General features: G+C 37.6%; 1 protein-coding gene across 1 annotated transcript; it reads left to right on the plus strand.

The window, feature by feature from the left end:
- Positions 1-18,136: 18,136 nt before the first annotated feature.
- On the plus strand, positions 18,137-176,489 carry ANTXR2 (ANTXR cell adhesion molecule 2; the record flags this gene model as incomplete). The annotated part of the gene is made up of 17 exons (XM_080697110.1): positions 18,137-18,288; positions 19,104-19,175; positions 21,449-21,520; positions 37,675-37,756; positions 38,438-38,545; positions 38,714-38,782; positions 39,518-39,598; positions 55,135-55,195; positions 58,183-58,281; positions 60,071-60,140; positions 75,084-75,162; positions 89,809-89,904; positions 109,910-109,954; positions 110,902-110,994; positions 115,029-115,193; positions 115,501-115,581; positions 176,451-176,489. The coding sequence occupies 17 exons, from the start codon at positions 18,137-18,139 to the stop codon at positions 176,487-176,489; spliced, it is 1,464 nt and encodes a 487-aa protein (XP_080553236.1).
- Positions 176,490-288,358: the final 111,869 nt, after the last annotated feature.

Below are 288,358 nucleotides of genomic sequence, written 5' to 3' on the forward strand. Positions count from 1 at the left end.
CTTCTCTGGTTTTGATTTCCACTCTGAATCCCTGCAGCGTGTGCTGAGCTCAGCCACTGGGAGCTTTAAATGCTGTCTGCGCCGAAAGATCCCGCCTGGCTGTTCCGCAGCGGCTCACCTCGGCTTGCTGTAGCCGTCCGTTGAGTCCGCCGCTGCCGCCGGCAGTATGGCGCTGCTGCCGCGTCCTCGGGCGCGTGTGTCTCCTCTGTGGCCCTGAGCTCTGTTCTCAGTCCGCTTTCTCTCTGGAGCCTGGTGGTTTTTTTGTTTTTCTGGTGATGGTGTTTTCTGGCTATGAAAGGCGCTCTTTTTGTGGTAATGGAGATTGGTTGTTAGCGGGACTCTTAAGCCCCGCTTTTCTCGGTCGCCATCTTCCTGGAAGTCTCCTCTATTCAAAGAAACAAATTTTTGTTTTATTGATTCTTTGAATTGTTTTTTTGTTCTCTATTTTATTTATTTCTGCCCTAATTTTGATGATTTCTTGTCTTCTGCTGGCTTTGGGAATAGACTGTTGCAGTCTTTCTAGGTCCTTTAGTTGTGTCATTAGGTTCTTTACTTGGTGATTCTCTGTCCTTCTTATGTGGGCACTCAATGCAATAAACTTTCCTCTTAGTACTGCCTTCATGGTGTCCCATAGGTTTTGGTAAGTTGTGTCTCTGTTTTTGTTTGTTTCCATAAATTTCTTTATTTCTTCCCTAATTTCTGCTCTTACCCATTCGTCATTCAATAGTGTATCATTCATTCTCCATGAATTTGAGTACTTTCTTTTGAGTTTCCTGTTGTTGATTTCTACTTTTATTCCATTGTGGTCTGAAAAGATGCATGGAATTATATTACATTTTTTGAATTTGCTGGTATTTTCTTTGTGTCCCAGGATGTGATCTATTTTGGAGAAGGTTCCATGGGCTGCTGAGAAGAAAGTGTATTCTGTAGTTCCTGGTTGAAATACTCTGAAAACGTCTATTAGGTCCATTTGGTTTATGGTTTCCTTTAGTTCTAAAGCGTCTTTACTCATCTTTTGCCTTGAAGATCGATCCAGTGGTGTGAGAGGTGTATTAAAGTCTCCCAGAATTATTGTATTTGGGTCTACTTGGGATCTTATGTCCAGAAGGGTTTGTTTTACAAATGTGGTTGCACCCACATTTGGGGCATAAATATTTACTATCATTATATCTTCTTGGTGTATTGTTCCTTTTAATAAAAGGAAGTGCCCTGATTTGTCTCTTTTGATGTGTTTTAGTTTAAAGTCTGTTTTGTTGGCTATCAGGGTTGCTACCCCTGCTCTTTCTTGGTCACTGGTGGCATGGTATATCTTTTTCCATCCTTTCACCTTCAGCCTTAAATCACAGATCTTAAATCACAGATTTAAATCACTTTTCATTCTTTTTTTTATTTTCTCCCCCTTTTTTATTCTGACTGTGATATTTAAAAGACCTGTCTTCAAGAGCTAGGTATAGTGGCACATACCTACAATCTCAGTACTTGGGAGGCTGAGACAGGAGAATCACAGGTTCCAGAACAGCTTTAGCAACTTAAAGAGATTCTCAGCAGCCCAATGAGACCCTGTTTTAAAAGAAAAAATATAAAGGACTGAGGGTATAGCTCAGATATAGAACAGCCCTGGGTTTAATACCCATTGCTACAAAAAAAAAAATTAGAAAAGAAGTTCTGTCTTCAAGCTATAACATTTTTATCTGCTTGTTCTATCTAGTTTGGCTTTCAACTGAATTCTTTACCTGTTTTATAGAGAAATTTTTATTTTTAAATGTCTTTTTTGCGTCTGTATTCCATATCAGGCATTTCAAGCACTTTGATATCTTTTAGAATCTGTTTATTAGAAGTTATCTCCTAATAACTTATACCTACTAGATCTTTAGGAGATAATATTTTTTCATATTTTTGTGTTCTTATGTTGAGATTTGCACATCTGGTGAAATGGCTCTCTCTACCACTTTTCTGGAATGGCCTTCTTAGTAAATGGCTTTCTCCTAAAGCTGTGTCAAGGTGTATCAGTTTGTTAGGTAATGTTGAGTTTATTTTCATCTGGGAATCATAGTGTAATTTCTCCGGCTATGATTAATAAGTTTGGACACAGTGTATACTCTACTGGACTCAGTCAGAGAGACCCACAGAGACACCGGGGACATTACCATGGGACACTATTAATTTGGGCAGGTATGGTATAGACAGCAGTGAGTGAGGTGCAGCTTGTGTGGATCCTCCTAATGGAAGCCCTGGGCCCATAGGCCAAAGGAGATTTCCTTAGTCTCTTTCAATATTAGCTCTATTATCTGAAAGTGTCTCTGGTGCTTTCTACTTCAGTAGTGGTGAGCAGCCTGAATAGTGTCCTTTGACTAGACCCTTCTGTGGCCCGGGTGCTTCCCAGGAAGAGCAGAGGGAGGCGTCTCTGCATCCTGTCTGTGGCACCCACTGTCTTGTCAGCAGTACATGATCAGACAGGGTGTAGGGGATGACTGATGGTACGGACCTGCATAGGTACCTGTGGCAGCAGGTGCTGTGTTGTTCCTTTCTGCTGCCTCTGTGGGTATGTCTGCCTGGGAACAGGACCTCAGACCTCCCTTGCCATACTTGTCGGTGGCCTGGGCTCCAGAGGAGTTCTTCCTCTGCCTTCTTAGTGACAGTGAGCATGAATGGTGCTGCGTAGTAATTGACTTCAGTCCTGACACCTTTGTGAAATACATGTGACTGGCCACACTCTGGGTCAGGGCGGGAGGCTTCCTGATCCCCTGGTTTTGAGGACAGTGCCTTCTGTTTCCTTCTGTGTCTCAAAGCCCTGTCCTCTAGAGCTTATGCTCCCAGCAGGTTTGTGTTGGAGTCACTCTACTTGGCTCAGTTTGTCTTGTGAGGCATCTACTCGCTGAGCCAGAGCAGCAGCATGGCTTTGGGGTTGCAGAGCTGGAATACATGGGGCTGCTGACCCCTAAGAGTGATCCAAATTCAGTTAATATGCCCCTTCTTTAGCTGGATCTTAGCTAAATCACTTGAGAAATGAGTGATTTTCTTTCCCAAAGCCAGGCCTCAATGCAGGTTTCAGGTTTTTTTATTTATTTAGGCTGCAAGCTTGTAAAGGTTGTGAAACTTCCCAGCAGGTAGAAATTGCCCATGTCTGGGCTGACAGAGTTTGCTGGGACTTTCACATTTGTCCCTGCAGAATAGAGAGGTCCCTTTCCCTGGCTGTGGACCTGGGGCGGCAGGGGCTGGTGTATTTTGATCCCCTTGTTATGCTGAGGCCCTAGGTCTTTGGATCTTAAGGTTTCCAGTCTTCTCCTGTCAATTTCCAGTGTTCTTTCTTGATCACTCACCTCAGTGCAGCTGCATACTTGTTGCTTTGGTCCTTTGTGGAGGAGCAATGAGTGCTGGTAGCCTCTGTCCAACCATCTTTCCCTTTCTGATGCAATTAAGGCAAAGAACATCTCTGTTTCTAGCTCAAAGCAAATGGCCCCTAAGGCAGGTGCATAGTTCATTCTGAGAGGCAGCATTTCCTAGGATCCAGTATCTGGTCTCCTCCCTATGCTTCCTCCAGCACCTGCGGGTCACAGGGTGACAGAAGCTATGGCAGAACCACCTGGACCTCCTGAGCAGAGGATGGGATCCATCCTGAAGATCGGTCTCATGATGGGCTGAGAAAATGTTTTTTCAGAAAGCAATTTTGAGAATCAGATGACATCATTTATATAAAAACCCCAAACACAGAGATTTAGAGAGAAGAAAGTCAGGAGAAATGTTTTGATCTGGAAATGATAGAAAAATTCAAGGCCCAGGTAAAAGGAAAGGATGACCTTGTTTTTCTGAGGCACATCCTAAGGCTAAAGCATGGGAGGTGATTAATCTGAATGTATGTGTGTCTCACAGACAGATGTTTTAGAGACATACTTGTATAAATGTGGTATCAGTAAGTCAGCAAATTTAGGAAGAGAGAGAGCCAGAGAAAAAACAGGGAAAATACACATGCACACACAAAATACCCAAAACTTTTTCTCCAATCACTAGGGTCAAAAGACGATCATAGGATTCACTCTCCTGACATGCGGTGAATGGAATAGCTCATAACTTTTAGCAAGCGGGTGATTGGAAATATTTTGTCATGTTACTTCAGAAATTTATTTTAAACTCACACATGCATTTTCAGTTTTTACTGCTAATTTCTTTATTGAGCCACAACAAGGAGGCTTAAAAGTGGATTTTTTTTTGCCTCATTTCCCAATAGAATTAGCTTTCAGTTTACATTTTAGCATATAGCAATATATGAAGAATGTCAATGCACTTTATATCCTACAAGTTACTCTTGTAAGAAAAATTACTAGTTAAAAGGGAAGATACACATCTTAAGTCTGCATCTGGGAATAAAGAAATTATGCATTTGATCTCAGGGGTTTGGTATTGTGTTGGGATATCATCTAACACAAATGTAGTTTAAAATTCTGTGTGAAGTCCCTCTGTTTTAACTGTCAATTCAGGGTGGAAAACCATTTTGATAGAAGTGTCAAGGGAATGAGAAATGGTGAAGATATCAACTTGGTTAGCTTATTTTTTTTGACTGCCACATGATTTTTTTTGTACTGTTATCATGAATGAACAAAAAAAAGACGTTAATTCAAAGACCTGAAATTCAATGAGTTTTAAACTAATCACCTCAAGGTGCATTGAATTTCGCTGCAATATCTTTCTCATATTGGTATTTGTGCTTGCTTGGCTTCCTTGGTTTGTATTCAATGTTTGTGCTACAGAAGGGAAATCATTAATGAATGACTTTAAAATGCAAATTTGTCAAGGTCAGACTTTCAAAAACAGAAGCTCTTCATTGAACTCACGCTGCATTTTATTTTTCTTCAGCAGTTTGTTAGATTATCAATCAAAAAGTTGACTATAATTTTTTTATGAATTATGGAAGCCATTTTCAGTCTTTTCTTTGTCTAATTGAGCTTAATATGAGATAATATTTTTTGGATAGAGAGGAGAGTGAAATATAATAAGCATAAATAATATAGATACAATTTTATGAAACCAAGGTATCCTTAAGAACTTGACTATAAGTAGAATTCAATTTTTAAAAATTTTTTGTGGTACCAGAGATTGGAACCAGGGCCATTCTACCTCTGAGCTACAACTCTAGCCCTATTTTATTTTTCACTTTGAAAGAGGGTCTCACTAAGTTACTGAGGTCATATTTAAATTACTGAGACTGGCCTTAAACCTTCGATCTTTCTGTCTCAGGCTTCCAAGTACTGAGGTTACAGGCAGGCACCACCACACTCAGCTTGTAAATAATATTTTAAAAAATAAATCTAGCTTCCCCAATGACTCTTCTTATTAAAAACAAAAGCGCTATACTTCTTACATAGAACATTTTTGACCCATACGCCATATTTTGATTATTTCATCATATGATCATGTCTCTGAGCTTAAGCCGCAGTCAAGGGTAGAAATTTGATCCAAATTAGATCTATACAACAAAATATACTTTTTTTGAAATTTAAAATTGAGACCTGACTACCAAAGTGCCTTTATATTTTTTTCTCCTTAGTGTCTGAGACACTTTACAGTTTAATGGTACCCTCCTGTGTGTCTTTATCTAGTTCATATTGGTATCCATCACTAAAGCCAAACTTATTTATTTCTTCCTTGGGGATAAAACCTATGGACCAAATTGTGAACCTTGGCTCACTGTGTATGGTCAAGACCTCTGAGACACTGCTCCGATGGTGAGATGATTTCCCACGTGGTTTCCTCTTGGCCTTCCCTCCCACAGCCTCATGTGCCACTGCCCACTCCTCAGCTTTTCTACAGGCCTAGTTTATCCCAGACTACACATATTTCTCAGAGGCACAGAAATACCCTTGCCTTTCCACTTTTAAAAGTGTCTTTCTTCTGATTTTACTTTTAAATGTGCAGTTTTGAGTCAATGTGGGCTTTCATATTTTGTTGAACGCAAATAAAAGCTATATGATATTACTAAACTTTCTCCAGCTTTCAGCTCCTCCTCTTTTCTCTCTAATCTGTCTCGAAATAGCAGTCTGACCCATGCCTCTAAATATTGTCCAGTTCTGCCTTTTCTGATGTTTAAAGATTACTGTTTTCATTTCGTCTACACAAAAATGTTCAGGAACTTAAGGATTTTTATCTAAAGCAGACTTTGGCAAACTTCTTATTAAAGGCAAGATAGTGAATATTTTAGGCCAGTGGGCCATGTGGCCTCTGCCTCAACAGTTTAAGGCTGCTATTATAGCACAAGAGTTGTCACAGTGCATAAGCAAATGTGCATAACTGTGTCCAATAAAACTATTTACAAAGGGAGATGGGAGGCAGGATTGAACAAAAGCCTGTACAGATTCGGCCTTGCCTGACTCTGTAATTTTACTTGTTATTCCTCCCTTCACACAACCAAGGCTCCACTGAAATTAATTATCAGTATTATTATTTTTTGTTTCCATTAGGTACTGTACACTCACTACCCTATGCTTCTGTTCTCTTGAATGAAGGCTGAGATGGGGAATAGAGCAACCATTGTTTCTTCTAAAAGTGGTATCTTGAAGCCGGGCGTGGTGGTGCACACTTGTTATCCCAGCATTCAGAGGCTGAGACGGGAAGATCACGGTTCGCGGACAGCCCCAGCTAGTTAGTGAGGCCCTTTGCAACTCAGTGAGACCAGGTTTCAAAATAAAGAATAAAAAATAGGGCAGGGGGGTGTAGCTCGGAGGTTGAATGCCCCTGGTTTTCATCCCCAGACCCACAAAACAAACAAACAACAACAACAACAACAAAAAAAAAACCCTAAACTAAAAGTGGTACCTTTGTGGCAACATTTTTGTAATATGTCAACATACTTTTTGTGAAAATTATCATAAACTAGGCATGGTGGCAGGCATCTGCAATCCAAGGACTTGGGAGACTGAGACAGGAGGATTGTAGGTTTGAGGGAAGCCTTTGCCATCTGGTGAGACTCTCAGCAACTTAGCAAAACCTTGAGTCAGAATAAAAAATACAATAGGGCTGGGGGTATAGCTTGGAGGTAGACTGCCTCTGGATTTAACCTACAGTGCCCAAAAAAAAAAAAAAAAAAAAAAAAAAAAAAAAAAATATATATATATATATATATATATATATATATATATATATAGCTTATAAGATACACTAGAGAAATAAAAAATTTCATAGCTAAAACAATTTTAGCTGGGCCTGGTAGCACAGAGCTATATAGTTTCAGGTACTGAGGAATCTGAAACAGGTGGATTACTTGGGCCCAGAAGTTCAAGACCAGCCTGGCAACATAGTGAGATCCTATCTAAAAACTATGAGAGACTTCCCGGAAGATGGCGACCGAGAAAAGCGGGGCTTAAGAGTCCCGCTAACAACCAATCTCCATTACCACAAAAAGAGCGCCTTTTATAGCCAGAAAACACCATCACCAGAAAAACAAAAAAAACCACCAGGCTCCAGAGAGAAAGAGGACTGAGAACAGAGCTCAGGGCCACAGAGGAGACACACGCGCCCGAGGACGCGGCAGCAGCGCCATACTGCCGGCGGCAGCGGCGAACTCAACGGACGGCTACAGCAAGCCGAGGTGAGCCGCTGCGGAACAGCCAGGCGGGATCTTTCGGCGCAGACAACATTTAAAGCTCCCAGTGGCTGAGCTCAGCACACGCTGCAGGGATTCAGAGTGGAAATCAAAACCAGAGAAGAAAAAATACGCCAGCCTCATGGCCAAGGGCGTGGCAGAGGTGCCATATTGCCACCGGCGGCGGCAGCAGCAGTGAATTCACCGAGTTCAGTACAGCTACATCTGCGTACTCAAGAACAGTGAGTCAAATTGCGGGCCACAGAGGAGAAATCGCAGTATTGGGCCTCCTGGGACTTGACCCAGTGAGGGAGTGGTGGTGGCAGAGATATCACACCATAGGAGAACGTGCAACCTGGCACCCCCCATAGTTTAAAGCAGCCTCTATCGACTCCCTGGGTCGGAGACTCTGTGAAACAACCCAGTAAAGGAGTAGTGGGGTCTGAGATAATACAGACTTGAGATCCAGAGCACCTTAAGTGAAGCCATAGTGACCCAAGGGAAGAACCCAGAGAAGGCACAAACCTCCGAAATCATGGGAAAGAGGAATAACACTGGAGTAATGAATGTGCACAACCCCACAACATCAGAACCTGATAAAACAGAAAATAAGAGATTTCTAGAAGATCAAATCAGGAAAATAACTGTAGAAATAATAGAGGTGCTTCGAAAAGAACTCAGAGAGAGCCAAAAAGAGATAAAGGATGCAATTAATGAAGTAAAGGCCTCAATTCAAAGCACAAACAACCGATTAGACCACATGGAGAACAGAATCTTGCTCTTAGAAGATGAGCAATCCAAAAATGAATGCATAGTTTCTAATCTAGAAAAAGATATCCAACAGCAGAAATCTGACATTGAAGAAATATGGGCCCATCTTAAGAGAGCTAACCTAAGAATAATTGGAATAGAGGAGGGAAAAGAAAGTGATACCAAAGGGATCAACAATCTCTTCAAGGAAGTAATAGCAGAAAATTTTCCAAATATAGAGCAAGAGGTTGATACACAGATCCAGGAAACTTATAGAACTCCCTTTAGACAGGATCCGAGAAGAGGATCCCCACGCCATATAATTGTCAAAATGACCAATGTGGAAGCCAAGCAGAGAATCTTAAAGGCAACAAAAACAAAGGGCCAACTGACATTCAGAGGCAAACCAATTAGAATCACTCCAGACTTCCCAAACCAAGTCATGAGAGCCAGAAGGGCTTGGAGTAACATATTCCAAACTCTGAAAGAAAACAACTTCCAGCCAAAAATTTCCTATCCAGCAAAACTTTCTATCAAATTAGATGGAGAAATAAGAAGCTTCCATGACAAACAGAAACTGAAGGAATTTATGTCTTCAAAACCAGCGCTAGAGAAAATACTCAAAGAGATTAACTACAAAGAAGAAATAGGTAACACCCACCAGAACCAGAGAAACAAGAGTTTCCATCCAACAGACAACTAAGATTGGTTATCTCTGGAGATTCATTATTTGTTAGTCTTTTACCTATCTCTAAGTTGTATTGTTTGCCTTTATTGTTGTTAATTTTTAGGATTTCTAGTTGGAATATTAATATACCTTCAGATATAGCATTTGGAAATATTTTATCCAATTCTATTAGTAACTTTTAACTCTGTTTACATTGTCTTTGGATATACAATATTTTCTTTTATTTTTTAGGGAGTTTGTATATTCTTCTGTTGCCTGTGCCATTGAAATCATATCCAAGAAATCACTGCCAATTTCAATGTTGTGAGGTTTTATGACCCAGATTTTCTCCTAAAAGTTTATAGTCTTAAGATTTATATTTAGGTCTTTTATCTATTTTGAGTTAATACTTGTATGTGGGATTAGGTAAAGGTCCAATTTTATTCTTTTCTATGTAATTATTATTTTTCAACAATATTTAGTTAAAAGATTATTATTTCCACCACCAAATGTTCGTGGAAACCTTGTCAAAAATAACTTGACAATATAGGGAAGAATTTAGCTCTAGGCTTGTATTTAACTCCAATGGTCTATATATCTGCCTTTAGAACAGTACTACACTGTTTCAATTATTGTAGCTTTATATGGTTTGAAATCAGAAAATATATATCTGCTAGCTTTGTTCTTTTTCAAGATCGTTTTGGGTATCTAGAATTCATATTCCATATTAGGATAGATTTTTTTCTGAAAAATAATATATAAATATATGATAGTTTCACCTAAAAAAACAGAAAAAATATGCTCTAGTAAGAAAGAAAGCAAAAAGAAATATTGAAATGTTATCTTTAAATCATCAAACGCTTGGTATCAGACAAATGAAACTGTTATGTGAGATTATCATTTTTAATTTTGGATAAATTGCTATAATACTAGATGTCAACCACTAAGCCAAGCATGGGAAGGAGGGATGGGGAGAGAATGGGGTGGGGATCGGGTGGGGGCTGACTGGGCGATGTGTGCATGTATGTCTACAAAAGTTTGTATCCCACTATGATGTATGAATACAGTGCACCAATAAAATAAAATTAAAAAAAATAAAAACTATGAGAAACAAAGTTATAAAACTCTGATATAGTAATAATATGAGACAGGTACAAAGGTAGTCAAAAAGCTGTTCTTTTTTTCATATTCTTGCTCTTCTACTCATCCCAGTTAATGATGCCATTTTCCCACCACTTCTACACTCAAGATAGAAGCTGGTTATGCTTTTCTTTTCTACAGTTTTCTTCCCCTCATCTGTGCCATTCTCAAAGGCACTGCCCATCCTTAAAGATACATGAACTCTAATCTCTCTACGAGTTCTTTCTCCCTCTTCTCAATTCCTAAAGCACTCTATTACATAATTTGAATCTTTGGTATCATGGTTATTGCTTATGTACTTTAGTTCAACAATTAAAATTAAAAATTTAAATTTTAAAATTTCCAGCTAGGGTATTTATCTTAATAGATTCATGAGTTCTTAAAAGCACAAATTAGCTGGGCGTGGTGGCACACGCTTGTAATCGCCGCACTTGGGAGGCAGAGACAGGAGGATTGGGCAGGTTAGAAGCCAGCTGTGCTGGCTTAAGAGACCCTGTTTCCAAAAATAAAAAAGTATAAAATAGGTTTTGGAGTGTAGCCCGGAGGTAGAAGGGCTTCCAGGAACCCAAGTCCCACCAAAAAAAAAAAAAAAAAAAAAAAGCACAAATTAGTACTTTGTAGAGAGTAGGAATTAAATAATTATTTTATCGACAAATATAATAAGTTATAAATGGGTTTCTTTAAAGCTTTCTTTATTTGATGAAGAAGTATTAATTCTGTATGAAGACTAGGCTCAAAAGCAAACCTCTGATCTACTGCTCTTTAAAAAATATCCCCAGGCATTTATAGTCTAGTGTTACTGAGTTTGCATTGTGCTAGCCAGATTTGCTCTATATGAAACCCATTGGCCATTTGGGGATTGACAACTTTCCTACCGCTCCTTGAAAAGAACTTCCCAAGAAAACTGGGATAGATAATCTATGTGCCATATGTGCTGTTAAGATAAAGTTGGATATGCACTAATCAAATGGTTTCCATGAGAAACACAGGGCCTCCAATATACAAAAAAATCTTTTTAATTGTAGTACTTATGGTAGTCACTCCAAAGAGCAAAATTACATTTCAAACTTTTTTATCTTAAAAAAGGAGTTAAATATCCAAAACTGAAAATTTTGGAGCAGAAACACTGAGACTGTTAAAAATGTTATATAAACAAGTTAGATACAAGTAAAGAAAGTTTTATCTCTTATGTTGCCTACAAAGTCTTTAAATGAGTGCTTAGCCTGCGAGAGAGATTTTGTTGTTGTTGTTGTTTATGGAAATGTGGAACCAAATTGCTCCTTCTGTGGCAGGGACAAGGTCAGCCATGCCTGCGCGTTCCCTTAGCTAAATGCAATGGCTGAGTCCATCTTCAGATAGGTACCATTCCCAGAATATCCAAGTCTTTTATTTTCTTTTTGAGAAAGGTGCTGGATAAGAAGAAATTAAGAGCAAAATGATTAATTTTAATGCCTCAAAACCAAGCTGGTTTAAAATTGGAACTGTGTTTATAAAAAAGACAATGCATAGAGAAGCACCTTAAAAACTGTAAATTGGCCAGGCGTGGTGGTGCACACTTGTAATCCCTGCGCTTGGGAGATGGAGACAGGAGGATCACGTTGGTATGAAGCCAGCCGCGCTGGCTTAAGAGGCCCTGTTTCCAATTAAAAAAATATAAAATGGGTCTGGGAGTGTAGCCCAGAGGTAGAAGGGTTTCCAGGAACCCCAGTACCATAAAATAAAAAAAACAAAACAACCCAAAACTCTAAGTTGAACCGGGCGTGGTGGTGCACGCTTGTGATCCCAGCATTCGGGATACTGAGACCGGAGGATTGCGGCTTGTGGACAGGCTCAGCTACTTAGGCTCTCTGCAACTTAATGAGACTCTGTTTCAAAAATACAAAAATAAAAAATATGAAATAGGGCAGGGTATGTAGCTCGGAGATCGAATGCTCCTGGGTTCCACCCCCCCCACCCCCGCCACACACACACATACTCTCTCTCTCTTTCTCTCTCTCTCTCTCTCTCTCTCTCTCTCTCTCTCTCTCTCTAATTTGTTGTGAACACAACTCAGTGAGACCCTGTTTCAAAAAATAAAAATACTAAGAAAAAAATAGGCTGGAGGTGTAGCTCGGAGGTAGAATGTTCCTGGTTCCATCTTCAATATTACAAAAATAAGTAAGTAAATAAATAAATAAATAAATAAGTAAATAAAAACCATGAGTGGATCTAAACTAGGAGGAAACCTACTTGTAGAGAAGCTAGGAAATTTTTTCAGCTTTCTGTAGTGGGCAGAAAGACATACTAGCATGGAGTTGGATTAGTGTTGAATGAGCTAATTCTACTATTTCAGTCAATATTCTTTTTTTCTTCAGTACCCAGGCCTCCCCTGGGATGTAGATAAGCAGCAAAATGTCTAGAACTTAAAAGTTGTGCCAAGCTTCTTTGAGAACCTATGTAAAAAGCAACTAAGATGTATTGAGATATAAAGAAGAGACCAGTATAAACCAGAGCAATTAGGTAAGGTCTCAAAGAATTTTGATATTTCTAGAATCTTTAGGTAGAATATGGAGACTCAAAAGGCATTTCAGCCTTTCTTAGTAACACAACTCAACAAATGCTTATTAAAGCCTTCATTATATGATTATAATGAATTATAGTTCTAGTCCTCAAGAAATTAGTAAAGGATTGATAGAAATACCCAAAATATAAACACAACAAAAAGTGTTATCACTGGAATCGGAGGCATTTAAGAAGAAATAAATTGGCCAGCAGTAATGGTGCACTGGAAAATGTTTTATGGAGAAGAGAAGGGAATATATGAAATAGTCTTGGAGGGTGACATTTTTGGTTATAATGAGAAGAACTTGAAGCATGAATAGTATATTAATTTAAAAAAAAACTTGGTATCTAGAAATAATTTTATATTTAAATGGATTGCCAATATACTATAGAGAGTTCCTGTGTACCTTTTTACCATTAATATTTAGCATGTCATGGTACATTGATCAGAGTCAAGAAATTCTCATTGATACAATAATATTAATGTCAATTGTATTAGTACTAACTAATGCTATTAATGAAACTTCTTCATTCTATTTTCACTGAATTACCCGCTAATTGTTTGTTTTTCCTGTTACAAGATCAAATTTTAGGATATAAAGTTATATTATGTTGTATCATGGCTTTTGATATAATTTTGAAGTAATCTGAATTTACAAAAAGTAATCTGACACAGAAAAGTTACAAGTAAAGTCCGAAGAAACGTTTTCTTCTGAACTTTAAGAATGAGTTGTTGACATCATGACCCTTCATATCCAAGTACTTCAGGGTTATTTTCTCAAATCAAGTCATTTTCTTATAAAACCACAATATTTTTAAAGTTGTTCCAATAAAGTCCTTCAGAGTAAAATGATCCAGTCAAACATCACTTGTTACATGTAGTTTCCGTATCTCTTTAGTCATCTTTGGTATGCAATGGTGCCTCACTCTTTCCTTGATAGGGATCAGAAATCCAGGCCAGCTAGTGTGTAGAATGTCTGCTAATTTGGGGATGCATACTGCTTCTGCACAGAGATATTCACCACACTCTGCTCAGCCTCTGATACCCTGCTCTGGATTATTATAGCTCCTCCCCACCCTGATGGGATTTGGTTGGTCCACCTAGTGGCTTTTGACCTGAATTGAGAAAAGTCTCAAAGACATAATTGTGCATATGAGGAGAACAGTGATTGTCACAGTTTCCTTGGAGTATGGAGTATATGAAAGGACTCAATTGTCCTCTCACTGTTAGAATGAGGACATAGAGTTATGATATTATTGTTGAGGTTCTTAAATTGTTAGGAAAGATATAGCTTTGACAGTAACTAGATAAGAGATTATTAATATGATCAGTTTTGCACTTTAGAAAAATGAATCATGTTGAAGTATAGGGGATGTATGAGGAGAAAGGATACTAATTGCATTGAAAACTGAGAAAAGGACCTGGACCGGGGCTACAGTAGAGGGTGTGAGGGAAGGGATGCAGTGCCATGACTTTCTCTCCTGGATGCCAATTTAGGCCTCAGCTGGCCTGCAAAGGCCTGACTGCATGCATAAGTGAGGGCTTTCAGCAAGGATCTTGGACTTTATGGATGCTCTGGATACTGTGGTTATGGACGCTGTAGTCGCATCATCTAGGTTTCTACTTCAGAACTGGATGCTTATTCTCTAGCACAGAAGATTGCCACTGACAGCTCACAGCTGAGTCTGTCCTCATGATTGCTATAAGCCAAAGGGAGCTGTGTTGCCAGGGGCAGCCCACACTTGGTGACTTGTCCCTAAGAGAGCACAATATTCTGGCCCTCTTGCCTCACTCAATTCAGGACCAGTTTGAAAACACATCCAGGCTTCAGAACTACCCTGGAGGTTGGCTGAGGTTCCTCTGTGATTGGATGCTCGCTCCGCTCTCCTTCTGACTATTTTGTGCCCCACTGTACCTCCCAATCTCAGTTTCAAATCTGTTTCTGATGTACTGGATTTTAAACAAGTTGGTCTCAAATGCAGATGTTGATAACCCTTCTCTCTGAATTGGTTCACATCTTGGTTGGCATACAAAGAGATATTAATTTAGAAGGAATGCTGGGTGTAGTGGCACAAACTTAGGAGCTAAGACAGGGGGATTGCAGGTTCCAGGCCAGCCTCAGCAATTTTGTGAGGCCCACTGCAACTTAATGAGATCCTGTAAAAAACAAACAAACAAACAACAACAACAACAAAAAAGGTAGGACTAGGAGTAAAGCTCAGAGATTGAATACCCCTGAGTCTAATTTCCAGCACCAAAAAAAAAAAAAAAAAAAAAAAAGGGTGGGGAATTAAACCTTCCAAAAGCAGTTTATTCAGTCTCAGGAAGTAGTTCAGACATGGGGATAAATTTAGTTCTTTAATGAGTGTATCTGATAAAAGCTAAAGTAAACTGTGTCATCTATAGGTAGTGCAGATTTATTTTCTTCCTCTGAATCACTGTAAATATAACAAATCACTTCCCATGTGATGTGAATGTGAATCATTTCTAGTGTGATATTTGACTTCCAGGAAAGTCATGTCTGTCCACAATGGATGTCGTACAAAGATATCTACTAGTAAACAATAGAGATTATATGATATATTTTAACACCTAAAGGATACATTCACATCTTTCCCTTTCTTGTTGTTTCTTATTTGTCTTTGTTGTTTGTTGCTTGCTGGTGTGGAAGAAGATAGAATAAAAAATAGAAATGCACACTTTTCTTTTTCAGGTCTAGGGATGGAATCCAGGGGCATTTGATCTCTGAACTACAGTCCCTGCCCTATTTTTTATTCTTTATTTTGAAACCAGGTCTCACTGAGTTGCAAAGGGCCTCACTGAGTAGCCGAGGCTGTCTGCGAACCACGATCCTCAGGTCTCAGCTTCCCTACTGCTGGGATTACAAGTGTGCACCACCATGCCTGTCTCAGAGGCATTTTTTTTTTTTTTATTATTCTTTATTTTGAAACAGGATCTCACTGAGTTGCAAAGGGCCTAAGTAGCTGAGGCTATCCGTGAACTGTGATCTTCTGGTCTCAGCCTCCCAATTGCTGGGATTATGAGCATGTACCATCACGCCAGCTAGAAATGCACACTTCTTAAAAGGAGGACGTCTAACATTTATGCTTAGAACATTACCAGTTACATGGTAGGTATCAGTAAACATTTGTTAAAAAGATCAGTTAATAAACACTCATATGAAATCGAACATGAGTCCATAAGCACTTTGCAAATAGAAGCAATGGACAATGATTGGGGAAAACTAGCAATTATTTTTTGTTATTCTAGCTGCATTAACTTGGGTTTAAAATGTTTTGAGGTTTTTAGGATTTGTGTATAATAAGGTGATATATTTTAACATTGAGTTAGAAGCTTGATTTGATACAAAGAATAACTTTCAAAGAGAGAAGGTAGGTATAGTTGGTGAAATATACTTTGGCAGAGATCCAAATAGTGCAATGTGAGAGAAATATATATTTCTTAAATAATATATTTTACTTAAATAATTCAGTCTAAAGTCCCCCCCCACACACACACACATACACAACACACACATCTCTAAAAATCTGTGTTCCTTTCTGCATTCTTCACTTACAATAGGAGACCAAAGAGGGCCCCATCGTGACTGTCATGGTACAAAAGTCAGTCTGAAACCTTGCCTGGCTAGTTTCCGGCTGACACATGCCCAGAGTCCTCTTTCTGATAAAGGAGAAGAGGAATGTTGCTGTCGCTATCACTCCTTCTTGGAGAGGATTTCTAAGTCTGCTCTGGCTTTCATCTTCCGTCATTATTTATGGAAAACATGATCAGCAGTCTTGTTTTCCAGGGACCATCCCAGAGATTGTCCCAGTTTTAGCAGTAAAGGTCCCATGTCCTTGGACACCCCATAATCTGCAGCAAATCTGGACAGCTGGTTGCCCTTGTTAACCAAGGACCTTCCCACAAATATTTATGAGAGGAAAGTGATTCGGTTAATTATTGGTGTGTGTTAGGTGAAGCCATTTTCTACATGGCTACAGAGTTTGCATGAACAAGTAAGTGAAATGCAAAAATTTAAAATCTGAGCTGAATTCGTTATCGCCCCCCCCCCCCCGGAAATGGCAATATGCTTTAGAATGTCAGTCACTCTGTGGGTCTTGTTCTCAGGAAAGCACTGATGAACGAAGAACACGAAGTTCCTGAGAATTTTAAGAAAAATCAGGTGTGTGTGTGTGTGTGTGTATGTGTGTGTGTGTGTGTGTAGAAAGGGCCTAATGGTTCAAAACAGAAATTGCACACAAAGACTTCAGCTCCTTGCAGGAATTTGGGTAGGGCAGCTAGCTAGCTCCACGATGAATCGGTTTTAAAAATTTAGTTGATACATAAATACAAAAACCGTTCATATTAATGATGATGTCTCCATACAAGTGCACATTGTAATGTTGAAATCGGGTCGCACATATCCATCTTCTCCGACACTTATCATTTCCCAGATGAAATTCTTGATAGCTGGAGTTTGGGGTGAATGACAGTAGAATGAAGTATTTTGAAGTATAACTTTATATTCTTAAAAAAAAAAAGTCCACTTCCTCCCTTTCCCGCCTTATCTCAGCTGAAATGGAGCTACCAACTTGGGGTTTCTCAATAAATAAATAAATAAATAAATAAATAAATAAATAAATAAATAAACAAACATATACATAAAGTCCCCTTTCTTAAACACAGGTATGAGACACCACAGTCCAGGTGCTGCGGTCTGGTCTCAGGGGTGGAGCGGCCAGAGGCTCCGGGGCTTCCCGGGCCCGGGGTTGCTGGCCGCGCAGAAGGCTGCGCCCGCACAGCTGGGGAAGCGAGCCAGGCCTGCAGGATCTGTGGGTGTGTTTAGTTTCTGGAGGACATTTGTTTTGCTAAACTCCTCTTCCCCTTCCAAAGCCCGGCCAGCGCCCGTCCTCCCCAGCTGGCGCGGACCCACCAGTGTGCGTGTGAGCTGGGCTCGCCCGCCCGCCCTCCGTGCACACCGACACCCCCGGCGCCGCCCGCGGGCCCGCGCAGCCTCCTCCCCCAGAGGGGCCGGCGCGGCCGGGGCCGCCCTCGGAAGAAAGTTTCTGCCTGGGCCGCGGGGAGGGCGGCCTGCCTGGGGTCTCGGCGCCCATCGCTGCAGCGCCCGAGCTCAGCCCGGGCGGGAGCAGCCCCGCGGGTCCCCGGCGGGCGCCCGAGGCTGGGTCCCGGGCCGGGAGGAGCTGGTGCAGCGAGCGGTGGCCGCGGCCTCCATTGTCTGCACAACTCTCCCGAGCCGGGAGGGGGAGGACTGGGTCACGGCTCCGCTGGGATCCGGCGGCGGCGGGGCTGCCTTTGTCCAGGCTCCAGGACCTCCGTCTCCCCGGGCCTCCCTCCGCTGACCCCGGCTGCCCCAGCCCCCCCAGGCCAGGGGGCGTCCTGGCGGCTCCTCCCCGGCGCCCCGAGCGGCCCCGCCGAGGCAGGAGCGCAGGCCCCCGGCCGCAGCATGGTGGCCGCGCCGCCCCGGGCCCGCAGCCCCCCGGGCTGGCTGCTCCCCGGGCTCTGGCTGCTGGCGCTCAGCGGTCCCGGGCGGCTGCTGCGCGCTCAGGAGCAGCCCTCCTGCAAAACGGCCTTCGATCTCTACTTTGTTCTGGACAAGTGAGTGCCTGGAGGTCGGGGTCCGCTGGCGAGGGCGGCGCGGATCCTCTGGAGCTGGGGAGGGGGCGTGTGTATGTATTGGCTCTGAAGAAGGCTGTGGGACCGCTGACGGGTGCCCTCTTGCTATGTCTTTTAGAAGATTCTGCAGCGGTGTGTGGGGTGGAGTGGGATGGTGTGTGTGTGTGTGTGTGTGTGTGTGTGTGTGTGTGTGTGTGTGTGGTGGGAGCCCTGGGTGTGGGGTGGAGTGGGATGGGTGTGTGTGTGTGTGTGTGTGTGTGTGTGTGTGTGTGTGTGTGTGGTGGGAGCCCTGGGCTACTTTGCCCTCTGGGGAGGTGGTGCATTTACTGCTGGCCAGTCTTGGGGCCTCTTGGGAGGCAGGAATGAGGCTACCGGGGTAGCTACTTCCTCCCAGGGACTCAGATTGGACTTTCTTGCCCCCACCCCAGGGTCTTTAATCCACCCTGGACACACACACACACACACACACACACACACACACACACAGTCTATAAAGTTTGCCTGGTTTTATACTGATCACACAGCTTTGACTCGAGCCAGGAAAAGCCTTGACATAGCCAATATGGTTTGCATTTCCTGCAAAAGAAGGCTCTTGGGTTTATTTTGGAAAGTTGAGTCTTGCTCTAAACAATTTGCAGACAGCAGGTAGTTCCCCAAACCAGGGCTGGCGGCCACCTCGGGCCCTCACCTTGGAAGAGAAGGCCAAGTTTTCGGTGTTAGTGGTATTAAGAAATGTTTGTACTTTTGCCTCGTGTTTTGTGTTTTGTTTCCCTGAACAGTCCAATTTTATTTTCTAGGTCTGGGAGTGTGGCAAATAACTGGATTGAAATTTACGATTTTGTCCACCAACTTACGGAGAGATTTGTGAGGTATTTTCTCTACTTTTCTTGGCAGTGGAGTGGAAGTGGATCGAAGTGTAGAGTTTCCCCTTTCTGAAACCTTTCTGCAGCAAAACCCTTTTTCTGAAGTGTTGATTTTTGTGTACCTCAAGGTGATTGTTGCTTACATGGTGTTGTTAGGACAGCTGCACAGCCCTGAGGGCTTATTTCATCTGGATTCCAGAAGCTTGGCTCAGCCTCTGGGGAAGCATCTTCAAATACTACTCCAAATGTCTTTTCCCTCTTAGAGTTTTCATCTGTTTTGAATTTCAGTTATGCTTTCTCATAATTTATCACATTAAAAAATAAATTTTATGCTAATAGTCTCCATAATATATTTTCCATTCCGCACATTTTTTTTTTAGCGTAGTAAAGGTCCTCATTTAAGAGGAAAAAAAGAAACTGTTGGAAAACTTCAAATGAACATGTGTTAATAACCCACTACCAGAAAAAGCACTTGTGTGTGTGTTTAAAGAAATGACTTGTGTTTACACAATGTGTGGGTGTGTAGCTGGTTTAAAATTTAACTGTTCTATATATGCAATAAGCTTCACTAGGGAAGACTGGTTTCCTCTCCTATAAAAAGCATTACTGCTGTGAAATCCTGCTTACTCTCTTATTTAGAGGTAACTAGGAATTAGTGGCATCTCCTATTTAAAAATAACTCCAGGATACCAGGCTTTGAGGCTTTTTTTCGCCCTCCTCTTTTTTTTTAAAGAAAAAAAAATTCATTGAGCAAATGCAAGTTTATCAAGATAATGGAAAGCACATGAATAGGAACTGTATCATTAAATATTGCTTCTTTCAGTCTTGTTAGCCCAAATGTTTTCTGTAAAACAGGCTTGGATGATCAAAACATTTTGAAAGTCATGTTGCAAGTAACTTCAAACAATCTGTAGAGGCCTAGGCAATCCTTGCTTTCAGTTATTGGCAGCAGTAAAGTTATCCCTATAAAAATGTATGCCTGTCCATGTTCAATCATCAGTCCCCTGCTTAAGAAGCCAAGCATAGCACTCTCATTTCTGGACAGGGGCTGAGGTAAAACTGTCTAGGAAAGAAAAATAAACAAGACCCTCTATTCATAAATGTCAAAGCAGAACAGACCGTTGTTTATAAATTTTCTGATTTAATTCTACAGCGTGCAGAGAGTGTCACGTCATTTTGATAAAAAGCAATGAATGGATCATGTCAGTGTAGCAGTGGAAGAAAGTGAGGCTCTTACTCATTTGGTCTGCGTTGCAAAATGAAATTCGGTGACGTACAGTTCTCTGGCTCAAATCTATTTGCTCAGTTACTGACTGCGTATTGTAGGAAGTGAAGAAGGGGTGTCTGAAGACAGGATCTTTAAAGTAGGCGTGAGCCTTTAAGATAATCCTGATCTTGATTGTAGATCTTAGTTACCCATCTTCAGTTTCAGATCTTAATAGTTACAAAACTCTTCTGTGAAATAGGCCCCTAGGGCCTGAAAGATGTAGCCGACAGGGACAAGTGTTGCTGATTAGAAATATGATATTTGAAGTTGAAAATGCCTAATAAAAATGTGTTACTCCCTTTTATATTTTCCATGATAATCTTTAATGATTCTTACCTCACAGCCTGGGGCAGTGGCACTTGCTTGTAATCCCATCTATTTGGGAGGCTGAGGCAGTAGGATCACAAGTTCAAGGCCAGCCTAGAAAACTTAGTGAGACCTGTCTCAAAATAAAACATAAAAACAGCTGGAGATGTAGCTCAGTGGTGGAAGTTTCCTTGGTTTAACCTCCATTAACACACACACACACACACACACACACACACACACACACACACACTCTTACTTCAGGATGAATGTTGTGTGGACTTGTATTATAGTTGTGGTCCTTAAATCAAACTGGCTGCTCTACAGCCCTGAAAATGGCTAATGATTATCACTGTGAATGGTCTGGCCTTTTTCAGGAAAGTGAGGTCAAGCACTAAGGGAAATAACATTTTCTATGAAAGATTTTACATCAGGCCTAGTATTTATCTTTCTAGTTGGTCTTTTTCTAAACACAAACCTCTCTGGGTTGTGAAGGAGAGTCTGAGCACTGAAAAACACTGACTCCATCCAAAGCGACTTATGCAATAATGCTAAGCACACTTCTGTATCTACTTAGAGCCTTCTATTTAAAAGAAGCCCAGACCATTCAGGGAGACCAATTTTAAATGAGACTCTCTAGCTATACATCTGTACTGTATCAATGTTTTCTTAAAATGTCTTAACTGCCTCTTTTCTTATTTTGCAGCCCTGAAATGAGATTATCTTTCATTGTGTTTTCTTCTCAAGCAACCATTATTTTGCCATTAACTGGAGACAGGTTAGTGCATTATCATTTCATGGCAAGCTTTTAGTAGAGATGAATCTTAAAGGCATGATTGATATTTCCAAATGGCAATTCGGGCCTCTCAATGGAATCAGGCAAATGTACAGACAATTCCTTTCTCTACAATAATAGGAGTGAAGGGAGGTATGAACAATATAAAAGAACAGATAATCTGGAAATCGATGTCATTTATTCTGACTGTGGAATGTGCAAGGAAGCCCAGATCTCAGCCTTAGTTGGATATTTACTATTTCCCACATTTCTCCGTCTTGGTTACTGTAAATAGCTCTGCATTTTTCTTGTTTAGAGATAGTAAGTCAACCAGGAATTTGAGGGATGACTGGGGAAGAGAAAACTATGGATCTGTTTGGATAAAATAATTTACTAGATTTAGCACACACCCACGGTTCCCAAGTTTTTTCATTCTATCTCTGATGTCCACTGATGCTGAATATATTCAACTTTATGAGGGAATATATATATATGAGGATATATGCATATATATAAATTGCATATTATAAATATATATAAAATCTTCTTAGTGTTTTATATCTGTGTATATATAGATATGTGTGTCTTTATAAAATCTCCTTGGTACTTTAAAAAATTGTGGCTTTTCCCGGGCCAGTATCATCCATTTCTACATTATTTCCTCATATGGCCAGCTACAAGTAATCATTGACATATTTAAAGAACGGCTGCTTTCCGTGGGATCAGTTTTGCTTACTAGACTGAATTTTATAGTCAGAAGAGAGCTTTTGCTTCTTCATTTTTATTTCTACTTCATTTAATAAAAAGGCATAAGATCTTTATCAGTACATTTTTGTTGAATGAATGAATTAATATTTTGAAACCGAATTTCTCCATCTGTAATTTCAGAAAGGGAGACGGACACACTTTGTTTTGCATGATATGTAGGTTTCTGAGAAGTTATGTGTGAACGTAGTTCTTTTGATAAAAATCAGCTCAAGTAACTTGCACTTATTTCTTGATCTTTTTATCTGGAAAAGTTTGAGAAAGCATAACATTTAAAGGAGCTCAAGGAGGGAATTTGCAATTCACCGAATTAATGTATAAAAGTATGTATATATATATATATATACACACACATATATATATACATATATATGTGTATATATATATAATGTACACACACACACACACACACACACACACACACACACGGGTTTCTAATTTCTTTGTTTATTAAGTTTTCCCTTTTTTGGAGAGGAGGTATTTCTGTAGGTTGTAAGTCCAGCCTAGACTTTGGATCTTCCCACTGAAACTTTGCCTGTTTACTTTTTTGTGTATATATGATTCTTATCCAGAGTTAGAGCAGTAGTAGTGTTTGAGAACCTGTATATAGCAGTTTTCTCTGCTCAGTTATATAATAGTTCTTGCTTTTATAATTTTTTTTTCATTGCTTAGGCTTAATTTACAAAGAAATATGTTTGGATCCAGCAATCCAGCATACCAAGAAAAAAAGAACAATTTTAACATTTATGGCATGCACATATATAGAAAAGTACTTAGCATAATGCCAGACACACAGAAGATTCAGTAATTGACAGCTACATACACTGTGCCAGGTTCTCTAGGCACTTTGCATATGGGTCCTCCAGCACTTTGGAGATGAAGTCTAGTCACTGGTCGCCCAGATTGGCACTGCTTAGACATGCATGGAAGGAGTTTTTATCTTTAATCTAAATTAGTGATTCTTCCTTTATTGGTGGTTGAATCAATAGGGGAGAGACTGAAATGGGCAGGAGAAGACTTTTCTCTTTTAAGAGACAGCAGAATGTTGTCCTGGACCAAGCATACCTGAGTTTAAATCCTGGCTCTCCAATTTACTAACCAAATAGCCAAGAATGGGTTGTTTAAACTGTTTATCTCTCAGTTCTTCCCACTTATAGAACAATGATGGCAAAGAAGATGATAGTTAATAACTGCCTCATAGAGCTGTTGCAAGAATTGAAATTGATAATGTGGAGACTGGAAGACAGGAGTATGGAACAAAAGTGTTCAAGAGATAAGAGCTTTATTGTTAGTAGTATTATCTGAAAATAGAGAATATGCAGTGTTTTGATAATCAGGAAAAATTATTCTTATATAAAGAAAATATTTTCCTGTTTCAAAGGACTGATAATATTTCAAGAAAAAATTTAATACTATTACTTGCAACATTTTTTAATACCTAGCTGGCTCCTCTGTTTCTTTTTTAAATGGAAATACTTTCAATCTTAATGAATTTTACTATTGTGGTGGCATTGAGAAATCCTGCGTAACAGTTCTACTTTGCTACTTAATAATAGGGAGACTTTGGGCAAATTATCTACTCAGCATGTAGGTTTTTCAGTCTATAAACAATTTCCAACAAATGATATTATTTTCTTCTAAATTTTTTTTTTTTTACTAATTTTATTAGATTCAGTAATTTCTCCAATTTCGATGATCCTGTTTATTTGGGTATAGGATCACTTTTCTTCCATTACACAATTTTAAGCGTATAGAAACAATTTGCATATTTTAAGTGTGAAGAAATGTTTCCACATCTTTTATGGATCACTGTTTAAAAGCCTAGAAATTGGAATTCTAATTATGAACTTCCTCAACATCTTGTAGCATATTCACAAATAAGTCTAAATGCATTATTAAGGAAAAAGGAAAGATTAAGGAAAAGTACAGCTGGACTTACAATTTTGATTGCATTACTTCTTTTCTTGTGGTACTAGGGATGGAATCCAGGGCTTTCTACCTCCAAGCTACACTCCCAGACCTATTTTATAATTTTTTATTTGGAAACAGGGTCTCACTAAGTTGCTAAGAACCTCATTAAGTAGCTGAGGCTGGCTTCCACCTTGTGCGATCCTCCTGTCTCAGCCTTCAAAGTACTGGAATTACAAGCATGCGACACCATGCCCAGCTTGGTTTCATTAATTCTAATTCTTCAATACCTTGATAAATATGAAAAGTAGCTCTTTCACGCTCTTCAGAGTGATGTTAAAGGTTTTCAGTAGAGATGAGGCAAGATTGAAGGCAGTAGTATTTAGTAGTAGGGCCATGTCTTCTAGTATGTGGTGTCCAATATCATATAAATGCAAAAATAAAGCAACAAATATAGTAAAAAAAATTTTGTTATATATTTTGCATGCTCATTATTTTTAAATATTTATTTAAATACTTCAGTTTAAAGTACTTCTTTTTCTTTTGCTCCCCTCTTCCAATATTTATCCTCTATATTTCTGTCAATCCATCTTTTCATCCATCTATCTATCTATCTATCTATCTATCTATCTGCCAGCCTACCTTATATACAGATCTGGAAGTAACACAAAGATGAATAATCTAGAATACATGAGAGGGAGCAATATCATATATATAAATAGTCCAGGGTTTTTACCATATGGTCAATAAAACTACCAAGTATTGATTCAATACAGAGATATTCAGCCTTTTAGTATTAGCAAATATGGAATCAGGGTAACTTTAAGTATAGTTTTAGTTATTACATTGCATAATTGGGGATAGTGAATATGCTTAGTTCTGTTCGATATTATCTTAATGCTGTAATAATGATTTAGTTGAAAACACTTGCTAAACAATTATTATGTGCCAGGCAGTGCTTTCTCTGCACATTTCCTCATTAATCCTCCTGTTAACTCTAAGTAATAGATAACATTCTTATCTCAATTTTACAAATGGGGAAATCAAAGTTAAGAAAAGTAATGTAGCTTGTCTAAGGACACACAGTTAGAAAGTGGAAAGCGGTTTATTAGTCAGAATGATCTTTGAAAATTTAAAGGCGATCGTGCCACTCGCATGCTTTACTCAGTCTAATGGCTTAGATGGAAAGTCAATTGCCTTGTAATGGCCCCAAAGCCCCACCAAGCCCTCTCTTCTGACACTGCATCCTACAGCTTAGCCCTCAGGCCTTCCTTCTTCAAAGCCCTGCCTGGCCCTCTCCTATGGTCTTCTAGCCCTGAAGGCCTTCCTTCCATTTCCTGAACAGGCTGTGCTTATTTGTGCATTGGGATCTTTGCTCTTTCTTTGCCCCAGATCTTTCCCTTTGGCTGGTTTGTTCTTGTCATATCTCATTTCACATGTTACCTATTCTAGGAAGCCTTTCCTGGCCAAGTCTAAAGAAGCCTCATCCTTCCTCACCAGCATCCAGCATCTCTTACAACACTCTGTTTGATCTTCACTTTTTTTGTGTGTGTGTATGTGGTACTAGTGATGGAACCCAGGGGCATTCTACCTTCAAGCTCCACCATCAGCCCTATTTTTATTCTTTTAATTTTGAAATAGAGTCTCACTGAGTTGCAAAGAGCTTCACTAAGTGGTCGAGCCTGTCTGTGAACTGCTATCCTCCTGTCTCAGCTTCCCAAATGCTGGGATTATAAGTATGCGCCACCACGCCTGGCTTGTTCATCACTTTTTGAAATTGTTCTTTTAATTCAAGGTCTATGAATCTATGACACTAATGTGAATATGAAATCAGAGAAACCTTATTTGTCTTGCTTACTCATGTAGCCCAACACCTAGGGGGCGGGGTCTGGCACATGGTAGAAGCTCAATAAATCGTTGAGTGAATGGTTGAGTTCTTTGGCTCCATAATCTTAGTTATGAACAGTTCTAACAAGATTTCATGAGACCACATAATAAATGGTGTCTTGAACTTGCTACTGTTCTCATTTTTACTCTCATATGACAGTGGCAAACATTTCAGACTTCTTTTTCAATATATGTAGTTGGCTCCAAATTGCAAAAGTCATAGTTGTTTGACATGAGTACAATAATTGGTTACTTAGGAAAAAAGTAGTCTGTAGGCAAACTTATAAGAAATTATAGTCATTAAATTAAATTTGGATAATATATGCATACATATATTTATATTATTTGAAAGTTTCTAATTTCTAAAAAGGCAAATTAAAACTTACTTGTGGGAAGGTAGTTCTTTATACACAGTTGACAACTTATAAATTAGTGATAATATTAATTTTGAAGAAAAAGTTGTCAGTATATATAAAAGTCTGGAAAGGTTCTATGGAACAATTCTACATTTTAGGACTATATCCTAATGAAATACTGGCATTAGCTTGCAATGACTAGTAAATGTACAAAATTAGACACTGTAACATTGTTCATAATAGTGGAAAACTGATATTAGATCTAAATGTTCATCAGTTGATGATAATATAATAAAATTATAGTATATACAAAGAATTGGATAACTCTACAATTATTAAAATTTTGAAAAATCCATGTGTATTGACATGCAAATATATATAGGAATAGTAAGTGAAAAAACAAGATGCATATGATATGATTTTATTTTTGGAAAATAAAAACAAAACAATCTTTAGCTATTTAAATTATATATATATATATATATATATATATATATATATATATATATATATGGTAAAATACAAACATCAAAGACTGGAGGATAAACAATAAAATGTGAACAATGTGAACAATATTGCTGTCTTAGGCATGAGATTGGATGTGAAGAGAGCCTCCATAGTTTCAATTTTTATAAATCTATTTTGCTTGATTTTATTTCAATAAGAGTTTTTTTGAACTAAGAATGCTTAAATTAAAAAGAAATTTTAATTTATCTTCTTCTAGAGTTGCAGATCAATAACTTGAAATCAGGGACAGGATTCAGGGGTTAGAAAGATAAAACATGTAGGAATAGAGTGTTTCCAGCGGTTACCTTGGAGAGTTCTGAAGGCTCTTTGTTTATAGTGTAAAGAACATGATTGAGTCAAGTAGACACCAGAGTACTAGCTGTGTGGCCTTGGATAATTTATTTAATCTCTTGAGCCTAAATCCTGAACCAGTTTAAAAAAAAGTTAATTGTTCCCACCACTGAGCAATGTTGAGAAGATTACAAGCAGTAATGTGAGAAGGCTTCATGGTATGACACATACAGGGCACAACACGTGTGTTGGTAACTTTGTTCATTTTTCTTTCTTTGCTGCTACCACATATCAGCAATTACCTACCTTTATAGTTCTCATTTACAACTTTTCTAGTTCTTTGTTTTCTTTTATGTTGACTTTATGAGAAAGAGAGCTAGGGCTGAAGTGGAATTTGGGGGCTCACAGTTCACACCATCATCATCTTTTCCTTATGATGTGCCAGGGTGCTCACTCAAGTGTAACAAAGTCAAAGGACCTTGCTCACGATGGTACCGCTAAGTAGTTAGAGCCAAGACTCACACCCTGCCCTGATACTGAATGTGAGCACTTAACCACCACGCTGTACTGACTCAGACACCCCGAGTTCCCCATCTGCAGTTTTCATATGAATCAGAATTTGTCATGTTGTTTGTTAAGAATATGGTCATTCTCTTCATTTACTTTGATATTACATACCAGTGAAGTTGGGAGAGGAAGTGATCATAGTTGGGTTAGTTTAAAATTTTCTACTAGGGAAGTTCCTCCTGTTTAGAAAACTCAGCTTTGGTCACACATCCTGCTAGCCTGGAGGGGTCTGGCCATGGCAGCAGCTCAGCTTCTAGTTATGGATATGCTGAGAGTTACTTTCAATGAAGTTCCACATCTGTTTTATGAGCTCGATCTAGAAAATTAAGCACATTGCTACTCATCGTGGGAGAGCACCTAGAAAACAGAAGTATAAAATTCAGGGGTCAATTGTAATGGTTCATCAAGGTAGTAAGTGGAAAAGTGAAGTAAAAAACCTGTGAAATGCCAGGTGTGGTGGTACACACTACTTGGGAGAGTGAGACAGGAGGATCATGGGTTCATGGCCAACCTCATCTACTTAGTGAAGCCCTCTGCAACTTAGTAAGACCTTATTTCAAAATAAAAAATAAAAAATAGGGCTTGGGTATAGCCTGAAGGTATAATGCCTCTGGGCTCAACCCCTGGTACTACAAACAACAACAACAAAACAATTCTGAAATGCAGCCAACATGAACTTTAGTATGAGCTGGGCGCTAGTGAATGCAAGCCAAATTGGAGAACACGTCACAGAACTCAGATCACCCAGGGCACTTTGTGAACTCTAGGGCCACCACCTTGGATTTATTGGCCTGGATTCTGAACTGCAGAGACCTCAGCAAATGTTGGCCTTAGAGTGATGTTTTAAAATAAGGAGTAATCAATCATGTGTTTATATTAATTACAGTAAGAGATTGCTAAAACCTGTCAGTGCCCAAGATGATAGAATGTATAGAACACACACACACACATATCACTTTTAAAAGTCTAGGCTGGACCTGTGACTGATGAACTTCGACCAATGCAGCAGACATGAGCATGAAATTGTGCCAGTTCCATGAGAAACTGGCACAATTTGTAAGTCATGAGAGTCCCCTCTGTGGTACTCTTAGAAACCAGGTGCCATATAAAATCTTTGACTACCGTAAGACCACCATGCCAGAAAACCCAACTTGGCCATACAGAGGAGAGTCACGATTCTGGTCAATGGTCCTGGCTGAGTTCTTAGGCACCAGCCAGCACCGGCACTAGCTCCAACCTGCCAACCACACTCATGAGGCCATTTCAGCCCCTTTAGTCATTTCAGTTTCCTAACTGGCTCATGAGAAAAACTGGAAATGCCCATTCAGTGAGAAGCATCATGAGAAACAATCAGTTGTCTACAGACCACTAATTTTTGCATAGTTTATGATACAGCATTAGGAAATCACCATAGAAATTGTGAATGGAGTGGAAGCTGAATCCTTGAGAAGTTTGATAGTAGACTGGAAGTTGCAGGCAGTGTATAAAGCGTTTTCTGGAGACAGAAGCAGAGGTGGTCATGTGTGTCATGGTGAGAAGTTTGGTGGGAATTGGAAAATAGACAATGTGTGTAACTGACTAGTGGGCACAGCTCAGGAGACCCCCAGGAAGATCATTGAAGGTGTCAGTCGGCTTCTCGAGCTCTTTATGATGATGGATGAGAGGACTGTGGCCGCAAAGATATATCCCCCAAACAGGATGACTTGTATTTAAAGAATAAGAATATAGATATGGTGACATGTCTGACATTTCTGGTACTGGTTATTAAAACTCTTATATGCTATGCAGTGTGTACCAAATGTTGTACATGTAATAGCCTTTTTTTTGGTGGTACTGGGGTTCCTGGAAGCCCTTCTACCTCCGGCCTACACTCCCAGACCCATTTTATATTTTTATTTGGAAACAGGGTTTCCTAAGCCAGCACGCGCGGCTGGCTTCAAACCTGCACAATCCTCCTGTCTCAGCCTCCCAAGTGCGGGAATTACAAGCATGCGCCACCACGCCCGGCTTAATAGCTTTTTTAATTTTCAACCAGTAACAACTTTATTATGCAACTACTTACTTTATCTCCATTTTAACAAAGGGAGAATGAAGGACCGGAGATATGACAAAAGTTGTCCAAAGTCACAAGAATAGTAAGTACTAGAAATATAAACTAGGGTCAGGGTCTCATGCTTGATCTGTATACTGTATTTTTTTTTTTAATGCGAAGTAGCATAATGAAGGAATGGAGGGTCAGTTTGCAGATGCCTTCACTCTGCCCCTAACACACCACATAATAAAATAACAACTACTGTCTATGAATAATAACTTTGTACCAAACACTTTACATGTGTAAAATCATTTTATTTTCACTGTAGCTCTATGGAGTTAATATTGGTAGTGCCTTTACTTACAGAGGAGATGATTGAAGGATACAAAGGTTGGATAACCTGCCCAGGCAGCAAACCTAGTGAGTGGAGGAGCTGGGGTTTGAAGCAAGCAGTCTGGTTCCAGGGTCTGGGACCTTATCCATGATCCTGTCTGATCTATTGCCTTTAATCCAGCCTATCACCATGTACAGGCTTTCTAGGAGGACAGCATAATGTAAATAAAGGGGTTTGGGACACTATATTTTCTACTCTTTCCTCCATCTTAATACCTCTTGTCTGGGCACCCACAACCTTTGGAATGCTCAAAGCCACCAAATGACACTATATTATCTGTATCATAGTGGACACTTAAAAATATCAATAGAATCAATGAAACAAAAATTGGATCATGCATTGTTATTTATACTTCATTGATACAGAAACCACGCTTAGGGAAATTAAATAACTAATTGTGGTTATATAGTCCATTACTTACAGAACCAGGGTTTCAATTCATCTCTGGTTTACTTCAACTCCTGAAGTTTTCTATTTCATTTTATAGCTTTCCATCAGTAGCCATTCCGCAGTATCTTTTAGGGCTTGGTTCTAGGACTACCTGCAGATACCCAACATCCATGGATACCTGTCGGGAATCCAGCCCGACAGCTGACGGGGCTTGATGAGATGATGAGTACCGACGACTCGAACACAAACCCACGAGCTGGGAGTCAAGTCAAGCAAGATCTCTTTAATTCTCTCCAAACAATCCTATATATAGCACCAAACCACGAGGGGAATTCCCATGGGAAATACCCTAGCCTATCCAGGATAAAGATCACTAGCACGTAGTTTACAGCCAATCCCAGGCCAGTACATGAGCCATTCATGTGTGCAGAAAGCTCCTTTAAAGGTAGAAAGGGAAAAACCACTCAGTCTCCCCACCCATAATGAATGGGGAAACCACACCTTCGTAGCTTCATCCAGGCGCCATCTTTAGCCCATTTTCGGCTGAATCACTTTACTTAAAGTTTTGCCTTAGGCTCAGAGGGAGGCTGCATCTCCTTAGGCGCTGTATGGACACACCCCATCAGATACCCAAATCTCTTATTTAAAAGAGCATAGTATTTGAATTTAACATATGTCCATCCTCCCATATACCTTATATCATCTAGACTACTTGTCATACTTGTTATACCATATTCTTTAGAAAATACTGAGGAAAAAAAGTCTACTTATGTTTACTAAAGATGCACTTCAGTCTGCAGTTGGTTGACTCTGCTGATGTGGTTCCCATGGATATCCAGGGTTGACTTTATCCCTCTCCAAGACCTTCCTCTAACCAAAGCTTTGGTATGACATTTTCTTTCCTATTTTTTCTTTTCCTCTCCTCCTTTGATCTCTATATTTGACCCTCAGTTTTGTGTGTGAGTTCTGCTTAAAATTATGAAGAAAGTAACTAGATGAACAAAATCAGACTAACAAAGGAATGGCTAATAGCAACAACAATCATACTATTAATTACAGCTTAGAACTTACTAGGTGTTTTCAATCTTCACAATGGCCCCCATGGGGAAGATATTTTTATTCCTGCTCTATAGATGTTAAAAACAAGGATTGTCTTAGAGTTAATCTACATTCTATCAGTCTATGCTCACCTTGATCCATACCATCCCAGAAACTCTATTTGTCATTTGAGAGATTATTCTATTTACCCAAAACCTTTTACATAGGACTACGGGTATTGGAAAGAACATTCCAACAACATGGGACAGTTTTAAAGTTAGGTTAGATCAGAGATTCTTTCTTTCTTTTTTTTTTTTTTTTTTGCTGTGCTACTGGTGGAACCCAGGGGCATTTTTTATTCTTTATTTTGAAACAGGGTCTCATTGAGTTGTAAAGAGCCTCACTAAGTAGGAGCAGAGGCTGTCTTCAAACTGCTATCCTCCTGTCTCATTAATTCTGCATGTACATTAGAATAATCTGAGGACTCTTTGCTTCTCTTTTATTTCCTTCTCAGCAAATAAACTTGAGATGTACTAAGAGAGCTGAAAGTTTCAATGATGAGGAGTGCATGGTTACCCACATCCTTCCACCTCTCACTCCTTCTCCAGTTGATAATAGTACGGTTCTCTGATTCTCATTTAAAAACCAGAGGTTTAGCTGGGCATGGTGGCTCACACATGTAATCTCAGCTCTCTGAGGCTGAGACAGGAGGATCACACAGGTTTGAAGCCAGCCTCAGCTACTTAGTGAGGCTCTCAGCAACTTAGTGACATCCTGTTTCCAAATAAAGTATAATATGGATTTGAGAATATAGCTTGGAGGTAGAAAAGCCCCTGGGTTCTACACCCAGTACCACACACACAAAAAGAGGTTAAAAAACTGTTTTATTTATTTAAATCATACTCCTTTCCAAAAATACTCAAGGCTGCCTAGAATAAAATAGTATTGCAGAAAATTAATAAAAGATAAAAGGGAAAGTTAAGATTTTTTAGAAAAGAGGATGAAATCGTTTCTGTGGACTTCCTGGTAGTCAAGGCAAGAAAAAAATATTTACCTAGTTGTAAATAGCAGAAAGGAGGAAGTATATAGCAAGTCCTGAGGGGTGCGAAGAAACTTCTCCTGGAGACCTTGCAGAGGATGTTGCACATCAGATAGCAGCGTCCTTGACAACACCCTCACAAACAGTGAAGGATTTTCAGTATTACTGTTCTTGTGACTGAAGACAGGACATTAAAACCAATCTTGGTAAAATCAATCTTTGATCTTTTAAGATGCTGTTAGATTTGAGCTTATCTTTCTAACCTGTTTCTTCCTGCCCATCCTTTTTTTCTCCCTCCTCCTTCTTTATTATTATTATTATTATTATTATTATTATTTACTTTCCTTTAGAGTCTTCTTTAATACCAGAGTGTGGGTGAACAAGTTTTATTCTCAACCAGCTATGCCAATTTGCTTTTTCTCTACTTAACTGTTTACAAATTGAGACACTTAGAAAATTTGAAAGCCTGAGACTGCTCTGTCTTGTTTAGGCTCCATTTTCCCTAAAATGACTTTTATTGATAGAAAACAGGCTGGCAGCCTGGCCCCATGTGTGCTGATGCTATGGCTACGGGTAAGGAGCACTTTCCTCCTACTGCTACCAAATCCTGGTACCTGCCCCAGTTTTTCAAATCAAATAATTGGGATAATTATTAATAAAAAGAAATGTATTGATTTACTAGCAAAACAGAGAAACCAGTGAACTCAGGCATTTAGGAATAAGCCCTTGAGTCTCTCTGAACAAAGAAATCAAGTCTCTTGTAAGAGTTAGCGCATCTTATCAGAAGGGCTATAATTACTTAAGTCTTCTCTGAGTCAGTTCTTATTGAGATCTTCGGGCCAGGTCATGGTGGTTTGTTTGTCAGAAGGAACACAGTTGTAGTGTGGGTGGCGCATGCTTGTAATGACAGCATTTGGGAGGCTGAGACAGGAGGATCTCGGTTTGCTGACAGCCTCAGCTACTTAGTGAGGCCATTTGCAACTCAGTGAGACCCTGTTTCCAAATAAAGAATAAAAAATAAGGCTAGAGGTATAGCTCAGAGGTAAAATGCCCCTGGGTTCCATCCCCAGCACCGGAAAAAAAAAAAAAAAATAGGGACACAGTTCCTTGAGTCCGTTCTAGGGACACAGTTCCTTGAGTCAGTTCTTGTTCGCATCCACAGATGCCAGGTCCCCTTCTGTCAGTAAATGGAGAAGGACATGTTATTTGATAACGGGGGGTGAAGGAAGGAAGATAAAGGAGGAAAAATGTCAGTTTGAAACAAGCTGTCTGTTAGCTAGGTCAGAAGCAGGCCCGGGTTGCACTATGACTATGCAGCTGCAAAGGTAATGATGGGATTCAGGGCAGCTTGGGGCATCCAGTGGAAAGTGTGAATACAGAGAAAAGAACCCTGAGGTGCCTCTGTTCCTCTCATTGAAATGAACTTGCAGAGCCCCACCGTCTGGAAGACCCTCACACCTCACTTGGCAAGTTCTTTCCACTCGGAGTCCTCTGCTGGTGTTAGCTGGGCCTTAGAAGCACCAGTGATCTGAACTGATGGAGGAGGCTGTTTTTCACCTGGCAAATTCTGTTGTGTAAACTTGTGTTTCAGTTGTCTTTTTCATTTCTCATTTGGCAGCAAACACCAGTGCTTGAGGACACACTGCCACTCATTTCTGGAAAGCACCAAATATTTGATCTGTAGTTAGACAAAAATCAGTTTCAAGTTGTTTTCATAGATACGAGAATAAGTATTTAGATAAAAACAAGCATACCATTTATGTAATTTTTTCTATTATCTGTGCAGTTATGAAAATTTTTAGTGGTAGAGTGCAAATTTATTGAGCATTTACTTTGCATTATAAAAACATTACAGTAAGTAGTATGTCCAGAGCAAGGAAATACATCATAAATAAAAGACATGGGGATAGCTCACTATAAACTTCTATTCTGGTTGAGTGAGAAGTAAAAACATTAAATTAATTTTAATTAATTAAATTAAATCATTTAATAGTGTGATTTTTTATGAAACAAAATTTTGTATTATAGTAGACATTGAATATGGGTATGAATAAAATTTTTGGGACACCTTAGAATAAAGAATGTAATGAATAATGAAGATAGAGAAGTACTTAAAATAGGTAGATTTTTAAACCAAGTATATTAAGAGACAATTGAAGTGGGTTGGTAGAAACTAAACCAGGAAGGAGAAAGCTTTGGCTCATACCTCATAAATTGTGTTGTGTTTTCTAGAAATTTCGTGAGATGGAGAACTAGTCTGATAATTTTAATTATGATATTAAAATAATCAAGAAGGTACTTTAAAAATATTGAGTCTTTGGTGAATGGCTCATTTATTACCAAGATTTGAAACACAATACTGCATCATTAAAAAAATATATATTTTTTTCCGAGGTTGGTGGTGAACGCTTGTAATCCCAGCATTTGGGAGGCTGAGACAGGAGGATTGTACAAGTTGGAAGCCAGCCTCAGCTACTTAGTGAGGCTCTTAGAAACTTAGTGAGACCCTGTTTCCAAATAAAATATAAAAATAGGTCTGGGAGTGTAGCTCAGAGGTAGAAAGCCTCTGGGTTCTATCTCTAGTACCACAAAAAAAAATTTACTATTTTTGACAAGTGTTATAATTGTGTAAGAAATAAACACACATACACACAAATATATACATATCAGGTATGTATATAAGTCTAGTAAGTTAATGTAATATTTCTTTATATAGTTATCATCCTCAGTAATGTAGATACTATTCATGTTATATTTAAATAATTATAATTTGGATCAGGCATGGTGGCACCTTCCTGTAATCAATCACAGCACCTAGGAGGCTGAGAGGGGACTTACAGGTTTGAGAACAGCCTCAGCAATTTAGTGAGGCCCTTAGCAGCAACTCAGCAAGACTCTGTTTCCAAACAAGGGGGTGGGCTGGAGCTGGAGCTCAGAGGTAGAATGCCCCTCAATTTCCAGTACCAAAAAAAGAGAAAAAAATTATAACTTAGTTTACTGTTTCAAGAAGGCCTTATTTTACTTTTGCTAACAAACAAAAATTCTAAAAACAGTATCTTAAGACCTCTTCTGCCTTTTCTTTTTTTTTTTTATGGTACTGAGGTTCCTGGAAACCCTTCGGCCTCCGGTCTACACTCCCAGACCTATTTTATATTTTTATTTGGAGACAGGGTCTCTTAAGCCAGCGAGGCTGGCTTCGAACCTGTGCGATTCTCCTGTCTCCACCTCCCAAGCGTGGGGATTACAAGCATGTGCCACCACTCCTGGCGTCTCTTCTGACTTTTTAAATTCAAAACTTCAGCCAGGCGTGGTGGCGCACGCTTGTAATCCCAGCGATTGGGAGGCTGAGACAGGAGGATCGCACAGGTTCGAAGCCAGCCTCAGCTATTGAGTGAGGCTCTCAGCAATTTAGTGAGACCCTGTTTCCAAATAAAGTATAAAATAGGTCTTGGAATATAGCTTGGAGGTAGAAAAGACCCTAGGTTCTATCCCCAGTATCACCAAAAAAATAAAGTAAAATAAAATAAAAATAAAAAATAAATAAATTCAACACTTCAAAAGGAAGTGTTGAATTTATTTTGGATAGTTCTTGCAACATTATTTTATTTTTCTTAAGATTTTTATGGTTTATTTATAAATGGGTTGAAATTTGCATATATATATGTATATATGTGTATATATACTATATATATATATATATATATATATATATATATATATATTCCTAAAAGTTTGGTCTTCCTTTACTTGTCCACACAAAATAGCTCTTAATGTTATAATTATATCCCATTTAGACCTAATCTCTTAGGACAATTAATTAGTCATGATAAAAAATTTTTGCTTTTTCATTTTAACCTCATTTGTTTTTTCATTCTAATCCTCTCCCAAGAATCCATTACCCCATCATTCATCCATCCATTTGTTCATCCATCGATCCATCCATTCATTTTTTTATTCAATTATGTAATAAGTGCCTACAATATCCAAGAGAATATGCTGGTATCTGTGTGAGAAGGTATCATAAAACTGAATAAATCACGAGACTCTGTGAGACTAAAGTAGAAACCTGTTCATTCCCATTTTTAAGACTTTAGGAGTAGCTTTAGAAATTTACAGATATGCTGGGCGTGGTGGCACACGCTTGTAATCACCGCACTTGGGATGCAGAGATAGGAGGATCACTGAGGTTAGAAGCCAAATAAAAAAAAGTATAAAATAGGGCTGGGAGTGTAGCCCAGAGGTAGAAGGGTTTCCGGGAACCCCAGTACCACCAAAAACAAAACAAAACAAAACAAAATAAAACAAAAAAGAAATTTACAGGTAATAAAGAAATTTACCCACTTTTAGAAAGATAGGGTAAGTGGTGCAGAAATACCATTTTAATGAAGCTGAGCTAGTTAATTCTTGTATTTTTGTGAGTAAGAGAAAACATGTTTATTCCGTAGCATTCAATAAAACAAATATGATCAAGGATCTGTTCCCAGTTCAAAATACTTAGAATATACCTACTTTTTAAAGGACATTTTTAGTAAATTTTTTATGGTTAAAATATAAAAATTATCACCGGGCATTGGGGCACACACTTGTAATCCCAGCATTTGGGAGGCTGATGCAGGAGGATCTCAGTTCATGGACAGCCTCAACTACTTAGTGAGGCCCTTTGCAACTCAGTAAGATCCTGTTTCAAAATAAAGAATAAAAAATAGGGCTGGGAATGTAGCTCAGAGGTAGAATGCTCCTGGGTTCTATCCCCAGTACTGCAAAAAAAAAAAAAAAAAGATACACACACATATGTATATATAATATATATTATTAAACACCTACTACAATGAAGAAGTATGAGGAGCTATTCAAAGCCCATGTTCTTTCCTCTACTTTTTACTGTGGAGGCCTTCTTACAATACTGTCATGTTATTTGAGAAGTGCTCATTGTGATCTTTGATAATTTTTCTTTTGTTTAATATTATAATATATTATTTTCAGAGGCAAAATCGTTAAAGGCTTGGAGGATTTAAAACGTGTTAGCCCAGTAGGAGAGACCTACATCCATGAAGGACTAAAGCTAGTAAGTTATTTTACATTTTTAAGTATGGGAGAGAATGCTTTTTCGTTTTGTAATAAAATATAACTTTCTAGCAAAGCTCAAACACCCCATTACAAACTAATCTTTTAAAAATATGTTAAAATACTTTGAGTTAAGCTGGACACAGTGGCACATGCCCATGATCCCAGTACTTGGGAGGTTAAGACAGGATGATCACAGGTTCGAGACCAACATGTGGTAACTTAGTGAGACTCTGTTTAAAAAAAAAAAAAAAAGTGCTGGGAGCATCGTTCAGTGGTAGAATGCCCTTGGGTTCAATCCCCAGTACCACAAAAAATAAAAATGTTTTCTGTTATTCTAGAGATGCCTCTGACAGCAAACATTATTTGCTGTAGTGTTAATAAAAGTTTGGGTGCATTTTACCACCTAAGAAATTTTTCATTTTCCTCGATGGCTATATTCAGATTAGTTAACCAATCTATCAGATTAGCTAAAAAAATCTATCATTAAACCCAGTAGTAACTCTTCTATAATGTGAATATGTACTTGTTTCAAATAAAATAGTTAACACAAAATACCCGGTCTTAAAATGCTAGTCAGTAATATTTTTATTTTGTCAGACTTACAAATTCAGCTTGATGGAACATGCTGGTTAAAAGTTAAAATTAAATTGTGAGTTGGATAATTATTCTTCATTTTCAGGCGAATGAACAAATTCAGAAAGCAAGAGGCTCAAAAACCTCCAGTATCATAATTGCTCTGACAGATGGTAAGTTGGACGGTCTGGTGCCATCATATGCAGAGAAAGAGGTGAGTATTGAACTGAAACTGTTCCTTATACCCCGCTGCTGTACTTTGCTGTGTGTCTCTGCGTGCGTAGCTTGATACTGGAATAACTCTCTGTCTCTGTCTGTCTCTCTGGCTCTTTTTCCTCCTCTCCCCATCTTACCTCCACCCCACTTCTTTCTTTCTCCATAGGCAAAGATATCCAGGTCACTTGGGGCTAACGTTTATTGTGTTGGTGTCCTTGATTTTGAACAAGCTCAGGTGAGTTACAACAGCTCTGCACACTTTAAAGTCTCCTTAAGGAGACTTTAACAAATTCTTTTCACTAATGCCTATAGATTTTTCTATAAAAAATGGTTTATGTCTTGACCTCTCCCTTAATGATGTCAGAATTTTGATAGATTTTTTGTTATAGCAAACAAAACTCTAAATATCTTGGGCATTTATTTATCATAGGAAAATTAATATAAGTAAATATTTGTATTAAAATGATATGAATGTTCCTTCAGGTCTCCCGATGAGATGATGATGGCAGTCTTATGTAAAATTCTTACTTTGATTTAAAATTCAATACTTAGGTGTATAGGAATATGGGGAGTTTGTTTGCAAATCTTGGAGAATTTTTCTTCCAAAATTATTTTTTCCACAACATTTTAAAGATTTATGTATTAAAAAGATGTTTTCTCACAAAATCATTTGCATTTATTTTTTTTGACACTGGCTTAGATTTCCAAGCTTTGTGCTGTTTTAAAAATGCAACTTGAGACTGATGTAAAGGGCTAAGACTCCTCCCAGTTATCTCATCCTCCAGTTCCTGACCTTGAATACAGGCTACACTGGAGAATAAATTACTGGGAAGTAATTTTTCCAGTGAACATAACTAAAATGTAATCTTATACTTACATTTAAATACATTTATATATACATTTAAACATACATTTATAAAGCATTAGATGCCTCAGCTACCCTTTAATTAAGCATTCCTCCTTTTTCTAGCTTGAAAAAATTGCTGATTCCAGGGAACAAGTTTTCCCGGTCAAAGGTGGATTTCAAGCTCTGAAAGGAATAATTAATTCTGTGAGTATATCCCTGGGCTGGGGAGGAAAGACCGATGATTTTGCAAACATTTTTGAACTATTAAGAAGTCATCTTTCTGTTCCATGCAAGTGGTCATTATATAGAAGAGAGTGTAAGAAAGAGTTTTGTTTGCTACTGCAAACAGTGTGATTCTAAAGATCTAGATTTTGTCTGTAAGTAAGATTTAGTACTAATTCTTGCATGTTGGACTCCGTGAGAATGGGCTTGCGATTTCAAGTTCAAGATTTCCATAAACAGTCTCAGTCTCAGACGCTTTCAGGTCTTTGAGCATAGAGTTAACCCGTGTTGATATCTCGAGAGGTTTTATAGGCTTTGTAGGAGAAATGCAAAATAAAAATTTGGATTGGAATGTGTGATTACATCCTCCTCCAACTGTGGTATTTCTTAGCTATCCGTCAAGCAACTTGAACGAGCAGAGTATTTGACTATGGCTCTTGTTCTTTCCATTTAAATGATTAATCGTCTCCCCAGAGCACATAATATTTGTGTTTGGGATTCAGTGGATCTGTCTCTGGTGATCATTAGAGTCCCGGCTCTCCTCACCAGGGTATGGGGACTGCAAGATGAAATGCAAGGCGGAGCTCCTGGGTTTTCACAGCTGAGGTTTATGTGCTGTTTTACTGCCTTTTGCTAGAAGTACTAGGAACATTTGCTATTAAGTATTTATGATATTTTGGTAAACACCATTCTAGAAAGGGAAGGGAATACTATATATTCTCTAAGTAAAAGTATTTCCTTTAATCTTTAGGTATTTATAAAAGGCAAACAAAATCTTCCAACGTTTGGTTCTGACATTTAAAATTTGTCTTCAAAGAGCATGTTTTTCAGAAACACAGAATGCGATTTATTGATTTTGGTTTTAGTACTGTGTACACTTAAAAAAATAAAAACAAGGAGTGGAGCTTTTCAGAGAAAATGCATAATTGGTTCCAACCAGTTATCAGTATATCTAGTGGGCAAACCAAATGTAAATGCAGAATGGAACTGGGATTTAGTTGTTTCAGGAGTTTATTATGTGTATAATTATGCTTAATTTGTAGGGAAAATTGTAAATTATTTTTATTATTGGATTCAGGATAAATACAAATGTGAGTAAAGTTTTAAAATATAAGAAGAGGGATACACAGTGCAAAAGAGAGGTAATTTGACCCTTCCAATAAACTGGTCAGTGGGTTGAATTTTTAATAGAATTTTATTGTGCTTAGGAATTTTTGCAATTGTTTTTATAATTATACTGGGATGGAGAAAAGTTGTTTCTGGGTTACTCTCTTTAAATTTTTTTTATCTGAATAAAACATTCAAATCAAAATTTTTCAGATGACTGACTAGTTTTCTAAACCCTTAAAAGGTTTATGGGTTATAAACTAAAGATTTTCCCTTCAAGAAATTAGTATTTGACTACCAGAGGAGATAAAGTTCTCATTCTTGTTGTCTTTTTACATTTTTATTTGTTAACTTGAATTTTTTCATTTGTATTGGACAAACTTTAAAATGCAATTTCTAAGTAAAATCCTTTTTGGCTAAAGTTCTTTTTTTATTTGTGGTTCAGGGATGAAACCCAGGAGCATTCTACCTCTGAGCTACACTCCCAGCCTTTTTAAAAAAATTAATTAATTAATTAATTTATTTATTTATTTAAATTTGAAAACAGGGTCTTGCTATGTTGCTGAGGCTGGCTTTGAACCTGCAATCCTCCGGTCTCAGGCCCTCAAGTATTGGGATTATAGGGGTAGGACACCACACCTAGCTTTGGACTAAAGTTCTTGATGGATATTAACTTCGATGAATTAGGCTGAAAAAATTAGCAGGAATTTTTTGCATTATTTTAGCCACAGGTTGCAAACAAAGTTCCTTGAGTGTCATTTGCAGGGGAATGAGGGGTATAGCTTCCATGTGAACACAGTCACTAGAGCAGGAGTAAATTATATTCAGGGAAGGCGGCCTGTGGGGACAAACCCTGACAGTGTCTGACAAAGGTGGCAAGTAGGAAAAGGAGTCATTATAACCAACCTGTGTTTCCTTAATGCTTGAGATTTTTATCAGTTTGATGACAGCTTGTGAGTTTTGCCCACTTTATAGAAATTTGAAGCAATTAAAATCCTTCATCTCTTTATAAGGACAGAGGTTGCTTAACCCCTAGTAATATATACAACTATAATTCTGCCTCAAATTTGAATTGTATTTTATGGTTATCTAGTACTATCTTATTTAAAAATATGCATTGAATCCTTAAAACCAGTGTAGTATATAACAGATTCAGGGCAAATAGAAGAATATGTGTTCTTATTCTCCCCTCCTTTATTTTTTATGATTTACCAAAATAATGGTGAAATCATACTGTAAAATATATTTATGTAAAGCTAAGCAAATGAAAAAACCAATGATTTTTTTTAAAAAATACTTGGTATTATGAAGGCAAAATATTTGCTAAATTTGTGAATATTTTCTTTTTCCTGCTAACTGGTATTTAAATATATTTTTAGCCTCCTAATTGTTAGTACATTAACTTATTCAATCTGAGAAAACTTATAAAATATTTTTTCTGCTTTTCTCTTGGCCTCCAAAAATCCATTGACTGAGATGTGTTGTCCCCTAAAAGTCTAAGATATCATGTATTAAGATGTTAGTAAGAAGTGCTAAGAAGTTTTTTTGTTTGTGTGGTACTGAGTATTGAAACCAGGGGCATTATTTCCCCAACCTACACCCCCAGCCCAATTTTTATTTTTTGAAACAGGGCCTCACTAGGTTGCTGGAAGTGTCTTTATGTTGCTAAGGCTGGCCTTGAACCTGCAGTCCTCCTGTCTCAGCCTCCCAAGTACTGGGATTATAGGCATGAACCATCACACCCAGCTAAGAATAAATTTCTTAATCCACCAAGATAGGAGTTTCATTTTTGAAGACCTTATTGTGGTTAAAAAAAATACTGGTAATTCTATCAGTTCTTTTTAATTTAAAGTTCAAGGGATTGAAAAATATCTTTGTTATAAATATGCTGCATGTTAACAATTTAATACCTTTTCTAAAATGTATGACTCATAAAATCATTTAAGTATTCTATTTTAATATCTTAGAAAGTGTATTGTTTAAATATTTTTAGTATTTATCCAGGCGAACATGTTATATAAGTTTCTTCGGAATATTGGTGTAATATCCAATCTTAATGAGCACATATAAGTTTATGATTCATTATTAATTATTATCTCAAGTAGATACTGATAAAAATGTTTCTCTTATTTCTCTTATTTCTCCCCTTCTTACCTCAATTAGCTTGATTTTTTTTATTCACTCATTTACAAAGTCCTCACTATCCTGAGGCATTATGTTAGGTTTGGAAGAAGGAAAAACAAATTTAATTAACTCAAATTCCTTTTCTAACAGGGTTTAAGACAATGATGTTTAGAGGTTTGTAATATAGTGAACCTTAGCAAAATTTGTTATGTATTATGAGAATTTGGAGGAGAGAAATTTTAGTAAGTCACTCCAGTGGATAAGTAAAAGAATCTTATTATGCAATTGATATTAACTATCCATGTCTTCAAAATGTAAAAATCGGATAGGTTTAATTGTGTGAAGTTATGAAAGGCTTTTTCTGTGGTACTGGGTCTTTCCACCTCAAGTCTATACTCCCAGACCTATTTTATATTTTATTTGGAAACAGGGTCTCACTAAGTTGCTGAGAGCCTCACTAAGTAGCTGAGACTCACTTTGAACCTGTACGATCCTCCTGTGTCAGCCTTCTAAGCTCTGGGATTACAAGTGTGTACCACCACATCCAACTTATGAAAGGCTTTTTCACATTAGAATATGAACTGGACTCTGACAATAAGAGTTGATATTAGAATCAAGAAACATAGAACTCCAAGAAGAGCCTGGGCTAAATGGGATGAGATATAAATGTTGACAGGGAGTCTGGATTTAGGTTAGGGAGACCCTCACGTACTTGGATGAAGGAATTTGTATGCATTTCATAAATAATCAGGGAGTCATAGGAAAAAAGCCTAGGGTTTACATGATGGTTGTGAAGGTTTAGGAAGAGAACTTTTATAATAAAATATATAATGATTTGCAAGATGCAAAGGTATGTTATGCCTCTTGCAGCTGTCCTTGTGAAACATGGTAGAAAGAAACCTAATGCCATGGAGACTATATGAGTTTGGAGATAGGAAATCCTGGGTATGACTTCTGACTCTGTCATTATCTAACCATGTGTCATACAATATGCCCTACAGTGTAATATTTCTGAGTTTTAAATTCTCCCCTTTCAAATGGGAATGATGGGTTCTATTTTACTGGATTATTGCTTAAATTAAGTTAAATAATGATTAAGGGTGATCAGTGCCAGAGGGCTGGACTTTAAAACATTTGGTGGTAAGCTAAGAAGAACAGGAAGCTTGGACCATGTAAGACAGGACTACTGATCCTTCTGTATGTCAGTTCCCGGGAGAGGTGGCCAGCAATCAAAGTCTTGGATACAAAGATATGACAGTGCTATGATTTCAGCAGGTGCATCATAACAATGATGTTTAGGTGGCATAACTAAACAATGTCAAATCTTTGGCTAGGCACTAGTTACAAATTCTCAGCCTATGGGATCAGGACTTAGCTACAACTGGGGAACAAGGTTCAGTACTCTTACCAAAAAGCTACGTAGATTTTTAGATTCCACATTCAGAAAAGAGCCAAAGTTCCTTCAGAGGGAATTGTAGTGCTATCTAGAAATTCAGTGTGGAAACAGTTGTTTAAGGGGAAACAGTCTTCCCAGTGAATTATAGTTCCTTAGGGCTTATATATAAATTCTATAGGAACTAGAATTTCAGGCCTTTCAAAATAAAACTAGGTAAAGAATCTAACTAGGGAAGTATTTGATAAATTCCCTGTCCTGGTCAGAATTAGGTGAAGGAACAGGGTGGGGCTGAACTTCGAGGTATACAATCTTTGTCTCTTGCTAAACCTGGTCCCTAGAGCTATGACAAATATTAGCTGACACATACTAGTTTCTGTTATGATTACTGTGATGACAGTGAAACGGAAATAAAAAGGTAAATTTAGAAAGTATTAAAAATTAGTAGAAGCTAGTCAATTAGAGTTGATATTAGAATCAGGTGGTGGTGGCACACACTAGTAATCCCAGCATTCAGGAGGCTGAGACTGGAGGATTGTGGTTCTTGGACAACCTCAGCTACTTAGTGAGGCCCTCTGCAACTTAGTGAGACCCTGTTTCAAAATAAGAATATAAAATAGGGTAGGGAGTGTAGCTCAGAGATCAAATGCCCTTGGTTCCATCCCCAGACCCACCCACGGACCCCCCCCCCACACACACAAAATTAGTAGAACCTGAGAGGCCCATGCATGGTAACTTAGCAAGACCCTGTTTCAAAATAAAAAGGGCTGGAGGTATAGCTTAAAGGTAGAATACTGCTGGGCTCAATACCCAAGACCATAAATAAAAAGTGAAATTTTATTTGAACTAGTGAAGATCAGACTAACGTGAATACAACATAGATTCTATTTAGGTATTTCATGCCACAGTACAGTGAAAGAATTCATTAGAAATAAAGCTGCAGATAGCTAAATAAAACAAGAAGAGTAAAAGAAAATTCTGTGGAAGCTTCTTCTCTTGTTTTTTCTAAAAGTAGGACCATGGGATATTTTACTATTTCAAATTATTTTCACAATTTTGTTTCTAAAAAGAGTACCTCAGAAAATATTAAGCAGAAAGAGATGAATAAGTCTTGAAGCGGAAGCTAGCTTTATAAATAGCCCTGGCCCAAGAGAATTAAGAACATGACATCCTAGGTAGAGGCAGTTCATGGCAGAACATCTACATTCATAATGGGAAAGTGCAGGAGCAGAAATAGGAAGAGAATGATCACAGACAGGACATTTAAATATGACTCTGCTAGATGTTTTCTAATGGGAAAACATGCAATATTCATTTCCAAAGGTGACTTCATAGTGTTAGAAATATGAGCTTCATTTGATATTGAGAGCTAAATTGCTTTTCTCAGTGATATCTATTGTTATTGCTGTTTTGTTTTAAAAGCATCTAAGAAAAGTGTCTAAAAGTATGCTATAATGGGTTGCAAGTAATTTAATTCCGAGCAGTCTTCACATGATAGCCAGCTCTAATTAATAGGAAATTCATTGTAAACTCATTTTCTCTACATCAAATCATTTTCTTAGAAGAAGGTACCTAATAAATAATTTAAGACCTTGGCTTCAGTGACTCTAGTATTTCTTCTATGAATGTTGGCTACTTAGTCTTGGGAACCTCTCTTTGTAAAATCTGTTTATGAAGAACCCAAAGCCTGAGCAACTCGGAAGACATATTCCTAGCAGTGCTCCTTGAGGGCCTGGGGATCTGTTTCTTGATTCCAGTGTTTGGAAGTATAAACCTGGGACTCCCTCTTTCCTAACTTCAGTCGCCTTCCAGTTACCTCTCCATTTGCAACCTCAGGGACCATCTTCTTACCCATCTCCTGCTTCCAAGACCAGCCAACTCTGTATTTTGTGACTGGCTCCTTATCACAGACCAACTATGATCTTCCAGATTTGTCAGAGGCGGTGAGAATCCCCTGGTCAGATGGCACCTGTGGGCATTCTACACCAGCCCATCTGCGCTATTATTTCCACCATGATTTTATGGCTCTAGAGGGTGTGGGCTGTTTTTTACTCAAGATTGCAGGGGAGAAGTACAAGTGCAAGGGCACAAGCATCTTTTGAACATGCAAAACCAGTGCTGGGGGTTGTGTGCAGAAACCTTTCTAAGATGAGTGGAGTGAAACCCAGGGTGCCATGTATGCCACTGTGGTCCTGGAGAAGAACACGAAGCAATCATTTGTGGATCATCAAACCTTGGGTTCTGTCTGCACAGACCCCAATCCCTGTGGCTTTCTAGAGAACCACATCCTAAATGAGGAGGAGAAGCCCTTCAAGAAGATGGGCATCCGCCTGACAATCTCCACTCTCTAGCAGACCAGCAGGAAGTACTGGAAGCGCACCTCTTGAAAAAACTCATTCTCAGGCAAGATGGGGAGGACCTGGAGCTCCGTGGCCTTCTAAAATCTCCTCTCTGCATCTCCTGAACCAAGGCTCTGGCCTGAGCCTCTCACTCCTGAATCAAGATAGCCACCCTGGAGTCCCTCCCAAGCCTTGGACCAAATAAAATAAAGCCCCCCCCCCCCCTGCCCCAGAAGCAAAGCAAAACAAAAACATTCATAAGGATAAAAGAAACCAAAGGTGGTAAGACATTAAAAATTTGAAATCAGTTCCCAGTACTTCTGTTAATAAGAACTGACTATAATGTGAAGATTGCTCTATTTTTTTTTGTTTGTTTGTTTGTTTTGTTGTTTTTGACTGGGGATGGAACCCAGGGGCATTCTACCTCTGAGCTACACCATCAGTGCTATTTTCTTATTTTTTAAATTTCGAAACAGGGTCTCACTGAGTTGGAAAGGGCCTCACTAAGTAGCTAAGGCTGACTGCGAACCACAATCCTGTCTCAGCCTCCCGAATGCTGGGATTACAAGCATGTGCCACCATCCCCGGCTAGGTTTCTCCAAATTAGATTAGTCTGACTTCTCTTTTTGGGTTGGGACTGTATTTCTGAAACCCCCATTGTAGTGAAAAAGGAAGACTGGATAGTATGATATGTTATAAAAATTATAATTGTGAAATGTGGAAGAATTTAAATGCTATTTGGCTTTTTTTGTTGTTTAATATGGGCATATTTTCACCAACAGTAGAATTAGAACCATGCATGTGTTTCGTTTTGGGTTGAGACATTTGAGACAATGATTACAACTCACCATCCTTCCCTAAACTTGTAAGGGTAAAAATTTGTTTAGCACTTTTTCACTGATGCTTTTATTACTTGCTCACTCACAAAAGAAGAGAGTTTCCATATTTAGAAATTGTTCAGCATCCTGCATGCTGTATTGAGCAACTTTGAAGCTTCAAACATTTTTAAAGTATGAACTCAACCAAACATGTGATGATAGCTAACAATTGTTTTGAATGAAGTATTACTTCTTAGAGGAAAATGAATTTGGTTGGGATGTTTGGCAGCTAGAGAGAAAATATAAATCACATATCTGAATATTGAGAGGTAAAAGGAAAGTAAGAAAAGAATACGAGACACACCTTCCCAATTGCCACATCTGCTTATCTTGTGGAAGCCTCATTACTAAAGTTTCATTTTATTGGAACTTTAAGACAGTTGCTGTTCAGTTATTTTCCTTATGAGATTTGTATTTGGGATGCATTCTTGTTGTGCTTAAAGCTGCTCAGAAGAATGAAATGCTTTATTATTATTATTACTCATATTTTCTGACACATACCTAGGATGATGGCAGATTATTTTTAATGATTCTTTTTAGTAGTGTTCATGTTAGGTGAATATTTAGAATTTTTAATGGAGTTGTAAAAATGTTGAAGAATTTTGGGTGCCATATGTGAATTTATAGATAAGGAAATGTTTTATCTGGGGGTTATTAGTTAGAATTTATCTTTAAAGAATAACACAAGGGAAATCATCCAATGGGATTATTTATTTGTTTATTGTGGTACTGAGAATAAAATCCAGAGGCATTCTACCTCTGAGCTACATCCCCAACCCCTTATTATTTTTTATTTGGAAACAGGGCCTCACAAAGTTGCTGAGAGCTTCACTAAATTGCTGAGACTGGCTTTGAATCTACCATTTGCCAGTCTCAACCTCCCAAGTACTGGGATTACAGGCATCTGTCACCACACCAGATTTAATATATTTTTCTTTTTACATAGCTTATCTAAAATAAATTGTTTTTTAGCAAATATGTAACTTAAATTTACATTTTTCTTCATGTTGTTTATATTATTTCTTTTTTGTTTGGTTGGTTTAAAAAAATTTTTTTTTGCTGTACTGTGGATGGAACCCAGGGGGCATTCTACCTTTGAGCTATACCCCTAGCCCCTATTTTTTAATTCTTTATTTTGAAACAGGGTCTCACTGAGTTGTGAAGGGCGTAGGTAGCTGAGGCTGTCCACGAACCCCAATCCTCCTGTCTCAGCCTCCCAAATGCTGGGATTACAAGCGTGCACCACCACATCTGGCAATTGTTTTTGATTTACTGTTTTTGCATCGGTCCAAAGCTTTATGAATGTTACTGATTATCAAAATCTGAATTCATTCATATAACATTTTTCTGCATGTGTATAACTGAAAAGTGGTTTAATTAATTCAAGCAGCCTTTTATCAAGCTCTGCATTTTTTTTAACATGCTTAAGTGTTCAGTGCTAGATGTCCCATTTATTTGTCATATAGTCTAAATGATCATGATTTTTATTGAGAAAGCTTTATATTTACTTTTCTTTCATTTCTCTTTTTTGGGATGCTGTATCTACCCACATCACTTAGCATTCTAGGCAAGTGCTCTAACTGAACCATATTAACAGCTCTACATTGCTTTTCAATTAAATTCAATAAATATTAACTCAACTGGAAGTATTTATCACATATTGTCTAATGTAGTTTTTATATTCAACTGATTTTTAAATGTGTGGTAATACTATTCATTAAATAATATTTAGTTAGTTTTTCAGGAATAGATAGTAATATAGTAGCCTTCCATTGCTATTTGAAAACTGAAAAAAAAAGTTTTGAATTTGTCTAAGCTAATATTGGTTGCAGGGATCTTCTTTTCTTCTTTCTTTCCTTCTTTCCTTCCTTCCTTTCTTTCTGAATACTTGAATTTCAAATCACAAAACCTGGCCCTTATATATTTCTCCTAAACTGAACAAAAACATCAAACACAACACAGGTCCTAAGTAATATTTTGACTCTATTGCCCCACCTTAATTTATTCCATGCTTAATTTTTATTTGGATATATCCTATTATTCACTAATTAATCCCATATTATCCTAAATGCTAGAAGAAGAAGGCCTTAGCTACATCTGTTGTTTGCATTTTCAGTCTATAATAATCTGGCTTTCATTTCTTGACTGTCTCATTTGTTATTTTGACGTGTCCACTATTAAAACATGTTCAGACACTTATAAGGTAGCAATCAAAATATGGTTATCTGTATCTCAAAAGCTCTAAGAAAGAAATATTCAAGTCAAGTTTTTCACAACACTCAGGACCCTTACTGTCTGGTTATTTCTACTGTGGTTGTTTCCTTGACAGCCACATTACTTTCTGTGGTTATTAATCAGTAATTATAAAGGCATGCTGTGACCCAATAGGCAAATAAGATAAGAAACTCCGTAACTAACAGAATTTGGGGGACATTTGGGCCTCTGGTTAGATAGACATAGTTCTCCGTCCCTCACAAACCTTGCCAATTCTTGTCCACAGTGCATGTCTGCCACTTTTGATCTAATATAGAATTTAGCCTAAGGTGAAATCAAATCTTGCAACCTGACCGCATCACACTAGATGTACACTCAATCCAAAATTGGAACAAGCCTAGATTATCCAGGATGAAACACCTTTCTGGGACTTTAATCAAGTCAGGCTACAGAAAAGGGGCAGCAATGGGATCTACTTTCATCTCCTGCCAAACATCTGTAATCTCAGAGGCCAGCAGGTAGCACAGTCACAGGTGGCCCCAACACAGCATCTGGCCTTGCTGCTAACCAAAACCTCACCCAGAGAAGAGACACACACAGTCCTCTCTTCTTCTCCCTTGCCTAATAGAGAAATTCCATGAAGTTAGTGTTCACAGTGCTCACCAAACTATTGACAGGAAGACACAATGTTGGAATCCCATTTTAGAAAATATTTTCCTTCATGCTGCTGGCTTTACAATTGTTTTATTGCCCAGATTTCCATGTGTAGGAATGTTGATGGCTTAACAAACATCAGCTTGGGATTTATAACATTGTCTAGGCTGTTTGAAGAGTCGTATATTTAGATTCACCTACTACTACAAATGAGTTCATGAGATGAGAAGAGGTACATTGAAATGGACTAGTTGAGGAGGTGGGGTAAACCTGGATAGTGATTCTATTTAGAAAAGAAGTAACTATGTGTGTCTAGCAATGTAGGTAAGACAGTGAGGGAGAAGAGCACCAGAGTCTATTTCTTCTAAATAAAAATTTGCCCCAAATCAGCTCTACATCCAAGAGGGGAGGGAGGAAAAATAGATACTATGTTAGTCAGTTTTCTGTTACTGTAAGAAATACCTGAGAATTAAGATGAAAGGTTTATTTTGACTCCCTTTTTGGAGGTCTCAGTGATTGGCTTCATTGCCCTGGCCTGTGGTAGCACAGTTCACCATGGCTGGAGTGCAAGGTGGAAACAGCCTGTTCATCTCATGGCTGAGTGCCAAAAAGAGAGAAGGAAGAAGGGGCTAGGATCTCAATGTCTCACTCAGTGTCACATCTTCAATGACCAGAAGGCCTCACTCTACATCTTGCCTCTCCAAGATAACATCACCTTCCCATAGCACCATAGGCTGGAGACTAAGCTTTTACTTTTAATTTATTATTATTATTATTATTATTATTATTATTATTATTATTATTTGCAGTACTAGGGATGGTACCCAGGGGCATTCTACCTCCGAGCTACACCCCCATCCCATTTTTTATTCTTTATTTTGAAACAGGGTTTCACTGAGTTGCAGAGGACCTCCCTAAGTAGCCGAAACACTCTGCGGACCATGATCCTCTTGTCTCAGCCTCCCAATTGCTGGGATTACAAGTGTGTACCACCACACCAGCCCTGAGACTAAGCTTTGAATATGTAGACCTTTGGGGACACTTATTCAAACCCTTGTGCACATATACAAATAAATGAGAGAGAGAAAAAGAGAGGAGAGAGAGAGAGAGAAGAGAGAAGAGAGAAGAGAGAGAGGCACTTCTACCTCATTTTGAACTCCTTTTCCTTTCCTGAGACTAAGGCCAGTTCTAGAATTTTACAATATGAAACCAAAATGTGTGTTCTAGATCAAATAACAATTTAAATTTTGCAAACACAGTTTCTTTTTGATTTTCTAAAGGCATGCTACATTTTCAGATTTAGTTAGGGTCTTTGGTAGCTCTTTGTTCTAGCAGTGCTTCTCTCATCTTTTAGGTTCTAAATGATGTTGAGAAATAAAATGTACAACTAACTTTTTTATCTGTAGAAACCAAACATGATGCTGATAGCAGTAATGAAGTAAGAAATAAAGAAAAACTAATCAACAGGAGAACCCTAAGCACTTTGATAGTCTAGAAATATATACTAACTAATTCATAGCTTGAACTTAAATTTTAATTTATTCAAAATCAGTGGTATTGGGAATTTTCGATCAAACATAGAAAAACTTGAACAAATAAAAGTAAAAGCTTAATGACATACTTTTGAAGATAAAATAAGCCAGGTTTCTGATTGTTTTTGATAGGATAAAACTATGTGCAAAAAAAAAAATAAACTGACTTAACTTGTTAAGTGATAGCTTTGTGGTGGTTAAGTCATCTATCACCAACCTGAAGGTTGGAAACACACTGGTTAGAAGGGTAGGGTTTGGACTCAATCAAAGCTGGGGGCATCTGGCATACTATGTAAGAGCAAATAGTTACACAACTTAAAAAAAAACTTTTCTAAGCTCCAGTTTCCTCATTTAAAAAATAGAAATAATAATATAATTTGTGTTCTTAAAGCTTATGAGAAGTAACTGAAGAAATTAAAATGCTCAGAACATTTCATGGAACATAAATGTCCAACAAATGGCAATTATTATCAGGTTTGAAATGGCTTCACTTTTGGCTGCTGATAATTGTACTTAATTTAGAAAATCTGACTCTTTGTGATTCATATTAATGTTATTAATGTTTGGGGATATAGAAGTAGAAATTAGGTAATATTGTACATATTATTCTCATTTGTAAATATGAATTTATACTGATATAATTTTTTGAGGGAAGAGGTGCTTTGTTAGTATACTTTTTCATGGTAAAAATGAAATTATTTGCATCTATATGCAATAATCTTATCAATGATTATATATACATACATGTATATATAGTACCCTATGATTTTAGCTTAGGCCAATCTTTAGTAGAAACCATTTATTAATTTCTATTGAAATATAACAAAGAAAAACATTTAAGGAAATATTTTTGCAAGTTCTTTTGCTGTGCAAATGATGGATATGCAGATTAGGAAAGATATTATCATAGTCAAGGCACTTGATCCAAGGTACAATCAATCATTAACAGCACTTAATTTGGTAAAAGTTGACTTGAGCGTATAGAATGTTCGTTCTCTTCACCAGTTGTGGAGTGATGACAATGTTAATATAATAGGCCCATCTTGATATCTACAACATCTCAGCCTGTACAGTTACTTTGTGAGAATGCATTATGAACTATTTTGTTTTTATACGAGCATGAAGGTGTTCAAATTATGGCATTCCGTATTTCCAACATTCATAATTTAGTGAAGGGTTACATGTTCTTTCACAAAAATTGCCTTTATCCTGACTTGGATCTGAGTCCTAATATAACTATTGGTTTCTAATTAGACACTTTTTCCCAATCAATCTCATTAAGTTATAAATTCAATTTTTATTCTCTAAATATTTATTGGTTGTGCTGCATATACAAAATAATGTGTCCAGCATAATACACTCTTATTTATGTATTCAAAGAGCTTGTTTTGAATTAGATGAGGTAAATTTTACACTTAAATAATATCAGGTCCAAAAAGATTTATTCCTTTAGGAATAAAATAAACTTAGAGAACAAGTGATGTTGAGAAAATTCAGTTTGGTTGCATCAAATAGTAATGCTGATTTTATGACTCAGTGTTTGAACTGCTTGCTTTTTAATAAATGTGTTACTTGAGACATTTTCCACTCAATTCCATAATTTAAGAAACTTTTGTTGTTAAATTATTAAGTACAAATTTTTAACTAAAGTAAATGTATTCCTATGTATAAATGTATATTATACAATTTGCTATAGGATATAACCAATGTTAGCTATTTTAATCTTTGATTGATTTTTTAAATCTATGACTTAATAGAACATAAACTGGTAAATCACCCTGAAATCTTTCATTAAAATAAAAATAACTTACAGGGAGTAATCAGGGTTCAGTTTCAAGGATGTGGACCATCAATGGTCCTTTTTAAAATTTAAAATTTTTATTTTTGCAGTACTGGGGATGTAACCCAGGTGCCTCCTAACCCTGAGCTACATATTCTTTATTTTGAAACAGGGTCTTACTGAGTTGCAAAGGGCCTCACTAAATAGCTGAGGCTGTCATTGAACCGCGATCCTCCTGTCTCAATCTCACAGATGCAGGGATTACAAGCGTGCACCACCATGCCCACTCTCAGTGGTCCTTGAATGTGTTTACTCTCCAGCCATAGGAGATCTTTATAAAAGCATGGATTATTTGATCCTGCTATTAAGGAAAGCATAGAGCTGGATGTGGTGGCACAGGCCTGTAATCCCAGTACTTGAGAGACTGAGACAGGAGGATTGCAGGTTTGAGGACAGCTTCTGCAACTAGTAAAAGTCTTAGAAACCTAGTGAGACTCTGTTTTAAAACAAAAAAAATTAATAAAAAGGGCTGGGTGTGTTGCTTAGAAGTAGAATGCCCCTGAGTTCAATCCCCAGCACCCACCCCCACACTAAAAAAGGTGCAAAAAGCCAAAAGCATTTCCACTTCCTACTGCAGTCCTTCCTTCTTGTTCTAGATATGAGCAGGTGTTAGAAACCAATGCACATCATCTGTCATGAACTTGAATTTCCATCAAGAAAGGGGTGCTGCTCAAAGATCATCTGGAATTCATCTGACTTTGATAATGTAGTGCAGAGCAGTTCTAAAAATAAAGACAGGATTGTTGTGGCCCTTAGGAGCAGCTTACTTCATCATGGTTTCCTAGTTGTAGCCTTGTGCCTTGTATGGTAGTTTCTGTTTCTCAGAACAAGCTAAGTCGAGTCATTCTGTTGCAGTGCTTTGGGAGTACTTGAATACAGAGCCTGTGTTGTTGAGAATATTGTTTGGCTCGTACAAGGAGCCTGTGTTCTGCAAGTGTGATGTTTGATGCATATAAAAGGATTAGCAGCCATGGGAGAGGAGTCTGAGGAGGGACTAGAACTGTCAAATAAAGAAGTGTTTATTTAACGCATTGAATTTCTCAAAGAAGACATAATTTAGCATTATTATTATTATAATATAACCATGGAAATTATTATCTTGCCTGATGGTGAGGTCCAATATTGATTTTATAATATTGAGAAATTTTATTTATTTTTACCCAAGGCTATATCAGATTTTGAGGTAGCACCCACTTTACTTGTGCTTATCGGTACTTTAATAAAATAAGGATTCTACCATTTACAGTCTTAGGATACACTCTGAAAAAATGATGTAGAAGTTTCCTAAGAGTTTGGTAGCGATCTATGTAATTGTTAATAGATTTTCTCTGTCATCTATTGTAGTAAGGAGAAAACTTTAAGGTTATTAGTAACAGTATAAATCACCTCATGTTATAATTTACTTCTATAACTTGACATTTTTTTCCCCTATTTTAGATACTAGCTCAGTCATGTACTGAAATCCTGGAATTGAGGCCCTCAAGTGTCTGTGTGGGGGGTAAGTGTTTAGAATTTAAAAATACCATGTAAGAAATTGTATTTTTTCCTCGCTAAAATATATGATTCGAAACTCATGTTGGAAAGAGAATGGCAAAAATTAACTTTTTTGGCATGTTTTTTGTGTAAGAATTTTTAAATAATTCCTTGAAATATTTCTATTTTAAATTCAAATTTTTAAGATTGGAGTGTTATTTTAAATAATGAGCATATTGTGTGACAGGCTTTTAGAATCTTCTGTATATTTAGTTCACGTTTGAGACCTTTTCTATGGCAAATAAAATAAAATATGAAATCTCTTGTTTTATCTGATTATACAAAGAGTCTCTGTAGACTTCAAGCTCCCTGATTTGATGACCTGGCCAGAGTACAGCGTCTGCCAGCCCAGGGCACATAAGGAAGTGGTTTGTGGGCGGGCAGCAGGAAGGAAGCAGGTGGCTCCATCAGCTGGTGCTCAGCACAGACTCAGGTTTCACTCTTCCCTGCCGTCCTTGCCCAGACAGTCCGGTTCTCTCTGCCCTATTTTCTTTTGTCTTCAAGTCTAACCTAGAGTTCATTTTAGCCTGACTTTACTTAGACAAGGAAAAATACTGTGTCTGCTGGTGGAGTGGAGGAAGACATTGAGCAATTTACCACAGAGGCTCCCCATCCACCACTGGATTTGGTCCTTGTTAAGCTCTGTATCTCTGGCCTCACTAATAAATGATCATTGACATGCTGAAGAGAAATAGTGCATCTGAACATCCCCAAACAGGGTTACCATTTCTAAAGGTATAGATTAGTAGATTCCTGGAGATAATATTGAAAAATAAATGGAAAAATAATACTAAGATGATAGCTGGTCTTTATTAAGTTACTAAATTTTGATGGGCATATACACTGTCTATTGCATGTATCATTTTATCGAGTCCTCATAACCACACAGCTTAGTAGTTGTTTAATCTCTGACTTGCAGATGAGGGGACCGAGGCCATTTTAGTTCAGTACTTGTTTAGTAATTATCATCTTCAATCCTGATCTGACATCAATGTCCATGCTTTTACTCAATCATATTTCAGGGTTGTTGTTTTTTTAACTGCACTTCATTTATTGAGACAGGGTCTTGATAAATTCCCCAGGCTGGTCTTGAATTCAAGATTTTACTGCCTCAGCCTTTTATGTAGTTGGGATTATAGGAGTCCACTACCCCACCTGCTACCTGTATCTTAACTTAGAGTAAGCTTCCTTTCATAGTACACTGAGTGGTGAATGGTCTGGCAGGTTTTGCCTCCATAGTTAATAACTATATGTATATTGGATTATATTAGACAGGAAAAATTCAAAGGATTGAGGGTGATAATGTGAATTAAAACTAGATAATAGAGGAAAAACAACAGTGGAGCGATGGAGGAGGGGGTCTGAAAGAGGGTGAAATTAATGAAGGAAACACTTCCACTGACATTATGTGCATATGTGAAATTGTCAGTGCCAATTTCATCCATTATGGGGAAGGAAAAGGAGTGGGGAGGAAGCCGGGGGAAGCTCACCAAGTCCTCTGTGCATATATGTCCCTATCACTCTGAATTACATTATGATATGACCCTAAAATGCACCAATCAAAGCATATTTTTTAAAAGATACAATAAAAAGTAGAGACGAGGTCTGAAGAATTCCTAAGGCAGGTAAAGCCAGTTAGGCCAAATATAAGTGACATTTGCTTCATTTGCAAACATAAGTGAAACTTAATGAACTATTTCTTGTAAGTGCATGCATTAATGAAAAATAGAACCTAAGCTTAAGCTATCAAAACCAGCAAACAAATTTATAATTGTATAAGTGAGAACTTTCTGATGGGTAGTCCAAATAAAGTACCTTATAACTGTAAACAGTCAGATAGTTTCTTTGCTTTACTGTTTGCCTTATAAAACCTCCCTTTTGTGTTCCTTCCATGAAGCTCCCAAACCACATTTGATGGGGAAGTCCCCGGTTCAGGAATTGTAGTTTTCTCAGATAAACTCTTCAACATTTTTTTGTGCTTTGCCTTGCCTTTTTTTTTTTTTTGAACGGTGTTAATCTTTGTTAAAAATAGTTAAAATACATTTAATGGCAATCAAGATATTTGATCTGTTTACTTTTCTCTCAGCATATTCTTTTGCTATCTTTGTCCTTACTATACAGATAGGGCCCAAGAAGCTAAATCAACTTCTAGCCACTGGCTGTGGATTATTAGGGATTCAAAAATATATGACTTTTGATGAATTTTAGGTTTGTAGGCAATAGAATGTAAAATCAGGATTAATGAGGTAAAAAGGCTGTTAAAGAAGAACGTCTATGAGAGACATAGATTTAAGAAAATAATGCAAGTAGCTTTTCTAAGAACTATAAAATATGAACAATTAATTAGTTTTTTTAGTCAGGTATGGGGGCTAAGAAAGGATTGTGGGTTTGAGGCCAGCCACATCAATGAAGCAAGACCCTCAGCAACTTAATGATGTCCTGTTTTCAAAATTAAAAAAAAAAAAAAAAACTAAAACTAAAATAGGGCTAGGGTCTAGGGCAGAATCCCTAGTACCAATTATAACAACTATAATTAGTTTTCTTTATATATCCCAACCTTAATACTTGTAAGTAGAGAAGAATAGAGAGAGGCTTTCTTCTTAATGATATTTTTGTGAAAGTAGAATAGAATTCAGAAAATTTTCTATGATATGTTTGGGAACCAATGTTATGCTTTAATTATAATACCTTGGCTTCTATCAGAAAATATTTTGTTTAGAAAAGAAAATAATGCATTCCTATATGGTAGTGAGTGGTATCCTCACTACATTTACCCAAAGGGTCAAAGAAAGCTAGCATGGTTGGAAAAACAGAGTTATGTATTCATTGTTATTAGTTGACCAGATAGTATGAATAAATTCATTCTATGTGTCTTGATATTTCAAGTAAAATCTTTAAAAAAACTTTTTTGGTAAAGCAGCAATTAAAATGTTTTTCCCCTTTCAATTGTAGAGGAATTTCAGATTGTTTTGAATGGAAGAGGATTCATGTTGGGCAGGCGGAACGGCAGCGTCCTCTGTACTTATAGTGTGAATGAAACATACACAAAAAGTAGGTCTTCAGCAATCTCCATGTCACTTTAACATCTGCACACCACACTTAACATCTGACTTTTCTCTTTTCCCCAACTAAAATTAACTATGTTGAAGTTTTCAATCAGAGAATAAAGAGATGAAATCTCCATGATAAAATAAATAATAGTAATTATTTAATAAGGGCAACATTTGATCATAACTTAATAAATGTTGGACCCTGTCCTAAGTAGTCTCATTCTTAAGATGGTTTGTTTCTGAAGGAATAAAATAACTTATGCTTGGTGACATAGCTCATAATGGGCAGGGCTGTCATCTAAAAGTAGTTTTCACCACTGGTCTATGTGGACTAACCACATTAATCATCTGGTTGAATTGCTTGTTTCCTAGACTTATTTTGGGCCACTCTTGCCTTGAAATACAGTTATCTTGAACCGCTCTCCTACCTGTTGCCTTATTATTTTGTCATTTGTTTTCTTTACATAATTTTCCAGAAATGTATCAGTTCTTTGAAGACAAATTTCTTTCAATGTATTTTTTTTGCCTTTCAGTTCTTTTGTTATCTCCAGTGCTTACCCAGCACAGTGTTGTTTATGATTATTACATTAAATAGATCTCAGTTTTCTGAGCCTTTTGGGCCTCTTGTAAAACATTTTTTCCTTATTGATGATTATATCATCTTTCAAAAATATATGTTGCAAGGCAGAATCTATAACTGGGAACTCGGATAGGATTATGTTTTGAGAGATTCAACCACAATTGCTGTTTATCTGATGATGTCAAGCTCTCTAATAAGCATAGCTCTGGCCACACGCAGTCATTGTTCAATATGTGTTTGCTGAATTGAAGTGGTGAGGAGCTCAGCATAGTCCATGTCATAATTAATTCCTGTCTTTTCTACCAACATCTTTTTCTTATTAATTTGGTAACACACACACACACACACACACACACACACACACACACACAGATATTTGTGACAAACTCTTCATAATGGATTTCACAATTGAGTAGGACAAACTAATATTTTTATTCAGTAGTCATTTGTATACAAGTGTTAAAGTTATCTAACTCCTTTGATTTCATAATTGAGTTGATTATAATATAAACATTTCATGCTTAGCTACGTAAGATTTATTAAAGTAGGTCTTCAGGGCTAGGATGTAGCTCAGTGGCAAAGTGCTTGCCTGGCAAGTGCACTGCCCTGGGTTTGTTCCCCAGCCCAAAAAGACAAAAACAAAAAGACCCCCTTTAAAGTATGTCTTCAAACAGATGGCTAAAGATAAAATTTTATTTTCATAATTTCCAGTCTAGGAAGATTCATTTGATTACATAACTTTTGCTGAATATTTCTAGTCTACATCATTTTTCTCATATATTACTAAAATTGCAAGAACAATATTAGCACCCAGCTTAGTAAATATATTTTTATTTATTATAGATACAGCTATTTTGTTAAACGTGCAACAAGTTTATTTTCCTTTGGACAATTATTTTTTTCTCCACCTTTTCTAAATTCTGCTTTTAAAAGTTATATAATTTATTCTTAAAATATGAGATATATGCAGCATTCAAGAAAGAAAAACGATATTTTTATGGTACTGCCATCATCTGTGAACTTAGTTTAAGTTAAAAATAAAATCTCTTTCATTTTTATTCTCTTTTCTGTCATTCATTAGTTTGTTTATGCTAATATATAGCTCATAATCCAGACTTGAGCTCTAATTATAGAATTTTCTTCACATCACTAATAAAATTATGTGAGGTGGATATCATTCTTTATTCATTCAATGTCATTTATTTTTTAGGTGTAAAACCAATAAGTGTTCAGCTTAATTCTATGCTTTGTCCTGCACCTATCCTGAATACAGCTGGAGAGTAAGTACTTTATTAAGAACAATTTTAAAACATTTTAGCGACAAATTATCATAAAATAATGATAGATATGCATTGATAGTTTTATTGAATCTTTACAACTATTTATTGGTGCATTATGATTATACATAATATTGGTACTATTTGTGACCATAATTTGGTCAATTTATTTACCCAGTACCTCCCTTCTACCTTCGCTTCTCACTCCCCCCAGCTCCCACCCCCCCATCTTCTACTCTACTCATTTTCCTTCTCTTTTCATGAGATTTCTTATTTCCTTTTTAGCTTTCATATATAAAGCAAACACATGGCCCTTGACTTTCTGAGTCTGGCTTATATAACTCGACATGACATTCTCTGTCTCCATTCATTTTCCTACAGATGCCATAATTTCATTTTTCTTTATGATTGAATAATACTCTATTGCATATCTATGCCATTTCTTTATCCACTCTTCTATGGATGAATACCGAGGTTGTTTCCATCACTTGGCTATTGTGAATTACACTGTTATAAACATAAGTATGCATGTATTACTAGTATGATGATTTTTGTACTTTTGGATAAACACCTAGGAAAGGTATAGCTGGATCATATGATGGTTCCATTTCTATTCTTTGAGGACACTTCATATTGATTTCCATAGTCACGGTACAAATTTACAATCCCACCAATGGTATATGAGTTTCTTTTCTTCCATTTCCTCTCTAGCATTTATTATTTCTTGTATTCTTAATGGTTCTCATTTTATCTAGAGTGAGAGGAAATCTCAGTGTAGTTTTGATTTGGATTTCTCTGATTCCTAAAGATGTTGAACATTTTTCATACATTGGTGGGCACTTAGATTTTTTCTTTTGAGAAATGCCTGTTTAGTTCTTTAGCTCATTTATTGATTGGGTTGTTTGTTCTTTGGGGTTAGGTTTTTGAGTTCTTTGTACAGTCTCGATATTAATTCTGTCAGAAGAATAGCTGGAAAAGATTTTCTCACATTCTGCAGGCTCTCTTTTCATGTTCTTGTTTCTTTTGCTCTGCAGAAGTTTTGTTACACTGATATTTTGTATTGCTTTTTAATTGTCTATTTCATTAATTTTGGCTCTTTACTTCCTCCTGGTTTTGGAATTGTTTTCTTCTTTTTTTTTTTCTAGGACATTGAGTAGCATCACTAGTTTATTTATTTGAGATCATTCTGAAATTATTATGTAGCATTCATTGCTATAAACTTTCCTCTAAGAATAACCTTCATTGTGCTCTGGAGATTCTATTATTACTAGATTTCAAGAATTTTTAAGTTATATCAATTTCTTCTATGACTCATTCTTCATTCAAAAGTGTATTGTTTAATTTACATGTGTTTTTATACTTCCTATAGTTTTCTTGCTATTGATTTCTAATTTCATTCTATTATTTGATAAGGTACATGAAATTATACCCATCATTCTGTATTTGATAAGACTTGACCTAAAATATGGTCTATTTTGGAGGTTTCATGATCAGCTGAGAAGAAAGTGAATTCATCTGTTGATGCATCAAATAGTCTATAGTTGTCTATTAGGAACATTTAATTTATAGTATTTTTTAGGTCTGAATTATCTTTACTGATGACCTGTTAGAGTGATAGTTGAAATTATCCAGTATTTTTGTATTAATGTCTATCTGAGTTTACATCTAGCAGTGTTTGTTTTTTACAGGTACAGTGTTTGGAGCATAAATATTAGCTATCATAATATCTTGTTGGATTGTTCTCTTTACCAGTGGGAAGTGACCTTCTTTGTGCCTCCTAATTAATTTTGGCTTGAGGACTACGTTTCTGGGTATAATTGTAACTAGACCTGCTTGCTTTCAGGCTCTATTTACATTAAATTTCATTTTCCATCTTTTTTTTAACTTTCATCCAGTTGTTGTCATTGCTAAAGAAGTGTATCTCTTGATGACAACAGAGCATTGGGTCTTGTTTTATAACTAGTCCTCCAGTTGTTCTGGTCAAAAACATTTGAGTCATAGTTGGAGAATTGAGATAATTTACACTCAGTATTACTATAGTGAGATGTTTATTATTTCCTGTCATTTTGTTTTATTTATAATGTTTAGTTTGGTTCTAATTACTACTTATTTGTTATTCTAATGAGATTCATTCTTTCCCAAGCTCTGATGTTTGTTTTTCATTTCTCTGTGTAGTATTTTTGGTTTTCACCTGCTTGCTAGCTCTCTAAGATGTTTACCAGGATTTCTCTACACCCTTCCTACCGCAGTATGCTACCGCAGAACTGTTGTTTTAATATTTTGGGTTTCTATGATATGTCAATATTATACAGGTCAGTTTTGCATGAAGCCATCATATCTCCAGTGTACATTAGGACTCAATGACTTATTCCAGCAGTGAAAAATCTACTATGGTTTGGTCATGTTGTGTTGAATTTGTAATTCTGTGTGTTTCTCCTTATCTTTCCCTGTGATTTTCTCTCCATGCTGTCTTTTCAATTTTAGTCATTGGCAACTCCATCCCTTTTGTTGTTCTGGTCAAAAACATGTGAGTCATAGTTGATTTTTTTTCTTTTTTATATGCAGTCTCTCAGTAAATCTTTTTAGCTCTTATTTCAAAATATAAAAATATAAAATTTTCAAAATCTTCTTAGCTCTAATTGCAGAATACAATCTCAGCTCACTACCTCCACTACCATGATCCTAGAAAAGTTATTGTCATCTCTTGATTAGATGATTAGTATTTCAGCTGGTCTTTCTGTGTTTGTCTTTAGCAAGCGCAATCTCCTTAAAACACTTAGGTTTATGCCACCCCTCCACTTGAAACTGTTAGCAATGAGTTCCTCATCCCATTTACAGTAAAATGCTAATGTGCACAGAGCCCTCAGGGTTCTATAGGCGGTGGCCCCTTGCTACCTCTCAGACTTAATTTCCTATTTGCTTTTTCTCCACTTGATTATGGTACACTGACCTCTCTGCTGTTCCTTACTGCATCAGCTCACTCTTCCCTGAGCGCATTTCTACTTGCTGTTCCCTCTGCTTGAAATGCTCTTCCTCTCATGGCTTCTTCCTTCACCTTCTCCAAGTCCTGTTCAAATGTCACCTTCTCAGTATGCCTTTTTCTGGTCACCCTATTTGGTCAGGCAATCTTCTCCCTCCTTTGGGTCATTAACTTCCTATTCCTATTTTATGTGTAAATTTTTTCCAAAGCACTTACTTGTTTGTTATGATATGTCTTCTTTCTGCGAAGACAAATTTGTTTCTTTGGTTTCTTGTATCCCTATCACTGTACCTAGTACCTGACACATAGATTCATTATGTATTTGTTGGATGCAAGGGTGAATAGGTTTGTCTCAGATCTGTTGGTTTACCAATGAATATGAAGAGCTGAAAAGAGTCATTTGGTTGCCTAGGGGAGGCACCAATATCGGGAAGGAAAAAATGGTCAAAATCCTTTTTTTGGGGGGGGGGTATAGTCCATTAAAAAAGAACAGAATACGCCAGGCGCGGTGGCGCACACTTGTAATCCCCGCACTTGGGAGGCGGAGACAGTAGGATAGCGCAGGTTCGAACCCAGCCATGCTGGCTTAAGAGACCCTGTTTCCAAATAAAAATGTATAAAAATAGGTCTGGGAGTGTAGCCCGGAGGTAGAAGGGTTTCCAGGAACCCCAATACCACCAAAAAAATAAATAAATAAATAAAAATAAACAAACAAAAAAACCCAGAATACTACCTGGCTTTTTAATTATAGTGAATAGTTAAGTTTATACCTCCCAAGTAGGTATAGAAGGTATTATGCCTATTTTATTCCAGGTGCTGAATTTGACTTCTTTAGAATTTGCCTTTGGGCATTGCTTTTCTTTTTTCTTTTTAAGTAGAGTGCTATAAAGGCAAATGATATTCTTTAATGACTTGTAGATAGGATAAATACGTGGAAGATGATTTTTGAAAATTATACATAGCACAATAAATATCAGGTATGAGAAATCATTTGTTTAGCTTTTGACATTAATATTTCATCTACAGGAAAAATGAGAAAGTTTTGGGATGGCACTCTAAAAGAATGATTTCTATTCCTTTTCTGCCTCAGGCACATGGTACCACCGATTCATAGTTTTAGAAAATTTTATTTGTTTATGTATTAGGTATTTGGGGACATCATTACTTTTTCTACTTAGTATGTTGCAAGTAATTTGGGCCTGTTTCTTTGCCTTGAATTTTCTTCAGATACTTTTGTAGGTGATGAGTTCTTGTGAGATTGAATTAAAATCAACACAACTGAAACAGTTTAGCCTTGTAAGGTGACCGAGGCTTAATATGTTTGCCTAATTAGCTTTTGGCTAAAAATTCAAACCCATTAAATAGCTAGTTAGTCTATGTTTCAAATAAACACATCTGGTCCAACACTGAATGAAGGTTTATCCTGTGTGAGGGTGACAGATGTGGCGATGGGTCCCCCTGTTCTGTCACTTAAATAATTAACAACACACTGGTGAGGTAACCCTAGACAGGGAGCCTCACAGCCAGATGCGTGGTCTCAGAGCTGGGTCCATGGACATGTGCCTCAGCTCATTAGCCTGCTCTACCAGTTTGTTCTCAGCTCTGTGTTATAGCCTCAAATAGATTTTTTTTTTTAGGATTATTCTTTTAAAAATTTAGGGCTTATGGATTTTGGTTTAAAGTCTGGCTAACATGAAGATATTTATTTGGAGATGGGGACTAAGAATGCAGCCAAGTAGCTAAGACATAGGTCTGTACTCAGAAATTGATATCATGAAGTAAACAAAAGTTAGAGATATCCAGCCGGGTGTGGTGGCCATGTCTGTAATCCCAGTACTTGGGAGGCTGAGACAAGGGGACAGCAGGTTCAAGGTAAGCTTCAGCAACTTAGCGAAGCCCCCAGAAACTTAGACCTTGTTTCATCATAAAATATATAAAAGGACGGGGAGTGTAGAAAGCTCTTGAGTTTGCCTTCCCCCAAGAAAAAACAATTATAAAAAAATGATATCTGGGCCCATGCTATCTAGGAATATCCTTGCTGCTCCTAACTGTAATAGGGCTTTGAAGAATTTTCTCTAATAGCCACTGATGTTTATTACGTTTTTGTATCTGATAGGGATTTTTTTTTTTTAGGATAAGATGAACACATTCCTAGCACATAAACAAAAAGAAGTTAAAGATAGTAGTTAGCAAGATTTTTTTTTTTTTTTTGCTATTTCTTTCATTGGACATACTTTACTTTTAAAATGCCACATGATTAAACATACTCTCCTACCAGGAATAATTTGTAGATGATTTAGAAGTTTATTTCCTGCCAGTAGTTCTTTTGTACCAAACGGCCTCCCTGAAGTTTGAAGAGGATGGCCTTTTTACCGTTCTTTGACTCTTCCCCATTCCAGGACAGTACCCTCCTGATGTAATGCACAGGTATCACATATATAAGTGCACCATGGGCTTGTTCTCCGACCCTTGTTTTGTGAAACGTCAACAATAGCACAGCTGCTCTGTAATAGCTGAGATCTCAAACCTGTAATTTGGCAAGGAGAACAGAGCAAATTGGGTAAATATACATAAACACATTGTGAAGAAAGAAAAACAGAATGGAATGAACCAGTGCCTTATCCTACAGCTTGTTTGATAGAGATGATTTAAGGAGGCATATGGTATAGTTAAATGTGCTTTCTAAAACATTGGCCAGAATCTTCTGGCAAATATGAAATAAATATCTAAATCAGATGAAAGTGATAGTATTAGTTCTCTTAAAAGGCAGTGTGGGAAGACACTTGACAGAGTGTTTTGAGTAAGAAGTGGTGCGACGTCAGAGCATGTGGAACATTTCAGGCATCAGTTACTGATGGTGAACAGTGGAGGACTCGGGGTTGGAGGCTGGTTACAGAGAGAAGTTGTCTACTACTTTTTTTCGTTGTTTCATTTTACACACACACACACACACACACACACACACACACACACACATATATATATATATATATATATATATAATCTAGGCTATTTTGGCTGGAATAGAATTGATTCTGTATATATGTACTTGTTCATATATATATATATATGTAAAATATATATGTAATATATATATTATGTACATAATATATATAACTATGTAAATATATATTTTACATATATATAGTCTATATTGGCTGGAATTGAATTGATTTAGTCTATCGTTTTTTGTTGGCCAAATTCTCCCTTTACCACAACTTTTCTCTCTTTCAAAAACATATCTACATGTATATATATATATATGTGTGTGTGTGTGTGTGTGTGTGTGTGTGTATACAGTCCATAATTTCTTTGTCCTAACAGCAAGTGATACAATCACAACTTCAGTTTCTTATGAGATATGACCCTTTTTTTTTTTTTTAATCACAGATACTAGGAAATTAGCCATGCCTTTCTTTTGAATATGTTAGAATCTGGGTGAAATCGGTCAAAGATGAAGGCACTCTCTGTTTCTCTGCCCCCTGCCCACCATGATAGAACATTTATCTTTTTTTCCTCATAGCATGTTGCTTTCTGATTCTACCTATGGATATGATAAATTAACTTAATCAGGATGGTATCTCCATTCTAAGTATTGTATACAGTTCTGGACAGTGTCTTTTAAGAACAATAAGTAATTCTAGTACATGTAGGTGTAGCCACAAAGATGTTGTCAAGTATTGAAATGTTAAGTAAATTGCACTTGACAACACTAGAAAGAGATATGATTCAGATGTGACACTTTAGCTCTCAAACATGTGGCAGTCTGTCATGTAAAAGATTTGGCTTATTCTTTCTTGCTACAGTTAAAAAAAAAAAAGAAAGTAGCAGGTAAAGGGAAGACATTTCAGTTTAGTATGAGGAAGATCTTTTAAACATTTAGTGAGGACTTTTGAAACTTAAAAGTGTGTAAAGAGGGCCGGGCGTGGTGGCTCACGCTTGTAATCCCTGAGCTTGAGAGGCGGAGACAGGAGGATCGCAGTTTCGAAGTCAGCGGCGCTGACCCTGTTTCCAAATAAAAAATATAAAATAGGTCTGGGAATGTAGCCAGGAGGTAGAAGGGCTTCCAGGAACCCCAGTACCACCCAAAAAAAAAAAAAAAAGTGTGTAAAGAGAAACAACTGTAATGATGAAGAGGTTATTTCTTATATACTTACTTAAATCTTTTTATTTATTTATTTATTTTGTGTGTGGTGCTGAGAATTGAACCCAGGGGCATTCTACCTCCAAATTACATCTCCAGCCCTATTTTCTATTCTTTTTTTTTTTTTTTTTTTTTTTTTTGCGGGTTTGGGGATGGAACCCAGGGGCATTTGACCTCCGAGCTACACCCCCTGCCCTACTTTTTATTCTTTATTTTGAAACCAAGTCTCACTGAGTTGCAGAGGGCCTCACTAAGTAGCTGAGGCTGTCCACGAACCGCGATCCTCTAGGTCTCAGCCTCCCGAATGTTGGGATTACAAGTGTGCACCACCACGCCCGGCTTTTTATCTTTATGTTGGAACAGAGTCTTACTAAGTTGTGGAGGACCTCACTAAGTAGCTGAGGCTGACTGAGAACATGTGATCCTCCTGTCTCCCAGGTACTGGGATTACAAATGTGCCCCACCACACCTGGCTTACTTAAATCTTGCATATGTGCTCTGAAATTTTATACTATCAAAATATTTTAGTGTTTTAAAATGTAACATTTTTGAATGAAAGTCACTAAAATTGGGTGATTATTTCTCAGTATAATTTTTATCACTTTATAAAATCCACAAAGCATTTAGAAAGGGATTCTTTTCCATTTAATACAGAACTATAACACAACTCTAGATGTGACTTGATTTATCTCTGAATATCAATTTTTTCTTTCTGAAATCTAGCCATCTCCTGATTACAATTTTTGTTTTAGTTATTTGCACATATTGAGATAATATAAAAATAATTTAATTTAATAATTCTTTTACTGTTGCAAGCAAAGTATCATCAAACAAAACATTAATTTACAATTTACATATACTTATCTACATCTACTCATATTAATATATTCATAACTAGAAGTGGAGTCTTTAAACTATTCACAAATATTGGATCTTTTTTTCAACTTAAAATCTTTATTATTCATAAAAGAAATTTTAAAAAGCTCTGCAGAGTATTAAATAGTGGTACTTGATTTCAAAATATCTTGTCACCATAATTTTAATAACTTTTCAAGTAGTTGCCAGTTTAATTTTCAGTATGTGCAAATTGAAGGTAAATTATTTATTACTTCTAGCAAATGTCTTTCACAATTTTATTTAATTTTTCCATACTTTTTAATAGATCATAAAATGGAAATCTTTCATTAGATACACATAAAGTCAGAAGCAAATGAATACTTTGCAAATAGGTTACTCTGAATTGAAATGTCAACCACATTTCATGGGGTATGAAATTTCTTAGGCCAAAGTAGCTCTGACATACGGCATGGACCACTTCCCTCTTTTAAAATAGTCATATGTCGCCGGGCGTGGTGGCGCACGCTTGTAATCCCCGCGCTTGGGAGGCAGAGACAGGAGGATCACGCAGGTTCGAAGCCAGCCGCGCGCGCTGGCTTAGGAGACCCTGTTTCCAAAATGAAAATGTAAAAATAGGTCTGGGAGTGTAGCCCGGAAGTAGAAGGGCTTCCAGGAACCCCAGTACCACCAAAAAAATAAAAAATAAAAATAAATAAATAAATAAATAAAATAGTCATATGTCTCTAAGTATTAAGGTAAAAGTATTGTAACTACTGGGAGTTACCGAATTTTATTTATCAAATATATATCACAATATTATTTGATAATTTCTCTCATAGGTGAATTTAGTACACAATTGATTTTTTGTTGTTGTTGTTCTGTAGGCTAAACCCAGGGGCATTCTTCCTCTGAGCTATACTCACAACCCAATTTTATTTTGTATCTGGAAACAGGGCCTCACTAAACTGTGGAGGGTCTTGCTAAATTGCAGAAGCTGGCTTTAAACCCGTGGTCCTCCTGTTTCAACCTCTCAAGTACTGGAATGACAATTGTATGCCACCATGCCTGGCTTGATGTCATTATTATTTCTTCTTTCTTGCCTTCTACATCCAATAAATATCCATATCCTTTTATTTTAACTTAGTATCTCTCCATTTTCATTTTCACACTACCCTTATTGTCACTGTTTTAGTTCTACTTGTTAGGTTGGTTGGTTGGTTGGTACTGAAGATTTAACCCAGGGGCATTCTACCTCTGCACCACCCCTCCTCCAGTCCTTTTTATTTTTATTTTTTGTTTTTAAACAGGGTCTCACTATGTTGCTGAAGGTGGTCTCAAACCTGCAATCCTCTTGTCTCAGCTTTCCAAGTACTGGCGTTACAGTCATGTGCCAGGAAGCCCAGCTCTACTCTGGTTCTTAGTTGAGATACATGAACACTTTCTTAGTTGGTCTTTCTTTTCTAGGAATTTATTATTATTATTATTATTATTATTATTATTATTATTATTATTATTTGGGTGAAGGGGATGGCCCCAAAGGCTTTCTACCTTTGTGCTACACTCCCAGACCTATTTTCTATATTATTTGGAAACAGGGTCTCACTAAGCCACTGAGAACCTCACTAAGTAGCTGAGGCTGGCTTCAAACCTGTGAGATCCTCCTGTCTCAGCCTCCTAAGTACTAGGATTACAAGCGTGTGTCACCACGCCCAGCCTAGGAATTTATTCTTTAGATGCTTGCCTTGTAGGTATCAATAAGAGCAATATTTGTAAAAAATCCATCTGACCATGTTTCTACAAAGCTTGAAAGCTCTTCGTATTCATTTTAGAGATGGCATCCTGGGTTCTGCATGACCTTCTCCCACTCTCCTTTTTAGTCTGAAGCCATATTTTCTTACTCCCACACTCTAATGTAGCTGGATGATTGAATGGCTTTTAGCTCTTTGGCTATTCTGTGCCTCTCTTGCTTTCTCACCTTTCAGACACCCATCTTTTTGGATACCCTCTAACCATCAATTCCAAATTCCCGATCATTCTTCAGGATTTATCTCTATAGGTGAGTTTCTGCAGGAAGTCTTTGCCGATACCCTCATTCTAATGTGTTTCCCACATCGTTCTCTAGTCCCACGTTTATACCCATTTTACTTAATATCGAATATTGTTTTGTTCATTTATGTGGCTTGCTTTCAGTTACATTGTAGTTAGTTTTATTTGATATTAAAGCCCTATTACTAAGCACAGACTAGTTTGTGCTATTTTTACAAAAATATTATTGCTAGTATAGGCAATTAAAAATATTCATTCAATTAACTAGAAATAGAATGAGCAATTGAATGAATTTATGAATGACAAAATGTTCATAAGCAAGTTCGGAGTGTGGTTTGAGGTTTAAGCACACAGCTCAATACAGCTATAATGTCAGGTTCAGTCAAGATAATATTTTATAACAGAAAGAAAATAGCGCTGAAAACTTCTTTACATGAATTTACATGGTATTATGTAGTAGTCAGGTTTGAGTAATTTGGGTATATATATATATATATATATATATATATATATATATTTTTTTTTTTTTTTTTTTTTTTTTGTGGTGCTGGGGATTGAACTCAGGGGCATTTTACCTCCAAGCTATACCTTGAACCCCATTTTTTATTCTTTATTTTGAAGCAGGGTTTCATTAAATTGTGGGGGGGCCTCGCTAAGTAGCTGAGGCTAGAGACGAACCTGTATCCTCCTATCTCAGCCTCCCAAGTACTGGGATTACAAGTGTGTGCCACCATGCCCCACTAGCTTTCAATATTTTTATGTCACTAAGTAGAATAAAAATTCTTTTTAAAAATGCTGCATAATGTGTACATTATTTTTCTACTTTTTTGTTTCAGTTTGAATCTCAAAGGCTTATAAAAATGCCTTGATTTTCTGAGTAATCCACTAGGAAAGCAATCAGGTGTTAGTCATTTATAGAGTACCTGCTTTGATCTAGACACTGGGTTGGATGCTTTATGTATATTATTTTATTAAACTCTCCTCCCCAGAATGACTATAATATATACACAATTCTCCTCATCTTGCAGTTTGAGGTGTAGAATAAAGACTGAACCGATGTGGGTTCAAGCTCAATACTCCAAATTCTTCAACATGTAGACGGAATCTATCCTCTTTTTCAACTTCTGTGCTACTTGGGATGAAGTTCAACTCTCCCCTGGCCTCCCACTAGAGTCTGGAATGAAGTCAACACAGTATTACCTCAATATGTTTTGTCCATAATACAGTCTCTATGATAGAGAGGTTGGACTCCATGATTAGAAGTATAGCAACCATGACTAGAAAGTAGGGATATGAATGAATAATCCATGGATAATGACAGAAATGACAGAAAATATGACAGAAACCATTCAACATGTATAGTGTAGCCTTGGAATGAATAAAGTCAAGGTATTGGGTTTAGGTTAGAGGGTTAGGGGGCCTTAACAATCTGTGTGCCAGAAAAGAGGTAACATAGCTATGGGCAAAGGCACCAGCTCATGACAGTGAGAATAACTTATCAGTAATTTAAAAAGTTATATTTTCTATGATTTCTTAAGGATTTTTTCTGATATATTTCTTTTATTTCCTTGTATACAGCAGAATTAAAAATCATAAATATTTTTATGCTGGTCAAACTGAATTTTTTTCAGAAAAATACAAATTTGCATATATTTATAAATATATTTACAAATAAATATCTTGTTTTAACATATAGCAACTGCTGTTCTAGTTAGAACTATGTGAATATAGTAAAAAAGGGTTATACTTAATTGAAGGTAATAAGAAAAAATTAAGTAAAAGATCCTAAAGTATGTGTGGAGGATTAAGAGAATATCATGAAGTAAAAAGCACTTTGACTAGTGGCAGAGAGGTCAAATATTTGGGCAAGTTTCCTTTTAAAAGCTTTAGTTTCTCCATTTGAAAAATGAAAACAATGTTAGCGTCTATTTCAGAAGGCTACTATAAGAATAAAAAGAAGAATTAATGTGTCCTACTCATAGTAGGAAATTAATGAAATTCTGAAATTGTTAGCACGCTTTTTCATGGTAATGTTTTGATCATGCTATTACTACTTCCAGGAAGGTAAAGATAATTATTTTAATGAAGTCTCTGTGTCAAAAGAATCATCAAGTAGATTTCCATACCTGTAGAAATTTGACTGTATTATTACAGCTGTATTATATTAGGCTGAGATTTGGGGGACATAGTAGTTATTTTGCTTAGCTTACAAAGTCTCTTTACCATACAATTATAGTATAGGAAGGAAAGAATTTGTCTCTAATAATATCTTGTATTCTTATTCAATTTTGGTAAACATTAGCAGTTGTGTTTACCTTAAGTAGGGAACTGATTCATTTGTGTTGAATTTTTTTTTTTTTTTTTTTTGGTGGTACTGGGGTTCCTGGAAGCCCTTCTACCTCCAGGATACACTAGACCTATTTTATATTTTTTATTTATTTGGAAACAGGGTCTCTTAAACCAGCGAGGCTGACTACAAACCTGCGCGATCCTCCTGTCTCTGCCTCCCAAGCGTGGGGATGACAAATGTGCACCATCACGCCCGGCATTTGTGTTGAATTCTAAGTGCCAGATTATAAATGACTTCAGCTAATATCTATTGATCTTTTAAAGTTGAATCAGTGAGATTACCTGTGACAAGGATATACTATTATGAATTTAAATAATCTTCCCTCTAACTAAATCAGGCCTACCATGTCCTATGATTCCTGTTACATGTTTTAAAGTAGTGGAATTAGAAACTAGGAAAGATTATTTTTGGAATCAGTTTTGCTTAGTCATTAAAACAAAGCAAAACAAGTCATTTAAGTTCTGCAGAATAAGCAGTAAAGCTTAAGGGATTTTTATTTTTATTTATTTATTTTTTAAGTAGGCCACTTGACATTCTGTGTTGGAATAGTTCAAAAAACCTATTAATTTGATGTACACACTCAAAATTCTTATTCTTTTTTATTTAACTGAACTCTAAAACAAAGTGTTCTGAAGTGACTAAGTTACAAGAACTATTTTAATAGGAGTATAGCTGAAATTTTAATGAGAATGTGGCTTGAACTTCATCAGTAGTTTCTTTTTCTGTCTCTATTCCTACCTGAACCCAAACAAAATATCATATTGAGAGAAGAAGCACCTTAAAGACTTTCGTTTAGTTGATTCTCTATGGTATGAAGGAACGAGTTCAAAATTAGTTAGAATCCTAGCATTACTACTTTTGGCAAGGAAATGAGCATTTCTGGTTCTCCTGCATCCCATCTGTAAAACTGTGAAACTACTACTTACTTCCAAGGCTATTTTAAGGGTTAAATGAGGTCATCCCTATAAAATGACTAGGAGACTGTCCAGCACCCAGAGAGTACTAAATTGAATTTCTCATCTCTCTTCTCTAGTATTATTGTTGAAAATCCTCCCAGCAACTTGAGGTTGTTTCTGCTTTATCCTATTGAGAAGTAGTGTTTGACACTGAAGGCATAAAGAAGAAATCTATATTTCTACTACAAATATTTTATGGCAAAATTCTATTTTACTGTAACAAAATTCTACTGGTTCGGGGTAATTAAGGCAAAAATGACTATTTGTTTTATGGAAACAAATTTGATGTGTTAAAAATAGTACTATTTATTTATTTATTTATTTATTTATTTATTTTGGTGGTACTGGGGTTCCTGGAAGCCCTTCTACCTCCGGGCTACACTCCTAGACCTATTTTTACATTTTTATTTGGAAACAGGGTCTCCTAAGCCAGCGCTTGCAGCTGGCTTCGAACCTGCGCGATCCTCCTGTCTCTGGCTCCCAAGCGCAGGGATTACAGGAGTGCGCCACCACACCCAGCCTAAAAATAGTACTATATAGAAACTGGTAAAATGTCACCTACTTCTCTCAGTTATAATTGATGAATAGCTTTGATTTGTTTACCTACTGATTGTTATAGGCTAATATTCCTTGCAAATTATTATGGAATAGAGCTCTTTACTTTCATACTTTAGAACCTCCTTGTTAGTTTTTTCTTCAGTTTTTTTTTTCTTTTTTTTACCTGGCTAACTGATCTAAATAATGAGTTATCAGAATCTGGACTAAATATATTTTAATAATTATTATTTTTATGTTTTCAAAATGAGAGCTGTGTTTTAACTCATATTTTTAAGCAGGGACACAAATTATTCTCTCTCTTTTTTTTTTTTTTGTCAGGATATCTTAATATCCTGGACCATCTACAGCAAATGCCTAACAAACATATCTCTTTCTTTTTTTCTTACTTTCTTCCTTTTATTTTCACTTTTTCTATATTTTCATCCTTGAGTGGTATATTACTTCCAATTTTGTATTATAAACAATTATCTTGTACAATATCTAGAGACAGAAAAGTAAGCTAAATGGCATCTAAGGATTCTGCCACTTTTTAGGTTTTTGTGACTCTGAAATAATCTCAGTATTTCTGTGGATTAGAAAGTTTTATAATGTTCCTATTTATGCTAATTCTTGTTCTGTTTTATTTTGTGGTACTGGGAATTGAATCTAGTGGTATGCTGGTATTCTACCTCTGAATCACACCCCCATCCCTGTTTTTATTTATTATTATTTTAATAATTATTATTATTAGTAATAGTACTACTAGAGATTGAGCATAGAGGCAATCTACCTCCAAAGTATACCCCCAGCCCTTCTGATTTTTCTTATTTTGGAAGAGGATCTCCTTAATTTGCTGAGACCTAGAACCTGTGATCTTGCTGTCTCCTGATTTATATTAATGGAACAATTAGATCATTTAAAATTTTCCCTTTTGTAAATGTGCAAGTAAGAAAGAGGTTGAAATAAAAAAACTAAATGCTGTGACCTTTAGTCTTTATTTCTGGCTAGTGTGAATTAATAAGGAAATAGAAATCAACAAACCTCCAGTTACGAATTTATTTTTAATTATTGTCTCTTTATTTTTAATTTTTTTTAGAACTCTTGATGTTTCAGTGAGCTTTAATGGAGGAAAATCTGTCATCTCAAGCACTCTAGTAATTACAGCTACAGAATGTGTAAGTAAAAAGCTAGTTATTTTTTAAAACTAATTTTAACCAGAACTATTCTATGGAGGCTTAGTATTGTTGATACTATAATAAAGAGGCACAAATGACTATGGACACCATTAAAAATGTATTAAAATTTATATTAGTTTTGTTGTTGTTTAGCTCCCTTTTAAAGAAATTTTAAGATAGTATATATTTTATTTTGAAATTTATAAAATTTCAAAGGTGTATTTAAAATCAAGATAAGGCAAGAGAATGAAAAATGAAGCATTTTTTAAAATAAAATTAAATATATAATTTGATAGTATTTTTCTGTTCTGAATGTAGTGTCTAAGATGTTTATCATCTTTTAAAATCACCAGTGTATTTTAATGAATGACTTCATTATTTTGTCCGTCTTAATGAAGTCTTTTAAATGTTGGTGCTTTCTAATTTGAATAAGAAATTTGATTTTAAAAATTGATCATTTCTTAGTTTGAAACTCCACTGAAGCTATGTTTTAGTTCATATTATTAATTTTTATGGCCTAAAACATGGTATTTTGAACTGTATATATTCATAAAAGTTTTTTGCTTGTAGCTAATTTTGTGTATTTATAGAGAGTTTTGTTATTACCTTGTTGAATATAAAAATGAGAAGCGCTAAACTGAACTGACCACATGGCTATTACGTTTAAGAACTTTTTTCTTTGTAAGACTAATAAAGAAAAATAAATGTATAAATAGACAAAAATAAAAAGGAGGAAAATTCCTGTCTTCCAAAAGACCAAAATTCAAACCTAATTTTTTTTATATCTCATAATTTTATGGTTTTATATTTTTATCTATGAACTCAGAAGAGACCTTTACTCTATGAACAAAATAAATTGACTCTGTGCTATCTGTGTAGAGGTGGCTGTGTTTCTCATTGTATAATAGGGCTGCAGGGAAAAGGATCATCCACATGGAAACTTAGGTCACGTTAGAACTCCCTGAATGACTTTATCAACACTTTCTCCTATTTTGAAAAATAATAGTTTTTTTTTTTCAAAAAGATATGTAATGTGTTTTGTAATTATTCAGTTTTGTGGATGTTGCAATTTCTAGATTTTCTCGTCTCTCAGGAAGTGGTTGGCTGAGGTTACAAATATTTGTGGTGTGTAGTTTTTCAATGCTTAGCTTATGAAATGGTGTTCTTTCTCTTTCCTTCTAGGCTGTACTTACAGCTGTCCTTTTTCACTTCTCTTGCCTGCAGAATGGAGAGCAGGTCTCTTGTTTCTGTTTTCTAACCATGCGTTAGTTCCATGTGAGTTCCATGGGGTGCTGAGGCTGAATGACTCATCTGGAGTTTTAGCTTGATAATAAGGAAGGCTTAGCTAGGTCTTGCTGTTCTCAGTAGAGGGTAATGTGATTCAAAGTAGTTGAAGAGTCAGATGATTTCAGAAAAACACACCATGTCAGGATGGGGAGAGAATATAAAAGGGTAAGTAGTGATAGCAAATGAGGAAGTCCAGATGTTCTCATCCAGAAGATGAGATTTAGGCTAAGAACTGATGGAGGTGAAGGAGCAAGCCCCCAAAATCCTCTGACAGAAAAGTGTTTCAAGCAGACAGAGCAGTTGGAATGAAGCCTGAGACAGGAGGATAGTATTTAGCAAGTTTAAAGAAGAGCCAGGTGGCCAGTGTGCTGGGAGGAGACTGGAAGTCATGAGACGAGGGGGAGAGAGTAGTGGAGGGGGCAGAGCTCGTGGGGTTGCCTGTGTCATTTCAGACTTGAGCTTTCTTCTGAGCGAAGCTGGAAGTCAAGATCTGAAAGGTGACATGATTCAATGTCTTAAAACGATTACTCTAGCTGCCTTGTGAAAATAGACTTTACTGGTGGAGGCAAAAGTGGAAAAAATTGAGGCCAATTTTGCGGGGCTGTTTCAGTAATTCAGGAGACAGAGGAGAAGTGGAATAGCCCCACTGGGGTGATAGCAGTGGAGATGGTGAGAAGTGTTTTAATTAAAATATATTTTAAAGGTGGAATCCATGGGATGCCTAGACAGACTCAACCCAGGATGTAAGAGCAAGAAAGGCTTTAAGAATAATTCCATGCTTTTTTGCCTGGGAAGCCGGAAGGATACATTTTTATCAGGTAGAGGCAGTTTTTGTAAGAGGACCAGGAGTCCCATTTTGGTACTGTTGTTGACAGATATGTATAAAATAGCTCAGTGGATATACAGATCTGAGGTTCTAGAGAGAGGTCTACATTGGAAGGACAATCTTGGGAGTTGTTGACGAATGAATGAAATGAAATAGGCAACACGATTCCACGTGGTATTCACTGCAGAAAAGTGGCTTTCAGGAGGGAGCAAGAAAGAGTACCAGAAAAAGATTTTATTTTTACAAAGGAACCAAGACAAACTGGGTCTTGATGGGAGCAGGATGAGGACAGGAGAGAAGACAGGAGAGCATTTTTACAGGAAAAAAACAGGATAGGAATGTGTTGAGGCACCGAGAGAAGATCTGTCTGGTGAGAGTGGAAATAAGTGGGAGAAAAAGTTGAAAAATGACAATTTAGATCAGTTTATCAATAACCTAAAATGCCAGACAATGTTTAAGATTTCACGAGAAAGGCCTGTACTCCCCAAACTCTTCTGTGCAGAGATAACAATACTGAAACAAAAAAGAAAACAGATTAAGGTGTTTTTTCATGATGTTAGATTTATTTGACTTGAAGGAATCCTTTTATTCAAAACCTTTTTCTTGCCATTTTAATTTAAAAATACCCATTGATGCAGGTGACATAGCTATAGTAATTTTTTTTTTTTTTTTGCGGGTCTGGAGATGGAACCTAGAGGCGTTTGACCTCCAAGCTACAGCCCCTGCCCTATTTTTATTCTTTATTTTGAAACAGGGTCTCACTGAGTTGTGAAGGGCCTCACTAAGTAGCTGAGGCTGTCCTCAAACCACGATCCTCTGGTCTCAGCCTCCCGAATGCTGGAATTACAAGAGTTTGCCATCACGCCCGGCAACTATAGTAATTTTTAAGGATCAAACTCCTTCCTTTATTTCTTATTCTCATCCCATCTTTCTTCTTCCTCTACCCTGCCCTTCATTTTTTCAGATTTTTTTTTCCTATTTTTCTCCTACTTATCTCCCTTCTCTCATAAAGGCTGACCGCAGTAATAACAGTGTATTTTTTAAAGGCTTCAGACTTGAACGTGATGGTGCAGTGTTCTATTTTGGGAGGGTTAGATTAGTGGTGGTCTGCAAGATAATGAGGATGAAAAGCAAACAAGGCACAGAAGAAGCTTTTCAGAAACGAATGCTAGGATTTAGGCAGAAAGCTTTGGGTTCTGAATTTATTTATGGTGGTATATATAGTACCAGAAACAACAGAAATTGTATTAATGAAGGAATATATTAGATAGATGTGCTAGTGCATGGCTGGAATCCCAGTACTTGGATGACTGAGATAGGAGGATTACAAGTTTGGGGACAACCTCAGCAGTGTAGCAAGACTCTCAGAAACCCAATGCCCCTGGGTTAAATCCCCAGTACCACACACACACACACACACACACACACACACACACACACACACACACACAGGAAAAAATATAAAAATAGAAGAAAAGAAGAGAAAAGGAAAGAAAAGAAAAACTTTTTTTTGTGTGTGGGTCTGGGATGCAACCCAGAGACATTCGACCTCCGAGCTACCTGCCCTATTTTTTATTCTTTATTTTGAAACCGGGTCTCACTGAGTTGCAGAGGGCCTCACTAAGTAGCTGAGGCTGTCCGCGAACCGCGATCCTCCGGTCTCAGCCTCCCGAATGCTGGGATTACAAGCGTGCGCCACCACGCCCGGCAGAAAAACATTTTTTTAGTGTATGATTAGTTTGGGAAGGAATGGCTGATTCCAATCTACTGATGTGATGGTTGGAAGAATGGTGCTACTGTTCAAACATCTAAAGACAGAGCTGAATCAGGAGATGAAGAGACATTTCATTGTAGACATGATGAGTTAGCAAGGTTGCCAATGTCAGATGGATAATTGTAGACATAGCCACAAATCTCAGAGATGCATAAAGATTAGCGATCCATGTGCAGGTTTAAATTTGGTTGAGGTATATGAAAGGGAAAGAAGATGGGAGACTTGAAGAGTTAATGGAATTGTGAAGTAGGAGGAACATGTAGTGGCAAAGACAAGCTACACAGGACTAAGTGAAACAGGCAAGAATGATCTTATTCATAATTAATGCAAGAAGGAAATGAGATCGGATGATGGAATTACTCTGAAGCAAAGGGCTGGAGTTCTTTTTTTTGTAGTACTGGGGATGGAACCCAGGGGTATTCTACCTCTGAGTTACACTCCCAGCCCTATTTTTCAGCTTCTTCTTCTTCTTCTTCTTCTTCTTCTTCTTCTTCTTCTTCTTCTTCTTCTTCTTCTCCTTCTCCTTCTCCTTCTCCTTCTCCTTCTTTCTCCTTCTCCTTCTCCTCCTTCTCCATCTTTCTTTTTTTTTTTTTGCGGGTCTGGGGATAGAACCCAGGGGGATTTGACTTCTGAGCTACACCCCCTACCCTATTTTATTCTTTATTTTGAAATCAGGGTCTCACTAAGTTGCAGAAGCCTCACTAAGTAACTGAGGCTGGCAGTGAACCGCGATCCTCCTGTCTCAGCCTCCTTAATGATAACTACAAGTATGTGCCGCCAAGCCCGGCGAGTTTCCTTTTTTTTTTTTTTTTGAAACAGGGTCTCACTAAGTAGCTGAGGCTGTCCATGAATCTGTGATCCTCTGTCTCCGCCTCCCAAATGCTGGGATTACAAGCATGCTCCACCACGCCTGGCTTGGAGAATTATTAAGAATGGGAGTGAGGGAAATTATGGACCACCTGTACCTGTAATTGATATTATGTAAAGGAAAAATAAACTTTTTCTATCTTCCTAATAGGTAGTGATTAAACTTAAAGTCAGGTGACTCCTCCCCTGCTTCTGTGACTGAGGTAGGGCTCAATCTTCCCTGATTACTTTTCAAAGAAGTCTCCCCCCACATCCTTGAGAAAGACTTTCTCTAGGGTCTATAAAAGTGGCAAGAGGCTTTGAAGAAAGCATTATAAGCATTTCAAAGAGCACAGAAAGATTTTGCAATTATGGGCTTTCTAAAGTAGATTCTTAGGAAAGGGGAAATCCCAGACTCACAGTCAGGGATCAGGAAGAAATCTGGTTTGATTAAAGATTAAATAAGTCTAAGGGGATATCCAGGGTCATCGTGGTGGATAGAATAAATGAAGAAGTGAAAGATAAGGAACATCTCAAGAAGTGGGAGAACCCCAACACTTACCAAATAGAGAAGATGAATAAGATGGAGTTCCAACAGCAGAGAGGGTAGCAGTAGGCACCTGGGAAAGGCCAGGGAGGGCAAGGACTGAGAAAGGCCTGAGCAGTGTCCAGACACGTCCTTCCCCCCCTCCCTCAGCCTTGGCAGGGGTTTCAAGACTTCTGTGTGATGATCTATATTATGGTAATTATTTCAGGGTAGTAAATATTGTGATTTGTTTTATCATATTTGTAAATGATCATAGGGAAATTCTTTCTTCTCATTAGACTTAACCATGTTTTATATTTATCTTCAAATATCTCTGGCATGTGGCAGTAATATTACCATTTTATAGGAATAGAAAGTGAGGCTTGATGCCGGATGTGGTGTCATAAGCCTATAATTACAGTAATCGGGAGGCCGAGACAGGAAAATTGAAGGTTTGAGTACAGCCTCGGCAACTTAGTAAGACCCAGTTTCAAAAGTTCTGGGAGTATAGCTCAGAGGTAGAATCCTGCTACTCCCGTCTTCAATCCCTATTATGGGAAGAAGAAAACTAAAGAAAGTGATTCTTGAGCCATGAGATACACCTACTAATGTGTGCATAAAATCTCTCTCTGAAATAGAAGATAACAGTGGATAATATTATGATAAGGGCCCAGGCACTGAATTAAGTAATTAAGTAATATTTAGTCTTTTGGGCATATTAAGATTTAGAGATTAGGTGAAATGCAGTCAGTGATATTATATTGTTCCTCCTGGGACGATACTTTTGATTCTCATGGGCATTTGGAAACCAGACTAAATAAAACACTTTACCCTAGTGATTGATTTGTTCGTTTGAAATTCTCCATTACATGCTCTGAGAGCATCCTGGGCACAGTCATATTAGGGCAGGAAGAGAAGAGCTTTATTTCCTGTTTACTTTTGGGTCCTGCTCTCCAGCCCTGAGTCATGGACTATGGAGCCTGCAATTTTTCTTTGCTTCTTTTCATAAATGATCATTACACAGGGCTGGTACTCCAAAATTATTTGCTAAATGAGTGAATTCAAGTTGCTGTATGCCTCTTTTAAAAGTGGGGAATCTCTAGATTTAAGAAATGTAACATGAGAGTCTGAGGAGTTTTTGTACTTAGACAGCTATTTCCCTTCATCTCTTCTCAATCTTTGAAATGTATCTCTGTTTTAAAAATAGAGTGAAAAGATGTCATTCCCTCCATAACTACTGCTCTTTATAATCCTTTTGTAATAAAAATACCAAGAGCCTGTTCTCTGAGCATGTACCGGACACTGTGCTAAACACTATCACACATGCACTAAGCATTATTATGCATGCATTAGGCACTGTTTGGCTTTAATACTCACAACCCAAAAGGATCCCATTACTTTTATGCTAATTTTACATATAAAAAAACTGTGGGATAGAGAGCAGAAAGCTACCTTTAATATTTAGTGCACATCTTTGCAAACACATTAGAAGGTGCTTCTTCTGTTAGGTAGGTAGAATCCTCAGAGGTGCATGGCTTAAGGAGCTTACCACCTGCTGATTTCAGCTCTTACTCTACCAGAGAGAGGGGTTGCTTGGAGCCTGGAGGTTCTAAAAGGTTAAATCACTTGGCTAGTTCCACAATCTCTTTTCTTCCTTTAAAAAACACTTGCACAGGCCGGGCGTGGTGGCGCACGCTTGTAATCCCCGCGCTTGGGAGGCAGAGACAGGAGGATCGCGCAGGTTCGAAGCCAGCCGCGCTGGCGTAAGAGACCCTGTTTCAAAAATATAAAATAGGTCTGGGAGTGTAGCCTGGAGGTAGAAGGGCTTCCAGGAACCCCAGTACCACCAAAAAAACAAAAAATAAAAAATAAAAAAAAACACTTGCACAGTTTATTTTTCAAGCAGATATTAAATTGATTTAGCTAAGATAGTGGTCAGCAAACTTTTCTTATTACAGGCCAGACAGTAAATACTTCAGGCTTTGGAAACTATAATGGTCTCTATCACACGTACTAAAAACTACTGCTATAGTGCAAAAGCAGCCATAGTCTAACATTCAGACCTGTGGCTGAAATTTGAATATAATGTAGCATATTATTTTCTATATTTTTTCAGTGATAAAAAATGTAAACAAAACATTCTTAAGTGGGGGATCTTATAAAATAGATAAACTTAATATGGCCCTTAAGTCATAGTTTATTAACTCCAGTATAATATTTCAAATAATTCAATAAGTAAAATCATCACCTGTTTCATAACTATTTTTCTTTTCTTAATTCTAAATTCATGAAAACAAAATCGTAGAAACAAATTTACCTCTTTTTATACCTGTTTTACTAAAAAATGGTTACTGTGATTATTTTCTAAATAGGTCATAATATGTTATTCATGCAATTTTGAAACTTTTGTGATTTTGCAAACACATTAGTGACCTTTACTTGTTTTCTGTAATTCTATGCTTCTCTTAGAATTATATTTGGCAAAGTAAAGTCTTTGACTGTATAACTTTCTTTTTTTTTTTTACAGAATATTTTTTTTATTAATTTATTTTTTAAATTGGTGCATTGTAGTCATATATCAATCACATTGGAGTACAAGACTTGAGAGGATATACAAGCACACATCATCCAATTAGCCCTCCTCCAGCCCCCATTCCATTCCCTCCCCCTCCCTCCATCGCACGCTTCTTTGGTGATTTACTTTGATACATTTGTTTATGTACCTCCTGCATTTTAAAGAGGCTCCGTCCTCCAGTATTACATACCCTCTGATTGGTCACATTAGTTGCTTCACTATAGGGCCATTTCTATAGCTCAACCTCTTCCTGTTGCCCTTTTCCTCCTAGTTATTGCTGATTAAGAGAAGCGTCTGATTTATATTTTCTGCGATATTTCTCTGTGCATGCTGCGTTGCAAATACTGATCCCACTCTTGATGGTCCCAGTAGTGGCCTGGCTACTCAGTGGACTGATCCAGACCTCGCTGGCTCAAGCAGCGGCCTTGCCTCATGGGAGGCCCCAGTTCTGGTCTCGCTGGCCCCTGCACCGGTCTAACCCCTAAGCTGGCTTTGGTCCCGGCCTTGGAGGCCGCAGGAGTGAACTTGACTCACGCCAGGCTCCGATGCTGGCCATTGGCCCCTGCACCAGCCTAACCCCTTGGCAGGATTCCAATCCCGGCCTCGGAGGCCCCAGCACCGGCCTAACCCCTCAGCAGGTTCCGTTCCCGGGTTAGGAGGCCCCAGCACTGGCCACGTCTCACGGCAGGCTCCGATGCTGGCCTCGCCTCACGGCAGGCTCCGATGCCGGCCTTGCTCTTATCCCGGCCTTGGATGTCCCAGTAGCGGCCTTGCCTCACGGCAGGCTCCAATGCCAGCCTCACTGGCCCCAGCACCGGCCTAACCCCTCGGCAGGCTCTTATCCTGACCTCGGAGGCCCCAGTACCGGCCTTGCCTCAAGGCAGGCTCCAATCCCAGCCACGGAGGCCTCAGCACCGGCCTTGCCTCACGGCAGGCTCCAATGCCGGCCTTGCTGGCCCCAGCATCGGCTTCACCCCTCGGCAGGCTCTTATCCCGGCCTCGGAGGCCCCAGCACCGGCCTTGCCTCACGGCAGGCTCCGATGCCGGCCACACTGGCCCCAGCACCGGCCTAACTCCTGGGCAGGCTCTTATCCTGACCTCGGAGGCCCCAGTACCGGCCTTGCCTCATGGCAGGCTCTGATGCCAGCCCCGCTGGCCCCAGCACCGGCCTAACCCCTCAGCAAGTTCTGGTCCCGTCCTCGGGGGCCCCAGCACTGGCTTTGCCTCACGGCAGGCTCCGATGCCAGCCTCGCTGACCCCAGCACCGGCTTAACCCCTCAGCAAGTTCCGGACCCGACCTCAGAGGCCCTAGCACAAGCCTTGCCTCATGGCAGGCTCCAATGCCGGCCTCGCTGGCCTCAGCATCAGTCTAACCCCTCTGCAGGTTCCAATCCCGGCCACGGAGGCCTCAGTAGTGGCCTTGCCTCACAGCAAGCTCCGATGTAGGCCACTGGCCCCGGCGCCCGCCTAACCCCTCAGCAGGTTCCGATCACTGTCTCTGTGGTTATTATTTCAAAGGTTCCAGGTGTAATGTATCAGATCTCTGCCTCCCCTGAGTATTGGCCACTGGCATTGCCACTGCCTCCACCGTTTCAAATCCTTCCCAGGCTCTTTTTCCACTCTGAATGTTGTCCAGTGTTCCTAAGCATGCGTGATGGTAGCATTCGACATTTGGTGTAATTTCTCCAAAAAAATAAAGTTGGTAAGATCCGGTTTCTGCTTCTCCTGAATACAAGTCTCCACCACCATCGTGGAGAACTCTTTCAACACCGCATTTCTCCTTGGTCTCCGCTAAACTCTCTCCTTATATGTGATGTCTGAGATTCTTAACAATATAGAGAAATAGCAGTCCTCTTTCACAGCGAATTTTTCCATAAGTTCCAGTGCATTTAGATAAGTTTTGTCTGCATCTCCAGTGTCCTGGCATCCATAACGGCTTTCTTACCTCCTCTCCGATATTTTTCTTTATCTTTTTCTGTTCTGGGCCCGGTTTCTCCAGGGGTCTGGCGTGCTACTCGCAGTTCGGCCCGGGGCCCAGAGTCCCGCGACCCGGGCCCCAGCTGGCGTGCCCTGCGCGCGACCCCTGCCCAGAACCCAGCGTCTTACTGGGCCCGGTTTCTCCAGGGGTCTGGCGTGCTACTCGCAGTTCAGCCTGGGGCCCAGAGTCCCGTGACCCGGGCCCCATCTGGCGTGCCCCGCGCGCGACCCCCGCCCAGAACCCAGCGTCTTACTGGGCCCGGTTTCTCCAGGGGTCTTGACTGTATAACTTTCTTTTAATGAAAAAAATTAAATGCAGATGAACTTTAAAATCATAATGTGCTAGTATCAATAGAAAATAGGTTCCTTCTACCCTAATATCAGGCTCAAGGTCCTTTTATGTCCCTAGAGAATTATTTTCTTTTATTTTTTGTTTTGGTAGTACTGGGGCTCTTGGAAACCCTTCTTCCTGCAGGCTGCACTCCTAGACCCATTTTTATATTTTTTATTTGGAAACAGGATCCTGTAAGCCAGCGAGGCTGGCTCCAAACCTGCACGATCTTCCTGTCTCCACCTCCCAAGCGTGGGGATTGCAAGCGTGTGCCACCACACCCAGCCCTAGATAATTCTTAAGAGAGCTTCATAGCTTGACTGACATGTGGGTATTGTTTCAGGCTGGATTCCTCAGTTAACTTTCATACTCCAGTCTTCGGAGACATCTGAAAATGCTACTAGGGCAGAAGTATTTTTAGAAAGAATTCATGTAACAAGGGTAGATGGGATGATCAGCCAACAAATGGCCACTGATTCAACCAATGGTTCAGTGGTCAGTTCTCTCTGTGATAATCTACAGCTTTTCAGAGGTTTGTGTTTGACTTCTTTGCTTCAGTCTCTTCAGGTGCTACTCTTTTCCCTTTAACTCTATGCTTCAGCCATCGTGTTGGTCTTTATTTGGCTCCTACAAGAGCCAATAATTTTTTCTACTCTCTTCTTCATCCATTTATATATTTTCTCCAGGAAGGTCCTCTCAGAACCATAGACTAGGTTAGTTCCCTTGATTATAGGTTTCTATTGGGTACACTCCTCACACTCATAATTATTTGTTTAAGGTCTACTTTTCTAACCTGTGGGCTTCATGAAGACTTGTCTGACATCGTAACCCTGGTGCCCATTTAAAGGCTCAGTATTGGGGGGACATCAAATATTTTTTGATGAATGAAAAAATATTTTTAGCTTTAAGTAAAATATACTAATTCCATTTAGTTCAAGAAAAATTAAATTTGTGTGTTTTATCAAACACAAAATCCTACTAGGACTTTTTGACCTGAGATATGTGTAAAGAGAGGCATGTCTAAACTGAGAAGTTTCTAGTTTCTGCCCATGAGATAGATGTGGGTTTAATGTTATCTGGTTTCATTCACTTTTTTATCTGGCTTCTACTTCTGGATTTGTAGCATAGGATCTGCTCACAGGCTTGAAGTTCATGTGTTTGAACTTAATTTGTTTATGACATTATGTGAACAATGAAATTATTTCCCTTTTTTGACTGTCATCTTCTTTGCTTTCATGGTGGCTCTGGAAATTAAATCAAAGGAAATGAAAAAGCCTGCCATTGTATCCAGTTAACTGAGCTAATGTCTGAGATGGGTGTAGCCAAGAACTGTTATCTCAGACTTAGATGTCAAGTTGGGTAGCATTAAATTATGTACTTCCTATTTTCTATCATGCCTGTCTTAGATATGACGAAGTTTAGATTTGTAGGGTTTCAGAATGTGTATATTTTAGATTAAAAAATTTTAAATAAGTCTTTCAAATCAGTAGAGGTGATAACTATCTTAATAAATGTATATTTGCATCTGGATTTGGATAGTGTTTTGGGCAATATTACTAATAAAGTCAATTTATTTTGAGAAAAAAGATAAAGAATTATAAGTAATTATCAGCCGGGCATGGTGGTGTGCTCTTGTAATCCCAGCATTCCGGAGGCTGAGACAGGAGGATCAAGGTTCAAGGCCAGCCTCAGCTACTTAATGAGGCCCTTTGCAACTCAGTGAGACCCTGTTTCAAAATTAAGAATAAAAAATAGGACTGGGAGTGTAGCTCAGAAATAGAATGTCCCTGGGTTCCATATCTAGTACCACAAAAAGAAGTAATTATCAAGGCCACCCATCTACTTTGTATTCTGAGTGTCAGCACAATTTTCTGAATTTCCTGTTCATGACACACACATAGAAAGAACAAACTAACCACTACAATTTAGCAGATTCATAGCCTCTAATTGCATGTCCTTATTTCTGAACACAAAGTGTAAATTCTAAGAAAAGGGGGAACCAAATGTCCATAGAACTCATTTGAAAGTTGTGTAACACAGCCAAATAGCCGTGTCTGTGTATGCTGTACCTGAGTCCTCAACGGAAGAAGACCCAGGCGCAGGAATGCTTTATTCCCTGCACATGGACAGACAAGCGTCAGGGGTAACTTCACAACACTTTATTTTTGAAGGTGAGATCAAGAACTTACACATTTGACATTTTACTTTTTCATCTATTTTTGTGGTGATCCTGTTTATATTCTTCTTTACCTATATTTTATACCTTAAGTAATTATGTCTGGGTAAAGTCACTTAATTCATTCATAACTATTTACAGTTCTGTATGGAAGGATGCAGTTTGGGTATTTTCCTAAGTACCTGATGTATGTTTAATAACAGAACACTTAGTTATTTGCTTGAAATTTTCCTTAAAATAGTTCTCCCCTTTTCTTTTTATTCTTCCCTGAATTCTTTTTCTTAAAACAAAAACAAAAAACAAAAAACACCATGAAAAACCTGTTACTAGGAATCCCAGAGACTGGAAAGTTTGGAAGAAATACTGTTCTTTTCTTTCTGGAAAACTGACTTATACTAAAACTTATATTCATAAAGTAAAGATATTTTCACTCTTCTGTTGCAGTTTTAATTCTTTGGAGTTCCTTATTTCAGTAGATAGTTTTTAAATGCAAGGTATGGAGTGTATACAGTGGTAAGTCGATTAGACTAGCTGTGACTCATAATGAATTACAGCAGACAAGAGAAATGAAACAAAAAAATCATAAATCTCATCATTAATAAGTTGCATTGTGAAAATTGCTAAAGATTAAAATATAGAAAAGTATGAGTTGTACAATTAGGAGGGGCATGTTTAGCCAGAGAAAGCTTTCCTGAGGAAGTGACTTAGACCCTATAGGATAAATAAGTGGTTGTTAGGACGAGGGGGTTAGAGGCAGAGCCAAGAGCAGGAACCTGACGGCCAGAGGAACTAATGAAATGGGGGTTTTCTTCTGAGCCCCCAAGATGAAACAGGGGGTTTCTTGAGAAGAAACCCGGTGTTTCATCAAAGATGAAACAGTTTCTTGAGAAGAAACTTGGCATTTCCTTACCGGGTTCTTGTCTACGGTGAGCGAAGAATGACACCCTCAGACCGCAGGAAGGGGAATAAATGGTTTATTGGAAGCAGCAGGGAATAGGGAAAAGTGGCCAAATACCCCAAAGGGGCTTCCAGAACTCTGGAGTCCAGCAGCTGCCTTCAGGACAATACTTGAGAGTAGCCCAAACCGAATGCCTTCAGTTGCAAGCTGCTTTCTCCCAAAGTCCATGCGATCTGCCAGAAAAGAGGTGCAGGTCACCCCTAGGGGCCCTGGTCAGCCTTGATGTCCAGCAGAGGCCTTCAGGTCATTACCCGAGTGTAGCTCAGGCCACATGGCTGTCAGTTGCACTCCACCTTCTCTCAAGGCTAACGCGACCTGAGAGAGAGAGAGAGAGAGAGAGAGAGAGAGAGAGAGAAGAGAAGAGAAGAGAAGAGAAGAGAAGAGAAGAGAAGAGAAGAGAAGAGAAGAGAAGAGAAGAGAAGAGAAGAGCCCAAGGGGAGGGGTTTCCTGAGAGGGAAAAACCCGTCCTGGTGGCTGGTCTAAGGTTTTATAGATGTCTGTGTGTCCTCTGTTGGTTGTGGGGAGTTTGGGATCCTGGGAATTCTGGGAAGCAGCTCTCAGAATTTGCATGTCCTTTGAAGAGTCTCCTTTCAGTAGGAGTGTCAGACTTGCTCCAGTGATGTCTCCTGGGTGTGTTGATTAGTAAACAGATGGTTTTGTGAAGCTTTTGGTCATTCTTATCTCTGAGCCTTGTTCTTATCCCTGAGCCTTGGAAGTTGGTATTCCTCGCCCCTCAGGAAATTGACTTTTTTTCTACGGAGGCCTCTTCCCTATCTGCCTATTTCCTTTCTATCTCTTCACTAAGCTCTCAGGAAGTGAGAGGACACTGGTGTGGTTCTTATGCAGGCAATAACTTAGGCCACAGAGATCATTTGAGACACAAATCTGTGAGATTTCATCTTTGCACTGATGTGTATATGCATTTGCCAATAAGAGCTGTTCATTTATTGTCTACTAGTGATTTTAAAATATGCATCTTGCCTTATCATTTAAGTATATAGAGTAAATGGTATTCCATCATCTTAGAGTCTGGAAAAATTCTGCCTTGGGTAATTATTCTTGACTCAGAATAATCCTAAGCTAGTCACAAAAGATATGGGTCATTTGTCTAACCCTAAATAGTGATTTTTCCTCCATTTCTTTAAGACATATTTAAAACAGTCTGCAGCACTTTGAAATATAGCCTAATATATATTAAATACAATATAAAATAATTTATATAATTTAAATAATTTAAAGGAATATAGTTAAAATCTAGTTTGATCTTATGCTTTTTGTATTGTTTCCTAGTATTTCTTTAAGGAAAAATACATGTGGGATCTGACCCTAAGCTTTGCTGACTGCTTTGTGTTTTCTTTTGTCTACTTTAGTCTAACGGGATTGCAGCCATCATTGCTATTTTGGTGTTATTGTTACTCTTGGGTATCGGTTTGATGTGGTGGTTTTGGCCCCTTTGCTGCAAAGTGGTGAGTAAAGCAAATTCGCATCTCTACTCGTTTTATTTATTTTTAATCAGTAAGATGTAAAGTAAGGGATGGAACATGAATGAGTGCCATGTTACTCAACAAAGATTCAACTAGTAACTTGAATTTTAATCATTTCACTACTTTAATAAATTCTAAATAACACGCACGTCAATGTCTATTATAAAATTTCATCTAAAAAGTGCTTCAAAATCAGGTTTGTGGGAAAAAGCATTCTGAAATGTAGGGGATACCAAATGCTTGGGATACCAAAAAAATTCAAGTAAATTAATTTTTTTTCTTGTTGGATTTATTGAGAGCATTGATAATCTTTCAAGTGTTTTAAAAAGTGCATATTGAATATTTTATTTCCTCTTTGAAGAATATAGTATTTCGAGGTTTTTTTTTTTTTATTGCCGGTTAAAATAATTTTAGAAATAAGTGAAGTGCAAATGTTAGGGTGTCTGTTAAATGATCACTTTTTCTTTCAATTTGTGTCACATTTTATGTTTATGTAAAGCCTGTGAAAGAATATGGGCTGATGTTAGTTCTTTTATTGCTGATGTGACAAGTTGTCACAAGGTTGGTGGCCTAACTCAACACAAATCTATTATCTGAGAGTTGCTCTGGTGTGTGGTCTCACTGCTCTTATCTGGGCAGAAGAATGTCAGCAGGGCTGCATTCCTTTCTGAAGCTCTAGGGGGATAGTTTTTTGCCAGCTTCAGTGGCCCATCCACTTCTGTGCCTCCTGGCCTCTTTTATCTTCAGTGGCACCAATCTTATCTCCTTGATCATTCTGTACTCACATCTCCTTTTGACTGTGGAACCTTCTGAGAAGGGGCTCTTCAAATTGAAGAAACCATGTGATTTGGTTGGACCTACTTGGGTAATCCAAAATCATGCCCATCTCCTGATCCTTAATCTTAATCACATCTGCAGAAACCCCTTTTGCTGCAAGAAGTAATTTATTCATTGTGTCAGGGAATTATGCTGTGGACACCTTTGTGGAAGCATTCTTTTTTCCGCCTATACAGGGTGATGTGTGAAGTAATACATTTCACTACTTTTCAGGCAATCCAAGTTAGATTGCTCAGGGTTCCTAGAAAAGAATATCCCAAGAGAGTCTTCTTTCAAAGCATGCCTATCACTTATTTTGAGAGTGCTCCTTTATTACAAACACATTGTTATAGAACTTTCTATTCTGTAGATCCTGGTCGCGTTTTACATGGCATTATTAGACTTCCTCTCCCTCCCCCACACCTGAGCTGACTGATTTCAGCTTCTTTGCAATTTCAGGCAGTGCTTTATAGTACCCCTACATTTATTATTAATTTTACTTCAGTCTGCTTTCATGATGCAACTTTATAATCCTTTATCTCAGAGCATGTGGCCTATGGAGGAGGCATAGGATTAACTCAGACAACAGTAGAGACAAGAAGCATCCTGTCTCTTTGCTGAACTAATCAGTTTCCTGCCATAGCAGTTTATGCTCAAACAGTTTCCTGTTGTAATCTTGATTATCCTGAATATGGCTATTGTAGGGTGACTAGCATTCTTGAGATTCAAATTAAAAAGCAAAAAGGTGCCCCGATGTGATTTGTGCTCCTTGGTTTTTTAATTTAAGCTTTAGGGTGGTGGTTTTTCTTTCTTCATTAACTTGCAGTTTCATTTCCTATTGACCAGAGGCCTCAAAAGTGTGAATGTGTATTATTTTTTAAAGACACATGAAAAGAAATTGAAATGGGCCTCTCTGGGAGGCTGTTAGATGTTCTCAAATATAGGTTTTGACCATCATTGTGGATATTATAGAAGAAACCCAATCATTAGGTGGTGAGATGAGGTCCATTCTAACTCTGAGAATATAAATTTACAAATTATAACTTCACAGTTTACAAATCATGGAATTTTCCTTATGCAAGGCATAGAGAGGTCCCTTTTTTTGGTATGATAGGATGTCAGAAAGGTTTCCTGTCTTCAGAAACATTATGAGTGCTTAATAATTTTGAGAAAACTACCTTTATTTTATATTTACAAATATAGATTTAAAAGCAGCTATTCCTGAGCGTAAACTTAGGTTTATACCTAAGTATAAATGAATCATAGGAAATGTTTTCTAAAGTAGGTTTTAAAGCAGGAAGAAAGTGAAGGCAAAATTCTATATTAAGCTCTTGGTAAATATGTGTTGATTATCTAGGAGATGTTAATTACTGTGCTAGAAACTGGGTGTATTGGCATTTTCACAGCCGTATCCAAAGAACTGACCATGTCACTTGTTATGGTTTAAAAATATGTTATGGTTTGGGGGAAACTGTCCCCAAGGACCCATTAGGGTTCCGGATACAATTTCCCTCAAAACACAAAAAAACCCAAAACAAAAAAGCTGCGGGTTCTTATACTGAGCTAAGGATAAATACACATTAGCCTGGACTCTTGCTGAAGATTTAAAGAAGTTTATTAAAAAGATAGAAATACAGAAGACAGTTACAGCCCCATGCTATTCAGAAATGGCACGGGGGGGGGGGGTAGTTCGAACAAATTCACCAAAGATACAACACGTGTACCAGACTTTTTTTATACACATGTTCTCCATCTTGTTCACGTAATTCTGAGTAGTAAATGTCTCTGTAAGGTTCCTCCCGCAAGGTGTCTCCTTTCATGAAGGTCAAGGTTGACCCAGCTCCTCCCATCCTAACTAGATTACCCAATTATTATGTAAACCTGTCTTTAGAATGAGGATGAGGAAATCCTAGTTCTCCTCTCCTATACACTTGCTAATTACCTTTAACTAGGTTAATTTACATTGGAATAGTTGCCTGCTTTTTTTGACAGAAACCAAGTCCTTTCACCAATTTTTGAAATATATTAATCATTAGAGCTTTCTCAAATCTTCCTAGGCCATTCCCGATACTGGTACATCACTTAGAAGAAGAACGATGTTTTTGCTCATGGTTTTAGTCCATGTGAGGTTGGGGACCTTGAATCTCAGAGCATGATGACAGGAAGTAGAGAAAGGAAGCACACAGGCTGCGATCCTCACATCATGGAGGCCGGAAGTAAGAGAGAGAGAGGATAGAGAGAGAGAGAGAGACAGACAGACAGACAGACAGACAGACAGAGACAGAGAGAGGAGAGGAGGAACCATTTATAATCCCTAAGGCTAAAGGCCCCGGGACCCACCTTCTCCAGCCACACCCTATTGGCCTGGACCACCACCCAGATAAATCCATTACAATTTGTTAAGGTTGCAACCAAGCCCCACTTCCAACACTGCCACCCGTTTCCATGAGGGCTGAGGGATGCCCCAGATCCAATCCATTACATTGGAGTATAAAAATGCCTATGATATGATATGGAAATTTACATTTTAATATGGAAACAGAGAAGTGTGGGTGGGTGTGAATGGAGGGTATTGAGTGCCTGACCCCAACATGTGTGAAGACCAGTAAGTGCAGTAATGGAGTGTTTCAGAGAATAAATGAAACGGGGGTTTCTTGCGAGAAAACCCCGGCGAGTTCTTGTCTACGGAGAGCGAAGAATGACACCCGCAGACCTCAGGAAGGGGAGTAAAGGTTTATTGGAAGCAGCAGGGAATGGGGGAATGGGGTAAGGGTGGCTGAACACCCCCAAAGGGTCTGGAACTCTGGGTCCAGCAGCTGCCTTCAGTACAATACTTGAGAGTAGCCCAAGCCAATTGCCTTCAGGTGCAGGCTGCTTTCTTCCGGAGTCCGCACGATCTGCCAGAAGGGAATAGAGAAAAGTGGCCGAACACCCCATAGGGGCGGTCGGAACTCCGGGGTCCAGTAGCTGCCTTCAGGGTCACTACCCGAGTGTCGCCCGAGCCAAGTGCCCATCAGTTGCAAACTACTTTCTCCCAGAGTCCACGCGATCTGCCAGAAAAGAGGTACAGGTCACCCCTAGGGGCCTGGTCAGCCATGATGTCCAGCAGAGGCCTTTAGGTCACTACTCAAGAGTCGCCCGAGCCACGTGCCCTCAGATGCACTCTGCCTTCTCTCAGGGCCAACACGACCTGCGAGAGAGAGAGAACAGCTCCCCAAAAGGGGAGAGGGTCCTGAGTGGGAAAGTGCCCCGCTTTTGCCATCTGACTGGCTGATCATCTGACTGGCTGATGCCTGACCGCTTGCAAGTCCGTTTGTGGTTAGGGTGACTCCAAGGATAATTTGCATAGGATATTTGCAAGTTCTTTGAAGGGTCTCCTTTCAGGAATGCCAGACTTGCTTGGTGGGTTTGTTGATTAGGAAACTCAGGATGGCCTTGTGAAGCTTTGACCTTCTTATCTCTGAACCTTTAGAGTTTCAGGTATCTGTTGTCTCTCAGGAAACTCAGGATGGCTTTCTGAAGCTCTGGTCTTCTTATCTCTGAGCCTTTGGAGTTTCAGGCATTTGTTGCCCCTCAGGGAACTCAGGAAATTAGCTTTTTTCTACCAAGGCCTTTTCCCTATCTGCCTATTTCCTTTCTATCTCCTCATCATGACTGAGTCAATGACGCCAACTGAACTTTTGAAAAGGGGGTTTCTTGCGAGAAAACCCCAGCGAGTTCTTGTCTACGGAAAGCGAAGAATGACACCCGCAGACCTCAGGAAGGGGAGTAAAAGGTTTATTGGAAGCAGCAGGGAATGGGGCAAGGGTGGCTGAACACCCCAAAAGGGGCTGGAACTCTGGGTCCAGTAGCTGCCTTCAGGACAATACTTGAGAGTAGCCCAAGCCGAATTGCCTTCAGGTGCAGGCTGCTTTCTTCCAGAGTCCGCACGATCTGCCAGAGGGAAATAGAGAAAAGTGGCCGAATACCCCATAGGGGCGGTCGGGACTCCGGGGTCCAGTAGCTGCCTTCAGGGTCACTACCCGAGTGTCGCCCGAGCCAAGTGCCCATCAGTTGCAAACTACTTTCTCCCAGAGTCCACGCAATCTGCCAGAAAAGAGGTACAGGTCACCCCTAGGGGCCTGGTCAGCCATGATGTCCAGCAGAGGCCTTCAGGTCACTACTCGAGAGTGGCCCGAGCCACGTGCCCTCAGATGCACTCTGCCTTCTCTCAGGGCCAACACGACCTTCGAGAGAGAGAACAGCTCCCCAAAAGGGGAGGGGGTCCCGAGCGGGAAAGTGCCCCGCTTTTGCCATCTGACTGGCTGATGCATGACTGCTTGCAAGTCCGTTTGTGGTTAGGGTGACTTTTGAGATTCCAAGGAGAATTTGCATAGGGCATTTGCAAGTCCTTTGAAGGGTCTCCTTTCAGGAATGCCAGACTTGCTAGGTGGGTTTGTTGATTAGGAAACTCAGGATGGCTTTGTGAAGCTCTGGCCTTCTCATCTCCTGAGCCTTTGGAATTTCAGGCATTTGTCGCCCCTCAGGAAACTCAGGATATTAGCTTTTTTCTACCAAGGCCTTTTCCCTATCTGCCTATTTCCTTTCTATCTCCTCACTTTCAATGATGGATAAGACAGTAGCAGTTGCTGAAAGACACTTTGATGAAGTGTGTGAGATTCTGAGTTATTCTGGCATGTTTGGAGAGGTGCTCAGTTTAGACTTTGAGTGAAAGAGAATTTTGGTTTTGACAAGAACAGGGTGAAGGTTGGCCTCTTGTTTCCTAGCAAGTCTGAACCCATCCCAGAGACCATGAGAAGCCACCAGGGAGATTCAATCAGTAGAATCTTTTGAAAGGAGCTTTGCCTGTGGTACAGTAGTGCTGAGGGTTGGTCCTAGTGTAGATGAAGACTGTGTCCAGCTGAGTTTTATCAACAGTTGAAGTGAAAAGTCAGTGGCAGATTGTGGGCCTTAGATATGGCAAATAATTTCTATCTTTTGGGGTCTTTCTGTTTTTGAAGGGTGGGGGGATGCGTACATAACCCAAAGCCTTGTTTATGCTAGGCAAGTGCTCTACTGCTGATCCATATCCCCAATCCAAGAGCAGATAGAGTATTTCAAACAAAGTATAGATAGTTGTAATCTTAAACTGGAGGGAAGTGAGCTAGAGGAAAATGAGGAGGACATATGAACAGAAGTGGGGAGTAAGGCCGTAACCTTGTGCGAAGGATCTCGAGTAATTCAAAGGGTGTTGCAGTTCAACTCCAAGGCATTCATTTTATTTTTGCTCCTTTTAGAGAATATATTTGTGCAATGCCAAACTTAGAATGTGGCCTGTTAAGTAGTTCTTAGCAGTATCCATTGACCTTATGTATCAATACCAGTAATAGAACAGTTTAATGGAAAACAAAATGCATTTATTTCAGCTTGGTGTCATACACATTTCTTTTTGTTAGAATATATTTTTAAGTACTAGTAGCAAACATTTACATCTAATCTTTCAAATTGAAACATGACCAAACAGCTTAAAGTATCTGTTCTCAGGTACACTTAGAATGTGTTAGCTCTCTTACCTCCGTATCATATACTCAGGAGTTCTTAGCAAGACTGAAAGATTGAAAAAATTATAAACAGAAGCCTCATATTATTCAGTCATTTCATATTTTATGAAATACTGAATATCGAACCATATTATAAAACTGTTGATTCACTCATTGTCCAGAGATTAACGTTTTATACGTATCAAATCAAAGACTCGGTGGTGACAATGTTTACTTATGTTTTAGACAGTGCTTCTCAGGCTTTTGGGCTATTTTTATTCTTATTTATTTATTCAGTGGTACTAGGGATGAAACCTTTCTACCTCCAGGCTACAATCCTAGACTTATGTTATATTTTATTTGGAAACAGGGTCCCTTAAGCCAGCATGGCTGGCTTCGAACGGCTGGCTGTGGGATCCTCCTGCTTCTGCTTTCCAAGCACAGGGATTACAAGTGTGTGCCACCATGCCCGGCTTCTTATTCTTTTCTTTTTTGCTTCGATAGCAGAAGGAAGCCTTTCTGTGTCAATAGGAAGGTTCTGGTGCAGTAGTTTCAGGTTTTCAAAAGTGACAACTCTCCCCAAGGGGAAGGAGTGGGCCGAGGGGTACATCTCCCAAGGTCAGTCGGTTTGAAAAAGCCTCTGTGAGATGAACAAAGATATCCAGACCTTACTCTCTGGAACCTGTGAACGCTACTTAATATAGTAACGGGGGCTTTGCAGATGTGATTCAATTACAGATGTTGAGATGGAGAGGTTTTCTAGGATGATGTAGGTAGGCCCTAAATGCAAATGACAGATCCTGTAGGAGGGACTGAGAAATTAGATAACAGAGGAGAGAGGGCAAAGAGTCCATGGAAGCAGAGATGGGAGAGATGCGGCCACAAGCCAAGGAAAGCTGGCATGAGCAGTACCTGGAGGAAGCAAAAAGCAGATTCACCCCTAGAGCTTGCAGAAGGGCCAGCTCTGTCAGTGCCTCCTTAACCCTGAAGACCAGGTCAGACTCCAGACTTCCAGGATTGAAAGAAAAAAAAAAAAATCTGTGCTTTAAACCACTAGGCTTTGATAATTTATTAGAACAGGAATAAGAAACTAATCTGCTTAGGGGTGTGGATTTGGGAAATTACAATTAGAGTAACACTTTTGTTTTATTTTGGGTAATTGTCAAGTAGGTATGCATAATTCTTGATTTAGTAAGTAGAATTGTAATCATCCTTTATATACTGAGTAGAAATGAATCATTCAGAGTGACCAGGAATTTCTGGATGAAAAAAAAATTTCTGGATGAAATTTTCTAGAGTAATCAAGGCATATGTGTTATTGGACTCATTTGACAATAGGGCTCTGTTAACAGCATTCTTAGGGTGATAGTACTTGTGACAAAAAGCTAGTGCAATTTCTTTAGTATTTAGATATCAAACCAGTAAGTCTCTTGAAAGCTGAAGACTGACATTTTTACCCTGATGAGAAAAACAAAGAAGCTGTAACATGTTCCAGTCCGTGAAACCACCACATGTACCTGGTTAGTTGTACTAGTTTGGTACCAGGAAACAAGAAACAAATGAAAATAGAAACATTCATTCGAGCGTATTTTATATTAAAATTATAGTACATATACTTGGTATAAAAAATAGTATCTTTTTGAGATACTTGAATAAAAGTATAATAAATACTTAACATTGTTATTTGCTTAAAGGCTCTCTCCTCTTATGGATCAGTAGTTTGATGAAGGGAGGTACAGCATGTGTTTTATCTATTGTTATCTATCGTAAATCTGGCATGTTGTACAATAAATATTTGTTATTAGATGCATCTTCCTGAACTGTATCAATTCTTAAAATTCAGAAACTTGGTATCTCTTAACCTGGAAGTTGACTTCAAAATAAAATACTTGAGCCGGGCATGGTGGCGCACGCTTGTAATCCCAGCATTGGGGAGGCTGAGACCGGAGGATACTTGTTCATGGACAGCCTCAGATACTTAGTGAGGCCCTTTGCAACTTACTGAGACCCTGTTTCAAAATAAAGAATAAAAAATAGGGCTGGGGGTGTAGCTGGGAGGTAGAATGCCCCTGGGTTCCATCCCTAGTACTGCAAAAAAAAAAAAAGAAAAAAGAAAAAATAGAATACTTGTTGCTCATCATAATAAAAATTATGTTAAATATGGGAAATGCTATATTCAAAGGAATTTGTTATTCTATCTGAGGTCTTTGTATGATTTTCACTGATTTCACTTAAAATTTGTCACTTATAATATATATACATATATACACACACAGTAAGAAAGATGGCATTTGAAGTCCTAGCTAATAAAAACTAAGATACAACTACCTAAGAACTTCTCATTTGTAATAAAACTCTGAAGTAGAGCAATTTAAATTTTGTATAATTGCTGCTTCACATATCACATAGGGGTTTATAACTGGAAGATTATGAACTTGTATGGAAAGAAATATCTTTATTTTTACTTCTGACTGAAATGCATCATTTCCTTCATTCATGAATGTAGGCCATTGTCTGAAAAAGTATTATTAATTCTGAAGAATTTGTTACCAACAGTAACCACAGATATCCTACAGATACCCATTTATAGTGCATATATTTTTAATTTTTTTTTCTTTTTTTTTTTGCGGTACTGGGGATGGTATCCAGGGTCATTCTACCTCTGAGCTTCACCCCCAGCCCTATTTTTTATTCTTTATTTTGAAACAGGGTCTCACTAAGAGTTGCAAAGGGCCTCACTAAATAGCTGAGGCTGTCCATGAACCACTATCTTCCTATCTCAGGCTCTCAAATGCTGGGATTACAAGTATGCGCCACCCTGCCCAGCTCTTATAGTTCATATATTTTTGAAATATATTTTACCTATATCACTACTTCAAAGTTATGATAATTAGCCAGGCGTGGTGGTGCACACTTGTAATTCCAGCGCTTGGGAGGCAGAGACAGGAGGATTGCACAGGTTCGAAGCAAGCCTCAGCTATTTAGTGAGGCTCTCAGCAACTTAGTGAGACCCTGCTTCTAATAAAATATAAAAATAGGTCTGGGAGTATAGCTCAGAGGTAGAAAGCCCCTGGGTTCCATCCCCAGTACCACACACACACACACACACACACACACACACACACACACAAAGTTATTATAGTTAGTAGACCTATTACTAGATCTCACTATTAAATGAATTAATAAAGAAGTATGTATATTTCTATAGGACAGATTTATTTCTTTATTTTACCATTAAGGTCATTACATTTCAATAAAATTGAAGTCCTTTGAATCTTATGTGTTTCAATATAGCTACTGGGGCCCATGGACTCACTGGGTTTCCACAGAAAGGCATAGAATAAAAAAAGTAAGAGAAATTTTTGGCCATAGGATGGATATCTGGTTACCCAAGATTGTGTGTGTGTGTGTGTATGTGTGTGTGTGTGTGTGTGTGTGTGTGTGTGTGTGTTACTGGGGATTGAACCCAGACGCATTCTGCCTCCGATCTACATCAACAGACAGATTTTATTTCTTATCTGGAAATAGGGTCTCACTAGGTTGCTGAGAACCTCCCTAAATTGCGGAGGCTGTCCTTGAACCTGCGATTCTCCATTCTCAGCCTCCTAAGTACCAGGGTTACTAGCATGTGCCACCATGCCCAACTCACCACCATGTTTTTAATATGAAATTATTTTATAATTTTAATTCTTTCAGTTCATTTTGAGGAGTTTACTTTTAGGATAAAAGAGAGAAATGATGTCATCAGAGTGTTTCAGATAGAATTCTCTGTGTGCCCGGGCTTCTGTGCAAAAATAGAAATCAAAGCCAGTGATATTTGGAAATTTTTATATTGCAATAGTTTTAATCACAGAAAATTGAATTTCCAGGAACTACCATTAGCGAATTATGGGTTGTGATGAGTTGCAAACTACTCCGTAATTGGGAAAGTTTTCCTATTTGTGTGAAGTTATTTCTCGCCATTTTTCTCCATCTTGCTCATCTCATCCATCCTCTACAACTGCTTTTCTTTAAAAGAAAAAGAAAAGATGTTAAAAGCATCCTTCATTTTTTTTCTTAAATGAAAACTACAGGCATGGGGGGGGTTAAGACAAAACTTGTGTATAGAATGATGAGTGAGATACAGGAAAATACAGATGTTTTCATCATTGTTTAGCTTAGAGGGTATGTTGAGTTCATGGCAGATTTGTTTTACTAATCAGGATAGCAGAAATGACAGTTGTATAGTTGCATCATTTGGGAAAACCAGACACTTCACAGAATTACAGATGTAAGGCTAATGAGGTGGCAAACAAAGGCTTTCTGGAGTGTTGTCAGTGAGTGTGTTATACAGCTGCAAATAAATACTCAAATATGCTGGAAATGATAAATGTTCACTCCGCTCTAGTGTCCTTGGCCAAAGTTCTCCATCCTCAAGGGAAAACTGCAAGCTCATTTTTCCTTAGTGCATTGAGGACATTACAGAAAGAGCTCATGACTCTTAATCTAATAAAAAAAAGAACAATTTACAAAGTATTTTAAAGCCTAATTTGTTTATAAGTAAGTTGTGCCTTCATGTTGAGGATATATCTGATTGGAACTCTCCAGAATAATTTTCTTAGCCAGTAACAGCTGTGCCGCTGTTTCTACACAGTAATAATGCTTCTACATTGCACTTGTATTTTATTGTTGAGGAGGGCTCCTGGTGCCTTTATTGAGTTACTTTTAGAGGAGCCTGATCTTTTTTTTTTTTTTTCTGGAATGCACAATAAAACAGAAGTAATTTAAATTTTAATATGCCTTCCTTGCACCATTAATTAAAATGATTTATGTTTGGTTGCCTCCTTGAAATACAGTGTGATGTTAAGATATATTGCTTCCATGGTGATGTTTTCCAACAGAGCATCATTTATGAAACAGGGTATCAAATTTATCCTGGTCTTAGTTTATTTGCTTTGACAGCAGCACCTTTACTTAAACCCTGCATAATCCACCCTCACACTTTCTTCTCAGGCCTCATCTGGCATTTGAGATTATAGTTATTGTCTAGATTTGAGTCCACTTATTTATTTTCTCCAAGTAATATTTTTGAACGTTGATGAGTTTGCCAGAGAGAGAGAGAGAGAAAAAAAAAGAGGATGAGATAACTTGGACCATATGGATGTTGAAAACATCCAACTTTGTGGAATTCAGAAAAGAAGGATATCCCAAGTAATAATACAAGAGAGCTTTGTGTTCATATAATTTAGAAGAAAAGCACTATACTTGACCTCTGATCTTATCAACAAGAAAAGGGAGCACTCACATATATTTTAGAGCACTCACATATATATTTAGACTCACATATATTTTAAATGAATTCTGTAAACACTAAAAACGTTTCTTTATTGTCAATGGTCTCATAGGCACTTAGATGGCATTGCTGGTGAATTGGGCATGTATTTTTTGTCACTGGCAAGAATTAGTCCTGAAATACTACTTGATCTACAGTTTTCATACAGTAACTGCTTTAAAAAAAATCCTAAGCAATTCAATGTTGACAGTTCTTTTCACTCTTTTCTGAATATCGGAACATATGATCGCATCAAGCTGGCGGCAGGCTCCAGTGCTGACATTTTCTAGCGCAAAGAATGCCCACATCACTTGAACATTTGAAAAGTGTTAATGAGCAGATCAAAAGGACTGTTGCCTGAAGCAGCTAACTTTTTTTTTTTTAAAAGTCGGCTCTCCTCCAAACTGAAATCTTCATTCTAGCAGCTAAGTAGATGAGATGTAATCCTCCCCGATGATGATAATAACAAATGAAAAAAAAATTGGAGAAGAATCAAGCTCTGCATATGGTTCATAAAGTGGTGAAAGTGTTTTCCAGAATTTTCAATACAGAGCTGAAGGATGCTAAGTGGAAAAAATCCTGGCAACTAGGCAATATTATGCCTTTTAAAATCTGCAAATTCTCATAAAATATGGTGCATATGAATACATCCTTTTCTGAAATGAATGTATTCTTGCACTATTTAATATAAGAAAGGGATTCTCATGACTGTTACTTTAAATGTATTTGGACAACAGTAAGTTTTCCTTTTCTCCTGAACTAGTGCTACTGAAATGTAAGGATGTCAGCTTGATATAGATGATTTTTTTTTTTTTGCCAATATTACCTTTGGGGTTAAATAGCTTCAGATTATTTTCACCCTCCTTTGTTATTTATGTGACTGTGTGGTATAGTAGCGAGAAGAAGCATTTTGAAGCATCACAGGAAAACTGTTTTGTTTCCTCTGTCAACATTTCTAGGTGACTGATATCTGGCATATTGGTTAACAAATTATATTTTGCTAAAATGGTGATAAACTCTATCTTACAGAGTTATCCTATGTTTTATTTTATTTTATTTCATTCTTTTGATGGTATTAAGGGGTTGAACCCAGGGGCTTTTCTACCTCCGGGCTATACTCCCAGCCCTATTTTATACTCTATTTGGAAACAGGGTCTCACTAAGTTGCCGAGAGCCTCACTAAGTAGCTAAAGCTGGCTTTGAATCTGTGCGATCCTCCTATGTTAGCCTTCCAAGCGCGGGGATTACAAGCATGCGCCACCATGCCCGGCCATCAAACGTTTTAAATATAATTCTAATTATCTATTATCTATCCATACATTAATAACAATTGCTCAAAATATCTTAGGCCTTATCTTACATACACTTTCCTTTTGCAGTCTAAACCTTGTTTTAAAAGGATGTCATGTAGCCGGGTGTGGTGGCGCACGCTTGTAATCCCAGCATTTGGGAGGCTGAGACCAGAGGATCGCAGTTCACGGACAGCCTCAGCTACTTAGTGAGGCCCTCTGCAACTCACTGAGACTCGGTTTCAAAATAAAGAATAAAAAATAGGGCAGGGGGTGTAGCTCGGAGGTCAAATGCCTCTGGGTTCCATCTCTAGACCCTCAAAAAAAAAAAAAAAAAAAGGATGTCATGTGGCAGAAGGATGTCATGTGGCAGAAGTCTAACTAACTCAGAGTCTGAAGGTAGATCGATTTGGGTCCTGGGATTGATTTCTAATTCTGTGTTTTCTCTTTTCATGTACTTGGGGAAATTATTACTCTTCTTTATATTTAAAATATAGATAAACATAGTAATTATAAAGGGTTATTACAAAAATAAGAGGAGCATAATTTGCCATATGACAACACTAATTAAACGTGATTATTGTTAATATTAAGAACAATATACAGATGAGCCTTAGCTCTTGTTCAATTCCTTAAGGGCCTATAATATTTTGTGATGGTGGTATCTCTCTCTCTCTTTGCTTGTTTGTTTGTTTGTTTTGCAGTACTGGGGGTGAAACCCAGGGGCATTCTTCCTCCAAGCTACACCCTCAGCCCTATTTTTTATTCTTTATTTTGAAACAGGGTCTCACTGAGTTGCAGAGGGCCTCACTAAGTAGCTGAGGCTGTCTGCGAACCGCGATCCCCCTGTCTCATCTACCCAAGTGCTGGGATTACAATCGTGTGCCACCATGCCCGGCCTGGTGGTGTGTCTCTTAATTTACTAAATTGAAATTTTATTTCAGTAGAACTCTGTTTCCATTTTCAACAATGTAGAAAACTTACCTACCAGGACTGCAAAATCACTTTAAATTTATAATGTCACACACATAGCTGTACATAAGATAAATCATTTGTTATTAGGAAAAACAAACCCTAAGTTTTTTTTTTTTTTTTTTTTCTGGAATAAGCTGAGTACAGTGCATGTAAACACATAGCTATACTTAATTATGGAAGAACATAAAAGCAAAAGAAACATTGTGATATGTTTATTTTTTTATTTATCAGAATTTTCATGTTGGAAAGGAGGACCTACAATTAATTTTTTCTATTTCCCAAATAAAGCAACTTTGAATGTTCTCTGTCTGCTCAGCTACCATTGAGTTAATTAGTTCTCTGACTTCCCTGGTTGAGAGAGAAATTTGATGCTTTAATTTCTTTGAAACTATCAGTATTTTAGCTTAATGGAAATCTATATTTATCACATATACATACAGTCCTCAATATCTTGTTTATAAATTTGGTAATCGATTAGTGATCCTTTATGAACATTTTTGTTCCTTTAGCTTTCCTTATAATCATAGTTTTAGTACAAGCTCTCTGCAGAGCACTTTATTCAGTACTCATGGTATTTGTGAAGAAGCAGAAAAGAGTATTGCCCTTAAAAAAGCTGTACATTAGATCTTGGGGTGAAGCTCAGTGGTAGAACACTTGCCTAGTGTGTGTGAATCACTGGATTCAATCTCCAGCAGTACAAAAAAAAAATTCTACATTTGAAAATTACAAAATAAGCATAAATCCAACCTAATAAAGCATGAATGATTCAACTGTGCTGTAATATATTTATATATTTTTAGAAGTTTTAAGGCTTCAAGATAAAGCAAAAGAGCATTGGTGGATGAATCTGTGGAGGTTAGATAAAACTTAATATGGAAATGGCCATTATACTTGAGGGAAGGAGAGGATGAACAGTCTGATTGAAGTAAAGGTGCATGAGAGAAATGTTTGTAGACAGGATGTTAAGGCTAAACTGTGGAAAAACTGATACGTCGTGCTGAGACTTTCGAACAATGAGAACAGAAGAGCTGAATCAGACTAATGTACTGATAAAGGGCCTTTGTTTCTTCAGATTATAGTCTACAAACTAGGTAAAGACTTTCCAGTAAAGTGAAGGAATACAAAGATACTTCTTGTGTCTTGTTGACAGTTTGAAAGAAGTGGACATATGAGTATTTTAAATTGAAATAATTTTCTCATATCAATGCTAAGCTAGATATAGTACATGACAACAAATATGGCATAAAAAGTTTAAAGTTATGTAGTGGGATATTTAGTAATTATCAGGAGGATATAATGTAGAACAGGGTTGATAATACCATTGGTATCTTCAGATTTTTATATTAGTGCAAAATATACACATAATAAACAGTAAATTTGAAATCCTGGAAATATGAGCAGATTTATTTTGCTCTGATTTCATGGAATGGAAGGTTGTACCTTGACCTTGTTCTAGTATGAGAACTCTAAAAAGCACTTTATAATAATTCACAAAACTAGGAACTGAAGTGTAATTTATAAGGTCTTTTCAGGTATGTTCAGTATTTCATTGATCTGAATTGAGGGGATTAGAACTATTAATTCATTTTGATGGGAAAATAATTGGCTAAGCTTCTGTTATAGGAATATTTACCTGGATACAGAGGTTAGGATGAGGGATGAGTTAGAGGAAAACAAGCTCGATGCTTTATTTATTTATTTATTTATTTATTTAGTGGTACTGGGGTTCCTGGAAGCCCTTCTACCTCCGGGCTACACTCCCAGACCTATTTTTTATATTTTTATTTGGAAACAGGGTCTCTTAAGCCAGCGCCGCTGGCTTCGAACCTGCGCGATCCTCCTGTCTCTGCCTCTGAAGAGCGGAGATTACAAGCGTGCGCCACGACCGGCTTGCTTGGTGCTTAATTTAACTACAAGTATAGCATGTATCCATTCATAAAAGTATACCTATTATAATTATAGCTGACCAAGCAATTTTATCAGTCTTATTAATTGATGAGGGTGATGAGGATGTATCTATTTGCTCTGAGCACCATTCATTTAGTTATTTAATGGCTCAACAATCCCTAAAAATGTACCAACAGTCTGGAAACCACCGTTAAGATATTGACTAAGTGAGTATCTACTGGAGAATCTGAGCAAGATGACCAAATAACTCAGAAACATTTCATGAGAAATGGTTGACATATTTGGCTTCCAAGCTGGATAGATTCAACAGAAATAAGGTAATTGTTCTAGCATTCAAAAAGAGGAATTTTCTTCTCTAAAAGAAAAATTGTGTGTGTGTGTGTGTGTGTGTGTGTGTGTGTGTGTGTGTGTGTGTGTTTCAAGACTGTAAGACTGGGACTAAAGAATAGAAAATGCAGAGAGAGAGAGAGAGAGAGAGAGAGAGAGAGAGAGAGAGAGAGAGAGAGAGAGAGAGAGAGAGAGAGAGAAATTTTGGCTTCTTTTTGGGGAAAATCTTTGAAATGATGAGTTCCTTGCCAATGGAATGAATTGCTTGTGAGGTAGTGAATTTCTTTTTACTGAAGCAGTCCAAACATAGTTGGACTTTACTTTGTGGGAATTTTTTAGAATACTAAAGTTTGGGTTCTGTGTGCATTGGAGAGGTTGTAAATGTACTAGATACTTTTAGGATTCAGAGAATCCTGAGTTCGTCATTTTAGGTAGTCAGTGTGAATGGAATAAAAATAATCCTTTTTTTTATTCTTTCTCTCTACAGTTCATCTCTGTACTTCCCTCTTTTATTTCTTTTTCTTCCTTTTCTCCTTTTTTTCTTCATCTTTTAACCTCCCTGCTTTAGCCCTCTTCCTAATGTTTCTTTTCCCCTTCTATCTTACTTCTGATTTATGCCAGGCAATCTACTAAGTACTGGAAATGCATCAAGGAATAGGGCCTATATAAAACCTGCTCTCGATGGAATAGAATTTACAAGCTTTTAGAGCTTGATAAAATTATGAAATCTGATAAGGGCTGGGGAAGAACAAAGTTATCTGTGCATATCAAGAGGATATTAATCTGCTTTGGGAAGGTTGGGAATTCTTAGGGAGAGAGGGAGATTCCAAAGCATCTATTGGGCATGGAAATAATTTGGTGGAGTCTTTAAGTGAGAAAGAGATTATGATTATGCCAATATTCTGAAGCTGTAACTGGAAAGAGTGACCAGTTTTAAAGCAACAGGAAAGCTGGAAAAGAGTGTTGGCTTTTAAATGAAGATTATTGGTTTGGTTTTCACTTTGTTGATTGTGAAATGCGGACATATCTGATTTTCATTGCCTGTTTTGCATAGGAAGGTTGATAAATATATAAAGTATTTCTTTTAGTAAAGGAAATGTATTTGCAGTTTGATAACGTTAAATTTTTTTGTTTGACTACAGTGTTATTTTTAGATCTTAATTCTCTAATGGCATTTATTTCTTGGTTACCTCTGAAAATACTGATTTTTATCTTTCAACTTTACTAAGAAAAACAAGAATTTTGTGTTTATTGATAGAATTAAACTGAATTAAATAAAGGGGTTAAATAAAAATCATGATATTTCTCATAGGATTCAAAAGGAGATTCACTTATCTTTAATTACTATCCAGTTATATTTATATAGTTGTAGTTTCTGTCATTTTTTCTCAGGTTTACATCGAATTGAAAATTTCAATGAAAAAAATATATACAGAACATTATGTGTTACAGTTTGGGGGTGCTGTTCCTGGGGACCTCTGTTAGGCTCCTGGAAACTTCCTGTAGCCGTGGGTTCTTGTTGTGATCCAGGATTGATATACACTACTCCAAACATCTGCTGAAAACTTAAATGAGTTTATTATTACAAAGTTAGAAATATAGGAAAAAGTTTACAGCCCTATACTATTTCCAGGATAGTATGGGGGAGAGTGACCCAAAACGAAGCCACCGACAATTCTGTTATGGTTGTAACTGGTATGACGACATTAGAAAGAGGGAAAGATGGAGCTACGCCACAAAGTGACATAGTGGGATGACCTGAAGCAAAGTCACTGAAGATTCGTGGACACAGAGTATTTTTATAACCAGTCTTCTGACCTGACTAGATCTCTCCTTTCTCCAGGGCAGAGGAGCAGATCTTTTGATAGACCAGCTCTGTCTATGGCACAGACCCCACACTTTTTGTTACACTCCAAAATGTGTTAAGTTAATTATCAGAAGTCTGGGATTCCCCCACATCCTTGAGAAATTTCACTTCCCTTAGAAATGTAAAAAGGCCCTAGGCTTTTGTGCTCCTTCTTTTCTCTCACTAATTACCCTTGGCACCTGGAAATCTGCAGGCCTTTCCTTGAAGCTCCTGACCTTTTTTTTTCTTTTTCTTTTTTTTTTTTACTACCAAAGATATATTTTGAAAATGGAAAATCTTTTCCAATACTGCTACATTAATACATTTTGAAGCCTCTTCCCAATACTGGTACATTATGGACCAGTTCTGTAAAAATTGTCAATAACATTACAATTTTAAAACTCCTTCATTATATAAAATTTTAAACATTTACAAAGAGATTGAGACTAATATAATAAATACCCACATTTTTGTTACTTAGCCTCAAAGATTCTCAATTTATTGTCAGACTTATTGCATTTACACCCCATCCACTTCTCCATCCCAAATTATTTTGATGACACTATCAGAATCATACCATTTAACCTGAACATATTTGTGCATATTTTTAAAAGAGAAGTAGTCTTTTTAAAGCATAGTCATGATAAATAGAAATATATTAAATAGTAATTAAAAAATCCTTAATGAGCTGGGCGTGGTGGTGCACGCTTATAATCCCAGCATTTGGGAGGCTGAGACCTGAGGATCGCGGTTCGTGGACAGCCTCAGCTATTTTGTGAGGTCCTCCGTAACTGAGTGAGACCCTGTTTCAAAATAAAGAATAAAAAAAAAAAATTGAGGGTGTAGCTCAGAGGTCAAATGCCTCTGGGTTTCATCCCCAGACCAGCAAAAAAAAAAAAAAAAAAAAAAAAAAAATCCTTAATGAGAAAGAAATAAAACCTCATTTCCAAATTTACTATTGTTTTAAACCTTTAAAATTTTAACAATGCAGTTGAAATATTTGACAGTAAATGAGAAGCAACAATATTTTCAGATTTTATTTCTTAGTGCAGAAATTTGGATATGTTCCTGGATTATCAGAAATGCCACTGGCATTTGGTCAAAGATTTTCTATATGATGGGCTGAGAGTCCAGATATCCTTGATGGGTAAAGGTTAATATGAAAATATTAGGCCTTATGCTGTGTTACTCTCACATGAAGAAATGAACTATGTAAGGCTTTATGAGTAATGATTTACAGAAAAGGATCTTGGTTAAAAAGTTGAATTGTAAAAGTAGCTTCAAACAACAATTTAATGTCTTTGCAGTTCTGTGGATAAAACTGGTTGGGTCAGGAGAGTCTTGGAATCTCTTACAACTTAAGTCAGGAGCATTTGAGCTGCAGCCATCGGAAAGCTCAACATGTTTGGTTACTTCTCTCACATGTCTGGAGCTAGGCCCACCTTTCTGTTAGATTATCATGGGCTTCCTTACACATGATGGTTTTAAGGTAGACTTCTGACAGTAGACTTCCCTGCCAGTGAATTTTCTGAGGGTATTAGGGGAAGTCGAAAAGTTTCTTCCTTCTGGTGCCTCTTCTACCTGGTTTTATTTGTCAAAACCTAATTATGGGGAAGCCAACATTCAAGGGAAGGGCATCAATATTAGGAGGCAAGCCGGGCGTGGTGGCGCACGCTTGTAATCCCCATGCTTGGGAGGCTGAGACAGGAGGATCGCACAGGTTCAAAGCCAGCCTCAGCTACTTAGTGAGGCTCTCAGCAACTTGGTGAGACCCTGTTTCCAAATAAAATAAAATATACAAAAGGTCTGGGAGTATAGCCCAGAGGTAGGAAGCCTCTGGGTTCCATCCCCAGTACCACCAAAAAAAAAAAAAAAAAAAAAAAAGAAAAGAAAATTAGGAGGCAAAGCTCAGTGGGGACATCTTTGGATTGATCTACTTATTTTAACACATAGTTACTATCTTGACCATTTTACACTTTATTTTATTTTTGCACAGGTTATCAAGGATCCTCCTCCACCACCACCTCCTGCACCAAAAGAGGTAAATGAGTGAGTGCCTAAAAAGTGATAATGGATTTTTTGACTCATGTAGATATCATCCCCAAACCATTTGTTATTAAAAAAAAAAAAAAAAAACTATGATGCCTTAACTATTGACTTTTTACTTTATAAGACAAATGCTATTTTTCATATCATGCTTTCTTCCATGTGCTAGAAGAATGGGACTTTCATACATTCCTAGACATACACTGGCCATCAGATAGCTGGGAGTGGTGGCCCATGCTTATAATCCAAGTACTTGGGAGGCTGAGGCAGGAAGATCGCAGGTTGACAGCCAGTCTCAGCTACTTAGTGAGGCTTTGAGAAACTTAGTGAGACCCTATTTCAAAATAAAGAATAAAAAGTAGGGCTGGGGGTGTAGCTCTGTTCAATCCCCAGTACCGCAAAAACAAAACAAAACAATTAAAAAAACCTGGTCATCAGGCCTATAGCAATATATTAATAGTCCTGATGTTACTTATTATATTTAAAATAAGTTAAAAGATCTAAGATGGCAGTTTAAAGATGTCATTACTTATTTCAAAGTGATTATTGCTTTATATTACTCTCTTAGCCAAAATCAAATTAGCAGCATAATATAAGTAATGTATTAGTTATATTTTAAAGCTTCTCAACTATCTATTTTTCCATTACAGATTTCACACAGTTCAGATATGCATAGATATGCTTTAAATGATTATTGACATACTGTTCTAAGTTTAATGTTTTATCTTTTAAACTATGATATCTAAATTTTTGAAAGGGAAAAGTCTTCATAATCTTTAGAACACCACTTAGAATTTATGTATCTGAATGTAAACACACACACATATCTTTTACATTTTCCATGATAATGACATTATTTAAAATGTTTAAGTGAAAACAAATTTTGAGAAGTGGTATTTTTAAAAGTTAATAAAACCTACTTTTAAAATTGTATCTCCATAGGAGGAAGAAGACCCATTGCCCACAAAGAAGTGGCCAACTGTGGATGCTTCCTATTATGGTGGTCGAGGGGTTGGAGGAATTAAAAGAATGGAGGTTTGTATATTAAAAAAGTAAAGGTTGCTAATCTGGAAGATGCATTTCTAACACTATTAAACCATGGGTATTGTGCTTTCTATAATTCAGTATTAGAACAACATCCATTTTTACTTAACTCTGGATCTTTTCTGGATTTATCTTTTTTCCTCTATGAAATCATCCTAGTCAATTCAAAACTATTCAAGAACTGGTATTATTAGTCAAAGGATTGCATTGATAAAGACCACTGAATTATAAAGAACAAGAAAAGCTAGAGTTTTCTCACTATTTTGGAAAAAATTACTTCATGAAAGCACCAACTTTGAAGAAGTTAGCCATTGAAAGTTGCAACAATGCTCTTCTTTGAAAAGCTCCAATAGTTGTGTACTATTGGAAGGAAAATGCTAAAATGTTCAATAGCATAGATATTAATATCCCAAATATAGAGAAATCACATTTAAGTTTACAACAGCTTTAGTTACCACTTATGAACTGTTGTAGATAATTTTACATGTCACTTACGCATTTTGAACTTTCAGAGTAGCTTAAAGTGTGGATTAAAATTGAACTTTAGTATTATATCTTAAAAATCAAATGAGATTCTCATTCTACCATGAAGCATTTTCTTTCAAAATTATAGATGAGTTAATAAGAAGCAATTATTGCTAGGACTGAGGATCGCGTAGGTTCGAAGCAGCCTCAGCTACTTACTGAGGCTCTCAGCAACTTAGTGAAACCCTGTTTCCAAATAAAGTATAAGTAGGGCTGGGAGTATAGCCCAGAGGTAGAAAGCCTTGGGTTCCACCCCCCAGTACCACAAAAAATATATATCTTAAACCAGGGAAAGTAAAATATTCATAATTTATATAAATTATGAGAACATGAATTGCAGAAAAAATTTTCAAAACTAAGGTTATTTTAAGCCATTAAAGAGAATTTGTCTATAATTTTTAAGTCTTCTCTCTCTTTTTTTTTTTTTTTTTTTGGTGGTGGTACTGGGGATGGAACCCTTCTATCTCTGGGTTACACTCCCAGATCTAGTTTATATTTTTTTATTTGAAAACAGGGTCTCTTAAGCCAGCAATTCTGGCTTCGAACCTGTGTGATCCTCCTGTCTCCGCCTCCCAAGTCCAGGGATTATAGGTGTGCGCCACCACGCCCGGCAAGTCTCTTTTCAATTAAATATTTATTTAAACACTCTGGTAATGAGAATTTGCAGAAAGTCGAAACTAGCTGATGTTAATAAAGCTATTAGCACAACTGATCTGCAATACCTAATGATTTTAAGTATTTTGCCAATTCCTCATAAACCTGCTTTATTTTCTCAATTCTGAAATTACACTGTTCTATGACATAACTTCTTAATCTCCAAATATGTTCTAGAAATTATGGAATTTTATTATATCTAATAAAAGTCAAGAAGAGTTAAGAGTTTAGCTATCAAACTTGAACCTACCATTTTTCCATAATGAAAAAGCTAGATTAATTCCGCTAAGCTTGCCTCAGCAATCCATTCTATTCATTTGTCTTTTTAAATTATCCTAATGTGACTAAATTAAAATGTTAAAATTTTAAAATGTTAAAATTTACACATACACGTGCATGTATGTGTCCCTGTGTATAGTTGCTTTTAATAATTGTAATAAGTCTTGCTTATAATAATTGTAGTACAAGTATTTCCTAGTTTTAATAATTGTAGTACAAGTATTTCCTCTACAAGTATTTCCTAGTTTTAGACCTTGAGATTGAATGGGAATCATTTGTGGTGTCAGTAATGACGGCGATGATAAGGCAGCCCCTTCGTGAACTGATGCTAATGCCTTCGTCTACTTCATCTCCCGGCCCTCAGCCACTGCGTGGCCTGGCATCATGTAGTCCTTTGATGGTGGAACACTAGAAAACTCACATTGGTTCAGAACTTTAGGTCAGCTCGCTCCAAATATTTTACTTGAGCATGGTGTTAATAGTACTCAAAAGAGAAATTTGACTATTATGATTTCTATGATATTGACTAGGAAGGATTAACTAGAGAACTGTGTATGTTAAAAATATATCACTTTTGAATGAATTTAAATTTTAGTTTCTACTTTAAATTACTTCCTTGAGTTTTAACAGTCCTATGTTTACTTAATTGTGTATCTCTTATTTTAGTTAAGTTTTTTTCTTAAAATTGAGACCTTGCAACTACATGAAATATGTCTTAGTTTTAGAGTTTTTAATAGAACTTACCTATGTCTAGGGATTTTATAAGTGTTGTTTACCAAAGTGAAGACACTGCGATTTGAAAGAGAAGGTCATTTCTCTGGACAAAAAGCCAACTATCTAGCTCTCAAGGTTTAATGGTGTTCAAAACAATTTTAACAACCTCATAAAGAACATTCTAGTACCACTCATCACACTGAGAGATACAGATACATTTTAATGAATCAACAGAGTTCACTTGTAATTGAAAGCCCATTCTAAAATTATAGTTTAAAAAAGGTAAAAAGTAAGGTGTATCAAAAAGCAATGAATAGTTCTTTCTTTGAACAGTAATCATCTGTATCCCTACGCACTGATGCGGGCCATTGAAATTCTTAAAAAGGCCTTTAACTTTTCTTTCTGGAAATCTCTTAACTGTGGTATATTCTAGTGTGCCCTAGATAGGTCTTTGTATTTCTTTTTAAATTTTTATTTTTTACAATACCAGGGATCAAAGCCAGGACCTTGCACATGCTAGGCAAATGCCCCATCACGGAGCTGCAGCCCGAGCCCTTGGTGTTTTGTTTTAGAGTTTTAACCTGTCTTACCTTTCTCCCCTTTGGTACTGTTCTTGGTTTAGTAGGACTCTGGATTAGAAGAAGCTCTTCTGAGGGGCCATACTCTACATATATGCCTAATTTGATCCAGATTTATCCCCTCACTAAACAAGAAATCTTATTTACTGAAAAAAAAAAGAAAATAATAATTTGATCCCTTGGTTTTTCATTGTCAAGAATTTTCAGAGCAGAAAATCCTCTAAAATTTGGAGCACTGCCTGGTGTCACTGAATTTTCCCTTTCAGAACAGAGACTTTTTCAGTTAGTCCTCCTCACTGAAAAATTCACTTGTCAAATAACCGTGTTCAAATGAGCATGGGAACTAAAGACAGAAAGCTCTTCACCAAGCAAAACTTTAGACAGCAACCTCACATATGATTTTTTTTTTTACTTCTAAAGGCTGGATGTTTAAATTATATTTTTTGCTTTAATTAAACTTGATGAAAAATTTTGTATAGTTCATACAAAACTCCTTTATGTAAAACACACTTGTAAAATTCACCGACTTAAAGCATATTAACCCATTTCAAATTGCCTATTTTTAAATCCTTGCTTTGCTACTTACTAGCTGTGTGGCTTTGGGTGCGTCTCTGAAGCTGTCTATGTCACATTTCCCTCATCTGGAAGGAAAAGCAAACTATCTATATATTGCTTTTTTGTGTGGACGCAACGCAGGGTGAAGTATAGTAATAATTTAATAAATGCCAAGTATCATTATCATCTAATATACCTAATGATAGAACAGAGATACACACTGTCACGCATTTCCTATATAAGCCACAAATAGACTCCTTATTTGAAACTATGGCAAAATAGTTGTGTCAAATTTAATCAACTTCAGATTTTTAAAATATTTTTTGTCTAGAATTTTAACATAAAATATAACAAGAAGTGGTGAGATACCTGGAGTTAGTATACTACTGTGTGTGTGTGTGTGTGTGTGTGTGTGTGTGTGTGTGTGTGTGTGTTTTACAAGGGACTGAACCCAGGGGCATTCTAACTCTGAGCTATACTCCGTCCCTTTTTTAAAATTTTAGACAGGAACTTACTAAATTGCTGAGGGTTTTTCTAAGTTGCCGAGGCTGGCCTCAAACTTGCAGTCCTCCTATCAGCCTCCCAGGCACAGAGATTACAGCAGACAGGCATCAGCACTCCTGGCCCTGACTCATCTTTTTTACTCCCAGCTGGCTCCCTGAGAGCTTGTTCCTGGGTGTCACTTTCTGTCTGACAGCAGCTGTCCCCTTTGCTTCCCAGGTTCGCTGGGGTGATAAAGGATCGACAGAGGAAGGTGCCAGGTTGGAGAAAGCCAAAAACGCTGTGGTGACAATTCCGGAAGAAGAGGAACCTGTCAGACCTCGACCTCCCAGGCCCAGACCCACTTACCAGCCTCCTCAGACAAAGTGGTACACGCCAATTAAGGTACCTGGCCAAATTTGGTGTAATTTACCTTAAAGCTCCCAGAAAGAAAAAAAAAAATTTAAAAACCTGTTTATCGTCCCTACTCCCCCCATTTGAAAAAAGACTGAGGTAGATCAAATATCAGATACTCAGTTTTCACTAATAGCTGAGCGCTCAGCCTAAGAACCTCCAGGTTTCTTGTTTAACTTATGAAAGAAACGAAAAGCAGAGAAGAAAACGTGACCTTTGTTGTTTTGCCCCTTCGCCTATTCAGTAAGTAGAGCTCAAGTACGTTGTCTGAGAATTCACCAATCCCGTCTTCCTTCAGGGTCGCCTCGATGCGCTCTGGGCTCTGCTGCGGCGCCAGTATGACCGGGTTTCCTTGATGCGACCTCAGGAAGGAGATGAGGTTTGTGCTTGGGGTTGTGTTGGAAAGAGCTGGGTCAGTAGAATGCAAGTAGGAGAGTTTATTCAGAGCAAATTTTGAAGCCCATATTACACTTAAGGAAGGGATTCTTATTACCCAATTCAGGTTTCTGTTACATAGAGTGCTACCATTGCTGGAATGGATCTTCAGGATAGAGTTCAACATTTCTCCCTTTGCAGGTACTTCCTACAAATTAGGGTCGCGTGGGCACCTACTTTAATTAGCACACGCAGATCTTGAGCTTTTGACTTTGGAGACATCATGCTTTGAGTTTTTAATCTGGTGGGAACACAGAGAGTGAGGAATTCCTCTAGCATTTAGTAGCAATGTGATCTAGAAAAATGACCCCAAAGCACAGGGTTTCTTTTTTTTTTTGTATCAATATGTCTCTAGCCTTCATTGGTTGATGGAATCTAATTTCTTACATATATGAAGGTGCTTCTAGAATTACACAGCATTATAAAAATCTGTAACTGTGATAGACACACATGTCTCTGTGTTAGATTGTTCAAAATTCTGAATTTTTTAGACTTTAGGAATCTGATATGGCCTTGTGTCATATATAAGACATAAAAATGTATGTGTGCTTTTCCCTACCAAGGGAGACCGTTTAAGATTTCTTTTGGAAATTTGGCTAGAGTTACTCAAGTTTGCAGATTTCTTTAATAATTTACACTTAGTTTCTCATGTATCAATGTAAGAGAAATTGTTCAGAACCTTTGATATGTTACAATGGGCAGGATTGTTTCAGAGACACAATGGAGTTCATTTTTGTGTAATGGTTTTATTGTGTCATTATGATCCTTATTTTGTTTTGACAAGAGAATGAACCCCATGCACTTTAGCTTCTGAGCTCTTTAAGCCTTATTCAGATCTGATATGCTATTTGAAAATAATAAAATAACTGATGACTTTAGTATTTATCTTACAGTACCAAATGTATTTAGTGTTAGTTCAGTGCTTTGAGTATACAAAGTGCATACATCTAAAACTTTTACTTCTAGCAAGCGGGGGTAATTTCAAAAACATCTGAGTTCAGTCATTTAGAAAGTACAGTTGTAGGAAATATTCCTGAAAATTTCTCAACAGACCATTATTTACCACGGGACCATAATTAGAGAAAATTAATTGACATATGTGCAACTTTACTCATTATTAGACTACTTTGATTCGGTGATTTCGAATTGAAACTTTATATAATGACATTCATGCCTGTCTTTAAATTCATACGTGATCTGGAGTTATCTTTGTGGAGAAACATACAGCAGCTCTTCTTTCTCTTAAACATACTATACTTCATGTATTTTAGCATTGTTTCCATGCATTCTCTTAGTTTTCTCTTCCCAGGTTAGACTCTAGTTCATTTGCTCTAAAATTTCCTATATATGGAGTGCTGAGTATTGAGCTAGCCCTGAAGATCTATTAGTCAGAAATAATAGTTGTTCCCAGTGCTCTTGCTTAATACTCGGTATGTTTTTTAAAATATCTTGATTGAATCTTAGTTTTTAGTATTTCATCTTTCCTACTAATTTTGACCTGTTTTAGAAATTTTTGGATTATAAATAGGCACAAGTAATGACATCAGGTAATACTGAGCTGTGGATACAAACTTAGCCTTTGCTCTTAAGAAAGCTAAAATTTGTTTGGGACACTAGACATATATAGAAATAAGATTGTAGAATGTGAGCTGAGTACATTTGAGTGTACTTAGAAGAAGAGATTAACTCTCCCTGGAGGGATTAAAGAAATCTACTTTAGAAATCAAAGCCCCTCTATCTTTCTAGGATTTCAACAGGTGGATATTGGTAGGAGGAACTTTTCTATAGATAAAGTATCATAATCAAAGTCACTGATACAGCCAAGTACACTAAGACTCGTGGTTTACTAGATAGTCTGGGGGTGGAAGTTAAAAATCAGAAAGATAGGCTACAAATAGAAAAAAAATTGAGTTTGGATAATTGGCATATTTAAAAAATGATCTATTGTGATCATTCATTCATTCAATAGATGTTTATCTAGTGACTGTTATATGCCAGGCACTTTGTTAAACATCAGATAAATTTAGTATTCTTCTTAAAATTATAGTGCTAGAATATTCCACATGTTGCCCCAGCAGATTAAATTGTAATTTGTTTTTCCACAATTGATAAATTATGCTTCTATTCCCATTATTTTGACCAAGATTTCCTTTGTTTTCTAACAGTTTTTCACACTTTTGTGTGAAAACTTCAGAGCCACTTATTGTCTTGAGATTATTGAAAATTCTAAATTTTTCAGATTTTAGGAATCTGATATGGTCTTTGTATCTTATGTTATATAAAACAGCCTTTACTAAGCACATTATTTAAATACTTTACTATCATATATTAATATCAACATATTAATTATTAGAAGAAGAAAAATAGAGACTATAAGTGTTCTCCTATTTTGCTTCTAAACATATTTTGGTGACAAACTGGAGACAAAACTCTCAGTTTTCAAAGATTTTGGAGTTCAGAGTTATGGATATAAAAGGGAAGACCCCTTATTATGTAAGGTGTACTAAAATATCATTTTCCACTCTACCTGTACACTATTTTTACTTTATGTTTGTCTTTACTTGAATCTAAGGCATTAAGCTTAGTAAGCATTAATTGTTGGTTCAATTAATCAACATGTTTTTTCATGGAATGAGTATTGTGATTCTACATGTGCCTGAAGCAGGCTGACCATCTCTCACCATAATGCCTGTGCTTGCCTTTCTTTCTTCCTTCCTTTCTTTCTTTCTTTCTTTCTTTCTTTCTTTCTTTCTTTCTTTCTTTCTTTCTTTCTTTCTTAGCTTTACTGCTTCCAGCATTTTATCACCTGTATTTTTTTGTTGCTTAATTCAAGCCACTATTAAAATCTCAGTTGATACTTTGAGTCTTTACCCCCAGCTGACATACCATGGTTAACTGACATGATTACGGTAAAAATAAAAAGCCACCCAGCTCTGTAAACTTAGTATACCGTATTATTCATAGGATATCAGTATATTTTATTAAATACCTTAATGAACTTTACACATATCATTTGTTCCCCCATTCAACCAAACCACACAAAGTTATTTGTTCATAGATATTGCCTAAGTTTGGCACAATTTGCTCTTTTGCAAATGTTTTGCAAATGTTTCTTGCCAGTGCTCCTAACCTTTTTTTTTTTTTTTTTTTTTGTGGTACTGGGGATGGAAACCAGAGGCTTTCTATCTCCGGGCTATTCTCTCAGACTTATTTTATATTTTGTTTGGAAACAGGGTCTCACTAAGTTGCTGAGAGCCTCACTTAGTAGAGTAGCTGAGGCTGGCTTGAAACCTGTGTGATCCTCCTGACTCAGCCTCCCAAGCGCGGGGATTACAAGTATGTGTCGCCACACCTGGCCTAACTTATTTTTTTTAGACCAAGATTTTATGTCAAGCTTATAGTTATAATGATAAATTCTTTTAACTTTTTATCTTCTTAAATACATTTATAACTACCATTATTTCACTTTCTTCTTTGCTGATCTGTTATGCCTATTCATACATTTCTTAATTATTTACTAGTTTTCAGTTAGTATATGAAGCCTTCAAATGCCCTATTCTTATCCTGAGAATCAGATTAAATATCTTTATTGTGAAAGGCAATGATAATACTGCAATCTTGTGCCTAAAAGAATCTGCACCAATCAACACCAATCAGGACACTTAAGAGCAGTAAATATTTCAGTGGATTTTCTTTAAAAGTCTCTATAATATCTTAAATACAAATATTACTATCCAAGAAGATGATATTTATTTGTTTAAATAAAACATTTGTAAGGTGCAGTGACATAATTTCTACTGAGACTCTAACATCCTATACATTTTATTTTGTGTGTGTGGCACTGGGGTTTGAACCCAGGGTCTTGCACATACTAGGTAAGAGTTCCACCAACAAACTACATCTTCAGTCTTAATTTTACTTTTACTTTATATAAAAAGCAAATAATATTGCTTAAATTCCCGCCACTTTTCATTTTAGAGTACCTTTGATTTGGGGGACTTTATTTATCTAGTAAGAAAATGTTAACCTAAAGAGTGTCAGGGTTTAGAGTATATATTTGGCATAGCTGATTTTAAAACATGATATTAAAATGTGATGATCAACTTCAGTAATGCTTTGCTTATGGAAAAGAAGAAAAGAATGGGTCGTTGTTGCTATCTACTTATCATAGTGAGTTAAATAAGCCCTCAAAAAAATAAAGCGATAAGCCTTTATAGTTTTTGCTACTTTAGTTTATATAGCCATTGCTTATCTCAGAGGATTACATGGAGCAATCTTTGGTTGTTCTTTAACCATAACTCTATCCATCTTTGTAGTTACTTCAAGAAAAGGAAAAATGAATTAAGCTCAAAAGTGTGTGTGTGTGTGTGTGTGTGTGTGTGTGTGTGTGCATGTGTGTGTTTCTAGGCATGTCAGGGCATAATAATTGATTGAGAAAAAGTAGTCTTAGAGTATTTTTTTTAGGTTTAGATAATCACACTCACCTGTAATTGGGTCCCAATGAATAAGAAGTGCAAAATCCTGTTATTTGCAAACTTATCTCCCTATCAGTACTTGATTAAGCTAATTAAACATTGAAGTCAGACTAATTCATAAAAGACTTCATGTATGTTTTTTGCTTATCAACTTTATATCAGATAGTCACTTTCTTAGTAAATTATCTCAGTAGTATCATGTCTTCATCATATATTGATTCTCTTCAAAAAGATTTGTCTATGCACAGCAAATAATTCGTTGGAACAAATGTTATTAGCTATTAAGGTCAAATCTTTATAAAGGAAGTGTTCTTATCAACATACAAATTGGTGAATATATTTTGCAAATAACTTTATTTTCCTGTGTTTCCTGTGCTCATAAAGGTTTTCATGTGTATATATGCATGTATAATTTTTACATTGAATTCTGCTCCTAATATAGTAAGCATTTGCATTGGTATAAGAGTCTAGTGTGTGATTATAAAATAATTTATTCATTGTAAACATTAGGAAGACTTTTGGAAACTTTCTAGTTTTAGAAGTGCAATCAGTTCCAACTTGTAGAGAAATAAATACTATCTCATATCCTAATATTATTACATATCTTAATTCCAAATGAAGACATAGCCACTTTTTTTTTTTCCTTAAAAAAAAGGAAAGACAAGCTTTATTTTCTACAGAGAAGCAAAAGAACAATTGTTTTCAGGTTGTGGCTAATGGTTCCCAATAACCACTTCTACCTGGTCCACGGCATGTTTTCCACTTTGGAAAAAAAAAAACTCATCATTTATTTATAAATAGTTTACTGGCAAAATTCTGCCTCTCGAGAGTTCAGCTTAATAAACAAATCAGTGTACATAAAACTAAACCTGGAGCCACGCACATTTGCTAGGCAAAGCCCGTCACGGTGAATTTGCAGCCAAATGCTCCCCTTTTATGGCTCTGTGGCCGCACTGGGCTCCTTTGCGGAAGAATTCACGGCAGAATTGAAGTCCTAGATCAAGTAATTGAAGTCCGGGCGTGGAGTGTCCGATGGCCGGAGCCGGCCCGGGGTCGGTGGCCGTCTGCGGCTCGGGCGGCCGCGGGCTTTGATGCTGGCGGCGGCTCCTCCGGGTCATCAATGTTTCAGCGCGGCGCGGAGGTGAGGGCCGCGGTCCAGGTGCGCGCTAGCAGGTTGTCGCCGACATCTGTTCGCAGCCGAGACAGAGGCCTCCCCAGCCCGCAGCGAGCGGCCCGATTGTCAGCAGAGGTAGTTGAGAGCGGCAGAACCGTTTTGGTCTCGCACTCGCTGCCTGGAGGCCCGAAACACCAAAGGTAGGAGCGGGGGTGGACACAGCTGCGCTCCCAAACTTGCCTTAGGCACAAATAAAAGATCTAATGCAGTTTGACTCCGTTGCGGTGGGGAGGTGAGGACCTAAAGCCACTTCAGAGACAACTTAGCGCTGCAACATCTGCCGCCAAGTTTCCAGGGAGTGACAGGGGACAGCAGGTACAGATCGAAGTCTCCACAAAAACAGCCTCCATTAAGCTGTGGACTCTTTTGAAGGGCCTCCATCAAACATGCCCGAGTCCGCAGCAGGAGTTTGTTTGGTTTTCAAAGCAGTGTTTTGTGGGTGTTTTTTTTTTCCCCCTGCAATAACAAGGTAATTTATAAATGATGCATTACCATGCGTTCTGCTTTTTTATTTGAAAAGAGAGAGAGTTAGAGAAGCAGAAAGGCAAAGAAAGAAGAAAGCACAGCACTAGTTTTGGAGTTATTCCACAAACCAATTAAATCTCCAAGGAGTTTCTTGGCTGTCACCGAGGTTATGTTAACCTTCAGACAGCAGTTCCTCAATCACTAGGAAGCAGACATAAATTTGTATACCGCAATAGAAGAATCCTAGTACCACGGGTGAAGTAATCCACTATTTGTTTTTAAACGTCTGTGATTTCTTTTTACAGTGGAGATAAATTAGATTTTTTTCCAGGTGGGTGGATTTTTTTTTTCAAAACAAAGATCTAAAAAATTTCATTCACTTTGTTATCTGTTTATAAGAGCTTCATACTGTAGTTGGATATTTTAAATAAAATCATAAGCCAACAAAAGCAAGCATTTTTCCTTCAGTGGGGTTCCCCTGTACTCCATATATTCAGCAGAACAAAAAATTAGGGATGTATATAATTTTCACTGAAAATCTTGCAAAATTCATAATCATATGAATAGGAATCATAGAATTGGTTAAAATAGTAGGCTAGCAAGTAAAAACTGCAGGTGTGGTCAGATAATAAAGATTCTTCGGTAATGTAAGTGACTATCATTCATAAAATCTGGGCTCCCTCATCCCATGAAATAGCTGCATGTGTACTGTGTGTTAAAGGGAGCTGCTGGCTCCAAGGTCTCCTTCGGAGCAGGATGGTGGCCAGGCAGCAATGGCCTGGGGACAAATGCTGGTGTGTGGCAAAGTTTTCATCATTCAGTGGTGAAACAAGCACCAGAAATGCACAGTGAGTTTTCAATTAAGCTAACATATTATGTTGGGAGGAGGACCTCCGTTCATTATGCAGATGTGCTTTTCATTCTTTGACACGACCCGATGGCATCGACTTCTTTATAAGGAAACCACCCAATATCTGTCCTCCGGTATTTAATAGGCTACATCAAAAATAAATCAAATCAGAAAACTGAGGTGGCACAAGTGTATTCAAAAGGTAGCAGAGAAGCCGGGCGTGGTGGCGCACACTTGTAATCCCAGCATTTGAAATGGAGGCTGAGACTGGAGGATCGTGGTTCGCGGACAGCCTCAGCTACTTAGTGAGGGCCTCCATAACTTAGTGAGACCCTGTTTCAAAATAAAGAATAAAAAACAGGGCAGGGGGTGTAGCTCCAAGGTCGAATGCCCCTGGGTTCCATCCCCAGACCCCCCAAATTATATATATAAAGAGAGAGAGAGAGAGAGAGAGAGAGAGAGAGAGAGAGAGAGAGAGAGAGCAGAGAAGCCTGGAAATCTCAAAGGCAAATGATTCAGACTCTCCCTGTGGTCTGTAGTTTCAAAAGTATTAACTCAGTCTGGTTTCCTCAACTGAAATGTGGACTATACAAAATTTGATCTTTTGTGTTACAGAGAAATTTATTTTGTATTGATTTTTTTTTTTCAGCATTAGATACTGAACCCAGGGGCGCTCTACCATGCAGCTACATCCGGAGCCCTATTCATTAATAATTAATTAATTAACTTAGAGATAGTATCTTGCTAAATTGCCCAGGCTGGCTTGAAATTTGCAGTCCTTCTACCTTAGCCTTCTAAATTGCTGGGATTACAGACATGCTTTACCATGCCCTTCAAGACTAATGTTTTATAAGAACATATAGAACTTAAATACTTAATATGATTTTGCCCCATCCAGTAATTATTTTTATTGGCATCACATAATATTTTTATGTATTAACTTATAAACTTGGTAGAGATATACTTGGCTAAAATTGATCGGCAACATTTCTATTTTTTTCTATTTTTCTTTTTTTGCAGAACTGAGGATTCAACCTGAGGCATTCTACCTCTGAGCTACACACCCAGCCCTGTTTTTTATTCTTTATTTTGAAATAAGGTCTCACTGAATTGCAAAGGGACTCACTCAGTAGCTTGAGGCTAGCCTTGAACCACAATCCTCCTGTTTTAGCCTCCCAAATGCTGGGGATTACAAGTATGCGCCACCATGCCCAGCTTCAGCATTTCTTTAATCAAAAGATATAAATTATTCTATCTGTATAATTACCACTTCTTAGATTAATGCACTGATTTTAGAAACATAATATTCTTCTTATCACCAGTGATCTGTGGCATATTTTTAAAAATACCTAGTGTGAAGGTGCATGTTTGTAATCCCAGTAATTGAGATGCTGAGATAGGAGGATCACAGATTCAAGGCCAGCCTCAGCTACTTAGTGAAATTCCCTGCAAATTAGACCTTGTTTCAAAATAAAGAATAGAAGATAGGGCTGGGATATAGCTTGGTGGTAGAATGTCTGTGTACAATACCCAGTACCACGGAAAGAACAACAACAACAACAACAACAAAACAACAACATAAAAAATAAAAATAAGTTAACATTAGTCATCCAGGACTGGACACAATTTTTCTCTTAGGCTTAATATACAGCTTTGAGATACGGAATATCTTTGAGACATCAACTAAAATCATCTGGTTGGGAGCAGAAATATTAACACAGATACAATTTTTAACCTTTTTTCTTTTTTGAATATTTTATGTGCAGTCTTAATATAATTTTATTAGAAAGGATTAAGTTTATTTTTAAATCAATCAACTTGATTTTTTTTTTTTTTTTTGGTCTTTGGTACAAAGGGTGCTCTACCGCTGAATGACACCCTTCAAAACTATTATTAGTTTTTATTTTGAAACAGGGTCTCACTAAGTTGCTAAGGTTGACTTAAAACCTGTGATCTCCATCTCAACCTCCCACACACCGGGATTTCAGGCATGCACTTGTACATCTGGCTTAACAGGTCTTAATCATTTGTAAAAGTTCTATTATTCTGCATAATTTAAAATTTCAGCTTTTAATTGGGACCTCAGAGAACCCAGTCTAAGAAAGAAAAATGTACATTTTTTGGTAGACAGTTTAGTCAACAGACTACATTATGATGGTTCCTTTATGTTTTCCAGACACCCAATTATAAGTTTAATGTAAAGAAGCTGGGTGTGGTGGAACATTCCTGTAATACCAGTATGTGGGAGACTGAGACAGAAGGATCACAGATCCAGAGCCAGTTCAGCACCTTGGTGAGGCTCTCAGCAACTTAGGTAAACCCTATTTCCGAAGAAAAAATAAAATAGGGCTGAGGGTGTAGCTCTTAGATAGAACATCTCTGGGTTCAATCCTTACTACCCCATACACACACAAAAGTTTAATGTAAGAAAAGCTTTGTAACACAGTGATAGTGACTTGAGTAGCTAGTGTTTATTTCCCCTTTAATATTTAAATTTCTTAAATTAACACATCATACAAATATATACTTTTAAGGATAAGTTTCTTTTTATTTTGATAAATATTTTTCATTTATTTATTTATTTGTTTATTTTTTGTGGTACTGAGGATGAAACCCAGAAGCATTCTACCTCTGAGCTACACCCCCAGACCTATTTTTTATTTTGAAACAGGGTCTCATTGAGTTGCAAAGGGCCTCACTAAGTAGCTGAGGCTGTCCCTGAACTGCCATCCTCCTGTCTCAGCCTCCTAAAGGCTGGGATTACAAGTGTGTACCATATGCCCAACTTTATTTTTTGTAAATAAAACACCAGGATTTTAATAGTCCGTACGTAATTCCTCTTTAAAATTGCTTTATGTAATATTCATTTATATTTTCTACCATTTCTACTTTGTATCAAATCACAACATCTAATATGTTTGGAACTAATATTCTTTTGAGGTATAAAGTAAAATTTGGTTTTCAAACTTTGGAAAAAATTACACACACACACACACACACACACACACACACATGCACCACACCAATGGACTTTGTTACCATTTTATTTTTACTTACTTTGGATTAAAAATAAATTTTTTATTTTAAGGGATTATAAAGAAATTCCTTTTTTTATGTGCTTTTGCAAAACCGTGTATTTGGGTAGTTTTTGCATAGGTTGAACATAGCATATAGATAAAAGTTGTAAAAAGACATTACTCCCTAGTAATCTTTTCTTTCATTTCTCTTGTCTCCTCTCTCTTAACATTGATTGATTCCTAAGGTCTAACTCTGATCCTTTTCTCTACCATCTGCCTTTTCCCTGGTAAACATGGAGCCTTTTCCTGCTTGGTGACCATCACTGGGCCCTTCATTTTTAGATGATCCTGCCCTCCCTTGTGACTTCCATTTGCAGGTCTCTGAGAGGTTATATAAACTTTCCACTTGGATGCCCTGTAGTCACTACATTATCTGTTATCAACTGGACTTAACCACATTTCTCATGAATGACTTATAAGTTTTAGTTATGTGATGCTTCTCTCAGTCATTTGTTCTACCTTTTACCTAGGCCCTGTAGACAGAAGCATACCAACTCAGTGAACAAGGTCAAGATTTTAACATTATAATTCTGGGTAGTGTCCTGTGTCACCAAATAACATCATTATCCTGTACTAGTCAAAGAACCGAATTATGTTGATTAATGTCCCTTTTATATTTATTATAATTGAGAGTAAAAATAAGCTATTGATGAATATATGCATTAGATTCTAGTGATATGTAAGAGATACTGCCTTTGACTTTGTAGAATTTTAAAGTTTCTGTTATTTTACTTTTATGATTATTTCCTGAAACTAAGCTACTGATGAAACCAAAGAGATTCTAAAATTTGACAAGTTGAAATTATTTACTATTAAGGTATGGCAGAAAATGCTGATACATAAAAATGTTATATATAAAAGAGCTAAAATTTGTCATTTTTAGATGACAATTTTAAATTTCTATTTAAATATATTAAGCATTTTTTTAATTACAAAAGCATGGTGCAATTGCTTTCCTTTAGGTTAAATTCTAAATAGAGGCTTATAATTATTATTAGTTATCTTTATTGGAGTATGTCTATTTCATTTAGTTTTTGCTTGAAGTTGCATTTTTCTCTTTTTTTTTTCTAAAACAGATTCAATCCTTTGTGTCAGATTTGATCTAAGGTCAGTAAGCTTTCAGTGTCTGAAGTTCTGAGAACTGTATTTTTTGTCCCAGCTAAATAATGTAGTTGAATGTCCCAGCTGAATTATATTTTTTAACATCAACAGTCTCTTGCCTGACCGTCTACCATGCTGGCCTGAATGTGGCTTATGTTAGATCTGAGTTTTACATCTATCCATCCAGTCTGTAGAAATGCTGGCTCTTCTCAGCCATGTGCAGGCTCACAATTTAATTCAGATCCTGTTCTCCAAGAGGTGTGAGGGCTTTAACTGCCCTCTCAATTCAGATTTATTAACTAATCCTATGCTCTTAACTAGATTAATTCCTTTTTATATCAAAAGCTTAAAGTAGAGCTGCTGTGAGTGGGGGGGGCTGTTGGTAAGTAAATTTGTCAGTGTCTCCTTCCTTAATCTCAGATACAAAGAGTAGCAGATAACAGGATCAAAGTCTCAGTACCCCAGTTTCACATCCTGAAAAGAGCATGAAAGAGTTGACAAAATGGGGGAACTGAAGAGATGTGAAGAAGTGTTTGACTTTTGTCATTAATCGAGTTATTAATAGTGCACTTAAGATGTAAGTAACTGTTTATACTGTGGCTTCCAATGGTCTCTCCTGAGATAAGCATTTTAAGAGGGAGGGCAGGTGTGTGTGTGTGTGTGTGTGTGTGTGTGTGTGTGTGTGTGTGTGGTAAATATTTCCATTTACATCTTTCAAACATTTCTCTGGGTTAATATTCAGGCCTTCACCTTTTGGCAGTTACTGTAGGACAGTTAGAAATGGCAGACAAGTAACAATAAATCCAAATAGATTCCCTAGACGTAGCAACCGCAGTAAATCTGAATAATATTGCTTTCATGTTTACCAGCACACAAAATACTTCACTGAAAAGAAAATGTCAGAATACTGGGTGAAATAGAAGGAAGAGAATGAAGACCTAGAATAAAGAAAAGAAAAAAATACATAAAGAATGGGAAGGATATTATTTCTCTGAAAAATTTGCAGGGAATAGGAACATGAAGTATTTGAAATAAATAGAAATGATATATTTTTCAGGGTGCATATCCCACTATTGTATTCCCAATAACTCAGAAAAGCAGATTTTTTTTTAATCTTATTTTTCTCCTCCCGTAGATGTTCTGCTTATGTTTGTCATTAATCGTCTTGTACTATTTTAAGTCTAGGTAGTATTCTGCAATAATTACCAATGTGAAATTGCTACCAGTTATATTAAATGTGAGCATTTTTGCCACCAAAACCAGCTTGTAGTTCTTTAAGAAGAAATTTTTAAAATATAGATAAGACTCAAAGCCTGAGAAATAGGTTTTCAGGATTTTAGCTCATGTTGTCTTCACAACCAGACACACACCCCACAAAACTCTGTAATAATGAGTTTTTGTGCATAATTCATGCAGCACACTGAATTGTTAGATTTTACATAATTCTTACCTCTGATGATAGTGAACTAAATCTCAACAATAAGGTATAGTCAATGACTTTGATGTTATTAAATTGTCTGCAAATTTAAAACTCACAAATTTGGCTTTGAGATATATGTTTCTTTTTTGCAGCAGTATTTTCTTTCTTTTATGATTTGCTTTAGGTGTAATTAGGAATATCAGGAAAAATAGTCTTTGTTTTGTTTGTATAGCTACTTATTTTTGTACATAGTTCTAATTACTGAAGAAGCAAAAGTCTGCAGGTGTCAAGAGTTGAGATTTTAATTTATAAGCTATGAAGAAGCAGTATAAATTTTGACTAGACAGTAACAGAATTCAAAGGAAATTAGAATTAGACCCGTGGAAAGTTCTCAAATAAATTTTTGACTGGAATGGAGATAATGTATTTTTCGGTGTGGGTTAGCCCTATAGCATGTTTCTATTTTTGTATACAGTATTTCGTCATGGAACATAAAAAATTAAGTAAAAATTATGATAAGTAGGTCTGCTGGATTAAGTTGTAAAGTGGATTTTTGGATAAAAGTACCTTTTCCAATAAAAATCTCAATTTTTTGATAATTTATGTTCATTAACTACAGAATAGTTAAGGATTCATGACTTCAGATATATATTTTGTTATTTTTCAGGGCCCCTCTTCCTGTTTCTCAGGAATTTTTAGGTAGATCCCTGAGGCTCAGATTTTCAATACCTTTCAATATCAATGCTTAAACTTGTGTGTGTCGGGGGGTGCCTCTTTGCATGTGTGCATGTGTGTGGGGTGTTTATGTGTCTAATGTGAGGTGTCAGGGCACTTTTACTTTTAATAAAGGTACTTTGTTTTCTTAGTAAATATTCAGAACTCAAATTCAACTAAGCCTGCTCTGTGCTAGTTATGTTTAGTAATGTTACTTCACTTTTGTTCTGGCAGCCTGAGTTAAGTGTCATGTTATTCCCATTTTACTGATAAAGAATATGAGACCCAGAAGTGTTTAGTGAATTCCTCAAGGTTACATTGCTGAAAAGTGGCAGAGCCTAGATTCAAACTTAGCTGTTTTATTTCTAGTCTAGAGAATGTTGTATTATTTCAAGCTGCCACTTTTAGCAAAATATTTAATTCTTGTGAATCAATGACAAATTGGGGCAATTATGCAGATAGGAAAGTACTTCTAATTTTCTTTTGCTTTGAACATTACTATTCTGGTGTCTAAAGTATTACTTTTCTATCTATATGCTTATTGATAAATTGTTTGGGCATCTCTTCAGAATGCACTCATATTGCCCTATAATATACATATTTAATTTTGCATATATCTATACATAAAATTTATCTTTAGAAGTGGCAATAAACTTCATAGAAAGTTCCTAGGCTGCAGAGAAGAATATTTGAATCAAAACTAATCTTGGACATTATGTAACTCAACCTTTTCTTATACTGCGACTTCCATTCCCAATCAATTTTGTAACCTGGGAGGAAAATAATGTTTAAAGGTACAAGAGAGATGAATTAACTTATATGTTCCAGGAATTGCAGGTGGTTTCCTAGGTTGGGAGTCAGGGATGTGGATTACAGAAAGAAGACAGAATAAAAGCAATTTCTAGAGCTTTTGGTGGTATATTGGAAAGAATACTGTGCTGGGAGTCAGGGAGCATCTAGTTTCTATATTGTCATTGATCACCTTCAACCTGGCACAAATTTCCTAATCTCTCTGGTCCTTAGTTTTCTTGTGTATAAAGACATAAATGATCACAATGATACTAGTGAATTCTAACAGTCTTGCCCTTTTGTCAAATTACAATCAAGACAGCTTTATAAAGATATATAAAGATGCAACTTTTCCCATTACATTTGTAAGGATACCTACCAATCCCTGGACCCTGCACATCACCTCTCAGAGAGCAGGTATTAATAATTTTTGATAAGTGAAAGAATTCATACTTGTAAAGACTCTAGTTTACTATTTGTAAATATGTTTAATTCGTACCTCTATAATAATTAGATATTTTGTTAGACCATCAATAATTAATAAACATATATAAACAGTTTTCAAGTTACTATAGGACTGAAGAAGTAGCTTGTATTTCTCACAATATTCTGAAACATGTTAGCATGACTCTAATAGTATTACAATTTTAGATCCATAATGGGTTTTTTGCTACTGTTATGCTTTAAAATAAATAAAAAATAACTGCATATAGAAAAGAAGATACAGATTTAAGAGATCAGAATATTCAGATTTTATGCCAGTGTTCTGACTTTATGTTTCAATTTCTTCATGATTCTCTTCTTTCAAAAGAAGCGATATTAATGCAATATTGGATTATCTCCATTGTCATTTTGATGTATTTTGCTACCTCCTGTCACAAATGCAAAATTGTTTAAACAGAAGTTTTTCTATTTAATACTGTTATAAGCAAAGGAATACTAATGTGATCCTGTCATCAAATATATGGAGATACATGAAACCATTTCCCATTGAGTCACACCGAAATTGATTTTCCAACTTGGGCTAACAATAGTGGGCAGATGTTAAGTGAAAATCAATCCTTTGATTCATATCAGCAAAACACAGCCTTTTTTTTAAATTAAATGTTCTTTTTCCTTATCGCTACCTAAAGGGCAAATGACATTTGTCTAGCTTCTGACCTCCAACCTCCGTGTGCTTTTAACAAACCTTTCCTAAGGAACATGGTTTGCAGATTTTATTCTTATATTAGACTTACTTTACTCTTGATCAATTGGATGAAGGCATATTTTATATATTGTTTATAAATAAAAAAGAACCCTACATAGTATAATTTAAATCACAAATTCTTGAGTCCTTAACATTTCAAATTTATGACAGGAATACTTCATTAAAAAGAAAATGTGATTAGAAATAGCAAAATGATTGGAGGGAAATATAAAGATCTAATAAGATCTAGTAAGATATGGGAACATAGAAAATTTTAGCTTTATTTTTAAAGCAGAAAATAAAATTAGATCAGAAGAGACAGAATGTAGCAAACCTTAGATACTCATATTTATGTTAGGTGTCTAAACTGTGAAGGCTGAGATTAGAAGTCAAAACTTGATTACTTACCCAACAAATTGTTTAAAACTGTAGTGCTGAAAAAGTTAGCACACATTGCCATTGCTAATCATCATAAATGCAAAATATAAAAATAGCCTAAAATATAGTAGCTATGTCTCAGACACTGTTCTAGGAACCTTACATATGTTACTATAATTTTCAGAACACTCCCTGCAAAGTATTTTTATCCCAATTAAAAGATAAGGAAGGCCAGGCGTGGTGGTGCACGCTTGTAATCTCCGCGCTTGGGAGGCGGAGACAGGAGGATCGCACAGGTTTGAAGCCAGCCTCAGCTACTTAGTGAGGCTCTCAGCAACTTAGTGAGACCCTGTTTCCAAATAAAATATAGAATAGGTCTGGGAGTATAGCCCAAAGGTAGAAAGCCTCTAGGTTCCACCCCTAGTACCACCAATAAATAAATAAATAAACAAATAAATAAAAGATAAGGAAACTGAGGCTTGGGAAGGTCATGTAACTAGCCAAAGTTATATAGATAGGTAAGTAGCAAGTGGTATTGGAAAGTGTAATTTACTATGTATGAACTTATATTTTGAAATTTATTGATCAATTATACAGAAAATTCAGAGCACTTTAGAATTCAATGCTTTAACTTGTAGTTCATAGGACCATGCATTTTGTTCAGAAAATTGTAACACCAAAATTAAATTTAAAATGCCATTATATAACTATTTAAGTAACAAATGAGGCCCTAGTGCCCTAGTGACTATTTAAAAAAATAACCAACTTATAAATATTAAATGTTTTCATCAATTAAATTATTGTAAATATTCAGGTCAAAAATATTTGTGGATTTTTTGGGGCACCTACAGATATTATGCTGGGGCCAAGGCTTATGAACAACTATAAAGCTTTTATACTTTCCTTATAAAGAGGAATGTAAGCTGGTGTGGTAGGGCATGCCTGTAATCAATCCCAGGACTTGCGAGTCTGAGACAAGAGGATTTCAGGTTTGAGGACAGCCTCAGCAATATAATGAGGCGCTTAGAAATTTAGTGAGATCCTGTTTCCAAACAAAAAAATTAAAAAATGCTGAAATTGTAGCTTGGAGGTTAACCATCTCTAAGTTTAATCCTTAGTACCACCAAAAAAACAAAAACAAAAACAAAAAGAAATAAAGAAAAGAAATGTAATATTATTAATGGTAAAAATTAAATCAAAAGTTTATTCTTAAAATTAAGCTTTTAAGTGTTTATTGTTTACAATCTAAAAATCCACACCTAAAGAAACTGTCCCATCTGAAAGCTAAAATTATAACACAATCCCAAATTGTTTTCCAACTATCAAAGCTCTCAGATTTACTACAAAAGAGCCATATTTTTTTTTTAGTTTAGGATGTGTTGGCAGTCATATAATTTATTGTCTATAATTCCCCCTTAAAGTCTAGTTTTCAGACTATTTCATCATCATTTCAGACTTCAGTTAAATTTATATTGAATTTGCTGTTTATTTCCCAGATCATTCTCTTTGAGAGCATGAGCTCTCATTTTGATTTATGGAGTAACTGATTCCACTTGTCAAATTTATCCTTTGATCTATCTGAAAATAGTGTGCCCAACATAATCCTCCAAAAATACAACCCTGCAATGGCTTTTAAACTATCTCTTCAGGTGAGTTAGTGAGAATTGAGGCTGCCAGCCATCCTCCTTGAGACAAAGCCCCAGAATGTGCATAGTGGCAACTGAGTTGCCTGTTTGAAGGTTGGCCTCCTCTTCACTGCGCCCCTCAGCACTGTGCACCCTGTGGTGTGTCCCTTGGGCCTGTGTGCTTCACATCTCACGTGGGAGGGCCAGTGGATCCTCATGAGAGAACTGTCTTACAAGCTGTGATTTTGATGAGACATCTTGAAAGACTACCCTCTCATGACACGCTAACATTATTGTTGTTGTTGTTATTTTGTGGAGAAAATACGTTTATCAAATTATAAGAAATAATAGATCTCATGTTCCCAGGGTATCATTCTGTGCACTTTCTCTTGTTTTAGTGCTACTAATGGTGATAATAAGACACTTTGTGTAAATGAAAACATAAGAAAAATATCCTTATAAGCTATATTTAAAGCTAAAATTATTCATAATAAAGCAGTTTCCTAAGAATTTATAATCATTTTCTTTCCAAAAGGAATGAAATCAGAATATTATAGTTATACATGCATATCCATGCCTATACCGCACCATTCACAAATTATGCAGCCAACGTAATGTCTATCAACAGATGAGTAGATTACAAAATTAGTGAGTATACACACAACGGAATTCTATTCAACAATGAAGAACAAAATTATGTCATTTTCAGGAAAATGGATGGACCTGGAGAACTTTATGTTCAGTGAGATTAGCCAGAAAGCGAAGGGTCATATGTTTTCTCTCATATGCAGAAGCTAGGTAGTAATACAGATATAAGAGGGACTTTACATAATGAAAGGGAAACCACAGTGGAGCCAAAGAGGTGGGGGGGATTAACAAAGGAAACACATCCACTGACAATATGTATGTATGTAAGAATACCAATGCCAATCTCAACACCATGTATGGAGGAGGGGAGGGAGGGGAGAGGGAGCAGAGTGGGGAGAGCTCACCAAGTGCTGTGTACATGGATGTCACCATCACTCTGAACAACCTTACGATGTGAGACCACATGCCACAATAAAAGAATGTATGTATATGAAAATATATGTACAAATATAAAATTTTTACTATTTTTAAAATGTTTTTAGATTAAAAAAAACGTGGTTAATTAATATTTATGAATACAATGTAAGGGCTATATGATCTATAGGACTACAGGTGAGTATTACAATTTTTAAATCATACCATTGCTAGAAGTTTTATTTTTGGCATGTTTGAAAACATGAACATTAAAACTATTTCTGACTTCTCTAAATTTTTGAGTCAAAAAAATTTTAGTGAAATAGAACAATGAGCTGTAAGTTGTCAATTGACTCATGTAAGAGAAATCGTTTTTTTAATTTAATAACAAGTAGATAATCTCTACTTTCTATGAATTTTTTATAAACTCTTTGGGGAGAGAAATGAAGTAAAGTCACAGAAATTGTAATCCAAAGTAGAATAAGCAAAATTTGATTAGTCAATAAAAACAAAAATATAGCCAATTAAACAGTTAAGATGTATTTTAATTTCTAATTCAACTCTTCAATACTTTGTAGACTTGAAATCTATAATCATACTGCCAGTAATAAATACTTTATTTTGAAAAAGTAAAAAATATTTTTGAAGGATATTAATTTAGTAATATACACATGAATAAATTACAAATAGCCCATAAGGCAAAGAATGGTTAGAAAAGTTGTGTGTTTCCGTGTACATACATATGTAAAAGTATCATGGTTTCCACATCAATAATTGTTGCTTTTTAAGTACTAGAATTAGAACATGAGAGGCATAAAAATGAAATTGACCATTTCTTATTGAGCACCCACTATTTTCAGAAAGTCTCTGGGACCCTGAAAAATTTAGCACACAGTCATCAAAATATTTGTAATTTACTAAGAGGACCAAGAATTTCAAGTAGAAGATAAAATTATTAACTATTTTAAAAATCCATTCAAGGGAATAAACGAGATGTCCAGGAAGTATGTGTAACTAATTTCCAAATGAATGACCTAGCAATGAACTGCTATTTGAGTTATTATTGAAGATGACTTCAGACCAGGAGTTGAGGTAAGAACTTACAGAGGAAGAGGGAGTTGAGCTAAACTTGACGTATTTGTACAGGTAGAAAAAGTGGGAAATTTCTTATTTGTTTTAAGTGATTCAGTTATTTTCTTTTGCAACTTTTGAGTTATATGTGGTGAAAGAATAGAGAACATATTTAAGTCCTACCCAGTTTGGACTCTAATATATATATTACATATATAGTATATATACATATATGTGTATATGCATATATATGCATATGTACATATATGTCTAATGTACTAGTATATATTTTGCATATATATATAATATAATATATATAATATATATATAATATATTATATATATTATATATAATATATATTATATATATATTATATATAATATATATATATAATATATAATATATAATATATATATAATATATATAATATATATATTATATATATAATATATATAATATATATTTAAATATATATTTGCATATATTTATGCATTTAATATATATTGAACTCACCGATGAACATCTAACGAATATATATTGTAATGTTTCTTAAGCTTAAGGTTTAAAAAAACCTGTGTCCTACTGGGTAAAAAGATTTTATTAAATTTTCTTTCTTCTAATTTTGTATGAGGACTTTATGAAAGCAGTTTTTGTTTTGTTTTGAAGTATTAGCTTGGCTACAGGCCATATGTTTTGGAAAGACTGAAGGCAAAAGCAGAAGAAATCTGGGCTGATGTAAGCACCACCCATTTAGGGTGGGGGATAAAGTTAAGACTCAAAAACTATAATCCAAAACAGAGTAGGCAAAACACAAATTGAAGATGCACTTGAGCTTGAAAACAGTTGGAGCCAGGTGGGGTGGCACACTCTTGTAATTCCAGTTCTTGGAAGGCTGAGACAGGAGGATCACAGATTCGAAGCCAGCCTCAACAACTTAGCGAGACCTTGTTTCCAAATAAAAAATAAAATTGGGCTGGAGGTATAACTTGGAGGTAGACTGCCTCTGAGTTCAATCCCAGTGCGAAATAAATGAATGAATGAATAAATAAATAAAAGAATTTGGAAATGCTTGGTAGGAAGAAAAGTTAGGCCTGCACACGCAGATGACAAAGGCTTCTTAGATCACTGCATGCGTGGAAGTGCTTTAGGGATGGACAATCAATTCTCCTTACTTTAATATTAGATATTTTTTCTTCTGTGGGTAAAAAGCAGCATCTGTTTTAATTTTTGTAAACTTAGTATCTGTAACTCTCCTTGAAATAATGTTCTTATTTCCCAGTTCTTTGCTAGTTTTGATAAAACAAAACATAAACTTGAGAAGGAGGGGAAGGAGAGGGAATGGGGGAAGGGCTGAATGAGTGATATGTGCATCTATGCCTCTATCATCTTATACCCCATTAAGATGTATGACTACAATGCGCCATAAAAATGAAAAAAAATTACAAATTACAAAAAAGGTTTTACTACCAGTCTCATGATCATGTATGGGGAGGGAGGAAGGGAGAGCAACTATACAAAGGGAATACACCAAGTGATAGGTGCCTGTACGTTTGGGTCATTTTTAGTCTCACTATGATGTATAATTGCACTATACAAATAAAAGCATATAAAAAGCAAAGGAAAATAAAACCTGAGGTATTTGAATAATTTGCAATGGAAGCAGGGAGAGGAGGAGAGAAGAGAAGATAAAAGAAGAAATAATAACTTCAGAGTGGAAAGTTTTGAAGCTATTTACTTGCTACAGCTGTCTTCAACAACCTCATTCTTTCAAGAAATGTAGCTTTGTGCTTTTGGAGGTGTGGCTTTTCTTCTAAGACAATAAGAGGGTTTATAATTTGATGAGGGTCATTACTGAGAAATGAGGCTTCGCAGGGCCGTATGAGCAATTGTACCTAAAAATGGGTGTTAAAGAGTGACATTAAATGTTTTCCACGGAATACTGCAAATAGCAACTACTGACATCATAAGTAAACTGGGAAAGAGTGTAAATATAGATATGATAAAGGAGTTTGTGGCTATATTTCTTTGTTTTCAGGATTGAAAATAAAATAGTCCTAGAATGACTATGTAATTAAAAGAGTACAAACGGATGTGAACAAAGAAATGAAATATTGAGTGAGAATTTCCAAGGAGAAAAGGTAGTTTTATAAACTTAATTGAAACCATGAATATTCAAAGAGGATAGCGCTGGTAGAATAGTTGTTTTTGTCCCTTCTTATTTGTAACATTTGGGGAACAATAATCAACTGGACATCTTATTTTTTTAATATTAGGTCATTTAAAATGACAGTATTTGCAAATGGATGTGTTTTCAGCAAAACTTTGTAAGAAGGACACTTGTTTACTAACAGATGGTAATTTTAATCTAGATGTAGTCAATTTGTTCAGGATAGAACTTTGGATTAGAAGAGATCTTAAATTTATTCTATACCTTCAATGTGCCAGCCATGTTACATTCCTTTTCTTAGTTAATCCTCATAAAAGAGAGACTCTTCATATGCACACGAAAGGTTAAAAGAGCTGGTCAATGGTGAAATTTAAGTGTAGAGTTTCTTGACATCACAACTCTTTCTTACAATGTAATTAATAGCTTATAATCTACTAAGAAGCAAATTTTGGGGGTATTGTCACTGAGATTTTATATAAATGTTCCTGTACACAATATTTATCTTTTATACTTTTTACAACTGTAGTTTTAGCCTACACTTTCCTAGGAAGACCTAAGATCTGTCATCATTAAAGACCTTCATTTGACACTATATACTAGTCATCCTTGTTTAGTATGTATGTATTGCATTAGAGTCATTACTATCCATCACCCTGTATTCCTTAGCTGTTCTGTTGTTGTGGTCAATATACCCAGCAAGAACAACTTAGAGAAGAAAAGGTTTATTTGAGTTCATGCTTTCAGAGGTTCAGTCCATGGTCAGCCAGCTCCAAGGCAGAAACATCCCTGGTGGCAGGGCATAGTAGAGAAAAGCTTCTCAGCTGATAGCAACTGGCAGGCAAAGAGAAAGGGAGAGAGAATGAACCAGGGAACCATCATAGTGGGATTCAAAATGACCCAAACGTACATGCACATATCACTTGGTGTATTCCCTTTGTATAGCTCTTTAGCTCTTAGCTCTTTATGACCTACCTCCTCAAGCCTTTTCTGAGATACTACATGCCTTTTATGACCTACCTCCTCCAGCCCTGTTGGCCTATAGTTTACACCCAGTACATTCATTTAAATTACTGTCAATGGATTTGTCCGCTGATGATGTTAATGCCCTGATTAATTATTTTACCTCTGATTATTTCTGCATTGTGAACACATGAGCTTTCCTAGGGAATATTTCATGTCCAATCCATAATACATCCTCTTCTTAGTAGAAAGCTCTCAGTCATCTCAGACATATAAGCATCTTGTGACAGTGTACCAAACCCTGTTCCTTCCTTGGTTCTTGCCCTGTTTATGGGTACTTAATGTTCTATGTCTTTACTTTTTCTCATAATGTTCAAATCAATTTTATAGGTAAATTAATGAATTTTTATTCTGTCATTCACAAGACAGGGTCTTCTAAGTTTTTAAATAATAGACATTTATTAAGGGGTAATATTCTCTGAACATAAAGCATGAACAATGGATTTAGGGTCTCTTTATCCTGCTAAGAAAAATACTGGAGAGTAAAAGAAGAAATCAGAGAAGGGAATAAAAGTGCTGACTCAAGATATGAAGAACTCCAAAAGGTAGAAATCATGTTTGTAGAGTATTTATTATAATGCCCACATGAAAAACTTTGGTTTAAATTAAAGATCTCTGTTACTTCTGGAGGCCTTTTTTTATGTTTTGCATTTAGTTTGAAAGAAGAATGGGGGATTCACTCAATTACTGAAATGGAAATGGAAGAAACCTCCTTTCTGGGTTTAGTCATGAATTAAAGACATCATAATGTATATTTATTGAATGGGCTTAGAAATTCCTTTGTCCCAGGGATTGAAGTTTTAAATGCTTTTTAGAATTGTGTAATCTTTGTTTTGCTTAAGACCCTATTCATAGGCATCTGTTATGGTTTATTTTACTTAGGAGAGTTAATCTAAAATGTGCTTCTGAATTTCTGTGTATCTTAATTTGACACTTTAAGAAAACAAAATAAGTCATGCCTGAAATTTAGAATAACATATACTTTGTAAGTATTATATGATTTACCCCAGCTTTATTGTCAAGAGTCTAGATTCATATATCAGCTTTTTAATTTATTAGCTGATTGGCCTTAAGCAAGTTATATAACCTTACAGAGCCTTTTTTGTTTTGTTGTGGTTTGGTTTTAGCAATTTTTTTCAACTAAGGCTTCTTATCTGAACTGCAGAACAGAGGAAATACTTTGAGGGACTATTTTCTCAATTTCCTAAGGATGCCAGTTAATTAGCGTAAGGTTTGACTGAGAAGTTATTTTATCACATACAATGGACATCTTTGAACATTAAGTCTTACTGCACTAATAGAACCCTGTTTGAAAAAGGGCAGTGAGAATAAAACAAATTTCCCACCTTGCATCTTTGTGCTACTATTTCTCTCACTAATTGAGAAAAATCTTTGAGTTTTTCTTAAAAAAAAAAAAAGCTGGAAGTTAGCACAGTCAACACCTTTAGTTCCCAGATTATTATTCACTGAAAAGATGATTTCTTAGATCTAAAATTAATTTCTAAAGTATATACTTTATGGATAAAGTATAATTTTATAATGGTAATGAGTAAAGCGGATACAAATCTGTTTCACACAGGCTTATTCAAATCTATATCTACAAAATTAAGTTTATGGATACATTATGTTTGGGAAGACATCATTTTAGAGTTCTGTAATAATTACTGACAAGGTACTAAAGAGTAGGTACTAATTATTGTGCATGCCTCTACATCTTTTTTTTTTTTCAATAAATTGTATTATCACTCAGAAATGACCTTGTTAGGTGAGGGGGAAGGCAAGGGAGATGTATCAGTGCCTCTTGAGAGCAAGGGGAGTGATGCGTATCAGGAGGCGACACTAAAGATTTATTGTCTGTGGCAAAGGAAACACAGATCTCCAAGTGCAGAGTAAGTGTTTTTGACATCACCCACAGTAGAGGGTGACTGGAAGCAATAGGTTAGAAAATATTCTGCTGAGGTAAAATAATAAACATTCTCATTTTGTTGTTTGTTATTGAGTTGTCTTGCTGTTTTGTCTTTGCGACACTTCAAATGTGAATGATGGCCATGTCAAACCAATCCTTGTCCTACATACAATCTTCCTTCCCAAACAATCAGACTAGCCTAATTGAACTAATTTTCAAGAGAAGGTCCAGTTATAAGAGGAAGTAGCAATATACAGAGAAGCACAACTACTTTTTTCTCGAATTTTATGTTTTGCTTGTTTACCTGTCTTCTCTACTTACATGAGCTAGTTAAAAAGAAGATGATGTGGGTGATTCACTGAGCCTGCAATTTGAAAGAGGGTAGAGTGTACTGATATTAAAAAAAAAGACCCTGAAAACCTAGCGGTAGCTGCTATCTGCATTCTTAAAACAGCTTCAGCTGATGAAGAAGAAAGGATTTTGAGTCAGTTAATATAGTTGAGTTTTTATTTGATTCTGGCCAGAAGAGGCAGTTAGATTATAAACAGAAGAGATTCATAGCCATGTGGAATATTGTGTAGATGGGCGTATTAACTTTTACTTTAGGGAAAAAAGGAGAAAAAGTACTGTGTTCTTTTTATGTTTTAGGGTATCTAGATCCTAAAGCTTTAGGATTAATTCTCTGCCTATAGGCTATAAACGGTATGGTATATTTCTTTCTGTCGTCAGGTAGCAATAGCCAACCTAAACAAACACCTACAATTAAAAAACAAAACCAGAGAGACTTTGTGGTTCACTACCTGTCCTGTTCATTTGTTTGTAAATTAGGCCATTCATAAGAACTATATGAGCTAAATTTTCTCTGATGACTCAACAGGAACAGAATAGGTCGATTTGGGATGCCTATCATATTTTTCCAGGGTAGTTTTGATATTAAAGATTCAAGTTTCTTGATGTTCCCAAATTGATGCAGAAGAGATTCATAGCCATGTGGAATATTGTGTAGCCTACATGGCTGCTATGACGTACTTACCAGATCCCCTCAGGATAGAGGCATACATTGCCTCTGCTGCCAGGAGGTTGGCCTCTACTGCTTGCAGTTGAGTCCCTCTCTGGGAACTTTCCACAGAACTATATTATAGCTCTTCCCTTGAGGCTTCCCATATTCAAAGACTGATTGATGTGGGTTTGCAAAGACTTCGCCCCCTGTCTTAAATGTGAACATCTTGAAAGGCTGTTCCAGCTTCAAAGCTCCCCTCGGGATTTGTCAAAACCTCTGTTACAACCACAGCATGGTCCAAAATTCTCCCTTTGCCCAATCCTACTTCCTTCACAGGGTTGTTTCTGCAAGCACTCCCCAGTAAACCTATCACACAGATCTTCATTTCTAAGTCTGTTTGCAGAGGCATGGGACCTGACTGAATAAGCTGTACATTCTTGACTATATTGTTTACTAACTCTGTGCTCAGAAACACCATTTAATGTCTTTAAACTTCATTTTTTTTTCTTTTCAACACTTAAAGAGAGAATTTTTATAAAATAGTACTTAGATCACAGGGTTTTTTGAAGATGAAATGCGATAGTCACATAGTCCAATGACTAAAACACAGGAAGATTCTAATAACTAACAACAAAATTTCTTGTTATTATATTTCCAAAATTGTCACCTGTTTCTCAATTTCACACCCTACATTTCACTATATTGTACAGGGGAAGAGTGTATTCTCTCTGCTTTTACCTTCACTCCTTCCTTTCTTCTGTTTTTAATTTTTTAAAAGTACATTGGTACATTGTAATGATACATCTTAGTGATATTCAAAGTGATATACTCATACATACGCATTTCACCTGGAAACCTCGAACTTAGAGTTCTAAAAGACAAGGGTAAAGAAAGGTTAAAAGCTAGAGTTCTAAGGAAGGGGTGGATAAAGGAAAAGTGTTAAAGAGCTAAAGTTAATTTAAGGCTATGAATCTAATGTCCAAAGAAAAAAACACTTAATGTTTTTCTAAGAACAATTGTTACAACTACACACTTACAAACTTGAAAGATAGATTTGAAAACTCTAAGGAAGAGTGTTCAGACAAAGGCTGTTTTGAGTTTTTAGGATATTATTCCATGGACACATTCAGTTTATTTTTTATGTGTCAGAACAAATATATTAAAGGTCATATATGGACAAAGTAAAATAAACCTAGGTTCTAGTTGGTTCAGTTCAGATTTTTTTTTATTGCACAGGGCTCCTTTCTTCATTCTCTTCATACCAGAAGTAAGACCAAAGGAACCCTACAAAAGAATCCTGAAGGACTATGATACTCAAGCATCTAGCAAAAACTGAGTATTTTTTGTTCCAAGATGTACAGGGCATCTTAAATCAGTAGATATTAGGCTTATTAAACAAGGAAATATAAAATGGCTTTTGCAGCTTTATGTCATATAAATATTCTTCATTTTTTATATGTGAATTAAATAAATGCATGTGAAACACAGCATTGCCTGGTGTGGAGTAAATTCTCCACAAATGCTAACATACGTTCTATTTAATAACAATACCTTGGCAGTCAGTACATTTCTTCTAACAAGATGATGTAAAATGAACAATGATTGACATAAAAATCTGGAAGTTGAGAGTATGGAAATTTTGAAGTATGAGATGAGTCGGTGCTTACATTAACTACTGCTGTGTATAACTGTGGGCTATATTCCTATGAGCAGGATTTCCATAATGGATTTTTGCGCACACTGCTTTAGCCTGCTCAGTAGTCTGTGGGAAAGGCATCTCTGCCTACTGCCTTTAGTGGACAGTTTTCTGCAGAAGTAATGTGGCAGAAAGGTGAAGGAACTCTAGTCTCATCACTTAGAGAGCTTAGGATGAAAGAATCTATTTCCAGGAAAGCTGCTTGAAATTTGACATAAATGGATGTGTGAGTTAAACAAGGGTTTTAAAAATCAAGATGTATCTGTTTTTAAAACACATTTTTGGCCAGGCATGGTGGCGCACACTCGTAATCCCTGTGCTTGGGAGGCTGAGACAGGAGGATCATGCAAGTTCGAAGCCACTGGCTTAAGAGACCCTGTTTCTAAATAAAAATATAAAATAGGTCTGGGAGTGTAGCCCAGAGGTAGAAGGGTTTCCAGGAACCCCAGTACCACCAAAAAAAAAAAAAAAAACCTCACATATTTGGTTTTAAAAACACATAAATAAATTGTGCTGTCAATGGGCAATTACAAAACAACTTTGTAATTTTAATTAAACTTCTTGATCTTCCCTGTTGGCAGGAGTCAACTCTGTATTACAGAAACTTAAACTCTAGGGAGAAAACATTGGGCTAGAAAGAAAGAGAATCAAAGGGGCAGAAGAATCTGCCAGCAGTAGTGGGCATGCTTAATGTATTTAAAAGATTAACAGGCTATTGAAATTAAAATTGCCAGCATAAAGCATGTGATATCAAACTCACAAATGTATGTATATCAACCATATGGGCTGCAGCTCTGGCCAATGGCTGACTTCTATATTGTGTGAGAGTCATAGTTTAGACCGTGTGTGTGTGTGTGTGTGTGTGTGTGTGTGTGTGTGTGTGAAGGCTGACAAAAATCTTTTGTCATACAAATTAAAAAACTACATGTAAAGATAAGAATTCATGTTTGCATTTTTTCCCCTCCAATCGGTACAATACATCATTTTTCTGGTAGGGTGCCAGAGTATGATACCATAAAAATTGGATCATTTTCCTCCTACTACAGCAGTTTAAAATGGTCTTGTGATTTAATGGTTTTTAATGAGTAGAACGGTAGTAATTATTCCTACATATAATGCAATATATTAGGCACCATGGATAACCAAGTAGCAATATTTAAGGTAATGTGCTACTTTTTCGGCATTTTTTAATCTTTCTTGTAGGGACAGAGTTGGCTATAGAGAGCCTGCTGTGAGGATGCACAGCATTTTGGTGCATTTAATGGGCTTGAACCTAACACTGTCTTCTCTTCCTGCTCTTCTGTCACTGGTCTGTGGTTCACACAGAGATCCTCCAGAGGATAATATTTTGTAATTCGTATGAGCAGCACTACCAGTAATATTAGGTTTCACAAAGTCTCTGGCAGCTTGATTCCATCTCAGAAATAAATGACATTTTGCCTTCAAAGTTAACAAGAAAACTTGCCATTTTTTTGACCACCTCCTTCTAAATAACCAATAATAATGCTTATGGTCAATCTCATCATGATTTGTGCTAACTTTTGCAAAGAGCTGAAATATCAAATTTTTAGAAATGAGAAATGACTGGGGCAATCATTTGTCACTAAGAACTAGATAAAATATTAACTAGATGTCAAAGTATCATTTCTTGCTTGTCCTTAAAATCCACATATTACTTAATACTATTATGGGATTTTAAAAACACCATCATAGTGCTGAGTACGTAATTGGTACTCAGTCGATCGTTCAGGTTATTATTAGCAAGGTTAATCACATATGGCATTTTATGATACCTTTATTTTTAGTTTAGATATTGAAACAAATCTATTGCTTGAAAATGGCACAGTCAAGGCAGTATTCCTTTCAGGATAGATACAAATTGTAAATTAGAGTTGGAAAAAGTGGCCCAAGTGAGTGGCAGTGAAGCTTGCTTTCAGATAGACAGTTTTCTATAGGTGTGCTACAGTGAGATTTCAGTGAAGAGATAGATATCCAAATGTAGTTAATTAGAAGCCAGCCACACTAGCATTAATGGTTATGGATACTGCAAACAATCTTCCAGAGAATTTATTCTGCCCAATTTGTGCTGTTTTAGATGACTATATGGGATTAGTTTTCTAGGAACTTACTTGAGCCAAGTCAGAATCTTTTGAGGTTTTCCTGTTACTAGTAATTGCCTCATTAAAAATGTGAAATTGGGTACCTTGTTTTCTTAATGCTACTGTTGAGACTATAGTGATGGACTCCTATTCTTTGTAACTGAATTAAAAGCTTAATTAAGTTTACCAGTATTTCTTAAGCTTTTAAAAATTAAAGCGAAATCATTTGTCAATTTTCTTAAGTTAAGCAAGAAAATTATTAATACATTTCCTTCTTTGTAACTAAGATTAAAATGACAAATGTCTTCAAATTATTGAATCAGTGGATAATCAAATTATTCACTGCTTGCTGACTTTGTACTTACCATTGTGTAAGAGATAGAAAAAAAGAAAAAATATAAAAATATAACCATATTTCTTACACAAGCATAGTATCTAAGGAGAAAGATTATAAGTGCAAAATGATCATAATGCAGTAAATAACCAGGGCTTAAAGTGAATTTGCTTAATATTGTAGAATAATTTTAAATTAATTGCTTTCTAATTACATTATGTGTTAGTTTTTTTTTCTTCTCTCTTATCTTTTAGGCTTAATTTCATTTCCTAGTGCTTGAGACTAACTTGGATTCTGTTGAAGTATTTCACCAATTCCTTCCATCAGCAATTATATCAGAGATTTTTATGAGGAAATAAATTACCTTGAAAAGAAAAGGAACTTTTATAGAATTAGAGAATTATGAGAACATTTTGGTTGTTCGTTTCAGATATGAATGAGAAAGCAAAGGGACAACTTATATTGGAAGCGTCTAAGCTGAGTGCTAGAGTTGTCCAACCAATTTCAGTGCTGAGTTATGAAAGAGACTGGTAATAAGTTTGAAATAGTAGCCCAATTCTGATGACAGAGGGTCTGAAAATTAGGTGGTTAAATATCATTTTGTCTTTAAAAATTTTATCTTAATAAAGATTGCTTAAAATTTGACAAAAAGAATGTCCCTGAAACTACATAATTTTATCTTTTGGGCTCCATGTTGAACAATAACTGCAATATTTGCATGCCTTTAAAAAGCAGCATTATAAGGATACTGGAAATGATGTATATTTATTCCTTCCATTTAGAACTCTGAATAATATCTCAGACTCTGAATAATATCTCAGACCTAAAATATGTGACCTCTAGCCAGGCTGTACATGTGCCAAATCCTAATTAATTCTGTTTTCTTACAACTTAAGAATGGATCATAGTTCCTGGTGCCTTTTATTATGGAACAGGCATTCGTAAGTTTAAGAAAGATTCTGGTGGAGGCTAAGGCTTCTCCTGAGAGGGCATCAACTCAGGTGTCATCTTTACTGTGGCTATGCAACATCTGGGCTACAACTGAACTGTGCTGCATTATGTTACAGTAAATATGAAATATCAAATGTTCCTTCTGGAAACAGATAACTAACTTACAAATGGACACAACTTACCTGTGTAAAGTTATATTTTAGATTCCCAAGTCCTCTGATGTAGCATAAAAATGTTTTATTCTTCATTCACATTCCAATATCTGTAGCTCAAATAAATCAAGTTTTCTTCCCATTTCATCTTGCATACCTTATTCATGCAATTAAAAATATCAATGTCTCTGCACTTTGATTTTTACTTTGCTTCCTTCTATTATTATTATTAGTAGTAGTAGTAGTAGTAGTAGTAGTAGTTTTTTTGCGGGGCTTGGATGGAACCCAGAGGCATATGACCTCCGAGCTACACCCTCTGCCCAATTTTTTTTATTCTTTATTTTGAAACAGGGTCTCACTGAGTTGCAGAGGGCCTCACTTAGTAGCTGAGGCTGTCCGCGAACCGTGATCCTCCAGTCTCAGCCTCCCGAATGCTGGGATTACAAGCCTGCGCCACCATGCCCGGCTCTCTATTAATGGTTTGACCCAGCATTCACCCTAGCTACTTCTCTCTCTGGCATTCTCTCTGTTCCTTCCTCCTCCAATCCAAGTGGCCCCTGAGCTTCCTCTTTTATGTTCAGTTTTTCTCCCTAGATAGTCTGCCCCAGCCTCTTGTCAATACTTCGTTTTGTCACCTCATTATTGTGATCCACGATATCTACTAGAGGCAATACATGATTTCAGGAATGCTGTCTGAGGTAGCACATTATGTCCTGCATGAAGATGGAAACCAAAGGACTCAAGGAGAGGGCTGCTTGCAGGGAGTCAGTCCTTCTGAAATCAGCCCCCACTGTTCTGGCCAAGCTGGAGCAGCCTAGAGCAAAGGGCATTTATTATAATAAGAGGACAATAATGCCTATTTTTTTAAATGGGCACATATAATTTTCAAACTCTCTGTATTTCTAGAGGGTATGTACTTTAATTTTAAGGGCATGTCACAAGCCTATATAAATTCATTTTTTTTTTTTTAGCAATGGCCAGCTTTTTTCAGTTGTTTTCTTAATAGAATATTCACAGTCAGTTCTCTGAAAGTAGACAAGCTCTCCCTACATAGAGGAGTGTGCAGCTTTCACAAGAGAACTGCTGAGTAGGCAGATTATTTTTGGTTTAAAACTTAACTAGTGGTTTTTTGGGGGAGGATAAGGGACTTTTTTCCTTTTTTAAATTGATGCATTGTCATATATCTTAATGAGGTAAAAGGGAACTTTTAAATCTACTTTTGAGGTTCTATTTAAAACAGTTCTATATATCCAACTATTTTAAGTTGTGCTAGAAAAAATAGTAATATAAGGCACTTATGTAATGTTTATCATGTATCAGGCATCAGGTATGCTGTGTGTGTGTGTGTGTGTGTGTGTGTGTGTGTGTGTGTGTGTGTGTGTTGCTAGAAAATGAACCCAGGGGGATCCTATCTCTGAGCTACACCATAAGCCCAATTTTATTTTATTTTTTATTTGGAAACAGGGTGTCATTTAGTTGCTGAGGGTTGGCCTCAAATGTGCAATCCTCCTGTCTCAGCCTTTCAAGTAATGGGGTTACAGACTAGGCATGGAGGCACCACACCTAGCTGGCAATAACTTTTAAGTGTATTTACTTATTAAAGAATTTTTTTTTAAGTTTCAGAGGTTAAAGAAGAAAAAAAGTACTTTCTACCATTATACAAGCTAAAATTATTGAAGGAAGTATTACTCCTCAATTTTTCTCTGAGCCAGTTTTTAAAATATAGTTGAAACCACACTGTACATTTAAATGTCAATTTTTGTCCCACTTAAATTATCTGATTTCATAAAAAATATCATTACATGGTTTTCGTAAGAGTCACTGAACACTTTGACAGACAGGTTTTCTGTGGTCCACTTAGAACTCCTCTATTTAGATATTTAACAGTTTTCCTTGGTGGGAGACACTTTACATGTAATATAGTAGTTCCCTATCTGAGGTTTTATGTGACATTGTTTCAGTTACCTGTAGTCAATCATAGTCTGAAAATATTAAATAATATTAAATAAAGAACTTTAGAAATACTTTATAAGTTTTAAATTTTATTTCTTTATAGTGTAATGAAATTAAGCACTATCCTGCACATGCCCTGAATGAATAAATATTTCATTCAGTGTATCCATATTATATATGCTACCTGCCTGTTAGTAAGTTGATAATCTTTCAGGTTATCAGATTAACTGATACTGTACTTGGGTTGAAATAACCCTTATTTTATTTCACAATTACTCCAAAGTGCAAACATAGTGTTGCTGGCAATTCAGATATGCCAAGGAAAAGGCATAATATGCTTTTTAAGTGAAAGATAGAAGTTCTCGTCTTTTTTTTTTTTTTGCTTATTTTTTTATTTGTTTATTTTTTAAGATTTTTATTAGTGCATTGTATTTATACATCATAATAGGGTAAAAAACTTGTGTAGACATAAATGCACACATCACCCAGCCAGCCTCCACCCAGTCCCCACCTCACTCCCTCCCCATCCGTCCCTCTCATGCTTGGTTTAGTGGTTGACTTCAATATGAATAAGTACATTATGTGCTTTAAAGTGTTTCCCTCTCCCACCTTCCATCCCCACAGTTAGGTTGCCTTATTTGCTCCTCTATAGGATCTCCTTTTTCACCTGGAGTTCCTCCTATGACCCCATTCACCCTAGCTTTCACATATTAGGGAAAGCATCCGATTCCTTACTTTTTGCAACTGACTAATCTTGCTTAGCATAATGTCCTCAAGATCTATCCATTTCCTTGAAAATATCACAATTGTATTTTTTATGGCTGAGTTAAATTTCATTGTGCACATATCCCACAGTTTTGTAATCCATTCATCTGCTGATGGACATCTTGTCTGGTTCCACAGTTTGGCTATGGTGAATTGTGCAGCTATGAACATAGATACACATGCATTAGTTCGGTAGTTTGGTTTCCTTTCTTTTGGGTAGATACCCATAAGTGGTATTGCTGGATCGAATGGTAGATTTGTTCCCATTATTCTGAGGGTTCTCTATACTGTTTTTCAAAGTGGTTGCACTAATTTGCAATTCCACCAACAATGTTTTAGAGTTCCCACTTCTCCACATCCTCACCAGCATCTGTTGTTGTTTGTGTTTTGAATGATTGCCATTCTAGTTGGAGTTAGGTGAAATCTCAGGGTAGTTTTGATTTGCATCTCTCTAATTGCCAATGATGTTGAACATTTTTTCATGCATTTACTGGCCATTTGAATTTCTTCTTTTGTGAAGTGTATTTAGTTTGTTTGCCCATTTTGTTATTAGATGCTTTGTTTTCTTAGTGTTGAGTTTCTTGAGTTCTCTGTATATTCTAGATATGAGTCCTCTATCAGAGGTGTAGGTGGCAAAAATCTTCTCCCATTCTGTTGGCTCTTGATTGAGGTTCTTGACAGTTTCCTTTGCTGAAGAAAAGCTCTTCAGTTTCGTGCAATCCCATGTGTTGATTCACCTTTTAATTTGTTGTGCCTTTGGGGTCTTGTTGAGGTTTATCTGTGCCTATGTGTTGTAGTGTTGGACCTATGCCCTCTTCAAGGAGCTTCAAGGTCTCTGGTTTAATTTCCAAGTCTTTGATCCATCTTGAATTGACTCTTGTGCAGGGTGAGAAAGTGAGATTCATTTCCAATTTTCTGCATATGGTTAACCAGTTTTGCCAACACCATTTGTTGAACAGGCTTTTTTTCCAGTGTATGTTTTTGGCCCCTTTGTCAAAAATCAATTGGCTGAAAGTGTGTGGACTTGTTTCTGGGACTTCTATTCTGCTCCATTGGTCTATGTATCTGTTTTTGTGCCAGTACCATGCTGGTTTTATTACAGTGGTTTTGTAGTATAGTTTAAAGTCAGGTATTGTGATTCCTTCGACATGGTTTTTGTTGCTGAGAATTACTTTGGTTATTCTGGGCCTTTTGTTATTCCAAATAAATTTAAGGACTGATTTTTCTATGTTTGTGAGGAATGATCTTGGTAGTTTAATGGGCATTGCGTTGAATCTGTAGAACACTTTTGGAAGGATGGCCATTTTAATAATATTTATTCTGTGTATCCATGAACATGGAATATCTTTCCATCTTCTAAGATCTTCGATTTTTTTTCAATGTTTTATGATTTTCTTTGTAGAGATCTTTTACCTTCTTGATTAAGTTTATTCCTAAGTATTTTTTTTTTTGTGGGTGATACTGAGTGGAAGTGTTTTCTGAAAGAAAAAAAATTGCATGTTGAGGTTTCTGACAGCTCTGGTGAAAATGATTCTTCTATTAAATTGTGAAGAAGGAAAAAGATACTCATGCTACTTTTGATTTTGTACCTCACACTGCAAAATTTTCAGCCATGGTGCTTGATAAGTACCTATCTTTTGGAAAATCTATTAAATTTGTGCATATATGAATAGAATAAAACAGTATTATAAGGTTTGTTTCTACTCATGATTTCAGGTATCCAATGGGGGTTTTAGAACATGTCCTCTGCAGATGAGGCAGGACTATTGTACTTTTATTCAAAGCCGGGCATTTTTTTTAGGAGAAAATAAACAAGTTTATGATGAAGAATTAGGAAGGAATATATTTTCCCAAGAAAAGTCATTCTTCCCTACGCCAGTAACAGTCATTGGGAATCATTTAAATAATTTTCTAAAGGAATCCTTTTTGTGTTGCTGTTACTGCCATGCTGGAACACCCCCTTCAGTAACTATGATGTGTCAAAACTGAATCACATGCCAAATTTCTAACCCTTTTCTCTTTTTGGTGGCACTCTTTAGGAAACAAGCTTAACTATGAGATAGGCACAAGAGAACCTGTGAAGCACATTTAATTTTATTAATATTTTGCTTATATTTAAAGCTTAACAAAATATAAATGTTAAAGGCCTTGGTTCCACTTAACTACATAAATGATGACTGTAATTTGATATTTGGTAGGCATTCCAACTTTAGAGTATAATGATATGACTTGGTTAAAAATAAAGTATGAACCTAAGATAACCTTTATCAGTAGTTTACAATGAATTTACGTGTGCAACAGAGTGGTGTAAACTAAGTGAGCAGAGATTACATATGACTACCTTTAATTTATTTACTATTCAGTCACTGGATAATTTCCAGACACTGAGCAAGATCAGTGAACAAGATATAGATTAAATCTTTCTTTTTGTAGAGTTTATCTCTATCTCAGTAGACAAACAGTAAACAAATACTCATAGCTACTAAGAAATGTGAAGTCATATGAACAATGATATGAATGAGAATAACCTGAGGAGGTCTAATTTGATTCATAGACAAATAGTGATGACTTCAGGTAGTAAGTGCAATAAATAAAATTTGTAAAGTAGAGTTGGCAGATAGTCAGATATACATGAATACCTGGATGTCCTCAGACAGTTGTAACAATTACATTATCCTCATTCAGTATTATTTCTAAGGATATGTCATTCATCTAAATACAATTTAACTCAATGCATTTGTAGCAAATAAATTAAATATGCTCATTTACTTGAGTATTTCTATTGTTGATCTGGGAACACACAGTGAGCTCTCACAGTTGCAGCTTTAACCTTGCCAATCACAGACTTCCTGTAAGTGCACTGCAGTTATTTGGAACCTTTTCTGGGTTGGCGTTGGCATTCTTTTGCTAGATTACATTTATGCATTAGTGCCATCTGTGCCTGCTGCACCTTCTGTGAGTTAGCCCTGGCCAAATGACTGGCATTTATCTGGAAGTCGAGAGAGAGAGAGAGAGAGAGAGAGAGAGAGAGAGAGAGAGAGAGAGAGGAGAGATCATCCTGGAGCATTTTACTCTCTGTTGGCACGAGTAGAATTTAGAAAAGGAGACACATCAGTAAGCATACAATATTTGCAGCTGGTGTCCCTTACTGCAACCCTTACAGAGCTGAAGCTATCTCTATTCATTTGCTCTCTCTTAAAATAAGATATAATAGCTATTTATTTTTAGCTGGTAGAAAATGCAAAAGAAGTTAAAACCAAGTATTTAAATAAGGAAATACAACAAAGCACATTTGCAAGATTTTCAAGTTGAGAAAATTATGTATGATTTGAATCTGTGTGTACTTTTTATATGACAGTGAATATACATACATAATGTGAAGGTTGGTTCAGTCGATTGGATTTGGTAGATCACTTGAATGAGCTCTATTTTGATCAATGTGTTGAAATGCAGGCTTAAATTTACAATTATATTTAGGAAAATTATGGCCCTTTATTCAATATAGAATCAGGATGAGGAGTCATTCCGTAGAGTCTTTCTGAGACTACCTTGTTTTAAATCATATGGTGTTGCAAAAATAGACCAGCGGTTCCCATACCTACAAAACACTTTAGAGATGTAAGTGGAAATAGATAAATAATTATCTGATCAGTAAAAACAGGTGTTGAAAAGTTTCAGCTCTCTTACACAATATTTATTTTTATCCTCTACTATTTTTAGTATGCTGTTTCTATACCGGTGGCAAATGAGAAGCATGGAAATAGAATTGAGGCAGAGAAGCTCCTAAAAATGGATACATACAATAGTGAGAGGTAATAGTTGCAAACAAGAGAAGGAGGGAATGACTCCGACCGCAACCTATTCCCTGGTATCCCCAGAAGACACTGCTGGACTATTAATAATTAAAAAGCTTTGACTTTAGTATGAGAACATGTTTAGAAAACTCATTTTGGGAAGATGAAAATGTGAATATATGCTTGAGAAGATTTTCATCCAGAATTAAAAGATATATAGTTTTAGTGTTTATAGTTAGTCTACAGCCATGCTTGTGTACTAGTGTCTGCTGTGTTTTAGGTTCTAAAGGTCAGAGTTTGCTTTCTAGGGACTCAGATCACCTTCATATAAGTCCCCCTAACATATCTATGAATATTTGCATTCATTTGAATGAATATATATTCATTTTCTTGGTATTCTTCATATTCAGTTTAGAATATTGTTAAGTTTTCTATTTCCACTGAACTTTGTTTCTTAAGTATAGGCATTATTTTCTTTATTTCTATCTGAGATATTTTATTTTCTCTATATATTTCTAAAAGAGTTATGCAAATATCCAAGATCTGGTGTAATATTCATACTCTAGTGGTTATGACTATAGTTATTGGAGGTTTAGACTTATAGTCCAAATCCTGGGCCTGCCACTTACTAACCATGGCAATCTGAAGTAATACCTACACGCTCTGATCATCAATTTCCACATGTATAAATTTAGTATAATAATATATGCCACAAGACCATTGTAATGGTTCAGTAACCCAGTACTTATAAAGCCCTTAGAAGAACATTTGTTATATAATAAGGACTAAACTATGTGATGGTTAGTCATTACTGTTCCTGTTGGAGAACTAGAGATTATATTCATGTGGAATACAGTTGGCTATGGTTTAAATTATATGTTAAAAATGATTGCAATTAGTTTTTTTCTGACATATTATTTAATGTATATTTAGATATTTATCAGTTCAGGAAGGTCTTAAGTACCAGAGAGATATTATCCTGTTAGCATAGGGAAAAAATGCCTTCATATTGCTCCTAGGCCCTGGGATTTTCTTTGGTGGAAAAACTAGTGGTTATAGCCACATTATGACTAGCTAACCTCAACTTTGTTCTTTAACTAATAGCTGTTGGGATCTTTACATTATTCTTTCTGATGGCCAGTCTGTGAGTCCTGTGGTGGTCATCAATATTCACCAGATGGTAGGCAATGGGGAGAAAGACCCCTAGTGAGGCCAACTTAAGTGAAGGTGGGGACAGCGCTGGTGAAAGACCAGGACCCCCTTAGCCTCCCACTAGTAGGATTACTTATTTTCTAGCTATTACATAAAGTTAAGATTTTATTTGACTCTATTAAACATTTGGTTGTGGATTAGGATAGTAACATTTCTAAGATATAATTTTCAATTAACTCTTGCAATGGCATATTTTTTGGTTACATGCCCTTCAAAAAATCCATATGAAGCAATATTTTGGATGCCATTATTAGTTTTGTTACCTTAAAGCAAATTGACTGCATAATGAATAAAATAATCATGATAAATATTTATACATAACCATCTATCATATCTTTTTTTTGTGTGTGGTACTGGGGTTCCTGAAAGCCCTTCTGCCTCCGGGCTACACTCCCAGACCTACTTTTATATATATTTTTTAATTTGGAAAGAGGGTCTCTTAAGCCAGAGTGGCTGGCTTTGAACCTGTATGATCCTCCTTTCTCCGCCCCCCAAGCGCAGGGATTAGAAGTGTGCGCCACCACGCCTGGCTTTATCATATCTGTTAAAATAAATCATATCCGGGCTATACTCCCAGACCTATTTTATACTTTATTTGGAAACAGAGTCTCACTGAGTTTCTGAGAGCCGCACTAAGTAGCTGAGGCTGGCTTCAAACCTGTGCAATCCTCTTCCTGTCTCAGCCTCCCAAGCGTGCTGGGATTACAAGCTTGCGCCACCACGCTGGCTGAAATCAAATATTTTTAAACAAAATTTTTTTTGGGGGGTGGTAGTGGGAATGGAACCCAGGGGCCTTCTATCTCCAGGCTACACTCCCAGACCTATTTTATATTTTTATTTGGAAAGAGGGTCTCTTAAGCCAGCGAAGCTGGCTTTGAACCTGCACCATCCTCCTGTCTCTGCCTCCCAAGCGCAGGAATTACAAGCGTGCACCACCACGCCCAGCTAAACACAAACCTTTCATAATATTCGTAACTTAATTGTTACTAGTATATTTAGGTTATTTGATATTTGTATATCTTAAATTTGCCTAATCACTAGACTCTATAAATTATAATATTTCAGTTGCTTTTTAAATCTTACAAATGACAATATTTTTATTGTGGTAAAATATGTGTGACATAAAATTTACTGTTTGGGCAACTTTAAAATGCTAAGGAGAAATGGGTCAAAGGAGGAACTCTTAGATGAAAAAGGAAATCCTACAGAGGAGCAAACAAGACAACCTAAAGGAGGAGAAAGGTGGTGAGGGAAGGAAAATCTCTAAAGCATCAAATGTACTTAAACATCGAAGTCAACCACTAAGCCAAACAAGGGAAGGAGGGACGGGGAGGGGATGGGGTGGGAATTGGGTAGGGGTTAAATCGGTGATGTGTACATGTATGTACACACAAGTTTTTTTTTTACCCCAATATGATGTATGAATATAATGCACCAATAAAAAATTTAAAAAGTAATAAAAGAAAATTACAAAAAAATGTCCTACCTGGTAACATCAAGTATATGTAGGAGGTTGTGCAGCCATTACCATCTCCAAATGTCAGCATTATCCCAAATGGAAGTTTCATACCCACTGAACAGTCACTGCTGGCATTCTTCCTCCTTAATCCCTTAAAACCATTACTTTATTTTCCACTTAAGGATTTGAGAGTTTAGGTACTACTTGTAGGTGGGATTACACAATATCTGCCTTTTTGAGACTGGTTATCACACCTAGCATCACATTCTCAAGACAAATCCATATTATAACACATATCAGAATTTCTTTCCTTTTCAAGGTTGAATAATTGTTCATTGTATTTGTGTATCACACTTTTTCCTTATCCATTTATTGGATTGTTTTTACTTTTTAGCTATTATGAACAATGTTGCTATGAATATAGGTGTTTGAGTCTCTGTTTTCAGTTCTTTTGTGTATGTATCCAGAAGAGGAATTTCTGGATTATATGGTAATTCGCTTTAATTTTTTGATGAACTATCACACTGTCTTTCACAGTGACTGCATCATTTTGCATTTCCACCAGTATTACAAAAGTATTTCATTCTCTGTGTATTCTCTGCCACACACTTGTTCTCTTTCCCTCCCTCCCTCCCTTCCTTCCTTCCTTCCTTCCTTCCTTCCTTCCTTCCTTCCTTCCTTTTTTCTGAGAAAACAGCCACCCTAATGTGTATAAAATGAGATGGCAGTTCTTTTTTATATTTCTACTTTTCTCCTTCCCTTTTCTCCATCTTAAACAGATGATATGCATTTCCTCTTTTAATTTATTTGTATATGTAATTTATTTAAATATATATATTTAAGCCATAATACTTTGTATAATATATTTAGTGAAATGATTACTGTAGTCAGTAGTCAAATAAGCAGATTCATTGTTTGTGTGCATGTGTGTGCACTAAGATATTCCAAAATCTAGTCTTTTAACTAACTTCCCATATGCAATACAATATTATTAATTGTAGTCCTCATTCCTCATGTTCTCGGTTATATCTTAAGACTTACTCTTCCTACCTAACTGCAAATTTATGTCCTTTGAAATACTTCTCAGTAGTTCCTCCCCTTCCCTGCCTCTGGTAACCATTTCTCCACTTCCTCATTCTATTTACTTAATTTTTTTTAAGATTCAGTATATAAATGAGATTATACAGTTCTTTTCTTTCTATGTATGACTTATTTCACTTAGCATATATCCTTCAGATTCAATCAAGTTGTTGTAAATGGCAGGCGTTCCATGTTTAAAGATAAAAATCATTCCTTTTTCTCTATACCATATTTTATTTTTTCATTGACCAATACTTAGGTTATTTCTATATCTTGGCTATTGAAAATAATTCTGTAATCTGCATGGAAGCATATTTATATATCAGGCATTTTGCTGGACATAGGACCACAAAAATAAAAGGCTTTTGTGACAAGTTATGGTAACCTTACAGCAAATTTCTTATGTAAGAAATACAGTTGGACTTCTAAGTTCATTAAAAATATCTACAGACTTGTTATGTTTAGCTGTCTCCATATTTGATGAAATTGGTATATTTTAACAATGAAATAGATACTTTAGCATGCAAGTCTCTATACTTTATAAATTTCCATTTTGCTTTCTGAGCTTGAATTTGCACCTCATTTGCTTTAGTTTGCTAACCTCCCCTCTTCTCTGCATCTTGTAAGCTAACTTAACCTAGATGGGACGTTGATCACTGGTTTTCAAAATACTAGGAATAGAACTAGGACCTCCAACATCAAGACAGGCACATTTTCTATCCCATTGATAACATGGTATGATAATTTTTAATAGAAGTTCTTACAATTGATTTATTTGGGTAAGTTGAAAATCTTCATAAACTAAATTATCTAAAGAATGTACACAAGGCTGAGTGTGGTGGCACATATCTCTAATTATAGTAATTGGGAGGCTGAGACAGAAGAATTGCAGATTTAAGGTTCTAAGCTAGCTTCAGAAATATAGCAAGAACCTGTTTCAAAATAAAAAATAAAAAGGGTTGGGGATGTAGCTCAGAAGTAGAATACCCCAGGGTTCAATTCCTAGTATCCCCCAGAATGTAATAAGAATGAGTTATGAAATATTAATTCTTAAAAATATTGGTTATAGGGTCAGCCGTGGTGGCGCACACTTGTAATCCCCACATTTGGGAGGTGGAGACAGGAGGGTCGCGCAGGTTCAAAGCCAGCTGTGCTGGCTTAAGAGACCCTGTTTCCAAAAATAAAAAAATTGGTCTGGGAGTGTAGCCCAGAGGTAGAAGGGGCTTCCAGGAACCCCAGTACCACAAAAAATAATATATATATATATATATATATATATATATATATATATATATATATATACACACACACATATATGTTATAAATTCCCATTAAAAGATATTTGTTGATATAATGATCACAGATTAATCACTACTAATTCAGCAGACCCTGGGTAATTTTGAAAGTTTGTCAAGCCATTATTTTTTAATGTCGATTTTAAAGTATATTTCTCACAAGGCAAAAAAATAAGATATTAAAATTATTTTTAAAGGACATGTTGATTTATGATAATTTCCAAGTCAATATTTTTAGGTATAAATTTGACTTTTCCCATAAAAAAGCAACAGGTGGAAATTCTGTAAAAATTCTTCTTGTCTATAAAAGAGCTAAATAAAATTATTTTCTTTTCTTTCTTTCTTTTTTTTTTTTTTTTTGGTAGTACTGGGGTTCCTGGAATCCTTTCTACCTCTGGGATACACTCCCACGGGCTACACTCCCAGACCTATTTTTTAATTTCTTTTTTATGTGGAAACAGGGTCTCTTGCTGGCTCCGAACCAGCGCGATCCTCCTGTCTCTGTCTCCCAAGCGCGGGGATTACAAGCGTGAGCCACCACACCCGGCTCATTTTATTTTTTAATCAGAGTTTGGTTGCTCAAAACTTTCTTCTTCATGGACACCATTTCTGTGATAACATGGCTAAGTGGGTAAGTGGAAAGTTGTTACATTGATAGTGCCCTCTAGCCACTGGTTATTGGTTACTGCTAGTTAATTCACTGATTTCTAAAGCTGGTATATTTAATATTGCTCAATAAGAAGTGACCTCAATCACACAAAGAAAATGACTCTTGGCATATCCTTTAAAATCTAAGAGAACCTGAACAATGAGATTATCAACTGTCAAAATTTTTAGAGGTTGGTACAATTATAGCAAAAATATTATGTTCCTGTTTGTTTTTAGCTATAAATATGAAATATCAATCATTCTAAATACATATCATTGTATTTGTCGTTATTAACTTGTATGACTTGAGATTACTAATGAAGTAATACTCTTTTATACTCTTTTTTTTTTTTTTTGCCATACTGGGGATGGAACCCAGGAGCATTCCGCCTCCAAGATACACCCCCAGCCCTATTTTTATTCTTTATTTTGAAACAGGGTCTCACTGAGTTGCAAAGGGCCTCATTAAATAGCTGAGGCTGTCCACGAACCGTGATCCTCCTGTCTCAGCCTCCCAAATGCTGAGATTACAAGCATGTGCCACCATGCTTGGCTTTAAAGTAATTCATTTATGGTGTTTTTTGTCAACCAATATTTGTGCCGGGAATTCAGATTTGCTTTTTCTTATTTCCATATGCTCTGTTTTAAACATATGTTAAGTTGTATATTTAAAACGAGCAATACCAAAAAAGCCTGCATAAAAATATGTTTTCTTCATTATCAAAGGCTTCAATGCCATCATCTTTGGGGTGGGGGGAGGAGCTGTAAGTTAAGTCTGTAAAACACACTTTTAACAGCACCAACCAAAAACGAACTGCTGGCTTTTCTTTTTTACAAGGTGCATTAATGTTGTCAAAATAAATAAAAATACTGATACAATTGTCCAGCAGTTGTTTGGGTTTTGGCAATGCAAAGATATTTTATTCATTCAGTCTTCTCCAAGTTCTAAAGATTGGTGTTGACTTTGATAGAAAAATGCAGTGATGTATTTTTAGAATGACCAGTCTTTTACATTTACATCTACAAAACGTGCTGCTGCCGTTGGATTTTTCCTAGAAATGCCCCTGAAATGAAACATCCTATTGTCATCTCACATGGGCTTTCTTCCTGTGATGTCCGGTGTTGGGTTAGAGTGTGACAGTTCAGCACAGCTGTCGTTGTGGCACTGCACTGACGTGTGACTGGTAGGACTTTCTGTGTGCTTGTTTCAGTTACCAAAGAGATATCTTCAATATCTCTTGTCAACCAATAACTTTCAAGTTATTATTATTATTATTATTATTATTATTATTATTTTTGCACTGGGGATTTAACTCAGGGCCATTCTAAGTGTGATATCCCCAAGCTCTATTTTATTTTTCATTTGGAAACAGAATCTTACTAAGTTGCTGGGGCTCACATTGAACCTGTCATCCTTCTGTTTCCGCCTTCCAAATACTGATTGGGATTACAGGCATGTACCACCATGCCTGGCTAAAATGGAATTTTCATTATTTCAATCAAAAAGTGTAAGGGATTGAATTAAAAGAAAACAGACTTTATAAACTTTTTTTCAGTTGAACTTTTCTATGCTTTCATATTCTCATCTAAAAAAAGAATTTCTGCATACTGGTCGTGCCAAAGGATTATTAATTTTTTCAAATAGTCTCTCATTAGAGAAAGAACAACTCTGATGATGCATTGTAGATTAAGGCCTTGTCCCCACTGATTTAAAATAAGATCTAGTAATTGAAATTAGTTTATCAAGTATGTTCCATTCTTTTTAAAAATCCCAAATCTTGAATCTTGTTGAGGAAGAGTCCAGTACTTGAACTTCACATTTGTTAGCAAATATCATCAATTTGAAGAGCATTTTAAAAATACTTATTTTGAGAAATCTGTGTGAACTGTGCTCTCTTTTCATTTTCATATTTAATGCTGCTAATAATCAATGAAAATGGAATGATTCTTCCTGGATACATAACTTGATCTCTGGAACTTCATCAACACACAGGGAAATGGTGAAAGCCTAAGCCACTTACATGAAGAAACATCATGTGTCCTCAAGTGTTAGTTTCTTTGAAAAGGAATAACAGAGGTGTAGAGGAAGATAAATGCCTGTGGAATCAGTCCCCTGGGCATCAGTCTACCGTTCTCACTGCTGCATGATGTGCTCGTGTGGTGAGGCTGCACATAAAGACTGCTTCCTGCTTGTCGAAACATGTGTTGTATTTAGATCTGAGAATCACAATGGACCTAGAATATCTATTTTTCATTTTTGTGTGCTCTGTCTGTTAGTGGCTTGCAGCATAAAACAGACCCCACTTCCGACCATCTGCTGTCTGCTTAGGATTGACATCGAGTTCAGCTCCTCTCGGAGGCCCACTTGTTTCCCAGTTTAGAACTCTTCCCTACTGCAGTCCAGCCTCTGCCTGGCTCTGCCACTGGGCCACACACAGGAAACTGGATCTCTAGTCCTGTGTGAATATGCATCATGCATCTGACAAAATAAGTCAGGAGGACTTTTGCCTAGGAAGTCATTTAGTAAAAACCAAAGTGAATTTCCAAATCTTCTTGTTTATAATTTTAGATAAGCCAACCATTCTATTTTGTGTTATAGTTTGCTAATCATTGTGTTGTTTTATTGAGACTTTCAACATTAATACTAATAATAATAATATAAGTTACGTGTTTCAAATAAATATTGGCTGTATGGTTGAAAGTTAGTGTTTTAATGATAATTCATCAAGCATTTTAGCACTTATATTAAATTGCTAAAGTTGATTGTTATCATGTAGGGTGAGCACACTCTGAGGCTTTCATAAAATGGTAACAAAAGAAAACTATCCCGAGGTTTGCAGTCTAGGAAAAAAGATGAACTTTAAACAAATACTGAGACTTATTTGTTAAAAAATTAGAAAGGTTTTTATAATGCTGAACCAATCTTAATGCCATCCTGTGTGTGTGTGTGTGTGTGTGTGTGTGAATAATTATATTGTTTTGGAATAATACAATGAGCAAGTTATAGTATTTTTGTTTTAGAAAATCACTTCAGCAGCCAGGTGTGGTGGCACACACCAGTAATTCTGGTACTTGGGAGGCAGAGACGGGAGGATCTTAGGTTTGAGGCAAGACTTAGCAAGTAAAGAGACTCTCAGCATTCTAATGAAAAACTGTTTTTTTAAAAAAAATGGGCTGGGAAGTATAGCTCAGAGGTAGAATGTGCATGGGTTGAATCCCTAGTACCATTAAAAAAAGAAAGAAAGAAAATTATTTTAGCCTAGAAGAATACCAGAACTTATTTCTCTAAGACAAATTTGTATTCATATCTACCTGTGTGCCTGCCGATATATACATCTGTCCCTCTATCTTGCTACTTATCTACCTATTTACCTATTTATCATCTGTTTTTCAATAGAACTAGACCTGATAGTTGAATTGGGAGAAATCAAAATTTGGTTTCTGGTTCTGCAATTTATGTTGAATATCTAGAAACACTGTAACATGAACAAATATGGGTTAAATCAAAGCAATCACTCTTTTCTTATTTGACTTTTAAATGTTATTTGACTTTTAAATCTTCAGCATTCTTGAGTTCTGTGCACCAACAAGCAGACTATTCTTTTAATACACAATAGTTTTCAATCAGTTAGTTTTTTGTTTTGTTTTGTTTTGTTTTGTTTTGTTGTAGTATTAGGGATGGAACCCAGGGGCCTTCTACCTCAGGGCTGCACTCCCAGACCTATTTTATATTTTTATTTGGAAACAGGGTCTCTTAAGCCAGCGAGGCTGGCTTTGAACCTGCGTCATCCTCCTGTCTCCGCCTCCCAAGTGCGGGGATTACAAGCGTGCGCCACTACGCCCAGCTAATCAGTTGGTATTTTGAAACTATATCATCACTATGTCTCCACTTATTTGAAAGTGTCTGTAAGCTTGCATGTGTAAAATTGATTTATATTGGAGAGTTTATAGTTTTCATTTTGTTGGAATTAATTGTATCTCTAGAGATGGTTTAATATTTCCATAATTACTTTTAAACTCTTTTTTTAATTGATGTAAGTTTAGACTAGCCATGACTGTCTTGTGTAAAGGGCAAAATTAATGTACATTTATTTTCTTCTAAAATTGTGAGCAAGGACTCCCCCACTGAGTGCCATTGTATACTCACTGATCAGTGAAATGACATCTGGGCCACAGCATCATCTATGTCTACAATGTAAACCCTGGTAGCCTTTGTGAAGGGCTTGTCCATTCTTACATCTACACACCGTAGCAGCATAGTCTCCATGCTGTTATCTGCCTAATTTTAGCATGCACAAACTACTTCCAGTAAGGCTTAAAGTTTTGTTCTCCATCACATAAATTTAGCAATAAATGTGGTCATTTGGCTGCTGCACTGACAATTTAGTATATCGAAGTATAATGCAAAAGTGTGGGTTGTTTGTTTGTTTTTTGTTGTTGTAGAGATTAGACCCAGGGGCATTCTACCTCCAAGCTACACCTCCAGCCCTATTTTTTTATTCTTTATTTTGAAACAGAGTTTCATTAAGTTGCAGAAAGCCTAAATAGCTGAGGCTGTCTGCAAACTAATATCCTCCTGTCTCAGCCTCCCAGGGACTGGGATTACAAGCATGCTATACCACACCAGGTCGCAAATGAGTTTTAATTTACATTATTTGTGTGTTATAGAAAAGCATATGTCATTATATATCATTAGTCAATAATAAATATTTTAATTAAATAAAAAATTTAGGCATTTGAAGGTCTTTTTATTAAATATAAAAATTAATCTTAGCAATTGTTTAGAAATGGCCTTCCAAGGTGTGGTAAAAAAATACCTAAAACATAAATTTGCTGTCCCCAAATCGAATATATACATACACCTTTTATTAGTATCTGAAAACTGCTCACTAAAAACTTGCCCTGATGAAAAGAAAAATGGTAATTTTTCAATAAAGCTTTCAGAAGATTTTTATATTTTTTTGTTCTTTCAGAAAGTAACCCATAATTGTTCTTCACACTGAAACTTTTATTTCTACAAAGGATTTTAATTGAAATTATCCATAAGATGCCAACTTAAAAACTAAAGTGAAGTTTTTTAATATTTGTTTTTCTTTGGAATATCCTGCTAAATAATCATCATTAGTCTCAAATTAGCTGGGCTTTAGGTACCTGACAAATAACTCAAAGAGCTGTGGCCACTTTTAAGTAGAGACAGTTGATGAAAATCTGTGTAAATCAAGTGCAGGATGAATTCATCTGCATATTTTACTTAACTCTTTGATTTAGGTCAATAATACACTGTTAAAAGGTCCCCAAAATTTTTAGATGCCTAATGGAACTAGGGATAAATCTTTGCATTGCTAGGTTTGCATTGTCAAGTACATTTGGAAATTTTCTCAAGTAATTTTCAGTGTTGATGATGTGTAAGCATTCACAATTCCTCCTTAAATGTGTCCAAAGCAGTTAAATAAAGCAAATGAGTAATCTCAATACCTAATTTATAGAAAAAAATATGTAATGCATGTAAAAATTTTCCTCGACGATGTTAACAACTGAAGTTTAAATTTCAAGTCGAGAACTATGCTAGCAAAAATTGGTATTTTTATGCCAGCATTTTCCCACAGAGTAAAGTTGTTGTTTCTCACTTGATTAAACAGTGGTGATATAATGTACCATTTATCTGGATCTTTCTAACCCTTTTCTAAATGCATAAGTTAAGTATTGATTGGGCTTTTTTTTCCAATTAGCTATTATTTAACCTAATATGTAGAGTTTGGGTTCCACTGAGTTGCAATGGACCTCACTTCATAGTAGCTGAGGCTGTCTGAAAACCACCATCCTCCTGTCTCAGCCTCCCAAATGCTGGGATTACAAGTGTGCGTCACCATGCCAGGCTCCCTCCGGTGGAATGTTTTTATTTGATTTGTTTCTGATACATACATATGCATCTTAAAAGTTTGAAATCTAAGTTATTTAACATTTTAGCTCAGTCTACTGTAAAAGATAAGAGATACAAGTTAAATTTTTAAAATTAGTAACTTTGTTTTTGGAAAGAAGATTTATAGTATATTGATGTAAGGCTGTACATGGACAGAGAGCCTCCTCTTCTTAACATGCCAGTGCCTCTCTCTGATCTCCTCTTCCCATCTCTCCATCACTCATCCTCCCCCTGCCATACTGTCTGTTCTGTGTTCCTACAGATAATGGCAAAGATGCTTTCACTTTGCACTTGCTGGTTTTCCTACCAAAGTTGTTCTTCCAGGGGTACTCATTGGTATCTTTGGAAATACTAATCAAATGCCCCTGTACCTCTTATAAAATTACAGCTCCTCCAGCCGGATCCCCAAGGCACACATATATACTGATACCGTTAACTTCTCACTCTAATTCAGATTCCATTTTATTTATTTGGGCATGGATTTTCTTTATAAGTGGTACTGTGAGCCAGACGGTAGTGGTTCATGTCCGAAATCCTAGTATTTGGGAAATTAAAGCAGGAGGATCACAGCTTCAGCTATAACTGAAGTTATAGCTTGGAGGTAGAACGCCTATGGGCTCAACCCAAAGTACAAAAAAAAAAAAAAAGTGGTGCACTTCACAATGCATTCTGTAAGTTCCTTCAGTGTCGATGGTGTGAAGATAGACCAGAGAAGGCAGGAAATAAAAGCTTTAATATCATATTGATTGCTGTAGAGTTTTGATATTATTATTCTTTAATAATTTTCTTTTATTTTGGCACACCATGTTGCAGATTCATTATTCACATTTTCTCTCTCAAAGTGAATCAACCATTTAACTCCAAAGATCTTGAGATAGAACGAGTAAATAATTATATTTGGAGAATACATTTGGGGTACTAGAGGTGCTAATAGTTACTAGATTGTCGTTATAGTTAAACTTTCAGCAAACAGAGCCAGAAAATATAGTCATATGAGGAAAAATAACATTGATAGTGTTATTTTAAATTACAGTTTAGCATTTAGGGATTTGTGGAATATTTTGAATTCATATGGGTATCCTTTTTTTCTGAACATGAATAATGTTGGTTTTAATATTAATGTACCTATTTTCTCTCTTATTTTATATATAGCTGTAATTGATAATAAAATATATTAGTAAAATTAAGACTGATGAAGGAAATAAAATATCTCTTCATTGCTCTATTTATCTTTGATTATATTTTATTGTTGATATTCAGACAAAATCAATACTGTGTTCAGTCACTTGAATATTTTTTTTTCTGTAGATGGTTTTGTGCCCTACTCATTTGGTTCTTTTCCATTTCTTAAACTTGCTGTATAGATTTGCACTTCTTTGCATATACATTCATTTTTCTTACGTCTTTTCTGCTACCTTTGCGGTTAAAATAGTATTTTTTATTATCCATTCTATATCACCTGTATTATCTTTAAGCTCTACCTATGTTATTTTTTATTTATTTATTTATTTATTGGTGGTACTGGGGTTCCTGGAAGCCCTTCTACCTCCGGGCTACACTTCCAGACCTATTTTATATTTTTGAAACAGGGTCTCTTACGCCAGCGCGGCTGGCTTCGAACCTGCGCGATCCTCCTGTCTCCGCCTCCCAAGCGCGGGGATTATAAGCGTGGGCCACCACGTCCGGCTTACCTATGTTATTTTTTAGTGGTGGCTTTGGAGATAACAATATGCTTTACCTGTTCACAAATAATATTGTGATAGCTGAACAACAACCTGTAAACTTTATTATGGTATAATTTCGATTTTTCCTCTTTCTGCTCTGTGTATTCTTGTCTTGTATTTCACTTCTACATATGTAATGAATTCAGTAGTAGATGATGATGATGATGATGATGATGATGATGATGATTTCTTTGGATTGAACCCAAGAACATTTACCACTGAGCTACACTTTCCACACTTTTAATTACTTTATTTTATTTTGAATAAGATCTTTCTAAGTTGCTAAGGGTCACATTAAATTGCTGAGGCTGGCCTCATTGAACCTAGACTCCTCCTGTCTCACCTTCTTAAAGTACTGGGATGACAGACATGCATCACCAAGCCTGGAAAAATTGTATTTCTTTTAATAATCATATTGTCTACTTAATCATATATTTATCAGTCTGTTTCTTTTTATTTCTGTTGTAGGTCTGTGCTAACTAATTAACACATGTTATTGTTAAAGTCTATTGCTGACCAATGATCTCCGCTTTTTTCTATGAAATGTCTTTATTTTGCCTGTATACTTTTAGGATATTTTTTCTGGCTATGGACTTTTCTGTTTTTCATTTACCATTTTAGAAAGTTCCATTGTCCAGTATCCTCCATTGTTTCTGGCAAAAAGTCAGCTGTTAAGGTTATTGTTATTTCTCTATATTTAGGGGAAGGGGCTAAGGGACAGAGAGATGCATGAATTATGATATTCTTTGGTTTTGAAAAGTTTGTTATATGTTTCTTGATTTTATAGTTATCTTTCTGAAGGTTCAGTGAATTTCTTTGATCTGTACATTTATGTCTTTCAACCAATATTATTAAGTTATCAGCAGTTATTTTAAAGTATTTTTCTCTTTCCTCTTCTTTCTTTATGAGATACTAATTACTCATAGCAAAAAATTAGTGTTTGCTCATTCTCTTATTCCCCCCACACACTTTCAATTAGAAAATTGAAACTTTAATTTCAGTAAGCCTCTCTTCTGCTGTGTCCAGTGTTACACCAATAAAATAGTTTATTTTCAATATTGAATTTTTTCTCTTTAGCTTTTTATTTCATTCTTACCACAGTTTCTTATTTGCAGTTTTTAGGTTTCCACTAAAATTCCCAATATCATTATACATATTTTCTACTAGATTTTTGAGCATTGTTAACATAGCTATTTGAAAACTCTTGTCTGTTAATGACAACATCTAAGCCATCTTTATTGACTCTTTTCTGTTGATTATAGCACATTTTTCTGCTTCTTTGTGCATACCATAATTTACAATTTTATTCTAGACATTGTGAATTTAAAAATATAGAGATTGACCTATGTAATATGTACCCTTGGAAAAAATGTACTATTTTCTTTGCCATGCCAATTACCTAGAGTTGAGCTGAATCCGGGGTTTGTTGCAGTGTTAGTTTCCATTTAGTACTGGCGTCAATGGTTTTGAGGGAAGGCTAAAGAATCTGTCAGGAGGGTGTGTTTTCTTTTCTCTCTACCATGCAGCTCATCTGTAAGCTTTTTGAATTTAAGGGAAGATCTCTTTTTTCTTTGGACACCACACTCCTCCCACCCCTCACAAATAAGCTTTCTATATCTTGGAAGATCTCTCTTCATATCAGTCTCCTGCATGTGTATTGGACTGGCCAGTCCCCTGTATTATAAGACCCCATGAGCTTCAGAGGGATCTTTCTCAAGTCTGCTCCTACCTCACGGTGTGGGAAGGCTTCAGGTCTCACAGAGTTATTTTTCTTGTTCTTCTTGCTATTTTCAAAACCCTCAGTGAACTGCTTCTTTTCCCTGGGGAAGTACCCATGCACTTTTGGAGAAGACAGTAATTCTTTCTTCCTGTTTCATGATTATGTAGAATCATATCTGCTCCTTCAGCCTTCAGTTGCCTTCTTCCTTAATCTTAAGGAAAGCTTTATGCACTGCTGTGGGGTCCCTCTCCACAGCAGGTTTCCTGCCATGTTCTGTGCTTTTAGTTGGTTTCTACCTTGTGCTTGGTGGAAGCTATTTTAGTTTTTGGCACTTATTTTTATTAAGTAACTTTTTTCCCTAAGTGTAAATCGTTTCTGTGTTTGCATTTGATAGCACATAGAAAAGCATATGGCATGTTACTTCATTTACATATTTATCCATTCCACTTCATTCTGTCTCTCCACTTATTGGTGATCAATTTTGTTTTCAAGAAAATTATTACTTGTTTTTCTTTTGTTTTAAAATGATAAGCATGTACTAATACCAGTATATTTTCTCTTTTGTATTATGATTTTTTAATTTTTATTATTATTATTTGGTACTGGGAATTGAACCCAAAGGTATTCTACCTCCAAGCAACACCTCCAGCCCTTTTTTATTTTTATTCTGAAACAGAGTTTTGCTGGCTTGATGGGAATCTCATTGCTTGCTGAGGCTGTCCTCGAACCTGCGATCTTCCTGTCTTAGCCTCCCAAGTACTAGGAACACAGGGATGTGCCAGCATGCCCAGCTCTTTTTCTTTTTTTGTATTTTAAAAGAGAATAGAATATGGATACTATGTGAATCTTGATAAATCAAAGGATTTTTCCCCTCAATAAATCTTGATCATCCCTCTACAATGGTGCACAGAGATCTTTCTCATTCTTTCTGAGAGCCTCCTATTAGTTAGAGAATTCCCATATCTATTTGCATACTAATTTATTCAATTTGTCCCTTACTGAGGATATTTAGGTTGTTTTTAAACTTATTAATACTAGTAATGCTACAATGTGTATCAAATATTTTCTGGTTTTTTATTGCTCCAAAGTTGCATTTGGAAGTCATTTTTACTATTGACTAATACCTAAGACATAGTTTGTACTCTGATTGAGATTAGAAAGAGGAAAATCATTCCTCCACCACCAATGATGTGTTTAACACAGTAAATATTCAGTAACTAATAAGATTCAAAAAATTGTTTTGATGATACCTCCATTGATATCTGCCTCTTTCTGTCTCTATCTAATTTATCTTTTGGTCATTAACTTCCTAGTCTGACTTATTTTGAAGCTCAAAAGAAGGTCTTACCCACAAATATTTCCTGAGATCTGTCAAAATTATGTGCATAAATGATATATATTTATTAATAATTTAGAATATCAATTTATTTTATGAGCTATGGATTAGATATTTCATCCATTCCTAATTATATATTGAGTTTCAATATATATTGAGTTATGGATATTTGCAAGATAAATATTAACAGTATATGTATAGTCAATAGCTGACAGGTGCTATGACAGAATAAATAGAATAATAAATGAATAAATAAATAAATCTGAAGGTACATTTTTAAAGGAAACCCAGTAGTTCTCTTTATAATATATATGAAATGTCTATCTGGTCTATACTATAACATGGTATACTCATAGGTTCAGCTTTAGAAACAATTGTGTAAGATTATATTTCAGCTCTAAATCTTATCATTTTATTTAGAGCAAAAGCTAGCAAGAATTCTTTATAAATAAAGAATGAGAGAGGGAATAATACATGTCTTCTTTTTAGTTTTATACTTTTAAGTTGCTACAGAAAATCTCCACTCGAAAAGCCCCTTGCATTCTCAAGTCTTTCCTTTGAACATAGATTCCCATGACCTCTTGTTTTGCTTCTGTGTTTGTCAATATGTATCTGTGTTTTGTTTACAATTTTAAATTTCAAACACCACTTAACTATTGTCCAGAGTTCAAATGTTTAGTAACCTCTTTTTAGAAGTGGAGATATAAATAAATCAGCTATCTGTGTTTGAAAAGTCTAAACTAAAGTGCAGTTGTTTGCTTCAGCTTGTCAATGGATATTTATGAGGTGAGCATAATCCTATAACAGTTATAGCAGTGAAATACATCCTGTGCCGATAGCTAGTAAAGGAGCTCACGGGCGCTAATGCGGGTGGAATTTTAATGCTCAGGAGATAGGAGACATGGCACTTGCTCTGGTTAATGCTGCTGTTACTGACCACAGTAAAAATGAGGAGGTGAAATCAGTGCTTAAATACTGCAGCAGAGTTGCACTCTGTATACCTCACCAGCAGCAAACATATCAGTTTCTACTGCTGTTTCTTTTATTTCTTTTATTTCTCCTTTTACTTTACTGCAGAGTACTAACATAATATCAGGCATTTTTCTCTAGCGTATCTCCTTACCTTTCCTACTAGGCTCAAGAGAAAGTGTGGCCAACAATGACTTCTGGGGAAATGTTGATAAACTTCTCAATCTACTAGGTACTAGGTATTGCCTGAAAAGTCACATGAGTGAATTTTAACGCTGACAAACTCCCATTGTAAGTTTAGCCTTGTTATTACCAGATTTTATTTGTGATTCAAGCCTGGTACATTTTGTTACTTCTTATACTGAGGGAAAGTTTTTAATAGACTAGAACTTCCACTCAGATCTGTGCTCTACAAGATGAATTGGGAATGTTAATTCATTTCCACTTTGTAAAGAATTGTATCATGCTTACTCTCTTCTAATAGGCAAAGCAAATGAAGTTAAGATTTTAGTCTTAAACTCAGAAGATTTATTTGGGGATTACACTAATGTTTCAGTCAGTATCCTCACTACTGTAACCCAAAATACCTGACTTCCACAACTTAGAGGAGGGAAGATTTATTTGCTCACAGTTCTGGTGATTTCAGGGGTTCAGTCCATGTCAGGTCAGGTTATATTGGCAGAGCTTAAATCATGGTGCTGAGAGCAGAGAGAGAGAGAGAGAGAGAGAGAGAGAGAGAGAGAGAGAGAGAGAGATAAGGCTGTGCTCTCACATTATACACACATTGGAGGCAAGAAAGCTATTGGAAGCAAGAAAGCTAACAAGGAGGGGCTCCTTTGGAAATATAAATATATAAAATCTCCAAAGGTCAAACCCCCAGGGACCCCTTCTCAGCAACTCAGCCCTGCCTCCAATAAGACTACCTTGTCTCCATGAGGCATAGGGGAATATTCTAAATCCAAACCATAACAATTAAGAATAGTATAATCTCTAAGCCAGGTGTGGCAGTGCACACTTGTAATCCCAGCATTCGGGAGGCTGAGACAGGAGGATCGTGGTTCCTGGACAACATCAGTTAGTTAGTGAGGCCCTCCACAACTTAGTGAGACCTTGTTTCAAAATAACGAATAAAAAATAGGGCAGGGGGTGTAGCTTGGAAGTAGAATGCCCCTGGGTTTCATCCCCAAACCCACCAAAAAAAAAAAAAGAATAGTTATAGTCTCAACATTTTTACGTGCTTAAACTTCAAGTTCATGTTACCTATGTTAATTTATTTTAGATTAAGTCCAATGAATCATCATTTGACATCAGTTATCTGCAGAGTAGTTCTTTAAGTCCTACCAGAATTAAAAAAGGCAACATAGAAAGAAGTGTATATGTTCTTTTTTGCACATGGCAGAGGTTGTAGCAGGTGGAGAGTTTTAGAGGTTGAATTTGAATATTATTTGTGGGTGAGAACTAAGAAAGAAATCTATACTTGTTTATATTTACTTACACCTACTCTACTTCTCAAGAAGTATTGAGAGGTTTTAAAAATACAATAAACCCTCAAAAAAATAAAAGAAGGCAATAATCATAGGTCAAAATTAAGGTATAGCCAGTTGTGGTGGCTCATTCTTGTAATCCTAGTACTTAGGACTCTGAAATAAGACGATCACAGATCCGTGGCCATTCTCAGCAACTTAACAAGGCCCTTCCACTACTTAGTGTAGCCCTGTTTAAATTTTTTTTAATTCAAAATAGGGCTTGGGATATAACTCAGAGGTAGAATGCCTCTGGGTTCAATCTCCAGTACTACACACACACACACACACACACACACACACACACACACACAATTAAGGTACAGCCGTACCAGAAAATGTATACTTAGGATAGCAAATGCTATGAAAACATTCTGTAAAGATGAGCTTCCTGGAAGCCAAGGAATAAAGAGAAAAATGTTGAGTTATATGTTGCTATTATAAAAAGAAGGCAGATGAGCTTACCAGTATTGACATGCTTTTCTCCAGTCCTAAGGCCCAAGATGAATTGATCTCTTAATATCAGTGTTATCAACAGTGATTTCCAAACTGTAAAATTCCCTTTAAATGACCAAAAGTCGTATGGGCTCTTCATATGACCAAAAGTTAAAGAAGTTATATTAGATTGTTGCCAAAGATCTATGAAGGCATGTATAAAAGAAGATAAACCACATCTAGGTACAAGTGATCTGACTTAAGTATGAAAATAAATTTGGATTAATTTAATCAAACTCTATTCTTAATATTGACAAAATCTTATGGAATTGCAGTTTTCAAAGGTGGATGAGAAGCCGGGCATGGTGACGCACGCTTATAATCCCAGCATTCGGGAGGCCGGAGGATCACGGTTCGCGGACAGCCTCAGCTACTTAGTGAGGCCCTCTGCAACTTAGTGAGACTCTGTTTCAAAATAAAGAATAAAAAATAGGGCAGGGGTATAGCGTGAAGTCAAATGTCCCTGGGTTCCATCCCCAGACGCGGGAAAAAAAAATAAAATAAAAGGTGGATGAGAGATGAGAGTAGAGCTTTCCGGTGGGTTTGGGCTGAGGAACTATAGCTATGTCTACTGGTCCATTCCTGCACCACCCAAGTCAGCCTGGCCTTACAGATCCTGTAAGACCAAATGAATGGCAGAACAAAAACAACCACTGACCTGGACCAATGGCTCCTCACAAATAGAGTTTTGCAGATTAATCTGGAGAAAAAGGATTCTAACGTTATCATTGATAAGTGCCCGAGGAATTCTGCATTGTTAGTTGAAGAGAGAAATAAATACCCTAGATACTGGATACATAGTTAGAAAGTCTGATATTGTATGCAAATTGAGGAGCCTCTTTTATATTCATTTTTAAAAGTGATGAACCCCACTGTGCACAAGGCATGCAATAGGCTGTGCATGTGTGTTGACATGTTCCAACACACATACACAAATATATTTTAAAAACTCAAAGAGCCTGTTGTGGCTTTGCCAAATACTTGAACAACATTTCATTGAAATGCCTAGAATTTTGCAGCATAAAAATTAAAATGCTGGTTGTAGTTTATAGGGTTTTGATGCTAACTGTAGATTATGTACTTTTTAAAAACTGTGCAGATTATAATATTTACTAATAATTTTGCTACTGCCACATCAATGCTCATGAATGCTCTGCATTCAGACAAGTTCACCAGATACTGACTGCTAAATACAACCTCCTCCTTGGGACAAATAATGGGCTCACCTATGGGACACCGAGTGCAAACAAGCTCTGGCACAATTAGCAATTGGTGGTGCTGCCTACGAGTGAATGGTCACCAGGTTCTAGGACTGACTTTAAAAAACATAGAAATATAAATGTTAGGAAAGGAATTCATTTTTCACTCACTGAATTTATTCTTTGAAAACTAATGTTTCTCTTAAATAAGCAAATGTATGAGTATACAGAAAAGATATAAAACAGAAAGTAAGAAATCATATACAGTCCCACTACCCACAGCATGCTGGTGTGTTGTCTGTTAGTCTTTTACTTTTTGGACATATTTTGCATAATTAAAATCATGTATGTATACAATTTGGCATTTTTCTTTTTACTTACCATTTTCTTACATTTTTTACAAAGTTTTCTATTTTAATGGCTGCATAATATTGAGTTAGATAGATGAATCATAATTTATTCTCTGAATTGTTGGGCAGAAATAAATATAAATTGGCAGATTATATTTTTCACTGTTATAAAATTCCTATGGTAAATATTTTGAAATCTCTGCCTAACCACTTTATTGGGCTGGATTCCCAAAATGAAATTATTGAATCAAAGAATGTAGGCTCTTAAAGACCATTTTTACATATTTTGTTCTTCCTATGGTTTCTGGCAATTCATTCTTTCAGAGCATCAGAGTTCTTTTCTGACCACAGAAACTCACTAGTTAGGTAACATGCTTGAAAAGCGAGGCAGTTTTATTCCTTTTCATCCATAATTTTTATTAGGCAAATAAAATGTTGCCATTATTAAGATTACAATGCAGGGATGTCAGTTAATAATATAAAATGCATTCCTTATATGCTATGAAACTTATTTAAAGTTTGTAAATATACTCATAGTGATCTTGTAAGTAGATGATTTGCCTAATTGATTTTTTAATATGTGGAGAAAAATCAACAACTTAGTATCTGAATAATCAGTTTCTTTTTTTTCAGTACTGAGAATGGAACCCAGGGGCATTCTACCCACAAGCTACACCCCCAGCCCTATTTTTTATTCTTAATTTTGAAACAGGGTCTCATTGAGTTGTAGAGGGCCTCACTAAGTAGCTGAGGCTATCCACGAACCATGATCCTCCTGTCTCAGCCTCCCAAATGCTGGGATTACAAGCGTGTGCCACTACGCCTGGTGTCTAATAACAGTTTCTAAATTAATATATTTTAAATATATTTGGTGGAAAATTAAAGTCACTATTAAAATCTTCAATAAAGATTTCTGTCTTTCTTCAGAGCTGGTAAAAATAGTAAAATCTTGTGCCTACTGCTAATTTTTTTGAATATTTAAGAAATTATACTTCTAATAATCATGTCATGCAAGATATGTCTATTTAACAATGATTTCATTGCATCCAAGGAGTGCTACATTCCTGAGTAAAAAGGATAGAATGTATTCATAATGAATTTTCAAACTAAGGAAGTCTTAAAACAGTTATTTAATTAAATTTTATATTGACAAACTGCTCTTATTGCAAGAGTTTATGACTTAATGATTAATAAGCCATGATATCAAATTCAAATTGGTCGTACTGATGACCGACTCTGGCAGGTGGTATGGGTGCTGCCCGAATGCATCACAGCAGTCTGTTTATATCTCACTCATGATGTAGATTCATGATGAGAGCATATTTATAGTCAAGAAAATTACTTAGGAAAAGTATTGTATTAAAAATTCAGAAATCAGGAAATTATTACTTTTTGTGTTAACTATTATTTATAACATACTACATGCTGTATTATCCCCTAAACACTGTGCCACCCGGTTCAGAGACATTAGGTGAAAAGTACATAATAAAATTGGCAATTTATCAATGATGTTGTTTCTAAAACTAGTTAAAAAAAACAGATCATTTTATGAATGTTTTACTTTCAGCAAAAGTTAGTAGAAACTCTTAGCTCTATATTGCCTTTGGGCTTTTCTCTTTCTTTATTAATTTCCAAAAGTTTTAAAATTTACTGAAGTCATGTTTGAAAGGAAAATAAAAAATAATAAACTTATGCTTTTATGTCCCCAGCTTTCTTCTTCAACCGTGCTTTTTGTTCCTTTTGTGTTTTGCTATTTTTTTTTTTGGCTATTTAAAACAAATTTCCTTGCATATAGAGGGGAAGAAAGAGCAGCTCTACAATATCAAGTTGTTTCTGAGCAGATGATATAAGAAATAGAACATCTCCATAGGATGGTAATTCTGTTCCTATACTGGAAAATGGTGTCCTGGCTTTTGGCCAGTTGAGAAATCTGGACATAATCCTAGAGCACCGTGGAGATTTTTTATAATTAATCAGAATCTTTGTTTTCAAATAATTGTCAAATCATTTACAATTATGTATGGAGCAGTGTGTCTAAGCAGCCTTCATTGAAATTTTAAGTAATCGTCCTGGCAAATTCTCTTTGGAAATGCAGAATTCAAACCAATAGCTACCATTTGGAAAGAACACATTGTTGTGGAATACCACTGTGATAAATGGGCAACAACAATTGATATGAATAAGTCTATCTACTGCAAAAGCTTTTCATAAAGTGCATCACAAAATGGTATCTCTTCCTGCTTTCATGACTCTATATCATCAGTCTCTTATTTACATCTTAAATGTGTTCATCAGTCTCATATTACGTCTTAAATGTGTTCTTTATCTAAACTTTTTTGTGAAGCCAGATGGATGTGACAATATTTTCATTTTAATTTAATATAGAAAAGTAGCATATAGGGTGGTGGCTTTGATGTCTTGATTGCTATGATACTAGTGCTCTACTTCAGATAGAGGTAACAGAGTTCTAGTTCGATCATGGTTTTTCCATATGAACTTTACCGTATCATCATGCAGGTGAATTTACTGTGAAAAAGATCTGAAGGAACCATCATGTTTTGACCCAAAGAAAAGAATGTATGACTTTGTGTCTTATGTGAACATTGTTCTTTTCTTGGCTAATCTTTATTGTATCATGGTCTAAAAAAACTAGGTGTGCGTATGCTTTTCAATAATTGCTTCAGTATTTCAATAAAGATTTCTGTCTTTCTTCAGGGCCGGTGTATAAACTTCTCCCGAGTTCCATCTCAGTAAAAGGACATCAAGAAGACCAAGAAGCTACAAAGATGGCACTCTTTCACAATGCTGATTTCCAACCCGATGAAAAAAGTCGAGAGCATTTCAGAAGACCTTGGACAAGCAGCTCATTTCGCTCCATCAGAAAATGTTTTCTCTGCCTTCTGCTTTACTTACACCAAACATTTTCAAACACTCGTTTGACCATCTCTAGGAGTGATGAAATTCAATGCTAACTCATGATTCGTGACATTAAAAATAAAGAGGAATGTTAATCTGCATGCCAGGGTTTATCAAAGGAAGCTTATTTGAATGTGTAGAAGAGGCAAAAGCCACAACAGTCACACTGTAAAGATGATATCAAAATGGACCATAGAACAACTAGCCATGATGGTTCTTCACAGACATAGGAATTTAAACATGAAATCATGGCACTTGTGTTTTTGTATGGCAAGATCTTGAGCCACAGGCAGAGTATGAAATTTCTCATCAGGCTAAGCAAATAATGGAGTCTATTGCCTTGTAACTATGTCAGATCACAAAATCCTTCCAGGATCCCTATCGCAGTGTGCCTTACAGGAACTTTCTGACTAGAAAATCTTGTCATTCTAACACTGAAAAGTGCACTTGCATGACAAGAGATAGACAAGGTGCCTCAAGGTATTGGTAACAAGCAAGAATTTGCCCTTTCGTTTTCGAAGACACCTTTCTTTCATTATGCACTTGGGACAAGAAAATTAATAGAGCGTTATTCCACAGGAAGACAGCCTCTAACCAAAGACCGGGAGCAAAGTTTAAGGGACTCGTGAAATGAGACTTTGTTTCCTGAGACTGGTAGAGTCCTCCTTTTTCCTATGTTTAGGATTGAGTAGCGCAGAAAGTATTAATATCTGTAAACATGCCTGGGAGTGTGTTTTGCTTTTAATTTAAAGGAAGCAGTAACCACAAAGCTTCCGCTCAGGGTTTTTTTTTTTTTTTTCCTTCTTCTTCCTTCAAGTCTCCAAGGGCTCTTCAGCGTCACAAGCCAGCAACTCTCTTTGCATGAAAATTTCAAAGTTTAATTAATATAATTAAAGGCAACAGCAAGCAGCAGCCTGTGAAGATTTTGCTCATCTTTTTTATGCCTTTTGACATTGAATGACCTATAACTGTATGCGCATTACTTGGATTTTGAGGAGTACTCTACCTAGGCTATGATTCAGTAGAGGAAAAAGACCTCCTTTCTTTGGTTTATAAATTAAATTTTCAAGAGAGTCGCCATTGGGAAGCGTTGACAATGTATGTATTATAACATTTTAGTAAAACCACTATCGTGTCACGTCGGCGATGCCAAATTATGTTAGCGTGAGCAGAAACACTGTGGGGGAGGAAGAAGGCAGCAGCTGAAGAAAACAGCTCAAATGATCTAGTCACTTTCGATACTGTACTTCAGATGCGAAATGGATATTCGACTCGAAACCTGACAAAGTGCGCCTGCTTTGATGTGAACTGGTATAGACAATGACCAGTGGCTGGGTCAGTGGGATGTCTCTCTGCGAGCACAAAGGCTTATCAAATGACACTAAAAATAAGTTCAACAACCATCACATTGGAAGGGAGAAGGCGAACATTTCATGTTTGGCGGGCATGTGAATGCACAAGATGGAAAAAGCGATACGGAGCATCCTGGCATAATTCTCCCCATTGTGCTCTTAATGGGAATTTTAAAGGACGGGAGTGATTCTGTTGGTTGGTGTCCAGGTTTGTGGCACTGCTCCAAGAAGTTTTACGCACACACACAAATAGATATACACACACACAGGTATATAATCTCTAGCTTGAATCTTTTGCTCAAGTTTATGTCACTGGCTGGCTGGATCCAAAGTCATGTGTCCACTTATTCATAAATAAAATTTTTACCTGTGCCTGAGTTATCATTTTCTTTAAGCCCACCTAAAGCTCATGTCTTCGTTGATTGGATACAGAATTGTCCTGGTTACTTTTGAAACTTGAATTGTATTCAGTTCCAAAATATCCAGTATGATCACAGATGATACCATTGGCAGAATCCATGTGCAAGTGTAAGATGGAAGTTGGACATGGTAAACCCAACATTTTCTGCAATGAGTTCTTATAGACATTTCTAGGTTTACATCTGGAGAAGGACTTACTGCTTTCTTAAATGAGTGCTTTATTTCTGATCAGTACATGCCAATTAAGTATATTTTAAAAGTGTCAAGGATACTACAGAAGCTACGCCTATGTTGCTTTGATAGTCGATTTAAATTTTGCCAGTGTCATATGGCATACTCGTATTTTGCTACATGAACAATGTAACACCTCTGCCTTTAAATGACAAACTAGCTTTCTGAATATTTGTAATGCAGATAGTAGGAAGAGCTCCCAATAAGGAAAGAAGGGCAATGGTCTATAGATTTAAAAAAATACCATTCATGAAGTTCACACACAGATGAAAATTCATTGCCCTTAAAGATTAAATCAGAACTGTGTTGTGCTTTTCTCTAATTATTTTAAAGAGCAAATGAGAAGAATTTGTTTTAAAGAATAGCTTTCATACCAAAGGACTAGATCAAAAACCTCTACACATTTCAACCAGAAAAACATGTTAAAGCAAAGCCTTTTCTATAAGTTATATGAAATTACAGAGAGAGAAAGAAAGAGAGAGAGATGTAGAGAGATCTCCCCTGTGTAGTTTCCTGGACATGATGTCAGTCATGATCTACTTCCTGTGTTCAAATGAGTAAGTCTTACCCACCACCCATTTCTATTGCATAAGGTTTCAAAAACAATTAAGTGGGAAATGACTCCTAACTTATGTGTCTACTCTGCCTAGAAAGAAAGTTTTGAAGGCATCTATATATATTTCATAACAATGTCTGTTCTTTATGGATTCGATCCATAAATATTTATCTATCTGAAAACTTTGATACTTGGAATGTTTTCCTTAAAGCATTTGGTGCTCCAAGAAAAAACATTTGGTGCTAAGAGTTGCAGCGCTGATGCCTTTCCCCAAGTTAATTCTATTTTAAAAATTATATTCCCTTCCCAATGAGATGCAGAGCAAAATTTGAGATTCTCCATTGACTAGGGAGCAGCATCTGTCATCTATGTTTAATTGCTATTTTGACAATTAGGGTTTAAACCCCCTTAATTTCAATTGGTGGAGAATGAAGTGATTTGATTTATTTGTCCCTTGGACTTTATTCTAAATGTTTAAGTAATAAATTATTCATTATTTGTTTTTATAATAAATTCTTCCTGATACAAGATCTGGGTGTCTCTTTGAAATTAACTTTATCTGAGTATTATCATTGTCTACTGTTCAGAGGTGGATTTATTTGCTTATTTTAAGATTGAGAAAAAAGTCAATATTATGACCAACAAAGCCTTCAAACATTTTGTATTGGTTAGCTTAAATATGTGATTTTTCAAATTTAAGAAGGAAAAGTTTACTTAAGTAACAAATACATGTATTATGAAGCACTATTAACTTCCTCCTCTATTTGTACATTGTATTTTGGTTAACTTTTTAGTAGATTTTGTACAGCATCACATTATTTTAGGAAGTTTTGTTAGTATTTCATTGCTACTAGAAATTTTGGGTGGGTACATACACAGAAGAGTGATATATATTATATATTTAATATAAAATATACATTTAGAAACAGAATAACCTTGGAGCATTTGTAATATAAAGAAACAGGTGAAAATATAGAATGTTGTCTTTTTGTAAAGTCAGTGAAGCATGGACTCCGGTCTTGGAGTCAGATTAATTTTGTGCTTAGATAATTTCTCTGGCATATTTTTGAGGACACTTTAATTTTATTATATTTCTACTAATAGAATTTACTTCAGTAAGTTGGATATAAGGAATAATTTAAGAAAAAAACACAATGTAGCAGGGACTATGCTGTATTTTAATATACTTAAGTTTTGTGTTCTATCAAAAGAAAACCCTGTTAAGAAAGTACATAGTATGCCATACTAATGTACATAGTAAATTTATATAAAAATGTACTTGTTTTAATTAGGTGATTGAGATACAAGAACATAGATCCAGTCACTAACTAACTACATTGCTGACTTTAAACCAATCAACTTCTCGATCATAAACTGAAGACAGACTGAACATAAAGTTCTTTCCAGCTCTGACAACATTTCTATTAATGAGATCACATTGAAGTTTTAGTGTTTATATATCTCATATTTTTAACTATTTGTCTTATTTGTAAACCATGGTAATATTAGGTCGATAAACTCCTATTTAATTAGATAAAGACATTGAACCATAATATTTAATTTTATAACTATCCATAATATAGTAATTTTTTAAATTAGCTTTTATAAATTGAATTTATCATAGAGGCAACTAAAGCCTCTCAAAAGATGACTAAAATATTGACAACTATACCTATTTCATTGTGATTTTATATTTTTATCAAGAATCTCAAATAGATATATAAAGAGAGAAATTGTTATATTTATGTTACCATGGCTGGGACATTTTGTACAATGTGTAAAGTATTAAATTCCCCTTTCCTTAGTCAAAATTTGGGGCTAAAGACACTTAATTAACAAAATCTATGCTTGTGTTGCCCATAGAAAACATTCAACAAAAAAAAAATATTTTATTGAGTAATTTGACACAGCTTAGATTCTGTCAAATTGCTAACCTTTCACAAAGCTACCATGGTCTTAATGTAAAAGGAAACTGTAAAAGTAAGAATTCAAAAATCTAAAAAGTGGACCCTAAAGTAAACTATATAAGTTATTAAAGTGTATATTTAAATAGATTCGATTTGATTTGAAACATAGAGTAAGAATTAATTTCTAGAGTGATGACTATTAAAAAATATGTTCATTGCCTTCATGAGCTAAAAGGCAATGAGTTTTAAGAATTCAGATTCAAAACACAGGAGCTGAACATTTCCAAAACCATGATGACAGAGAAAGAAGGTTGTTGCATCCTGTGCTAAATTAAAGGAAGCACTAAACCTCTTGGCATGCGTATGTCCTCTGCCATCTGATTTGTATGAGTAACTCAGGAAAGAAAAAATTACAATATAAAACAAAATTGACTAGTTCTAGCAGATGATACCTGTAAATAGAATTTTTTTGCCAGTTGAAATTCTGATGAGAAATGAGATGATTACTATTATCACACTGAAGTCTTCTCTTAAGTTCTTTTTTTAACATTCTAAAAGTTTCTGTTAATTAAACAGAGAAATGACAGACCTTCATCTTCTTTAAATACTTTGTTTGTGTGAGGCTGTCACACAGAAAGAAAAATTATATTTTAAACAATATGTTCAAGTGTAAAAATCTCCAACAAATTTTTAATGTTTTTAAAAATGGGGGAAAATTTCAGGACTTTTATAATTAACATTTGGGAATTTGTTTTTCATTAGGGGCTGGATATTTCAGAAAGTTTTAAAGAATTGTAAATAATTTTGTTTAAAAGTATATCTGGAGGCCAGGTGTGGTGGCACACACTTGTAATCACCGTGCTTGGGAGGTTGAGACAGGAGGATCACACAGGTTCGAAGCCAGCTTCAGCTACTTAGTGAGACTCTCAGCAACTTAGTGAGACCCTGTTTCCAAATAAAGTATTGAAAAGGTCTGGGAGTATATCCCAGAGGTAGAAGGCCCCTGAGTTCCACCCCCAGTACCACCAAAAAAAAAAAAAAAAAGTATATATGGTATTAATAAGAACCTAAAATAGTCCATGTACCTTTTCTTGTTATGAAAGATATTGATATGATTCAAGCATTAGACCACAACATTAAAAAGAAAAAGACAATGACAGTAGAATTAGTGGTTGTTCAGAAAGCACTGGAGTGATGCTTTTATGAATGATATGATTTTAAAACTTAATTCGAAGTGAAGATAAAGTTAATTCATAAATGTTTTAAAATGATAACCATTTCTTGGGCCAGTAGAGTAAAAATAGCATATTTGATATTTCTCAAATTATTAAACAGTGGAATCACTTTGCTTTAATAAAATAACTTCAAAAATCTGATCAATTTATAAAAAAATCAGTAAATGTACATATATTAGTTGTGTACATACATATATACATATATAACTTGGGAAAACTACTTTTGATATCAATTAAATTTAGAAGAAAGGGCTTGTATTAGTTTCCTGTTGCTGCTATAACAAATGACCACAAACTTAGTTGCTGAAAATCTAATTTATTCTCTTACAGTTCTGGGTGTGAAAAGTCCAAGGTCAGTTTCAATTAGCCAAAGTTTAGATTTTATTTGGGTTGGTTCCTTTTGGAAGCTCTGAGAAAATAACTAATTCCCTTGTCTTCTCAGCTTCCAGTGGCTGCCTGTATTCTTTGGCTTGTAGCTTCTTCCTTCATCTTCAAAGCCTTCACATCCCTCTTACATGAACCTCTATAACTATACCATTTCCAACTAGGTAATTCTGGATAACCTCTTTCTGTCAAAATCCTTAACTCCTGAAAAGTCCATTTTGTCATGGAAGGTAATAATCACTTGTTCTGATAAAGAGAATATAGATATCTTGAAGGGCCATTATTCAACCCATCCAAAGCTTATAATGACTTTTATTTTACTAAATATTTCCCATTGTCTGACACTATAAGAGAATATAGAAGATGAGTCTGACTTTCCACATTGGATCCTTACCTGCCCAAATTTCTTAGATCTTGTCATATCTGTGATGATTTCTCTTTTTTTCCAGTAGGGTGAGAGGGGGACTCTATTGTCTCCATTTTACTGCCTTACATTTTACTTGAGATTTTCAAAAGAAAATATGCCATGGGATGAATTTTTGAAATATTTTGGCCAGATGAAATCTGCACATAAGACTGAGAAGCACATGGGAATGGTTTTGTTTTTTGGTTTTTGCCACTGGAACATTTACTTGATCTTTCTACATAAGCCCAGAACTGAGCCTAGAGCTATTCACTCTAATGTTCTCTGTTGTTATTCTGAAAATCCTTTAGGAATTTATTGAAATATCACCAGAGACTAAGGACAAAAATAAGACTTTATTCTAATGCTCACATCAGCAATATATACATGTAGGTTAAACAAAAGTTGTTCCCACCTGTTAACTGTTTTCTTCCAGAATTAAAAATGTTTTTGAAGGAGTGATTTAAATTCAAATAAAGCTACTATCTACATTAAATATTGTTCAAGCAGTGATTGTGAACAAATATCAATAAGATTGAGAAGCTATAACGTGATAACAGTAAAAGGAATCAGATTCTCCAGACAAATTGTCCCCAGGTCAAAACATTACGCACCAATCATCTTGAGTTCTTAACAACAGGTTTTTAAATTTGATATATGCAATAGGAGTAGTTTTCACACCCTCATTTTTTTTATATTTTACATAGCTGTACTGTACGGAGCATCTCTCTCTCTCTCTCTCTCTCTCTCTCTCTCTCTCTCTCTCTCCCTCTCGTATCCATTAAAGCCAAAGAGGGACTTAATGCTCAAAACATTCCTGGATGTGGCCTGCACATGTGCAGTGCACAAGTGTAGCTCTTGCAGCATACACAGGAATGACCCGGCATATTCATATATCAGGAGCAACACACAAGCACTAGGCACAAGGCATGATACCCAAGACCTAATGGGTAACATGGAGGCCCAAGGCCCGATGACCAGGAGCGCCTCCACAAACACATGGCGTCCCTAGCAACCTCAGGGCTATAATTGTCAGCAGCTGAGACTGAACATTCACAGCTTATTCCACCAAGGAGCCTCACCACCTTGCCATGGCATTCATCAATAATGAGGTTGAATGCTGACTCAGCCAGATATCCTGGGCAAGTCCTTTCTTTACTTCTGGCTGAGCACTGGTTATGGTCAGGCCTAAAGGCTCAGACCAGACCAATGAGTGGCCTAGACCTGAGAGTCTGACACACCTAGCTGAGCTCCATGGTGAATGGACTGTTGGGCCTGCTTTCCAGGTTGAAGTAATATATCTCTCCATCTCTCTGCCCTTAAATAGTATAAGCTGATAAAGTTTGCATGGAGTGTTAATGAAAAATAAAAAACAAAACACTCTTGGTCACAATTACAATAAATGTTCTTAAAATGACTGAGAACATGTTTTGGTTGTTTTCCACAATCTAAATCCGCTCAGAACATACACACAAACACACTTCTTTCTAAGAAGTACATATATATGTGACAGTGTTGTGAAGGATTTACAATATGAACTTTAACATACTCTGTGATCCTAAGGATGGTCCTGGTCATCCATGTGAAGAAAATTGACATCTACAAATAATGAGTTCTTAGCATGTTTGAAGAAAACCGGTCAAATCTCCTGATAACGTTATTTGTAGCTATTATAATTTTGCAATTCCCCATGGTCCTAAATATATTATAAATTCTTATTGAATAAGTATATGCTATGTATACTGTTTCAATTTGGCCAAAACCTAGGCAAATTTAGTGTTCAACTTTATTCAAAGGGTATGGGAGGAGAGTGCAAGAACCTTCTGATGATAGTAAAAAAAAAAGTCTTATAGACATGAATCCTGAGTGGCCCATTTAAAAATAAAACCTGATCACATAAAATGAGATTTAATGCTAAGTAAGGCCTGTTTTATGTGGGCAACCCCAGATAAACTCTACCGCTGAGAGCATCTCATTTTGCTGCCACACAGTTTCCAGGGTATATTAACAGTCTTCCTGAGGAATCAAAGTGCTTTTAAATCATCCTATTTGTTGCAAAACATTACTTCGGGCCTAACTCACAGATAAGTTAAGCCACATAAAAATTTAATATCCCCCAAGGGTAAACAAAACAAAGCAAAACAAAATGCCATGGAAATGATGAAGTTAAGAAGGCGGACACAACTCTAGGGAAAAAGGGAGGTCTGTGTGTGAGATTGTTTGGAGGACCAGCTGAAAGACATTATGAAGATCACGGCTTTAGCTTAGTTTCCAAGCAGTGGATGTTGACCGAGAAAAGAAAGAAGACACAGGACACAGAGAGGCTAATTAAGTCAGTGTTCTGGTTTTAATTTCCGGGGATAAGATGGTGACATGACCCTTTCACAATGACGAACTGCACAACGAGACTGATGTTTTTATTTTGTGGTACTGAATTGCCCTCGACATTTATTCTAGATGTTGACATTTCTCTCCCTGCTTCACCAACTGATCTACACAATGCAGGTAATGAACAGAGCTGCTTCAGGTGAGGCCAGGCACCGTGATCTGTAGGCCATCCATAACTCTGTGATGTTCTTTTCTTTTCTTTTCTTTTCTTTTCTTTCTTTCTTTCTTTCTTTATTTTTTTGGTGGTACTGGGGGTAGAACCCAGAGGCCTTCTACCTCTGGGCTATACTCCCAGACCTATTTTATATTTTTATTTGGAAACAGGGTCTCACTAAGTTGCTAAGAGCCTCACTAAGTAGCTGAGGCTGGCTTCGAACCTGTGCAGTCCTCCCATCTCAGCCTCCCAAGCGCGGGGATTACAAGCATGTGCCACCACACCCGGCTCTCTGTGATGTTCTAATGCCCCCAGAATATGGTGGGGGTGAGGTGTGGGAGCCAGAGTCCTGGGAGTATTGGAGGTTATTTGTACTTCAGAGCAGAAGTGAAGAGACCCCTCTCAATAAGTACAGGATGAAAAGTCAGAGAGTTTAATTCAATTGCCAGGAGAAAGGAGCCAAACACTGCTACAGAAGGTCAGAACCCAAGCAGTAATGGCACCAGGGATGAAGAACAATCGTGGAGACAAAGCCAGAGAGAAAAGAAACTGCCTTGAACTTGGGCACTTATGAGCTTCATTAGTGAGATGAAGATGCATACCCTGGGCCTGTGTCTGCAATCAACTATGGGATACTGCAGTGGAAAAGACAAACTGGCTTCAGCAAGCAAGGGCAGACACCAAATGAGAAGATGTAGTGTTATGAGTTCTGAAAAGGAGAAATTAAAAGTGTGATCAGAGCACGTAATGTGAAGTCTGAATCATTGGAGAAGACAATGAAATGTTGGCTGAAGCTGGGAGAATGAATAAGTGATCCCCCTCTCACTTCTTTTCTTTCTCCTTCAGTCCTATCCACTTAGCAACACACCTCAGAGAATGCCTGGCACCTGACAGTCTCTCAATGTATATTTGCTAATGAGTAAAAAAAATAATTATTCAGACTTTCAGATCCTCCAAGACTGAGTAGTTCACTCCTCCTAGGTCTTCCTTCTTCCCAATAAAATGTCCTGGATGTAGCAACAAAAACAACAATAATTTAAAAAAGTGTCTGAAAGGTGGAAAGAAGATATCCAACTAAGTCTCTGAGATTGAAAACAACCTGGAGATGAATCTGTGAAGTTTTCTTAATTGCTTCCATAAATTCCAGATAGAGTTCTCATGACAAATCCAACTAGAAATTGCCAACAAGACAGAAACCTGATGTCCCCCTTGAGACACAGCCTATCTGGGTATATAAGACACAGAAGGGTGGATCTTATCACACTTGAGACATGACTTAAACAATAGAGATTAGCAGAGTGGAATAAAAAATTACCTGTGCAAGCAGTTCCAAAATCAAAACCCAAAGCACTTCTACCTTCCCTCAAGAGATTCCCTCCAAACATGCACCGTAGTCACACCATCCTGTACCTCATTCAAACCTGACTATCATGCACTAGCTTCCTATTATTAGTCTTCTTTTTGAGAATGTGAAATAAATGGGAGCATACAGTAATTATATATATATATATATATATATATATATATATATATATATTTCAGTACTGAAGATGGAACCCAAGAGCATTCTGCTTCCAAGCTACACCTCCAGCCCTATTTTTTTTTATTATTTATTTTGAAGCAGGGTCTCATTGAGTTGCAAAGAGCCTCACTAAGCAGTTGAGGTTGTCCATGAACCTGTGATCCTCCTCTCTCAGCCTCTCAAATGCTGAGATTACGAGTGTGCGCCACCATGCCTGGCTCAGTGTGTAATGTTTATGACGGGTTTCTTTCACTCATGTATATTGCAGCATTTATGAAAAGAACATTATACAGCATATATGAAAAGCAATTATGAAAAGAACTGTTACCAATCTTTTCTACTAATCTGTGGATGTTTATGCTGTATAAATCTATATATCTTGCTTGAATAAATACTTAGCAATTGGGTCAAAGACAGGTGTATGTTTAGCTTATTTTTTCTCCTTGTCAACTGAAGCTTTTTGGTGCATTTTGATCATACATCTTGATGCAGTTCAGGGTGATAGAGGCATACATGCACACAACACTCCTTGAACTCTCTACCAGTTCTAACTCTCTCTCTATCCTTCTTCACCTTCCCGTGCTCAACACGTGGTTGGCTTAGATAAGGTTGTGTATGTACACCATTTATATTGAGGTGTTTCCCTCTCGACCCTTCCTCCCCGATTCCACCTCCTTCAGTTAGGTCTCCTCTTTCACTCAACTGAAGTTTCTCCTCCTTTGTCTGGACTCACTACTGCATCCCAGTTTCTCTCCAGCTTCCACATATCAGAGAACGTCTGACCTTTCACTTTTTGAAACTGGCTAACTCTAACTTAGCATAATATTCTCCAATTCCATCCATTTCTCTGCAAATGACATAATTTTGCTCTTTATGGCTGAATAGAATTTCATTCTGTATAAATCCCATAATTTTGTAATTCATTAATCTGTTGATGGACATTTCCACAAATAGAAGAAATACAATGGGCAATAAACATTGAGAAAATGTTCAACATCATTAGCAATCAGAGGGATGTAAATCAAAACTCCTCTGAGATTTCACCTAATCCCCCCAAAATGGCAATCATTAAAAACACAAGCAATAATAAATTCTGGCAAGGATGTGGAGAAGTGGGAACTCTAATACATTTTTGGTGGGATTGCAAATTAGTGTAACCACTTTAGAAAACAGTGTGGAGAATCCTCAGAAGAATGGGAACCAACCTACCATATGACACAGCTACACCACACCTGGGTATCTACCCCAAATAATTAAACCCAGACTATTATAATAATGCTTGAATATCTATGTTTTAGTTGCACAGCTGCCAAACTGTGTTTAACTTTTTAATAATAACCATACTATCTTTTGAAGGAACTTAGCATTTTACAGTTTTAGTATTTTTGTTTATTTCTGAATTTTAGCCCTTTATGAGCTCCAGCCTATTTATAGGTTAAGAAGTTCCTAAGCTTTAGGATGGCAGGGATGTCAATGAAATTCTTAGAAACAACATCTAGAAATGGATTAATTGAATTTGGACAGAGATGACTATGGATAACACACAAATCATTGCTCCCTGAGTCTGCTTTCCTGACTTGGGTGACGAGGCTTGTAGCAAAGATACAAGACATGACAGGTCCAGGGATAGAGGGAAGAGCATGGTGTAGGATATAAAGTATAGGATGAGAAAGCAGACATATATCTAGGGAAGATTGGGAGCTAGAACTATAAACATCCTAGTGTGGACACTGCTGTTGCCACCACCAACATTGTGGTCTGTCTTTTTCACTTAGATTTATAATAAGGTGGAATGCCTAACCATCTGAGTGGAGCGTAGATGTTCTATGACCCAAAGTGTGTCTGCTAGACCATATGATGCGCTTTGTAATCTAGATCTTGGCACGCTGCAAGCCTGGTCACTTACTAACCACATCCAAAGCACACAACTAAGGATGTTAAATTACTGCAACACCCCAGTGCTTTGACTACCTTCTTATAAATTTTATAAACTGACCCATATGCATTTTCCTTTTTCTTTCTGAATATAGCACAAGGGTTAAGCTTTCCAGCTAAAGACTATAATTAACAAGTGTTGTATGTGTGAACCTTCTTTTGAACTATCTTAATTTGTCCATTTGATTCAACATTAAAAATCCTCAAGGCCACAGCTATAATGAGATTCACATTTCGGAGGCAGCACTGGTAAAGTAGTAATGCATTTCATGCTGTTGTTTCACAGTTTGTCTAATTAAATAAAAAGGATCAAGCATTACATTGGATGGGTTCAACCTCCTCATTCATACAGTTATATTTTGCTAATCACATAAGAAATTATTTTTCCCAGGGTTTTACTTGCATTTTAGGCTGCTTAGAAGGAAAAATTTAATCAGTGTTTTCTATCTTTCTACTAATCTAGTGGGACCATTTTACCTACTGACTAAAGCTAATAGAATGAGAACAATGTATGGGGATTAATTAATTAGCTTTTATACTTTTATTGGCACAATGTAATTATATATCATAGTGAGATTCATGTATACATAACTTGGTGTATTCCTACGAATTTAATTAGTAGACCTTTATGGATTTGTGCCTATATTCTAGGCATGCTATTGGCCACTTATTCAAAGCAGTGAAAAAGACAGAAACATAATTCCTACCTTACAGAACTTCTTCCTTCTAATTTTAAGAATTTTCTCTGGCTGCCATAGTAAGTTACCAAAACTCTAATATTCATTTTTTTCCCTTTTTATGGCATTGGGTATTGAACCCAGGGGTATTCTATCCCTAAGCCACACCTCCAGCCCTTTTTACTTTTTTTGTTTTGAAATAGAGTCTCAGTAGGTTTCTGAGAGTCTTGCTACATTGCCGAGACTGGTCTCAAACCTGTGATCTTCCTATTTCAGCCTCCCAACTACTGATATTACAGGCATGTATCACTGCACAAAACTTTACTCTCTTAAAACAATACAAATTATTGTATTTGTTCTCTAGGTTTGACTTCATTCTTTTTGGAAGCTACAGGGAAGAATTTGTTTCCTTGAAGTTTTGGAACTGGAGTTTCTGATTTTTTGCTGGCTAGCTCCTCATCTCCTCCCAGTTACTGGTAGCCACCACACGTCTTGGCTCATGGCTCTCTTCTCATGGCTCTCTTCTCTGTCCTCAGAGCCAGCAATAGCAAGTTAGAACTTTCTCACTTTACATTTCTTTAACCAACTCTTGCCTCCTTTCCCAATCTAGTGTCCTTGATGGATGGGTGGGTAAAGAAAATATGGTATTCACACATTTTAGAATATTATTCAGCCTTAAAAAAAATCCTGTCATTTGCAACAACACATATGAAATTAGAGAACACTATGCTAAGTGAAATAAGCCAGTCATAAAGGGACAAAGTCTGTCTGACGCCACTTAGAGAGGTGTCTGAAATAGTCAAAACCCATAGGAGCATCACACAGTTCTTGCAGGGGCTGGGGCTAAGGGAGGTGTGTGGAATTGTTTTTTTTAATATGTCTAAAGTTTCTGGTATGCAAGATAAGCAAATTATCTCTTACCAAAGTTTTTTTGTATTTTTTATATTTTTAAGCAAAAGAGACATAATTAATTATGTCTATTAAGAAGATCATAAGATGTAGTATAGAGTGTAGACTGAAGGATGCAAAATCTGTAAGGACATCAGATGGGAGGTTGTTGCTATGAGCTTAGCATTAAATGGCAATAGAAATAGAAAATAAGGTAGAATGGAATAAATATACATTATGAAGTGAGAATCAACAAGATTTGGTAATTTATTACCCATATAAAGTGAAGGGAGTAAAGAATTAAGACATTCCCTCGGTTTCTGACTCTGGCAACTTTGGCATACAAAAGACTGAGGATGAAAACTATGCATGGTGGTGCAATCTTATAGTCCCAGTACTTGGGAGGCTGAGACAGGGAATGGTAGCTTTGAGGCCAGCCTCAACAATTTGGCAAGGTCCTCGGTAAGTTAGGGCTGAGACTACAGCTCAGAAGTAGAACAATCCTTGGTTTACACCCCCAGTAACCCCTCAACATCCCCCCCCAAAAAAAAACAGACGAAGGATGCCACGGATTAATGTGAGATATCAAAATGTATGAGAAAACTTACATCGAGAAATTTCCCGATCTCACCTTCATAGTATATCTTGTGGATAGGAAATAAAAACTGTAACAATACTACTTCTAATATGTCAAGTCACTAAAAATTGAAGGCTTCTTTATGACAGGAGCTAATTTTTTTACCTAATTTATTTTTCAGTGTTCAACTGATATCACAACAAACTACTCTAAAAGTTAGTGGCCTAAAACAACAAATGTTAAATATCTCATAGAATGTATGAATCAGAAATATGAAGGTGGCTTAACCAAATGATCCTGGCTTAGATCTTTCATAATGTTCAGTCAAAATGTCCATTGGGGCTACAATTATCTAAGGCTTTACAAGGGCTACAACATCATTTTTGTGTGTGTGTGGTACTGGGGTTCCTGGAAGCCCTTCTACCTCCAGGCTACACTCCCAGACCTATTTTATATATATTTTTTTAATTTGGAAACAGGGTCTCTTAAGCCAGCGAGGTTGGCTCTGAACCAGTGCGATCCTCCTGTCTCTGTCTCCCAAGCGCAGGGATTACAAGCGTGCGCCACCACGCCCGGATTTACAACATCATTTCTAAGATAACTTATCCATGTAGCTCTTGACAGTGAGCCTTAGTTCCTTGCATGTGTACATCCTGATACAGTTTCTTGAGTATTTACTGATAATTCAAAGGCACTGATCATTTTTGCTGAATCTTGCAGAAGACCAAGTAAGATAGGCTGAGAAAGGCCAATTGGATTTAATAATGTATTCTGTAGGGACTTTGATAAGAACAATTTCAGTGAAATAGAAGCCAGACTTCAGTGGACTAAGAAGTTAAAGGAAAGGTTGGCTGGAAAGAATAGATATTTAACGTTATAGGGTCAACTTAAGTTATTATACTTTCATTTCTCCTTCCTTTTAAAACAAGGTGACTCAACTGTTTTTGTAGACTAAAGGAGAAAAACTAGTGAAGAATGAGACCATGCATACCAGAATATGACCCCCAAAGAGCAGGATGATATTCAGCGAGCAGATGGATGCCTTGTCATGAACAGGATGTGGGCCCCCCTTTTTTTTATGTGTGATGGGGAGGGGTTGGGGAGGGAAAGAAAACATAGGTTCCTACTGCAGGAGGAAAACAAGACCTCCCTAAAGAAGGAAGTCATTTTCTGAGACAGAAAAGAATAAAAATGAAGCCGGGCGTGGTGGCACACGCTTGTAATCCCTGCATTCAGGAGGCTGAGACCAGAGGATCGCAGTTCGCGGACAGCCTCAGCTACTTAGTGAGGCCCTCTGCAACTCAGTGAGACCCTGTTTCAAAAATAAAGAATAAAAAGTAGGGCAGGGGGTGTGGCTCGGAGGTCAAATGTCCCTGGGTTCCATCCCCAAACCCGCAAAACAAACAAACAAAAAACAAGAATAAAAATGGGGAGGGGGATCAGTGAGAGTTATAAAGTTGGATATCAGTTTCAGGAATCAGAAACTAACCTGCCAGTAAAACTACTTCTAATGTCTGGAATGACATTCTGAGCTGCACAGACTGATTTCTCCAGAAGTAGATGATAAGACGGAGTTTAGGATATATGTATTTATGGGGATCAAGACCTATGACAGACTAGAAATGATTTTTGTTGGCCACTGGAAAACTAAGCTGTAGATCATTCATACAGTTAAAAATAAATTCATCAATCCAGAAAAATCCCAGGAATGTAAAAGTGAGTGATGACACAATCAACCTGCCAAATTATATCTGCTGCATAACATTAATGCAAACTTTTGAAAAAAAATACCCATGTTTCCTATTATGTTTTATATTATAGGTAACTATGTAGAGAGGAAAAGTACAAAAATATCCAGGAGAATAACATTTGTGAACATGATCATCTCTAGTAAGAATGAAATAGAGATGAGAAGTTTGTGAAGCAAATATGTCAAATCTACCTGACACATAGTAAACACTATAGGTATTAACTAATGTAATAAAACATAATCATATTTTTATTCTTAATGATGTATATATGGGTATCTGGTATATTATTTTCTTGGTGTGTATTTGAAAGCATTCATACTTAATGCTTTTTCTATAGCACATCAGGAAGACTTTTCTCATTATGTGATGCAAATAATAATGCAATTTTAGTTTCAACTTTCTGTGAGCAAAGTTCTGACTTGGTGGCCAAGTGAAACAGTCATGTCAGTCACAGATTGTTTTATTTTGGTTTTGTGGTGCTGGGGATGAACTCAGAGGCATTCTACCTCTGAGCTACAGCCCTAGCCCTATTTTTATATTCTTTATTTTGAAACAGAGTCTCCCTGAGTTGCAAAGGGCCTCACTAAGTAGCTGTCCATGAACTACGATCCTCCTGTCTCAGCCTCCCAAATGCTGGAATTACAAGCTTGTGCCACCACACCTGGTTCAGTCACAGATTATATGGCTAAAACACACATGCGTGTGCGCACACACACACACACACACACACACACACACACACACACACAGTATCCTTTTAGGATAACATAAACACTAATAACCTCCTTCAAAGGCTAAAATCCAAGTGCATTATTTCTTCACTTTATCTTATAAAATTTTCAAGGACAAAAACTACATTCCTTTATGCTCTGCTGGCTGTCCCTGGCAAATGAGAACACTCAATAAATAATAATTAAATTAGTCTTTTAGTAAATAATCATCCATTTACTCAATGAATAACAATTAATAGTTGTAAAATAAATGAAAAAAACAGCAAAACTTGACAAAAGTTATTTATAAATGAGATATCTTTGCATCTAATTTAATTAAATTTTATGGAAAATGTATTTAGAACTTGAGAAGTATGAATCTGATATAACTTGATATCATTTTGATATAACTATGAATTTTATGCCTTAGGCCTTAGGAGCCTTTGTTCTTTTTTTCTTTGTTCTATTCCATCAATATTTTAGTTGTAGTTACATATTATCTATATAGATTTTCATTATGTGTGTGTATGTATATATACATACACCTATGTATATGTATATGTTTCTTCATATGCATAAACACACATTTTTATCTTGATCTACATACCAACAAGTCTGCGCAGATATATATGTATATATGTATACACATATATACCTATATATGTATACATATTGTATAGTGTGTGAGTGAGTGTGTGTGTGTGTGTGTGTGTGTGTGTGTGTGTGTATGTGAAGAATTTCCTCCATTTTGACACTGTGGTGCTCTATTTGAACTCCAAATCTTCTATGCTCTACCTCCTCAACTATCATGATGTTCATGTCCTTTATTTTAGTACTATAGCATAGTAATTTGGTTCCTGGATTAAAATATCAGCTCTAGTATTTCCTACTAGTATCATTTTGCACAAATGTCTTAGCTTTCAGTTTCCTTGTCTATAAAATTGAGATACCAATAATGCCTACTCTTTGAGTATCAAGCTCAGTGGATGTAGTGAAGATCATTTACATTTGTATACATATAGCTCTTAGGCCCATGTATGACATGTGTTAATATCATTGGTGTTAGCTAACCTCATTGCTATTAAGTTGCTATTTAGCTAGTTTTATAACTGATTGGTAATGAAGAATTAGTAGCTCATTTTAATAAAGATCTTTTGAGAGTTTTCTCTGTAAATTCCATCTATGCCTGTGTTAGAAATACAATTAAACAGGGATCTCTTTGATGCCATTCAAAATATAACATATTTACATATTCTTGCTTCTCATTTCAGATGGCAAATGAAAAATAAATTCTTTCAGCCATGTGGTTCCAAATATCTAGTTTTTCCATCTAACAGACAAAACAAGGAAAAACACTGATTTTGCATTTTTTACTTCATTTTTTTTGATGTATAGGCATAGTCATTAAAAAAAAAATTAAACCAACTTCCAGAAGTCCATTTGGTCAGCAGAGCAGCACATTAAAAGATCATGTGAAATGTCAACCAAATTATGTTGCTATTATGACAGAATCATCTGTTAAATTTTCACTTTACTTTTCTTTTGGAAGTCTTACCTGAGATTTTTACTTATTTACATTTTTCTTCTTCATAGTTGCAACTGAAATGAAATATTGTTCACTTCATTTAGGAGACAATAGGCGCCTCTCAAAACAAACAAACAAACAAACAAACAACAACAACAACAAATAAGGGGTGTCTGCCCTTTCTGCATGGTTCCATAGCAAAACTAAAAAGAGTGAGCACATAATTATATGGTCAAAGGACCATATAATTCAGACAATACTTGTATTGATGAGAACAATTTTGCTAAAGCAAGAAAGCTTTTCTTAAAAAAAAAAAAGATAGCATAAAAATAAATGTAATAGGAGGAATGAGCTCTTTGGATGACAATGGGGTCATAATAAGCACTTGATTCTGTGCTTATGAGTTATTTTGTTATGTTAGCCTAAGAGCCTGAAAGAAGGTCCTTTAAGTAGTCCTTCTATGAGGATAATAGTGTGCCTCGTTGTTTCCATTTGACTTTAAAATAAACTTCAACATCAGAGAACATTCTGAATTATGTTGAATTGTTGAATTGTGCTCTTTTGAGAAGCATAATTTTATATGCACACCAGTTCCCCAACACGTTAAAATAATTATCTTACTCAAAATATAAAAATAAAGACCTTAATTCAACCAGGGCTGTGGGCTAATGAGTCGTCTAAAGGAAGGACACACAACTCTGCCCGTTTAAAACTCACCTTTGTTTCTGATGCCTGAGCCATCACCGGAGATTAAAGACAGTCCTCAAGGAGGGCTATTCCTCATGCTTTACCTGATCATTAAATGCCATGATAGTTTTTTATTCAATTACACATCTGCCAATGGAAATAGTGAGCAGAGACAGCATCAAGGCCATGTTTTCATTTCGATTATTGTTCCCCAGTGAATTACAAGGTTGCGAGTCTCCTACAACAATTTATACTGACCCAGGCTTCATAAATCTGGTGCAGCAGACTGAGTTGCTGAGCTGTATGTTGTGATCATGTCTTTCTACTAACAACATTAATCACGCGCTCAAGAGGAAGGAACCATTCCCGAGTGTTCTATCTGGCGTTCTCGTCAAAAAGGACATCTTAGCAGACTATTTGCCCTCCTCTCTGAGGTTTCCATCCCAGTCTTCTCTTTAGGTTCACAAGCTACAAATTGTATTTTACTCCTTGTTACTACAAATTGTATTATACAAGGTACACAAAGACTTATATGTACTATGAAAAAAATATAATATTTATAAACTACAATTCTTAATGCTTGAGATGAAATGTGTTAGATACATTTGCACACTAAAAGCATTAATTTTTTCCATGTCTAGATACACTCAAAGTTGGAGATGAATTTGAACTAAGATGATTTTTACTTCTGTACTGCTGGTGTTCTGCTTGTAACTCATTTTTAAGTGAATAATTTTCCCCTTAAAGAAATAATAAAGTTAACTGGAAGCCAGCCAACACATCTGTCTCTGAAGTGTTCCAAGGCAAAGATATTAACAAGCCAGGCAGGTTATGTATCTGATCACCAACATTTTATTTGGAAAACAGGAGGTTATGACTAATATACAGGAAATTATGTTATTTGATATATATTACATTAGAGGCACAAACAAAAAAATATTCAAGTACAAATGAGATGAAATAAATGAGGTGGTTTTAGGTATCACATACTGTAATTACAGCATTTCTTTCCATTATTCCAGTTAATTAAAAACCATAGCTAAATCTTTTTTACCAGAGAGTTACTAAAAGTGAACGCATTATGTCTTTTTTCTTAATCTGATTTTGCACTTTCCTATAACAAGTACAGCTAACTCTTATGAGAGATTTTATTTTGGTTCATGTGCACAGTAATGTGGAATCAAGTGGCTGGTTATTTTTTAAAAATAAGATATTCCTAGTTGTGATTTTGTATTAACGGCAAATAGGATGACATTTTATTCAGAAGAGACACAGGAAAGAGTTCTCAGAATTTGTTTTTATCCTTAGCAGTGTACAGCAAGCATCACACATTCAGAAAATGTTCTCATCCTTCTTTCCATCATTTGTGATAATTGTAGAAAACCATTTAAATAAGAGCTTAATTGTATACAATTTACTAGATTGATTTCTCTCATATTGCTGCTGGTTGAAATCATTGTTGATAATACTTGCCAGTTGTAGAGTCTGAAAATAGGAAAGTCAATTGAGTTGACTCATCAAAATATATAAAATGAGAATATTTGCCCCTGCCCTTTCTGCATGGGACTAAGTTTTAATCTCATTTCTGCTACTAAATGTCTGCTTGTAATGGTATGAGTTATCTTATCTCTATCTGCATGGTAAAGAACATTTTTAATACTACAATCTCATAATGGATATAGAACCAGATTGCTGAAAAATTTGTGCACTGCTTATTAAGTCATCTTAAAACCATCTGTACCTGGACTACATTTTGCCTAAAATAAAACTGAGTCTGTGAATGATAAATATATTTTTTATTTTTTATTTTTTTTATTTTTATTTTTTTTTATTTTATTTTTTTATTAATTTATTTTTTAAATTGGTGCATTGTAGTCATATATCAATCACATTGGAGTACAAGACTTGAGAGAATATACAAGCACACATCATCCAATTAGCCCTCCTCCAGCCCCCATCCCATTCCCTCCCCCTCCCTCCATCCCACACTTCTTTGGTGATTTACTTTGATACATTTGTTTATGTACCTCCTGCGTTTTAAAGAGGCTCCGTCCTCCAGTATTACATACCCTCTGATTGGTCACATTAGTTGCTTCACTATAGGGCCCTTTCTATAGCTCAACCTCTTCCTGTTGCCCTTTTCCTCCTAGTAATTGCTGATTAAGAGAAGCGTCTGATTTATATTTTCTGCGATATTTCTCTGTGCATGCTGCGTTGCAAGTACCAATCCCACTCTTGATGGTCCCAGTAGTGGCCTGGCTACTCAGTGGACTGATCCAGACCTCGCTGGCTCAAGCAGCGGCCTTGCCTCATGGGAGGCCCCAGTTCTGGTCTCGCTGGCCCCTGCACCGGTCTAACCCCTAAGCTGGCTTTGGTCCCGGCCTTGGAGGCCGCAGGAGTGAACTTGCCTCACGCCAGGCTCCGATGCTGGCCATTGGCCCCTGCACCGGTCTAACCCCTCGGCAGGATTCCAATCCCGGCCTCGGAGGCCCCAGTACCGGCCTAGCCTCACGGCAGGCTCCAATGCCAGCCTCGTTGGCCCCAGCACCGGCCTAACCCCTCAGCAGGTTCCGTTCCCGGGTTAGGAGGCCCCAGCACTGGCCATGTCTCACGGCAGGCTCCGATGCTGGCCTCGCCTCACGGCAGGCTCCGATGCCGGCCTTGCTGGCCCCAGCACTGGTCTAGCCCTTCGGCAGGTTGTTATCCTGGCCTCGGAGGCCCCAGTACCGGCCTTGCCTCACGGCAGGCTCCGATGCCGGCCTCGCTGGCCCCAGCACCGGCCTAACCCCTCGGCAGGCTCCAATCCCGGGCTCGGAAGCCCCAGCACTGGTCATGCCTCATGGCAGGCTCCGATGCCGGCCTCACTGGCCCCAGCACCAGCCTAACCCCTCGACAGGCTCTTATCCTGGCCTCGGAGGTCCCAGTACCGGCCTTGCCTCACAACAGGCTCTGATGCCGGCCTCACTGGCCCCAGCACCGGCCTAACCCCTCTGCAGGCTCTTATCCTGGCCTCGCTGGCCCCAGCACCGGCCTAACCCCTCGTCCGGCTCCAATACTGGCCTCGGAGGTCCCAGCACCAGCCATGTCTCACGGCAGGCTACGATGCCGGCCTCACTGGCTCCAGCACCGGCCTAACCCCTCAGCAGGCTCTTATCCTGGCCTAGGAGGCCCCAGTATCGGCCTTGCCTCACGGCAGGCTCCGATGCTGGCCTCGCTGGCCCCAGCACCGGCTTAACCCCTCAGCAGGCTCTTATCCTGGCCTAGGAGGCCCCAGTACCGGCCTTGCCTCAAGGCAGGCTCCGATGCCAGCCTCACTGGCCCCAGCACTGGCCTAACCCCTCGGCAGGCTCTGATCCCGGCCTTGGAGGCCCCAGCACTGGTCATGCCTCACGGCAGGCTCCGATGCCGGCCTCGCTGGCCCCAGCACTGGCCTAACCCCTCGGCAGGCTCCAATCCCGGCCTCGGAGGCCCCAGTACCGGCCTTGCCTCATGGCAGGCTCCGGTGCCGGCCTCGCTGGCCCCAGCACCGGCCTAACCCCTCAGCAGGCTCCAATCCCGGCCTCGGAGGCCCCAGCACTGGTCATGCCTCACGGCAGGCTCCGATGCCGGCCTCGCTGGCCCCAGCACCGGCCTAACCCCTCAGCAGGCTCTTATCCTGGCCTCGAGGCCCCAGTACTGGCCTTGCCTCAAGGCAGGCTCCGATGCCGGCCTCACTGGCCCCAGCACCGGCCTAACCCCTCGGCAGGCTCCGATCCCGGCCTCGGAAGCTCCAGCACTGGTCATGCCTCACGGCAGGCTCCGATGCCAGCCTCACTGGCTCCAGCACCGGCCTAACCCCTCAGCAGGCTCTTATCCTGACCTCGGAGGCCCCAGTACCGGCCTTGCCTCAAGGCAGGTTCCGATGCCGGCCTCGCTGGCCCCAGCACCGGCCTAACCCCTCAACAGGTTCCAGACCTGACCTCGGAGGCCCCAGCACAAGCCTTGCCTCATGGCAGGCTCCAATGCCGGCCTTGCTGGCCCCAGCATCGGTCTAACCCCTCGGCAGGTTCCAATCCCGGCCAAGGAGGCCTCAGTAGTGGCCTTGCCTCACAGCAAGCTTCAATGTCGGCCACTGGCCCCGGTGCCCGCCTAACCCCGCAGCAGGTTCCAATCACTGTCTCTGTGGTTATTATTTCAAAGGTTCCAGGTGTAATGTATCAGATCTCTGCCTCCCCTGAGTATTGGCCACTGGCATTGCCACTGCCTCCACCGTTTCAAATCCTTCCCAGGCTCTTTTTCCACTCTGAATGTTGTCCAGTGTTCCTAAGCATGTGTGATGGTAGCATTCGACATTTGGTGTAATTTCTCCAAAAAAATAAAGTTGGTAAGATCCGGTTTCTGCATCTCCTGAATACAAGTCTCCACCACCATCGCGGAGAACTCTTTCAACACCGCATTTCTCCTTGGTCTCTGCTAAACTCTCTCCTTACAGGTGATGTCTGAGCTTCTTAACAATATAGAGAAATAGCAGTCCTCTTTCACGGCGAATTTTTCCATAAGTTCCAGTGCATTTAGATAAGTTTTGTCTGCATCTCCAGTGTCCTGGCATCCATAACTGCTTTCTTACTTCCTCTCCGATATTTTTCTTTATCTTTTTCTGTTCTGGGCCCGGTTTCTCCAGGGGTCTGGCGTGCTACTCGCAGTTCGGCCTGGGGCCCAGAGTCCCGCGACCCGGGCCCCATCTGGCGTGCCCTGAGCGTGACCCCCGCCCAGAACCCAGCGTCATACTGGGCCCGGTTTCTCCAGGGGTCTGGCGTGCTACGCGCAGTTCGGCCTGGGGCCCAGAGTCCCGCGACCCGGGCCCCATCTGGCGTGCCCCGAGCGCGACCCCCGCCCAGAACCCAGCGTCTTACTGGGCCCGGTTTCTCCAGGGGTCTGCGATAAATATATTTAAAGTAATGTTGTATAATACAATTCAAAGTACTAAACACAATACTGATGTTACGGATACTTTGTATGAATATAATGCAATACAAAAGCAAAAGCACTATCCACGTTTTCTATTATAAACTAATGCTCATGAATCATAAAAGCACAAAAAAGTAAAAAAGAAAAAAGTCCCTCCCAATCTTAGAGACATTAATGTTACTATATTTAATGTTTACTTCTACTTTTTCTATATTCATATACTATTTTGAATTCAATTACAAGACAGCTGTCTTTGGACTCCTAGTCTTTACTAAAATAACTCTTCTTTCAAACATGTAAATAAGGTAAATCATACAAAACAATATTTTCAAAGGTCACTTCATAAAGTAGATATTTATTTGACATTATCTCTCCTCCTCCAATTCAAAGCCAGTTTCTTTCACAAAACCAGAGTAGGTCAAAGAACTACAACCCTGAAATACTAATGAGTCTCTAGGAGTGCTCAGAGAGAAATTAAACAGCCACCACTCTGATAGTGGGCTAATATCCAGAATATACAAGAGCTCAAAAGACTCTACACTAGCAAAACAAATAATCAAGAATGGGCAACTGAACTGAATAGACACTTCACAAAGAAGAGATGCAAATGGCCAATAGATAACATGAAAAAATGTTCAACATAATTAGACATGAGGGAAATGCAAATAAAAACTATGCTGAAATTCCATCTAATTCCCATCAGAGTGGCAAGCATAAAGAAGTCAAATGACAACAAATGCTGGCAAGGATGTAAGAAAGAGCAACTCTTTAACACTGTTGGTGGGAGTGCAAACTAGTTCAGCCGCTATGGAGATCAGTGTAAAGATTCCTTAGGAAACTGGGAATAGATCCACCATATGATCCGGCTATACTTCCTGGGTTTCTTTCAAAAGGAGTTGAAATCAGAGAACTACAGTAACATATGCATACCCAGGTTCATAGCAGCACAATTCATAATAGCCAAAATATGGAACCAACCTAAAAATCCATCAACAGATGAATGGATTGCAAAATTATGGGAAATGCACACAATGGAATTCTACTCAGCTATAAAGAACAAAATCATGTCATTCACAAGAAGATGAAGAGACCTGGAGAACATTGTGTTAAGTGAGATCAGCCAAAGCACACAAAGAGAAGGAACATATGTTTTCTCTAATATGCCCAAACTAGGGACTACTAGGAATACCAGAAGGACTCCAGATACTGGAGGGGAAACCTCAGCAAAGCTGAAATGGAAGGGTAGGAGACAAAGAAGGCTGATGTTGATTAATGGAGGAGCTACATTCAAATATGTGTATAAGTGTGAATGTAGCATGGTCAGCCTGGACACTCATTGTTGAGAGGGGGAGGGAAGCAGGGGCGCACCAAGCACTGTGTGAATGTATGCCATTTTTAATATGATCTACATAAAAATAAAAAAATAAAGAAATTAATCCAAAGGGAAAAAAAGAATAAAAATAGGGCTGGGGGTGGAGCAGTACTGAAGGAAAAAAAAAAAAAAAAAAAAGAAGAGCATACTATACTCTATAAAGCCTAGAATAGTATCTTGATTTTTATCTAGTGAAAAACATGCATAAGTTGAGAAATCTTAAGTAATTAACTCAGGTTTCTTTTAGCTTCTAGACCATGTATTCAGTCAGTGTTCATTTTCTAAGCTCTTGTATAAGAGAGCTGCTGTGCTAGCCTTTAAAATACAGGGTAAATCAATTAAAGTGACTCCTAAAGACCAACAGAAAGTACATAGGTATAAAATAAACTGAGAGAAAAGGACAATGTTTGAATTTGTTTGTGTGTGGTACTGGGGATGGAACCCAGGGACATTGTACCTTTGAGCTACTCCCCTGAGGCTGTCTTTGAACCTGACCCTCTGTTCTCAGCCTCTGGAATGCTGGGATTACAAGCATGTTCCACCACACCTGGCTGCAATGTTTTTGACAATGTTTTGGAGGAACTTTGACTCTTATCTAATAGCACACACACACACACACACACACACACACACACACACACACACACTGAGAATTAGAGATAAATCATAGACTTCAATGCAAAATCTAAAATTATAAATCTTATATGAATAATCATAGAAGCATGCCTTTAAGATCTGGGGATAGTCAAAGAGTTTTTAAACAGGACAAATGTAAAATATAATGCAATAACTGTTAATTCAGTATAAAGAATGCATTATTGGACATAATAAAATGTACTCTGAAATTATGATTATATATTATAATTATGATATATGCAGTAAAATACAACAATTTAAAATTGATTGACATCACCCAGGGCTTTGTGGTGCACACATGTAATCCCAGTACTTGGGAAATCTAGACAGGAGTATTACACGTTTGCAGCCAGCCTTAAATACTTAGTGAGGCCCTCCACAACTTAGTGAGACGCTGTCTCAAAATAAAGAATAAAAATAGGGTTGAAAACATAGCTCAGAGGTAGAATGCCCCTGGGTTCAGTACCCAGTATCACACACACACACATACACATAACTGTCATTTAAAGTAATAAAAACTTTAGCCTACTGAAAGATGAAAATATAATTTTTTTTCCGGGCCTGGGAATGGAATCCAGGGGCATTTGACCTCTGAACTACGCTCTCTGCCCTACTTTTTATTCTTCATTTTGAAACAGGGTCTCACTAAGTTGCAGAGGGCCTCACTGAGAAGCTGAGGCTGTCCGCGAACCGCGATTCTCTGATCTCAGTCTCCCAAATGCTGGGATTACAAGCGTGCATCACCATGCCCGGCTAGATAAAAAATTTTCAAATGAAAAAAGCTACAAATTATGAGAAAATATTCATATGCATTAATTTGACAAAAGATATATCTATATCCAGTATGCATGAAAAATATTGTCACTGAGTAATGAAAAGATAGTCCATAAAATAGGCGAATAAACACTTTACCCAAAAGATATATGAATGTTTAATAAGCACATAAGAAGTTGTTGAACATCATTAGTCATCAAAGAAATACAACTGAAAATCAGAAAAGGCTACCACTAGGCTGTCACTTGGATTGTAAAATAAAAATAGAAGTGTTTTTTATGAAGACTTTAAAGTAGTCAGAGAGTAGAATGGTGGTTATCAGGAGCAGAGAAAGTAAAAACTGAGGAGTTGCTAATCAATGGGAATAAAGTATCAGTTAAACAAAATGGCATTTTTGGTATATGACATCGTTCCTGCAGTTAATGATATTACACTACATGCTAAAGAGTTTGTTAATAGCGTAGATCTCAGCCTGGCATGCTGATGCATGCCTATACTCCCAGTAGCTGGGAGGCTGAGACAGATTCAAGACTGACCTCCCCAACTTAGCCAGCCCCTCAGCTACTTAGACCCTGTTTCTAAATAAAATCTAAAATAGGGCTGGGGGTGTAGCTCAGTGGTAGAACACCCCTGGGTTCAATTCCCACTACCACATAAAGTAAAATAAAATTAAAATTAAAAGCACAGATTTCTGTTAAATATTCTTACACAATTTAAAAGAAATTTTAAAAATCTGGCAATACTTAATGTTGGTTATGATGTGTAACAAATCAGTTCTCACATTTCTAGTGAAATTGTAAAATGCTAAAACAGCTTTGAAAAGCAATGTAATGCAAGTTTGAGGCTAGTCTGGACAAATCAGTAAGACCCTGCCTCAAACTAAAATAGAAAGGCCTCTAGGGATGTAGCCCCATAGTAGAACACTTGCCAATAATGTACAAAGCCTTAAGTTTTATGTCCAGCACTATAAAAAGATAATAACAAAATTTTAATTAAAAAATAAACTCTAAAAACATCAGTGTAGTGGATCCTAATAAAGACAGTCATATACCTATCCTAAAACCTAGCAATTCCACTGCTGGAATTTACCCAAAATATATGTAAATATGGGTACACTGAAAACTTGTGCATGAATGCCAGTCAGTGGCTTTATCCCTGAGAGTCAATAACTGAAATCAACCAAATGTCCATCAACACAGAAGAAGAGATACTAAGCTATGTGGTGTTCATGTGAGAGAAAAAATACTCAGCAATAAAACTAATGCATTCAGGAGTATGGATGGCATTATAAAATTATTATCTGAGTGGAAGAAAGCAGGCAGAAAAATGTACACAAGTTCAATTAAATTTATAGAAGTTCAAGTACAAGCAAATCATCATCATTTTCCAGGAAGGAGGTGTGTATAGCACAGTAGTAAGTGCATACTTAAAATGGGCATGGCCTGGGGTTTGATACCTAGCACCAAAAAATAAACAAAACAAAACAAAATGAAAAATCCAAACACCGAAATCAAAACAAGTTTCATGGGCTCATGAGCGTTGGGATAGGAAAAGGAAGGTCCTCTGGGGTAAAGAAAATCCCTGTCTTCCTTGAGTGATTGTTAACATAGACGTGTCCTTTCTTCACACTCTACATAAGCTCTGAACATTTTACTATATGTGAAATAAAAAGCATATTTACTAGCAAAGCATGACTAGTAAAAAGAGGCAAAGGCAAAAAGAGAATTATGCGCCTCAGAGTCTGACTGAATATAAACATGAGGATTTAAGCCTGTGATTTAATCCGACTCTGTGAATCCGGGTTGGGCGGATGCGGTAGGCTGACTCACTTGACAATAGCATTTCAGTCCTCCAGGAGCATGGACCTGGGTCATGGGCTGCAAACTTTTTTCTGAAGTCCAATCAAATATCTGATAGCGAGCAGGAGATTATGACCTTAAGAGAGGCATGTGGCTTAAATGATCTGATTAGGTATCAATCTTTTTATTAGAAGCTGCATACTCAAAGTTCAAAGTCTGCTAGAGGGTGGAGCATCTCCAGTTTTGGAGTTCATTTCTGCTGTTTTTCTGTTGCAGCGTGAGAGTACTAACCTCCAGGCCACAGGGCAAGCCTCATCTGTCCAGCCTCATTAGGAAGTGAAGAGTGCCTCAGCTGTAGTCACTCCAGGAAGGGCGGGATACAGTTATTTGTGCGTTTTTACTCGTTAATTTTAAGTACAAGCAGAAGGCCAGTGGATACAGCCTCTTTTTAAGTTCAAAGTAAAATAAAACAAATCATAATGATTAAGTTCAAGACAGCAGATAAGAAGCCATTTTTTTTAAATAGCTGTAGGAAAATAAAAGTTAGCCCTGGATAGACCTGGATAAGTATTAGAACAAGCATCTTCTTCTTGATACCCATGTGTGCTCCTTCTTAAGGCCCCTTCACACCTCCCTGTTTCCATCCTTCTTTCTCTCACTTTACTATCTCGGGAAGGACTTCTGCCTGCTGCCTTTTTTTTTTTTTTAACTGAGCTGAAAGCTCAGTTCAATGAGTCCAAATACTAGCATACTGCTTCTATGAAATCACTGTGTTCATGTAATAAAGTATGGTAAATATACTATTATTATTTATAGATAGGTAAACAAAGGTGCAGAGAAAGCAGGCAGCTTGCTTACAGTGATGCAGCCTATAAGAGTGCAGCTATGGTTTAGATCTGGACTATTCCCCAAGCCTCCATGTGTTAAAGTCCTGGTCCCCAGCTTGGTGCTATTAGGAGGTGTGGGACCTTTAAGAGGTGAGGCCTGCTGGGAGATCTTTGGGTTATTAGGGTGTGCTTTTGAAGGTGGCAGCAGGACCCCAGCTCCTTCCTCTTCCTCTCCTATGCTCCCTAACTAGCCATGAAAGGAGTGGCTTTGCCCTTCCCCATGCTCTGGCCATGATGTCCTGCCTTATCACAAGACCACAAGCAAGGAAGCCAATTGACCATGGACTAGCATCCCAAACTGTGAACCAAAATAAACCTTTTGTCTTTATAAGTTCACTATCTTGAGTATTTGTTATAGTGACAGAAACTTGATAAAGACAAGTGTCAAGACTTGAAAAAATATTTAATAGACACAGGATGATTAATGATCAAGGTAAGCTCTTTTCCTCAATCACTAACTTGATTCCATTAGCCCCATTAAGTATGTATTCACAATGTCTAATTTAATCCTTTCAGTGACTTTGAGAGTTAAGACTTAAAACCTTTAGTTTATATAGATTGAAAAGCTCAAAATGTTCATCTTCAAAAGCTGATTTACCCAGAATTGTACCGCTATAAATTAATAATGATGCCTGGATCTGAACTGACCTGTCTACCTACCCAGCTGCAAATCTTTCTACCTAAAAGACAAACATTTACCACGGAATTTCTTCCAGAGTAACTTATATTTAGATAAATTGGTAATCCCCAAATTATGAACTTTCGACCATCCGAGGAAGTTACTTGGGAAGACCACGGTTTGGGGTGAAAGGACACAACGTAATGGTCACTGGTTCCCCTTCTTGCTGTGCGCATGGGGGCTAAGCAGTGAAGGATTGTGGCAATGCTACCTCTGTATCCTCCTAAGGACACTGCTTGAGAATCACTGTCTACTTGGTGTATGGTAATTGTCATTTAATCTTAGCATTTCACAATGTGTTCCTGGCAAGTTTATAACATTATTACTCAATACATTTAGAAATCCTTTAACCCATTTTATCCCCTTATCCCAGATGTGGAACACCTATAATAAAATAAAACTGAGCAACAAATATACCACTTATGGCAACTTTAAAATAAATATTATGGTATTAAAGTCACATTCGTTTGAGAAAAGTGATAGAAAGAGGATTAGTTGAAAATATTTTTAAATTTATTGTGCAAATGGCATAAACATTACTGCAAAAGTTACTTTTAGAGCTGAGAATGGTGCTACGTGCCTATAACCCCAGTATTTAGGAGGTTGAGACAGGAGGATCATAGGTTCAAGGCCAGCCTCAACAATGTAGTGAGACTCAGCAACCTAGGGAGTCTCTGTTTCAAAAACAGAAAATATAAAAGGGCCAGGTTGGAGTAGGGGTAGCTCAAAAGTAGAGTGCTCCTGGGTTCAATTCCTAGGAACACACACACACACACACACACACACACACACACACACAAAGTTACTTTTATTAAATGTTCAAAAGGACAAAATACTGCATACATAACTGGTATGAAATACAATCAATGCCTTCATGAAATAATTTTCTAGAATTAGATTGCCATTTTATTTCAAGGAATGTCTGTATTTCAAACTGTTAATGTTCAAAAGCAGCTGACACTGAAACAATGTATAACTCAGAGTAATATGGAGTGTACTGTGCAGCTGCCCGACCAACTCTAAGGGGCTGCTACTCCCAGTTATTTGTTGACAAGCTATGACCTGTGTTCTCACACTCCAAAGAATCTATTAGAGAAAACACTTTGAATGCTCAAGAAAATTATATTGTCCCAGTGTCCTATTTATAAGACAGTCTATATTTTCATTTTTAATGATAGTGAAGAATATGTAAATGTTAAAAATATGATTTCCAACCTATTTTATTTTAATGCACCCATATCAATTTCAGTGGCATTTGCAGAACTGGAAACTTGAAACTTCATGGGCTTATATTTGGTTCTTCCTTCAATTTAACCCGGATACTTCAAAGAAGGGACTCATCACTGATCAACTGATCAGTCTTCAGAAATTCCTGTGAAAGAAACAATTTTTTTTTTTTTTGGTGATGGTACTGGGGTTCCTGGAAACCATTCTACCTCCGGACTACACTCCAGACCTATTTTTATACTTTTTTTGTTTGGAAACAGGGTCTCTTAAGCCAGCAGGGCTGGCTTCAAACCTGCATGATTCTCCTGTCTCTGCCTCCCAAGCCCGGGGATTACCAGTGTGTGCCACCACGCCTGGCAAAAGAATTTTTAATATATCTTTACTATGCCAGGCTTGGTGGCACACACTGGTAATCCCCGCGCTTGGGAGGTGGAGACAGGAGGATCGCACAGGTTCGAAGCCAGCCCTGCTGGCTTAAGAGACCCTGTTTCCAAATAAAAATATAAAATAGGTCTGGGAGTGTAGCCCGGAGATAGAAGGGTTTCTAGGAACCCCAGTACCACCAAAAAAATTTATATATATATATATATATATATATATATATATATATATATATATATATGTCAGTATAATTTAGTTAATTAGATTTAACTTAAGCTAATTTTAGAATACTTTGAATTCTTTGACCAAATATACATTAATGAAACCCAGCCGGGCGTGGTGGCACACGCTTGTAATCCCAGTGCTTGGGAGGCTGAGACAGGAGGATCACATAGTTTCGAAGCCAGCCTCAGCTACTTAGTAAGGCTCTCAGTAACTTAGACCATGTTTCCAAATAAAATATAAAATAGGTCTGGGAGTATAGCCTGGAGGTAGAAAGCCCCTGAATTCCACCCTCAGTACCACAAGAAGAAAAAAAAAGAAACCTAGAAATGGTTGGAGGTTAATAGAGGGAGACACTGTAGATCCAGATGAAATAGTATAAAATTTAAAATTATTATATATGTATGTATATATATATTTCAATTGAGACTTTATTTATTTATTTATTACTTCTAGTCAACATAATATTTTAAATTTCCTTAAGCTTCATTTTTCTTATACTTAAAATCAAGATATTGAACCTTGTGGATTCTAAGTTCTTTTCCTGCAAACCATTTTGTCTTTTGCATATTATAATATTCTGTACCTACATATTTTAAGTTTTTAAAATATATAGAAGTATAACTAGGACAAGTTCATTATTTCATGATTCATCGGGGATTTTTTTTGCAAATAATTATTAAGACCCTTCTAAGTACCTGGCACTACGTTGAATTTGAGAATAAATAAGACCCAGTTTCTATTCTCGACAGCATGAATATGTAGAAATGAATGAATATATAAATAAAATAAATACAATTCTCAGGTGACAAATGTCCCAGAGATGACCCATCACAACTGTTCCCCTTTAGTTACAAACCACAAGAAAGCTTTGTACCTTGATGGCCACCAGGCCCACCTTTGTTCCCAGCAGTGCGCTTATCTTTTGTGTGACTGCCTTGGGACTAAGATGGTTGTTTTTATTTTCTTTTCTTCTTCTTCTTGTATTTTTTTTTCTTGGTACATAAATGAATAATACAGAAGACAACTGATAGCCAGTTTATACTCCCTGCTGTCCTTCCTAGCTTCAAAGCCCAAAATAAAGGTGGTACGGAGGTGGAGAACCCAATTTCCATTCTAAGTTTCACACAGTGGGTTTCAGTCAATTAAAATTTCCGTTCCTAAGATACAGTTGCTTATGGAGGCAAGAAGCACCCACATTTTTTGGAAGCAATGAACTTGGTCTAGAACAACTTTCTTCCCTTCATACCTGTTGAACCTCAGGGATTTTGTTTAGTTGCTGAGGGGTGTCAAGAAGATAGTTCATCTGTCTCTCCAGGCCCCAACCACTTGCAATTACCTGGGTTTTGACTTTCATAACCAACATAACACATCTTGGGGCTAGAGGGTGGGGCAGAAACAACATGTTTCTTGTTCTCTTTTTTTTTCCCCTCTCTAATACATTGGAACCAGGCCATCTGGCTGCCTTTTGGGTAAAACCATTTTAAAACAGATTTTTTTATTTTTTTGGTGATTCAGTAGTTAAACCTTTTGGATAGAGTTCAAGATGGACTTGCCTTATGCTGAATTTTGCTTTACAGCAAACTGTTAGTCACAGGTGCCAGTGAATTTATAAATGAGAATGAGAACTCATGAGCGTGCTTATAGATTTTAGACTGTTAGTTTCCTTTTGTTGGGGTGAGCTCTCAGCTAAGGAACTCAGGGTCTGCAGGATCCTTGGCTAACATGACAGAAAAGAATTTCAGCATGTGCCAGTTAGAGACATAGACAGAGGTTTATTTGAGGAAAAGGGGAGGAAATACACATTCAAGAGAGAATGTGGGCCACCTCAAGATGAGGAGTTCAGGGTTCTCTTCTTATAGGGGACTTTTGTGAGGGGTGGGCTAGAGATGGTATGCGAGGATGAGTTCGGTCTGGTAGTCCCAAGGTGGTTTATGGTGGTCAGGTGGTCTGGTTAGCCTTAGGTTGGATGATCTCAGTCCAGTAGTCCCGAGGCGCTTCCTGATGGTCTGGTGGTCTGGTCAGTCTTAGGGTGGATGATCTTGGGTTGATTGGGGTCCTCATTAGTTGATTGATGGATAAGCTGGGATATCCTAAATTATAGGTTTTCTTAGAAATATTGTTAACTCTAGGGTCTACAGGTTTCCCAAGAATTTATGGTAGAGTCAGGCCTGGGAAAGAGAACTGGTTTGTGGACTAGAGGCTGAAGCATTTCAGCTCCAGGATTATATACTAAAGTTATATTTTTTACTTTTTCTTCCTGTCTGTCTCCTTTTTACCTACTTATTTCTTCTATCCTACATCACTTTTAATTTCCTTTTATTTTACCTCCATCTTTTTCACCAAAGGTAAAGTAAGACTGTTCCCTGGTCTAGCAGTGTCAAGATTGGTATCTCTCATGTTTATCCTAAATCTAACCTCCCAGGGTGGAAATGCTGAAATTAAGTCTTAAGGCTGTTAGGCATGGGTAAAGTATTGTCAAACACCACAATGAACTTCTTCACTTATTAATTCAGTAAACATGTGATGGATATTAGTTTGGGGGTTCAAAATAATGAGAGAAGTATGTGAGCTCCACACCCTCAAACCATAATGCATCAGAGTCTTAACATTCTTTTCTTATTGTCATGGTTATATTGGGCTTCAAACATGAAAATACGGTTCGTTGTGGCATTACCTTTGACATATTTTCTAAAGCGAATTCATTTCTTCTGAGAAATTTACCTTGCCATTCTTTAACTCAAAAAAGCATAAATCATGTAAGAAGAAAAAGGGTCATAGGAGGAACTCTAGACAAAGAAGGAGAAACCATAGATGAGCAAATTAGGTGACCTACCTGAGGGAGATGGGAGGGAGGAAAAAGGAAGTTTTCTAATGTATATGAAGTATATTCATAAACATATCCAAGTAAATCAGTAAGCCAAACATGACAAGGAGGGAGGGGGAGGGGATAGGGTGGGAATTGGTGAAGGGCTAAATGAGTGATGTGTGCATGTATGCCTCTGCAATCTTGTATCCCATTGAGATGTATGACTACAATGCACCAATACAAAAATTTAAAAAGCATAAATCAGTAATACAAAAATAGTTTAAAAGTAAAATGATTAGTCATTTCTCTTGATATGATGTGGGGGAAATTTTAGTTTCCAGGCTAGTTGTGTTCCCGATTAAAATATATATATATACATATATATATATATATATATATATATATATATACATATATATACATATATATATATATATGCCATAAATCATCGAAAGTTAATAATCACCCTGAGGATTTTCCTTTGGACATATTTAACAATGTGGACTCTCACTTTTGTAGAAAATAATTATAAGACTTTATATTTTTAGAACATTTTTGGTTCATAGAAAAAAAAGATAGTACAGAGATCTTCCAAATATCCCTCCCAAGATACATGAATAGTCCCTCCTCCCCATATCAAGATCCCACACCACAGTGGTACTTTTATTACAAGTGATGAAGCTTTATTGACATCATAATCCCACAGAGTCTATCGTAGACATAGAGTCCACTCTTAGGTTATATATTCTATGTATAATGACATGTATCTACCATTACAAATGTATGATGATATATATATAACAAACATATGATGATATGTACAAGTTGATGATGATATGTGTCCACCATTACAGTACTGTACAGAATGTCTTTCACTGTCCTAAAATTCTGTCTTTCCCCATTCCCCCCACAAATGACCCCTGGAACTAAACTGATCTACTAAGTGCTTTTTCTCTCCATATTGTCCTTTAGTTAGAAACATATAATGTGGCTGGGTGTGGTGGTGCAGGCCTGGAATCCAGTACTTGGAAGGCTGAGACAGGAGTCTCATGGATTTGAGGCCAGCCTCAGCAACTCAGTGAGGTCCTCAGCAACTTAGTGAGACCCTGTTTCAAATAAAACAGAGGGAGGACTGTACTTCAAACATAAAATTCCTCTGAGTTCAATTTCTCTCTATCTATCTATCTATCTATCTATCTATCTATCTATCTATATCCATCAGTTTGCCTTCTTTCACTTAGTAATATGCATTTAAATTTCTTTTTTTGTTTGTTTGTTTTTTGTGGTACTGGGAATGGAACCCAGGGGCATTCTACTTCTGAGCTAAATCCCCAGTCCTATTTTTTACTCTTTATTTTAAAACAGCGTCTCTCACTAAGTTGCAAAGAGTCTCACTAAGTAGCTGAGGCTGTTTGCAAACTGCAGTCCTCTGGTCTCAGCCTCCTGAATGCTGGGATTACAAGCATGCGCCACCATGCCCGGCTTAAATTTCTTCTATGTCTTTTCATAGCTTGATGGCTTATTACTTTTTATTTATTTATTTCGGGCACTGGGGTTGAATCCAAGGGCATTCTGCCTCTGAACTACACATACCTTCAGCCTTTTTTATTTTTCATTATGAAAGACGGTCTTGCTAGGTTACTAAGGGTTTTGCTACATTGTGGAGGCTGAACTCGAACCTGCAATTCTCCTATCTCAGCTTCCCATGTACTGAGATTACAGGCATGCACCACTGTACCCCAGCTGCTCATTACTTTTTCTTTTTCTTTGTGGGTCTGGGGATTGAACCCAGAGGCATTCAACCTCCGAGCTATACCCCCTGCCCTATTTTTTATTCTTTATTTTGAAATCGGGTCTCACTGAGTTGCAGAGGGCCTCACCAAGTAGCTGAGGCTGTCCGCGAACCGCGATCCTCCAGTCTCAGCCTCCGGAATGCTGTGATTACAAGCTTGCGCCACCACGTCCGGCTTGCTCATTACTTTTTAATGCAGAATAATGACCAGACTATTTGACTGGATGGACCACAGTTTATTTACCCATTCACCTTCTAAAGGTCATCTTAGTTGTTTCAAAGTTTGGTCAATTATGAATAAAGTTGTTATAGATATCTGTACTCAGATTGTAGTATGGACCTAAGTTTTTGATTACTTTGGATAAACACCAAGAGAATGATCAGAGTATGCTAAGCTCTGTAAGAAACAAACGGATTCAGAGAGGGCGGAACCATTTTGCATCCCCCCAGTATGAAGTGAGCATTCCTGTTGCTCCCCTTCCTCTCCTCCATTTGCTATTGTCAATGTTCTGGATTTTAATCATTCTAATAGATGTATAGTGGTATCTCATTTTTTAATTTGCTTTTTCCTGATGACATCTGATGTGAAGCATCTTTTCATACTCTTATTTACCATCTTGTTTGGTGAAGTATCTGTTAAAGTCTTTGGCACATTGCTTTTAATAAGATTGTTTTCTTATTGTTGAGTTGGAAAGGTTCTTTGTATATTTGGATAACAGTCCCTTATTAGAAGTATCATTTGCAAAATTTTCTTCCAGTAGGAGGCTTGCCTTCTCATTTTCTTTTGCAGAGCAGTTTCAAGTTTAGTGAAATCTAACTTATACATTATCTTTTTCATAAATTCTACCTTTGATGTTTTGTCTAAAAAGTCATTGCCATATTCAAGATTATCTAGGTTTTCTCCTGTATTTTTGTTTAGGAATTTTATAGTTTTGTATTTTATATTTAGGTCTGAGGTAGGATAAAAGAAATAAAATATTACTAGGAAGGAGACAAACTGAAAAAGAAAATATAACTTAAAAAGAAAATGTAATATAGTTTAAAATATATAATTTAAAATATAATATAAAATACAATTTAAAAAGAAAATACAGTTTAAAAAATCTAAAAATTTTATAATCCTTAGTTTTACTTTACAGAGCTTATTCACTCTTAGACAAAACCCTGAATAAGACACATTTTGGATCATATTGGTCTCGCTTCACACCTGAAATTACTAAGACTAATAAATCCCAAAAGAAAAAAAAATTCACCTTTTGTCAAATACTCCATACCCTATCTGTTTGCCTTGATTTCTTAGAAGGAAGATCCCAGAGGAAGTCACACATTTGACCTACATCCCTGGGCTCCCTAAGATTTTACTTTTCAAAAAAATTTTTATTGGAGCATTGTAGTCATACATCTTAATGGAGTACAAGATGGTAGAGGCATAGATGCATTTAGCCCTTCTCCATTTCCCATCCCATTCCCTGTCCCCACCCTCCTTCTCCTGTTTGGCTTATTGATTGACTTTGACATGTTTGGGAATATACATCAAGTTAGAGAATTGCCCTTTTCCTCCCTTCCATCCCCCTCAGTTAGGTAGCTTTATTTTCTCATCTATGGTTTCTCATTCTTCACCTAGCATTCCTCCTATAGCTATTTTTCTCCCTAGCTCCAGCATATTAGGGAGAAATATTTTACTTTCTGTGTCTGACTAATTTTACTTAGTACAATGTTCTCCAGTTCCATCAATTTCCCTGCAAATAATGTAATTTTGTTTTTCTTTATGGATGAGTAAAATTCTATTGTGTATATATCCCAGTTTTGTAATCCATTCATCTGTTGATGGGACATCTTGGCTAGTTCCATAGTTTGGCAATGGTGAATTGTGAGGCTATGAACATAGATACCCATGCATTAGCTTGGTAGTTTGGTTTCCATTCTTTTGGGTAGATACCCAGAAGTGGTATTGCTGAATCATATAGTAGGTTCATTCCCATTCTTTTGAGGATCCTTTATACTCTTTTCCAAAGTGGTTGCACTAATTTGCAATCCCACCAACAATGTATTAGAGTTCCCACTTCTCCACATCTTCATGAGCATTTGTTGTTGTTTGTGTTTTGAATGATGGCCATTCTAGTTGGAATTAGGTGAAATCTCAGGGTAGTTTGGATTTGCATCTCTCTGCTAATAATGTTGAACATTTTTCATACATTTATTGGCTATTTGATTTTCTTCCTTTGGTCCTTTTTTAAATTTTTAATTGGTACATTGTAGTCATATATCTTAATGGGATACAAGATGGTGGAGACATACATGCACACATCACCCAATTAGTCCTTTCCCAATTCCTGCCCCATTCCCTCCCCCCCCCTTCTCATGCTTGGCTTAGTGATTGACTTTGATATGTTTGTTAAAATATATCATGTGCATTAGAGAATTTCCCTCTTCCCCCCTCCTATCCATTCAGGTCACCTGATTTACTCAACTATAGAATCTCCTTTTTCATCTGGAATTCCTCCTATGACTTGGTCTTGACACACTGCCCTAATTCTCCTCTTGGGCTCTCTCTTCTCCTTACAAGCTCTTATGGGCTCTTTTCACTGCTGCCCACTGTACCGCCCATGTCCAGGCAGCTGGAACACAATACCTTGACCTCTACTGACCCATCCCATGCCCTGCCTGGCTCTCTGAGCTACACCATTAGCTCTTTTTATGCTTATTTTGAAATAGGGTCTCACAAAGTTGCTGAAAGTCTTGCCACGTTGCTAAGGCTGTCCTCAAACCTATAATCTTCCTGTCTCGACCTCCCAAATACTGGGATTACAGGCATGCAGCATGAGCCACCATGCTCAGCCTCTTTTTGTCCTAATTTTCTGACTAATTTTTTTGTCCTAATTTTCTGACTATCTCAATGTACCTATGAATTTTATCCATGATTCTATTACAGTGCTATTCATATCAGCAACATTGAGTGTACTTGACAAATAAATAAAGCCAAACCCCTGTGGCAGTTTATTGGCTTACATTTCAATTTTATATAATTTGTCTGATTCCAATACTTAAAATTGTCTGATCCTAGCAACTTTATTGTTTTGGAGGCTGAGTCAGGAGGATCACAGGTTCAAAGCCAGTCTTAGCAACATAGCAAGGCTTTCAACTAATTAGTAAGACCCTGTTTCCAAATAAAAAATAAAATACGACTGTGGGTGTAACTCAGAGGTACAACCCCTGAAGTCAATTCCCAGCAAAACACACACACACACACACACACACACACACACACACACACACACACACACACTGTTTGAACCTTTTGACTAGATGAGCTTGAAACCTCTCCTCTAACTTAAAAATACTTGCTTTGGGAGCTACTGGCTATTTGAATCTCAGTGTTTTCCTTGCTGGGCCTAGAATTGTTTTCTCTTTTGAGCCTCCAAGAATGATTATTGCATCTAGCCTCCTTGAGTGGAGATGGAATGTTTCTGAATTCTTGGGAATTCACCAGATGGTATCAGACTTCAGAAGCAAATGGTGACCTTGACCTTGTTATGGCTGTTGTGTTGACTGACACAAACCACACCTTCATAATGGAACAGCTGATGTTTGTAATTAGAGAGAAATGTGCTATAAGGCTTAGGTTTTGACTCTGCAAAGACTGAAGAGGTAACTTAATGGATTTGAAGCACAAGACCCACTCTTTGAGTTAACTTTGGGGTCACATTAGGTAAAAGGGTTTTTTTTTTTTTTTTTTTTTTTTTTTGCTCTTGCTGAGCTTCCTAGAAGTTGCTTATATAATTGCAATTCATTTTAAAATTCGCAAATATCTTAAAACCAAAACCAAACTTGGTCATAGGTTATTTGAGGCATTTTGGATACAGCTTTAAACATACTTTATCTCATCTCACACAGTCTTAAATTTGATTTAATTATATTTAATATTTTCTTCCCTAATAGTACCACTGTTTAAGGCTGTGAGAAGCATATGGTTATGGTGAAAATTATAGAAAAGGGACACATATAAGTAGATATCTTGGTGGAGAGTGTTTGGAGGCTCTTAGTATGTGGGTGCATGAACAAACTTTCTGTTACTTTTCAATAAAAATTGAATAATTTAAGAAATGTTTTTTGTTACTTTCCTTCATCTAAAACATACTAAGAGTAAATTGAATATTTTTAAATGTATTAACTCAATAGGAGTGGTGGTACACACTTGTAATTTCAGTACTTGGGAGGCTGAGACAGAAGAATCACTGATTTGCAGTCAGCCTCAGCAACTTAGTGAGACCATGCACAACTTAGTGAAACCCTATTTCAACATAAAAGAATAAAATAGGGTTGAGGCTATAGTTCAGAAATAGAATGTCCCTGGATTTTGTCCCTAGTACAATAAAAATAAAAATAAAAATATTAGCTCCAGCTTCTGAAACAAGGTGCTATAGTCTGGGTGGCTTAACCAATAAAAATTTGTTTCTCATGATTCCAGAAAAAAGAAGTCTGAGATTGGGATCTCAGTGTGGTTCAATTCAGGTGAAGCTTCAAAGGCTTTACCTAAAATATTATCCCCTTAGAGGTTAGATTTTTCAAAACACGAATTTTGAGAGCCACAAACATTCAAATGTGCAGAATAATGGAGAGTTTTGTTCATTTTCTAATTTAGATAGTCTTGTTTCTATGTGGAGATTTTTGGTTGTCATTATAAGGTAATGATCACAGGACACTCATTTGTTCATTGTCTTAACAAATTGCTTCTCTGGTGCTTGGACATTTCTTACCAGTGGCCATTTTATACTTTGTAATTGTAATGAAATGCCTAAGGCAGGAAGCTTTTCTTTTCTCCACCTTAATCTTAGATCATTATCAAATCTCTCTTTTTCTGTTGTTCCTTTTCTTCTAAACAGGATTTAAAATATTTTCTTTCACAGTGAGCTAAGAAAAGGAGAAATTATTATTCATTCTATGAGGGCAAAAGAACAGCAATAGTATAATGCTAAGAGTCCACAGTAGCTAAATTAAAAGTATTTCAGAAAAATAATTGTTAGGAAAAAGAGAAAGATGTCTCACTAAGCCAGAAGGCAATTGTACCAGAAAGAAACCTTATAATGGATGCATTTTTTTGGTGGTACTGGGGTTCCTGGAAGCCCTTCTACCTATGGGCTACACTCCCAGACCTATTTTATATTTTTATTTGGAAACAGGGTCTCTTAAGCCAGCGTGGCTGGCTTCGAACCTGCGCGATCCTCCTGTCTCCGCCTCCCAAGTACGGGGATTACAAGTGTGCACCACCACGCCTGGCTAATGAATGCATTTTTAAAGGCTTGAACTACTGTACAAGTACACTATTAATATAGCCATAAGACAATGCAGGAAAAAACTTAATAATAATGTAATAAATAATAACAAACAAATAAGCTACAGGTGTTACACGTTGAAGCACAAAGTGGAAGCCCCTGACCTTGGAACAAAACTTTGCTGAGTAACTTCAGCATATCGACAGGATCTTTACATCTCTATAATGAGTTCAAATCTTTCTAAGAAATACATTATTATTTAAATTTTTTATTCAGGTGTACTTTCCCTGATATATTAAAATTATTTTTAGTTGGCTAATAATCATCTAGTAAAGTACTTAGCTTGGTATGATGAGGCACACCTGTAATCGCAGCACTTGGGAGGCTAAGAGAGGAGGGTTGCACTTTCAAAGTCAGCTTCAGCAACACGGTGAGGTCTTCAGCAATTTAATGAGACCGACCCTGTTGGGGATAAAGCTCAGAGGTAGAGTGCCCCTGGGTTCATCCCCCAGTACCAAGCAAGAAAAAGACAATTATTTACTCAGTGAATTTTCATCAAATACCTACTTTGTGCCAAGCTAGGCCTGATGACTGTGGAGATGGCCCACAGCTCATAGTCCAGCTGTAGCAATGGGCAGCAACTTTACACTTACACCACAGGATGGTGAGTTTGTGATGAAACGAAGCAAAAGATGTTGTGAAAGAAGGACACTTAATCCAGCCTGGAAGACTCTTGGAGTGAGTTGCTATTGAGACCAAGTGAGACTAATCTGGAAGAGGAAGTGGTTAAAAGAGTCCTTCTAGGGAGAGGAAGAAGCACATAAAAAGCATGAGACAGAGCTGGGCTTTGTGTCACACGTCTGTAATCCTAGTACTTGGGAGACTGAGACAGGAGGGTCACAGGTTCATTGTTGAGACCCTATTTGAAAAGTAATAATAACATGGCTGAGGTTGTAGCTCAGAGGCAAAATGCCTCTGAGTTAAATCCCCAATAACACACACACACACACACACACACACACACACACACACACACGCACACACACACATAGAAGAAGGAGAAGGAGAAGGAGAAAGAGGAGGAGGAAGAGGAGGAGGAAAAGGAGGAGGAGGAGGAGAAAGAAGAGAGAGACATGGTTCAGATCAGTAGTTTTTATTTGAGTATGATGAATATGGGTGCAAAGATAGGGCAGACAGACTTTGATAGCATCACGAAGGGCTATGAAGTCACTGTGAAGCCACTGTATAGACATTTCACACTAGTGGCAGCATTTTAGGCAGGTTAAAGGGGATTGCAGGTAGGAGGTAGAAAGACCTGTTAAAAGGCTGTTATAGAAAGTAAAGTAAAAACTAACAAGGTTCTATAGCAAGGTAGTCAGACTTGACATGAGCAAGTTTCAAAAATTTGAGAAATATTTAAAAAGCAGAATCAACTGAAATTGATGAATTCAGTGCGGGATAGAGAGCAAATGAAGGGTTAAAGATGGCATTTGGTTCTCCAATTTCAGCAGTAATGTGGGTGCTGCCATTCCCTGGGATGAGGTAGCTGGGAAGAGAAACTGATCTAGAGGGAAGCTAACGGGTTCAACTCAAGAAAGATTTTATTTACAGTGTCTTTTTAGAGATTCAAGTGGAAATTTCCACAGGTAGCTTCATATACAGGTCTTAAAATCAGGAGAGAGATGTGGGCCAGAGATGTACAATTGGAAGTTACTGCACAGTGATAATGTTGGCATAAGTAACATGCATATTTATACAGGAGAACAGAACAAGGGATAAATAGGTAGCAATGCTGGACCATCTCTTAGAGGAGAAACTGGAAATTAAAAGAGAGGCTAACCAGTACTTGGAGGCTAAGACAGGAGGATCACAGGTTTGCAGTCAGCCTCAGCTACTTAGTGAGGACTTCCTCAACTTAATGAGAACCTCTTTCAAAGTAAAGAATAAAAAATAGGGCTGGGCGTATAGTTCAGAGGTAGAACATCAATCCTTAGCACCACAAAAAAAGAGGAACAGTTGGTGAAGAGTGAGGTTGTTTTCCTAGAGTCAAAAAATTAAAATAAAGATTAGATTATAGAGGCAAATGCTGGAGTGAAGTAAAGCAAATTAAAGATTGGAAATTAGAAAACTGTGTTATATGAGTTATTTAAAATAGAATGGATTTGAGGATGAAAATAGTTATTTTTAATAACTTGTATAGAACAACAGGTACAAACCAGGAGTATTTCAGGCAAACTATCCTATATTACATGGTTGTCCTATACTTGGAAGAATTATTTCAGTGACCTGATAGAGATGGAGACAGTAGATAGTAAAAGTTAAGGATTGAAGCAAATTATAAGAATTAAATCTCTTTGACATAAACATTGGGGGGTAATGAGACTTGAATTCAGGAGCATTTCATCCCAGAGTTACACCCCTAGCACTTTATTATGTTTTTATTTTGAAACGGTGTCTTCTAAGTTGTTGAGGGTCTCTCTAAGATGGTGAGGCTGGCATTGAACTTGCAATCCTCCTGTCTCAGCCTCCCAAGTACTGGGATCACAAGCATGCACCATCACACCAGACTGGATATAGATAATTGTTTGAATTGCCATATTTTTAAAGGGTAGAGACTGAGGGGTAGTTAGGGATAGATAAAGAGTTAAGGAAAAATGTTTTGCCTAGCAGACTTGAAAAATTATATATGTACAAGAGAAAATACCAATGGAGGGAGAGGAAGAGTTTGAATCATTTACCATAAGTGAGAATTAATGATTGAACACCTTCTGGATGGGAGTGGGAGAGACTGACAGAATTTGTTTTAGAACGAACAGAATACCTTTTCTAGAGAGACGAGAAAAATTAAGTACAAAGCTAATATAGCAAATATGTGGGATGGTGAGTGTGAAATTGGGCGCATGTTCACCTGATTGTATTTATTTTTTCTATAAAATAAGAAAGAGGGTATTTTTATGAGAGTGAAGATGAGATTATGGGGAAGGAAGCTTGTGGAACATGGTTGAGATAAGAATATTTAATTCGGAGCATGGGAGACATGCTGCTGAGGGACACAAAATGGGATTTTTGAGATACAGTAAGTGCCAACTGGACACCATTACTGTGCTTTGTGACACAGGTTTACGCAGCTTGATGTTGAATTCCCACCCAACCCATTTTATGCAGTAGAGACTTGGTCTTGGCCAGATTGAGGTTATGATAAGCAGATGCAACAGCAGGAGGCAAAAGAATTGAGAAAGAATAGAGGAGTGATTCCAGGGCTGGGTTATTGTCCCCATGAGAAACAGCGTCAAGCGGAGGCTGGCTGATGGGTCAAGAATGGAAAAGCCAGTAAATGTCAAGTTGGGCTGAAGTTAGGAAACAAAGCAACGAACACTACAAATGAGATAGTTAGAAGTACAGCCAGCTGATCAGAGAGTGGACATGAGATTTTAAGACTTCAGAGCTGCATGAACTCTAGGTTTGATCTCTATTAGCAAACCCATTTATTTTATGTAAATCTGATACTTTATTTCTTCCCTAGGTCTACCATGGGATCTTGGATTTCTTAGCTCTGTGTGTCAACTCTGATTCCTCCTCACCCAGCCCCGGAAGCACTTTTGTTGGAGATGAGCAGTTCATTTCTCCCCTAAAACTCACTCTAGTGCTCTTAAAACCTGCATGATTTGTGAAGAAACCAGGAATATCACTCCCCCGCCTTTACCACTGATTCGGATCCAGCCTTCAGTGTTCTCAAACTGTGATCTTTTTGCTTTCTCACCTTAAAAATCCAGACTGCACAATAGCTTTTGTTCACCTAAACAACTTTCCATGCAAGTCATCAGAGTCTAATCCTGCCGGAGAAAGCAGGTAGGTGACTCGAATCCTTCCACTCTTTGAAACCACCTCAATGTCTAAAGTTCCCTTGTTTCCTCTAGCCATTAGAAAACCCTTACGTGTTTTGACATTTTGCTCCAATGCAAAGAACTATGGTTGAGTTGTGACTGTGGGATTTTCCAAATAATATAAACATTTGACATTAATTTCTTAAATTAAGGCTTGATACTTCCTTTTCTAATGAAGCTCTGGCCATAAATCTCTCATATCTGCTCCGCTGTGTCAGTTTGAACCACTGGATGCAGTAGGCATCTTAAACGCTCAGGCAGGGCCGGGGGCGTGACATGATGTGGTGACTATGTTACTATGGTGATTCTGCAGCTGGCCAAGTAATCAGTGGTTGATTTATCCATCAGGAGGTTTTGCAAAAATTACTTCTACAAGAGTAAAATAAAGTACTCTCCTTTTTTCTGTACTGCACTTTTTTTCTTTACTATAGTCTGAAAGCTGTAGTAAAGCTGGATCAATATGTGCTTTTAGATTAATTAACTCTGAAAAGGAAATAGGACAAAAGCTCTCAGTAGAAGTTGCTGGAGAAGCCGGGCGTGATGGCACACGCTTGTAATCCCAGCATTCGGGAGACTGAGACTGGAGGATCGCGGTTCGCAGACAGCCTCAGCTACTTAGTGAGGCCCTCCGCAACTCAGTGAGACCCTGTTTCAAAATAAAGAATAAAAAAAAAAATAGGGCAGGAGATGTAGCTTGGAGGTCAAATGCCCCTGGGTTCCAACCCCAGACCTGCAAAAAATAAATAAATAAATAAATAAATAATAATAGTTGCTGGAATGCTGGAATACTCCTGAATCCCACTGATGTTGTTTGCAAGTAGTGAAGTTAGGCATGCACTGTCTCTTATATGCTAGGCCCTGAGAGAACAAGATCAGTATGGGATAGTTAGTCCCCATACATGTATACGAATTATTTGGTCACAATTTTTGGTACTAACCAGCTTTAAACTAGTGAGAAATAACTTAATAGAATAAAACATTTAATGTTCAGAAACCCAGAAAACTTGAAAAATTATTGATTCTATGTTGTGGTTCTAAAGGTCACTATGATATTAAAGCAGAATGAGATAAAAATTGTTATCTCTTTTCTGCTACTTTGTTACTTTGAATCTAAATCAGGCTTATGTGACCATATATATATATATAACTTTTAAAGTTGTTGAGACATACGTGCAGGCTGGCATTAAGGACTCTTTAAAAATGTTGTTTTTCTTCTGGTTACAGAATGAAATCACACATACATACATTTTTAAATTAGTGAGTTGTGCCAGGTGTGGTGGCTCACACTTGTAACCCTAGTACTTGGGAGGTTAAGACAAGAGGATCAGAGTTTCGAAGCCAGCCTCTGCAACTTAGTGAGAACTTGTTTCAGAAAAAAAAAAAAAAAAAAAAAAAGAATAAAATAGAGCTGGGAGTGTACATCAAAGATAGAATATCCCTGAGTTCTACCCCCAGTACCACACACACACACACACACACACACACACACACACACACACATCAATGAGATTTACATAAGTACCTATAAGATTCCTGCATATGAGTAGACAAATGGGATTAAAGTACTAAAGTAGCCAGGTGTGGTGGCTCATGCTTGTAATCCCTGCACTTGGGAGGCTGAGACAGGAAAATCGCGCAGGTTCAAAGCCAGCCTCAGCTACTTAGTAAAGCTCTCAGCAATTTAGTGAGACCCTGTTTCCAAATAAAATATAAAATAGGTCTGGGAGTGTAGCCTGGAGGTAGAATGCTCCTGCGTTCCATCCCCAGTCCCACCAAAAAAAAAAAAAGTAAAGTACTAAAGTAGTTTCAATGAAAGTGATATAAAAGACAGAAGAAATAAATAGGTAGAAAGAAGAAAAATAGGAAGGAGAAGTGAAATATAACTTTAATATAAGAACCTGATATGGAAGTTCTTCATGCCTTTATACCCTCATTCCCAAGTCTATGTCTCCTAAATTCCTGGGAAATCTGTTAATCTTAAAGTTAATAATAAAAAAACCTACAATTGTCCTGTGCATTGTTAATAAGATAGATAGAAAGATATTTTGAGAAACCTATAATTTAGGGAACTTTTCAGCTTAACTACTAATCTGATCATAGCGACCAGGGTCAGCCTGCATCTTGAGGATGACCAGAAACCGCCCTGTGACCACAGCACTGAAGTCCTCTTCCTGTACTTTCCCATATCCACCCTTCACCAAGTTTCCTCTAAAAAAAGAGTCATAAACCCCCAAAGGTTCCTTTCTCAAATAGAGAGTGGCTGACATTCTTTCTTGAACGTGTATTTCTTACTTGCCTAAATAAATCTATGTGTCTTTGATTGACATGTGCTGAAATTCTTTTCCTTTATGTCATCCAAGGGCCCTGATGATCCTGAGTTCAGGACTCAAACTTCTCCCATAACACAAACACAATACTTTATATATATATATATATCAGCTTATTGTAAATACCTGATAAATAAATGCATAAGCATATTTCTAAAAAAAAAAAACCCTGGGACACAAATTTTCCTGAGAAATTTCAAATGATGTATTTTACTACACAATTATACCTGTCATGGTAGAACAAAAATGTAAAATTAATGAAGGCTTTTTTTCTAGGTTTTGAGTAAGATGAATTTTTTCCAGAAAGCCGTGTTGTTTTTTATCCTACAATTTTGGATGCCACCTGGAACACCAGCATGGGGCCCTAATTCAGTGGCTTGTGACTGGTTGAACAGTAGGAACATGCAGACACCTTTTTAAAGATGCTGAGGCCTGGGCCTCACTGAAGAGCAATTAAATTCAAATCTCAGGGGGTATGTTATTAGCATCCCTACTGTTTTATACTCTTTCCTGATGATTTTAAGGTTTGTGCAGCAATGAAAAACATTGCTGTAGCTGGATACTGAATTCCAGTGTGAGAGACAGGTATAAGGTTATTGTAGACACTATCACTGTTGTAGACACTATCACTTTACTTGTCTGGACATCATAGCTTTCTTAGGAAGGTCCAGATTGTTTCACTGGGAACGTCTGTGTACACAGAGGCCAACTTATTGCAGGGAATTGAAATTTTGCTCCTTCCTGAAACAAGGGCCCATTGTGGAACAACATGAGATCCAGAAGATCAGCATACAGGATACTGATTCTAAGGCCCAGAACAGAGCAGCTTCTTAACACCTTGAGCACTGACCTTTTGTTGTTGTTAAGTCTTTCCATGGTAATATCCTATGTCTAAAGGAAAATTTTATTTGAGAAAAATCCATACTGATGATTGGAAGATTTTCTTGGCAGTTTTAATTATATCAGTGTGACTTTTTTTTAAAACTCCACTAAATTCTTTTACAATATTTTCGGTATTTGCTGAAGGATGGCAGGCCCCTTGCCTTTATCATGTGCCAGATTACTCGTAAACCTGGACCATATGCCACTGCAATTTGCTGATGGGCCCAAGCTGTTTTGGTAGATAAAAATCCAATCCAAGGGGATTAGAATGGCTCAGTCCTCCCTGTGAAGGGAGCAACGGCGGGGGGGGGGGGGGGGGCAGTTCTGTGCTCTCGTCTCTCCTTGTTCACACAGCACCTCTGTTCTGTTAGTTGAGATCATTGATAACTCAAAACCCGAACATCACATCAATGCTCACAAAAATGTATTTCACTCGAAGTAAAGTATTTAGGCACTTAGACAGAAACCAAGTTTCACAGACACGTAATTCAGGCAAAGAATGAAATAGAGATGTCGTAGAAAAGTAGGAAATGTGTCCTCAGTTTTGGTTTCAGGGTGGTCCAGAGCGTGGGAAGAGAGGAATCACTTTTAAATTGGTGAATGACATAAAGAATATTTCTCCCTTACTTGTCTTCTGATTTATATTAATCACAGTTCATAGTATTATTTTCTATCATTAATGTTAGAATGACTACAGGACTTTGTTAGTAATAAATAAACCTCTGTAACACTTGACAAAATCAGGGTCAGATAATTTTTTAATTTAAAAAGATGCTTGAGAAAATATAATTTTCTGGAAAATATTTTCTCCTGCTCCTACTTTTCCTGTCTTGTGCAATGAAACTTTACCCAAGAAAGTCATTGAAATTTGTGTCTTGATATCTATTTATCTTGATACCAGACACTTATTTAAAAAGTCTAACATGGTTTCTTTAAAGGCAAAGTAATAATACACGTTACTTTAAAGAATTCTAGTTATTCATACTTCTATGAGTGTTTTATTTACTTATTCATTTTTTAATTTATTTTTTCTATGAGTGTTTTATATAACAGTAGGGGAAATGCTAATCACCCAGAATTTGTTTCTATTAAATAATTTGCATGTTATGTAACTCTGGGTGGATCTTGGAGTACAGAGCAACCAAAGTTTTGTATTGGAACCATTGTAGAAGTTCATCAAAATTCATTTGAGTAAAAAAAAAAAAATTCATTTGAGTCATTTCTGTGTTGTTATCCTGATCGAATCAAGAATTTTCTTTAAGTTTTCCTAACCTTATTTGAAACTAACAGTGATAATGAATGCTAAGGAGGCAATCCTTTATTGAATTTGAGTCTTTCTCCCTGTAACTTTCATTCATAGTTCAGTAGAATCATTTGATCCTTCCCCATTGCAATCCCACAAATATTTGTTTCATGAGAGACTCCATTCCTAAAACACAGGGAACAATGTTAGAGGTCCAACTACATTACCACAATACTACAACCAGCCAGTATTCATGCATGTGTACAAATTCACCACACACATAGAGGACGGTTGTTATGTGGGTCGTTAACAATTGAGTTTATCTTCCCAGAATTCAGAAAGAGATTATGTTCTCTTGTGAATCTTCCTTATCCTCTCTTTTGTTGAACATAAAGTGAAGCTTATTGAGAAGATCTGGCATTGCAGTATAAAGTGGGACTCATATTCATCCCACATTCTCAGTGGGGAAGAGTTCTTTCCTAATCACACTTTACTTCTTATAGCATCTCTGAAGTTCTTTTTTTTATATTTTTTGTAGAAGTAGGACTCCAGTACAGCATTGACAAGATTCAAGCAAGGCCAAAATTTTCTTGTCTTGGTCCTTGCCTCTGTTGGTTTCATACCATTCTTTATGTATAAAGTGATATGATTATAAATATCATTGAGTTGATACCATTCTAAGTTGGTGACCTGACGGGAATGGAATAGTTCTTCCAAATTTCTGAATAAGACCATTTGAGGAGTTCAAGGGCCACACAGGTATACCAGGGCTAGAGAGAACATGATACATGACCAACTTTGTACTCAGGTTCTAAAAACTGGGTTTTCATCTGGCCTTTTCATTCCTTCTGTTCTATCCTGTCACCACCTAATATCACAGATCCTGACTTGACTTCCGCAGTTCCTATGAAAGGGGGGAATAACTGTTTTTCTAACACAATTCTTACTTAACCTGAATAACTTTGTCTTAGTATTCCTGAGACTTAATCAACAACTATAAAGTGCGATGGTAATGCCTGTACCATGAAACTATTGTGAGAATTAAATGAGTACTGTTACATAGGAGCTTGTTTAACAAACCTGAGTTCCCTCCTTTCCATATGCTTTATTAGAGAAGGATTTTGAAGACTGTAAGCACACTGGTATGGAGGTCAAGGGATATGATTAAATGTGCTCATAATTTATGTGAATGCTGCACATTTTTTATTTGAACTTTCTTACTGATGTTTGGAATTTTGCAAATTGGAGAAATCTATTTTTAAAATTATTAAATTTCTTCTGCTAAAATTTGTTCCTGAAATGCCCTAGAAAGTAAATATTTTATGAATAACAATTTTATACAGAAATCTATTGTATCATTAAACTTACAAAAATCTCTGACAATGAAAGAATGTAAGATGGTCTCATTTATATTGATTAGAAACAAAATATCATAATTCATGATGTATGCTCTGAGTTATCAGAAGTGAATTTTAGACACCAACTTCAAGATTTCAATGGCTTTTTTGGTCACATTTGAGCTTAGCAATGCCAAACTGTGTAAAGAGATATTTACTTGGTTTTGATAGTTAAATAAACTACCATGTAAAATTTTTTAAAATGTTAAAACATCTTAAGAAGCAAGTTTTATAAACAGAGTAAAAGATGTGGGAAGTGTGAAATCAAGAATGTTTTCACTCATTAGAGATGACCTTACATAGTTTCACTACTTAAGAGTTATCGGGACATCTGTAACTTGTGAAAATGATATTCATATCTTACTCCCAAATATTATGTATTTTCTCTTTATTTTGGAAAACATGTAAATATGCAAATGCATTCATTGAGGAATATATTTTTGTATTTATTTGGTTATACCAAGTGATTAAAGTTGTAATTTAAAAATGTATTTTTTAAGATGTCCCAACAGATGTAGTTGAACATACTACCAAAAATTATTTATGTCCCTGTTCTTTCATAAGAACAATCACCTTTCTAAAGGCATAACAAACCGGTGCACTGGGGTATAGAGACACGTCATAATGTCAAATGGTTTTCGGTTATGTCAAATGGTTTTGTGTACTGGAAGTCAACAAATGTGAGTATCCATTTAAAAACAAAAAGAGAATGTTGAATAGAAGAACAATGGTCTGTGTAAAAAAGCCAAGCATATAGAGGAACAGAGATTTGTTTCAACGGAAACATTTTAAAGAGGTACACGAGAGGCAGTGTTTTAAACAGACAGGTTGTAAAGCCCAGGCTGGCCTTCTGGTATGATCGGTATCTGTGGTGGGCATGCCCTACAACATGTCTTCGAGGATCACCTTTTATTCTAGCTGTTGTCTCAGAAACCAGCAGGTGCAGTCATGTGCTGATGACAGGACTTCACCTCAACTGTGCAGCAACACTCCTGCCTGCGTGGGGTAGGGGAGATGAAAATAACAGCTGATGCTGAATGCTTTGTAGGAAAGTAAAACAAGAAAGAAGGAAAGGAATCATGATTTTTAAAAAAGTGGCCAATGAAGACTTCATGGGAATACTCTTGACTTTCAGTGGGATTGTATCCAGAAAAACCTATCCTAAGTTGAAAATATCATAAGTGGAAAAGGCATTGAATCCATATAACCTCCCGAACATCATAGCAGAGAAACGGGGCACTCTGTAGAGTGTCTGTTGGTCACTGTGGTGATCATGTGGCTACTCGCTGCCACCACCCAGCATCAAGAGGAAGGATTTTTTACTTATCATTAGCCTGGGAAAAGATAAAAATTTAAAATGTGGATTCTACTGAATGGCTTGCACTTTTGCACTATTTTAAGGTTAAAAAAATTATAAGTTGAACCTTAGAAGAATAAGCTGAAGATGATCTTCTGCAGGGCAGTAATGAAGGGAGGGCAAAAGGGAGCCTCACAAGGGAAAAGCCTTCCAGGAACCAGTGAAAAGCTCTGAGGCAGAGACATGGCTGGTGTCAGTCAAGGTTCTCTAGAATAGCAGAATTCACCGGATATGTGTATTATAGTCTTACACTTCACAAGTGTTGTAGTGTCAAATTACTACCTGAACACACGATCAGAGGAACCAGCAGCTGGCCGAGCTGTTCAAAAGCTGGAGTTTCAGAACAACAGCAACCAAGGATGCAGTCCCAGTTCAAGACAGAAAGGATAGGAAACCCCAGAGGATGCTTGGTGAGAGTCCAGGTAAAAGAAAAAAGGGGCTGAAGTCCCGTATGCTAAGTGAGAGAAGAGAACTGAGCCACCTTCTTGCTGCCTCTTCCTGCTCCTATCTTTTATTCCAAGGCCCAAGGTCTATTAGATGACCCTACCCATGTTCAGGGCAGGACAGCTCACATGTTGCAAATCATCTCATCAACACACCCCCAAGTCACATAATCCTAGATATCTCTTAATCCTGGCAAGTTGACAATCCAGATTAACCACCACAGCTGGGATGGTCATGGGCTTTAGGGAGGACAGTGTTCCTGGATGAGAGCTAACCAGAGACAGAAATGGAGATGAGGTGAGAAATGATGGGTGCAGAGGGTCCCAGAGGCCTCTCGAAAGATAATGGCTGGTCTGAGAAGACAGGACAAGACTCAGTGGAAAACTTTGTGAGGAGGACCATGAGCTAGCTGATGTGTTGAGACTGGACTGGAAGGTGTATAGGCAAGTATGGGAGCAGAAAGACCAATAAGGAAGCTACACAATCAGTCAAGAGATAAAAGAGACTTTGTAAAGGGTAAAAGCAATAGATGCAGGAAGATGACATGAGACTCCAGACCTATTTGAAAGATAGAACCAATAGGACTTGCTAGTAGGTGAAATTGTACCAGTATTGGAAATGACCTAGGAAGATTTGAGAAAGCTATGATTATTAATATATTTCAAAAATTGGGTGAGGGGCAAATCTGTGCAAGGACTTGGTTTCTGCCTAAAAGCAGGCAACTATTCCAATGCAAATTGACCTAGCTAAAGGTGATTAACAAGTCCATAGGAGGGGAAAACTAAGCCTTTCTCTATCTAAAGACAGATCTTAGGAAAGGAGAACTAGGCCTTTATGTATTGAAAGACAGATTTACACGATGATCCAGGGAGGATGGAGCAGGGTTTGACCTTGCCCTTCATGAAAGACATCTTGCCACACATTGCTGGGGGAGGTACCTTTCAGGGTTAAGGGGAGATACACGTTCACTATGTCAGGATTATGTAAACAAGATGGAGGTCATGGGTATAAAAAGTCTGGTTCCCGTATAATCCCTTTGGTGTATTCATTTCGAGTCACCCCCTCATGCCATTTTGGCATGGGGCTGTACTTCTATCTCCTGTATTTCTGTCTTTTAATAAACTTCTTTAAATCTTCAGCAACTGTCCAAGCTATGCATATTTATTCTAAGCTTAGGACAAGAACCCACGGTAATTTTCTGTTTTTGGTTGTTTTGGATTTTGTTATGGGTTGGGGGAAAGTGTGTCCAGGACCCTCACAGGGGTTCCTGGGGAACGGTTTCCCCACAACCATACTCTAAATCCCTAACAAAATAACTAAGAGAGGAGTGCAGGTTTGAACTGAGGCATAGGAAGAAAGCTGTTGCTAGTAACTGAAGAAAGGATCACTTTGACATTTGGTCAATTTGAAGATAGAGTGAGTTTGAGATAATGATGAGATCTCAAAAGAGCAACATAAATTAATAAATACTTAATAAAATTTAAATTATATAAATTTAATTATATAATATTTTGGCAGTTCTGGGGATGGAACACAGGGGCTTTCTACCTCCAAGCTACACCCTCCAGTCATATTTTTTATTCTTTATTTTTAAACAGGGTTTTTCTAAGTTGCTGAGAGCATCACTAAGTATCTGAGGCTGGCTGCGAACCTGCGATCCTTCTGTCTCAGCCTCCCAAGCACTGGGATTACAAGAGTGTGCTACTATGCCCAGCTATATAAGTTTAATAAAATACAAATTATGAATATAAATCTGTGCCTGGAGTTCAGGACTGTTTCTGGGATGCATTATAAGTTTGTAAGTCATCACCAAGTGGGTGATACTTATGTATTTGGTACTGGGGTTTGAACCCAGAAGCATTTTATTTATGAGTTACATTCCAACCCTTTTTGACTTTTATCTTTTTTATTTTTATTTTTTTATAGTACTGAGGATGGAACCCTTCTACCTCCTGGCTATACTTCCAGACCTATTTTATATTCTATTTGAAAACAGGGTCTCTTAAGCCAGGGAGGCTGGCTTCGAACCTGCCCGATCCTCCTGTCTCCACCTCCCAAGCGCAGGGAGCATGCGCCACCACGCCCAGCTTATTTTTTTTATTTTGAAACAGAATCTTGTTAAATTGCTAAGGGTCTTGTTAAGGTGTTGTGGCTGGCCTTGAATCTGTCTCAATCCTCCTGTCTCATCCTCCAGTCTCAATCTCCTAAGTGCTAGGATTACAGGTATGTGCTAACAAGCCCAGTTTATAAATAAATCTTGAAGTCACAAAACCAATGAATCCCAGAGGTATTGTGTAAGCAGGTAACTGGGTGACTCCATTGTGTGGAGGTTGAAAAGAGAAGGTGAAACCTGCAAGGTAGCCAGAGGAGGAGTGGACACTGAAAGAGGGGATAATTTGCAGAATGTGAAATCTTGACAGTTGGATGGAGAGCAAAAGAGTTTTGACAGTATCCAACACTGAACAGAAGAATGTGAGATGAGCTTTTGGACTTAGCCATTGGATTGAGAGCTGTAAGGTCACAGGTGACCTGGATGAGCAGGCACTAAGGTCAAAGAAAACTAACAATAGTGAACACTTATTTATTTCGGAAGACCTGATGGAGAAGTAGCTGGAGGAGGCCAAGGTCATGAGACAGATTCTTTTGTTATATTGAGAGAGATAATAGCATGCATTAGAAAGCTATTAAAAACTATTTAGAACTTGATGTGGTGACACATTATTGTAATCCCAGTACTTGGGAGGCTGAGAGAGGAGGACCACAGGTTTGTGGCCAGCCTCAGCTACTTAGTGAGGCCCTTATTTCAAATAAATAATAAATAAGAGGGCTGGGGGTGTACCTTGGAGGTAGAATTCCCCTGGGTTCAATTTCGAGTATCACAAAAAATAAATGATAAATACATAAAATAAAATTCAGTGGAAAGGAAAAACTGGTGATGCAGGAGAAGAGGAAGGATTGAAGGCCAATGGCCTCAAGTAGGTAAGAGATCATGTGGTCCAGGGTATAAGGAATCAATGATAGGAGTAGCTTGCACAAACTCTCAGGATGACAGGAATTTAAGAAGAACACCTGGGTGCACGCAGGAGGTTAACGATAGTGATACAAACTGGTGGGAACTATGTCTTCACTGTTTTTATTTCCTCTCTGAAAGGGGAAGCCAGTGAACAGCCAAGGCAAAGAAAAGGCGAGAGAGGAGGCACTTTATTCCCTATGTGAGGATAGAATCTGAGGTTGGAATGGTTCTAGAAAAGTGGGAGGGTGACTGGATTAGGATAATGTACTTGGTTTCTGAACAACTCAGGGACACACTCCAGGGTAGGACATGAACATTTATATTTATGTGCTTTTTTTCAGTCATGCTCAGACTCATATTGAGGAACTCTGATGGACTATTATCACCACTATCGTCTAAGCTCTAAGTATGAGCAAGCATTGTACACATGCTGAAATATGTTCCCCAATCTTTAAAATAATCCTTCAGGGTAAAACTAAGCCCCCAAAACATTACACATGTCCTTTTACATCACACAGCGGGAACTTGGAAATTATAAAGGAATCCATTAGTGGTTTTGCAAAAATCCTTCCTGCAAAGATAAGCAAACTTTAGCCTATGGCCTACTTTGGTAAGTAAATTTTATCATAATACAGCCACACTCATTTATTAAATATTGTTTATGACTTTCGTTTTCATGGCTATGTTGAACAATTGCAGCAGAAACTGTGTGACCTACAAAGTCTAAAATATTTACCCTCTGGCCCTTTATGGAAAAAGTATGTTAGCTCCTGCTCTAAAAGAGTTTATTAAAAGTGTCTTAAGTGGTAACGCTCAAGCTGATCAATTATGGCTCTTGCTGTATAGCTGAACCACATGACATATCATGAAAAATTATACTATAAACAGAATGATATCTATAAAAAGAAATGTGTCTGTGACATTACAACATTACAGGGTATTTCCTATCCCTCATTTCATACCCTGAGATGTTCCCTAAGACAAAGCAAAATGCATGAACTGCACCCAGATTTAAACATTAATGTGGGGATGTTTGTGAGACCAGATGGTTAGCAAAGCTAAATACCATTGATTTATTTCTTACCCTTTATGAAGCAACATTAGAGACGACGGACCTTATCAGAACAAATAAGAATAAGCAACAGAATGCAGATCAGAGGAGAATTAAGAAACAAATGCTATTGAATTTTATTATGCTATAATTAATTTTATGTAAAGAAAGGGCCCTAATTATTAGCAAATTGTGAAGTGCACCAACTGAGTTCTATCTATCAAATGGCAGCTGAACAAGGATGGACCTTTCTGCTTCTTGGGTGTCACTTTCCTTTATATAGAACTGTGATCATAATTTCTAGAGCCTTGAAAATGCTCTCTTGCAAATGCAATTAATTGTCCATTGAATACCTTTTGAGTATTTAGTCAATGTTAGAGGCTGGGATAGCAGAGATTAGCAACATCTGATCGCTGCAAACAATATTGACATTCAATAGTGATTTCTATCTTAGAGGTAACAACAATGCTTCTTTCATGCTCTTGTGTCATAAACCCAGCTGAGAATATATCCAAAGCCACAGCACTATTTTTAGGGAAAAAATGAAATGTAAGAAGGCAAAACATATTACATATTATTTCAAAAGGTTTTTGACTGCATGAAGTCACTCATGAAAGTTCACACAGGGCTTATGCCCATTTTTATTTATTTTATTTTATTTTTTATTTTTTTATTTTTGGTGGTACTGGATGTGGAACCCAGAGGCTTTCTACCTCCAGGCTATACTCCCAGACCTTTTTTATATTTTATTTGGAAACAGGGTCTTGCTAAGTTGCTGAAAGCCTCACTAAGTAGCTGAGGCTAGCTTCGAACCTGTGCGATCCTCCTGTCTCAGCCTCCCAAGCACGGGGATTACAAGCGTGTGCCACCACGCCTGGCTTAAACCCATTTTTAGAAGGTGTGGTAGGCTGTGGGCACCAGTGAAAGAGAGAGCTGGTGTATATGTGTACATGTGAGCACACACTCATAGATGGGTGCTGGGGAAGAGAAAGCTAAGGCTTCACAAATAGGTTTTGTCTTAGCTTCTTTCAGAGATTAAGGTGAAAAAATATTTTTAAGTGAGAAGAATGGTTTATGCCAAAGTAATTTGGCAGGGGAATTCAGGAAGTCAAGACAGTTGAATATGAATGATACAACCTTAGAGTGGAAGAATAAAGTCTTGGAAAAGAAGCTGGAAATAGACTAGAGAGTGAATTATAGAAGCTTTTGTATGTTACATTAGAGAAGACTGCCTGTTTTTCATGAGATCATAAAACTTAAAGGGGATGTTCACTATGGAATGGGCAATCAGCACACAGAACACATGAGCATATATTTTTGCTTCTGCCTGGTTATTGTTTAATTTTCTCCTTCCTTGATGTTTTTATTTGCTCTCCTTTTAAAAAGTATATATAATTCTATTAAACAAAGATTTTATATATCCAGAATTTAATTTAACTTTGTAGCAATCCATTTTTGTTATTCAGAAAATTGAGACCTAGAGAGTGACTCACCTGATCAACTCCACATAGAAAAGTGGCAGAGTTGAGAACTGAACATTCTTTTTCTGAACATTCTTTTTTTTTTTTCCGCCTCTAGAATCTATGTTTTCCATTGGGCATATGATACTGAGCCAGATATGTTTTTCAGAGAATAAATATTTCTTGCTAATGTAGACTGCTCCTTAGAGTGAGATGATTAATTAAAATTACACTTATATTTAAAGACTATGAATTTGGGAGAAAACACGGCTTATTTATTTTGTTAAGAGGGCTCCTACACGCTTACCTATCCTTATCTTACTTTTTATTTTGGGGAAGAGAAAGTTAGAGGAAGGTTTCTAGCCGGCATTGTCATGAGCAAAGTAGACAGACTGGGAAAGGATTATAGAGGCTAAGACCTGTATTAAAAAGGGCTGGGGATTCCTCCACTACACAAGTCTAAGCCACAGACAAAATGACTGTGTGTTACAATATGAATAATTCATCCTATTTTTAAACTATATAATTACACAGAAACAATATGGAGAAGGCAGGGATGGCTGAGAGATAGTAGAAACTTGGCATATTTGCAAATATAGTCCTCTCTGGTGTCAAATGTGGCTTGAACTTTTCTCTCTTATGAAAGACAATTCATATTTCTCTTTTTTTGGCAAAGAGAGTTTCTAGAAGGATGTTCCAAAATTTAAACCTAACTAACACATCATTCCAATTCTATTGAGAACTATATGGCAGCTAAAGATTACAGATTCTGCAGGGAAAGAACAGGAAGCAGTACACACATCGGCTTGGGTTGTGATAAGATTTAGAACACAAAGTCATGATGGAGAGGTGATGAGGGCATTCTGAGGCGTGGCTCACAGAGTGACACTTCATCTCAGATGCCTGCTGTTTGCGAATATTCAAAATCCAATGGAGAAAGAAAAGGCAGTGGTGATTAAAGGTGTCAGAAGGGAGGAAGCTTTGGTAGATGGATCTGGCTTCCTTTACAATTATGCCCAGGGCGTGCTCTGATCATAATATAAGACCCATCACTCGGCGAAATTATTCGGAGTGAAACTGATGGAATCACATTAACAAGAAAGAGAGAAAATGTCAAAGGCACCTCCCAGTGTTCCACAAATGATGAGAAGGACATCTGGTACGTGGCGTGCTGAGCGCTTTTGTCTGTGTGCCCTGCGCTGTGGAGGACAACCTCTCACCCTGCTAGCGTGGAGCCAGGCAAGTCACCGCTCTGTTTTCTGGGAGGCTGCTGTGACCTTCCTGACATCCTTTCCCCTCGGCTGGATCCCAAGCACAGTCCCATTTCACAGCCTTGCATCATCTCCTCGGAACACAGCCAGGTGCAGAGGGAACAGCTGGGAAGAAATGACTTGTAAAGATCCCCAAGGATTCTATGGAGGGCCCAGTAATCCCCTCTCTACCAAGTAAACTTGAGGATCCCGAAGGCACTGTTACCAAGCACAGTGGCAACGTGAAGAGAGAGAAATAAAATATAACTTTTAGTGGAATAACCACACTACAAAGCAAGGTTGAAAGTTCTGCATGTTTTTTAAGCACTCAGCAATGTAATGACAGTCATGTTTCCTAAAGCCTAAGAAAAAATGTTTTCAATATAGCAATAGGGAATAAAGTCCAACAGAAAATGCATGAAGTCCCACTGAATATAATAACTGAAATGCATATTTTAGGGTTTTTTCAAGTGTCCAGTGTCACTGCACACATTATAGTTCATTTGCTCCTTAAGAAAAAAATCCCAATTTCTAAAATGACTCTTTAAAGTTGTCAATAGATCTGTACTATGAACTAAAATTATTCTAAAAGAATATTAATTGTTATCATTTAATCTTATCTCATTCCACTAAATTGAAAGACACAAGCACTTCCACATTTCTCAAAGAAATATGAAGCAATTCTTCCCTCTATTTGGTTCTTTGAATATTTTTCCTTTTTGTGGTACTAGATATTGAACCAAGGGGCATTTTACTTCTGAGCTACACAATCACACAATCAACTTTTTTTTTTTTTTTCAAACAGGGTCTTGCTAGGTTGCTGAAGCTGTCCTCGGACTTGCGTGCCATGATGCTTAGCTCTTTGAATTGATTTTATTACTGCTCCATCATTTACAGGTTGGGTATTATTGTGGAAGCTTTTAATATCTTTGTGCCTGAGTAATTACAGCCACAAAATGAATATAATATCAGAATTCTACCTGATACTGTTGTTTGACAATTAAATAGGATAATATATTTTATTATATATTATTATATATATAGTTTAGTAAAATACTTGTGACATAGAGAGTATTTAGCAGTGCTAGCTTTATCTTTATTATTATTATAATAATTATTATTATCATTCTTCATATAAATTCTGGTCTCTTCTAGTGAGTCAATAATATATTAACTTATAAATAAGCTTTATGTTTGAAGACAGCATATAACTTTTATACAGCTGTCACCGGTATCTAATGTAAAAATGTACAAAAAAATTCAGCATTTTTCAAACTTTCTTGGTAAGGGACTCATTCATACATGAGAAGTTTTTTTTTTAATTATCTCAAATTATCAAAATGTCCAGGTTTAATTTTCATGCATGTTGAGGTTTAAATTGTGAGAAAAATCTCAATGACTAAAATTTATTGATGAGCATATTTGGATTATATATTTCATTTAATTTCATCTAATTTCTAAATATGATGTGCAAACATAGAATCTTTGGGATTTCATAATTTGTTTATTCAAAGAAAACCCATGCCAAACAGAGAAAGCTGCAAACAATATCTGTGAACCCCACACTCATCCTGTTTGCTGTTGTAGGGCACCAGATTTTCAAGCCTCACTGAGAAATATTCAGAGATGAGTGGAAAGTGTTTTGAAATCAGAAAAGAAGATATGCGTCAGCGCCTATCTGCCACAGCATAGAGACTTCTCTTCGTTTAAAGGCCAGCCAGCCATTGTCTGTGTATCTTCATGCACACATCCCAATGACATAAGTGGGAGTGTCAGGTTGAAATCTTTCCACCCTTGGACACATCATATTCTGGATTCTTCAGACTCAATATTATGATAGTTTCCAGGCTTAGAATTGGCAGTAATGAGAATTAAATGCTCCATTAATTGATTTTCTAAAAGTTTCACATATCATTTAATTGGGCCAATTTCTGATCTAACAAAGAGTTTTCCAAGTCTGTGTGTAGAAATATAATTCCTTAAAGTGTTTAGCACTTTTGTTTCCCATTCAATTCTAAATTATCATGACTTTAAATTTCCCAGTACTAATTTGTCTTAGACATCTGAAGGCAGATTTTTGAGACAGAGTCCTCTGTATAGGCAATTTGTTCATGAGGTGATGCAGAAAAGTAAGAAGTGGTGGAGATTTGAGCAGGAAAGTCTGTATTACTGAGTTCACCATACCAGTAATTCTCAATTATGTGGTTTCCTCTGAAGAGCCTAATGGTATGAGTTTCAGCACTGGTTGGGTACTTCGCAAAACCAGTGAATGTTTACCCATTCACTTCTGCCTTCCATTGGTCAAGGAAAGCCTCACGGATAATTACTCTCTTGCACTTTAAATGGTGAATAGGTTCTTATAAATGTCCTATGTAGGTGCATCAAAACAAAACAACAAAAACAAACAAACAAACAAAAAACAGGCAGGAAATGAGATATATTTAGCTTAGGTCTGAGTCAAGTACTCTCAGGTTGCAACTGTGGGCAATCGGGGAAACTCTTCAAAACATTGATCAACACAGCAGTCCTAGAGTAGAATAGGGACAGCATTTAAGGTAGAGTCCTTGAGGTATCATCCCTTTTGTCTATAGTTCATCCTTCTTGCCTTTTATTTTCTTTCAGTTTCTCCAATCTACTAGAGTTCCTCTCAAAATATGGAACAAATTTGCAAGAATTTAATAAAACAATCAGTTGATTTGGCTACAGTCCTTGCTGCTGTAGTTAATCTTAAAGGCATCATCAACACTTTCTTTCTTCCACCATCCATTTTGAATTTGTCTTATTTTTGGCCCATAGCTGGTAGAGTCAGTGAAATAATCTTAGAACTTTATCCTTAGGGAGACATAACTCTCAGTTTCTTTGCCATTCTTGGGCCATGGCTTTTGTAATTGCTGATTCTTCTATAACTGAGTAAAGAAACATTAAAAGACAGTCGAGTACACCATCTTCTTTCCAGATATATTCCTGCCCGACACCAAAATGTACCAGCAATTCTAACTTCGAGCGAAGATTAAGGTTAATGATTGCCCCCAATGCAGTTAAAACTTGGATTCAATTTGACCAGACTAGAGAATCCTACAGTGTTTGTGATGAAAACTCCAGGAAACAGGACATCTAATATGACCTAGAGTCATGGTCATACATTCCCAAAGCATATACTTTGAAAGTGAGTCACTAGGAGCAGTGATGAGAAGCAAAAACCCTACACCTACCTTTCATCCCCAGACCTCTATATTCTTTCTCCTAGAGACACAAAACCAGAAATGGGCTATCGGTTCAAAATATAAACCATGTTCTGGAAAACCATTCCAATCTCACAGGTTTCTAATCCTACCCTTGTGCTTTTGTAAAGCCTTTTAAAAAAGCAATTGTACTCTCATCAGGCTAACTGGTTCTCCGTGATGAGGTAGCATGCTTTTTGGTTCCTTTATAGCCTCAACCCCTGACATGATAACCCTTTCATTTATAACTCAATGGGTCAATACCATTGGAGCCTAGTAAATAAGATGACTGATACTTACAGGATGGGTCATCTTGTCAAATTGGTGGCTGGATTTCTTTTCTGTGGTGGATGCCCTTCAAGGGAACTAATAGCAGATATGAATATTTGCATGCTCTGTGCCCATTTCTATTATTCCAGGCAATTGCTATGCCTCTGAACGTTCTTCCTCCAGGTATAGGGGTCAATGTCTGAGATGAGAAAAGAGGTCTGGGCCTCCATTCCTAGAGTGCCAGCATTTTTTTTTTTTTTTTTTTTTTGGTGGTAGTGGAGATGGAACCCTTCTTGGGCTACATTCCCAGACCTATTATATATATATATATATATATATATATATATATATATATATATATATAAAATTTGGAAACAGGATCTCTTAAGCCAACGAGGCTGGCTTTGAACCTGCACGATACTCCTGTCTCTGCCTACCAAGCGCGGGGATTATAAGCATGCACCACCATGCCTGGCAAGTGCCAGCATTTGAATTAAGTCTTGACACCCTGCCTAGTCATCCTTTCAGATGACTGCAGGCCACCATATCCTATCTGAGAGCAACCATTTCAGACTTTTCGAGAGAATGGCCTAGCCAAGGTCCTTGGTTTCTACCTTGATAAATAAGGATAAAAGTAAAACATCAGATAGTTTTGGGTTAATTTGTTGGGCAATCACAACAACTGGAATCAATTACTATTTGCCAAGTACTCTGCTCCACACGTCATCTCAGTCAGTTCTTTTACTCCTGACAACACTGCAGAATAAGTGTTATTTTCATTTTAAAGATGAGGAAAATGAGCTCCACAAAGGTTAACAACCTCCCAGAGTCTTGCAGCTAAGAAGAAAAGGAGTTGAAATTAGAACCTGAGTTTGCCTGACTAATTAGAATCTGGGCAGTAAGACCAAAAGAAAGTTAATTTGTGGAATAACACTCACTCTTCTAGTAGAAAAAAAGTCACATATATGATTATTAATGGATTTAGAAATACCCAGATTCAAATAAGATGATTAAAGCACTTTCTGGAATTCAGCAAGCACAGGCTGGAGATGAAAAATTGGCTGAGAGGACCCTAGTGAAAAACAAATTTAACTATTACCATATGAATGCTGTTGCCTGAATAGTGCTGATGCCAAATTGCTGAGCAAAAGGTATTGGAAATAATCTGTAACAACTTTTGTAAAGATGTTTTGGCATGAAAATGAAGAGCAATTTCCTTCTGAAATAGTGAGGAATTGAGTGAAAATATAATTAGTATCTGCAAAAACAACAAAAAAGTGAGTAATTATAGTGTTTGTTTTTAAATGACCTTTGATGAAATTCTAGTTCTTTAATATACCATTATCCATTTAACCTAACATAAAAAGGGGAATCAGTTTCTTTGCTTTTCAAGGTCTACTGTCAAAACAGAAATATTAAATTTAAACTATGGTGTCATATGCCAAGACTGATCAAGGACTATGATTATGTATGTTCACACATGAGTAAAAATATTTTTATTTGTTCTGATTGTGTATGTGGTTTATAATTTATTTATATCAATTAAAAGATACTTCTCATCTTTATTCTGTTTGACTTACACAGTTTTTTTTGTTTTTTTTACATGTAAACTCTAAATATTGAAAAAGAAATTTTCAATCACTAATTAGCCCTTCACTTCTCTGGTGGCTCAGGTATCTTCTCCATAGGTTCTGTGCTCTATGGTATTTACTCTGTAATATTTGATATTTAGGAAATAAATTAGAATTCTTTGTTCTATAATATTTGGTATTTAGGGAATAGGTTGGACATGTAGGGTATATTTATTAAGAGTTGAACTTTTTGATCCACAGTTCTCAAATACTATTAGGTACAGGAATCATTTGGAGGATCCATAATAAAAACTGATTCCTGGGCCACAATACTTAATAAATAACTTCAACTTCATTTTCTGGGCCAAAAACTTATGAGGTGGGGCCTATAGTCTATTTGTAAAGATTACTCTAGGAATTTCTCTTGTGTATGGTCTGATTATCATATTTAGACAAATATTTCCCTAGGTATTAATTTAATAAACTGCTATTATAGGTTTAAATTGCTAAGTACATAGATCCCATTCATATAAAGGCATGTAATTAAAAAAATTAAAAGGTCTATTCATTAAAAATATTATTCAAAATAAATTAAGTCTCTCAAAGTACATTATAAATGATTATTAAGTGTTTGGGATTATTGGTTAGAGAGCTGCTTTAGCAGGATTTTAAAGCTATACAACAGGTGGTAGTACATGCCTGTATTCCTAGTACTTGGGAGGCTGAGACAGGAAGATTAAAGGTTTCAAGCCAGCCTTAGCCACTTAGCAAGGCTCTCAGCAACCTACTGAACCTGTTTCAAAACAAAAAACAAGAAGGGTTGGGCGGGGGATAGCTCAGACGTAGAATACTTCTGGGTTCATTCGTCAGTAGCACAAAGAGAAAGAAGAAAGAACCAAAAACATAAGAAAAAAAGAATAAAAAAGAAAAGAGAAAGAAAGAAAAAAAGGAGAGGAAGAAAGGAAGGAAGGAAGGAAGGAAGGAAGGAAGGAAGGAAGGATGGAAGGAAGAAGACTTTTGCACAAAGTGTTTATGAAGTTTATTTCATAAGATTGATCATACTTAACATATGATGATATGTTCATTATATAAAATATAGCACATATATATTTATTATATAAAATGATATATTGATATATATTTATATATAAATGTATTGATGATATATTTATTATATAAAATATATCACATAAAGAATATGGCAGTTGTTCAATTGCATTTATTTTATTTTATTTTTTTATTGGTGCACTGTATTCATACATCATAGTGGGATACAAACTTTTGTAGACATACATGCACACATCGCCCAGTCAGCCCCCACCCGATCCCCACCCCATTCTCTCCCCATCCCTCCCTCCCATGTTTGGCTTAGTGGTTGACATCTAGTATTATAGCAATTTATCCAAAATTAAAAATGATAATCTCACATAACAGTTTCATTTGTCTGATACCAAGCTTTTGATGACTTAAAGATAACATTTCAATATTTCTTTTTACTTTCTTTCTTACCAGAGAATATTTTTTTCTATTTTTTTAGGTGAAACTATCATATATTTATATATTTATTTTTCAGAAAAAAAATCTATCCTAATATGGAATATGGATTCTAGATAACCACAATGATCTTGAAAAAGAGCAAAGCTAGAAGATGTATATTTTCTGATTTCAAACCATATAAAGCTACAATAATTGAAACAGTGTAGTACTGTTCTAAAGGCAGATATATAAACCATTGGAGTTACATACAAGCCTAGAGCTAAATTCATCCCTATATTGTCAAGTTATTTTTGACAAGGTTTCCACGAACATTTGGTGGTGGAAATAATAATCTTTTAACTAAATATTGTTGAAACATAATAATTACATGGAAAAGAATAAAATTGGACCCTTACCTAATCCCATATACAAGTATTAACTCAAAATAGATAAAAGACCTAAATATAAATCTTAAGACTATAAACTTTTAGAAGAAAATCTGGGTCATAAAACCTCACAACATTGAAATTGGCAGTGATTTCTTGGATATGATTTCAATGGCACAGGCAACAGAAGAGTATACAAACTCCCTAAAAAATAAAAAAAAAATATATTGTATATCCAAAGACAATGTAAACAGAGTTAAAAGTTACTAATAGAATTGGATAAAATATTTCCAAATGCTATATCTGAAGGTATATTCATATTCCAACTAGAAATCCTAAAAATTAACAACAATAAAGGCAAACAATACAATTTAGAGATAGGTAAAAGACTAACATAAATAATGAATCTCCACAGATAACCAATCTTAGTTGTCTGTTGGATGGAAAATCTTGTTTCTCTGGTTCTGGTGTGTGTTACCTATTTCTTCTTTGTAGTTAATCTCTTTGAGTATTTTCTCTAGCGCTGGTTTTGAAGACATAAATTCCTTGAGTTTCTGTTTGTCATGGAAGCTTCTTATTTCTCCATCTAATTTGATAGAAAGTTTTGCTGGGTAGGAAATTTTTGGCTGGAAGTTGTTTTCTTTCAGAGTTTGGAATATGTTACTCCAAGCCCTTCTGGCTCTCATGACTTGGTTTGGGAAGTCTGGAGTGATTCTAATTGGTTTGCCTCTGAATGTCACTTGGCCCTTTGTTTTTGTTGCCTTTAAGATTCTCTGCTTGGCTTCCACATTGGTCATTTTGACAATTATGTGGCGTGGGGATCCTCTTCTCCGATCCTGTCTAAAGGGAGTTCTATAAGTTTCCTGGATCTGTGTATCAACCTCTTGCTCTATGTTTGGAAAATTTTCTGCTATTACTTCTTGAAGAGATTGTTGATCCCTTTGATTTCACTTTCTTTTCCATCCTCTATTCCAATTATTCTTAGGTTAGCTCTCTTAAAATGGGCCCATATTTCTTCAATGTCTGGTTCCTGCTGTCGGATATTTTTTTCTAGATTAGAAACTATGCGTTCATTTTTGGAATGATCATCTTCTAAGAGCGAGATTCTATTCTCCATGTGGTCTAATCGGTTGTTCATGCTTTGAATTGAGGCCTTTACTTCATTAATTGCATCCTTTATCTCTTTTTGGCTCTCTCTGAGTTCTTTTCGAAGCACCTCTACAGTTATTTTCCTGATTTGATCTTCTAGAAATCTCTGATTTTCTGTTTTATCGGGTTCTGATGTTGTGGGGTTGTGGGCATTCATTGCTCCAGTGTTATTCCTCTTTTCTATGATTTAGGAAGTTTGTGCCTTCTCTGGGTTCTTCCCTTGGGTCACTATGACTTTGCTTAAGGTGCTCTGGATCTCGAGTCTGTAGTATCTCTGACCCCACTACTCCTTTACTGGGTTGTATCACAAAGTCTCCGACCCAGGGAGTCGATAGAGGCTGCTTTAGACTATGGGCGGTGCCAGGTTGGGCGTTCTCCTATCGTGTGATATCTCTGCCACCGCCCCTCCCCCACTGGGTCAAATCCCAGGGAGTACAGTACTGGGATTTCTCCTCTGTGGCCCGCAATTTGACTCACTGTTCTTGAGTTCACAGATGTAGCTGTACTGGACTCGGTGAATTCACTGCTGCTGCTGCCAGTGGCAATATGGCGCTGCTGCCATGCCCTCGGCCGTGAGGCTGGCGTATTTTTTCTTCTCTGGTTTTGATTTCCACTCTGAGTCCCTGCAGCGTGTGCTGAGCTCAGCCACTGGGAGCTTTAGATGCTCCCTGCGCCGAAAGATCCTGATGGCTGTTCCACAGTGGCTCACCTCGGCTTGCTGTAGCCCTCCGATGAACTCGCTGCTGCCACTGGTAGTATTGCGCTGCTGCCACATCCTCGGGCGTGAGGCCAGTTATCTCCTCTGTGGCTCTGAGCTCTGTTCTCAGTCCGCTTTCTCTCTGGAGTCTGGTGATTTTTTTGTTTCTCTGCTGATGGTGTTTTCTGGCTATAAAAGGCGCTGATTTTGTGGTAATGGAGATTGGTTGTTACCGGTGCTCTTAAGCCCCGCTTTTCTCGGTCGCCATCTTCCCGGAAGTCTCCAATTGCATATTAAATAAAATAATAGTTTAATTTTACAAACCAGCCTAGTTAAAATTTACATGAAAAATTGTGAATAATAAAAATTGCCCAGGTTTAAACAGTTATATAGTGTTCACAAACTGGTAGTAACATTTCTGTGCTTTCTATTGTCTCAAAATATCAAGGGTCAAAACAAAACTCATGAGTACTCTTAATGACTTAATTGTTCCTGTACAGGATTTATCTTTACCTATATACGCTTATCTTTCTTATGATTGCCTTCAGCTTTTCTACATACAGTTCCTTCACATAATCTACAAAATACTCATATCTTCTCTCGAAATAATCATCATCTGAAATTGAAAAGAAAAAACCTGAGCCATTCAATCTCCCTACATGACAATTCATTTTTCTATTAATTCCACAACTTATTTCTATTAACTTATCTGTTACCAGACACCCTCAGTTGTCAAAATATAAAAACATCTTGAAAATCTCAAGCAAAGTATTTTAGTATTTTTCTACACTAACAACTTAGTTTATATCCCATCTTATTATTAAATTAATGTAAGAGAATAAAGGAGCTTTGAAATTTACAGTTTTAAGAACTCTATTAAAACTTTTCCCTTCAGTGACTTGTTATATGGAATAAGAACAAACTCCTTATTTAAAAAAAATAAGGATAATAAATCACAATTCACAAAGATGGTTAAAGCATTTACATTTTTCAAAAATAAAATAATATGGAGGTTCTGTTTCTAGTATGACATTGTGAGGGGCTCTATGAACCTGGTTTCCAGCAAAACTAGTGAAAAACATTTTAAAACAACCATTTAAAGTCTTTGGAAACAAACCTAAGGTCATACAACAAATCTGTATTTAAAAATATCTGCTAAAACTTGACAAGACCAGCGATAGTTTATGGTGTTTGAACCTAGACCCACTCCCTCTTTTACCCTCTCATATCAGCTAGATAAAATCTTTACTCCAGCCTTGTGCAAGAACATGGTGCTGTATCTCCTCCTAGTCCCAACTCAGAGGGCTGTTTTCCAGGGAAACCTTAGCATTTTTTCCCTGCTTCCAGCTTCCTATTCTGAGGTTAAGTTCCAGGTAAGTGTAACTGAAAAGTAGGAGCTGCTTTCTTCTTTCTTCTATGTAGCCTATGCTCAGGGATGAAGATTCTGCCTTCTTGTATGTAGCATCACTGAAAATACAGGACCTGTCCCTTTGCTTGGCTTGTAAAGTGGAGGTTCCAGATTTAGAGAGGCAAATTGAGGTAGCCAGGCCTGGTGGTATACACTGTGGTCCTGGTACTGAGGAGAGGAAAAAGGAGGTTTGCAGATGTGAGACCAGCCTTAGCAACTTAGGGAGGCCCTCAGCAACCTGGCAAGACTCTATTTCAAAACAAAACAAAACTAAACTAAAAAACAAAAGATTGGAGGCAAAGTTGAGAGGTAGAATGACTGTATCCAATACCAAGTCTCTCTCTCTCTCTCACACACACACACACACACACACACACACACACACACACACACCTAAGAAGAAGTTCTAAAAGTTGTGTATTTGCTACTCAGAGAGAAACAGGTCATTGTTACTATTTCAGCTCCAAAGCCTTGCCATATAGATTTTTGCCCAAGGGGAGAAATCAGGCTATGAAATAGAGGTCTCTGAACTTCTCCCCAAAGGCACTAACTTCATTTGCAATAGAATATGTAGAATTTTAAGCCTAAGGGATGTGATAAGAGGCAATTAGAAGCCTCTGACCCAAGAGATTGGTAAAATGGTAAATGCACTGGGGATATAGGCTCAACTGTTGATTGACTAATTAATCAGACAGAGCCAGGAAAAGAGACAGCTGGAGGGAGCCCTCTTTGGGCAGAAACAAATTTTAAACAATGACCTCAGAAGCTTTATTGGAGCTTAACAATTGGGTGTGTTCTTGGAATAAAGCAGAGGTATCTGTCCAGTCTACTGTCATGTCAGTTTGATGTGGCTATCCAAGGCTGTGCTCCCTTAGAAGCAGTATCAAGGACTTTCTAATTAATGCATTCAGAGTGGATGATATACTTTACTAAAACAATCCAGTCAGTAACTAAAAAAATAAAAGTAATAACAATAATAAGCCCTGGAGGAAAAGGACGAGTATCTAGATTTACTATAATATACTATTATGTTGTGATTTCTTTCTTTCTTTCTTTCTTTCTTTCTTTCTTTCTTTCTTTCTGGTCTGGGGATAGAACCCAGGGGCGTTATATCTCCAAGCTACACTCCCTACTCTATTTTTTCTTCTTTATTTTGAAACAGGGTCTCACTAAGTTGCGGAGGGCCTCAGTGAGTACCTGAGGCTGTCAGCGAACACCAGGATCCTCTGGTTTCAGCCTCCCGCATGCTAGGATTACAAGTGTGTGCCATCATGCCCAGCTTATCTGTTGTGATATTAACAAAAAGCTAGGAGACATGGAAATTACAAGAACTTATGACCAGGCAAACAAACATTAGAAATTGCCTGTGTGAGTGACTACATGCCAGCTTTAACTTAAAGATCGATGAATAGAGAATATGAAATCAGAAGAACTGAGAGACTAGAGCTAAGAAGTGTTTAAAGAGATAATAGGTGAAAATTTTTCTAAATTGTTGAGAACGTTAACCTATCTAGGAGCTCAACAAAGTCCAAGTCGCATACAAATTCAAAGAGATTCATAGACAAGCAGTATTTTCAAATGCTAAAAGCAAAAGGTAAGGGAAAAAAATCTTGAAAGCAGCAAAAGCAAAATGACTCATCATTTTCAAGGAACTTGAACAAAAGCAAAGGTAAATTCTCATGAGAAAGAAAGAAGCCAGAAGGTGGTAGTGGAGTGGTGGTAGAAGGCAGCGGTAGCATGACCACTCAATGAAAAAAAAAAGTCTACTAAGAATCCTGTATCCAGAAAATCTCATTCCAAATTGAAAGCACAAAAACAACATTAAAAATAAACAAATGGTGAGATGATTTGTTGTTAGCAGACTTGCCTTGCAAGAAATACAAAAGTACATTTTTAGCCTAAAAACAAGTAAACTAATTCTTTTTGAGTATACACACAAGCAAAAGTGCACCCATAGATTTAATTATGTAACTATAAGAGTATAAATGCATACTTCTCTTAAGTAATTTAAAAAGCAATGTGTAAGACAAAGCAATAGGTAGTAATAAATATAGGAATGTTAACATATTTGCTAATAATAGCCAAAGGTTCAGTAGGTTCGAACATAGTTCAGTGGAGCTAAGGAAGTGATTCTAGATGTTAACTCAGATCCATAGAAACAAGCAAATATATGGAGAAATGATAAGATTAATATAACAAGAGCCGTAAATATGCATGCTTTATTTCTGACTTCTTTAAAAGACATAAAATTAGCCGAGTGTGGTGGCGCACACTTATAATCCCAGTGCTTGGGAGGCGGAGACAGGAGGATCGCAAGCCAGCCTTGCTGGCTTAAGAGACCCTGTTTCCAAATAAAAATATATATTAAAAAAATAGGTGTCTGGGAGTGTAGCCCGGGGGTAGAAAAGTTTCCAGGAACCCCAGTACCACCAAAAAACAAAAAAAAAAAAGACATAAAATTATATAAAGTAATAGTTATAAACATGAAATGTTAGGTATGTACCATTATAGAATGTAGTATGTATGACAATATTACTGAAGGGGAAAACAAAACTCTATCAATACGAAGCTGATTCTAATAAATTGAGATGCATGTGGCAAACCCTAAAACAAGTACTAAGCAAATGCCTTGGAATACATAGTAAAAAAAATTAGAGAACTAGGTGCTACACTAGAAAATATTCACTTAACACAGAAAACAGAGTAAAGGAGGAGCAGAGGGGCTGAAAAGACATGAAACAGAAAACGAACATTCTAGTGTCAGAAATCCAACAATTACAACATTAAATGTTTTAAAACACATGAAAAAATACTTGACGTCATTAGTCATTTGGGAAATACAAGTCAGACTGTAGTGTTAGAAGTGGATTTTAGGAAAGCCGCAAATAAAAAAAATTCATGAAACCAAATGTAACTTGACAAGGAAATTTACTTCTGCACAGAAGGGTGCAGCAAGCACACCGTGCAGAATCTACACAGCCTTTGATCCCCTTATGGCATAGACCACTGCTCCATCCCCTATTGGCTAGAGTAAGACTTCATTCACAATCTAGTCCAGTGGGATTATTTTCCCTGAATAGATTTTATAAAAGGGGAAACCTGAAACCAGTACATCCAAGTGTGGAATATACAGACACATGTACCAAAGTTACAAAATGTATACCTAAGACACAGTGACAAAACAGAAGCTTGCCAGTTTCTGTAATCTTGAAACTTCAATAGAAAAGGTTGCCTTCCTCTTTTACAACACCAAGACACTACCTCATACCCAACATAATGACTGTAATAAAAAAAAATTGGACAATAACAAGAATTGAAAAGGACATGGAGAAAGTAGTACCCTAATACACTGCTGGTGGAAATGCAAACTAGGGCAGCTACCTTGGAAAATAGTCCAAAGGGTCCTTCAGTGGCAATTGCCATATGGCCCAGTAATTCCACATTTTGCCTCTGTGTATGAGCCTAAGAGAAATGAAAAGGTATATCAATACACATAAATAAGCAAAAGCAAAACTTGTACCAAATATTTATAGGAGCATTATTTACAGTAGCCAAAAGGTAGAAATAATTCAAATATCTTTCAACTCATGAATGGGTAAAACATGGGATATTCATATAATTAGATGTTATTTAGCCATAAAAATAATGAAGTGCAGTTATTTGACACATAATGACACTTTATCCACGAGATGGATACATACAATGACCCCATAACATTAGAATGTAATGACACAATACATTACTCATGTGTTTGTGGTGAGGTTGATGTAAACAGCCCTATTGCACTGCCAGTCATATGAATGTATAGCACATATAATTATATACAGTACATATTACTTAATAATAAATGATTATGAGTTTATGATGTTCACACTGCTTAATAACATATTCCTTAGAATGTGTCCCTGTTATTAAGTGACATGTTGAGGAGATAGAAAGGAAATAGGCAGATAGGGAAAAGGCCTCGGTAGAAAAAGTTAATTTCCTGAGTTTCCTGAGAAGCGACAAATATCTGAAATTCCAAAGGCTCAGAGATAAGAAGGACCAGAGCTTCACAAAGCCATCGGTTTACTAATCAACAAACCCAAGAGCAAGTCTGGCACTCCTGAAAGGAGATTCTTCAAGGACTTGCAAATACCCTATGCAAATCCTGAAAGCTGCTTCCCAGAATTCCCAAAGTCACCCTAACCAAAAGAGGACTCGCAAATGGTTGGGCAAAGGCCATAGTCAACCAGCAAATTGGGGCTTTTCCCTCTTGGGACTCCCTCCGCTTTTGGGGAGCTGTTCTCGCTCGCAGGTCGTGTTAGCCCTGAGAGAAGGCAGAGTGCAACTGAGGGCACGTGGCTCAGGATACTCTTGGGTAGTGACCTGAAGGCCTCTGCTGGACATCAAGGCTGACCAGGGCCTCTAGGGGTGACCTGCACCTCTTTTCTGGCAGATCGCGTGGAGTCGGGGAGAAAGTACTTTGCAACTGACGGTACTTGTCTCGGGTGACACTCGGGTAGTGACCTAAATGCAGCTACTGGACATCAGAGACCCAACAGCCCCTATGGGGTGTTCTGCCACTTTCCCTATCCCCTTATGGCAGATCGTGAGGACTCTGGAAGAAAGCTGCCTATAATTGATGGCATTAGGCTTGGGATACTCCCAAGTAATGTCCTGAAGGCAGTGGCTGGACATCAGAGACCCAACAGCCTTTTTGGGGTGTTCAGCCATCTTCCTTATTCCCTGATGCTTCCAATAAACCTTTTACTACCCTTCCTGAGGTCTGTGGGTGTCATTCTTCGCTCACTGTAGACAAGAACCCTGTAAGGAAATGCCGAGTTTCTTCTCAAGAAACTCCATTTCATCTATGATGAAACTCCAGGTTTCTTCTCAGGAAACCCCCCCTTTTCATCTTGGGGGGCTCAGAAGAAACCCCCATTTCAACATGACTATTGATATATGGTATAACATGGATGAGATGTGAAAATACATTAGTGTATAAAAGAAACTGATTATAAAAGAATAAGTTGTATATGATTCAATTCATGTGAAACATCGAAAATAAATAAACCTGTAGAGATAGAAAATAAAATAAGTACACCTACAGAGATAGAAAATAGGTTAAAATCTTTAGAAATGGGGGCTTAGAAAGAGAGAGAAGAGTATAAAGTTTCTTTCTTTGAGGTTATGTGGATTAAACCTAAGGACGTCATACATGCTAGGCCAGTGCTCGCCTTTGAGATGGATTCCCAGCCCATGAGAACTAAGACATTCTCTCCAAACTTTTCATACATCTGCTTCAAGTTTTTCCTGTTGTTTTCACTAAGTGTTCAATATCTCGTAATTTTAAAATTATATAATATCATTAAGTAAACATGCATTTTTCAGTCTTGAGACATTCAGTATTACACATTTGGTTACATTTTCCTGTATAAGATGTAGTTAGGGGCCCCTGGCCCCGACCCTGGGCGGGTGGGCAGGCACTGGTGGGGCACCCCTAGGTGACCCTCTTCACACCCGGAAGGACCCTGTGGTCTGGGCCCCTGGCCCCGACCCTGGGCGGGTGGGCAGGTGCTGGCGGGGCACCCCTAGGTGACCCTCTTCACACCCGGAAGGACCCTGTGGTCCGGGCCCCTGGCCCCGACCCTGAGCAGGTGGGCAGGCGCTGGCGGGGCACCCCTAGGCGACCCCCTCTCCACCCGGAAGGACCCTGTGGTCTGGGCCTCTGGCCCCGACCCTGGGCGGGTGGGCAGGCACTGGCGGGGCACCCTTCAGTGACCCCTCTCCACCAGAAGGACCCTGTGGTCCGGGCCTCTGGCCCCGACCCTGGGTGAGTGGGCAGGCGCTGTTGTGGCACCCCTAGGCAACCCCCTTTCCACCTGGAAGGACCCTGTAAAAAAGGAAAAGAAAAAGAAAAAAGGAAAATATCAGAGAGGGGTCAAGGAGGCCGTGGCAGATGCCAGGATACTGGAGATGCAGACAAAACTTATCCAAATGAACTAGAATTATTGGAAAAATTCCCCACTAAGGAGGACTGCTTCTTTTCTACATTGTTAAGAATCACCTCTAAGGAGAGAGACTTTAGCAGAGACCAAGGAGAAAGGCGGTGCTGAAAGCGATCTCCATGTTAGTGGTGGAGACTTGTATTCAGGAGAAGCAGAAATCGGATCCTACCAACCTTATTTTATTTTTGGAGAAATTACACCAAAGGTCGAATGCTATCATCGCACATGCTTAGGAACACTGGACAACATTCAGAGTGGACAAAGAGCTTGGGAAATATTTGAAATGGTGGAGACAGTGGCAATGGTAGTGGCCAGTACTCAGGGGAGGCAGAGATCTGATGCATTACACCTGGAACCTTTGAAGTAATGACCCCAGAGGCAGAATGCTACCACCACACACCCTCGAGAATGTGGGACAAATGGTTGGGCGAAGAGGGTGCTCGGATTAGAGCCTGCCGAGGTTGCTCTAATGTGAGGCTGGCGACGGACACAGCAAAGCTGGGATTGGAGCCTGTGGTGAGGCAAGGCCGGTGCTGGAGCCTTCGAGGCCAGGATTGGAGCCTGCCGAGGGGTTAGGCCGGTGCTGGGGCCAAGAAGGCTGGGATCCTAGCCTGCCGCGAGGCAAGGCCGGTGCTGGGGCCTCCGAGGCCGGGATTGGAGCCTACTGAGGGATTAGGCAGGTACCAAGGCCAATGGCCGGCATTGGAGCCAGCTGTGAGGTAAGGCCGCTACTCGGGCCTCCAAGACCAGGATCAGAGCCTGCCAAGGGGTTAGGCCAGTGCCGGGGCCAACGACCGGCATCGGAGCCTTCTGTGAGGCAAGGCTAGTGTTGGGGCCTCCGAGGTTGGGATCGGAGCCTGCTGTGAGGCAAGGCTGGTGCTGGAGCCTCTGAGGCCAGGATCAGAGCCTGCTGAGGGGTTAGGTCGATGCCGGGGCCAGCAGCCAGCATCGGAGCCTTCCGTGAGGCAAGGCCGCTATTGAGGTTTCCGAGGCCAGGATCGGAGCCTGCTGAGGGGTTAGGCTGGTACTGGGGCCAGCGAGGCTGGGATCCGAGCCTGCCATGAGGCAAGGCCGGTGCTGGGGCCTCCGAGGCCAGGATCGGAGCCTGCAGAGAGGTCAGGCCGGTGCCAGGGCCAGGGTGGCCAGGATCGGAGCCTACCATGAGGCAAGGTCGGTGTGGGGCCTCCGAGACTGGGATCAGAGCCTGCTGAAGGGTTAGCTGGTGCCAGGGCCAGCGGCCGGCATCGAAGCCTTCTGTGAGGCAAGGCCTCTATTGAGGCCTCCGAGGCTGGGATCGGAGCCTGCCGAGGGGTTAGGCCGGTGCTGGAGCTAGCAAGGCTGGCATCGGAGCCTTCCGTGAGGCAAGGCCACTATTGAGGCCTCCAAGACCGGGATCGGAGCCTGCTGAGAGGTTAGGCCGGTGCTGGAGCTAGCGAGGCTGGCATCAGAGCCTGCCGTGAGACAAGACCGGTGCTGGTGCCTCCGAGGCCGGGATCGGAGCCAGCTGAGGGGTTAGGCTAGTGTCGGGGCCAGTGAGACCAGATCGGAGCCTCCCATGAGGCAAGGCCGCTGCTTGAGCCAGCGAGGTCTGGATCAGTCCACCGGGTAGCCAGGCCACAACTGGGGCCATCAAGAGTGGGATCGGTATTTGCAACACAGCATGAACAGAGAAATATCGCAGAAAATTAAAACCAGATGCTTCCCCTAATCAGCAATAACTAGGAGGAAAGGGGCAACAGGAAGAGGTCGAGCTATAGAAAGGGCCCTATAGTGAAGCAATTAAGGTGACCAATCAGAGGGTATGGAATAGGGGAGGATGGAGCCTCTTTAAAAACAGGAGGTACATAAACATATGTATCAAAGTTAATCACCAAACAAGCATGGGATCGAGGGAGGGGGAGGGAATGGGATGAGGGCTAATTGGATGATATGTGCTTGTATATCCTCTCAAGTGTTGTATTTCAATGTGATGTATGATTACAATGCACCAATAAAAATAAATTAAAAATAAATAAATAAATAAAAATAAAATAAAATACTATGAAGTTTCAAAAAAATAAGATATAGTTATTTCTCAATTTATGTGATGTTCATTTTTCTTTTCTTTTCTTTCTTTCTTTTTTTTTTTTTTTTTTTGTTGGTACTGGAGATGTAACCCAGGGGCCTTCTACCTTCAGGCTATACTCCCAGACATATTTTATATTTTATTTGGAAATAGGGTCTCGCTAAGTTGCTGAGAGCTTCATTAAGTAGCTGAGTCTGGCTTTGAACCTGTGCGATCCTCCTGTCTCAGCTTCCCAAATGGGGATTACAAGCATGTGCTACCACCCCTGACTGATGTCCATTTTTCCATAAAAGATCTAGTTTGAAAATAGCAACTGTGTTGTTGGTATTTTCTATTATTTATTTTTCTGTGTGCACTCCTTTATTTCACAGGAATTTGTGCCTATTCCTATATTGGTATCATAAAAAGAGGTTCCATCTACTTCTGATTTTTGTTTTACATATCTAAATACTTTTTAGCTGAAGTTATAGTAAAGCATTGAATCCAGCCCCTAATGTTGAAGATAAGGACATTATTTAATTGACCACACTTCTAGCCCTGAACAGCCTTGGGTTAGTACTCATTCCTCCAAACTTTTTGGAAACTGCTTTCTTTTGAGATTGTATAATTCTATTTTAAACCTGAAGAGTCATTAATGGTATTTTCAGTTGGAAAAAGTAGAAGATAGTGGAAAATATGACAATGTTGGGATTATATGAGGATGCAGATTTATTCAGAGAGGGTTTGTGCTGATATAGCTTTCCAGTTACTTCAAGTGGGTACAATCATTTAAATGAATCTTTATTAACTGACACAAATTTGTTAAGCTTGAGAGCAAAGACTGCAACTTTAGTTCCAAGTTAACTGTAATTCTTGTTGTTAAGGTCTTAACTAATGCTTTTCTACACTTAGTATACAAAATACAAAACGTAGATAGCTTATTTTCTGTGTAATGATCAATGCAGATAACATACCTTTATAATCTTCTATGTTGGTGGCTTAATCAAAATGACCTCAAAGTTTAAAGACTTTTTTAAAATTTTTTAATCCACACAAAATCTAGCTAGTTTGGGTTAGCTTTACAGAAAATAAAATTGCATTTACTGAAAGAGATATTTTGAAGAAATATACTGTTTAAATCTTGTTGATAGGAAATAAGGAAATGCTTTCTGGGTGCTTTTCTCTAATCATGAAGAAATCATATCACAAAAGAACAATCAACATACATAAGCTACTTTTATATAACCAGCTATGGAAGGATACTCTGGTAAGCATTCTTACAGCCATAACCTAAACATCTTATCACATAATTTAGAGGAAGGAAGATTTATTTGCTCATGGTTTAGTCCATGTGAGCCTGGGGACCATGGATCTCAGGACAGGGTGGTAGGGAGCAGAGATGGGGAGAGCACATCATGGAGGCTGGACCCAAGAAAGTGATCACTGGGAGGAAGAATCACATAGAATCATCATAGTGGTGTGGTGAGCAAGGAGATCAGAAAAATTATTTCTTGTCGGGTGTGGTGGCGCACGCTTGTAATCCCTGCACTTAGGAGGTGAAGACAGGAAGATTGAGCTGGTTTGAAGCCAGCCTCGCTGGCTTATGAGACCCTGTTTTCAAATAAAAATATAAAAATAGGTCTGGGAGTGTAGCCCGGAGGTAGAAGGGTTTCCAGGAACCCCAGTACCACCACAAAAAAGAAAGAAAGAAAGAAAAAAAATATTTCTTCATTTCTCCTTCTTTCTTTTCCATTCTTATTTCCTTTCTCTATTAAATCAACGAATGTTTATTGAGTAGCTTCAACTTGCTTGGCACCTCAGTAGCCTATAGAAGGTATAAGATGTATAGAGGTGAATGAAAACGGTCTGGCTCTTATCCCTGGAGAATATATAGTTTAACTGACAAAATAGAAAATAAACATAACAACTTTTACATTGTGAAAAGACTATAAAGAACACAAATATAGTGGTATTGAACAGAATCAGGTGTAGTAAGAAAAGAGCAGGGTTTGATCTCTACATAGGCAATGTTAAACAATATTTTGGACTTATTTCTTGGTACTGTAAAAAATGGTTCATTGTGAATTCCTGACTAAGAAAGTGACATTGTGGAAAGTAATGCTTTTGATTTTACTGATAGGTTGATTTGGCTCAAATCAACATATACAAGGCTGTGACAGCAACATAAACAAAATTGAGTTTAGCAGTTGTGGGCTCAGGGAGGAAACAGCTAGCTGAGATATGTCAAGACTCAGTGACAAACTTGACATTGTGTTTGAGGGGAAGTCAAAGTCTAATAAATTTAACGTGGGAGACCAAAATAATACTGATGCCATTAATAGTGGAAGAAAAAGCATCATGTTTATAAGGGTAAACCACCAGTTTTGAAAATATAATATTTTTAGGGGAATATGAGGTTTATTTAGGGAAGTGGGGTACAGCTTAAGAAAAGGTCAGGATAAAGGGGTACATTTCAGAGAAAGGGTCCAACAATCAGCTTCCAGAAGCAGAAAACAGCCTGAACATATAATCTTAAAGATGATGTCTATTTGAGACAAATTGAGACTAGGAAAGTGGTGCATGTAATTCTAATGTGATGAATCCATTTTATAGATAATTAACAAAGAGATATTGGGCATTGTCATGGTGTATTCTGAAGCACTTGAGGTTATAATGTAACATGTGATACCGTGCTTTCAGGGCAATGGCAGGCAGAATAGAAGACTGACTTGTTCTTGCCAATATGCTAATTATTTAAAAATGTATGACTATATCACAATGTCCACTCAAGTCCGAAAGGGTTTCATACCTTATATTTCCTAGGATAGTTTCTGGAACACAGTAGTTACACAAAGTGTTAATGACTAGATTATTAGAATTCTGCAGGTCTCTGAGAAGGTAAAGATATTTTCAGAAGTATTTGAGCACTGAATCTGTTTTTTTTTTTTCCTCCTGGATGGTATGTGGTCTTGCAAATGCTAAATTTAATTTTAAAAAGTCATGAAAAATCTAATTTGTGATTACACTCATTTAAATGTAAATGTCTAGATTATTTGAAAAATTCTCTGGCACAGGGAGCTATAGCAGACACTGTCAGTACTCAACCCATCTCCTCTCAGGTCTCTTCATCATTTTCATATATATAAGCTTCCAGGAAGATTTCATTCCTAATGATCAGCATCTCTTGGTGGGAAGATGTCTTCAGACTTTCATATCCCACTTTCTTGCACACATGTAGGTCTAATAGTGCCTAGGAAATTATTCTTGTTCCCTCATCCCGTTTGGCAGTATGTAACCAATGTCTGGACAGAAGCAAATTAATAACTCAAGCTTTTTGCCATTATCTTATGACGAATGAAAAATAATCCACACTGTCTCCAGAGCTCCATTATGGAGCTTTTGGAATTTTTAAAATTTTATTTGATAAGAACACTTAACATGAGGTATATAGTTTTCCTTAATTTTTGTGTGTGAAATTCATTACTATTGTCTCTTATGGCATTGATCCAATGTTTTCATAGCTCTTAGCATGATTTAGCTCACTTGCTTAGATTCCTATCTGTACTCATCCCACTTCTCTTTTCCCCTAAACTATTTGTCTTGGACAGGCTTCCTAATAACATGCTTTCATATGAATTCTCACTTCAGAGCCTGAAACTAAGCTGTCAGGAGGTGATTAGTTTATGATTTGCTGTTGTAAGGAATAACTTAATCTAGTCTGTTTATCTGAGGAGTGGGGGAAACTTCTTGCCAGTCTAAAATCAACACAGCAGCAATGCTGACATAACAGTGTAATATTTTTCCAACTTGAAAATTAAGAATAAAAGTTTGAACAATGCCCCTTTGCTAGTGAATTTCCTTTCAGTTTCAGTGATCAAAAAGAGACTGAGCTGAACATGACGGTGGACTACTGTAATCCAAGTATTTGGGAAACCGAGACGGGAGGATCACAGGTTTGAGGACAGCTTCAGCAAGTAGTGAGACTCTCACCAACCTACTGAGACCCTGTTTCAAAAATAAAATTAAAACAGGGCTGGTGGTGTAGTTTGGAATTAGAATGCCTTGGGTTCAACCCTCAGTAAAACACACACACACACACACACACACACACACACACACACACACAAGAAAAGACTCAATGTCAAATGCATTAGAATATATTGCAATAAGAATTCAAAGTATGATGGGGTTTAGACTGATAGTTTTTAAGGTATCTTCTATGATTTGTTTTATTTTTTGCAATTCTATCAATACAAAAAAGTTAGTATTGATTTGAAAACTATCCTTATATCACAGTATAATCAATAAATTCATGGTCAGCAGGGGCAAAGTTATGGAGGTCGTATCTGCAGCAGAAATTGCTTACATTCTGACCAATGAAATAATAAAAACCAAACTAGGAAAGGCTGGAATTTTGAGTGATGTTTCAAATGAATCTTTGAAGTGTCCAGGAAAGCTTGGCAATCTCTCCTTGGGAGACTCTAGTAAGGTGCACAGAGCCACGAATTAGGTAATTATGTGAAGGAAGATTTTAGATGCCAGAAGAAAATAGATGTTTAAATATGCTTATGCTATTTTCTTGAAACCAAAAAAGGAGACACTCAAATTGTTTTTCATATCTGAACTGTTGCTGAGAAACTAAGAAAGGTATTTCCAAAGTAAGATGCCAGCTAACGCTGAAAAACCTTGGAGGCTGCTTGCCAAGACTGTAAACGCCATTTGTCTCAGAGCCTGTGTAGTGCAGAGTTTCTTCTAAATTTATCTTCTCCATTTGTTTTTGTCATAGAATTATAAACAATGTGAGGTTAGACACATGAAATTGCTGTATGTGTTGCATCTTTTAGCTTTGTTAGAAGCAGCTTTGTTTAATATCAACTGCACTGAAATCTAGGAGGACTCGGATTCCATTAGATCCTACAGTTTGGAGGGTTAGAGATGACGTCTTTTTCCATTCTGTATTCTCTGAGTTGTCCCACTCAGTGGTTAGGTGGTTTCCAGGTCAGGAAGTGAACGACCCCCTGGTGGTGTACCTGGAGGCCTGGCTGGCAGAAGCCATCTTTGGCCCAGAGCGAGCCATACTCCCACAGATGGAGTGGCTGAGACAGGCTTTGCTGAAGGTGGACATGGTGACCTACAAGGACCTGGCAGAAATCTCCATCTTTGGGCGGCCTAGTGTGCAGAGTCAGGTGAAGAGCTTTCTCACCACCCTAGCAATGTGGCACCGAGAGATGCGTTACCATCGAAATAAGAAGATGAAGCGGCTTGAAGAGTTCTTGAAGGCCCATGCAGAGAACCGAGCTGCTTCCCAGCATCCTGTTAAGACAGAATAATTGGCAGGAGCCACATTAGACCATCAGGACAGCCCTGCTTTTTCTACTAAAGTTGTTCCTAAATCTCTGCAGTGTTTTTCCTCTGGCCTTCTAGATAGTGGTTTATTTTTATTTTTATTTTTTTGCAAACGTGTTTGTAAAACTACTAATAGATGATTTTGGTCTGAAGGCTTAAGATACATTGCTCAAATAAAATAAAGAAAACTTAAATACTGAATTAAAAAAAAAAAAAGCTAGGCATGGTGGCGCACGCTTGTAATCCCCGCGCTTGGGAGGCGGAGACAGGAGGATCGCGCAGGTTCGAAGCCAGCCGCACTGGCTTAGGAGACCCTGTTTCCAAATAAAAAAGTATAAAATAGGTCTGGAAGTGTAGCCCGGAGGTAGAAGGGCTTCCAGAAACCCCAGTACCACAAAAAAAAATTATTATAATATCCTCTCATGCCTACAAATATCTCCTTTTATTTATTGGGTTTTCTTTTGTCTTTTGGGGTCCTGGTGATATAAAAAATATTTGTCAGTGTGGCCAAAAGGGCCACACCTGACTTATCTTTTGGCATAGCTTTGGGTTTCTCCTTAATATCAACTTTTGTTTTATTTACTTTTCTTCTGCAAAACAGATCCATCTGTAAAATAGTGTTATCATTTGCATTTCCCTCTGTTGGCCATTTGCTGTCTCTTAATCTATACTACCAAACTCTTGCATAGAAAACGACTAGGAATTTAATGGGGTGCTGGCTGCTGGTAGGCTTGGCAGATGGGTGGTCTCCCATTTGAAAGATACAGGAGACAAGAGGTGTTTTATAATCTCTCCCACTATCCGTGATCCCAGAGCATCCCCTGGGCTAGCAATGCACATTTTGTGCATGGCCATAAATAGTGTGTGTCTACTAGATTTATCCACATTTACCAATGTGATGAAGAGCTGGCACCAAGTTATGACTGCCAGATGCATATGTGATGCATCTATGGTAAGAGTGTCAGCTAGCCATGAAATCAGCACCGTGACAACTACAAGCATGATTGTACTGGGGTAATTTCAGCACATGTTGCTGCCTTTCTGTGATTTCCCTTTGTTACAGATACCCTCATTTAAGTTTGAAGAGGATCCTCTGCTCAGTCCCCCAACCACAAATGAAACCAAAAGATCCAGCAGACACCTCATTTTAACTCTGGGAAATTCCAAACAGAAAGAATCCAGTCAGGATGCTCCCCAATTTGTGATTTACAGAAATGAGAGATATTAAATTTTTGTTCTTAATTAAGCACCTAAATTTGTGGTATTGGTTATGCAGCAATAAAAAAAAAAACTCTTAAATTTTTTTTACTTCATTTTACAAAGAAGAAATGGGGCTAAATGCTAACAACTTATGCTCTCAAGGACAAGTACAAAAGATTGTAATGAAAAACATTTGACGATGTGGTATTTTTTTCAATATGTTCTATTCTTTGAAAAGAGGTTTAGAAGAGGAAGTGAGAACTGAAGAATTAGATTTTCCTAAAATTTTAAGTGGGAGGTCACAAAACATCACAAGGAGGATCCTTTTATTGTGGCTTTATTAAATGTTTTACATTGTGTATATTTTAAAGAGAAAAATGAAGATCTTCTATAAACCCCATTTGACTACAGTCAAGGGATATTTAGCAAGAAAGGAATCATAGTGTCATGCCTAGATTTCAAAGACAAGGATTAGATAGCTGTTTCTGAAGTGAGAGATACATTTTTAGTATGTGACAACTTCCATAGTTTTTGTGATTCTTCCTCATTTATTTCTCCTTTTCTGAGAAAGCAACATATCAAGTTCAACATTTGATGAACAAAAAAAAATCACATGTCTGATGTTTATGTTTTCTATGGGTCATAAGGACTAAGTGATAGGTCAGGTCCCTTCTCTCATGGGACCCTGTAGAGGGGACAGGAAGCAGAACCCCAGAAGTCAGAGTGGAGTCATGGGGCTGACTCCAGAGTCATGAGACTCCAGATGTCCTGAGAGGATCAGCATTTTCATGCTGCTAGTCCCACCCAAGACCTGGGCTATATGAATACTCTTACTTCTTCTCTGAGGCATAACTCTGCAGAATGATCCTAATCAGTCTCCAAACCTCAACCAAGAATGACATTCCTTTAATAAAGAGGCCTAGTACCACAGCACTTGGCTGTATTTATCTCTTTTGTGACACACACACACCCCACCCCCCCACCCCGCCGACTGAATTTCAACATTATATCTGGTGCATGAAACCCGGGAGGATTTTTTTCCCTCTATTTTTTTTCTCTTTGTTTTATCCCTCTCTGAGCCCCAGACTCAGTTGGTCCTTAATTGGAACAACTGCTTCCACTCTCAGACAGGGTAAGCTGCTTTTGGTCAGCTGGTCCCGGCTTCTTACCTCCTGGCTTATTGCCTGCAGCTTTTCTGTTTATCCAAACACATGGCTGTGTCAGAATTGCCTCAGGATGACCAGGTCATCCTCTAGCCTTGAGAAGGGAGTTGAGACATCCCTCTTGTCCTCTTGGTTTCTCCAGCCTTGAGAAGAGATTGGAGATATTCTCCCACCCTCTTGGTTTTTATTTCCTAATGTTGATCAGGAAAAATAGGGACGCCTGTTTCTTGTTCTTTGTTCTCACCTGTGGAACAATTTTGGGAAGCCAAAACTCCAAAATAGATTCCCAGGCCCTGTGGGTTGTGTCCTCACTAATTTTCACACTCTGGGGCTAGTGGAAGAATTTGGCCTTGAGTACCTACATTTCTATTGCAATAGGGTATGGCCTCAGTACGAGTTGGATATGGGTCACAGTGGCCTGAGAATAGTACTTTAGATTTCAGTATCCTGACTGATCTCAGCAACTTTTGTAAGTGGTCTGCTAAATGGTCAGAAGTCCTTTATATCCAGGCCTTCTTCTTTTGCTTTCCTGCCCTTCCCCTGCCCACCCCACTGCTACACCACCCAGGTTCTACTGGCTAGGGACTCCTGCCAGTCACCACTTTCCTGCCAGCTGCCATCTTCCCATTAGCCACCATTTTATAAATCTGCTAGGTCACAGTCGTGACCTTGCGACATTACATAGCACCATCTTAGTCATCCCATTGTGATGACATGCAGTTGTGACCTTGTGATGTTATAGTCGCCATTGTTGCAGCATGCAGTTGCCATCTTGTGACTTTGCTGGGTTACAGGAGCAGTCTTCATCCCGTGACCTTGTCAGGTTACAGGCAAAGTTGCCATCTTGTGACCTTGCCAGGTTATAGGCACCATTTTCTGATTTTGCCCTGATCCCCAGGATCTCTCCTCACCATCCCAACCACCAACCTACCCTCAGACAGCCTCTCACTCTAACCCACTCCTTTTCCTCCCACCATCCTCTCTTAAGTGACCAACCTTTACCTCCCCTTTGCTTTTCCCCGAAAGTTACCATACCCACTACAAGGACCCTCCTTCTCTCTTGGCCCTGCTCAATGAGGTGGCTGGTGCAGAAGGTGGAGTCTGCATTCATGTCCTTTTCCCCCTCCTGCACCTTGCTCAAATTGAAATAAAATTGTTCTTTTTCCGACAGTCTAACCAGTTTGATGGGGTGTGTCCATACAGCTCCTAACGAGATGCAGCCTCCCTGGCCTGAGCAGCCTGCAGCCTAAGGCAAAACTTTAAGTAAAGTGATTCAGTAGAAAAGGGGCTAAAGATAGTGCCTGGAGGAAGCTACGAAGGTGTGGTTTACCCATTCATTATGGATGGGGAGACTGAGCAGTTTTTCCCTTTTTACCTTTAAAGGAGTTTCCGCACACATGAATGGCTCATGTACTGGCCTGGGATTGGCTGTGAGCTACGTGCTAGTGATCTTTATCTCGGATAGGCTAGGCTATTTCCCATGGGAATTCCCCTCGTGGTTTGGTGCTATATATATGATTGCTTGGAGAGAAATAAATGAGATCTTGCTTGGCTTGACTCCCGGCTCGTGGGTGTGTGTTCGAGTCATTGGTACTCATCATCTCACCAAGCCCTGCTGCTGTTGGGCTGGATTCCTGACAGTCTGGTGCCCCGTGTGAGGACCCCCTCTTCGTCCCCTAAAGAAAGAAATCACTGGCGAGTCAATTGCTCTTCGGGTGAGTATCCCCCCGTATTTTAGTATGAGGAAGTCCAGTTCTAAACCTGACCCTGCCCTAGAATCCCTTCGACTCTTAATCTCACTGATAACCAAGCCACCCAGGCCTGGGGGTACCTTTTAAAAACTGCCCCATGGTTCCCTGATAGTAATCTTTATGACTGGGATACCTGGGATTAAGTTGAGGGGCTGGTTAGTCGAGCCCAGACAGAGCAAGGGGAGATCCTCTCCCTTGCAGTTCTCCCCACCATCTCCGCACTTAAAAGTTATTTTCCCCTGTGACCCCCAGATAAACTCGCTGACCATATCCCCAAGCCAGCGAAAAATGGGGCCACCGAGCATACACCCCCCTCTGGTTCTGAAGCCCCTAAAAAACCTCCCAATCCCTTTGGGGATGCCAAGAACTCCCCACAGCCCCGTTCCCTGGCCAATTCATTCTCTGTACCCTCCCCTCCGCCGCCATATGCGGGCAAAGCGGGAGCCGGAGGAACCCTAGTGGAAGGGCTGACCCAGCAGGCTGCGCCTCCCAGGCTGCCTCGTGGCTGCACCTCCTGCCAGCCCCAGCCTCAGCTTGGAACAGGGCTGCGTGCCCTGCTGCCACCCTCGCTTGTTGGCTGCTGCTCTTGGGCTTGGCCCTGCTCCGAGGGCACGAAGGGGCCTCCATGATTATTTATCCCACTTTTGTAAAAGGTATGGATCCTCAGCCCCCCAAAACCATCTTCCAACCTGTAAAAGGATCCCCCCAATTCAAAGAACCTTTTGCCATAGCCCTAGCCCTGAAAAGATTTTTTGAGTCTATAAATTTATTGTCAGATAGTTTATATGTAGTAAATTTGTTACCTACTTTAATAGATGCTTATATTAAATTAGATGCCAACCCCGCCATCCCCTTAACCTACGGCATGGTTACGGTGACAGCTGAGCCGCATACCACTGGCCTACAACAGATGGCCTTGCCCCCCCCCCCCCCCCATACCAGGATCAGGTTAGGGCGGCTGCACTGGCAGCATGGAGAAAATTAGACGATGGGCCCACTGAGGCCCCTATTGTGGCAATCACTCAAAAGCCCGGTGAGGATCTACCTACATTTATAGAGAGAGTGTATAACAGCCTTGGGAGGAGGTTTCCAGCCGGTCCATTGGGAGACAAGTTTGTCAGAATGCTAGTGTGGGATGGGATGACAGCCAATCATAAGCTGGCCTGCGCGGGGTTGAAGGGGCATACTTTAGAGAGATGGATTGTGGCCTTTCGGGATGTTGGCTCTGCAAGCCACCAACTTCAAGCCATGACAGCTGCGGTAAAAGGAAGGGCAACGGGAGGGCCTTCAGACTCTGATACAGGTAATACAGCAGTCAAAGGTTGCCCCCCCACGTGTTTCAGATGTGGAAATGAGGGCCATTTCTGCAGAAAATGTCTGTCCCAGGCCACGCCTCCTATGGGAGGAGGAAAGAAAGGGGGAAACTCCCCGGATGCCCTGCCCCAAATGCCTTAACAGCTCTCACTGGGCCCAGGACTGCCGGTCCAAATTTAATTTAAAAGGGGAGCCTTTAACCTCCCAAGGGAGCTTCCCCCAGCCCCGTTAAAAAAGGGGAATGGTTCCACCAAGATCCATTGGATGGTACCTCTGGTAACCGGGATAAGACCCAAAGTGGTCATCACAATTGGAGATAAAATTTCTAAATGTTTAATTGATACTAGAGCTGATCGAAAGGGAGTTGGGTTCAGATCCCCAAGTCCAAAGTGGAGGGGATGGTGGCCACAAGGCGTCCAGTGTGGTAACGCGACCAATCCCGGAGAAGCCGGAGGGAGCCCAGGGAAGAGTTCTCTTTTCTTTGTTAAGGGGAGGGTGCCAGGGAATGGGTTCGCCCCAAGAGAGGGGCCTGTGCTTTGGAAAGTGTCGAGGTTCCAGCGAGATTCTGGTGAGCTCTCGCTGGCCCTTGAAAATTAGGGGGAAAGGGTGTAAATTTCACGCTGGGCCGCAGCAGGTCTCCAAGGTAAACAGCCTCTGGCATGTTGGAACAACAGCAGTTGAATATGGGACAATAGGTCCTAAAGAGATGGGCGAGTGCCGTTCAAAAGGGATGGAGGTTCAGAAGGGACGGGCGATGGCCTGGACAAAATTTCAAGCCCTATCTGTAGAAGAGGCCATGGGGAGAGGATTAAAACACAAATATCCTCAAATCCCTACTAAGGATTTAAAAAGTATTGTTCGCACTTATAAATCATGTCATCCCTTCTTTCAAATACCCCCCCCTTCAATTGTCCGGAGTTATTCCGAGAGGCCTACGCCCCAATGGATTATGGCAAGTGGATGTAATTCATTTTCAACCATTTGGAAAACTTAAGTATATTTTTGTTTTCATAGATAACTATTCCAGGGCTGATTGGGCCTCAGCTCATTCGGGTGAAAAGACAAAACATGCTATAAGTTATTTTCTTCATTGTTTTGCTATTCTTGATATTCCTGAACAAATCAAAACTGGTAATGGCCCTTGTTTTATTAGTCAACATTCCGTCTCCTTCCTTCAATTATGGAAAATTATTCACACTACAGGCATTCCATATAACCCAAAAGGACAAGCTTTAATAGAAAAAAATAATCATACCCTAAAGGTTCAATTACAAAAACAAAAGGGGGAGTTACTACCCCCACATAATCAATTAAGAAATGCATTATTAACCCTAAATATTTTAAATTTTTCAAAAGACTCCAACCTTTCCCTTTTTTATAGGCATTGGACCACAGAGATTCCCTTTTCCTCCATCAAAGTAGCTAGAGATTGTTGGCTTTATCTTCGAGCAGGACCACCTTGGCCCTTGGCCCTAATTAATCAAGAGGAGTCCCCAAAACTAGATCACCCCAATTGCTCTATGTCCTTCCCATTATCCATTCAGCCGTTTAAAATATCAATAAATAATACCTGTTACTGGGCATCCAACGTTGATGGTTCAAGTTTTTGCTCTATGAATATTACTGTTATAACTCCTTTCCAAAATCTTTTTCCCCTCCCAGGTTAGTTTTTCTTTGTGGCGATAGCATTGCATATGGGTCTTTGCCCCCATCATAGACAGGCCTTTGCACCCTTACCTCCCTGCTCCCCAATATAAATATTATACTTGGGGAGGAACCAATGCCATTCTCCCCCTTTTGATTGGGGAGGGCAAAAAAGGAGAGCAGTACAAGCCATCCCCCTCTTAATCAGCCTGGAGATTACTGCCAGAACTGCCATGGGTGCGGATGGCCTTGGGATGGCCTTTGAGTTACATAGGAAACTCCCTCCAAATGATCGAAGGTATTAAGGCCATCTCAAAAACTGTCTGAGACTCACAGCCCAATTAGATTCCCTAGCCTATGTGGTATCACAAAAAAGATGAGTATTGGATTTATTAACAGCCAAAAAGGGAGGCATCTGCTTATTTTTGCAGAAACAAGATAAGATTAAGCAGCTCCAACATGATCTGGAGAGGCAGCGAGGAGATCTTCAGGAGAATCTGTTCTGGACCAGCTTTCATGGACTTTTGCCCTATTTTCTTTCTTTGTTGGGCCCCTTGCTGTTTATCATAGTTTTGTGCATCATAGACCTCTGTGATGTTAATAGATTAGTTCAATTTCTGTTAAAATCAACCAAATAGAAGTGCATTACCAAAGGCTTGCCAGCAAAGAAAATAAATCTTAGGATTGGCGCTCTGAATATGACCACCCCTCTCCCGCCTTACAAGTTCCCCAGATGGGGAAAATCCCAGCATGTTAAAGGGCTGGTGGTGGCTAATGATGGGTAAGATCCCCAGAGACCAGGGAAACCTAAGACAGGAAGCACAGCATAGATCTGTGCTAGCCAATGACGGGTAATCCCTGGTACTCGATGGGAACAACCTAAGACAGGCCCAGTCCCATAAAATAAAAGAAAAAGGGGGATATGATGGGGTGTGTCCATACAGCTCCTAACGAGATGCAACCTCCCTCGGCCTGAGCGGCCTGCAGCCTAAGGCAAAACTTTAAGTAAAGTGATTCAGCAGAAAAGGAACTAAAGATGGCGCCTGGAGGAAGCTACAAAGGTGTGGTTTACCCATTCATTATGGGTGGGGAGACTGAGCAGTTTTTCCCTTTTTACCTTTAAAGGAGCTTTCTGCACACATGAATGGCTCAAGTACTGGCCTGGGATTGGCTGTGAGCTACGTGCTAGTGATCTTTATCCCGGATAGGCTAGGCTATTTCCCATGGGAATTCCCCTCGTGGTTTGGTGCTATATATATAATTGCTTGGAGAGAAATAAATGAGATCTTGCTTGGCTTGACTCCCGGCTCGTGGGTGTGTGTTCGAGTTGTCAGTACTCATCATCTCACCAAGCCCTGCTGCTGTTGGGCTGGATTCCCGACATGAGTTTTATTAAGGAATTCCAATATATTGTGCAAGCATACAATCTCATGTGGTGGGATCTTCATGTTATTTTAACCTCTGCCTTAACTCCAGATGAACAGGATCATATTTTAAAGGCTGCCTGAGAATGGGCAGACCAGGCTCATATAACTAACCCAGTTCTCCCTACTGGAATAACTGTGGTACCTTCTGAAGATCCCCACTGGTATTATTAGCCAGTCCCAAATGGTGGGTGTAAGGGATTAAAAATGAGAGACCATATGATGGCATGTGGGCTGCTTCTCATAAAATGGTTAATTATGATAAACTTAAGGAAATCACCCAGGTCCAGATGAAAACCCAGCCATTTTTCTTAATCGGCTTCAGGAGGCTTTTACCCTCTATAACCACTTAGATTCATCTACTTAGGCAAGATCTGTGGTGTTGGAAACCTATTTCATTGGGCAATTGGCCTCTGATATTCAAAAAAAATTTAAAAAGGCAGAAGATAGCCCTCAAACTCCTATCCAAGATTTGGTGAATATGGCATTCCTGAGAGGATCAGGCTGAAATGAAGCATACAATATGACTTCACCAAAAGGCAGATCTGCAATCCTGAGCCCTTGTACCTGCCCTGCAGCTGGCAGTGAGTGGAGGATCAGCCCTCTGGATAATGAGCAACACTTATGGGTGGAGGACAGCAACGACAACTACCTCCAGGAACCTGTTTTAAATGCAGTAGAGAAGTCATATGGCCAAACACTGCTCTCAGCCACATCCACTAACCAGACCATGCCCAGTGTGTGGCCAGGAGGAACACTGGGAATGTGAGTGTCCTTGGAAAAGCCGTGGGCCCAGGAGTATCAACACAGGGGGGCCACCTTCCAGACCAGGCCACACCCCTGGCCCTGCTCAGCCTGGATGAAGACTGACTCATCAAACCAGATTAATATAGTCAAGCCCAGGGTAACTCTCAAGGCAGTGGGTAAACCGATCTTTTTAATTGATATGGGAGCTATCTTTTCAGTCCTTCCTTCCTTTTTGGATTCTAGTTTTTTTTCTCCAATCTTTCTCCATTCTTAGTAAAGGGGATCGATGGTAAACCCTCTTGTCCATGCATTACAGGCCCCCTTTTTTGCCATTTGGAGAACCTTATGGTTGCCCATCTATTCATGATTATCCCTTCCTGCTCTACCCTCCTTTTAGGTAGAGACTTTTTAACCAAATTGGGGCCAAACTTTCATTTTGTTTCCCAACCACTTCCATTTCTTCCAATATACTTTTAATGGCTGTTTTTTACAGATGATGACCAAGTGGCCAAACCTCCCCTCCCTATAGATTTGGTTGAACCTATTGTATGTAACACCACTACTCCAGTTGGGGCAACCCACCACACCCTGCTTTAGATTGTCCTCTGTGACTTCACTATTTTCCCAGCCTGCTTCCAGTTTCTCATATCCCTTCATCACCAATGTGGGCTTAAACCCATCATTTCTCATCTCTTATCCCAGGGATTACTCAGCCCCATCAATTCCCCTTACAATACCCCTATTCTCCCAGTTAAAAAGCCTAATGGGACATATTGTTTAGTCCAAGACCTCTGATAATTAATGATGTGGTGGTCCTAATCCACCCAGTTGTCCCTAATCCCTAAACCCTCTTTATCTCAAATCCCTACACTACCACTCATTTTTCTGTTATTGACCTCAAGGATGTTTTTTATACTATTCCTCTACATCCTGAGTTGTATCCCTTTTATACCTTTACATGGGAGGACCCTGACACACAGGCTGCTCAATAATTAATTTGGACTGTTCTTCCCAAAGGTTTCCAAGATAGCCCACACCTCTTTGGCCAGGCTCTAGCACAGGATCTCTTCCAATGCCCCTCAGCTCCTAGTTCCTTTTTACAATATGTAGATGATATTCTACTCTGTAGCTTCTTCCTTGAAGTGTCCAAAAGGCACACTGCCCTTCTCCTTAATTTTCTCAGAAGCAAGGCTTTCAGGGTGGCCCCCACATAAAGCTCAGGTATCAGTGCCAGAGTTGTGGTACCTAGGCCTACATCTCACCCCAAACACCTGGGGACTAACTGTTGACTGGGTCAGTACCTTACAAGACTTGAAGCCACCACTTTGACAATCAAATCAAATCCTTTTTGGGCTTTGTGGGATTTTTCTGGTATTGGATTCCCAACTTTTCCATTTTAGCTAAGCCATTATATATATGAGGCAACCAAGAAAACCTTGATTGGCCCTCTCACTTCACCCTCAGCCGTTTGCTGAGCCTTCCTGGCTTTCCAAGAAGCCTTCCTTAAATCCTTTCCCCTGGCACTCCCCAATTTTACTAAGGCCTTCTTTCTATACACTGATGAGAGGCAAGGGATAGCCACAGGAGTGTTTACTCAACCCCTGGGATCAACTCAGACACCAGTGGCCTATTTGGCCAAACATCTTTATCCCACTACTTGTGGGTGGCTACCCTGCCTTAGGGCTCTGGCAGCAGCCACCATGCTCACAAAAGAGGCTATCAAAACTTGTCTATGGCTGCCCCTGCAGGCTTTTTTGTTACATAGCCCCCAGGATTTACTCTGTCCTCGAGCACTTCCTCTTCTGTCCCCTTCTTGTATTCAGGAATTCTATTTATTGTTCATGGAAAATCCAGACATTAGACTGTCCCACTCCCCAGCCCTTAATCCAGCCACTCTCCTACCACTAGGTCAGGAGCCAGGCCTTGATTCTTATTCTCCTAATAATTTTCATTCCTGTGTAAATATGATTGAGGCCTTAGCTAAACTCCAGGCAGACCTTCAGGACACTCCCCTTCTTAATACAGGTGTTACTTATTTTGTTGATGGCAGCTCTGTTCCTGATGCCAGAGGTAAGAGAAGAACAGCCTATGCAGTGTTCACCTTAACTAAATTTATTGAAGCTGCCAGGTTACCAGATGGCACTGCCTCTCAGAAGGCTGAACTAATTGCCCTAACTCAGGCTCTATATAGAGCAAAAAACAAGTGGGCAAACATATATATTGATTCTAAATATTCTTTTTTAATAGCACACTGTCATGCCTCAATTTGGAGAGAGTGGGATTTCTCTCCACTAAGGGCTCACCCATTGTTAATGCCACCTTAATTAAAAAGCTCCTAGACTCCCTTTCCCTCCCATCTCAGCTGCCAGGGCCACTAGGAAGACTCCTCCTTAGTGGCCAAAGGAAACAATAAAGCTGATTATATGGTGAGACAGCTGTCACAACAACCCCAACTAAGCCCAACAGCCCCTGTATTATTTTTATCTCTTTCCACAATGACGCCTAATTACAGCATGGCTGAACAAAGCCACCTGACCAAACTTGGGGGATCCAGCACAGGGGATGGATGGCTCTTAATACAGGACAAAGTTGCCCTGCCTGAGGCTCAGGTCCAAGCAGTCATTAACTTAATACATAATTCCCTACACATGGAGCCTACGGTGCTTACACATTTTTCTAAACCCCTTGTTTTATTCTCCTCTCCTGCAACAATTGGCTAGTAAAGTCAGTGCCCCCTGTTCTACTTGTGCCGCTGTTTCTCCCCAAGGAGGTCTTTGTCCCTCTTTTCCTACCCACCAAATGAGAGGTCATTTCCCAAGACAGGACTGGCAAATTGACTTCACCCATATGCCCTCTCACAAAACACTAAAATGTCTTTTTACCATGATCGACCTAACAGGCTGGGTAGAGGCTTTTCCCTCAAAGGATGAGACAGCCAGCATGGTGGCCAATGTTTTATGCTCGGATATTATGCCTTGGTTTGGACTTTCTAATTCTTTACAGTCTGATAATGAACGAGCTTTTATTTCTAAGGTTACTCAGTAGGTGGCACAGGCCCTTGCCATTTCTTGCAAGCTCCACATCCCATATTAACCACAGCCACCAGGAAAGGCAGAAAAAAAATGAATGGCTTTCTTTAAAAACCATCTAACAAACTCTCCCTGGAGCTGCGGGTGCTGTGGCCTACATTCCTAACACTGGCTCTGGCTTGCGTATGGGCCACCCCTCAAAGCCCTACCTTCATGAGCCCCTTTGAATTGCTGTATGGTCACCCTTTTTTGCTTAATCATTCTCTCCCTTCAGATCCCCCTCTCTTGGCTTCCTTTCTTGTCTTTTCTCAGGCACCTCCTTATGGAACATAAGGAACACGCTGGCCAATATCTTCCCCAACCTGGGACTAAAGAAGCAGCTCTATACCCAGCAGTCAAGGCCCTTAAGCCAGGAGACCAAGTCCTCTTCAAGTCCATTAAACCAAAACATCTCCAATCACAGTGGACTGGGCCTTCTTCAGTGATCCTCACCACACCTACTGTGGTCAAACTGCTGCATGACCCCAATTGGTATCACTTTACTTAGCTAAAAAGGGCTCTGTTACAACAGCCCCATGACAAATTCTCTACAATGTCAGGGCCCACTAAGCTCCATTTTTCTCAGCGTAATTCTTTTTACTGCTTTTATTTCAGCAGGCCCACCTGTTTATGTCTGGAAATTCACCATGCATGAGAACTATCTGCCCCCCTCCATAAAACGTTGGACCAACCACAAGGTAGGATCAGTGCAGTGCTCTCCCTTTCTGGATGCTAGACAGCCATAAGTATTATCTCTCTAAAATCTGTTACTGATGCTCCTGACCCAATAGCATGTTTTCCATTTGGCCAGACTGACTCATATTTACCCACTGCTGAAAAGGGTGGTGTATGTCTCTTTCTCAGAGAAAAATGCTATTACATTAATGAATCTGATCTTATAAAGAAACATGTTTAAACTCTGACCAGGTTAAGTGAGAATCTAAAAACACAATATTGACAGTCTATCTCATATCTGGAAGAGTCCCAAAGGCCAGTAAGTAGCTGCTAGGCTTCTCCCCCTCCTGGCAAGAATCAGTAGCTGCTGGGCTCCTTTCCCTCCTGGGACTCATTCTCACTATTTGCCTTCTCTTTTTAATAGCCCCTTTTCTGCTAAAGTTCATTCAAACATGCATTACTGAGCTGTCTAGGGTAACCTTCAATCAACTCCTGCTGCAGTCATACTCCTACCTGCCCACTTTGGAATGAACCAACCTCTCCTGGCCAAGGGGCTCCTATAACAATGGCCCCTCTGACAGCAGGAAGAAGTTATTGACTCAGTTGTCACCCAATATCACGAAAAGGCTGAGATGATAGGTCAGGTTCCTTTCCACGGGGCCCTGCAGCGGGGATAGAAGGCAGAACCCTGAAAGCCAGAGTGGAGATGCTGCAAGAGTCCCGAGGTGGCGGGGCCATCTCCAGATGTCACAAGACTCCAGGTGTCATGAGAGAATCAGCATTCCCATTTTGCTAGCCCCACCCCAAGACCACGACTACTCAAGTACCCTCACTTCCTCTCTGTGGCATAACTCTGTAGACGGATCCCAATATCAGTCTCCAGACCTCAACCCAGAACGACATTCCTTTAATAAAGAGGCCTAACCTCACACCCCTTTGATGGATTTATCTCCTTTATGACCCTCCGACTCATTTTCAATGTTGGATTAAAAAGATAGCAAATATCAAGAGAGCTGAATATTATATTAAATGTGTGTATATGTGTGTGTCACTCTGAATTTGTTTAGAATTCTATTTTGCTTTTCTATTAAATATATTTTATTATATTTATTTTAATACATTTTTAAAATTTAGATCCCTTGATTTTATTTGTTCAACTTTCCCCATCAGATTGTGTTTATTCATTATTCTTTCCTTTATTCTATTTTTATTTTTTAAATTTTTTATTGGTGCATTGTATTTATACATCATGATGAAGCAAAAAACTTGTGTACACATAAATGCACACATCACCCATATATAAAGTATGCACAAATACTATATATATATATATATATATATATATATATGATGCACACATCACATATATAAAGTATGTTAAAGTCATACTTTATATAAATTATGTATTTAAAAATTGTGAAAATTTAAAACATAATTTACATCTATGAAAAAGAATACTTTGTGATTTTTTTTACTATCCTTGTCAGTTTCGGTATATGATTATCTTGAATTTATAAAATAATGTTTATTTTCCTAGTTTCTGAAATAATTCTTGTAAGTTTTTTTAAATGTTGGAATAATTTGCTGAATAATCAATTTGAATCCATGATTTCTTTGTGAGAATATTAACAATGGGTATCATTTCATTAGTAGATTTAGGATTTTAAAGATTATCTATTTCTTTTTATATCAGTATTGTTCATTTGCTTTTGTTCATTTGAAGTGCACTTTCAAACTCACTGATAGTTGCTTCATTATTACCCTCAGGGTTTTGTGGGGGGGTAGTGAAAATTAAACTCAAAGGCGTTCTACGTCTGAGCTACATTCCCAGACCAATTTTATTTATTTGGAAACAGGGTTTCACTAGATTGCTGAGATTCTCATTAAATTGCTGAGGCTGTCTTCAAATCTACTATCTTCCAGTCTCAGTCTCCCAAGTACTAGGATTACAAGCATATAGCACCATGCCTGGTTACCCCTCTGTAATTTTTTAAATAGAATTAATTTACTTTTTATGTGTGAAACTAGAGATTGAACCCAGAGGCATTTTACCTCTGAACTATACTCCCTGCCTTGTTTTATTTTTATCTGGAAACAGGTCTTGCTAAGTTGCTGAGAGCCTCACTAAATTGCTGAGGTTGGTTTCAACCCCTTCCTCTTATCTCAGCCTTCCATCTTCTGAGATTACAGGCCTGTGACTCCATGCTTGGTCCCCCTATGATTGTCAGGGCAGCCTGCTTCTACCCTGGAAGCTAACAGATGGCCTGTTTCAAAGCTAACTTTTTTCTTCCCCTCTTTTCCCCTGGCTAACAAATTAGAGGCTCCTATCAATTTACTAAGCAAAAGAGTGAAGACTGAGCACATGTGACCTCTGTGTCTGAGAAAAAACAACAACAATTCAAGGATGATTAGACATGAATTGTATCTCTTCTGACAAGCCAATATGATTCTGAAGAGCTAACTCTTAAAAAGGATTTGATTATTTTCTTTAAAAAAAAAAAAACTCCAGGGTTTTAGTCTAAACTCTTAAGTTCACTGATTTCTCTGATTTACTAAAATCAATAAACTTCTTTTGCTTTCTTTCCAAAGGCTTGTTCCAATTATTGGATTTAGCAAATTGGGGCAAGCACCAGAATTTGTTTTCATGATTACTTTCAATATGCTTTTTGTCTTTGGTATTTATCAACCTACTTTGTTTTCTTAAGCTCTTTACATCTAAAAATTATTAAATTTTGAAAAAAAATGTTAGTAACTTTCAATTTTTTTAAATGATCTGTTCCCTCTCATCTTCTGAGACTCCACTATGTTTGCAGTAGATTCCTTTATATTGTCTCATACATCATAAAGACTCACTTTTTTGACTTTTTAATCTCTTATTTTCTATTTAGTGATTTCTTATTTAGTGATTTTTAAAGCTGATATTAAGCCTACCCAGAAAATTTGTTATTTTAGATACTTTATCTAGGCTTTAAATTTTAATTTGCTTTTGAAAAAACTTGTCTTAGTTCTTCTTTGACTTGTTTTACTTTATGTTAGAGGATATTTATTATAATGATTTTGAGTTCCTATATGCTAATTCTGATATGAGTTGACTAAGGTTTGGTTTCAATTAATTGACTTTCCTCTTTATTCATTTTTATTTTTTGTGGGTCTGGGGAATAGAACCCAGAGGCATTCGACCTCCAAGCCACACCCCCCACCCTATTTTTATCCTTTATTTTTGAAAAAGGGTTTCACTGAGTTGCAGAGGGCTTCACTAAGTAGCTGAGAATGTCAGCGAACTGCTATCCTTCAGTTTCAGCCTCCCGAATGCTGGGATTACAAGTGTGCACCACCACACCCAGCTGACTTTTCTCTTTATTATTAAAACTTTTTGTTTCTTTTTTCAAATTTATATTAAAATGTGTAATTTTAAAATTGGTTTGGGTAGCCAGGCGTGGTGGCACACACTTGTAATCTCAGCTTTCAGGAGGCTGAGACTGGAGTATTGAAACGGGGGTTTCTTGCAAGAAAACCCCGGCAAGTTCTTGTCTACGGAGAGCGAAGAATGACACCCGCAGACCTCAGGAAGGGGAGTAAAAGGTTTATTGGAAGCAGCAGGGAATGGGGCAAGGGTGGCTGAACACCCCCAAAGGGTCTGGAACTCTGGGTCCAGCAGCTGCCTTCAGGACAATACTCGAGAGTAGCCCAAGCCAACTGCCTTCAGGTACAGGCTGCTTTCTTCCGGAGTCCGCATGATCTGCCAGAAGGGAATAGAGAAAAGTGGCCGAACACCCCATAGGGGCTGTCGGAACTCCGGGGTCCAGTAGCTGCCTTCAGGGTCACTACCCGAGTGTCGCCCGAGCCAAGAGCCCATCAGTTGCAAACTACTTTCTCCCAGAGTCCACGCGATCTGCCAGAAAAGAGGTACAGGTCACCCCTAGGGGCCTGGTCAGCCATGATGTCCAGCAGAGGCCTTCAGGTCACTACTCGAGAGTCGCCCGAGCCACGTGCCCTCAGATGCACTCTGCCTTCTCTCAGGGCCAACACGACTTGCGAGAGAGAGAACAGCTCCCCAAAAGGGGAGGGGGTCCCGAGTGGGAAAGTGACCAGCTTTTGCCATCTGACTGGCTGATGCCTGACCGCTTGCAAGTCCGTTTGTGGTTGTGGTGACTCCAAGGAGAATTTGTATAGGACATTTGCAAGTTCTTTGAAGGGTCTCCTTTCAGGAATGCCAGACTTGCTCGGTGGGTTTGTTGATTAGGAAACTCAGGATGGCTTTGTGAAGCTCTGATCCTTCTTATCTCTGAGCCTTTGGAATTTCAGGCATTTGTCGCCCCTCAGGAAACTCAGGAAATTAACTTTTTTCTACCAAGGCCTTTTCCCTATCTGCCTATTTCCTTTCTATCTCCTCAGTATCATGGTTCGCGGACAACCTCAGCTATTTAGTGAGGTCCTCCACAATTTAGTGAGACCCTGACTCAAAATAAAGAATAAAAAAATAGGGCAGGCTGTGTAGCTCAGAGTTTGAATGCTCCTGGGTTCCATCTCCAAACCTGCAAAAAAAAAAAAAAAAAAAAAAAAAGTGTTTTGGGTAAAAACAGAAGAATCAAAATCCATTAAATGAGATAGGAAATATAATAGCAGGTTTGAAGAGAAAAATGGTTTTGCTATAGGTATAGTTATGGAACATCACATATAAAAAGTCAAGACTGAGGATGTCAGTTTTAAAAGTCAGAGAACAAGAGGAAGAAGATAAGGATTTTAAGGAGAGAGAAAAAAAAATAGTAGGTTTAGGACCCTGAAAAACTGATGAGTAAAAATCAACTGTCTGAATGCTATTTGTGTCTCAAATAAAATAACTAAAATAAAAAAATAAAAAATTTTGTTTCTTTAATGTTTAATAATACTTTTATTATGCACTGGAAATTTTAGGTAATACATTGTAGAGATGCTAAATTCTGCTATTGTCCTCTGAAGAGTGTCATTTTAGAACTATCAGGCAAGTGACTTGACTCAAACTCTCACTTCTATTTTTCTTTCAGAAATTAACTACAATCTCTACTTAGTTCTACTAGCTTTCTAGCAGTGTTTCCCCCCATCCCCGTGGCTGTCTTTGTATTTAGTCCATTTATTTGCAACTTCTTTAGCCAAATAATTGATTAGAGTTTATATACTAATTTTGAACTTTTTATTTGAAAGTCTGTGATAGTCCTGATCTATCCTTTGTCCTCTGATATCTCAAGAATATAGCTTTTTTTTCCTTAAATTTCAGATTCTCCATGTTTCTAGCACTGAAAAATGTCCTTAGTTGAAAAGCCTGAATATATATATTTTCAGCTATTGGGAAGACTGAGGTGGAAGTACGGCTTCAGCCCAGGAATTCAAGACCAGCCTGAGCAACACAATGAGACCTTGTCCCCAAAAAGAAAGATGGAAGGAAGGAAGGAAGGAAGGAAGGAAGGAAGGAAGGAAGGAAGAAAGGAAGGAAATGCAGGCAATTAATGTGTTGACTCAGCCTCATAATTTGTAAAATCTATCTTTGAAAACTTTGAAGATTTTGCTTTGTTTTTATGAAATACAGTATCTATTTTAATGATTATTTTGTTTTCTCATACACTTACTCTTGTGATGTATTCCTTTCATTTGTATTCTTCTTGTGTTCTTATAAACTCTTTATACTCTGCCCCAACCCGAGAGTTTCATACCAATTACATTGTTATTACTACTTTCAGTGAAACTGCTGAAGATACATGCAGTGAGAAATCAGGATAGTGAAATAAACCAGGCAGCTTCTTTTTTGAGTTACTCTTGCAAGTGCCCTCAGTAAATTTATTTACTTTGCTCCAGAGATAATCTTTCTTTCTATTGATCGTATTAATTTCAGAATTCAAGTAGCTTGTTGCAGACAGCTTCCAGTCACAGTTTTCTATGTCACTATCAATTACTTTATACTTTTTAAAAATTCTATTTTACTCTCTAGTGGCTTGTCAAGCCTGCATTATGTTTATACAAGAATATGATTAACATGGTTTGACCTCCAGCCTAACTTTTCTTTGTATTCAGTGGTCTCAAGTGAGGTCTCTACTGGATTCTTACTATTTTCTCATGTGACACAGTTATGCCCAGAGTCCTTGAACCTGTTTGCACTGATATTATACGGCCATTTAAAACAATGCTTCTTAATTTTAAGAAAAGCATGAAAACAAATAGGTCAACTCTCATCTGTCTCCTGCATTTTGGTGCTAATTTTACAACATTTTGAAAGTATATATTGAGCTTTACATTTTATTATCTTTAATAGTACATATAAATTTTCACAAATTTTAAAAGAAATGAGATAAAATGACTCTTTCTTCAATACTTAAGGGAGTCCAACTAATGCCTTTTGAAACTTCCAGTTTGCAATGTAAACAGTTTACACCTTTTAGAAAAAGGCGATGAAGATAAAATGGCTTCAAATGTTGAGATACTATTTTGTTCACAGGTGTTTTGGTATTTCTAAATTCTCTAGATCCCGATTTCTATTTCTGTACATGGGTGATAAAAACCTCCACCTCTCAAGATGTGGTAAGGATTGAATGAGATAACATAGGAAGAACAATTGGGACTTAGTTTTTGCTTTATAAACAGTAACAATTACAGTTATTAAGCTAGTTTGAACTAAATTGTGATATCATCATAAAGTTTTATTGTAAAATTCTACTCTTCAACATACTTGATTGAAAAACTATGCATAACTCTCCCCTAGCAAATAATATTATTTAGCTGGAGAAACAGAAACATAGTAACAATGGTTTCTCTGTGCTAGGGATTGGTGTGGAAGAGTTGGGTTTATTTGGTGGAAAGTTTTGCTTGTAGAAGTTTATGCCAGCTGGTAGTGTGTTATCTTTTGTCTTATCTACACCCTGACCTTTCAGCTTTATAATTTCCAAATGTTTATGTAATGAGAACTGCCCTTTTAAAATTGACTTAGTGATTAAAATTGAAAATGAGAGCTGAGATGGTTGTCTAATAAATAGGCTGGATCTGAGCATACATCTGTCCAGCAAAAATCTTCTGAGCAAGCAGACACACATTTCTTTGCTTGTATCAAGAAAGTGAAGGTGACATTTATAATATTCAATAATTTTCTTCTCCATCTGTTTATCCTATGGTGAGATTTAACTTGGCAAGTGCTACACTTGCATTGATGCTATGCCTAGGCTATCTTTCAAATGTGTAACTTTTAAATGGATGCATTCAAAGCCTTGCTGACATGCAATCATTCTGTTCATAAGAAAACACCCTTTCGAGAGGAGAATTACAATCAAAGCGGAAACCACCAACTCCAACAGCTCGTATTCTAACATATCTACCAGTTCTATAAAGGTTTCCCAGATTCTGTTACAGGATTTCTAACTACTTCCCTCGCTTCCAATATTATTATTGAAAATCCACCATTCTAAATGACTCAGAGGAGCAAATAATGCCTAAGCATTTTTTAAAAACCATAGAAATTCATAGAAAAAACAATGTAAGATTTCACCTAAATATGATTGATTGAAATCAAGTCACAGATATAATGTGAACTGTACACAGAAGTTTTAATTTTTTCTTTTCTTCATTCTGCTATCCTCTTTCTATATGCTGGTCATAGTGACCTTCTTAGGAATAGTAATATACTACTTGAATATACTACTAGATGCTTTTAAACACTTTTTAACCAGCTGATCCTTTTTTCCCTAATACCCACTTTCTTTATTTTTATGACTAACTTCTATTTTTTAAGATTTATAAAAACATTTATTGCTAAATCAATTAAATTTATATTTTCTTTTTTACATTTCTTTTTTTAAATTTTATTTTTATGTGGAACATATTGAAAATGACATACTTTTAGACTGTGCTTGGTGCCCTCTCCCCCCAGTCTCTTTACCCCCCCTCCCAACAATAAGTGTCCAGGTTAACCATACTATATTCATACTTTTACACATATTTGGATGTAGCTCCTCTATTAATCAATCTCAACATTCTTCCTCTCCTATCCTTCATTCTAGCTTTGCTGATGTTACCCCTCCATTATCTGGAGTCCCTCTGGTATCCCTAGTACTCCCTAGTTTGGGCATTTTAGAGAAAACATATGTCCCTTCTCTTTCTGTGCCTGGCTGATCTCATTTAACATAATGTTCTCCAGATCTTTCCATCTTCTTGTGAATGACATGATTGTGTTCTTCTTTACAGCTGAATAGAATTAAATTGTGTGTATTTTCCATAATTTTGCAATCCATTCATTTGTTGATAGAGACCTAGGTTGGTTCCATATTTTGGCTACTGCCAATTGTGCTGCTATGAACGTAGGTGTGCATATGTTACTGTAGTTCTCTGATTTCAACCACTTTTGACAAATACCCAGTAGTGGTATGGCTGGATAATATGGATTTATTCACAGTTTTCTTTTTTTTTTTTTTTGGTGGTACTGGGGGTGGAACCCAGAGGCTTTCTACCTCCGGGCTATACTCCCGGACCTTTTTTTTAATATTTTATTTGGAAACAGGGTCTCACTAGGTTGCTGAAAGCCTCACTAAGTAACTGAGGCTGGCTTCAAACCTGTGCGATCCTCCTGTCTCAGCTTCCCAAGCGCGGGGATTACAAGCATGAGCCACCACGCCCGGCTCTATTCACAGTTTTCTAAGGAATCTCCACACTGATCTCCATAGTGGCTGAACTAGTGTTCAGTGTAAAAGAGTTTCTCTTTCCCCACCAACAGTGTAAAATAGTTCTTCTTTCCCCACATCCCTACCACCATTTGTTGTTATTTGATTTCTTTATGCTTGCCACTCTGATTGGAGTTAGATTGAATCTCAGCGTAGTTTTGATTTGCATCTCCCTGATGGCTAATGATGTTGAACATCTTTTCATGTATCTATTGGCCACTTTGTATCTCTTCTTTTGTGAAGCATTTGTTCAGTTCAGTTGCCCATTTCTTGACTGGGTTATTTGTTTTGCTAGTGTAGAGTCTTTTGAGCTCTTTGTATATTCTGGATATTAGTCCTCTATCAGACTGGTGGTTGGTAAAGATCTTCCCTCATTCTGTAAGTTTCCTCCTTAGGTTCTGGGTGGTTTTCTTTGATAAGAAGAAAGTTTTTACTTTGATGCCATCCTACTTGTTAATTATTTCTTTAATTTTCTGGGCTTTGGAGGTCTTGTTGAGAAAGTTACTGCCTGTGCCTATATGATGGAGTGTTGAGACTATGCTCTCCTCTAATAAATTCACAGTCTCTGGTCTAATTTCTAAGACTTTGATCGATCTCGAGTCGACTCCAGTGCATGGTGAGAGGTACACATTTAGTTCCACCTTTCTACAAATGGATAGCCAGTTCTCCCAGCACCATTTGTTGAAAAGGCGGTCTTTCCTCCAGCATATGAGTTTGGCCCCTTTGTCAAAGATTAATTGACTATAGGTGTGTGGGTTTGCTTCTGTATCTTCTATTCTCTTCCACTGGTCAGTATGCCTGTTGTTGAACCAATACCATGCTGTTTTTACTACTATTGCTCGGTAGTATAATTTGAAGCCTGAGATTGTGATGCTTCCTGCATAGTTTTTATTGCTGAGGATTGCTTTGGCTATTCTGGGTATTTTCCTTCCTCACATAAAATTCATGAGTGATTTTTTTCTAGGTCTAGGAAAAATGCCGTTGATATTTAAATGGGAATTGCATTGAATCTATAGATCACTTTTGGCAGAATGGCCATTTTGATGATATTTATTCTGCCTATCCATTAGCAAGGTAGATCTTTTCATCTTCCAAGGTTTTCTTCAATTTCTTTCTTTAATGTTTTATAGTTTTCTCTGTAGCAGTCTTTTACATCTTCGGTTAGGTTTATTCCTAGGTATTTTTTTGGTTTTGAGGTTATTGTGAATGGAATTGATTTCATTATTTCTTTCATTGTGGATTTATTGTTAGCATAAAGAAAAGCAACTGATTTCTTTAGGTTGATTTTGTATCCTGCAACTTTGCTGAATTCAGGTTAATCAGCTCCAGAAGTCTTTTCTTTGAGTTCTTTAGTCTTCTAGATAAAGGATTGTGTCGTCTGCAAATAAGGATAGCTTTAATTCCTCTCTTCCTATTTGATTTTTTTTTAAATTTTATTATCTTATTGCTGTGGCAAGAGTCTCAAGGACTATATTGAAAAGGAGTGGTGATATTGGGCATCCTTGTCTTGTTCCTGATTTTAGAGAAAATTCTTGCAGTTTTTCCCCGTTCGATATGATGTTGGCTTTGGGCTTATTGTATATTGCCTTAATGATGTTGAAATGTGGTTCTTTTATTCCAATTTTCTGCAGTGTTTTTAACATAAATGGTATTGGATTTTGTCAAATGCTTTTTCAGTATCTATCGATATGATCATGTGGTTTTTGTTTTCATTTCTATTTATGTGGTGAATAACATGTATTTATTTGCATATGTTGAACGAGCCTTGCTTTTCTGGGATGAAACCAAGTTGGTCTTGGTGTAAAATTCTCTTGATATGCTTTTGAATGTGTATAGCTAGTATTTTGTTTAGAATTTTTGCATCTATGCTCATTAAGAATATTGGTCTGTAATTTTCTTTTCTTGAGGTATCTTTATTTGGTTTGGGGATTAATGTGATACTGGCCTCATAGAAGGAATTTGGGAAAATTCTATCTTTTTCAGTTTTCCAGAACAAATTGTGAAGTATTGGTATTAGTTCTTTACTGAAGGTTTTTGGAATTCATTTGGAAACCTATCAGGGCCTGGCAGAATTTTGATTGCAGAATTTTTATTAATGTTTCTATTTCTTTGCTTGCTATTGTTTGATTTAGGCTTGCTATGTTTTCTTGGTTCAATTTACTTAGGTTATATGTGCTTAGAAATCTATCCATTTCTTCCATGTCTTCCAGTCTAATGGAGTATAAATTTTCAAAATAGTTTCTGATAATGCTTTGAATTTCCCCACTGTCTGTGATGATGTCCCATTTTTCATTTCAGATTTTAATGATTTGAGTTGATTCTCTCTTTCTTTTGGTTAGGTTGACCAGAAGTTTGTCTATCTTATTAATTTTTTTAAAGCACCAGTTTTTTTGTTTTGTTGATTCTTTGAAGTTTTTTTTTTTGTTGTTGTTCTTCTCTATTTCATTTATTTCTGCTCTGATTTCAATAATTTCCTGCCTTCTGATGGCTTTGGGATTAGACTGTTGCAGCTTTTCTAGGTCCTTAAGATGTGTCATTAGGTTGTTTATTTGGTGACTCTGTTTTCTTATGTGGGTACTCAATGCTATAAACTTTCCTCTTAACACTGCCTTCAAAGTGTCCCATAGATTTGGTAAGTTGTTTCTATATTTTCATTTAATTCCAGAAATTTCTTTATTTCTCCCCCAATTTTCAATCTTACCCACTTATTGTTCAATAATGTATCATTCAATCTCTATGTATTTAAATAGTTTCGGGGGGAGGCTCGCTGTGCTATTGCGGATGCTGCTTTGGGTGGGCACATGGGCTTTTAGCTAGGGTGCTGCTTGCCATTTAAGATGTTGGAGCTCTATGACAGCTTTCAAGCTCTTGAATTACTTTTTTGGATTTCTTGGGGCTGCTGCACCAGTGTTGGCCAGGGCCAGGACTTGCAGTTTGGGTAAGCATCCCACGATGGCACCAGCAGCCAGGCAGTGTCTGCAGCAGGTTCTTCACACGTTCAGTTTTTTTTTTTTTTTTTTTGCAGAGGATCATGCAGTTCAGAGTTATTGGATCTCTTCCACCATGGTTCCTGGATCTTTTTTGGTTCGTGAGCTGTATTTATTTTGTTAATATGCTGCCTTCTTAGTAGTTGAACCTTATTTATTTCAGCTACTGAGATGTGCTGCATCCCTCAGTTGCCATTTTGAATCTCTTTATGATCAACTTCTAAGTTAAAAATTTGCCCCTTAAGTGCCAGGCATGGTGGCTTGTAATCCCTGTGCTTGGGAGGTGGAGACAGGAGTATTGCGCAGGTTCGAAGCCAGCCTCGCTGGCTTAAAAGACCCTGTTTCCAAATAAAAATATATAAAATAGGTCTGGGAGTGTAGCCCAGAAGTAGAAGGGTTTCCAGGAACCCCAGTACCACCAAAAAAAAAAAAATCACCCTTAAAAAGATCTTGTTTTTTTACTATTATTCTTTAACTCAGTGCCTTGTTTTATTTACTTCTGCACATTTAACACTACATGAAATTATTTTATTTATATTTTAAGATATTTTTTCCACTAGAATGTAATCCATTTGATTGTAGCAACGTGTGTGTGTTTCTTTGTTTAGAAAATATAGTAAGTACTCAATAAATAGTTGTTAAGTAGATGAATGAATGAATGAATGAATGAATTATACTTACTATTATAGTTTGGACCTGTCATGTTCCCTAAAGGTTTTTATATTGAAGGGTTATTACTCGACACAGCAACATTCACAAGTAGAACTACTGGAAAGCGATTAGATGGTGAGGGCTGGGATCTCATCAATAGACTAATTCATTGATGGACTCACAATTGAATGTAATAGTGAGAGGTGGCAGAAAGTGTAGAAAGTGAGGCCCAGTTGGAGGAAGTTGATCATTGGGGATGTGCCCTGAAGAGATATATCTTGTCTGCGGTCTCTCCTTTGATGTCTGCCTCTCAGCTGCATTGAGAAAAGCAGTTTTGATCCGCATCCCATCTCTGATATACTCTCTCATTACAGGCCCAGAAACAATGAAGTCAAGTGACCATGAACCGAAACCCAAAAGAATCTTTTCTTTTCAAAATTTACTTTCTCCACTATTTATCAAAGCAACAAAAAGCTGACTAACACAGAAAACTGGTACCAGGATTGGGGTCATTGCTGTGACTGATCATGTGGTTCAAAAGGCCTTGGAACTGGTTTTCAAGAGGAGTTTAGAAAGGTTTGGAGATGCTGGCTAGAGATACCCTAGAATGTTGAAAGGGAGCATAATAGACGAGTCTAGTTGAGCTTGGAAGACAACAATGCTGAAAGAAATGTGAACAGTAAAGCCCATGCTCATGACATGTAAGATGAGACAGAACTCGATTGGGAATGAGGTCAAGCACTGCTGATGACTTTTATCAATGTTTATTGTGAGAATCAAAAGCAAAGAGGAGATAAGAAATAATTTAAAAATCTGAAGTTCAGTCAGGAAAGAAACACTTGAAAAGATGGGGTGGAAGAAGTTGTGGTTGCTGAGGAAGTTAGCACCATTAAAAAGAAGCCAAGTCTTTGATCCATTTTTAGTTGACTTTTGGGTAGGGTGAGAGATAGGCTTCTAGTTTTACTATTCTACACATGGATGTGCAGTTTTTTCACCACTATTTGTTTTAAAAAGCTGTCATTTCTCAGATTTATGTTTTTGGTGCCTTTGTCAAAGATCAGATGACTTCATCTGAGTGGGTTTATCTCTATGCTTTCTGTTTTATTCTACTAATCTGGGCATCTGTTTTTATGCTAATACTGTGTTGCCTTTGATAGTATAGCTCTGTAGTATAATATAAAGTTGGGTATGTGATGCCTCTAGCATTTCTCTTTTTATTCAGAATTGTTTGGTTATTCTGGGGTTTTTATTCTTTCATATACATTTTAAGACTGCCTTTTCTAGTTCGCCAAGAATGTCATTGGTATGCTGATGGAGATTGCATTGAGTCTGTATATTGCTTTTGATGGGCATTTGAACCATGTTAAGTCTGCTTATCTATGAACATGGGAGAGCTGTCCATTTTCTTGTGTCTTCTATTTCTTTTTTCAGGGTTTTAAAATTTTCTTTGTAGAGGTTTTTTGCCTCTTTAGTTATATTTCTAAGAATTTATTTTTTAAGATATTGTCAATATAATTGATTTCCTGATGTTTCTCTAAGAAGATTCATTACTGGCATATAGAAAAGAAAATTAATTACTAGCCTATAGAAAACATAGTAATACTACTCTTGTGAATTTATTTATTAGCTCTAGAAAATTTGATCTAGTATTTCATACTAATCTATATACTTGTTCCTTTTTCTTACTATAATTTCATTTATTTTTTACCTTATTTTGCTATGTTCAATATTTACCAAAAATAAAAATCTATATTTTTTACCCAGAAATTCTACAACTAAAAATTATCCAGCATCTTATCTGATACTTACAAACCTCTCCCATAATTAGAATGCTCATTATAATATTTCTAATAGGAAAAAACTGAAAATAGACAAAAGTTCTTAGTAACAATATTTAACTAGATTGTGGAATATACTATTATTTAAAAGAATTGCATCTATTTGTGCAGAAAGAAAATTTTCTAAAATGGAATATTAGAAGAAAAAGACAAGGTATAAAAATTATGTTTAAAAATCATACTTTTGTATAATTTTTACAAGAATACATGAATAGAGAGACAGACTATATATATATATATATATATATATATATATATATATATATGCTTTTGCATGTATATATCATAGGTCCTAGTGTCCTATGGAGATCATGAGGCAGTAAGAAAAACAACTATCTTTCTGTTTTATTTGAATTTTCTGATTATTTTAATCTTAAAGGTATTTAGTTATTTGAAATATAGAATTATAACCATTTTTTTCTTTGTAATTCTCTGGATTAAAAAATACTCAATAATTTTATAAAAATAAAAACTTTTATTAAATATATACTTAGCTACGAGGTACCTTCTTTCTGATTAGTATCCATCTTTGAGTTAGGAACATTCTATTTATAAATAGGACAGAAATATTAGTCTGTACTTGGTTAAAAATATGGATAAATGT

This window comes from Muscardinus avellanarius, assembly GCF_963383645.1.
Source record: "Muscardinus avellanarius genome assembly, chromosome: 6".
Classification (NCBI taxonomy): Eukaryota; Metazoa; Chordata; class Mammalia; order Rodentia; family Gliridae; genus Muscardinus; species Muscardinus avellanarius.